This window comes from Heterocephalus glaber, unplaced genomic scaffold (genome assembly GCF_053883595.1).
Source record: "Heterocephalus glaber isolate CG9 unplaced genomic scaffold, H.glaber_assembly_v1.0 deba00001429, whole genome shotgun sequence".
Taxonomy (NCBI): Eukaryota; Metazoa; Chordata; class Mammalia; order Rodentia; family Bathyergidae; genus Heterocephalus; species Heterocephalus glaber.
In genome coordinates this window covers 11,113,620-11,362,380 of record NW_028258294.1, presented here as the reverse complement: position 1 = coordinate 11,362,380, position 248,761 = coordinate 11,113,620, and the positions used below count along the sequence as shown (strand labels likewise).

At 40.9% G+C, this 248,761-nt stretch overlaps 1 protein-coding gene, 1 long non-coding RNA gene and 3 pseudogenes across 9 annotated transcripts; 3 read left to right on the top strand and 2 right to left on the bottom strand.

Moving 5' to 3' along the window:
• The first annotated feature begins 33,571 nt into the window (after positions 1 to 33,571).
• LOC101713172 (stathmin pseudogene) lies at positions 33,572 to 34,354 on the top strand (annotated as a pseudogene).
• Positions 34,355 to 45,192: 10,838 nt separating this feature from the next.
• On the bottom strand, positions 45,193 to 61,424 carry LOC147827877 (uncharacterized; annotated as a pseudogene). Its single transcript, XR_015451620.1, has one exon. The product of XR_015451620.1 is annotated as an uncharacterized LOC147827877 (transcript).
• Positions 61,425 to 61,566: 142 nt separating this feature from the next.
• On the bottom strand, positions 61,567 to 240,975 carry Amotl1 (angiomotin like 1). Of its 7 annotated transcripts, XM_004838055.4 has the most exons (15): positions 240,819 to 240,975; positions 212,343 to 212,471; positions 199,128 to 199,178; positions 145,804 to 145,953; positions 140,230 to 141,139; positions 124,178 to 124,469; positions 117,047 to 117,191; positions 115,734 to 115,823; positions 88,232 to 88,377; positions 84,560 to 84,709; positions 77,874 to 78,064; positions 73,249 to 73,374; positions 71,933 to 72,159; positions 68,875 to 69,150; positions 61,567 to 67,684 (listed from the first exon to the last, which is right to left on the bottom strand). In XM_004838055.4, the coding sequence occupies exons 2-15, from the start codon at positions 212,425 to 212,427 to the stop codon at positions 67,578 to 67,580; spliced, it is 2,946 nt and encodes a 981-aa protein (XP_004838112.2). In that variant the 5' UTR covers positions 212,428 to 212,471; positions 240,819 to 240,975; the 3' UTR covers positions 61,567 to 67,577. The 7 variants fall into 7 exon arrangements, with proteins under 7 accessions (XP_004838112.2, XP_087068429.1, XP_021108332.2 ...); XM_087212303.1 differs by lacking the exon at positions 199,128 to 199,178; XM_021252673.2 differs by lacking the exons at positions 199,128 to 199,178; positions 212,343 to 212,471; positions 240,819 to 240,975 and adding exons at positions 155,289 to 155,381; positions 170,229 to 170,490.
• Positions 183,539 to 184,306, top strand: LOC101705825 (trafficking protein particle complex subunit 4 pseudogene; annotated as a pseudogene).
• A 145-nt stretch (positions 240,976 to 241,120) lies between the features above and the next one.
• LOC110347691 (uncharacterized) lies at positions 241,121 to 243,283 on the top strand. Its single transcript, XR_002392416.2, has 3 exons — positions 241,121 to 241,231; positions 241,628 to 241,694; positions 243,054 to 243,283. It is a non-coding gene; the product is annotated as an uncharacterized LOC110347691 (long non-coding RNA).
• Positions 243,284 to 248,761: the final 5,478 nt, after the last annotated feature.

Genomic DNA, 248,761 nt, shown 5'->3' with positions numbered 1-248,761 from the left:
GTACGTGTTTGTAGTACATTATTATTACATTCATCGTGGGGAGAAAATACATGACACATATACATAACATCTTAATTCCCTCCCTTCCATTTCCCTCCCCCATCTCTTGGTACCAGCCCATTAATTTTCAAAGAAAAAATTTAACCCCATCCTTGCCAGGTGATTGACAAAACACAAATTTACCCTTTGTAGCAACAGATAAGAGTTACACCTCAGGTCTTCCAAAAAACTACAACCATGAACCTCTCCTTATTCTCATCATTAGAAAACCCTGATCTGTGAGAAAGCATGTTTATAGAGGGAAAGATGAGCAAAGAATGTCCTTTTCTTTCATTCACCTGCATGCTTGTTACCAGGATTTGGGGTGCTCAAGTCTCCTTCTGAAGGGGATTTCTAAGTTCTTTCTGTCCTGAGTAAAGAATTAAATAAGTGCAAACAGTAGCAGAGTTTTATTAAAAATAGGAAAAGAAATAGGCTCTGCAGAGTGATTTGGGGCCAAGTAAAAGCAGAAAAAGGAGTATATCCTACACTGTGAGGGTGGGCCATCCATAAAAGAGAGAGTGCAGTGGCAAAAACTCAATGGTGACTGCCCTTTTTGTATCATCCACTCCTCAGGCTGATGTCAGGTCTAGGCCATCCTATTAAAAACCTGCTCAAATTCTCATGAGAAGTCCACTGGTAGAGCTTTGGAAACTGTTCTGCGCAGGTGTCCAGGGATTTTGTAATTAACAGATCACACCTACTTCCCCAGCCAGTTTTGCCATGCCCTAATCTGTCTCTTGTTGAGTCTTATCAGCAGCTAAATACTACACCATGAAATAGTTGTGCTCTTGGACCTGTGATCTTGACCCCGTGGAATCACTTTCACTGAACAGTGGCCAAAGTTGGCAAGGAATCATGGAAAACAGCTCAACACAGTATCCTCTGGTTGCTTTTACAGGGTGGTGTTTAGGGTAGTCCCCACACCTCATGAGAACAAAGTCTTCTCACTGAGGAGCCATGGAGCATTCCTCACAGGACCAGCTCACAGCAACTGGAGCAGCAGTGCATCATCGGGAGGAGCGAGTTGGTTTTACTTTCTCAACTTTGGAGAGTCCAATAAAGGCTAGGAGATTTCTGTTTCCTCCTTTACTGTGTTCTGAGGCAGATCTGTGTGGGGACCCCCTGTGTGGGGAAGGGAGAAAAATCTTTCTTTAACCCTCTAAGATTCAGTACCTGAGAATTAAAAGTAACAAAAGGTAGATTAACTGGGGAGGGGGGTATTCATAAGCACATACAGCTAACAAAGAAGTAGTTTGTTGCCTCTTTCAAATTAAAAACTCATAGAGCTAATTAAATAGGGGATCAGAAAGAGAATAAGCACATATGAAAAGAACAAATCATTCATTTAGAAAGACAAATGGATTTTTGAAGAGAACAAAGGGAGAGAAGAAAGTCTATGATACTGTTTGTCTATGCAGAAAAAGCAGTCTCTGTCTTCCTGGAGATTTATGGTGTGTACACTCTGGCTTTTCCTCCTAGGCGTGGACCCACCATAAAGGGTGAATGTATTGGCAGCATCATTTCCCAGAAGTTGCTGCTATTAAACAGATAAAGGAAGCCTCTTTTGGCATCTGTTGAATTTCAAAGGCCTTCAGCTTAGAGTAATCTTCATAGAAACTCTGGGTTTTCCCACAGTAGGTCCTAAAACGATGCCATTGGGCACCCATGTGTCATCCATGCTTCCTTGGCTAGTCCTTCCTCTTAGTATAGGGGGAAGAGATGTAACTCCCAAACTTAGTAGATATCCTAAACGCAAGTTCGTAGTTTTTTTTAAATCGAAGAATTAATTCTAGGAACAATGGAGGTTAAGAGTAGGAAAAAATTTATTGAGAGAAAGAAAGCTTCTAAGAGAGACAGAAGCAGGTTGCCCGCCCACCCCACTTTTCAAAGATATTTTATACAGCAAAGCCATGTGGTGAGGCAGGTAAAAAGTGGGATAAAACTATAAGACCCGATGGAAATTTACAAAGTGGCCATGAGGTGAGGCAAAACCATGACCAACCAATAAGATTATAAGTATAGCCACCCAGGTAATATTGATTAAATGGGGGTCAAGTGGGGGAGCAAATCTCGAGGCAAGCTTACAAGGATTTTCAGTAAGGAGGGGTCAGGGATATTTCCCAGAAAGGCTGGATTAAGACCTTCGCCCCCCACCCAGGTGATTGATACATATTTAGAATATCAATACCTATTTAGAATATTTATTCTACATGGGTGTGGTAGTTTTTTTCCTTTTAGAATGCTGGCCTTCAGTAAATGTGTTTTCACTGTCCTCCATGTTGGCTCCTTGCGGGCTGGCCCTGTCTAACTGCCTACAAGATATCTAATTAACTTACCTATCTGCAATACTCAGACCTATTTTTTTTTGCCTGAAAGCCCTCCATCCTTTGGGTTTTTCCTTTTTGGATCATACGTATTTTTGTAAGCAGCACACAATTCTGGTAAAAAGAATAAATACGTACTTTGAAGACTACAGGACACCTTGAGTGATTTCTAACAGCTTCCTGTATGTGTATTTAATCTTCATAAGTACGTTATAGTGAAAACAAGACAAAGGTCATTTTATTGAAGACAGTGAAGTTAATTAGATGTATTAGAGGCAGTTAGGCAAGCTGGGCTCTGAAGGGAGTCAATATAGAAGACAATTGAGGCACATTTACTAAAGGCCAGGATTCAAAAGAGAGAAACTCCTTTGTTCACATACTTCCCCTAGGGAGGAACAGCAGAGACTGATATTCTTAATAGGCATCAGTCACCTTGGGTGTGGACCAAAACCTGCCTTGCCTATTCCTTCTTGGAAATCCTTGTTCATTCCGCATATGCTTGCTAAGTGGCTTGCTTTCCCATTTGATCCCTATTCTAATCAATATTACCTAAGTGATTCTACTTGTCATTTTATTGGTTGACCTAATTTTGTCCCATCTTGAACCTGCCTTACCTTGTGGCTTTCCTCAAAACACTCTTGAGAGGGCCAGTGATTTAGCTCAGTGGTTCTGCCACCTGCCTCACAAGTGCAAGGTACCGAGTTCTATACCCAGTACCTCAAAACAAACAAACCAAAAAACACCCTTGAGAAAAGGGGTCAGCAGGCAACCCACTTTCCAGGTGTCTTCTGTGCCTCTTAGGCAGGAAATGTCTTTCTCTCAACAAATATTCCCTACTCTTAATGTCCATTGTTCCTAGAATTCATTATTCAATTTTAGAGAACACAAACTTGATGTTGCAGATATCTAGTGGGTTGGGAGTTATACTATTTCCCTTATTTGGATTAGTTGGGGGTCCACATATCATACACCCTATATCATTTAGAGGTTCCACTGAGATAATTGGATGGAGGTAAGAGTTTGCTTTTCCTTCATAAATGTGCTACTCGATTAGGTAATCAAAATGGTCTTAAATTTCATGCCTTATGTCTTAAAATTTTGTCAATTGCTTGTTTCTCTTGTGATGCATTGTCTTCAGTTAAAATAATGATAAATTTTTATGTTACATTTGGACTAGTTGCTAAATTTATTGGTGTTCCTTGCTTGGCCTGTTTCACTCGTTTAATTGCGGCTCAGGCAACAGTGCTAGGAAAATAGCGCCCCCTAGTAGAATTTAATATAAAATTCTGTAAAATGGGGTTTTTTTCCTTAAATTCTTTTATTGTTACATTTTAGGTATACAGTATGTTTCCATTTATCATTGGGTGCTTGTATCTGTACATGATGTATCTTGGTTTTTATTTTTTCCCCATTATCTGTGTGCCCTTCACTCCCTCCACCCTTCCCTATTTACATAGACTTCGTTTCCATTTTTTTTTCTTTTCTCATAATTTTTCCTTTCCCTTCTTTCCTTTAAGAAAGGTACATGCCTATTAATAAATCACGGGACCCCATTCACCAGTGAAAAGATGATAGATCACTTGCCATTCTTTTTTTTTTTTTTTTTTTTTTCTGTACCAGGGACCTTGTGCTTGTAAGGCAGGTGCCAGAACCACTGAGCTAAATCCCCAGCCCTCACTGGCCATTCTTAAGACTTGGGGGACGGGTTCAGTGGGATGGTCTGGCTCAATCCTTCTCTATATCTACAGAAAATGTTGAGCCTGTTCTGCCTCAGTTTCCTTTCTGACCTGATCTTCTGCTGGTAAGGAGGCAATCTTAGCTCTTGAGATTCCCCATTCTTGCCTTTCTAGGCTAAGAGTGACAAATTGGGAGCAAGTTGTCTCAACAAGTCACTGTGAGCATGAGAAGAAAAGACTGCCTTTCCTGGTCTCATGTCAAATCTTTCCCTGACACTTGACATTTTCCTTATAGAAGTATGTAAAATTAGGAAAAGAAGGATCTCTAAAACTGCCCCAACCTTTCCAACTAAGGACCTTTAAGTTGAGCCCATAGAAAATGTGCCTTTGCTAATGCTGAAGACAAGAAAGTCATAAGGGAAAATCCCCAAAATCCTGGCTCTCTCGCTCTCCCCTCCTAGGTCTGGTTTTCATCATTTATGTGTGTAGGGGAGGTAAAATACTTTCGCTAGTAGGTTGTGGACTTTAAACTTTTTACTGTAAACTTACACAATGCTATGTGATTATTGGGGGGGGGGTGGCTTAGGCTTTTATTAGGACTTTTTTTCCCCCTGCTAGTAAGTTAGAAACTTCCCCTAAGCTTTTCTCCAACTAGTTGGGAGTTAACTTTACAATCACCTTGAATCTAGACCACTCCTCCCTCCAGAAAGTCAGGCTGAGGAAACATGCAACAACTATTTGCCCTTCATGGAGGAGAATAGTAATCAGCTATTGACTTACACTTGTGCTCTATTAAGAGTGAAAAAGAGATTTGAATCAGCCTTTCTCTCCCTTCATGTTTCTCAGCCTTCAGGAAACTGATAGATGTGCCTTTATTAACACGTGAATTGTGGTTGCTAGGTGTTGAGAATAAGTTTAACCTGTGAAGCTTCAGAGACGCAGAAATTTTAGATTAAAACTTGAATAAAGCTTAGCCTTGTCTTGCTGCCAATGAAGGTTGCCTAGATGATTAGGTAAATAACACAGGTACCTTAGAGGCTTCTTCACTGGTGAAATTTCTCCAAGCCATTTGTTTGCTTCTAGAGGTGATTTCCTTGCAGGATGGAAAATGCGCCCTTTGATCTATCTGCCTCAATCTCTCTCCAAGAATTAGAAAATAGTGGTTTAGATCTCTTGATTATTGGTTTTGCTAACAGTGCTTCCTTCTTTAAACATATTCCTTACAGCTAAAATCACTTGTTAACTAGTGCTTTTAGAAACAGCTACAAGACAAAGGATACGAGTTTCCTGGGAAGATAAGATGATGCTAGTAAAAGGGTGAATAGTCCAGTCCTCTTTTATCTTCTGGATCACCTGCCCTGGAGTGGAATCTACGGGGGGGGGGGGTCTTGAAGGTACAGAAATCACTTAGAAATTAAAGGGATGCTGATTCTTTTTGCATTTCAACATGGGAGAAAATACATTATCAAAACCTCTTACTCCTTTGGAATCCTCACATTTTGAGAAAAAGAAGCTTAGTATTATTCTGCACCCACACATGGCCTGCCTATCCTCTAGAGCCAAAATTGATTATGATGGCATTTCACAATTAGAATTGTACTGTAAGAAAGAGGAAAATGGTCAAAATTGCCTTATGTTCAGACTTTCTTTGCATTAAATAATAATCCTTACTTGTGTTCAAAATGTAAGTGCAAACTACAGGAAAACCAGATACCTGGCCCTTAGGGCATTCACTACTACTGAGCCTGAGGCTATTCTTGCTCACCCTTTAAAACCTGATGACTAGGTTTCCAAGGCAACTTTAATCAAAGCTTTGCTCACTATTACTGAGTCTGAGGCTTCTCCTACTTGTCCTTCGGGTGCTGAGGCCAGGGCTTCTAGGCCAGCGGTAATTAAAACCTCTATGGGGCTGTATCCATCCTTAGCTAATTTTGTTCAAGATCCTCAAGGACAATATCCCTTACAGGAAGTAAATGACAAATATGGGACTACTCATGTTCATGTGTCCTTTTCTCTTAGTGATCTAAAACAAATCAAACAGGATGTAGGACAGCTTTCAGACAACCCTGATAAGTGCATTTAGGTCTTTAGAGGACTTACTCAGACCTATGAACTACATTGAAAAGATGTAATATTACTCTTAAATTTAACATTGACTTCTAGTGAGAGACAAGCAGCATTACAAGCTGCTACTACATTTGGAGATAAATATTATCTTACTTTTAGAAGGTCTGAAGACAGGCAGCCAGGGGAACAGCTGATTCCTACTGGAGCACATGCAGTCCCCATACAAGACCCCCACTGGCCTACCAACCAGGCAGGAGACTGGAATAGGAAACACTTTCAGGAATGTATTCTTGAAGGTCTAAGAAAGACAAGAACTAAGCCCTCCAGTTATTTTAAATGGTCAACTATTTATCAGGAGAAAGATGAGAACCCCCCCGCCCCCTTTTTAGATCATTTACAAGAGGCTTAAATGAAACATACACCCCTAGCTCCAGATTCTATAAAAGGACAGACTATTCTTAAAGATAGATTTATTACCCAGTCAGACCCAGATACTTCAAAAAGGCTACAAAAGAAGGCTTTTGCTCCAGGTAGCTCACTTGATACTGTAGTAATTGCCTCCTCAATATTTTATAATTGAGACCCAGAGGAAGCCAAAGGGAGAAAACAAAGAGACATAAGGAAGCAGCTGTTTTTATCATGACCTTAAAAGAAACAAACCCTAAGTCTGATTGTTGGGGCCCCAAGAAGAGCTCAGTGACTAGCCTCACCTGCTACTGCTGCAGAAACCAGGTCACTTTAAGGACTGACATAAGATTTCCAAGGTGGCCACTGGAAGTTGGACTGCACTCTGAGGTGGGGGCCTCAGAGCTTTCTTACCAGCCGGACCAGCAAGACTGAGAAGCCTCAGGGCACTTTGCCTTCTCCCTCTGGGTGAACTGTCATCTCCACAGAGAAGGCCCAGCCATCATACCTCAGGGAAAGGGGTCACTGGAGAGGAGGTAACTCGCTATTTCTCACAACCCTTGGGTTATAACTGGGACAGTTTTATTTTTACACACTCCTTTTAATTATGCCTGAAAATCCAGTTCTCCTCCTGGGGAGAACTGTTTTATCTTGTTTAAGTACTGTGGTTTTTCCCAAGTCACAGTCTTGCAACATATACATGATATACTGTTAGGTGCCCCCTCAGAAGAGCTCTCTAGCCAAGATACCCATGCTCTGATAAATTTTCTAGCAGACAGGAGTTATAAGGTTTCTAGATCTAAGACACATCTTTATACCTTGAGGTAAAATACTTGAGCTTTATTATATCTAAAGGAACCCTTAGGAAGGAAGGAAGAATTAAAGAATTAAATTAAAGGAAGGAAGAAAGAAAGAATTAAACCAATTTTTCCCTCCCACAGCCCAAGACTCTAAAACAGCTAAGGAGATTCCTAGGAATTATAGGCTTTTGTCACCTTTGGATAACAAGATATGGTAAAATTGTGCGACCCTTCTATCAGCTTTTAAAAGAAACACAAAAGACAGATATCCATATTTTGGGAACCTGATTAACACTTTCATTTTCTCTCTCACTCTCTTTTAAGAGGCTAAAAATCAGCCATTCACATTCTTTGATTATTGGTTTAATTTTCTGCTTGGTAACATAGCTTTTGTCTTTGGAGGGATGTTTTGCTAAGGATTAGAGATTCACTCTGGGAAAAGCTCTTGATCTTGTCTTTCTGCACCTGAGATGGTTAGGATTTAGTTCTTGTGCCATACTTAGAGTCTCTCTTCTGTCCATTCTCCACTGCTCTGCCTCTGAGAAATAACCAGTTTATAAAGTCTTTGCTCCAAGGCAAGTCTCTCCTCTGTGGCTGCTGGATTTCAGGACCAAGCTTCCAGAATGATGACTTTCCCCTCCCTGGGACCCTTCCAGAGTGAAGGTGACTTTCAGTTATCTCTGGGTCATATTAAACTACTGGTCTAGATTTAATCCTGAAACTCACATAAATAAATATTAAAGTTTAGTCCACATTTATCTGTCTTTCAGCCCTTAGACAGAACTAGAGATTAACACCTCTTACTTCCCTTCCCCCTCAAGAATGATGCTGACTGGTTTTTATAGTACAGAGCGGGCTGATTGATTTTTTATAACACAGATAAGTTCATCAATAGAACAAAACTTTCCTAGGGAACTTAATGAGTTTAATAACAGTTTTAAACAAAAACAGATATTAAAAAAAATAGACACACCCCCAGTCCCCAGAGGACTGCCTTTCTCTTCATTTCTCTTTAGAATATCTTGCCAGGTCACTATTATCACAGATATGCTAACTGAGGCTCAAAAAAGAAAAGCCTATAGCTAAGTCTAGTCCAAGGGCCACAGGCAAAATGGGAAAACTGTCATGGGTAAACATCTGCAACAGGACAGATCAGAGCCCTGACAGGCCTTCTTCCCGTACTGTTTAGAATACATACTTAGCTCCAAAGAGTTTCTTTCTACACCAAAGCCTGGCAAACGAACCCTCCCCCAGAAATAGTTAAAATTAACTTTTAACAGTCTGCCCCCTAAACAGAGCAATTACATGTGGCTATCAAAACAGCAGTTTTGGCTATCAGCTGTGACCATCCAACAACTATGGCTATCAAACAACAATGAAAAGCCTGTAAAGCTAGATATTCCAATCAGATAAGGCATCAGCCTAGGGCCTATCTTAAAACCTGTCTTTGCTTTCACAAGTGTGTTTTTTTCTGATTCTTATTAAAGAGATCTCTGCTAATTGACCTACAAAAAGTTCTGACTGGTCTTATTTATAGTTAAAAACCAAGAAAACTATAAAAGGATTATTATAATTTAACATGGACAAATACATTGGAGTGCACTATGGTTTTATAAGCAAATTGCATTATGTGTGCTTGTCCATCTGTCAACCTGTCTTGAAGCTGTTTTGTTTGAGCGCAACAATTTTTTTTGCCTTTTTTGATTTTTAAAATATATACCTATAACTTAAATTGGCTTGTAGATAAATGTCATTAGAGTTAAAGACATGCTTCCTTCCCCAAGATTGCCAGATAATCAAAATGATGTCAAGACTGATTTTTTTTGGGGGGGGAGGGGGTTACTGGGGATCAAACTCAGGTCCTTGTGCTTGTGCAGCAGGCAGTGAAACCACTGAGCTAAATCCCCAGCCCCAAGACTGGTTTTATAAAAGCAATGTATATTGTTGTCTGTGTGTAGTAATTCAGGAATCTTTCATTGATCAAGAATAATGTGTTAATTGTTATGATCTGGTTCTCATAGGTCATCTAAAAATTTGTTAAGACAATTAACTGGGGACTCATTAGGCTTATGGAAACTGCTGGACAACACTCTCCTAGGTGAATAAAGGAGCAGCTTCCAGGAAATATTTTTCCAGTCTTTGTTCACTAATAGGACTCCAATAATTTCCATAGCCTTATGGGAGACACACCTCAATAAACATTGCTAAAAAAAAAAAATTAAAAATAAAACATTCCTAAACATATTATTGTGATATATTTACATTGGTCATCATAAAAAGATTAAGTTTTCTGTGGAAAAAACAATAAGGTTTTATTAAAAGATGCTGTTGGTACAAAACTAAATTAAGGGACAAAGGGATTAATATAGCTGTTGATACTCATTATTGCTAATTTCATAGTGTACTAAATGTATTCATGCTTTCTGGGTGTACAGTCTTCTAAGACATAAAACCAGGATTGTTTATGGTGATAACCATTTTTTTAGACTCAGATATCTGCCTGTCTTGTGCTCCAGCTATTTGGGATAAGAGATATATGTCAAGCCAGCATAAGATTGCCAAATACTAGCTTTTCTTAAAAACTTAAAGGATATGTATGTTATATGTGTCACTCCACTTAGGGATGCTCAGGCACCAAACAATCCAAACAATGTCACACACTAAAATTAGAGGATAGACGTTATAAACTTCTAAGGTACATGTATAGACCTGTGTGTTCTTCTTAGATGATATCCTATTGAAGGATAACAAATTAAGTGAGAGAGTTTTTTTTTTTTTTTTTTTTTTTGGTACCAGGGATCAAACTCAGGTCCTTGTGCTTGTGCAGCAGGTGGTAAAACCACTGAACTAAATCCCTGGCCCAAGAGAGTTTTCTTTATGTCATTTAATATCTTGCAATCAGATGGAGATATTTGACTTAAAAAGGTATTCTATATTAAGATAGACACTTAAGTGTATTGCAAAGATAATGTCATCATGATTGTCACACTAAAGTAATATGTGTGACTTGGTCTCAAGTTTTCTGTGTAAAACTACATAACTCCTGTCTGTTAACATTCTTCAGGAATTCAACTACTAGAACAACCATGGTTGATAAGAAATAACAGTCTTCTAGCTGTACTTCATAGTTCAAAGTGGTTGATATCCAGATAAAATTATAATAGTTAAGATCACTCCCCCCATTACAATGCTAATGTCACTGATCTTCTGTGCTGGGTGTTCAACAACTAAAGTTTGGAGACCAGAACTAGAAAGGTAAGTGGGCTAAGAGGACAGCCAATATTTTGGTGCTGGCTTTCCAAGGTCAACAAGGACCCAGGTCATGAGGGAACGTTTTCTACAGGATCCTACAATATTGGTGAGTCACCCAACCTCCTGAACAGGGAGATTGCTGAACCCTAGAGGACAAAGAATCAACAAATGTACTGTGTGCCAAAGGAGGGTCACCAAGAGGAAAAAGTCTCCCATGCTTTTACCAAAACTAATATGGTCAACCAAGACCATGACCCATCCTGGAAGCTGGCACTGACAGATGAGCTGAGAGGCTCTACGAATGTTCTAAAGTAATGCCTGAAGAGACTTAACTGACCAGATAGAGAGCAAGAGGTTAATTTTGATTGACATAGGTCTTACTTTAACTTGGGCTTAAACACCCAGTAGAAAACTATAACCAGATGCCCTACCGAGGTCCTGAGTCGCGCGGAAGACGCCGAGTCACCCCACTGCAGACAAGCAGGTCTGCCAACACCCTACCGAGGTCCCCAGTCCCCCGGAACACGCCGAATCACCCCACCGCAGACAGGCAGGTCCGCCCACACCCTACCGAGGTCCCCAGTCCCCCGGAACACGCCGAATCAGCCCGCTGCAGACAGGCAGGTCTGTGGGCACCCTACCGAGGTCCTGAGTCACGCAGAAGACGCCGAATCAGCCCGCTGCAGACAGGCAGGTCTGCCCACACCCTGCCGAGGTCCCCAGTCGCGCGGAAAACACGCCGAATCAGCCCGCTGCAGACAGGCAGGTCTGTGCGCGCCCTACCGAGGTCCTGAGTCACACGGAAGATGCCGAATCAGCCCGCTGCAGACAGGCAGGTCTGTGCACGCTCTACCGAGGTCCTGAGTCTCGCGGAAGACACCGAATCACCCCACTGCAGACAGGCAGCCACCTGATTCCACATTACCAAGGCGCAGAGGACACCAGAGCACCAGACCAAGGTACTGAGTCCCACTGTTCCCGGCCCAGAGGTAGGGGCTTCTGAGCCGTCGTCCCACTGCTCCTGGTCCAGAGGAAGGGGCTTCCGGGCCACCATCCCTCCCACCGCTCCCGGCCCAGAAGGAGAGGCTTCTGAGCCACCATCGCACTGCTCCTGGTCCAGAGGAAGGGGTTTCCCGGCCACCATCCCTCCGGCTGCTCCCAGCCCACAGGAAAGGGCTTTTGGGTCACCATCCCTACCGCTGCTCCCGGCCCCTATCCCACCTCACCCAGCTCAGAGGAGGTAATCCGTGCAGGCGCTGACAGCCCCCCGCCCCAGTCGAAATGAGAAAACACAGAAAACTATAACCAAAAGATGTATAAAAACAATGCCATAGTAATAAAGCTACATATAAAAAGGGGCTCCAATAGCTGACCCCTTTTGACAGTTTCCAGCTACACCCATAGCTGACCACTGTTATGGGTCGTTAAGAAAAACTATGGTAGAATCTATAAGAGCTCAATAAGAGTCTTTAAATTTCTTAGGTAAAATTGTTCTTCAAAATCACCAAACTCTCCATCTTCTTACAGGTGAAACTAGAGAGACTTGTGACAAGAAATATCAGACTTATAAATAACCTCCCTCAGTAGAGAGGTCTAAGAGTGAGAGAGTTACAATCACTATCTCAGTCCCTTAAGAACAGTCTCTAGATGTGGCTCTTTCCCCAATCTACCTTTCTATTCTGGAGCTCATGCTTTGATTATACATCTTCTAATTTTTTGGAAAATTTGTTTATTTTTACATAGAGGCTGCCAAAGTCCAAGTGTTTATACAGATGTACCCAATAACAAATGTGCTATACTCCTTTTATCAGGAGCCATCAGACTGACCTTGTAAAGAAAGTTCTTCACTGCTAAACTACAATATGACTTCTATCTGAGGCCCATTAGATTAGCTTTCTGGAGAGGGCCCCTGAGTGTGGCCTGCCTTACATCGACCCTTCTCAGCTCGAAGCAGTTAGATAGAAACTATACTTCTTCTCCCCTAACCACAGTTAGGGATACTTCTTCAGAGGAGAGAATATTGTAGGCAGCTAAATTAATATATTATAGGCAGTTAGACAGGCAGGGCTTTGGAGGGAGTTAATACAGAAGACAATTGAGGCACATTTACTAAAGGCCAGGATTCAAAAAAGAGAAATTACTACACTCATATACTTCCCCTAGGGATGAACAGCAGTGATTGATATTCTAAATAGGCATCAGTTACCTTGGTTGAGGACCAAAACCTCCCTAGCCTATTCCTTCTTGGAAATCCTTGTTCATTCCATGTATGCTTGCTAAGTGGCTTGGTTTTCCATTTGATCCCTATTCAATAAATATTACCTAAGTGACTATACTTGTTGTAATCTTATTGGTTGACCCTAATTTGTCCCACCTTATACTCACCTAATGATTTCTTATTAGATCAGTATTACCTAAGTGACAATACTTTTAATCTTGTTAGTTGACTAGTTTTGTTCCACCTTGAACCTGCCTCACCTTGTGGCTTTGCTCAAAATACCCTTGAGAAAAGTGGTTGGCAGGCAGCCCACTTTCTGGGTGTCTACTGTCCCTCTCAGGCAAGAGCTGTCTTTCCCTCAATAAATATCACCTACTCTTAATCTCTCCATTGTTCCTAGGATTCATTATTCGATTTTAAAGAACACAAACTTAGTGTTTCAGATATCTAGCGGGCTGGGAGTTATAATATTTCTCTTATTTGGATTATTTGGAGGTCCACATATCATATGCCCAATTTTTTTCACTTTTTTTTGTTTGCAATTTTGTTAGATCAAGTTCCCTAAGAAGTAAATGTCAAGAGAAAATTAGATGTGCAGGAGGTTTACTGGGGGAACACCTATGGAAGATGAAGGCAACAGGGAGCAGGAGTGGGTGGGGAGGGAAGACCTGATATCTATGGAAGAGATAGAAGGAAAGGAGGAAAGGAGGAAAGGAAGGGCAGAGGAAGGGAGGGGCACTGATAGCAGATAATCTTAGTCTTAGATAGCCAGGCCTATAGGGAGTGTTAGAGAGATTTCCCAGCAGGGAAAGGACAGGGAAGGGTAGGCTGCAGTACTCCTGCCAAACCTAGTCATGAGCTAGGAAAAGCCTGGGAGACTGTGGCCCCAGTATGAGGCTCAAATGGACCTAAATGTGCACAACTGGGTCCTGCTCACCGGCTACCTTCCCTGCAGCAGGTTCTCTTGAAGACAGATCTGAGTGGCACATGAGTGGCCACAGCACTCCCACAATGGCTCACTAGCCATAGCCACAGACTCTGATTTGGAAGCAAGTCACTTCAGGTGTGCTCAAGCACCACACATTTCACTTTCTCATCAGCATCAAAGTCTGAGTTGTTTGTGCACTGTTCTTTTAAATTACTGTGTACCATTTTCTTAGGCCCTGGGTTCCTTCTCTAGGGCTGCAATAGCATGGCTAAGAGTCTGGTGGTAGACTGGGTTTGTGACCTGAATCCACTACCTACTAGCTATAAGAACAATGACAAAGTATTGAAGTTTGTGATTCAATTTTCTCATTTACAAAATTCTGGCAATCATGGCAATGTAATGAAGGTTAAATGCTACATGGGAAGGACTTAGTACAGAGCTTTGGCAATAGTATGTTTTTAGTCAGTCAGTATTAATGTCGTGTGTTTTCCAGTAATACTTTTGCCTTTGAAATTTTGCCTTTCAATTCATGTTTCTTATTTGAAAATTTGGAGTAGGCATTTCAGGCAGACTGGCTGAAGGAACCTTGTTTAAAAGGAATGCTTTCCATCACAGCATGTAGGCTAGTGATTCCTTTGCTTGGCTTTGGAATCTACCATAAAGCTGTTAGCCTAATGCTTAACACATAGCCCCTGGAAAGTGGTACCTATTACTACTGTGACCCCTGTTAAAAGTCAGTCTCTGCCTCCATTTATTTCTTTTTAGCTTTTCATTAAACAGTGAACATTTATTGAGCATCTGTGGATATTAGGCACTGTGATAAATTCCAGAAAGTCAAATATAGTCCTTCTCCTCTACAATGTGAAACTCTAAGAGGAGAGAAGGTTCAGGCACAAAAAAATTAACTATGATAAAGAGTGGGAAGACAGGAGTATTTTTGTAGAGGGCTGGATATCATGCTAAGAAAATAGAGAAATTGCTTCTGCCTCATTCTTAAATGCTCATTTAAGCTCTAGACCCTCAGGGCCTGGGCAAATGTAGGTAAAGTGTTCTTTGAAAGGGGAAAACATGGGGCATCATATTAGTTATCTGGTATAGGATAGCTGAAGAGAATTTCAGGAAAGTGTTGCTTTATAGGAACCACGTGCCTTTCCAATCACAGAAATATAAATGGCAGAATTACACAGTGAATCAGAAATAATAACAATGATCCCTTCAAGCCTGTCATCTGTTCCTTTTAAGCATTCTATAAACAATGTTCATTTCTTAAAGCTTGCCTTTCTGGATTACCAGGAGAAGTGCAGCAGGGCCCTTTCTTTACTTTTGTTGCAGATCATTAACAGAATAACTGCAGGAGTTGCCAGCACCCCATTAAGCATGTTGACTCTGTGCCTCAGGGGAATTGTGCCTATTCCAGGCTCAGCCTGAATTTGCTTCCAATTGTGTTTGTTACTCTTTTGATTTGTTCACATTCTGCCTTCACGACCCCACCCCCAACTGGCTTCTCCAAAAATAGCTGCAATGTAAGAGCTCAGAACTCCTGTGTTTTTGTCCCTCATAGCCTCCTCCTGGCAACAGCCTTTGGTTGACATTTCCAAGGTGATGAGCTGGCAGTCACCTATTGCATGTCAGTTGCCTCTGGGGCCCATTTTGTGGAAGAGCAGGGAACTCAGGTTTCTTCTGTCCACTGTTAACAACCATGGAAGGCAACGTGCTTCCAGGGTCATTGCATTTGTGCTCCCTGTTTTAATTGTGGCAGTCTGAATCTAAAGTAGGAAAATTCAGATTCCTGGCTGTGTCACCTGGGGGTCCTTTCACCAACATGGGACACCCTGGGGGAGAGGAGGGGCTGGGAAAACATGAGTTCAGTTTGTGAAACTTTTACTTTCTCTTTAAGCCATCCAAGTGGAGATACAAAGTAGGCAGGTGTCTAAATGTGAAAGTATGCAAAAAAGTTAAGTTATAGAGTACACACATAAAGACTAATTTGGGTACCTTCGGAATATAGAATTATTTAAATCTTTGGGACTGAATAATATCACCAAAGAAGTGAGTATTTATAGAAAAGCAATGAAAAGCCCCAAGGTCTTCCAAAATTTAGAAGTCAAGGACAAAAGGAGGACTCAGCAAAGGAGATTAGGAAGCAGCCAGTGAGGCAGGGAAAATCTAGAAGAGTTGGAATCCTGGAAGCATTTCAAGGAGCAGAAACGATCAACTTTTGCCAGCTGGCTGATAGGTCAATATGCTGGTGACTGAGAACTGATTGTCAGATTTAGCAACATAGAAGTAATTGGCGACTTTGACAAGAGCAATTTCAAGCAAGTTTTCTTTGGCTTCTGGGCTCTGCTTCTGACATACTAACCTTCTGGGTTCTAGCCCTTTGCCTCCCTGCCCTCTGCTTTTTCTTCCTGACTCAGCTTCTCCATGTAACAAATATCCTTGAACTTCTGCCACTGCATTGATCTTCTATTCCCAGATATAAATTCTCAACCATTTTGAGTCAACAACCCTGTATAAATATGACAAACCTGTATAATATGTGCTCTTTCACCACATACACAACAAATATATATAACTGTACAAAACTTCAGGGGTTCATGGACTCAATCCCTGGTAGTAGATTATAAAAGCCTTACTCTAGGTTCACCAAATGAGTTTCTTTTACCTCTAGCAACTCAGAGGTCTCAAAGCCCAAGTTTGCCAATTGCAAGTCCAAAATTCTCCTCAGCTTTTCTTCAAATCAAAGACAATAAGAACTAAAAGCAAATTATATTCTTTATTGAAGCTCTCAGGGAGACAAATTTGGGACAAAACTAGCAGCCCTAAAACCAATTCAAAGATGTATTAAATGTGATGAATTCACCTACATTCACATCTTCTTAGTCTAATTTCAGATCTGATCTCTTCTGGTCGGATTAGGGGTAGCCAAATCTCCTAGGCCAAGGACGTAAACTCAGCATGTTATTGGGTAGCTCCTTCTAAAAGTGGTTTCCCAGTTAAACATTACTGGGTTTTGGGTTGCTTGCCTTTCCTTCTGGAGTTAGACTCCGGGTTCTTCTCATTTCAAACAAGAACTGAACAAAGTAAGCAAAAAAGCAGTGGCAAAGTTTATTTGAAAAAGTAAAAGTGAAGAGTGAGGGACAAACTGGCTCTGCAGAGTGAGCTTGGGATGAGGAAAAGAAAAAGCAAGATAAAAGAATACCTTGGAGAAAGCAGGATGGGCTATCATGAGGAAAGCCACAAGAGCAAGCTCTTCTTGGTGTCTGTGTCCTTTTAAATTGTCCAAATCTTGAGGAAACTTGTGGGAACTTCTACATACGGGTCCTGAGAGAAGTACTGGGATCCCACCCCTCAGGCTGACATCAGGTCTAGGCCATTCCATCAAAAAACCTGCTCAAAAAAGCAAAAAAACAAAAAACAAAAAAATCTCAAGATCTTATGAGAAGCCCAGGTGCAGGACTTTAGGACTTGATTTTCTCATGTGTTCCAGGATCTTGTAATTAACAGGTCACTCCTACTTCTCCAGCCAGCTTTGCCACACCCTAATGTTCTAGGTCAAGCATACATGGGGTCCAGAAATGTAATAAAAGGGTTTGAAATGCATGGAAAATCACCAAGTGACAGGGTCTATAGTGAGCAGGCAAGTGGAGAGTACTTGTTTTAAAAACAGGAGCTGAGCTGGCATGGTGGCACACACCTGTAATCGCAGTACTTGGGAGGCTGAGGTGGAAAGGCTGCTGTGAGAGCAAGGCTAGTCTGGGCTACAGAGTGAGTCCAAGGGGCCTGAACTATATGGTATGAGACCTTGCCCCAGAAAACAGAAAACAAAACAAAAATCCAGCAACTGATACTCTGCTCTAACAAACTGTTCACATTCAAGAATTTTATCTCAGTATTAATAAAACTTTAGGTTTTTCCAAATAATCTAAAATCTTGGCAAAATATGTAAGCAGAAGCCTGAATATGGTCTGCTTAAGATCCCCAGCCAGGATAAGTCAGAAGAAGGATTAATATATATTTACAGATTAATTTAGTGTACAGTCCACTTTAAAATTCTTTTTATTTTTATCAGTGTGGCCGATTGTATTTTCCAAAAGTGTCCAAAACAGTATTTCAAGTTCCATGCATTTTTCCAGAATTTTTACATTCATATCAAGTGAATCTGAAACCTGAGGAGGCTTTTGGAGCTGCCTTGACAAACATGATGTCACACAACTTCCAAGGTCAGGTCATGCAAAGGCTTGTGGCTCCTACCTAGATCTTTCACAGGACACTCACCCATGGAACCCAGTACCCAGGTTGTGAGGAAGCCCAAACGAGTCTGTGAAGAGATCACATGGTGATACTCAAGTGGAGAGGATTTGGGGCTATTGGATAACATCAACCACCAGACACCTCTAAGAACAAATCTTCAAATGATTCTAAGCTCTGAGCCTTTGAGCATTCCAGTTTACAACCCAGATACCAGGAAGCAGAGACAAGCTGTTGTGCCTTGTCCAAATTCCTGACCCCATAGACACTGAGCATACATAGTAAGTAGTTGTCTTATGCCATTAGGTTGGAGTGATTTGTTAGGCAGCCACAGCAGCTGAATTTTCATTCACACATAGGGAAATGCTTCAGCAAATTCATCTATAGACTGTAACTTTTAGAAACATCTGTTCTCTGTGGATCTTTCTAAATTAATTTCTTTCTAGCATTCCCACTGACTTTCCTATGACTCTGAGTTCAAAACTTTTCCAGGACTAGAGCATTCATTTAGATGGATATGCTGATTGTTCTTCACATGAGCACAGTTAGACTTCAGCTCCTCTCTGCTTCCCCAGGGAACTCACTTGTTGTGCAAAAGAGTTGACTTCAAGCTGTCCCTATAAATAAACCTGTCACAGGTGGTATAGTTATATTGTCTTTTTTTCCCCCAGTTTTTGTAGTAATGGGGATTGAACCTCAGGCCTTCTCACTGAGCTATATCCTCAGCCCTTTATTTATTTTTTATTTTGAGACAGGTTCTCACTAAATCACTAAGTTTCCAGGCTGGACTTAAACTTTTGATCCTCCTGCTTCACCTTCTCAGAGGGCTAGGATTATAGGTATGCACCATAACACCTGACTTGACGGCATTCTTTAACCTTTTAACTCACTACAAATAATTGTTTTTATCAAGTAGTCTTAACTCTCAAATGCTGGACACTTTTTTTTTTGTTGGGGTGGCTTCTTTCTTCTTGTCCATCAGAATCACATCTCGAGAATTTCATTCCTAGGAGACCTAACCTAACACAAACTTTCCTCAGACTTAATTCTTGGTCCTCTGCAAACTTCTGGTGCAAAAAAGACTGATATGGTAAAGTTGGGATGGTTAAGAGTTGGGACCCTGAAGCCAAACATACCTGGGTGTAAATCTTGATTTGCCTCTTAATTATAAGCTTCATGGCTGTGGACAAGCTGAATTCCCATACCTACAAAGCAGGGGTAAGAATGCCTGTGTCACTGTACTACTGGGGAGTAAATAAGATATGGAAAGTCCTTATCCTCAAAGCTGGCACATAGATGGAACTGGGAGAGAGTTTCTACTACCATTACCACCACCATCTCCACTGGTAGCAGCAGCACCACCAACAATGAAAACAACACAACCTTCACCCCCACTACCACTATTTTAATAATACCACCACCTCCTCCTGCACCACCAATCACCAGTACTACCACTAGCACAAATACCTCTACCCCACATTCGCAATACCATCACCTCCATCACCACCACTTCCACCACTTTCACCACTTCTGCTGCCTCCATTGTCTCCTTTACCATTCTTCATGGACTTTGTCCATGCATGTATTTGGCTCATCTACTATGAAACTGTAGGGAAGGATATAATCAATTTCCAGGGAAGGAACCATTTTTATACCTAGAATGCTGCACATGGTGCTCTGAAAGTAGTAGGTACAAATATCTTGAAGAACCAGTGACTGAACATATAACATTTTAAAATCATCCTTAGCTCTATATAATTTTGTAACAAGCTTTTGAGTTCCTATGTTACATTTACCCTTACTGCTCATCTCCTAATCTCATCCCCAGCAAATCCGGTCTTTATTAACTCTCCTCTTACCATCTTACCTTTTTAGGCCCACTCCTCCCCCAAGGTGAGCAAAGTCACCATCCACTACTCAGTGTGCCCTTTCCTTATGTTCTTAAGTTCAGTCTACAGCCATACCACCCTGAACACACCCCATCTTGTCTGTTCTTAAGTTCATCTGTGTTCTTGGAACTTCAAGAATGACTTGTGCTCATTTTAGATTGTATTTTTGTAAACTAGTGTTTCTCAAAGTGTGGTCTCTAACCTGTAGCTTCAGGTCATCTAGGAGTTGTTAAAGGATGAACCCTGGTGCACCACCTCGGGCCTGAGAGAGACCCTGTACTCTGTTCCACAAGAATCTCCAGGTGATTCTGATGCTTATACAGGTTCAAGAACCATGGATATAAACCTCATGGAAGTTGGCGCAAAAAAGTTCCATACAGAAGACAAGTAGAGAATTTTCATCCTTAATTAATATAGTATAGAGGCTATTTGTGTTCCTAGCATAAAGGGTTTATGAATAATAAGCAATAGGTAGGAGTAGGGGACATGGGCCATAGGTTGAAGGGAAAGAGGTGGAAGGTCAGGGATGAGATGAGAGAAATTTGCAATCAGCTCTCTGCTCAGGAGTTATTCTTCTGGCTACAGTCAGCAAAGTTTATAAAAGTCTTTCAGTCCTACAGGGATTTCCTTTTTCTTTTTAAATCATATAGAATGATGATTTTAGAATGAAATTTCTCGTGGTGCCTTACCCAGCAGGGGGAAAGCAGAGCAGCTCAGGCTGAGGGACTAGGGTACCCTGAGCCCTCTGCTGGTCTCCTGCAGTGGCTCTTGAGTCATTCGGGCAAATCATATACTTAGCTTCATTGTACCATGGATCTGTAAAGCTCACTAACAGAGCCATGGGCCATATGCCAGGTCTAGAGCTGTCAGTAATGGATGGGAGAGGCTTAGCAAGTGGCAGAGCAGGCAGGGAAATCAGGGCCTTGCCTTTTCACCTGCAGGGAGCAACAGTAACACAGAATACCAACAGCCTGGTCAGCCTAGGAGCAGGAAGCAGCAGATCAGGAGCAAGTGTCCTGCTGGCCTCATCTGACCCGCATGCCAAGGCCAGAAGGGTGAGTGGAGGGCACAGTGCATGGGCAAATCAAGTTCCCAGGAGACTAGGGATGATAAGGAGACAAGCCACTAAGATGAGTGTGTGCACTCTGTCAGGGTGGATGATTTCCCCAGACAGCTTTCCATTATGGAAGACAATTGGGAGCAGTTGATAGATTGTGGTGTCTATATGTGAGGTATATCAGTATCCAGGACCACCTGCAGATATCAAACTCCCTAGATGCTCAAATCCTTTCTATTAAATGGTATATTGGCATAAAACTTATGCACATCTTTCTGTATAATTGAAATCATCTCTAGATTATTTGCAATACCAAATACAATATAAATGCTGTTTAAATAGTTGTACCATATATTATTTCAGGAATAATGACAAGAAAAAAGTTCTGTACATTTTCAGTGAAAATACATCTTGAAAATTCATGTTAGGTATCACCTCTTGGAGGAGCTGGCTGCCTCTTCCTTTGCATTTCTGCACTGTATTAAATTGTGTATGGTTTTGTCTCCTTCTCTAGAATATGAGCTCTTAGTAGAAATTCCTAGATGCATGTGAAATATTCAAGAAATGCTTTGGATGACTGTCAATCATTGGCACAGAGAGGGGAGGCATCTTACTTGGGTGAATACAACTGGCAGTTCCCTGGGCTCAGAGTCGCAACTCAGTTGGACATCACCCTTTACAGCTGTGGCCTGAGCAGGGCTTGGCCCTGCTGGGGAGGGGTTGAGTCAGCACCTTTCACATACAAGGCAGGATTCTGGTATTCTTTCCCTCCTACCAGGAGCACCCAAGATTTAGATCCTAGAACCCTAGGAAGGGGGAGCGTCCAGTTGGCAACAGAACTCCCTGGCTGAGGAGAAATGTGCCTGAAGTGGCCTCACATTCACTGGACTCAGACTCAGAATATCAAATCTCAGGCTGGGGATGTAGCTCAGTGGTTCTAAGCACAAGAACCTGAGTTCGATCCCCAGTACCAAAAAAATATATATATCAAATCTCGTTAGCTACAAATTTTCTCCTGGCCTTGGTGTTTTGTTTGGTTCCTTTGAAACCCTAGGGATCAAACTCAGAGCCTTGGGCATACTAGGCAAATGCTAACACTGAGCTGTACCCTTGGCCCCTGGCCTTGGAGTTTTCTGCTTAGCTACTTTATTTTTTATGGCTAATTCAACCTGGCTTTCACTCCTAGACTCTTGGAAGGAGATTGAGGCAGAAATCAGCTGCATTCAATTGATCTGAACAAGTGAGCTATTTTCTTTTCCCCCTTTATATCCTATGAGAGAGAGAGAAAATAACTGCAAGAAAGATGTTTGTTTGACCTAAGATAGGAAAGATAGGGAATATTTTCTTTTTTGTCCAGATGCATATTAAGAGCTTTGCTCTGCATTTAAAATAAGTGCAACTGGGTTTCATTTTCAAAGTTGGCATTTTAAGCATCGACTAAAATATTCTCAATAAGTTCCCTGTAATTGTCAAATTTGGATGAGAAGGAACAAATCTCCCCACCCACACTTCACTCCTGGGCCTGGAAGGACTGGGGCAGTCCAGGACAAAGATGGAAGAGAAACGGAAAGAGTTGGCCCCACAGCCTAGCTCTGGAGCCACCTTCCTCCCAGCATGTGTAGACTTAGCCTATGTGTTCTTCACAGTGTCAGGAGTGGTTGTTATGGCAACACACTGCTCAGGCTTTGACCTGAATATTGACTCACCCTCCCCAGCTTCAGGACTGCCTGCCAGCCAGGACTGTTGTGTACCAGCCAGCACCCTGAGGATCTTAAAGCTTGCAGTCAGTCCTCAGGTGCTTCTCAACCTCTCAGTCAGTTGCCACAACCCACAACCCTCCCTACAGGACAACCTGGAGCCTAGTTGTCTCTTATTTTTTTAAGCCAAAGAGCAAATTGTGTGTGTTTGGGAGGTGTAGAAAGCTGAGGAAGTTGCGCACACAAACAGCCAATTATGATTTCTGCCTGTCCATCCCTCTAGTTGAGCTGGCAGTGGGCTACAGGGAGCTGACAACCTTGAGTGTAGGTTTGGCACATTGCTGGATGCCAACATCTGTTCCAGGGAAAAGACAGAGCCTCTCTCTCCACACAGCCAAACCTGCTCCTTTGCCCCTCCATCCAGCCAGACCCCCCATTGATCCCAAGACTAAGATCAGGCCAGCAATGTTGTTAACATGCTTACTTTAAAGAGAAGATTAGAACAGGGGAATGGTTCAGTGCTAGAATGCTTGCCTACTTTTCATGAAGCCCTGGGTTTGATCTCCAGTGTACCCACCCCCCAAAATATGAGTTCTCACCCATGAAGAGATGTTGAATTTATGCAAAATACCATACAGTTTCCCTGATCTCAGGGACCCCTTGCAAAGAAAACAGACCTGCAGCAGAAGTTCTTCACTTGTACCCTATCTCTGCTGGCTGGCCTGACCTTTCCCAGCTCTCCAGAAGTCAAGCCTCGGGATCGGGGAACAGCTGGTGACTCAGACCTGAGGTACAAAGAAGGAATTTCTTGTTTTCTTGCCCCAAAGGGCTTCATCTTCCCCACTGAGAACTGAGCCAGAAAAAATTAGGTCAAATAGCAACAAGAAGGGGATTAGAGAAAGAGGGATTTCAGACAACGATGAGGACTTTCTACAGCTTGAGTTACCTGGCTTGGTGACTTGAGAGGAGCTTTTCATGTCTGTTTTAGAAAGAAGTCATGTGGGGTACTCAGAGGAGCGTTAGAACAGGAGCCAGGAAGTGAGGGTTCTGGTTCTGTTTCTACCGCTGACAACCTTAGACAAATGCTGCGCAACCTTAGACAAATTGCTTAACCTCCCAAGGACTCAGTTTTCTCACCTGTGAAACAGAGAAGACATGTCATGCTCTGCAGTGCTCCGGATGATGACTGAACAAAAAGCAAAATGTTCATAGAGATTCTTTATGGACATGACAAACAAAACAGATTTTCCAAACACTTGGGGTTGATCAAAGAAAAAGTGATTAAACAGACAGTAGTGAATCTGGTAGCAAGAAGGAGAAGTTGCTCTTCCAGTCTGACTGCCAAGATGCTGCAATCTGGCATTGCTGCTCTGCTCACTGCTGGTTACTGGGTTGTAGCTCTGTGGAGGACTCAAGAGAACATGAGTTAGTCTCCTTACAACTCATTTACTGGATGAGTTCGGGGCAACCATTTTCCACACTTCCCACTCTGTGGATAGAGTTGGCTGAGCTGGATTTTGAGCAGAATTGAAATGGCAGGTGGAGAATAAGCCAGAAAGCCTTGCCTGATGCAGCCCCAGGACAACAGAAAAGCCTGGAATCTGGTAGCTGAAGCCATAGATTGACAGGTGGTCATTCCAAGGACATGTTTGTGGTTAGTAGTATTATTAGCTGAGTACTTATTACTTGCTGGGCACTGTGCAAAGTTCTTTCCAAATATGGCCCCTTTAAGTTCTCTGAAAACCTTATAAAGTAGCTGTTGCTATTTTACTTAAGAGAAAAAATAGAGCTCAGACTGATTGTGTTAGGTAAGGTGCCCAAAGTCTTATAGGCAAGAGAGCTAGAATTCAAATCTAGGCATACTTGATTCCTAAAATGAGATCTGAACCACTGTGTCAGTGATCTCTACCTTGACCTGGGCATAGGAAGCACCAGGAAGTCCAGCTACATCGCCAATTCCTAGACACCATGCCCAGAGTGTTGGAATCAGTTGATCTAGAAAAAGCCTGAGAATTTGCACTTGAGCAGCTCTGGAGAGCCAGTGAGCTGTGTCCTATTGTCTCTAATACCTAGAGAGAACACTGCAGCCCCAGGAGCAGGTCAGGCACAGGAACTCACCTGGAGTATCCTCCAGCTCCCAAAAGGTCCAAGGTCCTCAACACCTGCCCCAGAAGTGAACTTCTTCACTCAGAAACCTCACCCACGCTAGACAACAAACATAAGGCTTTCCTGTATTTGGATAGTCATTTGCCAACTTTCTCTCAGTTCCTCATTGACTGAATTCGTTCTTTGTGCAAAACACATCAGCCTCAGAAATAACAGAATCAGGAAGGATTCTGGAAGAATTTAGGAAGGATCTCAGAATTGGAGGGGACCTCAAGGGGCTCCCTGCTGAATTCTCTCTGTCCCCCAAGGCCTGTCACAGAGCAGGCATTGATCATTACTGAGGCAAGCTGCACTGAGCCATGATGGAGGCAGTTCTGTGCTTGGCTGACATGTTCTCATAGGTAGGTTGCTGACTGTCCTCCGGCTATTCATATCAAGCTCATACCATCCCATGCTTGAGTTTCTGCCTTTGTCTCCTATAGTGGACCAAATGCTGGCCCTTTAAAAGATATATCCATATTCTCACTGTTGAATAAATGTTGGGACATAGGACTATGGTAAAAACCAACTCTATGTTGGAGTTGTCCCAAGACAAGTTTTGTTTTGTCTTTTACTTTGCAGTTTTCTGAAATGATAGCTCTGGCATCAAGTAACATAGTTTTGCCATGCAAAGATTAAGAAATACCTTCAACCTTACATGGTCTTCAGACATCCACACCCTCATGGGAGACTTGGTGCCCACTTGAAGGTCTTCCTCATCACTCCTATGCCACCATCAGCAAGGAAGTTGGGGTCACTGTGGACAGGCCATCCAACCTCCAGATCACAACTCACAATTTCATCACTGTTCATTTCTACCCTTTTTTCCCTTTCCTCCATGGCCACACCTAGTCCTTGTCTTATCTGGAATTCTTCCACAAAAGAGATATCACAGCTCTTGCCCGTTAGATACCCTTCCTGCATTTTCACTTTCTTGCATGAGCATGAGGTCCTCTTGGAACTCATCCAAATCTGTACACTACTCCTTTATTCTCAGTACCTCCCCAGTCTATCAGTGCATCTTCATGACCCTGCGGACCATCACTAACTTTCTTGTTAACACTTCTGACTCTTTTATCCTATTGATATCATTTTTGGACTGACCTGACAACAGATGACCTTAACCCATCTATGTTTTTCCTTAGACTTTGAAATAAGACAAGAGACTGTCACATGCATGGGCAGATTGAGATCATTGCAAATGAATATAAGATCTCCAGATTCAGAAGGACTTCAGTGCCATCTGGCAAGACTTTTATGAATCCCTGTTCAGCAGCTCAGCCAAAGTTACAGCTATCACACACAAAATGTTGGTGTGCATGACAAAGGCAGTCCCTTCTAGGCTGTGCAGAACTCAGGCTGTGAATAAGGTGTTAGGTGCCTTGGAAGAGCATTTTTGTATTGTTCAGAACCACATGCCTGTACTTGCTCTGCTTTTCTTAGTTTTTGCAATAACTGTTTCAGAACTTTCCTCTCACCTCATTCCCACTGAACAACTTGCCTCTATTTGGTTGAGAAAATAAAGATCATCAAGGAGGATCTCCATAGACTTCTGCCCCCTAACCTAGATAAACTTCTCTCTCAGAAAAACATCTCCCCTTCCCTTCATTCCTCTGTTCTTAAAAGAAATGTCTTTCCAGCCCATTAAGGCAAATCCTTCCCCCATGTCTGTAATTTCATCCTCATTCTATTTCGTCTTCCTTTGATCTTCTTCTTATTTCCCTGTTATCCACAGCCTTTACTAGGATTTAAACATGCTCAATCCCCTTTCATTAAAACAAATAACCTTCTGTCCACTCATATTTTTCTTAGTCACTGCTCCATGTTATCTTTTTTCTTTTCAGCCAACAAAATGAAATTAGTATCATAAAAATTTTCAGACAAAAATAGAACAGTATAATGTGTTCTCGTGTACAGATTCACCCAGATTCAAGATTTTGTCACATGTGCAGCCAGGGTTTTTGAGAGTTTATATTTCCATTCCACTTAGTGTATAACTCCTCAAGAGCTGGGTTTCTCCTCACAACCTCACAAAGTTACTCTCTCAAGTATCTCCATTAGTCTGATGGTCAAATCTAGCAGATACTTTTCAGTTCTTACTATCCTTTGATCATTCCATACTTTTGATTTCCTCTCCTTCCTTGCTTATATGTCCCATTTTATCCTTATTTTATTGCAACTACAGTTTCCTCTGTGGCTCTGAGTTCTTCTTGCCTCCTAAAAATCTTATCTTTGGCATCCTCTTGTCTCATTCCTCACCACACCTTCCTTGACACATCCTTCATAATTGAGTAAAACCTTTTTCTTGTTTCTAGTGCACCTATCTCATTGAATTATACTTGATTGGCTAATTATTGGTATTCCCCAATAACCTATAAATTGCTTGATGTCTGAGAATCTATTTTTACTAATGTATTACCAGAACCAGCTCAAAATAGGACCTGATAAATATCAACTGAATGGTGAATGTATTCCATTCCTTGAATACCAATGTCAAGAGTACCAATGCCCATTACTATGGTCCAAGTCACTGTGTACCAGTGCTTATTTGTAGATGCCCCCAGCTTGGCTATAAAGAGGAGCAAACAGAAACAACTCTTATTCCTGCTAAATGGGGCATGAATAGGAAAAATTCCAGCGATATCCAGAGCCTCATTTCAGCCCAGAATTTCAGCCTCCTCAAATAGTAAAGCCATTCATGCCAGAGGGATGAATTTATATTTCAGATGCTTCCCGTGTGACCACTCACCAAGTCCTAGTGGCCAAGGAGCCACAATATGACCTGAAGACTGGCAAGAAGATGAAATACTGAGGAAACCTTTTCCAGAAATCCAGAGTAACTTAATTGCATTGTTATGTCACCATATGAATTTTAAGCTTAAGCGAACTCCCTTTGGCTGTTGAGATCCTCTGCATGCTGTGTCTAGCTGATGATCAGGATTGCCAGACCTGGGGGACATAAAACTGGAGGCCAAATGGGAAGTCACCAATGTACAGCATAGGAAAATAACTACCACTTACTGAGTACCTACTATGTGTCAGGCACTGTACCAGGTTCTCTGTCTTCATAAACTCAATCTTCCGACTATACAGCAAAACAGCTGTTGCTAATAAAAACATCAACAATCCAAACCATCCTAATATTTGATAGAGTTGACAGGCCATGTTATGAAAGCACTTTCCTTGGCATCATCTGGTTGGTTTTTCGAGATAAGCATAGGGCATTGTTCCCATTTTATAAACAGAAAATGGAGCCCTAGATAGCATCTTGTCAAGACTACACGTTATAGAGCCAGACTTGGATTTCCCTATGCTTTATCTCCAAAGTTTGAGCTCCCTTTGCACTGTAGCTGTCCAGAGGGTGCTTGACTTTTACTGACACAAGGTTGTGTGGCCCGTGTCCTGTCCTGTGTAAGGGAATGATATCTAAAATGGCCTCATTTCTGCCAGTGATCATCTCTGCAAGATACAAACTTCTGCACTGCAGTTTCTTCATCTGTAAATGGGCTGATGACACAAGCCTGGCTGCTCTGTGGAGTTTTGTGAGGATCAAATGAGATTAAGTCAGTGACAGCACTTTGCAAAGTATGACTATGAGACAATTATATACAAGTGTTATTGTTAGAAGGGACACAACATTCAAAGGCAGACCATATTTCTTTGCTTAAAAAAAATTTTTTTTTTTGGTATCAGGGATCGAACTCGGGACCTTTCGCTTTCCAGGCAGGTGGTGGCACCACTGAGCTAAATCCCCAGCCCCTGCTTGTAAAATTTTTAAGGTGACCTTTCAGTAAGGAGCCAGCCGAGTTCTTAGTTCTCATTTAGCATGCCTTAATTCAGAGGCTTTGAAAGGAAAGAAAAATATTTAGAGGCACAGTTCCCAGAAATCAGCAGGGAGGAGAAACTGGAGCTCCCCTGGGGAGTAGGGCTGGGGTCAGGAAGCCAGCCCAGACCTTCTCTGTCATCAGCTTCTCATCCTCAGGTTCAGGAAATCCTTTCCACTTCTGGAACCCTTTCCCACACTGGCTTCCCATTTCCTCCTGTGTGGGCAGCAACCCTCTTCTGGCACGGTGAACTTGAATTGAGGTGGAGAGGATAATGGAGGAGGGTCTGTGTTTGGGAGTGGCCTTGTCCATGGGGAAAGTAGGAGGAGGTGTATGTAGGGGGAGTAGGAAAGGAAGGAACTCTGATCTGCTGATCTTCTGCTATATTAAGTCCTGGACAGGCAGGCGGCTTCATATATTTTATATCATAGACTACACACAAGGACCTTAGGAGGGAGATATCCCTATTCCTATTTCAGAAATGAGGAAACAGGCTCAAATTTGGGCTAGGTGCAACTTGAGAACTATCACACACCTGTGAAGTGGTGAGGCAAAAAGCAAGTAAACAAAGCAGATAATTTCCTGTAAGAGTTATCAGGATGATGATAAAATGAGGTAATATGGTAGAGAGAATCTCTAGGCAGTTGTAGTCATCTAGATTATCCAGAGAAATAGAACCAATAAGATATATGAGTATAGATTTGATTTTCTATGTGGAATTGGCTCATGGAATTACAGAGGCTGGGAGATCCAAGATCTTTAATTAGCAAGCTGGAGACCCAAGAGAGCTGATGGTTCCAGTCTGAGTCCAAAGGCCTGACAACCAAGAAAGCCAATGGGATAGATTCCAGTCTGAGTCTGAGACTGAAGGCAGGAAAAGAGTGATATTTCAGCTTGAAGATAAGCAGAGAAAATTCTTTCTTGCTCAGCCTTTCATTTTATTCAGGCTTCCGGGGGATTGGATGAGGCCAGCCAACATCAGGAGGTCAATTTCCTTCACTCTACAAATTTAAGTGTTGATCTTATCCAAAAAGAACAGCCTCCACCAGATAATGTTTTACCAAACATTTCCATGACCCAGTCAAGTTGACACAAAATTAACCATCACAGAAGGAGAGAGAGGAGCTAAGGAGGAGCTTTTGCTTGAGTGGTCAGGGGAAAACTTGGAGGCAGTGACATTTGGATGCATCACTGATGGATGAGAAGGAGCCAGCCATATGAAGACCTGGGGTAGGAAGCTCCCAACAGGAAAAGCAGAAAGTGCAAAGCTCTGTTTGTTTGAAGAGCAGAAATAGGACAAGGAAGGTGGGGCTCTCCTGATCTGCAGGTGGTAGATGTGAGAAGAGATGAGCAAGGAAAGCAAGGCCATGTCTCATCCATGTGTTCCCTGCCCCTGCCCACACCACTCCATTTCTTATAGACTCTATAGGGTTTAGGACCATGCTGGCCTCATAGACCCAGGAGGACTCTTCGCTGACTTACTAAGAACTCATTACTTATTTGTTCCCCAAAATAGAAATGATAGGTAATATGGATTTTCTGCCCATGTGTCTTATATGAGACAACTTGATTCAAGTTTTATTAGGAACCGTTTGAGGTTTATCCTGAATCCTAGAAACCTTTTAAAACATACCCAGTGGGACAATGGATACTCCAATCTCTAGGGCCTTTTCAGTAGAGATCCTGAGAAACAAATGGCAGTAAAATCACTGTCAGTAGACAGACAAAATGACACTCAAGGAAGATCATAAAAGAGAAATCAGGAACTTCTATTAATACCTCTTACCTTTTGTTAATGTGTAACTTTATTATCAAACACACATATACAAAAATTAAAATTATTCAAAAAAACAATGCAAGGGAAAAAACTATAATAATATTCAAATATAGTAGAACTCAACCAAAGCAAAACTGAAAAATACTTAAACGTTTTTCCATATAATTTTTAAAAAATCTCAAGAATTAACACATCAGAGGATGTGATTTGTTTTAGAAAGATTTTCAAAACTAATATTGAACAAATAATGGTCTGGAAAAAAATTCTAATTAGCTAGTAGAAGCCACATAGGCCAAATTTTTTTTTATTTAAATTTCAATACAGTCATGTGACACATGATGGAAATATAATCTGAGAAATATGTCATTAGGCAATTTCATCCATGTGTATTGCAAAGTACCACACTGAGTGCCAACTTCTAAGTGCAAAATGAGAAAGTATACATCAATCATCTGTGATGGCCCCTTGATATTATCCAAATGCGCAGCTAAACACGAGATACATGAGGCTACCACTGGCATAGCAGCACACTGTTTTACAGTAAACTCTTTATATAAGTAGGATTACTCTCCGAAGGATGAAAAGCACAGCATGTTATGATAAGTACCTAAAACAGTAATAGCCATTTATCACACTATCAAGTACTGTGTACTGTACATAGTTGTATGTGCTTCTTCTGGAAACATACCCTTCTCTCCTTTGATCTCAGTGACTCTTCCTTCCCAATCCACTGATGAGCTCCAGCCTAGTCTCTATCTACATCTCTTCCTATAGTTTTAAACACAATCTATATATGGATTCTTTCCAGATTCCAGCCTGTAACTCTGATCTCTCCCCTTCCCCTCCCGCCACCCCTACCCCTTTGAGCCTTTTCTTCATATTTCAAATTATCAATTATTTATTTTAATCATTTTAATCCTTAATTACACCTTCAGTTTCTCACACTAGAGAAACTATTCGGTATTTACACATGTGGGTCCTATTTATTTCACTTAAGAGGATGGCCCCAATATGCATCCATTTAGCTATAAATGTCTCTAGTTTCTCATTCTTTATGGCTGAGTAGTACTCCATTTTATTAAAAAAATCACATCTTCTTTCTCCATTCTCCAGTTAATGGGAACTTGGGTTGTTTCCAAGCTTTCGCTATTACAAATTGTGCCACTATGAACATGAGTGTACATATATCACTATGGTATGATTCTTTTAATTCTTTGGGAAGATACCCAGCAGGGGAACAGCTGGGTCAACTGGGACCTCTAGTCCTAGTTCTTTGAGGTATCTCCATACTGATTTCCACAGTGGTTGCACCAGTCTGCACTCCCCCAACAATGGAGAAGGGTTCCTTTCTCCCCATAGCCCCCCCAGCGTTTGTTATTGGATGAATTCTTTATAACAGCTATTCTTTCTGGGGTGAGGTGGAATCTCAGTGTTGTTTGCATCTGCATTACCTCTTACCTTTTTGAAATGGTTCCCCATGAGAACTTCCATGATCAGAGCTCTATTTCTTTAGTTCTGTCTTTTGTCCTACCTTATTAGAACAAAATTTCCAAACCTACCAAACATATTTGTTGCCTTTCCTCTGCCTGGAGTCCACATCCAGCTTCCCTCTCAATGATTCAAGGGTTGCTGCCTCTATGATGCTTTTTCTGAACCCGCAACCCCACCAAAATGTGGAATTGATTCTTTCCTCCTTTAAGCCCTTAAATTAGGTGTTAATCCCGGGCCTACAAGGTGGGAATTTAAGCTAATTGCCCAGTTTTCAGTTTCAACATTGGTAAATTTCAAATAATATTAGGGTTGACTGAAAAGGGAAACCAAATGCCAGACCCTTTGCCCTGGTCTTGAAGAGAAGGGCAATTCTGAGGTGAAGCTTATGTTCCAGAGTTTCATCCTGCTCCACTCTTGCATTAGGCCAAGAACAGACTACCTGAGAACACATCTTTGCTCATCCTTTTCCCCTTCCCTACCTGGCTCTCTAGCCTCTCTTGCTTATAAATTTTATCTGAGAATTCTCTTTCATAAATGACAAGGGCCAAAATCCTGCATTAGGCTCTGATTCTAGGGAATCTGGCTTAAGACACATGTCACTCTTTCCTAAAATTGATTAAAGACAGTTTCTGAGGGTATTAGTTCTCAGCCTGTCCCAGAGGTGCCAAAGTGGCTGTGTGCTCCTAATCCCACCAACTCTTTTAGCCAATCAGAGGCAGTTACTATCCATGAACTGCCTACCATTTTTTTTTAAATTAAATTTATTGGTACATTTTAGGTATATAATATAATGACATTCATTATTGGAAATTTGCACCTTTACATAATCTCTCTTGGTTTTTACCTTTTCCCCATTCCCCTGGCCTCCCTTCAACCCCTCCATCCCTCCCTATTTACAAAGACTTTGTTTCCATTTTTTCATTTTCTCATATTAATCCCATTCCCTTCTTTCCTTTCCCCTACCCCTTCCACTTCCCCTTCCCCTTTGCCCCTTTTCTTCCTATTTCACATTATCTATTATAACTTTTAGTCTTTATTTACACTTTCAGTTTCTCACACTAGAGAAACTATTCAGTATTTACACGTGTGTCAGATTTATTTCACTTAAGAGTATGGCCTCAATGTGCCTCCATTTAGCTATGAATGTCTCTAATTTCTCACTCTTTATGGTTGAGTAGTACTCCATTTTATTAAAAAAAAAAAAAAAACCCAAATAACCCACATTTTCTTTATCCAGTCTCCAGTTGATGAGGAATTGGGCTGCTTCCAAATTTTAGCTATTACAAATTGTGCTGCTATGAACATGGGTGCACATATACCACTGTGGTATGATTCTTTTAATTCTTTGGGGAAGAAACCCAGCAGGAGAATAGCTGGGTCAAATCAGACTTCCAGTCCTAGTTCTCTGAGGTATCTCCATACTGATTTCTACAGTGGTTGCACCAGTCTACACTCCCACCAGCAGTGGAGCAGGGTTCCTCTTTCCCCACAGACCCGCCACCATTTGGCATTGGTTGATTTCATTATAGCAGCCATTCTTTCTGGGGTGAGGTGGAATCTCAGCGTTGTTTCAATTTGCATCTCTCAAATGACCAGTGATGCTGAACATTTTTTCATATGTTTATTTGCCATTTCTACTTCTTTGTTTGAGAAATGTCTGTTCATTTCAGATGCTTATTTTTGGATTGGGTCTTTAAATTTGGGAGGTCTGGTCACGTGCCGCTGTTTGGCGCTTTTGTGCGTGCCCTGGTCTGTCCGTGCTCAGAGTGTGGCCAAGCGGCTGGGAGCGAGCAGGGCTTTCCTTACCAGCTGATTGTGTAGAATACACCGCCAGTCTCTTGTCTTCTATTCACCATGGCTTCTTCTGATATTCGCGTGAAAGAACTGCAGAAACGTGCTTCAGGCCAGGCTTTTGAGCTGATTCTCAGCCCTCGGTCAAAAGAATCTGTCCCAGATTTCCCCCTTTCTCCTCCAAAGAAGAAAGATCTTTCCCTGGAGGAAATTCAGAAGAAATTAGAAGCTGCAGAAGAAAGACGCAAGTCCCATGAAGCTGAAGTCTTGAAGCAGCTTGCTGAGAAACGAGAGCATGAGAAAGAAGTGCTTCCAAAAGCAATAGAAGAGAACAACAACTTCAGTAAAATGGCGGAAGAGAAACTGACCCACAAAATGGAAGCTAACAAAGAAAACCGAGAGGCTGCCAAACTGGAGCGTTTGCGAGAGAAGGATAAACACATTGAAGAGGTACAGAAGAACAAAGAATCCAAAGATCCTGCTGATGAAACTGAAGCTGACTAATTTGTTCTGAGAACTGACTTTCTCCCCCTCCCCTTCCTAAATATCCAAAGACTGTACTGGCCAGTGTCATTTTATTTTTTCCCTCCTGACAAATATTCTAGAAGCTGATGGTAGGACTGTATAGGTAGATCCAAACTGTAAGATGTTGTTTTAGGGGTTAAAGGGGAGAAACTAAAAGTGTTTTACTCTTTTTCTAAAGTGTTGGTCTTTCTAATGTTGCTATTTTTCATGTTGCACCTTTTCTACTTCAGTATACTTGGTGTACTGGGTTAGTGGCTAGTACTGTATTGGCTCTGTGAAAAAACGTTTGTGAAAAGAGTATGTAGTGGCTTCTTTTAAATTGTTAGATGCTGAATATCTGTTCATTTTTCAATCCCAATTCTGTCCCAGTTTTACCAGATGCCACTGTACTTGAATGGTTAATAAAACTGCACAGTGCTGTTGGTAAAAAAAAAAAAATTGGGAGGTCTGATTTTTTAAAGTTCTTTATAGATTCTAGATAGTAGACCTTTGTCTGAGGAAGAGCAGGTGAAAATTTTTTCCCACATTGTGGGTTGTCTCTTCGCACTGTTGGTGGTTTCTCTTGCTGTGCAGAAGCTTTTTAATAAGAAGAGATCCCACTTGTTGATTGTTTGTTCTAGTTCACAGGCAACTGAAGTTTTGTTCATAAAATCTTTTCCTACACCAATGTCTTCAAGAGTTCTACCTAACCTCTCTTCCAGCCGGTTCAGCGTGTCTCTTTTAATATTTAGATCTTTAATCCATTTCAATTTTAGTATAGTGCATGGTGAGAGATGTAGGTCTGGTTTTAATCTTTGGCAAGTTGAAACCCAATTTCTCCAGCACCATTTATTAAAGAGGCTATCTTTCCTCTAGTGAGGGTGTTTGGCTCCTTTGTTGAAGATGAGGTGGCTGAGTGTGTCTGGAGTTGTTTCTGCATCTTCTAATCTGTCCCACTGGTCCTCAGGTCTGTTTCTTTGCTATTACCGTGCTGTTTTATCACAGTAGCTTTGTAGTATAGTTTCAAGTTGGGGATTGTGATACCCTTGCCGTGTCTCTGTTGCTTAGAATTGTTTTTGCTATTCTAGGTCTCTTCTTGTTACAAATGAATTTTTGGATTGTTTTCTCAAGGTCCATGAAGTATGCTGCTGGGATTTCAATTGGGATTGCATTGAATCTATATAGCAGTTTTGGAAGTATGGCCATTTTCACTATGTTGATTCTTCCTACCCAGGACCAAGGGATGTCTTTCCATTTTCTGATACTGTCTTCAGTCTCTCTTTTCAGGGTGCTATAGTTTTCAGAGACGAGGTCTTTGATTTCTTTTGTTAGGTTGATTCCTAGGTATTTCAGTATTTTTGATGCTATTGTGAAAGGAATTGTTTGCCCTATTTCTCTCATTGAGTCTGTTGTTCATGTAGAGGAAAGCTATTGATTTTTGTGTGTTGGCCTTATATCCAGCCACTTTGTTGAATTTGGTTATTAAGTCTGAAAGACTTTTGGTGGAGTTCTTGGGGTCTTCTATATAGAGTATCACGTCAGCTTCAAATAATGACAATTTGACTTCTTCATTTCCTATCTTTATTCCTTTTATTTCTTTCTCTTGTCTAATTGCTGTGACTAATGTTTCCAAGACTATATTGAACAGGAGTAGTGATATTGGACATCCTTGTCTTGTTCCTGCTTTTAGTGTGATGGGTTTTAGTTTTTGACCATTTAGTATGATATTGGTTGTTGGTTTTGCATAGATGGCTTTTATCAGATTGAGGTAGTGACTGTCTATTCCAATTTTTTTAGGGTTTTCATCATAAATACGTGTTGGATTTTGTCAAATGCTTTTTCTGCATCTATTGAGATGATCATATGGTTTTTGTCCTTGGTTCTATTGATAGAGTGTATTACATTGATTGATTTGCGCATGTTGAACCATCCCTGCATCCCTGGGATAAATCCCACTTGGTCAGGGTGTATAATCTTCTTGATGATCTTCTGCATCCTATTTTCCAGTATCTTATGAAGTATTTTTGCATCTATATTCATTAGTGAGATTGGCCTATAATTCTCTTTTTCGATTGGGTCTTTTTCTGCTTTGGGGATCAAGGTGATGCTTGCTTCCAGGAATGAATTTGGGAGTATTGCTTCCCTTTCAATTTCATTGAAGAGTTTAAAACAGTAGTGGCAGTAGTTCCTCTCTAAATGTCTTGTAGAATTCAGTGGTGAAGCCATCAGGACCCGCGCTTTTCTTGGTAAGTTTTTAATTACATTTTCGATTTCATTGATTGCTATTGTGTTGTTTAGAATTTTTAGGTCTTCTTCTTTGTTGAACTTTGGTAATTCATATGTATCTAGGAATCTGTCCATTTCTTCTATGTTTTCCATCTTACTGGTGTATAGGTTCTCAAGGTAGGTATTGATGATCCTCTGAATTTCTGCTGGGTCCGTTGTAATTTCACACTTTTCATTCCTAATTGCATGGATTTTGGCCTCTTCTTTCCTTTTTCTGATGAGGTTGGCTAAGGGTTTGTCAATTTTGTTGATTCTTTCAAAGAACCAACTCATGGCTTCATTGATTTTTTTTGTATCATTCTCTTAGTCTCCATTGCATTGATTTCTGTTCTGCTTTTTATAATTTTCTTCCTTGTATGAGCTTTGGGTTTGTCCTGCTCTTCTCTTTCTAGAAGCTTGAAGTTCAGCATCAGGTTGTTTAATTGGGCTCACTCTGTTCTCCTAATATGATATTCACTGTTATGAATTTCCCTCATAAGACTGCTTTCATTGTGTCCCATAGATTCTGATATGTTGTATTGTCATTGTCATTTAGTTGTAGGAGCTGTCTGGTTTCTTCTTTAATTTCCTCTGTGACCCATTGTTTATTCAGAAGTGTGTTTTTCAGTTTCCATGTGTTTATGAAATTCTTGCGGTTTCTTTTGCTATTGATCTCCAGTTTCATCACACTATGGTCTGATAATATACAGGGGATAACTTCAATTTCTTTGCACTTACTTAAACATGTTCTATGAGTGAATATGTGGTCTGTTTTGGAGAATGACCTGTGCACAGCTGAAAAGAATGTGTATTCTGATTTTGTGGGATGGAAGACTCTGTAAACATCTGTTAAGTTCATTTGTTCTAGTATTGAACAAATACTAGATTATTTGTTGATTGAGTTCTAGTATTTTGTCACTTATTTTTTGTCTAGTAGATCTATCTATTTGTGACAGTGGGGTATTGAGGTCCCCAACTATTATTGTATTAGTGCTTATTTGATTTTTCATGTCCATTAGTATTTGTTTTATATAGTTGGGCACACTAGTGTTTGGTGCATATATGTTTTTGATTGTCATCTCTTCCTCTTGGATTGTTCCCTTTACAAGGATGTAGGTCCTTCTTTATCTCACTTAATCAGTGTTGGTTTGAAATCCACATGATCTGCAAAGAGAATAGCTACCCCTGCTTTTTTTCAGGTTCCTGTCATATGGAGTATTGTTTTCCACCCTTTCACTTTCAGTCTGTGAGTTTCTTTTTGAATTAAGTGTGTTTCTTGTATACAGCATATTGTTGGATTTTGCTGCTTGACCCATTCTGCCAGTCTCTTTCTTTTGATTGGTGAATTGAGACCATTAACATTGATGGTTATAACTGATACATATTGACTTATCATTGTCATGACTTCATCTTTTTCTTGGCTTCTCTCCCTTTGCATTTATTTTCTTGTCATGCCCAATGGATTAATTGTGCTGCTGCCCACCATTCTTAAGAGAAAGGCAGGTATAATAATACCTAATCCACTGGGTTTCTGTGAACACATAAATGTTGTATGTTGGGAAGCAATTTTTCATTAATAATTTTGGACTCAGGCCAGTGATACCCTCTAAGTGCAGGTATCTTTTCTTAGGACATAGATTCATGAGAATCCTCCCCTGTAACTCTAGTCTTCAGGTTGAGTCCAGCATCCTAAATTCCTTTATTACATGGCACTTGATATTGCATTAGTCTCCATGTCTGCCTAGAACCTAGGACACCCTTCCCCCTGGTTCAGCCTCATAGACCCAAGATTTTGGCCCACTTAGAGAAATCCTTTGGGCAAAGCCTAGGATTTGCTTACCTTCTATGCCTCAATGGTCTCTCCAGAGTAGAGTGGTAGGAGCAAGGCTCTGAATCTGTCATTTAGTGATTGCATGATGCTGGACATGGTTATGTCAGCTAGATAAGGGAAAGAGGCTCCAGTACTACCTCCTTCAAATAGCTTAAATGAAACAAGGCCTGAAAGCACTAGTAGCTGGCACGTGGTAAAAACTCAAAGTATGGAAATGACTATCCTTATCATCATTACCACCCACAGCTGCATATAGATAATTCCATACAACATTCAGAAAACACCTTCACATTTTCATCTGTTCTCATCATTACCATGGTCTCACAAAGCGGGTGGGTCAGAGATCTTGATACCAATTTATAGATGAGGAAGTTGTGATTGGAAGATTGCTTTGTGTGAGATCATACAGCTGGAAAACAAAATCAGATCTTTCCATCCTAGAACTTAGATTTCAGCTCACGGCATTCTAGGCCTTTTCTGGGCCCCAGATTATGTTTGGTGGATGAAGGGAGGCTTAGAATGTTTTCTTGGAAAAGGGTACAGAGGAGAGGGTATAACAAGTGGATTCAGCAGCTTCTGTTCTCTCTAGATCCTAGATCAGCTCTATCCTTTCTTGCTTTCCTTCTCTACCCCTCGTTATTGTAGACATTTATACACACAGCACACAGACACAGGGCATGGGATGCTTATTATTTATTCATTGGGAGCACATCTGCAGATTCTCCATTTGCCTGGAGAAAGCAGATCTCGATGTTCCAATGTACCCTACCATTCCTGGGGGCTGGATTTACTTGATAGAGATATCCTCTCCTGGGAATCAGGATTATTTTCATTAGGCAGAAGAGTGGCCCTGAGATACTAATAAATGAATCCAATGGCAAATTGCTAAGAAAATGTACAGAGGGATGGGAAATAGGGAAGAGGTGAGAGAATCTCATTCCCTAGCCTCCGGTTACTATGGCAACAACAGCATCTTCAGTGAGATTACTGGTCATTTTAAGTCAGAGGGTTTTCCTTCTTTTAAATACATAAAGAGATACGGAATTTTATCCTCTCCCCTAATTCTGGATTAGTGGAAGGGGGAGTCTGCACCCCAACTCATCACACAGATATAATGTCTTGGGGGAAAATGCATATCTGAGCCAGAAAGACTGTATCACTCTGACTTCATCACTCTGACTCAGAGTATGCTTTTGAAAACAATTAAGCATGTCAGTAAGAACTGAAAAAGCCATCTTTAAGAGTCCATGCAGGGAGGAACTGTGGAGGGATGAGATTGGCCTTTCCAGAAGCACCAGGGAGGCTCACCATCAGCAGGGGAGAGGAGTAGTCCTCACATTAATGAATAATGGGGCAGCAATCTCTGTGGTACCTGCAGCTGGCTGAATAATGACCCCAAAAGACTTCTATGGTCTAATCTCTGGAATCTGTTAATATATTACCTTATATGATGAAGGCACCTTGCAGATGTGATTAGTTTAAAGATCTGGAGATGGGGAAATTATCTTGGATTAGCCTAGTGACTCAGTGTCAATGTAGAAGAATCATTAGAAGGAGGTAAGAGGATCAGAGTCAGAGAAGGTTCTATAACATGGAAGCAGAAAAAATATATATAAAGAGATGCAGTATGATGATGGAGGTGGAGGCCATGAGCCAAAACAATGCAAGCATCCTCTAGAAGCCAGAAAAGTCAATGGAATGGATTGTCCCTTAGAGCCTCCAGAAGGAATGAAACCTTGCTGCCTCTTTGGTTTTAGGCTTCTGACCTCCAGATCTATAAGGAGAGCATCACTATATGTGTGTGATGTTTTTAGCCACTGATTTTATGGTAATGTGTTACAGCACATATAAGACTGATTTTCATAGTGGCATCAGCCATCCTCACAGAAATAAAGGGACCAGAACACAGTAGGCTAGATGAATATGAAACTAGTTGTGCCCTGATTTAGGGCCCAGACCCCAAACCCCAGACCTGTTTTCCCAAAGCTTCAGATTCATGCTCAGTTTTAGAAGAAACTCCCAACTATTCATTTCTGAGGTTTAAAGGAAACTTATAAAAAGGAAGCCCTCCTGACTAGCACATTAGGAGACTTTCTCCCCAAACAGAGCACATTCAAATGACAGGCATCTGTTATTCACTGCCTGCAAAGTGAGCAGCCCTAGAGACAACATAGGTATATGCCCCTACTCCACCATTTACCAGCTGTGAATTTATTTTGTGAGTCTTAGCCTAGTTGATTGTCTCACTGGTGATGGTGCCACCAACCTCATAAACCTTGAGAAGGCTAAATTTACATGACAGCAACAAGATGTGTTTGTTTAGAATTGTTCTGAAAGGGGGACCATCACCATGTCCACCCCGTCTTGGCCCAGGAATGATGACTCCAGCTGTTGATTGTTGTCTTCACCTGTTGCTTCACCCTGTCAAAAACATTTCCTGCATCTTGCCTAAAAGGGCTCTTAATTCAGCAGGGCTGCATTCCTTCTGGATTCTCTAAGGGAGAACTGAGCAGAAGCAAACACTCATTAAGAAGTCAAGATAGCCTGGTTTATTAAACCTCATTGGCATTCCACATGATGATTCAGAACCCAGGCCTGCAGACTAGCTGTGCTATTGTATCTGCTCAGGCAAATCATTTACCTCCCTGAGTCCTATTTTCTGTCCTCTAAAATGTAAATAATGATGGTAACTACTTCATAGGGTTGTTGCAAGTATTAAATGTGATGATGTTTGTAGAATGATTAGCAGAGTCAACTTCATCTGTCTTGATTGGAACATATGCCACCACCCACACAGCAGTGCTCAAGCAAACCTGGTACCCAGCCTTAACAGTAAGGCTTCCCCACAGCTGGTGATGCAATGGCTAGGGTTCTGCACATCCAGATCTGCACTCTCTCCTTTCAGAGAGTTTCTGGGTCATTCTTGCCAGGCCAGACCCTGTTCTCATAAACATAGTGCCACAGGAAGGACTTCTTCACACCATAGGAGATCTGCTGTGATGAATAGTTTCGGTCTCTAAATTGCTCAAAGATTTTATCTTAGCTGTGATGATGCTTTCAAGTGTGCTACACTTCCTCTTATAATTCTTATAAATACTGTCACCAAAAGTGTTTGCTGTATCACAGTGAAAGAAGTTTCATAGTCTTCTGGGCACTGCCTTATTTCTCAGTAGCCTTTTTCTTCTCTGGATATCAAATATTTCCCTTAAATGCCCCACCTGGAGCTAAAAAATTTGTTTTTTTCATTAAAATATGCTTTGTTCCCATTTCTTAGTTTAACTGCTTAATCTTCACTTCAGACGATTTCAAATGTAGTCTGAAAACTGGGAAGACCTATAAAGGCATATTTCTATTATTATAGTTCAGTTAAAAGCTATGGGAGGTTCAAAGGAAAAGGAGCCTGAGTTATTCTCTTGTCCTAATTTTCAGTAGATATAACTACTTTAAAGGGATTTGATGTGGCAAAATTATATTTGAAAGAAATAAAGAAAGAAAAACACATGGTCAAGTTCTTCTTTTGACTGATTCACTCAATAATAGTTTGATTACTAGGAGTCTCATTACTGCCAGCAGCAGACATCAGTTAAGTACAATAGTAAGCCAGAGGCATCAATACAGACTCAAGAGACATATTTGCTGTGGCTAGAGAACACCAGTTTTTAGATTATTCAAAGTGCACCTGACTGTAATCATCATAACAGCCCTAGGGCTTCTCCTAAAACACAGATTCAATCTTGACTTCTGGAATATCATCTTCTAGTTGTCCTTCTACTATTTCCTTCTCTGTCTCCATTGGATGTTTTCTTCTTTGTTCTGTTATTTAAATGCAGTTCCTCAAGACTTTTTTCCCTTTCATATTTATTCCATTCTCTTTCCCCAGCAATCTCAAGTATACTCATAGCTCTTAATTCCCACTTGCAAGCAAATAACCAACATATTTATATTTCCATTGCAGATATCTCCTCTGATCTTTAGATGCACTCAGTTGCTTACTTGATGTCTTCTCTGAAATATTTCAACAGTATCTCAAACTCAACTTGCTCAAAATGATTGGTAAACTTTCTACAATGTCAATTGTCTTAGCCAATAGCCTTGTCAATTGTGCAGCCACATGAGCCGGAATGCAACTGTCATCTCAACACACCCTTCTACTTCTAGCCCCCTGTCTATCACCAATTTATCTCTTCATCTCCATCATTGCTTCTCTGGAGTAGGTGTTCACCGTCTGTCACTTTGACTCTGACAAACAGATTTTCGACAGACTTTGATGGACCTTTGTTTTTCCTGAATTGCAAGTTTGATTAGGTCACTTCCTTTTAACTACTTAAAATGAATGGCTTTTGTTAAATTTTCTAAACTCTCCTAAAATTAAGGATCACCTAGAAAATCTAAAAAGATACTTCCTAGGGGCCCAATACAGATCTTTTAGAATTCTCAGGGGAGATTCTCAGTAAAATATTTATTTAATAAAAACTCCAATGATTGTTGTCATCAGGCAAATTTGAGAAGCCTGGCTTTAAAATTCCTGACGTGGCCTGCAGAGTGCCTGTGACTCTGTGTTCTGCCTGCCTGTTGGGCCCAACTTGCCCCGCACAAACTTTCTTCTGAGCTTCAAACATCTATTTTTTCATGCCTCAAATGTAACATATTCTCTCCTGGCCTATTATGGCCTTTGAAAATAGAGCATTCCATGCTTGCCGAAAGAGTCTGAGATCTACGGATATGTGACATAGAAAAGTCACACCTTGGGCTTCCCACCAGCCTTTTGTCTGCTCAGGTCCCCAAAGACCTGTAAGCCACTTACAGCTCCCTGCCAAGAACCAGGCCCATAGGTAGGGTTTCACTGCCAACAAGGAAGCACAACATTCCACATTTATCTTAACTTTGTCTAAGGAAATAGAACTCCAAAGACATTTTCTCAACCCCGGCCTGATATTTACATCACTCTCAGCCTACTTTGCTTTGAGTTAATTAAAGTGCTGCTTTATTTGAGTTTAACCTGACCGCCTTATGTGTCAATCCTATTTTACTTTTGTTTGGTGGAAAAGTCTGTATATGCTTTTAGTTGTCTGTTGTCTAAGAAAGAAAGAAATTCAATTATTTCCAAATCTAGTGAATTAAATTTTTTTTTTTTTGCTGTTCAAAGTCTACTCCCTTGGCCTTACCTACTTACTTCCTACTAACCTTTCATCTCAACTTGTCGCCTTCTCAGAGAAACATCCCTGAGTCCCTTTAAGTGCCCTCCTTCCCCAGCCTTCTTCACAGTTGGAACCTTACACATCTTGTGGGCTTACTTGTCGAAATGTTCCTAGACTTCAGTGTAAACTCCAGATGGCGAGACCTGACTCTTCTTACTCTCTACTGCCTCTCCAGCACCTGGTACTATATTTGCCACAGGCCACGGGCTCAATATTCTTTGAATGAGTGAATGAAACTTTCCCTCTGTTTTAAAACATCCAATGATTCCCCATTACTTGTGGATAAAGGCTGAATTCCTTCGTATGCCAACATGGGTACAAAGGTACCAATACCACTTCAATCTACCTACAGCCTCATCTGTTCTATTCATGCCTCAGCCTGCCCTTCACAACTCTTCTCTCCTTCACTTCTTTCATGCCACCTTCCACACCTACCCACAGGCCTCCAATTGGGTGCATTTTATTTGGGAGGAAGCAAGCCAGCTTCGTGGACTATACCTGAACTCCATTCTCCAGGTCCCCAGAACTCTCCAGAACTCCCCATGTACAGTTTTTGCTTTCCTTGGAAATCCTGTCTTCCCCTCCCTCCACTCTCCTGTAATCAATGTTAGGCAGGAACCTAGATGAAATGCAAAAATGGCCACTGCAGAATGATCATCCCCCTAACCAGAGCGGTATCTTTTCTCACTGCTGCCCCCTGGCCTTTGCCCTCTTTCTTGCTGTTCCACACTGTACACCTCAGAGGTCTCTCTCCTCCTCCTCCCTGTCGGCTGAAGTTCGGAGGGGGCCAGCGTGACTTGTTTGAGCTCTCTAGTGCCTCCTTCCTTCCCTCCTGGATGAGTGAGGAAACTGTGAGATCTTTCCTCGGTTCTGGTGAAGGCCATCAGCGATGAAGATGACTTCAAGGGATGAGTTCTGGGCAGGGGGCTTTGTGCAAGCAGGAGGCAACTTGCACTACGTGTAACTGGGATTCTGGAATATTTAAACTTTCCTGTATTTGTATTCTAACATCTAGCATAGAGTATAGAGTCTGGTTATGTCCCACACTCAGACTACCTGGGTTTGAACCTTTGCTCTGCTAGCTTACTAGTAGCTGTGTAATATTAAACAAGTTACCTTTCTTTTCTTTGCCTTAGTTTCTTTATTTGTAAAATGGGGATATTAGTGCATTTACTGCAGAGGAGCTGTCCCACAGTGAGTGCTATTTGAGGGTTAGATTGCCTAGTATTTTGCCCTGTTTTCTCATATAATTGGCCATAATTATCAAGAGTGTCAACAAAGAAGGGAAACTGGGATATCCTGAGACCCCTAACAGTTTCCATCTTGTCCTGGAGGAGAAAAGAGTGAGGAGCAAAGCAGGTGACCAGAGGATTAAAGGTGAGTTCCTGGAATTACCAGGAGGATGAGGAGAGCCCAAGAGAGACTAAGGGCTGAGGCGGCGTCCTGGGACTTCTAACTGTCTCCCAGACCAATCTGACAGTTAGGCTGGACATTCTGGAAAGTTCCTGTGGCTGGTAGGCAGCCCAAGGGTTGGTAATGCAGACTAAGCAGAAGCTCTGGAGGTCTTCAGGATGAAGTGGTTCAGAGCATGAACTTTATAGTGAGACCTGGACTTAAGCTCTTGAGTAGATACTTATTGATTGGTGATCTTATGACTTAATTTTATTTTACAGAAACTGGAAGTAATATCAATATATACCTCACAGGTACTTATGAGAATAAGTAAAGACCATCCCATATTAGAACACACAGAGGCTGTTTGTTCAGAGCTTGCCATAACAAACTGTTGAGACCCAAAGGCAGGCAGGACAGTGGTAAGCTAGAGTGAAAAGAGGGAGGATTTCAGGTGTGCTGGCATCTCATGTGTATATTTGGCTCTCTCTGATTGCTCTTAGGTGAGAAGCAGAGTAAACAATTAGGAAAGCTTGGAGTTACTGACTAAATTCTGACTTTCCAGGGGCAAATTGCTATAGAGTCGTGGTTCGCTTCTTGGACTGGTGGCTGCAGATTTTGGAACTGGTTCTATTTTTGTATCTGGTCTGGCTATTGTCTGTTTGTATGTTCATTCTTGTATTACTAAAATTAATTTATATCAGAAATTAAGGTGCATATATAATTATGAATTACACTGTTAATATGAAATTAAATATTAATATAGCTAAAGTGCTTAACAGAATGCTTGACACATAACTAGTGCTTATAAATTTTGGAAGAAGAGAGTAAAACATGGTGAAATAAGTTTTGGAGAATATAGAACTAGAAACAGATTAGTCAAACATTAAATCAGGCTTAGGATGTTTTATACTGAAGAACAGGATAGACTGACAAGCCAAGATGATTTTTTTATTAGTACATATTTTCTGTAATAGTGATTACATTGATCATGGGAGTTGGTACATGTTCATAACATATTTTACTTCTTTTTTCATCTCCTACCCTTCTCATCACTCCCTGCTCCTTCCACCTCTTGATCCCCATTCTTATTTGCAAAAGTTCTGGTTCCATTTTTTCTTTCTTTTTTACCCTTTTTTCCTCCCTTCCCTTCCCTTCCTCCTCCCTCCATCTCATGTTCGCCTTCCAATTTGAAAAAATTTCCCTACTTCCTATTATCTAACTTTCATGTTCTCTTTATTTCTATCTTGGGCCAAGGTGATTTTCTAGTTCTAAGATTCAAGCATGCCAAGAGAATGTGTTGGCTCTTGTCTCACACATGAGTGTTTCATTCAGTTGCCACTTTTTCTTGGTGGGGTGAGGCCCATTCACACCTCTGTTCCTAGCATGGGCCCTCCAACAGATCCGGCTGCCCCCTTGAGCTGCTTGTACTTGGGCTCTTGTCCTGGGCCAGCATGGGCTGTGCCCCACCCCCTCCTTATACTTGCAGAAGACAGCAAGCATTGAGCCTTTTCCTTCTATTTACAATCCAGGGTTTCTGGGCAAGGCATCTGTCCATCTGAGTCTCCTTCTTTGAAGAGTGGGGATAAGAATTCTTGTTCAACCTACTTCACTGGACTTGCAGTGAGGATTAAGTGAAAGAAAGTGCATGAAAGTACATTGTAAACTGCCAAAAAGAGATGGATTATTCATATTTATTGCTCTTATTTCACTGTGTTCCATCTTAGTCTGTAAATTCCAAGCATTCTGTGTCTCTGTCCAGAAAATAAGACTTTGGCCAGGGAGGGCCATTTCTGAGAATGACATAAAAGATATAAATGAGGTCAAGCACATGAGTACAGTTGGCCCAAGCACCAGTTAACATTTCCAGAAATGAGAGTTCAGTCAGGAATAAACATGGTAGAAGCTGGTAGGTCTTCGAAATGGACAAAGCCTTATCTTCAAGTCCACCAAGTCAGTGCCCACCCACTGCAGGGTTGCTTCTCCTGGCATTCCTGATAGGTGGCCCAGGAGTGAACTGGGAGCACCTCCCAAGATGTAGGCCCCTTTCTCTTTGTGGAGTGCTTAGCTATCAGAAAACTACTACTCAGGGTATAGCCAAACCTGTTTATCTGTTAGTCCAGGCATGGGCCCCCAGGCCTCCTTGTACAGTGGTCCAGGAGGAGTAGAAAGGCTTCACCACCTAGCCCCTCAAATATTGCAAGATAAAATTACAATGATTAAAGGGGAGAGGAATGACTGCTTGGTAACAGCCCTAAGCTGTTGCAAATAGAAAGGATGTCTGGTAAAGCTGCATTAGAACCCAGGCATAGCCTTATTGCCCATAAGAGTGAACCCATTTCAGCTCATACCTGGCCTAGTACAATTACCCTTCTGATCAAAAGTGGGTAGAGCAACGTCATCACAGCACTAGAGTGTGGATTACTTGTTATCTTACAATGAGCAACAATGAGGAACTTTATGCAAAGAGCACCAGGAAGAAGCAAACCTCCTTAGCCACCAAGTAATAACATTTGCTACATAAAGTGAATTTTGATAGACAATGTATGCAAAGCATTTTCAACATTTTGTAACAAGGGCTCTGTTTCAAGGAAACAGCTGCCTAGAGCTGTTGACCAGTGGTGTAAGAATAGGGCAGAACTTGGAGGAGAGGATCTATAAACTCTGTCCAGGAAATGAATTGAAATCAAGTTGGAAATCAACACCAAAGTATTCATAGTTATATTTTTGTTATTAGCTGATTGAATAGCTGTGCATGATACAAGCATGCTTTAACTTTAATTTTCCCATCACCTGTGCACCATGGAATCTGTCTTTTTCTACCTGTTAACAGCACATGGGGCAGATTCCACAGTACACCAGTAAATTTGAAGTATTCAATGTCTAGTCCAACCTGATCCTGTTGAAAATTCCATCTCATCTGATTTAAAACTTTCCTCATCCAACTGATAATTTCAAGACAATACAAAGGAACATTTTGAACACATATTTTTGAGATAAAAATCCAGACTGAGGAAATAATACGAACAAATTACCCAGTTTCTTCAGAAAATAAATCATGGGGTCAGAGTGGGGTGGGTAAAGGTAAGAAGGGGAGAAGTGTTGCAAGAAGAAACTATAAAAAGATTTAAAAGCTATACCAATTAGCCAAAATGACTGGACCTTGCTCAGATCCCAATTAAAACTAATTGTAAAAAAATAAGCATTTATTACATTTCTGAGACAACAGCAAGTTTGAACACTGACCACTTATTTATATCAAGAAACCATTTATAGATGACAGAATTGTGGTTATATATTCAGAGTCCATCTTATCTCCTACTTACCTTATCAGTGGAAGTTTAAAGCCATAATTTTTAGAAAACCTTTACACTTGTATAATATTGCCACGATTATATGTTAATATGGATGACAATTGATTTTAACGTCCAACTATTTTTAACTAAAATGTTTTTATGCTTTTATATTACTGTTCAACTTGCTATTATTTAGCAGAAAGCAAAATTCCATAATATTCTTCTCAAATCTTATTAAAACTTAAATTGCTTTACAATTATGATGTGCCTTCCATTAAAAATTTTAAAAATGAGCAGTCAATCCAATGATTAATTTGACATGGCTTTCACTGGGAAAGGGGTCAGTGGCAATGAGGAAATAATTAGACAAAAAGGTAACATTGTATGTTCAATACAATGGGGAGGGGGACTGAAAACCCTTAAGTCAAGCCATAGCCAAACCATGTTCTTCTCTTAAGTAGATTCTCACTTTATCTTTTTTTTTCTTGATAAATTCTCTCCCCAAACTATCACTTTTAATACACCTCAGACTAGCCTTCACCTTCAGATTCTTCTTTCCAGATCTCTTGGGTGGGGGATTGCAGGTGTCTTCTTTGTAGGAGGGCTTTCTGCTTCCTTGTCTTTCTCTTTCAGTGAGGGAGTCTCTCCTTCTTTGAGGGTGTAGGGTGACCCACTTTCCCTTTGTCTTTCACTGGATTTGGTGGTGTAGTTTTAGCCTGGGTTTAGGTGCTTGCTTTTCTCTGTTTTTCTCAGTTTTTCTTTTGGAACAACAAAGTCACTATCATCATCGTCTTCTGTAAGGAAATCTCCATGGTTGCCAGAATCTTTCTCCCACACAGCACCTCGTCCCTGACTTGTTCTTCCTGCCCACATCTCCCATGAGTGTCTCTCCATGCAGAAGTTGCTTTAGAGGCTGCCTGCCGTGGCTGGCTTATGCTTTTCTTTTTCATCTTCCCTCTCTTCTGCTGAGTGAGAACTATCTTGGGCTTCACATCTTTTTCTCCTGAGTCCTCCATATCTTCCTGTGAATTCTTTCCAGACTGCCTCTTATTTTGAACTTCTCAGGGAGAGGGTCACATTTTCTCAGCAGGAAGGCCTGAATCTCATCCTTGGTCTTCATCTGCATCATATTCCTGAAACTGTGAATAATCAACAAACTTCGTGCCTCTGACAGGCAAATATATATTCACACTCAAAGCAGGATTGAGGCAAGAAACCAAAGAACAAGACCCCACCCCTCCAAAACACCCTGTAAGACTAGCCCCCCCCATCCAGCAGCAGCTGCCTCTGAACTCCAAGCTGCTGACTTTTCCAACTCTGCTGTTCCTTGATCAGACCCCTGGATCAGATAAGCCCCCACTTTTGCACCTCAAATCCTCCATCTCTTCAAAATGCTGTGGTTATTTTTTAAAGTATATCCTCATATTTTAAGGATACATCTTGAAATACTTCTGAGTAAAATGACATAATGTCTGGGATTTGCTTCAGAAATGATAGGAGAAGGGGAAGATTGATGAGGGTATGGATGAAGTAAGATTGGCCTTGAGCTGTTTATAGTGCAGTAGTTGGATTTCTTCCAAGAGTGCAAAGGCAGAAGCTGCCAGGCCTTGCTAAGGCTTAGGGGTATTCTGCCCCTTTCTAATGGTCAAAGGGAATCCAAGCCAGCACATACACAATGTCAGGAAGAGGCACTATTCTTAGGAGGCATCCTTCACTGGGGCATTTGAGGACCCACACTCTGCGAAGAGGGCCTTCGCTTCCATCCCTCAGAGTACCACCCTTTGCTGATATCCAATCTGTCCTCCCACATGGATGCCACTGCCATCCCTGTGTTCATTGTGTAGCCTCATTATGTGGCCCACAAGGTCCTGCAAGGTGTGTCCTTTCTATACTTTCCCCTCTTATCTCTGCACTGCACGCCTACCCTTACCCGAGCTCTGCCTCATTTTGTCCCTCTTACATAACCTATCTGCTTCCCCAAGCTTCCACGCCAGCTGTCTCCTCTGTCCCTTCCCAACTCCTCCCTCATCCCACCTTATTACCTGGTGGCTTGCTTTTCACATTTTGGTTTAGATGCTCCTTAGTTTAGGAAGCTTTGCTCCAAGATGACCATGGTACTGAGAGACCCAGGTGACCCTCCAAGGAAGGACTTTCTCCCCAGTCATGAGGAATGCATCAGGAGGCTGCCTTCAGCTGTCAGCTGTACCTCCAGAGACCTGGCAGCTAGGGACAGTGGACAGGCTCAGCCGTTTCAGCCCAACTCAGGACCCTCTGACAGGCCATCTTCTCCCCAGAGTCCCACATTGGGTTGGCTGGAGTTTTGAGAGGATTGCACTGTAGTTTTATTTCTTCCTCTACCAAATCCAGCTTCACTCCCTTTCACTAGTGTTGATCCTCACTAAACATCTTGAACCCCCAAATCATCTCAGCATCTTCCCAGGAGCCCTATTGCAGCACCTTCTCATCCCGTCCCTGCTTCTCTCCATTGTGAGTAAAGTCTCTTCTAGTACTCTGTCTCCCATGCTTTTTCCACTCCATCCTGTATCCCCTGCATCATGACTGTCTGTGTCGGAGAATGCCTCCCTCACCAGACCATAAGGTCCGTGTGGCAAACTCTGTTTTGATCTTCATCTTTATCATCTTGGTATCCAGCCCAACTGCTGGCACACAGTTAATATTGAATCAACTAACAGAAATCTCAGTGCTCAGGGAATTGGAAATCGATCACTCACTGTTTATGATACTCATAATGAATAACCCTTGCTGTTTCTTTTCTTTTTGAGATTTCTCAAAGTTTAGCCTGAGGAGTGTGGTTCATGAAGCGTAAGCAGCAAAATCTCAAGAGTCACAGGAGACACTAGTGAGTTAGCACCATTTAGAAAATAGTTAGGCCCTAAGAGAAATGTGCTTCAGTGGAGTAGACAGTGTGAGTAGCGCAGCCATTCTTTGGATCTATAAGTAGATAAATTTGTTACCTGGTCAAGACATTCAGGGATACCTTTCTACAGACATGTTAAAAGACAGTAAAAAAAAAAAAAAAAAAAAAAAAAAAAACCCTCCTAAAATCTGAACTCTTAAAGGGAACCGGGCTCCCTGGGCTATGGAGAGCTGGAAGAGTGGCAAACATATATATTAAGTCTCTCTTCCTTTAATAACCAAGGGCCTCTCTGGGCCATTTTAAGCTCATTTTCTACAAGTGATCTGCAGCCAGAAAATGTGGATTCTCTTCATTAATAGCTGCAAAATAATCAGAGAACAGAGAGAAAAGGCCCCTTTTCCATCTCTCTAAACATTCCTCTTCTCTCTTTCCTATTGCCATCCCTCCTCATCAAGTAGGTTTGCCCATTTCTGTAGAGCAAATGCTGACATTCACTGAGTCCTCCATAGGTGCCAGACCTGGCCTAGGAAGGTGTGGGTAAACTGAGGAGACTTAGCAACCCTGGGAAACAGAGGGAGAGGAGAAAGCTGAAACTAGGAGATATTAGGTGGCCTGGAGTTTACAGGATAATCAAAACCACGGTTTGAAACCAAGCCTGTCTGGCACTCCCACCCCAACCTGTGGTTTGAGCCAAAACTATGTCTGCGGGAGCTGCAGAATTTTCCATCTGAATACAGTACTAGAAAATGGTGGTCATTCCCATAGCAAGCCACTAGAGGGGGCAAGCATCAGCGCCGCGAGCGCAGACTGGAAGCCATTTCTTTTAGCTATTCCCCTCAGTTCTAGGTGTCGAGTTCCCTGGCACCGTTGTTTAAAGGCATTGGCTGCAAAACGTCTTTCCCCGAGGCTAGAAGAGACTGATTAGAATCAGATTTTTGGCCTAACATTATTTAGAGGTAAATTTCCCAAAGAATCATTGCTTCCTATTCATAGGGAGAAGGAAGAAAGAAGAGAGGAAGATTTGAGGATTAGGTCATTGAAAGGGAGAGGAGATGAAACTGAAGGCACTCTGAACTACTACTAGCTCTGCTCTTCTTTCACTGTGAAGACAGACCTTAAAAAAAAGTCCAATGATTCCCACCTGTGGCTGAAGGCAGATTTATATGGCAGGCCTGTCTCTGATTTTGATATTTTCGTCTTACCCCAAGAAGAATAGTTTTCCCTAAGGGACTTGAGCACCATTTCTTTCCTATTTTGCAGTTTAAATCTTATGAACAAGGGGAACAGAGTGATACTGCCTCCTTTCTAATGGAAATGAGCCTCAGAGAGCCTGGACCTGCCCAAGATCACTCTGCTAATGAATGGTAGAACCAAGTCTAGAACCAGGCCTAGAGTCAGCCTGGTTGTGCATGGTTATATAGCTTACACACTATCCAATTGCAGGAGGTAGCATACGTATAGGAATCTCCCTAGATACAAATATTTGGAGTTTTCTCACAAATAGCAATCAAATGCCTTGAAGGCAGAGTACTTTTATCTAATTTGCATAAGGTAACCTGACATTGGAGTGGTCAGTCCTGAAGTGGCTGCACACACTCTTTTATCCCACTCTGGTATGGAAAGTGGAGCCATGATGGGTTGCTCTAGAAGCCCAGAAGACCACCCTGAGGGCTTTTGAAAAGCATTTGTGTAGGCTCATTCCAAAGTCTACTGAGAAACTGCTGAATCCCAGCCAGGCCTCTGAGTAGAGATAAAGGCTGAGATCAGAGAGAGATGAAGAGTTCATTGTGACAGAGAAGAATTTGCAAAAATTAAACAAGACTGAACAATCCATGTTGACCAGGAAAGGCCAGTGAGATGACCAAGCATGTGGACTGGAGCCAGTCAGACTGTGGGCCAAGTCTGGGCTCCATTTCTTCATAGTTGGTTGACAGGCAGAAAGGTCTGTCTGTCTGTTTGTTTGTTTGAACCTTCTCTACACCTCTTTTTTCATCTGTAATGGTGGTAGGAGAAATGGGACGGAACCTTTTCCGAAGGTTCTTGCAATGATTAAATAAAATAATGTGTGGCTTGGCATGCTGCCAGATAGTCATGGCCCTATTAATATTAGCCATCTTTTTGCTCTTAGGTGTTAGGTCAGCTGTCAGTCATGTGTGCCCATGGGACTGGGCTGTGGATGAGGAAGTCACAGATCTAGAATGTAGAAGCTCCCTACAGTCCTAGGTGTAGTGTGAGGAGACTAGGTGTCTGTGGGAGAGTGAGCCTCATTCTCTCCAAGGCTCATCCAGGCATCCTTTCTTGAATTCTTAACAGGAAGGGCATTGAGAGAGATGCTTTGTCATGGGTGCTGAGCATTCCTGCAAGTTTCCACTATATAGTCCAAGGAGGTAAGTCCAATACTCTTTACTCAGACATTTTTCAGGGTGATGTTTGTAGCAAGCAGCCTCCAGGGATGAGGTAATGTCTCCTGTGGACAAAGAGCAGGCTGTTGCTGCTCAGTATAAGAGCACTGGACTCCTCAGGTTGTGTGTCTCAGCTGGGATGTAAAACTATTGCATGTACAGCATCTACCTGGCTCCCAGCATTACTCTGTGTGACTTGGGGGAATGATTTGGGCATGGGGCTCATCCGCTCATTGTGCAATGAATAGCAAAGTCTTATGTCTCTCCCCCAGGAATGCTGTGTCTCCTATCAGCATCCATCACACAGTAACAGACCGACTTCTCACCTTAAAAGTAGGTGATGAAAGTAGGCTCCAACAGAGGGTTTGGGAACTTTCTAGTTGATAGGAGGAGCTATGGGAATTTGCCATTTAAAATTTTTAAAAATTTCAAACTATATCTGACTATCAAGCACACTAGGAATGAAATAAGTGGAAAAGAATGTACTAAGGGGCCAGGGATTTAGCTCAGTGGTTCTGCTGACTGCCTCAAAGGCACAAGGTCCTGAGTTTGATCCCCAGTACCAAAAAATATGTATATATATATACTGAAATCCATCAAAATGCCTGATCTTCCCTCACAAACCTGCTTTGTCAACTACCCAGTCCTGGACGGAACTTGTAAGTACAGACAGTTGGGGGATTTGGACCAGGACCTGCCAGTTCCATCCTATAGGGTGCTGCTGGCCTTGGGGACAAGTAGGAGTACACTGCATTGCTATAGATAATATAGCTGTCCCCCACCTCTCCCACCCCTGGAAGGAAGGGCTGAAGCTGAGTGGTTTGAATTTCAAGGGATTTCAAAATTATTTTTGAAATTATTTATTGTCACTGATCTTCAACATTATTAAAGAACAGCTGAAGTTGGGGAATTTAAATTACAAATATCAAGCGTCTCCAGTTTCTATTTTATTATACATTTGGTATGTGTGTGCTTTGCTATTGGCCACCTCAAATCCTTAGGGGAAAGATGAAAGATAAAAGCAAGCAAACAAATGTCAGAAAGGCAAAAAGCCCACATTCAGATCCACCAAGGGAGATGCTTGTAAAGTTCAAAGGAGGCAAGAAAAAGCAGTGACAGATTTTCCCAACACAAAATTGATGTGCTCTCTGAAGCTGTGTGTAAACAGAAGCTCTGTAAAACTCCTACTTGAAATGCTCTGTGGGATGTAAGGGATCATTCATTGTCACCAGAATCTTGAGAAGCATATGGGCCATCTGCAGAAAGGCTGTATTTCAAAGTTGGGTCTATCTATATTCTTTAATGTTATTGTTGTTTTGCTTCTTTGTTTTTATTTTTTTTCGAAAAGGAAGGAAAGGAACAAAACAATAGATCTTGATGGGAAGAAAGCCTGTGGAGGTGACACCTGTGGAGGTGTGGAGGAAGGGAGGGCCATCTTCACAGTTGGAACCACTGGGGGTGTCACCTCAGCAGGTCTTATAGTGGGAAGCCCACAGGGACTGCATATGACAGTCTGGCACTCAAGTCGTTAGAAGGAAGTTTTTATGGAAGTTTGAAGGAAAAGAACATGATTTATATTCTCAAATTATCTTTATTGTACAACATGGAGACAGTGTGGTTGAGTCTGAAGCCCATCCTGGTTTGTATTATTTAGGACTCTCCTGGCTCCAAATAAGAGGAACCCAACTTGCTGGTATAGGCAGAAGGAGAGATGCATTAGTTCACATAACTGAACTGGCAGGACAGGAGAGCATCTGGTCCTGGGATGATGGGAACCAGGGGAAGGAATACAGTGTGGATGTTCCTAGTCTTTCCTCTCTGCATCTCACTGTTGCTTTCTCTCAGACACTAAAGCTGGGTATCTTCCCAGCAGGCCCCAGCTCTTCTACCAGTCCCACTGTTTGGATGCTCAGTTTTACTCCACAGAAAACAGGTGTGGGTAGTGGTGGGTTTTGTGCATTTGCTATTGGAAGCTCTAAGGCATGGGCATTTGTCTTCCATTCTGTAGGTATGATGAAAGGCACTCCAGACTTGAACAGTGGCTCACTTTGCATTTGGTGCTTATTACTCCTGTTTGGTATTGATGTACAACAATTGCATACACCTGGTGAGCTGTATCAAGTACCCAAGCCTGAGTCTATGAATCCAGTGGAGATGAGAAGCAGTGATGTGACAGAGGGAGGAAAAATAGAAAAGGTATTTTTTGTTTGTCAAGGTATAAAGTACTGACACCGACCCCTTCTAGGTAAAACTAAATGGTGACAATAAATAGAACAAAGAAGAGAGTAGGAGACCACTGGCTTTCTGGGCTGTTTTGGGAAGATGAGACAGCAGGTGGGTCCTGCTGGTGGCAATGAAACTCTCAGAGATGGAAGGAAATGAGGACAAGATTCATTCTTGGCTTTGAATCTGTGGCCCAATTGTGAGGCTGCCACATGTGAAGTTTGACGGGGGCTCCATTCTCACCCAGGCAGGTGGGCCACCCTCTGCCCCTGGGCTGGGACTGCAATGCAGGGCTGGCACTGGCAGCCAAATTCTTTGTATGTGTCGAGTGTGGCAGTGACTTAGTAGGTACATCCAGAGACCCTAGGGTACATTCTCCAAGGATGAACAAGTAGCAGGTGTTTTTCTATACCTATGACCTACATTATTAGACTTGGAGTCTGCGGGACATAATGGAAAATTCTTGACTTTTAGTCACCCAAGTCTAGGCTCAAATGCCACCCTGTCACTTTCTTGGGTCTGGACGTTGGTAAATGCCAAACCTCTCTGAATCCCAGTCCTTGCTATTGTGAAGATTAATGTAAATGCTTGACATATAGTAAGTGATCAGTTCACTCAGTGCCCCTCCACTTTCTTCAGGGAAGGGTCTGAAACACGCTGGGCACATAATTCAACAGTGGAGTGAGTAATGAACTGGGCTTCTTTTACAGGTGATTCCTAAAGCTAAATATTCAGTTTGGAAAGATCCAAACTGAAGATACCTGTCAAGACTAGCTTGGGGCTGAGTTGAATGATGCCAGGAAAATATATTCTTCTCTAGGTTGAAGGGTAAGATATTGGATGGAAAATCAGCTCCTTGGTTACCCAGCTGACAAAAACAAAACAGGGCATCCCAGATTGGGCTGAGCAATCAGTGAGACCACAGTGCTGGTCCTTGGGACCCCTGTGTCATCATGACTGTCATGAATCTGCTTGGGTAGACAAAAGGAAACCCTGTGAACACTGGAGGAACACAGGGACAGCATTTGCCCAGGTCAGACTTATTCTTGCCACTGTTGGTCTCTTTTTAAAGGGAAAACCAAAACATCTGCCCAGCTTGCCTGGATTCTTTGTTCTCTTTTAACTGCTGGGGAAATGCTGTGGGGAGGGACCTCCCTTCCTGCAGACAGAGGAACACTATACATCCGCAAATGACAAGATACAGCTCCAGGTATACACGCTGCCAAGGAAATCTGCCTATGACCTACTATTAAGTGGAAAATGAAGCACACTGTTTTACTGGCATGGTCTTATTTTAAAATTAATATTCATTCGCACATATCTATTTGCCTACTTGGTTGTACAACTTTGTAGAAAAGTCTAGAAGGAAATTTTCCAAGCTGTTAACAGCGGCTGCTTACAGGGATTTAGAGGAGTGAATTGCTTCTATTTTGTACACTTCTGTATTATTTGATTGTTTTTATAACAAATGTGCATTGTTGGCATAATTTTAAAGTAACATTTAACATTAGGATTTCCTCTTTCAGTTTCCCTGGCAACAGTCACTGAACAGATGTAGGAAGAATCTTGGCAGAATTCACAGGCAGCTCAAGTTTTAATGAGTATGTACTCTGGGTCCAAGTCAGAGTTCCTAACCCCAACAGATGAGCTGACAGATGCTTGCACTGTAGTTCACTGTGACAAGAGGCCAACTGAGGCCAGGGTTCGAATAGCTGATATGATGCACAGCACGAACCTTTGTGAGGGGTCTCTCATGAGCTGTACCCATTACAACTCTTGTCTCATTCAATTCTTAGGGTTGACTCAGTCAGCAAACACTTGCAAACCTATGGTATGTCAGGAGCTGCATTGGGTGCCTTACTCACATTAGTGATAAAATAGAGACAGGACCTATTTCACATCATCTTACAGATGAGAAATTAGAGAACTTCAACAACTTTCTCAAGGTGACTCAGCAATAATGAAAGAGGAGTAATTAATATTGACAGGGGCCACCTGGAACATCAGGGAGTGATGTTTGAGCTTCACCTTTAAAGAATCAGTTAGATTTGGGCAGAGAGACAAGAGGATGTTCCAGACCAGGGGAGCCTGTGGGCAGGGCAGAAGTGGAAATGCACAAAGCAGATACTGAGCTCAGTGATGCCTTCAGAGTGATTTGTGTTCGAAGTTCCAGTTTTGAGAGCTGGGTCAACTGTGCCAGGCATGAATGTCATAGCTTTATCCGAAAGGCCCTGGTGGGCTAATAATTTTATTGTTGTGTTCCTGAGGGGAGAAGTGTGATCAGATTTGTTTTCAGAAACTCAAAGGAAGATCAGGGTGGTTGAGAGCAGTCCCCAACTTTTTAGGCTGGTTTTGAAGAAGACAATTTTCCCAAGGGGGTATAGGGGAAGCAGATGGGGATGGTTTCAGGATAACTGAAAGGAGCCCTGAATCTAGATCTGTGGCATGTGCAGTTTGAAGTAGGGCTTGAGCTTCTGTGAGAATCTAACACTGTCGCTGATCTGGCAGGAGGCAGAGCTCAGGTAAGAACATAATGGAAGGCCAGCTACTGCAAATACAGATGACGGCTACACTGCTTGCCTGCCACTCACCTCCTACTGTGTTGCTCGGTTCCCAACAGGCTACTGATTGGTACTAGTCCAAGGTATAGCACCTGGAGCTGGTATGCCTGGGTTGGATCCCAGTCCTGCCACTCACAAGCTGTGGGACTTTGGGCAAGAGACTTAACAGCCTCTTAGGTTTTTCCTCAGTAAACAGGGCTATAATAATAGTGCTGGTGGGCTGGGGATTTAGCTCAGTGGTTCTGCCACCTGCCTTGCAAGCACAAGGTCCTGAGTTCAATCCCCGGTACCAAAAAGAAAAGTAGTGCTGGCCTCAGAGAGTGGTTTTAAGAATTCACTGTCCTAATACAGGAAAGGTTCATGGGGGTGTTAGCTGTATATTTACAATAAGTAAATATCAGTTGTTATTCTTAGTTCTATGGCATCCATGTCAAGGGAAGTGTGAGATGAAATGGTAGTCAGGAGGCTATGGAAGTGTCTGAGTAAGAGATGAGGGCTTTAAGGCTGTGAGGATGGAGAGATGAAAGTACAAAAGCATCATGGGAAGGTGGAATGGACAGGAACAAGGGACTGACTAGCCAAGGAGAAAGAAAGGGAGACAGCAAGATGGCAGATGAGGCAACCAAGTGACTGGAATAGCAAGCAGACCTGTGACGGGGGCAGGGAGATCAGGCACCAGGTTTCAGGGGCATGGGAAACTTACATATAGATGTCCATTGATACAATCCAGGACTTCACTTGACTGAAAAACAAACACTTCCTTTTTATACTGAGTGTCTCTGGACCATTTGAGGACCACAGCATCTCTGTGATCTTACAACATGCCTGAGAGGAGACAGGAACAAGCCTAGTGAGACAGGTTTTGAGACAGCTGTGTGTGGGCCCTTTCCCCCAGTGCTGTCTACCAGGACTATCTGTGTTCATAAAGAAAGTCCAGAAAGCATAAGTTAAATTTATATCCCACAAATAGGTGATCCAACCATTGATCCATTGATCCAACCTGTCAGTCCAGCACATGCTTCTGCTAGAAATATACTTTCAGAAAGAGCTTCAGTAATGATTTTTCACTTAGCTAGTTGCCTACCAATTTTCTTTGGAACTATTATGAACAAACACAGCAAACAAACTATATTTTTTAGAAAACTATAGTCAAAGGGCACAAGACAGCACACAGAGCGTAGACAGGGACTTTAGAAGTGAATAGGCCTAGGTTGTACCACAGAGCCCATGCTCACATTTCACCTCTCTTACGCTTGTTTCCTCATCCAAACTGCAGAAAGTGTATTATAGAACCTACTTTCTGGGCTCTTAACATGAAGTCATATTCAATAGCCATCTCAGTTAGATCCTGCCTCCCTCAAACATTCAGAAGACCAAAACAACCAGGACATAAAGTCACACACTGTTAGTTTCTACTGCTCATATGATTATGCTGCAAATAATAATAATTATTATTATTATTATCATTAGGTGCCAGAGATTGAACTCAGGACCCTGTGCTTGCGAGTCAGGCGGTGGAACCACTGAGCTAAATCCCCAGCCTTATGCTGTGAATTATTCAGTGATGTAGTTTGTGAGCCGTATCTCCTCTGCAGACACACTGTGAGTCTCTGAGACCTTGGGTGGAGTCATCCTCTGATAGACTTTCACCTCAGGTGGGGAGGGTCTCCTAGGCGCCTGGGTCAGCTGTAAAACTCATACATGTACACACATCTCCCAGTATTCTAGAGAGAAGAGTCCAGAGGGCATACCTGTCAGGGGGAGAAGAAGCTCTGACTCATCCGGATATGGAATTGAATGTTGGCCTGCTGGGAACAGGGACAGATACAGGGAGCACATCAGACACACACTGTCATGCTTGATAAAAGAGTGGCAGAAACAATAAAAAGTAGCAAAATTCTTCAGTGACAAAAAGCTCTGTTTGCTTGCCAACCAGACTTTTTTTTTTTTAATGAAAGAAATTTTATAGCTCCTGATTTATTTCTCATTTGCTACCTGACTCCTCATTAAGATGAACCAACTTCAAGGACATTGCTATCCCTGGCAGTTCTCTGAGGCCCTGGCTAGGCTCTTAGCATAGAGACCAGCATTCCTTCAGGGTGAAATGATGTAAGGCTTGGAATGAGTACACAGGCCTGCTGGGCCTAAGCATTTCTCTCCTGTGGAGTGCAAAGGGCCAAGAGAAAGGCCAGAGCTGGGGGCTGGGGAGTGACAAGTCACCTGAGCTGCCAGCCCTGGGTCCACACAGGGAGATGGATGGTGGGATAGGGGACACAAATGTGGTCCTCAGGCTGTTCTTCCCAGACTGGTCCTGAGAGGAGTGGGCTGGGGCAGAGGTTCATCCTTCATGCTGAAGGAGGCATAGTCACATGCAGGCAGAGGGAGTTCCCCATTAAGGAATCCTTTGGATAGAAAGCAGAACAGATGAGAAGCCAAGCAGAGGGAAGCTGGGGCCCTCCTTCGCCCTAGGGCCCATTCACCTTCCACATGCTGCATGCAGGCTCCGAGTTGGCTACAGCTGGGTTCAGATCCCCACTCTGCCACTTTTTGCACATTTGAGCCTCAGTTTCCTGCTCTGTAAAGTAGCTTAATGACGAGGCTGTTTGTGGATTGAAGGAGACATGCATTGAATCACACCAGTGTTTATTGGAGATGTCCACTTCACACTCTCTTGGAGCTCATATTTAGGACACTTTTCCCATGCAAGCACCAGGAAACAGTGAGGAGAGAGGCTTTGCTGAAAAAGGCATGGCCAGAGAATAAACAGAGGCCACTGTCCCTGCTTGACACTGTCACTCCATGGTCACCATGCCCAAAGGAAGGGTTTTCACTTGGGGACTGTCATGCAGTTTATTCTGTTCTGGTTTAGTCTCTGAAGCTTCTGGCCTGGATTCCAGCAGCTTACCATCTGACTGTTTTCTGAGCCACCTTTTCTTTCCACAACCTCAAGATACTAACAAAGCAGCTACCATCCCCATGCCCATCCTGGGGGTACAGAGGCACATCTAACTCCAGCCCAATTCCCGGGGCCCAGGTGAATCCTTTGAGGCAGAGTTTAGTTTCCAGTGGTCATGGAAGGCTCTGCATCCAAGAACCCCAATGAGGACACTCACACATGAACAAAGTGGGCACTGCTTTCCGCCCCAGACTCCCTGAACTTCCCTCCTCATTTTTCTGGAGGAGCCAGGAGTATGGGCTACCAGCTCCAGGGGCTGCATGACTCATTTCCTTCTCCAAGCAAGAGCTCAGGGTCAATCTGAGGTGAGGCCCAGAGCGGGGCCCAAAAGCCTCTGGAGCAGGACAGTGAGAGGAGTTGCCTCCACACACACAATGAAATGAACATCTGGAGAAAAAGAGCAAGTGAGAGGGAAAGAAGAGCCACTTTGCCATTTTATCCATTTATTATATACAATATTAAGGCACAAGTTTAAGCAGCAAAGAATAAGAAAATCTTTGGCTGACCAACAGAATCTGTATTTGCTGTGGGGGACATGCCATGTGCTTGGACTTCCCCACTCTGTACACAGACCCATCTGGCTGTACAGCTCTGTACAACACCACTCAATACAGACCAGCAATCCAAAGATGCCAAAGGTTACACCCAGCTACCAGCGTTCACAGCACATGGCTACCATACACAGTGACACAAGCACATACACACACGTACACACACAGCAGGCGGAAAGGGCAGTGGCACTAGGGCTGTCAGAAGTTTGGCTGACATTGGGTGCCTGCACTCGCCCTTGTTTTACAGAATTATACAGACTCTAAGTGCTGCAAGGAGGAGGGGGTTCTGCTGTCCCTCCTCAAAAGGGAAAAACACCTTGATTCAAATAAAACTACTGCAGATAAATCTGCTTACATTTTGCTTTGTAATAAATATAGGTGTCTGAGAACAGAATCCTAGGCAAAATCACATGTAAACACAACACCGGGCATCAAAACTTTGAGAGCTGATACAAGAAAATGCTGTAGATGTCCTGCCTTATATAGAGGACAGTATTTTCATTCTGTGAAGAAGTAAGGTTTCGTGACAAAGAAACACCTGTCACAGCATACAGGACAATAACATGCATCTAAGTACAAGTTGGTTTTACAGAACACCTACTGGATGTTCATACAAATGAATATGCACTATGTCTGCAGTGTATGCAGAGATGGGAACACACACAGGGCACAGCAAGAGAACAGATTTTAACAAATGAAACCTCTAGAAGTTGTGCATACAACTGACTACTGTCCTCCCTTGAACTGTCACATTGAGAAGCTAAGTCCCAGTTCATTTCAAAACATTTCCTAGGGATTTTATTTAAAGGGGGAAAAAAGGCATGACTTACCTTAATTACCATTTCTATTCATTCCCTTGTGCTATGAACAACTTGGGATTACTTCCAAAACTCAAATCTATCTTTATTTTTTTGTGTTTTTTTGAGACAGGGTCTCACTATGTAGTTCAGGCTAGCCTTGAACTCAGTATGTCGGCCAGGTTGACCTTGAACTTATGGTGATCCTCCTGCCTCAGGTTCCTGAGTGCTGGGAATACAGGCATGTGCTACCACACCTGGCTATAAAACCATCTTTAAAAGATAAAGATTTCTCACCTTTCCAGGGAAATTAAAGGAACATGCCAGACCCTAAAAGCCACTCTAATAAAGGAATTCCCATAATTTTCTTAATTACTTGGGCAGAGCTGTAGTACTCAGTACATAGTTTCCCAAAGGGAGATCACCCACCCACATTATGATGCAAAACTTGGGTTTTCTGGATATTAAAAAATTCTACTCACAACCCTTAGTCATATCTCATGTGCACTCAAATACATACATCTTAATATATCAGTAAATTACTAAATGAGAAGGTACAGTACTTAGAAAGAGAAAAATATGTTCTTTAGTTCAAGAAGAAAGTCATTTACTGAAACTCTGACCTTTGCATCCTCTCAGCTGACCAGCTTCTGGTAACTTAATTCCTTTCCCCATCTCCCATGGAGCCACACATCAAAAGCAAACACAGCAAGCAATCCTTACATGAAATGAAGACATTTTAAACACATTGATTCATTAGCAAGAAAAAAGTAAAGAAAGCCAACATTTACAAAGTATATACCATCACCACCTTAGGTTTGGGGATGTGGAGAAGCAACTGGTGGGCTGTGTACTCTCTGGCTTCTTAGAGCCTTCACCATTTAAGAACATTGGTGAAATCCCACTTCCAATGGCCTTGAGACTCCTTTCCTTCAGAAATATGCAAGATCATTCACAGAGCAGAGAAACATGCTTGCCCTACTTGCTCCAGAGCAGACATGGAGCAAGACTTCATTTTGGACATCACATCTCTTTGCTCAGCATAGCTCTCTCTAGCCTACATGTGAGCTCCCTGCCTTGAAGTCTTTCAAACCCCTAGCTCTCCTTCACTGTCTCCTGGGACCATGGCATTGCTTGATTGTGTTCTCTGGGACTAAGCAGGTTGCTGGGGAGAATTTCTCCATCTAACCATACTTGGCATAAAGGTGCTTCAGCCACAGCATCACCAGAGTGCAGGTGGCCAAAGGTAACCCAAGTGGGAGCAAAGTGGATGATGACTTGCTTTTCTGCAGGGGTCATTCTGAAAGCCTCTTCTCTGATCAACAGAACCACTGGATTCTCTATTCCATGTTCAGAACTTATTTGGAGCAACTTGATACCCACTCCAGCTTTGTAGTCAAACTCACACATGAGTTGGCAACCCTCAGACAACTGAAATGAGAAGGACTCTGCCACTCATTGCTGTCCCAACCAAGCTGGGGAAGAAAGAGCCGCTCTGTCCTGTGGGCATGGTGAGAACATGCTGAACTCCACACTGCCCCTGGCCACCAGCCTCCGGAAAGCAGACGGAACACTAAGAAAAGAACATTAAGAGTGTTCCATACATGCTGGTATTTTTGAAAAATGTGCATTTCCTGGCAGCTTTAGCTATATGGACCTACAGACAGTAATAATTCTTACAAACAAACCCATCTATTCAGTGAAACTCTAGGGTCATAGGGCTGATCCCAACTACATCTTATATTTCATGTAAAATCCTGGCAGCATTAAGATATTATCAGAATCCACCCAAGGTGAAGCTACACTTCTCTGACACACCTTTGCTCAAAGCCAAAGCACTGACCCTTTACCTGAGCTGGTCAAGTCCTAGGGTCAGATGTCCCTGAGAAGTTCTGAAGAAGACTAAGCCTTTGGAAAATGCAGAATTATTTTTTAAGATGTGTTTTGTAACTGTAATATAATAGAACACAAAGATTTCCAACTATGCCTGGTGTTGATTGGTAATTTTAGGGGTTCTGGGTTTCATGCTATTTCCTAGGTTCTGAGAGGTACAGCTGCTTCTTCTGCTGCTTCTATGTTGCAAACACATCACAAATACACAGAGAGCTCAGACATAGTAATGCAGGTCTTGTTTGAGGCTGTGCATCCTGTAGTTTAGGCTGTGAGGCTTTGAGAAGGGACTTAACATTCCCGAGCCTGAGTTTCTGATTCCCTGCAATTAGAATAATGAACTTGCTCCTGCTCCCCGGACACTGAGGACTAATTAAAAGGTACACACCACAGTGCCTGCATACAGTCAGCACTATAAAATATAGCTAGCATTATTCTCCAATTTCAATGAGATAAGGAACTGTAGACTGCCCAGAGCTCAGAGTGGGTGCTCGGCATCTACAATCCATTCTTCCTATAAGCAAGCTAGGCTTTAAGAAACTATGAAAATGAAAGGGTTCATTCAGGGCTCTTGCTTGGCAGAACACTGCCCATAAAAGAAGATATCTGAAAGCTACAGATCCCCTTTCTCACAGAGGAGTCTTACCGATTAGGAGGAAAACAAGACTGGCAAAAGTGACAGTACAACTGTACTTGAAGCCCTGATGTATGGTCATGTTTCCATCTTTATGCTGACAGTGAAGACACAGTAATTCAGGGGCCCTACAAAAGGCAGTGAACTTCACGCCTGAATGTGCAGATGCAGCATCTGGAGTATGTAGACCAAGCTTTGGGAGAAACTGAACTGTTGTTCTCGCTTTTGCCTGTTGTTGGAGAGAGAGCCCAAGTTTGGGGTGGCCCAGACATGGAAGTGCAGGACAGCAGTTGACTTCCTTTCCCATCTCTCAACAGTTTCCTTTCTGGTCTATCCCCAACATTGATTGGGATTAAAATGTCCTTAAGAGAATTTGTTGTCATCAACTGGACCTCCCTCATGGCCCATGAAAAGTGATCAGATGTGCTCCCTCCACTTCACCCCCTCTGGCATCTACATCATCCCTGAGCTCATCACCACCATGAGGCTTCTCGTGCTCTCTTCCCACACCTCAGGGTGAGCTATCAGTGTGCAGGCTCTTGGCGCTGCCTTGGTTTCCTGTTCTGTGCAATATGAACACTTGATGCTTAGTCTGAGACTAGAGGAGGTAACAAGCAGGCAGCACACTGGGCAGCTCAGTGCCCAGTGACCAGCAGAGGTAGGGCGGGTAGGTTCCCACTTAGTCTTGTCACATCAGTGGCTTAGAGCCCTGTTCTCCAAAGCTATCAATTTCCTCCCTCCCCTCTGCACCCTACACCTCTTGTCTTCTTTCTACCTCCTCAATTTGGGGACGCTGTAACTTTATCAGGTTATGGTTCAAAGACCAGTCCTAAAATAAGCTACCCAAATGAAGTTACCTGAGTAGTACTCTTCAGTATTTCATTTAAGAGTTCCTTTAAAAAACCTCACATGTGAGTGGTTACAGTGACCCACACCTGTAATCCCAGCCATTGAGGAGGCTGAGGCAGGACACTCATATATGTTTGAGGCCAGCTTGGGCAATTTAGCAAGACCTTGTCTCAAAATTTTTAAAAAGTTCTGGGGATGTAGCCCAGTGACAGACTGCTTTCCTAACATGTAGAAGGCTCTGGATTCAATTTTTAATATGAGAAAAAAAAATGCTCAGACCTAGGCTTTTTCTTCTTTCCTTTTCCTGTAAGGAAGCACAAGGAAAGGAAGAGATCTGGGAAAACATGGGTTCAGTGTACTTAGGGAAAAAATTCAGGATTCTACAAGAGCACCTGACACCTGCTTAGCTCCTCAACATCAGAGCAGACAGACAAGAGGCCCACCACCTCATTCACTCACGGCTCTTCCTAGTGGCACTTGACAGGTTTCAAGGCAAGTTCACAGCAGAGAGAAGCACACATGGGAAGTCTGCAGGCTCATCAGCAGCAACCAGGGACAAGAAGTCAGTGGTGAATAGACTTGTGAGCCCCAAATACAAAAATGTGGTACAGGGCACCTGGAGACATTCTGGATGCCACCGAGACATTGTAAACTGTCATCCAGTGCTGTCTTGAAGACCTTACCCCAACAGAGTAAGGGAACAAAAATATCAAGCTCCTTATGAGAAAACTGATGTGTGAAAGAAAAAAACCCAGTGCCATGATCTTGATGTAAAGTGTGACAGTGACCCAAGGAATCTTCCACCTTATGAAAGCTTCCCCAGCCAGTGTGCAGCCAGAATGGGAATAACAACTTCAGCCCAACCCAAAAGCCAGCAGGGATGTTTTCTACTGGCCACTATTTGATATGGCAGGAACGAGGAGAGTTCAAATAATGATCTTCTAAGTCCCATACCTAAGGGACCCTGTAATATCTTATTAAAAAGAAAAAAAAGGAAGGAGTGACAGAAAAGCAAAACTAAAGAAAGTAAAGCAGAGACAAACTCAGAGAAGTTAGGGAGGATGAGGACCAAGATCCTAACGCTTTCATCTGTTTAGAAATTACCACAAAATCCAGAAAAGCTAAGAAGCCCGCAATCTCCTGAAAACCCAAGCCAAACAAGTAATGAGGTGAAGACTGCCCCTGAAATTTCCCTTCATTCCTGGGCAATTCTTCTCACTGCTAGCAGGACACCTGCAAAGGCATGGTGATACTGCGTAGTGCCAAGATGGGCTCTAGACATGTCTAGGAGATTCTTTTTAAATGAAACATGCTAAGAGGCAAGCAGAATGGGGCTTATTCAAGGAAAATCCATGTCTAGGTTTGTCTCTTCATAACCAAAGAATGGGGGTACACCAAGCCTCCCCAAAAGATACAACTTCTGTACAATGAAAAATTCCATTTCCTACTTCTTCTTAACTTGTTTCCAAACCTACATGCATCTTCTCTTCCACTACATGTAAGAAAATCCATAGCATTCTCTTCTCTCCACAGTCATGTAGGTCTCCTATGTTTGTTTTTAACATTTATAAAAAGTGTTCTTATTACTCTGTAATCTTTATCAGTTCACATCATTCCTGGCTTCCCATCCACAACCTCCTCGATCGCTCGTCTCCCTCTCTGCCACTTTCTTGATTTGCCAGTGTCGCAGTATGAAATTCAACAAGGACGACAGAATTAGATGAGAACTTCCATCATCTCTCCATCAGGGAACTCGGGCTTGTGCAGCAAGCTACTGACGCGGCCTCTGTGCTCTGGTGACTTCCCATGGCCAGGAGAGCTCTCTGCCAAACAGAAAGGAAACATCAGCAGCCCACTCCTCAAGAGGCATTTTATGAGCTCTCTCTATAATGGGCCCTTTTTTTTTTTCTTTCAGTACTGGGGATCGAACTCGGGTCCTCGTGCTTGCGCATCAGGTGGAGAAACCACTGAGCTAAACCCCTGGCCCTATAATGGGCCCTTTTAAAGCTACTGCTCACCCAGAAGTCTCACTCACCAGTGGATGTAAGAAAGCCATGTAATTAGCCAAGGAGGGAAAAGCTGAATAACTGGATCAGGATTCAGATGCAAACAGAGACAACCAGGATGGTGATGGGAGAGGAGTAAATGTGTGCAGAGGACACTGGGACTTTGTGCAGAGACCCTCACACCCACCCCTCCACACAAAACCATCAGATACTCACTGTGACCCAGACCCTTCTCACACATTCCTCACCCTACTTGGCAAAGTGCATCCCAAGTATTACATTTCCATAAATTGATAACATTGTACTTGTCTATTTTGGGAACAAAAATACAGATCCAGGTGGAGACAGCTTATGCCTCAAGGAACTCACCACTCCTCAAAAGAAAAAAGGGCTTTGCCCATAACTACGATTAGTCCAGGGCCAAATCTACCTTCGCCTGGACACTTCTGGACTCACTGCAAAGCCCACCCCTCCCCACGCTGTCTTAGTATTTTAAACAGCTCATCACTACTGGTCTGAGTGCTATGCTGCAAGCTAACCTAACCTGAGTTAAGTCTAATTCCTTTTCAGTCAGGATGTCTTCCACTGCGCCCGGAATCCTTGGCAAGCCAATGTGCTGAAGGTAACATCTACAAACCCGAGGACTCTGGGGACCTAGGGTGTCCCAGGCACAGCTCCCAGATGTACCCAAGGAGAGCAATTCTCTATCATTTCCCAGAGTCTGTTTTTACCCCTTCTGGGGAAGGGCCAGTTATAAAGCCTACATTACCAGGTGGACCCAAACTCCACACTCATTTTACATGGTAATAAATTAGAAGTATTTATACACATTTTATTGGCATAATAACAAAAGGCACACATAGCCTAAGGGCATTGGGATGACCACAATCATACAAGAGGCGCTGATGGGTGCAGCTACTCTTTTCCCAGCTCAATACAAGACACCTTCCCTTGGACCACACAGTTCCATGTGTTCTTGGAGTGTGGAGGAGGTGGGGACCACATACCCAGTTTCTCCGTGGTCCCTTTGGCCACTGGATGTTTCAGGACAGGGCTGTTGGAAGGGGTTGTGCTCAGCCTGCTGCGGCTGGGGAGGGAGGCCATGTTGGGCCAGAAGAGTTCGGTGCTCTTGTCCGTCTGGGTGCTGCTGTCCTTGCTGCCTGTCTTAGCATGGGCGCTGCTGGCTGACGTGGAAGAGGCCGCAGGGGCCAGTGCAGAGGCAGGTGGGGTTGGCAGCAGTGGGGCAGAAGTATGTTCATGGTGTTCCTTCCCCAGCAGCAATCCTGGTGGCCAAAGAACAGTTTTCAATGACTTTCTTTTTTCTTTTTTTTTTTTTCAAAGATTACCTCCTTTTTGACTGAGGTTTGCTTCAATGATTTATTCACCAAGCACACAGTAAATACTAATTATATACCTTATAAATTATATAATTATATATAAATATATACAAGTTATATATATAAATTATATGAAATAATAAACACTGAAAGAATGAGAGTCCCCTCTCTAAAAAACTCCAGTTGGTAGGGGGAGTTGTCAAGTAAACTGGTTATAATATGGCAGGATATAGGGTAACATCATTCACAGGATGGTATGGAGAGCAGAAAAGAGGTACCTAATACCAGAAGATGAGGAGTGAGGAGACTCCTGCAAGGGAGATCAAGTTTACTGTACCCTACAGGGCCCAGGGGCCTGGCCTGAAGTGTGGTTGTGTGCTTAAGAAAACCTATAAGAACTTCTCAGTCTTAGATATGTTTCCTCTTGCCTTCTACTCTGAATAATTCTGAATTCCATCTCATCCTTGCTAATAGATGGATGGTCTCCTGTAGGCCAGGTTCAAAAACAAATGTGCTACCTAGTTGGGACAACCACTGAGTTGTACACATTATTCCCTCAAAGAGCTATGAATCCAAGAAGCAGGAAGCCAGCTGGGCTCCTGGAAAGGGCTGCTGAGCTCTCTCCTCCCCAGTTCCAGTGGTGGTGAAGCTGGGGTTGCTGTGAGAAAGAAGGCCCGGTGTGCAGAGGTGTCCACTCTCCTCAAAGCCTTCCCACATGACTGGACAGGAGGGTGATCCTTTTATTTGTAAATGCATTACACATTCAGAAAAGTGCCAGTACTCTCAAACTCTAGCCTATAGGGAAAGTGGTAAGCACAGTCAAGTATCTGTTCACTTATCTTGTTAATCAGCCAGTGGTTCATAAAGTATCCTTGGCAGGGCTGTTCAAGGTGACACTCATTACTCAGGGCCATTGAGTCTGTCTACAGCACACATGCTTTTTGAAGTTCAAGGTGCCTATCCATCATCTGGCTCTATGGTTAAAATGAAGGTTCAATTCTGGGACAGGGACCTGAGCTCCTGCCTTTCTAACACACTTCAGGTGAAGTGGTACTGCTTGTCCACAGACTACACTTTGGGTAGCAAGGTTCTTTGCTGGGGGCTTCACACATCACCTCACTTTACACCTCACAACGTTCCTGTCTAACACAGAAGGATACTCAGAGAAATCAGCATCTCTCAGCTAAGTAGCAGCACAAATGAGCTTCAAACCAGCTGTGCCTGATTGGGAGCAATCTATGTTCTTTCCACCTTCTCTCTGCCTGCTGAAAGTCTGACAGGATGTTCTTGTGTGGTGGAGGTGGGGTGCTGGGTATAATAAACCACCAGGCAGTCATCTCTCTGGGAAGCCCCTCAGCAATCAAGAAGGGAGATGCTGTCACTGCCACCTCTCCCCCAAGCCTGTTAGGCAAGAGAGGGTGAGACTGTATGGAACTGTGAGTGGCCCAACTATGTGGCTCTGCCTGCACCCTCAGAGTCTTGTGCTGTTTTTCTTACTTATGAACACCAACTACAATGATGAGGAGGAATAAAGGTCCAGACAACACAGCACCTCTTCATTCAGGCCAAGGTCTGTGGCTCCCAGGCCTAGTTTAGAACTGCCAGATCCTGGGGGTACAGGCACAGACACCAAACTGAGCTGCCTGGATGCTTGTCACAAACAGGCTTCTTCCAAGGAGGTTCCCTTCAGAGCTGAGTAAATTTCACACTCCTTAAGGAAGCCTGTCTCTAACTAGGCTGGGAGCTAAGTGTCCTTGGGAGGGTCTTTGATGATCCCAGCTGCTGCTCATACACATCCTCTTTGAAGTGCATTTCCTTTGTGGGCAGGGGCTGCTGAGGCCACCAGCAGAGTGACTTCAAAAAGAGATTCCGGCTGGGAGCCTTTGATCCCTCAACTCTGTCTGTTCATATGGCAGCTCTTACCCCCTCTGGCACAAAGCAGCCAGGGTTCTCTGGGATCTCATACTCAGGAAAACTGGCTCTGGGCTCAATAAAGAAATAAAAACATACAGTGACTCAGAGATAAGTATAAAGGGAGGGCCAGACTCCGCAGAGTGCAGGGGAAGGGAGCAGAGGGCATAAGCGCATGCGTGTGCATGTGTGTGTGTGTGTGGGGGGGGGTGCTGTTGGTTACTTCCTGTCTAGCTCATTAGCCCAGCCAGTGAGCCCCAAAACCCACCCCTGGCAAGGACCACACTTGAATTCTCAAAATGCTGCTGGGCGACAACAATACAACAAAACCCACCACTAACCACCCCTTATACTTGAGAGCATTTCTTCCAATGTATTTCCCCCATTATGTCACTTGGCTATCCTACACTGAGGCAAGTGGGGCAGACACTGTCCTCTTTTCCTAGATGTGGAAGCAGAGGTAGAGCAGTTATATAACTGGGCTGGGGCAGATCCAAGTTCAGAGGCCTGATGTATAAGTGTTTCTAACAGGACATTTTGTGTTGTCACCTCAAATTTCAGCAATAATCAATACCAATTATGACATGAGCCAGCCCATGGCTAACAGCTACTCTGCTGGCATAGCCTTTAGAATTTACATAGTGCTTCCACATATCTCATTTAATTTCCACAACCAGAGTATGACTGCACCCCATTTCACAGATGAGTAAACTGAGACCAGGAGCTATTGAGTGCTATCAGTGGCAGGGAAGTCTCTTCTTAATGCTTGTGTGCCTTTGCTCTCAAGATCCCAGTCTGAAGGAGGAGCACAGCTCACCTATGCTCCCCTTCCAGGTCTTCTCTTCCTTCTTCTCCTCAGCCAGCTGGCTGCTGGTAAGCGAGGTCTGGCGGGAGTGTGTCCCAGTGGCCGCTGCAATGGATGGGACAGAACGAGCTGGCCGCAGGCTTGAGGAGTCTGTCTTCCCGGCATCTTTACGGGCTCGCTGCTGAAGCACCTTAATCATGGCATCCTTCTCTATGATTTTGGCATGTAGGTTTTTAATACTGTAAACCAGAACAAAACAGATCCATAAAAAGCTGTCTGGTTAGACAAACTTGAAGCATTTTTCTCAGGGACCTTAATTGTCATGCAGGGGCTGAGGGGTGGATCTATGGCAGTACAAGTCTTCAAACATTTACAATCTCCAAATTGTATAAGGTGGGTCTTCTGTGAGAAGTCAAAAGGGTGCACCTTCTCCTGGCACCTTAGAGGTTCTGGGACTTTCTGGAGGGACAGTGAGAATGATTATGGTCATCCACTAAGGACTTCCTGAACCAACCTGCTCAGGGACCACTGCACTTAGCCAGTCTAGTATTGGGAAAAGGAGCACTACAAAGCACAGAAAGTCTGAGGCCCAACAAATAAGGTAAGTCATTAACTGAGGTCAATTTCTCTATTTTCTGAAGGAAAAATAAAGAGATGAGCAGGTTCTCTGGAAGATTATTTTCCCCCATCGATGGCCAAAAATGAGAACACATAAAATCTGTATTCTTTCCATGACTCTCAGTGATGTGTCAGCCCTATTTTCACATCTGCACCCCGGGAGGCTCAAGACTTCCAAGGCTCAACTGGCCCTCAGGTGGTCAAGCCAGGGAGGCTTGTTTTATGATGACAAAAATCTGCTGGAAATCACATATAGCCCATTAGAAGAGTACACTGGCTCAGTAGGCTTCATATCTTTGGCTGTAATATGTGAATTCTGGCTCAGAAATCTCTGGGTCTTTGGGATATGTTTTTCTTTTCCAGCTCATAATGTCTGGAAGGTGATAGAGTCAGATGCTCAGAATTAATATGAGCATCTAAATCTTCCTGTCATTAGACTCAGCCTCCACCTTAAAACCTGCTCTAACCTGCAATTATCCCCCACAGAACTCTAACACCAGGCCCTCAGCTGAGTGGAACCATACACTTAGCGGTAGTTAGTTCTCTCCAGGACGGTGTGGAGTCCTCAAGCTCAGCCCTTCGAAACAGGCCAGGGAAGCAACTGTTTCTGGAAAGGCTGGTGTGTGAGTACAAAAGGGGCCCTGTTAGGGTCTGGAGATGAGTAGTCACAGTGGCACTTGGTGTTATGGCCACACACAGCTGTCCCTTACGTGTACTCCATGTCCTGACACCTTCTGTTGGCCTGCACCACCTCCTCCTCCTCCTGCCAGATGTGGGCCTCCAGCGAGCTCTCCCCGTAGCTGCCATTCCTCGAGTGGTTGATGATTGTGGTGTCCCTGGGAACACAGGACAGGCACCGGGTCATTGGAAGCCTTCCTGGCTTCCATGCAAACAGATTCAGAATGGAGAGGCCAGGATTTGTGTTGGAGCAGAGATCTGCCCGTCTCTCTAATCCCTTCTGAAGATTTCCATCTCCACTTCCCCAGCTCAGCCATCACACTCATCAGATGTTGATGCAGAAAATGGTGCAGATGCTCATGGAGAGGCAACCCAAGCACACTATCCTAAGACATCTCTCCAAAAAATCCCTTCACTTACCTACCCTGTCCTAAGTCCTAGCCAATTCTTTTCCTAAAGTTGGCTGAATTAAGATAGTATCTAAGGAAAGCAAGATAAAATTCAAAAGTCAAAATTTCTTGTCCCTTCTACTAACAACATCATCTATTGAGTTATGTGATTTGTTAAGAATATGTTGATGGGTACATACACATTTAATCTACTCGTATACGAATACCTTTATCATCATTACACTTGTTGGTGTTTCTATGCTTGTACTTTTAATTCTTGTTCTGCCTTATTTTTCTAATCACAAAGATCTACTTCTATGACCCACTGTAGTAGCTATTTCAGTATTTTACAGTAAAATGGGGGCTCAGTAACTACTTGAAACTGAGATTAGTCCTCTCAGATGGCTAGGTCCCAAGCGGAAGTCTTCCTTCACATTTATATTCCAATTTCCTTCTTGTTTAATGGGCTTCTGCCTAGAATTCAGATTAGGTCACAGCAGCAAACATGCTGGGTGTATCAGAAGAGAAAGATGTAGAAGACAGATGCTCTATCCTGAAAGTTCAGGTGAGAAGAAAGGAAATGTTGCTAGATGGAAAAGTAGTTTAAGCTGTAAGCAGGCGTCCAGTCAAAAATAATTATTTGTACTACTGGATTTGTCAATTTAATTACTGTTAACAATGACAGGTAAGTGATACCTTAAGATGAAAGCATTTAAGCCTCTGATATGTGAATACTAAATCCATAATGATCTAGTCAAATATTTCACTTTAACTCCATATTTCAATGTTTCAATCATATTGAAAACTTTAAAGCTCTTTTCTAAAACACCCTACAATAGCAAAAATGAGAACCTTTTTTTACTCTTTTTAAGGAGAGCTATTAGTGACTAAACATCTATTTTATGCAGGGATTGGAAACAGCACAATACACATGGTCTGTCATTTAGTTTTTGTGTTCTTTTTGGTGCCTGGGGCTGAACTAAGGGCTTTGAAGCATGCTAGGCAAGTGCTTTATCATGGAACTAAAGCTCAACCCCCTTGCTTAGTTCTTACATGTGCAATAGATATTACTCTCCCTGATTCACAGATGAAGCCAGACTTAGGTGATTTTTCCAGTAATGCCCAGTTAGTGAATGGTTGAAATGGATCAAATCCAAAGATGAATGACTCCAAAGTCCTTAGCCATTCTTCAACACCCCTAGAAGTTTCATTTGTGTTTATGAAGACCTCAGCAAAGGTACATAAAGATAAAGAAAATGAAGAAGGTAGCATATGTATGAATGTGCCTCAAAAAAGTGCAAGCTGTGACTGAAACATATCATAAAAGCAAGTAATACAGAAAGCAAAAAAAAAAAAGCTTTAAACATACTTATAAAATTATTGATTCACCCTATGATATACAAAAACCATCAATATTAGTGGCTATAAACATTTTCAACCAATTTGTTTTTGGAGAATTCACATGGAACTGGAGACAAATCTAAAAATTCATATTTATACTGTCAAGTTAGGGTAGCAGGCACAGTTGACTGGTAGATAATTGTGCAATTAGTTGGTAACTCCTTTGCAATTTGTAAAAATTCAAAACCTCCCCACACATAAAAACAAAATTAGCCCAACCTCTAAAAATTCTGATCAATGGCATCAAGATATGTAGAGATGACAAAACCAGTTGGTATACAAAAATTTTATTCTTTGTTTAAATGTCATTGCTTATAAAAGTGAAGCATGCACCAAACACATAGGATTAATGGGTAGAAATAGTCACCTTCACCAATTTATCTGCAGCCATTTGGCATCTAGACATGAGCTCAAAAATGCTTCATTTTCGAAGCCCTTCATTATCAACAGACAAGTAATGTTTAAATTACAGAAGTTTTCTTTGAAAGGACATTAAGGTTGGCGCTAAATTTCTGAGTGTCTCTGAACCCTTCTCCCTTTCTCTCGCTGATGGTGGCAGGAAGCAGTCCATAAAGGAGTGGGGAGGGTGGCTTCTCAAGTTATCAAATGCTTGATGAATATACATGGAAAAGAGGGGCAAAGGGAGGAATGGTGGAAAGGACTCCATCCACACATCTACAACTCCAAATAGCACAGAAGAACAAATAGTACAGCTGAGAACTTCCATCCTCTGAAACAAGAGCCATTTCCTCTTGTCTGACAGATGGTGGGCAGGGCTGGGCCTAGAGTCTGTAGGTGGGTGATTGTGTTTAGGGTTTGTATGGTTCTACTCACCTCCTACCTTCCCTGTGCAGGCCTGCTCACCCCCACTTCTGATTGTACATTCCAGTCCCCTTCATTTACTCAGGGCCCAGGATCCCAGGCAGATATCTAATCTGATAAACCAGCAGAAGGTGGCCCAACAATGACAAATGAAGGCCTGTGTCGTCCCCTGAGGGAACTCATTTCCACCAATATGGGGCTTTAGTGTCCTCAGCCAGAGGAATGTGGTTGGGTCCCCTGCTCTCTACCAGTCCAGAATTACTATTCCATTTTGCATGAGGTCAGTGACACTCAGAAGGGCTTATCCCTGTCACATGCCCACAGTTAGTGACAGAGAAGCCTTGAACGCAAATGTCCACCTCCCTGGACGCTGATCTTGCACTGAACCCAGATACAGAAAGCAAACACCCAGGGCAATCACATTGACAAGATACATTAGCCCGAACCCCTCTGCAACTTTACACTGTCTGTTCTCTTCCTCAGGCTAGAGAGGTAATTCCATTGTTAGTTTGAAAAATAAAAAGCTGAAAATAAGAACATTTTAAGTATGTGAAAATCAAGAAACGTTGCAAAGGGCTTCACTATCCCCACCTATACAGTGCAGGACTGAGCTGGAGGCTGCATGTTCCCTCCAACTCTCATCCCCTAACATTGGAATTTGTGACTCTCAGGGGTTTATTCCCACTCCCAGTTTCACTCATGGATATTGGTGGGTTGTCTCCCTTCACGGCATGAGTGCTAGAGAATTACTCCAAAACAGTTATTTCCCATGAGTCTGTCATCTTGCCACGTTCAAGGATGCTTGGGAGCCCAGTGGGGGCATCTGTGCCACATAGTGGCACTGCTTTCTCCAATCCCTAGAGCTAACATCTGAGCACATACCCAGGGATTCTTCTCTACTCCAGTAATGAACCTGAGAGCCCATAAACAGCTTATAAAGCACCAGTCCCTCAATCCTAGCACATCTTCTCACACTCACTGAAGTAACTGAGTCTGTAACCAGCTGCACCTTTGCTTTTATTCCTATTGCCTGGCTCACATCTGTCCAACACAAATGAACAAAAAATAGCCCTTATTTATTAAGAAGGCCAGCTTTCTGGATGCTCCTTTGAAATTGGAGAATCTCCTCCAAATGTACTGACTCTAAACTTTGGTGAATTCCAAACAACTCTAAATTAAAAGTGCAATATGACTTCTGAGAAAAAGCATGCTGAGTGAAAGGGAGTGAGGGGCTTGATGGGTTGTGCACAGCCACTTGATGGCCAAGAGCAATTCAGACAACAATCTTTGTGAGTTATTTTGTGGACTATGGCACATACTGAGCTACTTTTGAAAGAAGAATAAGGCTGTATACCTAAGAAGTGAAAAGTAAAGAAACAGAGGTAAACACTGACAGTGGCAGGAAATGATTTCAAACTAAGTATATCAGATATGAAGTTGGACAGATCACCCTGTGACGCATGGTCCACTGCTAACTACTATTTGGAAATTGGATTCAGGATTGGAAACCAACCACTGTACCTCTCCCAGGCTTGTTTTCTTCACTTGTAAAATGAGGATAAGAAAAGGACCTGCTCTCAGGGCTGCCATGAGAGCTATGCGTTCTTCCTGTCCAGGCCATTAAACAGACCCAGTGTTAAAAGAATCATAAATACATTTCCCCAACATCATTCTTAGAGATCACATAGTATTGCTCTGTGAGGATGTACTTTATTAAATGAGTTTCCTCTTGTTGGACTCCGAGCTATTTTTAATGTTCTGATATCTTCAGCAATACTGGGTGGTCATCCTTGGACCTAACTCTTTGGGCACTCATGTTGCCTTCCGTAAGATAAATAGCTAGAACTAGAATTTTGGAACCAAAGGAACGGCACCTATTGCCAAAGTATCCTCCAGAACTGTTATACCATCTTTCTCTCAACTACCCATATAGTCCTTTAAACATTATTTTTGGCTGACCCTGCACCCTGGGATGGGCCTCTGGACCTCTCTGGACCCATGTTTTGTTCTGATGTTCATTCCAATGGCAGAGTGTACTGTCTCACCTCTCAGCTGCAGCAGTGGCTGCAGCATTCATGGCGAAGTGTCGGATGGTGCTCTCCTCGAGGTACTTCTGCTCCCACTTGGTCATGTCAGCCTCCAGGGCTAGGATCCGCTCTTCCTTCTCCCGTACAAGTTCCATGAGGGCCGGAGCATTGTATTCTGGCATGCCAGCCTGATGGCCATTTCCATGTTTCTGGAGAGGCAGAAATAACATCCTAATCCTCAAAATGAGCTACAAGGTAGACCACATCAGCCAGGTCAGCACTGTTATCTGCACGAAGCACAACGGTCCCCCAGATTCCATGGCAGTTCATATACATTGTCATCATGGCCATGCTCCCTCTCTGCAATGTGTACGACCTGAAGGCACCATGTCACCTCACCTCTATGTTCTCTAGCTTGCCTCATACTCATGCAGCTCTGTAACAGACAACATTATACTAATGTTACAGAAAGAAACTAAGGCCAAATTAATGGTTCTTTTTTCTCAGATAGTCAGCAGTAAAGATTCAAACCTGGGTCTGGCTTCATAGCTCAAGAACACTGCATGACAAGAAATGTCTTGTCCAAAGTCATGCAGTTTATACCAAATTTATACCAAAAGCAAGAAAAGGAATTAAGCCTTGGCCTCTGGTCTAAGGGTCTTTCTCTAGGATTCAAGGGAGTGATTCCAGATGCTTGTTTCCTCTGAGACTAGGAGATAACATAGAAAGGGACAGGAAGTAGGAGTCAGATGCCCGAGCATGCATGCTCCCAGCTGCCAGGTTGATTTGCGAACAGAACCATCAAGACTTATCCCATTAGAGAATGAAAAGCAAATTAGATAATGCGTGTGAAAGTAGAATGTCTCCAATGCAAGGCCAGCTCATTTTTCAGCTCTTTCTTTTCATCTATATCAGCAAGAGGAAATAAAGTGATTGTTATCTGGACTGCTCAAAAGATGAGGATATTCACATTTCAGATGTTCCTTTTAACTCAGGAATACTATTTCTCTCTTTTTTTTTTTTCTGGTACCGGGGATTGAACTTGGGTCCTTGCGCTTGCGCATCAGGCAGCAAAACCACTGAGCTAAATCCCCGGCCCACTATTTCTCTAAAGAACATGAAGTAAGGGATGATGGGGGTTTGAGAAGTTCTGACTTCAGACCAGCAGCACAGACAGGAAATCTCAGCATCTCAGGGTTCCAGGCCCTGTCTGAGTGTGAGCCAGGATCCTTCACACCTGAGAGGATGATTTCATTCCAGCTGATTTATATCCTGGAACTTGTATTTTCCTCATGTTTTCAGCGATCATAAATTTTAAGTGCAATTTAAAATTGCAGCTAGTTGCAAGGTGAGAGGTATTTGAACACTTTACCCAAAACTATTTAAGCCCTAGATTATGAAAAGAGCTAGAGAATTACCTAGAGTAACAGCTGGGCATTTGAGCTGCACTGATGGAACAACTCCTACCAGAAAAGAGAACAAATGGACCTACAGGGTTATTTATTTATTTATTTGGTACCAGGGATCAAATTCAGGACCTTGTGCTTTTGTGGCAGGTGGTGGCACCACTGAGCTAAATCCCCAGCCCCCTACAGGGTTTTTTGTAAACCATACATTTGTATTCAATGTGTTTAAACTCCAAATATAAATTATTTTCAGAAGTGGTAGCTTTCTGGTGACCAATATTTAGGTAAGAATAGAACAGAAGGCACATCTCTGTCCTCATCTGACCTATACAGGAAGTCACCAACCCCAGCTGGCTAGACACATGGATTAAGGCAGGAGGACAGATGAACCAGTCCACTAAGATGAGAAGCTGTTTTTAGAAACTTTTCCAGAAGGAGCTTGCCTGGCTCCACTAAACTGCCATCTATGCTTGTCAGTTTCTGTCTAAATCTTTTCTGTTGGCTTCTCACTTCTCAGCTGGCTTATTTCTGCAGAATTCCCTTGACCTCTCATGAGATTGTGACAACTCTTCATAGGCCCTCTAGCTCTGGTCTAATAGTAACAGTTGTTTAATAAATGCATGGATTTCAGCATGGAGGTGTACAGAGAACCAGTATCTAATGGGTAATTATGCTAGTCAGAATATCAAACCAAGGGCCTGGCAGGACACTTTCAGATGCCCATTTAGCTAGTCTACAAATATAAACAGCATGTACCATGTGCTGGGGGTACAATAATGACCAAAACAGATGAAATCTTTGCCTTCTGACCTTAGCCTGGCCCCTGTGCCTTATTTTCCTCTTCTGTGACATTCCCACCTTTTCTCATGGGTCCTCCTAGGACTACCATGAAAGAAAGATGCAGAATTACTTCGAGCTCTTTGTGAAAAAAAGATAACATTGTGACTTCTTAAAAATGCAAATTTCTTGCTGGGCATGGTCGTGCACACCTGTAATCTCAGCACTGGGGAGGATGAGACAGGAGAATCTCGAAGGCCAGCCTGGACTACATAGAAGAACCTGTCTCAAAAAAAAAAAAAAAAGCAAATTCCCCTCCCTCCTATTTTATTTGTTTGTTTGTTTCTCACATCTCTCCCAGTTCCTAATGATTCTGAAATACTATATCACCTCCTGTGGTAGAGGAGAGATGACGTATAATAATGACTGTCAACTGAGTTTCCTTCCTGCCAGTCCTATTGTCCTGACCTATCTTTCTCTCCTTCAATGAGACCTTTGTCACCATTTTTTCCCATTGGAAAAGTGACATAAGTGAAGAATTTGGGAGATGGTACCGAGGGTGCCCTAAGCCTTCAAATGACTCTGACGGTAATGACATTCATTAGAACAGTATTTAGAGTTATTCCTTCTTAATCAGTTGCTAAATGCCAGGGACTGCGAAAGGCACTTTGTGCAGATTTCCTTAACTGTAGATTCTAGTATAAAATGAGTACTGGGAGTGGTGGTCCATGCCTGTAATCCCAGCACTCAGGAGCCTGAGGCAGGATTGTCACCAGTTAAGAGGGCAGCCTGGGGCTACACAGTGAGTTCAAAGTTCAAGGTCAGTCTGAACGTCATAGCAAGATCCCATCTCAAAAAAAAAGTATGAGTATAATTTATTTTCCTCACTTTATAAATGAGGATGTTAAGGCTCAGAAAGATAATTTACCCAAGGCTATATCCTCTCCTAGGAGGAGGCAGGACTCAACCCTGGTCAGGCTAACACTGGAGCCCAGGCTCCAAATCAGTACAGGATTCCATGGCACTCTGTTCATCTCTAGCATATCCACCCTTCTGGAAGAGTCCAGGGCACCTCACAGGAGCCTCACTAGAGTTTGCTGGGGGCTCTGTGTTCTTAAGAAGACCAAGTGGAGAGACTCAGCTGTGTCCTGGCCTCAGGCTAAGAGGACAGCCCTTGTGTGGGGTGCTGATCCAACAAGTACTCTAAGCTACTCTCCTATGTCTTTAGAATTATGCCCTGTGGGAAGTGGTGAGCCAGGGTGGCTGGCCTTACTGATTTGCAGATGACTCAGGGCTTTGTTATAGTGTAACCTCAGCATGATTTCTAAAGAGGTCGAATAAATGCCTCATTGTCATAGGGCTAAAGGAGCCAAGAGTGACATGGGCTTCGGAAGCTCTCCCCAAGGCTCCCCACGTTTCTGCCAAAAAGGGGCAGGCACATGCATGGCTATGCAAGGGTGAATGGAAAAATCAGAGAGGCCCTGGGGCAGCCTTTCTCAGAAAAGCAGCTTCCCAGATGATTCTATGTTCTAGAGTGGGCTCCTGGGAACACTGACAGAGTTGCTCTCTCACTAGTCCACAGGACCCAGACACTACTGTGAGCAGACTGTAACTCGTACAGCGTCTACCACATGGCACTGGTGAAACAGTCATAATTTTATGAAATTCATGATTTTAAGGAATTACACGTGTGTATATATTTTTATAATAGCATTTTTACCTTTTCTGGTTATAGAATAACATATACTTACTGGTAATATTAGAAACACAAGAAGTATTAAAGCAAGAAAATAAAAATACCTATTTTTTAATGAGTACAGAAGAGCAACAGGAAAATCTGAATGTGTTTCATGTCATAGGAGACATATTGTGGCACAGGCCATGGTCACAGTCTCGCTGCTTGACACAGCTCCAGTGAAACCGAGACTATGGCTGAAACCACGACTCTGTCTTTTGCTTTTGATTTCCGCGGTAGTGATTACCTCGGTGCTGTACTCCCCGGGAAATCACTGAAAGGATAAAAGTCAATACTTTGGAAATGGTTACTAGGCCGGGATTACAGGGAGAAATTGTAAATCCATTTACAGAAAAGCCCCTCACCCATACCTCCATGAGTAGTGGGGACCTGACATCCATATGCCCTCACTGTACAAAGGGAAATTGGGACATCAACAAGTTCATGACGCAGGCACCCCACTGCCTGGCACCTGGTCACCCTTGGCCAACACCTGCAGGGCACACAACAATGAGATCTGACGAGAAACTTGGCCTAATGAAGTAGCCTGACCTTTCTAAAATGCTTCCTGTTCCTCAAATGCAAATCTGATAAATTAGCAAGAGTTCACATAGCACCCGGAAGAGTATTTAGAACTGGGTGGTCTAAAATATTTTCTTAGATGATATCAGCTTTTCTTTAACTCTGTATGAAAACACACTGTGTATGGACCCATGTGCTTACCAAAGCCTTGTGTAATCAAAACATATAAGTAAAGTGATTTCGGTTTAACTCAGACAGGCAAGCTGAGCTGCCGACCCTCCACTCAGTGTCTGTCTCATTCTCTCGTCGCCGACTCCACACTTCCTCTCAGGACCTGAACCCACTGGAGCTGGACTCTGGCAATATTAATACTCATTAAAAAAACCAAACTGTAATATTATTTATGGAGAGATGCTGAGCATCAAATTCTGTTCAATTCTAAAGACTGTCTTCCCCTCTCGGTCTCCTGTCAGCCATACACAGCTAGGGATCTGCTATCAGTTCCCAAAGACAAACCCAAAGTGCAAGAAGAGTAATTTCCCTGGTGAGCCCCAATTCTGATGCTGCTGCCTAGAGCAGTGTGCCTAGCTTACCTCAGCCTCTGCACAAGCTACTGCTGGTCTGAGGATGGATACGGGTCTGAATGCACATAAAAAGAGCTGTCCTCTGTGGCAATTAGGGTGTTTTTCAAATAACTCCAGAATCTTATTTCTTTCTTTCTTTCTTTTTTTTTTTTTGGTACTGGGGATTGAACTCAGGACCTTGCACTTTCGAGGCAGGCGCCGGAACCACTGAGCTAAATTCCCAGCCCCAGAATCTTATTTCATCTTGATACATGACAAGGATAAGAGTTGAGTCTGGTATCACAGCACTCAAAATAGAAAACCCAAGTATAAGTATTCTAACTGTAGAGTGTGGATAACACATTAATTGGAAGAGAATATTCTTCTTGGCTTTAAGAGTTGAGATGTACCTATTATAACAGCCAGAGACTTGTCAGAGTCTACCACGCCTGGGACCAGGGAAGTCTTGTTCTCATGTTGAGGAGGTCCAGATCTCAACAGCTGAGTAACAGAACAGTAGAAGGTCTCGACTGATGCCGGGGTATATGGCAAAAGTTGTAAGTATCAGAAGACTGGAAAAGGACCCACCCTTCCTCACAAGCTATGGACTGAGCCAAGGTGGTGGTGGAAGCCAGGGTGGATTTCTTCAATTTCTGCGCAATCTTGGTGACACTTCCTCTGTCAGCCAAGTGCACACACCCAGAGAGAACTGCAAGGGCCTACCATGCAAGAGGGCTGAGCTGGCCTGAGTACATGCTTTCAAGTGTTTCAACCACAACTACTAGGCCCTACCCGGTAAATAATTCCAGGAGCCTGCCTTACATTTCCCGGTCACCCCACTGAGAGCACACCCTTCATCGGCCACCTAACAGGCTGTGCCCACCACACTGATGGATAATGGACAAGCCTAGGAGCAGCCAGGAGCTCTTGGCCAGGCTGTTGCCAGACTTTTCTCTTTGCTTACATGCACACTGGCCCTGGGTGGAGCGTTCTACCCCATGCTTACTTGTAGCTGAGTGACATTATCAAGTTGCTACCAGCAGAGTAGAAGCAGAAGGAATTGCAGCTTATGGCCAGTATTACTTCCTAGAGGTGGTCCTGAACTTCCCTCAATCACCTCTGAAAGCTCAGTGATGACAATGTCCTATTAATTTCACCCTTTACCCGCTCTTGGCTTTAGCTCCTCCATGGACTCCCACTGTCACTATACCCAAGATCACAGTAAGAGTCTTCAGGAGGGTCTCCTTGACTTCACCATCTGCCCTCCAAGGTGTTGATTATAGTTTCATCTTTTGATTACAGGAGGAAGCCCCTTCTCTCCGCTTGACCAAATACCTTCCACAAACAGGCCACTGCCCCTCACTGGCCACTTCAATGGGCAGTCTTCAAGGCAGCCAGCTGCCTTGGACTTGGCCTGCCACTTCGTGACCCTCTCCTTTACACGTTCCCTATGTTCTTGGCCCTGAATGTCCAACAAAGTCACCCTTCAAAAGTCCAGCTCAAATGTGAAGCTGCCTTCCCCTCTCACCAGCCCCAAGGTGGTGATTCCTTTCTCTCTGTGACGAAGATTTTTTCTCCATAGTGAGTGGACCTCCCAATGTCCCCCCTGGTGGCTAGGTTTCAGGACAGGGAGTTTTAAGTGTAGAGAGCAGTGGCAGGCCCTTGAGGGCACTACATGTTTATTGACTGAATTTAATTCACCTGCTGGGTCCTCAGCGCATCCAGCTCTCTCTCCAACCAGGTCCGCAGCCTGCGCTCCATCTGCTCTCGCTTCTCACATGCAGACTGCAGCTGTGTCAGGGCCTGCTGCAGCTTCTCAACTTTTTCCACATATGCCTGCTTCTCTCGTAGCTGACAGGAGAAGAGTGACAAAGCAGAGTTGAGCCCATGATTGTCAATGCTGGAATGCAGGTGGGAGTCAGACCCTCTGGAGATTGTGTTTAAAGTACAGGTGTGGGCACCTCCCTTCTCTTCTCCCTCACGTGTGCTCTGACAAAAAAGTTTTACACAAAGGCCATCAGTTATCCTTAAAGTGGCCAGGATGTTTGGAATGGGAGACCTTGCTAGGGCACCTGCTTTTGGTAATCTGTACAGCTTTGGGCTCAATGCTTAGTTATTTCTTAATGATTACAGCATTTACAGGCACTGGAAATGAGGTTACTAAAGAGCTTTTTTTACCATGAAGAAATATTTATTCTATAATGTTAAATGAAAAACCCCAAATTAAAAACTACATACATTATCACAACTATTTTTGTCTTCCTATATATTGGCCCATAAAAAAAATACCAGGAATAAATGCTTAAAGCATTAACTATGTTTAAAGAATATTCTGTATAAAGAATAAGGAATTTTAATTTTCTAAGATAAATATAAACTATTCTGCTATAAAAAATTATGTGTATATATGTATATATATGCATGTATACCCATTTGTGTATAAACATTTATTATAAATATTTATAGACTGAAGATTTCAGTGACCTTGAGTAGTTGACAGCCCTGAAGAGACAAAAAAGATATAATGAATACTCAACAAAATGACTTCAGGAAATGGAAATTAAACTTAAAATGACTTAAGTAAAGTTGCATCAGGTATGGATTTAAAATCATGATCCATAACTTCAAACTGTTATTCAAACTGTTTTCTTCTAACTGGAAGTTTGGCCCATGTTCATAAATCCAGGCACATTTCTATCATTCTGGGAATCGGCTGGTGCCAAAAATCAGGATGAGACATTCACTAGACCTGGTCCTGAGTGAGAGGACACTAGCTGCTATTCCTGTCATTCTGTGCCCGAGTGTGCAGACGCCTTGCAGATGACTCAGTTCTGAGTTCAAGCCCTGACCACATTGCCAAGCTGCAATGTGCTGGTGACTTAGCTTGCTGCTAGGTGAATTTCTGACTTAGCAGGCAGCACTCCCATGAGCTGGACCTCTGTTTTTTTTTTTTTTGATCCAAAGCCACTGGAATATAATGGAGATGCTTCTGCTCTTTCAAGGAATGGATATCAACTTAACAGATATAAGTTTTGGGGGTCAGTTTTTTTGCGGGGGGTACCAGTTATTGAACTCAGGACCTTGTGCATGCAAGCCAGGCGTGGTGCCAGTGAGCTAAATCCCTGGACCTGGGTGTCAGTTTTTACATGGCCTTTGCACTCATTATGCTTCTGACAGTTCAACTGAATTTAGTAAACTTCTGAGAACCTACTAAGTGCAGGTTCTGTAACTCTCAGAAGCCTCACTGAATCAAATATTTTGTATGTTTTCATTCATACACCACTTACCATGTCTTCTACTACATACAGTTTTCTGAATGATTTTAAGCACTACAAGATCTCTCTACTTTGATCCCTGCTGCAGAGTGAACAGTATGTCCCCAGTGCTTGAAACAGTCCCTGTCACCCAATGCGCACGCAATATATGTTTGTAATGAGTAAATGAACAAATATCACCCCTAAGCTATGGCAAGATCTTCAAAGGCATGGTTCTGTCTCCTTCACCTTTATATAAACCTTAAGTCTAGCATGGCATACATCACAATGAGGATGATTAATAACAGTGGTTAAATCAGTCAACATTTTCTCAGTGGTACAACACCAAGCCTTGTGCTTTATATGCAGTGTCTGATTTAATCCTCTCAATGGCAGTAAGAGGTAAAGTCTTTTATTTCCCCACTTAGGAGCGGAGAAAGCTGAGGACAAAGAGGCTAAGTGACTTACTGAAGGTCACACAGCTAGTATATCATAGAGCTCATGTGCCCTATTCCAGCAGCCTGGCTCTATGTGCACTCTTAACCAGCATGGTAAACTATGGTAAGCTCTTGGTATCAGCCACCTGGACTGAATTAAGACCCTTTGGAAGAAGCTTTGCGGTGAGCTAGGAGTGCGATGGGAAGCCAGACACATGAGTCACTTTGAAGAGGCTCCATTCAATCAAAGATGTTGCCTAAAAATAATGACAAGAAAAGACAATACTGGGGATTTTGGAGAACCTATCATCAAGGGACTCCCCCCCAAATTTTTAAATTATAATTTCCTTTCACTCCATATGTGGAGATGGATCCTCAAGAAGTGAATTCAGCGATGAGAAAAATAAGGCATCCAGGCCTCCTTTCCTCAGAGCAGGCCTCCCACCCTCAAGGGGTTAAGGTCAATTTCTGTGGTGACAAAGAAGACACTCTGGGCTGCCACCTGGAATCCTCCTGCTACTGTTAAAATCATGGTCTCTAAACAGGACTTGCAGGATTTAAGAAGCTTCTAATGGACAAGATCCTTGTTTATATAAAAATCTTCCTCTGATCGGGGATTTAGCTCAGTGGTTCCGCCACCTGCCTCCCAAGCACAAGGACTCAAGTTCAATCCCCGGTACCAAAAAAATAAATACATAAATAAAAATCTTCCTCTGTAGCAGTGGCACCCATGCAGTTGAAGTTTGCAGAGATATCTATGTTACCTTCACCAAGAGGTGCTATTGAAGTAGTAAATTCCCCCCAGCTGTTGGTGGAAAAGTAGTAAGTAGAACTAATAATAATAGTAGAATCAATAACGTTACTGTTTTCTATGTCCCAAGCGCAAAGCTTCAAATTGATGTGGACTATATCAGTTAAGACTCAAGACTGAGTGTCTACTTCCGGCAATGGATCCTGCTTGGGTCCAGCCCCGTAATACAGAGATGCCACCATGGCAGGGGGCTGCAGGTGCAGGCAGAGACTCTGGTCTGGGGGGCTGCACCTCTCCTCCTCTTGCCTCAACCTCTACAGCCTGGGCCCCCTAGCGTGGAACTCAGAAATGGTTGTTCTGATGCCTCATTCCACTTTAAAGGGAAAGTCAGCATCACTAAAGTTAAGGGATTGACTTCATCAGAAATTACCAAATCCATAAGGCTTGAATGGGATCAAAGATTCCTGGATTTGGGGTGCGGGGTATTACATGGCCAAGCCAAGTTCTGTAAACTGGAGATACATTTGTTGAAAACACCCCATCAGACAACTTTTGCCTTCTTTTATGGAGTTGGAAGCCCAAAGACACAGCTACTGGGCTATTTTTAAAAAAATTGTTTGTCTCTGCTGTACAGGCACCAGTGGTTTCCAGTCCTTCCATTTATTTCCAGTCCAATGACCTTTAGGCTAGGCCTCAGGCTGTGAGCTCTTTGCTGATGGGATTCATGTGTGCCTTTCAGACTTTGCCTGGCTCTGGGGTGGACAAACTCTGCTTTTATTCATTTTTATTTGGGAAGTTTCCAACACCCACCTTCCCCCAGTGTCAGGTCCTTGTGACTGGCTCTGTTTAAAGTAGCTGAGTTAGGAAAAGGAAGTGGAGGCCCTCTGGGCTCTGCTGCCCTCTCATCCCCAGCCCCTAAGCCTGGTCTCACCTCCTCTTCCAGCTTGATGACTTTGGCCTGGGCATTGCTCAAAGCCTGGTCCAGGATCTCGATGTGTCTCCGATGGTCCTCACTTGCAGTCCGCACCGCTGCTAACTCCATTTCTAACTTCTCCTTTTCCTTCAAGAATTCTTTGTCTAGGAGGGAGGAAAGAACAAAACTACCTCTCTCAGAAAGTGCTCAGTCTCTGGGCTCACTGCCAGTCTACATCTGGCAAGGATTAAGAATAAAAAAAGCATGCAAACAGTAAAAGATTGAATTACTGCTATTGCTCCCTCTTAATTGCAGTGGTGTGTAAGGTGAGAACTTTCTCAAAAACCACCGTTAACCCTAGAGACATTCCAGGTCACAGTTGCTGAGATTAGATGCAAACAAGAACTAGCAAGCCCATATTCTCCACAACTCACTTCTCTACCACACTGACTTCAATGCTTCAAATTAGTCTTGTACCTACTATTTGATTTTATGCTCACAATTTTTCCTGATTGCATCTTCCAAGCCTGTGGCAAAAGGGCAGGCACTTTCAGTACTAATAATATTCTCATTCATAGAAAAATAAACCAAGGTTCAAGAAGATGAGCTCTTTGTCTCAGCCAGACAGCAGAGGGGAGCTCCAAGCCCAAGGCTCCAATCTCCACCCGGGTCCTCTTCCCAAATGTGGCCACACATTTTCTCCTGGTTCTGATCAAGAGGGAGAAGGGATAATGCTTTGGATTTAGGAAAACTGTTCTTCTCTCATTCAGCATGAATGTAACAATAATCACAGCCTCTCTGCACATGGATCCAGGCCGGAGTGCCATTAGTCACCTCTGTCCACCTTCCTATCCATACTTCTGTTCTAAATTGAGTGGGAGAGGTTTGTAGTGTCACGGGAATGAGCATTTCTTATGGAAAACGTATTTTCTGTTACAAAGCAATATATTTTCTTTTTAAAATAAATTATTTAGGTATGTTGTTTATAATATGGAAAAACTTGAATGAATTTATAAGGGAAGGGATTGGTGAAATAAACTACTGTAAACTCTACAACAGAACAGCATACAGCCATGAAAATTAATAGAATATCAGTGACATGGAAAAAATCTTTATTATTGGCAAGAAGTGGTTATAAAACCATATGCACATTATCTCATATTCATAGAAAGTGAGATACATAATTGTGGTGACAGCAGTAGTTGGAAACTGATTTCTGTGTGCCCACATCATTCGCATGCTTCATACCAGTTATCACAATTCTCCTAGCAACCCACGTTACAACACAGGGAGCCCAGGACAGGAAGGCACACCAACATCTCAACAGTGGCTGCACTCATTCATTATTTCCTTCTATATGGAGTCATTCACTAGTTTAACAAATTGCTACTGGACCATAAAGACCAGCCCCATGGGCTTCGGAGCAACAGAAAGAATGGTGCACTAAAGGAGCAGAAAATATAGCTTTGAGTATAGGACATGAAAATTAAAAAGACACTGTAATGCTACAAATATCAGATAACAAAATCATGACTTTACAGCCAGAAAAGGTTAACAGAAAACATCAACATCTAATGAGAAAAGGAAAGTCCAAGGGAGCAAAGTCCTTGTGCATGGTTCCATTGCCAGCTGGGGCAGAGCCAGGGCCAGAATCCTGGTCTTCTGATGTCCCACTAGGATGTCCTTTCCTCTGACTGCACTGTCTTTGCATTTTGAAATTATATCGATAGCATTAGAGGGTGATGGAACAGCCTCTGAATAGACAGACTGAATGAACAGACTTGAAAAGCTCAGTTGTGACTGTATGTTCTAGAAACCAAACCAGGCCCTAGAAGAAAAATGGGGTCACTAAGACACTACCCAGAACAGAACATTGTTTTTAGGTTTTACATCCCACCAGTGACCAACTGCCCTCCTTCCTTTCCCTTTCAGTGGCATTTGAAACACTCTCTATGAATCTTCTTCTCCAATATGTGGGAAATAGGCATGCAAGAGGCCTGACCAAAGGGGTCAGCAGCTAACCCCACCTAGCTCTGGGCCTCACCATCCATAGCCTTGAATGGACCACGAATTTCACTCATTCTGTTTAAACTCATTGACATCCGAGTACTAGCTCCCTGGGTTTGGAAAGTTTCAATGTGCATGGTCCCTGCTGGCCTTGGCCAGCCTTGGAGGCACCCAGGAGTTAGTAGGCAGGCATGCCATGGAATGAGCCAATGGATTCCTGAGCCTCTACCTGCTCACTGACCTAAGTATAAAAAATTTCCCTAGGGCCGGGGATTTAGCTCAGTGGTTTTGCTGCCTGCTGCGCAAACCCAAGGACCCGAGTTCGATCCCCAGTACGCCCCCCCCCCAAAAATTTACCTCTTTGTTGAGGGAGCCACTTAGATTTTGATCAGAAGCAGTAAAATGACAGGCTGAGCTCATGAACAGAAGCTACAAAACTTTTTTTGCAAATTTATGATCACAATTATTGCTATGTTACAACAACTACCTAGATAAGAGTTTTAAACTACTCTTCCCCTCTAACACATACACACAGGCATGCACAGGCTTCCAGCATTTGCTATTTCCTTGATAAGTAGTATCATACAGGACTAAAGAATAAACTTTAGCACCAAACAACCTAGATTACAATCCCAAGTCCACTGCATTCCAATTATGAGACCTCAAGCAAGGTATTTAAACTTTCTCAGCCTCTGAGACTCTGCCCCCTTGTTTATCAAAAGGAAATGATAACATCTATGTCACAGTGTTGTTGAGATGTTTCTGTTAATGAGATAAGCCTGAATATTTGAGACTTTATCTGTTTTATTGTTGACTCTTTGGGCCTAAAAGAGTGCCTGGTTGAATAATAATGTTGAGTAAAAAAATGAGTTTCTCTTTTGTGCCCAGTTCAATGCCAGCTGAACAATAAATTGTAGCTCTTGTTAGCTATTAGGTGTTCAGCGTCCTTGCAATCTACCAGTCTTTGTTACCTAGCTATCCACTTTACCTTTGACTCACTGTTCATTTAGAAACCACTACTAATTAGATGGTTAAAACTGACCACGGATGCCCTCAGTTTACTCTCTGCCCAGGGTCCTCAAAATCCCATGTTTTATACTATACAGGAAAGGTGTGAATACTGGATAAAGGCTTCATTTGCTCTGGAAGGACTTGAAGGCCTCTGAAATACATGGGTCAAAACATCTCTGTCCTGAGTTTGGTGACAGACTTCATACTGCAGCTATGTCATTACACAGCACTCACACTGGCTCAGAGCCTTTTGCCCACTGGCAGGGTGTAGTACTCTCAATCATAAAGTTTTAAAACAATGTTCATGACAATAATAATAATAACAATATTTGCTCATGTTTGTCCAGTGAGTACTATGTTTCAAGATAGTTACTTACAGCGTTCCCTTTAATTATTCCCTTGATAATATTGCCTTTATGTTTACTGTATGAGGTAGGTACCATTATTATTCTTATTTTCCAGTTTAGAAAAATAACAATAAGAAAGTATAAGTGATTTTTCCCACAGAAATGATGCTCATTAATGAGAGGCAGACTTTGTATTTTTCTAATACATGTTCACAAAAACTACCTCTCCTATGGGAGCATGCAAAGAGATGTGTTGCAGAAGAGCCCCATCACAATGAGGTTTAGTACTGCACACATTTAAGTATTTTGTAAATTATATTTCTCAAAACACAGCAATTACGTTCACACATGTATCTGTTAACAAGTATTAAATAAGCATGTGCTACATGTAGGTGACCCAGAATATAATTAAAAACATGATTCCAGACTCAATCTGCTTGAGTCATATCCACTTCTACCACTTATAGTTTTGTGCCTTTGGAAGTAAACAAACTTTTTTCCTTACTTGTGTTTTTGGGGGTTTTTTTCTGCCTTTAAAAGATCATCACACTACCTACTTGAAAAAGCACATAGGATGAGCCATGGATTTAGCTCAGATTTACCGCCTGCCTTGCAAGGGTAAGGTCCTGGGTTCAGTCCCTGGGACCAAAAAAAAAAGCACACAGAAGACCCAATAAATATCAACTATGATAATGAGACAGAGGAGACTCTCTCATTTCTCCTGTTCCAGTCAGATAGGGGTATGGTTTAGCTGGTGGCTACTGAGGCCCTCCCCTCCGACTCACTCTTCCTCAGCCCGCCATGGACTCGATGTCCTCCCTGGTCATTTAGCAGCCACTCTTCCAGTTTGCTCCAGCATGAATGCAGCTTGGCTGTCAGCCGTGGTGCTTCTCCCTACTTCTGTAACTTTATATGCTGGGGAAGAGGGTACCATGGTGTGGCTAATATCAAGGGAGGGATCTGGGCCCACTGTTAACCTTCCCAACCTCCTTAAACCCCAATTAGCTGTGATGAATTCAACTAGCCTTCTGAAGATTCCCCACTTTCAGCTCTGTCATTTTCCCCACAGATGTGACAGCTGTCAATCAAATAGCCTGTGTTATCCTGCTTCCTCATTGAATTGCTGTCACGACAGGTGCCACTGTGCTGGAGGCCTGCACTCACTTGGACCAATCACAGGTCAATCCTTAAACCAATCAACAGGCTCAAATTTGAGCCCACTGCAGGCCTGAACTTGAACCTATCACAGGCCTGCAGCTGCTATGTAAGCAGCACTCTTCTCACACTTCTTGGATTGGTCTAGGAGGGTTCCCTCTGGTGTACTGACCCCCACATGCTGCAGAACAAGTCCTGTTAAAGACATGCTTTGGTGGTCCTGTAAATCTGCTTGTGATTTATTTCTCAGGAAGCGAAGGCTCCAGGATCCTATAAATTTACTCAGGATTCTTGTCCTGAGTAGTGTGGACAGAATGGTCATTTCAATAGAAAGAGCAATAAACACTAGGAGCTTTTAGGCTTGATGATCTCCAGAGACCAGCAGCCAAGGAAGAGAAGCAGTAAAGACCAGCACCAGCAGCAGTGACCTACAGCATCTGGGACAAGCTGGTGTTGGATGGCAGTGGCCAGCAGAGATAGTGCTGCCACCCAGCATTACCCAGTGTCATCTGGTGGCATCAAGAACTTTAAGAGAGTTGCATTTTGCTGATTCATGATTTCCATCTAAATTGAGCAAAAGAACCCTCAACCAATCGATTGGCAACAATAACACTGTGGTTATTATTATTATTGTTCCAGAAGTGTGATAAATTCTGGGGGTAACAATTTATCAGTAGGAGTTAGCATGCTGCTCTCACTTTGGCAAGAAGAGAGGCCAGGACACAGACAAAGGCAGTTATGACAAATTTCCCTAAACAAATGCATGCAGAGGGTCTATGAGAACACAAGAGAGGATGTCTGATTAGGCTACAGGCATAGAAAGGAGGTTTTAGGCCATGGCTCACAGTGCGACAGCAGAGCTCCCCAGCTCCTTGAAGAGGTGGGAACTCTGAGGTGTATCTGACTCTTTCTAAAACGACATTCTTTGAGAGGTACCAAGGGAGAGACCCGGGGAGAAGTCACCTCACAGGAAGGCCCCTTTGGTTTATTATTAGCTAAGCCTCTTTGGGATGGTTCTCAAGGAAGACCAACCCTACACTAAATTTTTGGTTGGGCTCCAATGTATACACTGAGAATTCCTAAAACAGGCAAGTTGACACAGGGAATTCTTGCCCAGAATAGTGTGTTTACCCAGTGGATATGAATTACCCAGAACTGTGTGGAGCAGGAAGTCATTTTCCCTGATGGCCCACAGCCCATTTACACAGAAGGTTGTATCTTCATACACTGTTTACCCCTGAACCCACGGCCATGGCACAGGCTCTGAAGCCTCGCCAGCCCAGTCTGATTCTGGAGCCGTCACATACCAGTTGACTTTGGACATATGACTTCACCTCTCTAGACGTCATTTCCTCAAATGAAACTAATAAGATGCATTTTACAGGACTGTTGAGAATTAAAACAACTATCGGTGAAATGGGACCTGGCACCCAACAATAAATAAAAAGAAGAACCAATATATATTCCTGGAGACTCACCACATCCCAGGAAATGAGCCACGAGCTTTAAACAGAACCTCTTTTGATCCTTACATTAGTGCCATTTAAAAAATGAGAAAACTGAAGCAATAGTAGCTGTGATACTGGTAAAAGGTCAGTGGCAGTTCCACTGGGTTTCCTTGCTCAAAGAAAGAGAAGTGGATGGAAACTGGGCCCTCTAATTCAAAGATCCCCTTCCATCCCTTCCCCTTGGCAGTTCAAAGTGGGCAGCTGTTGAAACCGTTTTTGTGAGCTCTATGTGAGCTTGGCACTCACTGCTGACTAACAATGGGACTATGGGCACTGGTAACTTCTGTCGAGAAACCCAGAAGGTGGGGGCTGCCTGTGGAAGTGTTCGGGTGTGCCGTCCTGCTGTGTTTTAATTCAGTGCTCCAACTTCTGGCTGAAACTCATGAAGAGAGCAAAGTTGCACCCTGTCCCTTCTCAAGTAAGAATTAGTTTTCTAAGCTTTTCTTATACAATGAGTTTTTGACACATTTTTCCCTAAGGTCTATATAGCTGAAGGGATGGAAGAGTCCAGCTGCTGCCAACTTGATCAAGGGGTGACCTAAAAGATATTACCCCTCTTCTTTCAAGGTGGCACAAAGGTTTGAGACTTAAGAAACTGGATTTTGAGGGTTAAGAGAGAAGAGAGAGAGGCAGAGAGAGAGACAGAGACAGAGACACAGACATAGAAAGAGACCATACTAGACAAAGCTAATTCTGTTGGAGCTACAAGTCTCAAATGTTCCCATAGTGATACACAACCACCAGCCCATTTTGACATCTAGTTCTAAGAAGTCAGGTATCTCCCTTGCATTTCTCAAGGATGGTTCTTGTTGCCTTAGACAGTGACAGAGGTAAAGAGGAGGTAGCACAATTCAGACAACCTTTTCTGAAATGCCAAGGACTAGAAATATTTTGACTGATGAGAATGATTTTAGGGGTAGTCTCTGGGATGCTCTGTGTGACAAGAGCTTAAAGAATGTTTCTAGAGAAGAGGCCATGAACAAAGGACAGGCTTGGTAGGAAGTTGAGGGGAGACATGGCAAATAGCACCCAGGCCCTCTGTGTGTCAGGGCAGGGCTTGGAAGAGACAAATGCTTCCTAATCTGAAATTCTCTATGGAGTAGACAACTTTCATGTTATCCTCAGCCAATTCCCTATTTCAAAGACCTGTCTATGACACTCCTCCATCCACAGGGTTAAGTTCTGGAGACCCATCTGTAGTATAAAGCTGTTCCCTTTACCCCTACTAGCCACTCCTATTTGATACCTGATCAAAACTGTAGGACAACCTGACCCAAGCTCTTCCAATTAGTCTCTCACTTGGGAATCAGGTGGGAACCTGGGACAGGCAGTGACACTGACAGGACTCGCAACCCTGTGCAGGCTATGGTTCAAGTGTGTGGTTGGGAGAAACACAGAAAGGCCCACTGATGGGAAGGAAGGATCAAGGGGACAGATATATACATGAGGATGAGGGTCTACAGTGAGGAGAGAAAAACAGATTCTTTCAGACAAACACAGTTTCCCAAATACAAACTGTGACTTGATTCTCACAGGTTTTCCAGCCCTTGAAAGGCCTGCCTATGGGCTCCACTACACACTTATATCAACTTAAAATACTGTCCTCTTATTGAGGCTTAAGATAGCACAAGTGGATTTTTCTTTCTGTAACAAAAAGATCACCAGGACACTCATTCTTCTTCCTTTATACCTCTACTCCCTTCTTTACCCAGAAAGAACTCGATAGCTTAGGAAAACCATGGGGTTACACCAACCAACACTGACAGCATCAGCTCTGGTAACTAGAAAATTCACGATACTGATGAAATTGACTCCCTCTTATGAAAAGAAGTCCAAATAACTGTCAAATTACTCTTCTTAATGGCCCTCCCCCTCCTCCTCCCCGTCCCTCTCCATCTTTCCTTCAGCCCCGAGTTCCCTGACACCCTCTCCTACAACACTGAACACAAGTTGGGGAGGAAAGGTCAGCTACAACTTACGGGACAGTTGAAGGATTAGCTCCATTAGAAAGTCCTTGTTGATCCAAAGGTAATTCTTTTTTTCAAAGGTTGTGAGAGTACAAGGACAATAAGAGGGTGTTTCACTTATTTCACTGTCTACAAAAGTATTTAAGATTTTGAATAATTCTGCCTCAAACACATTACACTCACATCTTAACATATACCCACACTGTCAAATTGATGAACACAGAAAGAGAGCCTTAAAATATAATTAAAATGAAGGACTATCTCATATGAGAGGAGTCTATTCACAGGAGGCTTATTTGATGCAAAAAATATGAAAGATGATCTATGTTCAAAAGACACACTTATTAATTCACAGACGGAAAAGTAATACAAGGCAGACCCTAAAAACTGCAGTTTGGTGGTTTGTTGTCTTCTTAAAGGTAAAGTTTCTCATGAAATGGCACCTTGTTTTTTCAGGCAAGGGTCTTCAGCCAAAGGTCCCCAGGCAAGGTTGCCATGGTTCCACCAGGCAGTGGGGACACAGGATGTGAGTGGGTGGTTAAGCAGTATATTGACAAACACAGGAACACTTAAGCAGGGCTTCTTCTAAACGGCTGAGAGAGTAAACTTTTTAAATGAGTCTATAAAAGGAAAACTAGGAAAAAGAGTTCAAACCAAACTCTGCTCTATGGAGTCCTGGGACTTAGAGAAGCAAGAAGGTAGGGAGCTGCCAGGGTCCTGTGGTTTGGATATAGTTTGAATTTGTCCCCCACAAGCTGGAAGCTTGGTTCCCAGGATGACAGTGTTGAAATTGGTGATATTAAGAAGTGAGCTTAGTGGAAAGTAAAGTCACAGGGGCACTAATTTTGTCTAGGGATGTGCATTCACTCTCAAAAGATTTGAGCATGTGGTCATTGTAAGCATGGCAGCTCTCTTGAGTCCTTCTTGTTTCTTCTCTCACCATGACTTGTACATGTTCCCATGGATGCCACCTGTCATGTTGTGATATAGTCATAAGGCCCCCAATAAAGCTTAATATATGGGGCTGTCTGATCTTGTGATCTCAGCCCAACAAACCATGAGCTAAACTTCTTTTCTGTATAAAGTACCCAGTCCCAAGTATTTTGTTATAGCAATGGAAAACTGTACGAAGGCAAGGGCTAGGTAGGAAGGAGAGCAGTTCTGAAGACCCCATCCCACTATTAGGCAGAAATCACCTCAGGTTCCAGGCATTTTACACAGTGGGCTTTCAGGCAATCTTTCTCTTGAATAAGAACTCTTTTCCAAAGAGACAGAGATTTGTGGAAATGGCTGTCATTAAAATATTCGGAAGAAATCTTTCAGAGATTTCAACCCTATATGGGAAAATAAGGTAAAGCCTGAGTGTGAGTGACTTATTCAAACTTGTTGCTTAAATTTAAAAAAGGAAAATAGAACAATATGGCAGCAAAATTCCTCTGAAATAGTACCGTTCAAGGCCCGCTACACACTATATAGGCTTCTGCTCCTTGCTTTTTTTTAGAAGAAGATAATTCTCTAATGAATCCTTTCTTATATCGCAGGTACAGGGGCTGCTATCTGTCTGTCTTATCCTTTCTCCTGGGTTTACGTCATATGGGGCTGATCCCTTGTCATAATGAGTGTTAATCTTTTATGGGATTTTAACAGTATCATATGGCTGAAATGTTTTATATTGAAGAGATTCGACAGTTTAAGTAATAGGTTATTGAGTAAGAGGATGTTATTGGTGTAAGATCAAATTCAAATTCAGCCTTCAAAATAAAACTTAGAAATTATCTGACAGCATTCAATATTCATTACCAGAAAGTAACACAGCCTAGTCACATACTTTTACATTATTCTAAGGCAGTAAGACAAACCTTAACATATTTATCATATTTTTGTTAGTTTATATAATTTATTTATTGCTCTTTGATATTCTGGCCTCAAAGTGAATTTAAAAGTAAAATATCTTAGGGCCAGGAATTTAGATGAGCGGCACTGCACCTGCCTGACAAGTGCAAGATACTGAGTTCTATCCCCAGTACCAGAAAAAAAGAAAAAAAAAAAACTTAGGTATGATCGGTAAAATATTTATTTGAATACCTGTAAATATTCCCTTAAATATAATTTTCTCTAATCTAGTTATTCTTCATGTTGCATTTTAATTCTAGACTTCACTTACACAGATATAATTCACAGGTTTTATTTATCTACCTAAGTTTATTACATATGTTGTTTGCAAACTTGCTTGACTGAATATATATCCGTTCAGCCAGCTCTGCTTCCAAATACATTGTTAAACTTTCCATTGTATCTTATTTCACCTGAATTAGAAATGCACTTCTTGGGCTGGGGATTTAGCCCAGTGGTGTCGCCGGCTGCTGCGCAAGCGCAAGGACCCGCGTTCGATCCCCAGTACCAAAAAAAAAAAAGAAATGCACTTCTACTTTTATATGACTTTACAGTATCATAACAAATTGGACAATGAATTAATAATGCCACATAAATAGAGGATGCATGGGGCATTTTCATGAGTCAATTACAAATCAACCCCAAAGACATTCGCTTTCTGTAACTACCACAGAACACAAGTCCTTTTTGTCTTCTCTTCACTTAAAAAGATAAAAAACAGACTAGTCTTTTTCTAGGTATGGCAAAGTGAGATCTTAGCAGAAAGTTTTGTTCCCCATGAAGAAAACACCATAAAACAATATAAAGAACAGCGATCTTAAGGTATTGAAATGTGTACATAAGCAGACAGATTCTGGAAGGAAGTGCCAGCTCACTTGGAGGGAAAAGGGAGAGCCATACAAGCTATTAACATTTTTCACAAGTCATTCTTTGGTACCCAGGGGGGTACTGGTTCCAGAACCCTATAAAGATACTGAAATCTGAAGATGCTCTAGTCGCTTACATAAAATGACAAAGTATGGCCGGGGATTTAGCTCAGTGGTTTCACAGCCTGCACAAGGACCTGAGTTCTATCCCCAGTACCAATAAATAAATAAATAAATAAATAAATAATAAAATGACATAGTATTTGCATATAACCTATGCGCATCCTTCCATACACTTAAAGTCATCTCTACGTTGCTTATAATATCTAATATAATGTAAATTCTTTGTAAAGTTATTATACAATATGAAGAAATAATGACAAGAAAAAAATCTGTACATGCTCATTACAGATGTGATTTTTTTTCCAAATATTTTCAATCCGTGATTGGCTGAATCTATGGATGTGGAACCTACAAACACAGAGGGCTGACTAAATCTTGATTGTGGTGGTGGTTACATTTCAGGGAACTTTATATTTAAAGTCTGTAAATTTTACTGCAGGTAAATAAGGCCTTAAAGCAAACACAACAATATAAAATATATATTTAATGTGTGTATACCTATATTTGTTTAAACTAAGATATTTTATGTGTGTGTATCTATACATTTGTCTATGTGTGTATATACATACACATTATGTGTTTTTGTTTTGTTGGGTTTTTTTTGGTACCAGGGATCGAACTCAGGAACTTGCAGGCGGTGAAACCACTGAGCTAAATCCCCGGCCCCACATTATGTTTTTAAAGTTTTGGTTTTTTATTTCTCTTTTGGTGGTGCTGAGGATTGGCCTTGGGGTCTCAAGCTATACTCCCAGCTCTACCTCTGTTTTTAAAATGGCCCCTTTGAATGACAGACACTGCTTAACACCAGAGCCTGGCATGAAGATTAGAAGTTTATGCCAGGGATATTGTATCAGGGGAATGAAGTAGTCCATGCTAGGACTGATCAAGGAGAAAGAAATGCATTGCCTGCAATTACATGTTCTCTCCATCCTTTAACTTCCACAGTCCCTCCCATTGTCATTTTTATTGCTTTGAACAGATTCTTTTTTTCCTCCTTTCTCCCCAACCACAGTCTTTGTAAGCAAGAAAGAAAATTAGTAGCAGATGCAAGCTTATTTTTAATGGTATAAGACCAAGTTTTCTGGACTTAAACCAAACACTTTGTCCTCTCAAAGTTCTCTGGTTCCATCAAGATACAGCTTTAGGCTCTCACTATAATTCACAAACTAAAAATAGTTTCACAAACTAATTCTAAGAAACCAAACCACAGTTACTCATTGTATTCTTCTCATTTTTTAAATTTTGTAATTCAAGAACATAAAGTCTGATTTCACAGGCATTTTGAGAAAAATATGTTATAGACTCCAAACTCTATATTCTGTTTTAAATTTTTTTTCAAATGGAGGCAGGTATGTGAAGAAGATGTAATGAAAGAAGATGTGAAGAAGATGTCCAGCCTTTTATTATAATTGGCTCTGGTTCAAAGATAGATGAAGAAGGCAGAGTGCAGAATGTTAACTGTAATAGAATTCATTCGAGAAGATATGAATATATACTGTTAAGTCACTGTATTGGGCTAAATTATTTGAAACCAAATCAGACTTCTTGTTCAAGAATTTTGTTTGCTGTTATCCAGGACTGTTTTCAGGGTAAAAATGTGATATCTTCACTCAGTCCCAGCACTGATAGCTGACCTTTTGGAAAAGAAGAAGGAAAAATAAGAAAAAGGAGGTTCGAATTTTAGTCATAGGTTAGTCATTAAATATCTGTAGGGTCAAGGGCAAACCCCTGATCACTCTTGGCTGCAATTTCATCTTTTGAAAAACGTGGATGCTATTCTGAGCTCACTGGATGTCCAACACCTCCATTTTTCACCTTTGGCCTTTTCAGCACCCCTTTGGTCCAAAAGAGGTGGCTTTCCCATGGCACAGTCAGAATGACCTGAGTTCAAAACCAGCTCCATTTACCAGCTTCTAGGACCATGGACAAGTCACTAAACCTTACTGTTCCTCAATTTCCTCATCTGTACAATACCTTTAATACTTACCTTAAAGGGCTGCTTGAAGAATTAAAAGAGACAATGTACCCACAGAGGCTAGCGTAGTGCTTAGCTCCCAGTAAGTGCTTGATTAGCTTTGGCAGCTGTGACTGTGGTTAAATGATCACAACCAGACTAGCCTGAACCAGAACTGGAAGGATAGCTACCAGGACCAAACTTTCAGGATAAACTTTTTTTTTTTTGGTACCAGGGATCAAACTCGGGTCCTTGCGCTTGCGCAGGAGGCGGCGAAACCACTGAGCTAAATCCCCCGCCCTCAGGATAAACTTTTAATCAGCAGGTCAACCGCCTCTGGGGACACTGTCAATCATAGTGGCCATTATATGGCTGTCTACTGAGCTCTGGTTCAGAGGATATATGCATTGCTGATGACCAGACTGGTAACCTTAAAGGTACTCTCCAAACCTGATAACTATCTGCACAGCTAATCTCCTAGCATGCCTAGGAAATGATGGCACCCCCAAGAGAGATGCCCTCAAGACCTCACTCACTATCCAGGCAATGACCCATCATGGCCAACTACAGGCTTAGTCTTGCTCAGCCTTATCTCCATCATTAGCTCATTTTGGACCCTCATTGGGTAACTAATGTCTGTAACTGCATTTATTTTTTTCCCCATTAAGTTTATTGGTACATACTAGGTATAAAATACAGTTAGATTCATTATTGGGATCTTGTACCATTACATGATGTATCTTGGTTCTTATTATTTTCCCCTTCCCCTGCCCTCCCTTCACCCCCCCCACCCTTCCCTATCTGCAAAGACTTTGTTTCCATTTTTTTCCTTTTCACATATTTTTCCCTTCTTTCCTTTCCCCTACCCCTACCTTTTCTTCTTTAAACCTTTTCTTCCTATTACACAATATCAATTATACATTTTTAAAATTACACTATCAAGATCTAGGAGACATTACCACAGATTTTACAGAATTTAAAAGGATATAGAAAGCATATTTCAAAAATCTTCTTTGAAATAAATTCGACAACTTCTAAGTAGTACCTTGGAAGACAAATTAAAGAAACTAACTTTGGAGGAAATATAAAATTTGAATAGCACCTATTAAAGAAAGTATATTCCTAGCTTGAAAATCTACCTATATGACAACAACAGGCTCATATACATTTTAACTGATAAATTATATCAAACATTTAAAGCAGAAAAAAGAAGGAACACTTCTCCCCTCATTTTAGGAAATCAACATTGTGCTAATACTAAGACTGGATAAAGATAATAGAAGAAAAATGTATGAACATAAATAGAAATTTGTTTAATAAAACAAACTATTAGAAGTCAGATTGGACAGGATGTAGAAAGTGGTTTTGTTATAGGGATGGCAGTGTTGGTTCAGCATTGGAAGATCCACACCCAAAAGTCATCATTTTAACAGAGGAAAAGAAAAAGCCATGTGATCCTGTCAGTAGTTGGAGAAAAAGTACTGGACTAAATTCTGCAGCTGTTCATGGTAAAAGCTATTAGGAGACCAGAAGTAGAACAGAACCTTCTCAACACATTAAAGACATGTACTCCATACTTCCAGCAAAAACACCTTATATGAATGGAGAAGATACAATGATTTCTCCCTAAGGTGGGGAACAAGGGCAGATATGCCTACTCTTTATCTGTCCATTAAACTTTGAAACCTAGGCCCCACCAAAATAGGCAATAAAATGACACAATTAGGATAGGATTGGCAAGGTAGAAGCAAAATCTTTATATGTAGATGAAATGATCATCTACAGAGAAAATACTAAGAAATCTCTAGAAGCGCCTAGAACTTGTATTTGAATTTAGCAGGATTAGAAAACAAAAGGTATATATATAAAATTCAGGTCTATGTATACTTGCTATAAATGAAGAATTGGATATTGAAATTTAAAAGTTATGTAGGGAGTACAAAGGACCTAGAAAAGTAAAAAGAAAAAGAAAAAAAAACAGTGTTGGAAGACGTTTAGTACCTAATTTTAAGACTTCTTCTAAAGCTACAGTAATCAAGGCAGTGTTGGTGTAAGGAATGACATATAGATCATTGGAGTAAAACAGAGAATCTAGAAATAGAACCACACATGTATGGTCCACTGAGTTTTGAAAGATTATTTAACATTAACATTTTATAGAATATAAACTCAATTTGTAACTGCATTTATATATCTCAGTTTTCTCGCTTTTTCTAAAATGATAGTAGCCATGCTCCCCTGATGTGGTATTAAGAAAAGAAAAACTGGGCCGGGAATTTAGCTCAGTGGTTTCACTGCCTGCTGCGCAAATGCAAGGACCCGAGTTTGATCCCCGGTACCAAAAAAAAAAACAAAAAAACAATTATATCATAGTTTATAAGCTGAGGTGATTTACAAAGTAAGATCTAGGAAATACTTTTTTTTTTGGTGCTCGAGATCGAACTTGGAACCTTGTGCTTGCAAGGCAGGCGGCAGAACCACTGAGCTAAATCCCTGGCCCTAGGAAATACTTTTAAAGATCTTTATTTTGCATCTTTCTACTATATTTTCTCTTGTTGCTGGAAATCCTTCATCTTTCTTCCCATGAGTAGTACCTAGAGTCAAGGTCAGTAAACTATGGCCCGTGGCCTGTTTCTGTACATAAGATTTTATTGGAATACAGCCATAACAATTTGTTCATGAATAATCTATGGTGGTTTTGGGGCTACTGAGTCAAAGTTGAGTAGCTGTAGCCTCAATGCCTGAAATATTTACTACCTGGTTCTTAAAAGAAAGATTGTTGACCTTGTCCTATATCACAGCTAGTTCACAGTAGGTAGTCTTTAACTACTTGTTTGCATAAATGATAATGATCATTTCATTCAACACCGAGCAAATATTTATTAAATGCCTCTAAATGCCAGGAATGATGCTAGGTTCTAGAAATGTAACAGGCTGGGACTACATTGGTAAGGATGACAGGCCCCTGCCCTTAGAATGCATGGAGTTCTGTGGAGGAAGACAGAAAATGATTATTCAAACAACTGCTTATACAAGGTTGTGATGAGTGTTCACAAAGGAAAAAGTACAGGGTGCTGGAGGAGTATATAAAAGAATGACATAACTTTGTATCTCAGGAAGGTTTCCCTATGAAAATGTCATTTAACTTAAGCTGAGGCCAGGGCACGGATTTCCTGGTTTTGAATTGTTAGGGATAATGAGGGTTCCCTGATGCTGCACGAAATGCATATGGATTACTGTCCATTTATCTAGCTATGTAGTACAAGGAATGTAGAGCATACAAAAATTTAAGAAGCTCATTTTTTTCAGCCTTATAACAAGAATACCAAGAATAATTTTTTAAACCATTAATGTAAAAATCATAACCCATGTTCACTTGCTACAGACCAGGCATCATCACACAACTGAGACAGTTCTTCAATCAGCTCCATTCATTAAGCATGGAAAATCAGAGCCTAAATGGAGTAGCATTAATTTTCACACTTAGGGAGAAGATTTGATTGAACATAAACAGATGCCCTGCAGACTCTATGCACTTCTGGTTGTCATGTAGGCTTGAAGTTTTTCAGTGTTGCCTGTCAAGGTTGATCAAGAGGGTTTAAGCGCTCACATGCTCTGCTTTCCAAATTCAGCATGGCTAAGTGTAGCATGAGGACATTCTTTGGGAACTTGGCCCATTCCCCTTCCCTGGAAATTGGCAGGTCCTTCCAGAGAAGATGAGCACTGAAATAGCTGCTAGGAAGCAGGAAGAAGTACTGCAGAATAGATAGGGCTATAGTTTAGTGTTAGAGCACTTGCTTAGCACATGTGAGGCCTTGGGTTCAATAACCCCCCAGCCACCACCGAAAAAAAAAGTTACTTTATTTTATAGTCTGCCTTACATTTTTTCCTCTAGTTATCCTCAGAGATCCTGGGAGATTTATTCTTCTATTACTTTAAAGGAAACGGAGGGAAGGGAGATGAAGCATTTAACTTCAGCTTACTGAGTATGTCAGCGAGGCACCAGTAATCAATACAAGCTATTTGCTAGGCCTGTGTTTTGAATTTTAGAAGTTCACAGCCCTACCAAGTGTAGGGATCATCTTTACAGAAGACTACTTAATTCAGATAAGGCAAAACAACCTTCTTTTGTTTTGGTACCAGGGATTGAACTTGGGACCTTGTGCTTGCGAGGCAGGCAGCAGAACCACTGAGCTAAATCCTCAGCCCTAAAACAACCTTCTTGATCAAGATGATGTCACTTTGGCAGGTTTCATGGGCAAGTGTTTTCCCTTTGCCCATGCCATTGATATGTGGTATCTGGCATGTCTATGGATTAATCGGTCAGTGACAGCATCTGGCTGTGTGGTACAAAAATGTTTACATAGCACACCTCAAACACATCCACAGCACAGTAAAAAGAAGGAGTCAAGGCTAAATTAACTATCAACTTTCTTGAGAAATACTACTATTCTTTTTTTTTTTTTGGTACCGAGGGTCGAACTTGGGTCCTTGCACTTGTGCAGCAGGCAACAAAACCACTGAGCTAAATCCCCGGCCCAAAATACTACTATTCTTAATAATGAAAAGTTTTGGGGTCGAGGATTTAGCTCAGTGGTTCAGGCGCCTGCCTCGCAAGTGCAAGGTCCTGAGTTCAATCCCCGATACCAAAAAAAAAAGAAAAGAAAAGAAAAATTTCTCTTACCTGGATATTCTTGTACTTGAGAAAAAATAGAAGGAAAGAAGAAGGAAGACCCCCCCCACCAAAAAAACCCCCCAGAAATTTGAACGTTTTTAAATTGTTACTTCCTAATAGTAACTTTTAATTTGCCTAATGATTTAAAATAACAGACGATAAACTGGGATATCTTCCCATATGACTAGAGATAGTGAGTTAAAAGGATATTTTGATATTAATGCTGCATAAGGAGAATTTCAAGCCTACTAATTTTAGGATTTTACTATTTCTACTTCTATTACTATTCCTATTTTTATTCATTGTCTCAATAAACATCTTTTGAGTGCCAAGGCTCATAAAGATGTAAGGTGTTTTAATGGGGCTGGGGAGCAATACTAGTAAAGAATGCCTATGATTCTTCCATCTAGTGGAGGATATTCATGCAAATAAATCATGACCATGCAGAATGGAGTCAGTGCTCTAACAGAGCTCGGCACCAAGGAGTCCAGAGTCCAGAGTTGCTGCAAAGTGTTGGGAGGCTCGAAGAGGAAGTTACTGCACCCATGTATGACATCTAACCTTCCTTCCTAAGGAAGCTTGATGGAAACCCACCACATCTGATCAATAAAAACCGAGGAGGATTCAGAATAACTCCTGCATGCTCTATGTAAGTCAACGGAATAAATGTTTATGTCATTGTAATTTCTCTTTTGTGGTTCACAAGACCTTATAGGAGTACAAAAATAAGAGAGATTTTAATTTTAGGAAAATATTAGGACTCATATTTCACAAGAGCCAGAAAATTAAAGTATCTAAAATAAGATTCAAGGGTGATGATTACAATGTACACTGAAATGGCAAAGTATTATTGTTAAAACAGTGTGGTCTCACACATATTTTCTGTTAGTTTTCAAACACACAAGGATTTTAAGAAAAATCAAATATATATGTATATTTAGACCCATTCATTACTCATCACAGTTTTTAAAAAACCACCGAATGTTCAAAAAATCTTTTTTTTCCCTTTAGATAGGCACACTGTGTAATAGCCAAAATCAACCTACCTAGATGTAAGTTTAACCAGATATGCTTAATATGAAGTACACAGAAAATCCCAAAATGGAGATTCTTGTGCATCCTCTAAACATGGCTTGGTGATGTCCTGGAATATCACAAGCATTTCAGCATCAATCCAGTCCCACTCAATCAGAAACCTAACAGGACTCTGACACATCTATTTGAAAACTCTGGTAAAATGAAATTTCATCTCCACCAGTCTACTTTTCCCCCACCTAGTATTTTATTGTTGGCTCTCTGGCCTAAAGCAGATGGAATTTTGCAGAGTTATCAAATTTTCAGAAAAAAAGGAGGGTAAAAAGGTTTCACTGAGAAGACATAGCTAAGAATCATAGTTATTCCCCAGAGGTCTGGAGGTTCTGTTTTTGATAGCAAGCTACCTCTGATTAGGGTGTGTGTGTGTGTGTGTGTGTGTGTGTGTGTGTGTGTGTGTATCACAAATAAATGAATGGAGAAAATGGGAACCTAAGTTAAGGTGAAGGACAAAGAAGCACCAGTTTCATACAGACCAAGCAGGAGTTGGCTAGAGGCCCTGTTTTTCAGAAGCAATTTGGCTCTGATATCATCATCTTACAAGCTATAGAAACATTTTGAAAAAACAAACAACCAAAGCCAATAAACAAAGAAATAAAACTTTAAACTTCTCCAAAAGAGAATGTTATAACACTAGGAGATGATAAGGGAACAATTTTTCTCAAGGTCAGCAAACTCCCAAGCACTTAATTTCCCAAGATGTTTAATGCAGAGAGATTTTACAGCAGAGAGGAATAACATCAATCAAGGTCCATTTCAACCTTTACAACTGCGCAATAACTACCTAGGTCTTCCTCAACTCCACCAGGGCCTTCCTGGGCTCCAACCTAAGAACAGAGTTCAGTTTTTAAGAGAAAATGAAATTTAAATAGTCATCCCCAAAGGACTTTTTCCCTTCATTAACTTGGTTTTTGCTTGTATTGCAAGAGCTGATTGGATGCTCTCGGAGGCTAGCATCAATATGAACACAATCAAAAAAACTGAGCATACTACTCTCCACCTTCCCTTTCATTCTGACTTCTTCACTTTCAAGGTGGTTGTTAGAAGCTTCACACCAAGCCCTAGTTCGTTGGTATGTATTATACAGAGCTGTCACTACTTTTGCTATGCTGTCCTGCTTTTCTCTCTACCAAGGGCTAGAATTCCAAAAGGCTCACTTGAAAAGGATGGCTCCCTGGAGTGAGTAATATTTATAATTATGATTATGCTTACCAGGAGTCTGACAAACTCTGTTCTAATAATAGGGGCACTGAAAGAAAACTCAGATAATACAGCACATTAATAACTATGAAGAGAGGTAGTAATTCATGCCTGCCATTCTGTATCCACATGCTAAAATGAAAACCTGACAGAGAACACCTTCCATCTAGCCTCCTGGGTATCTCTGCACTTTGGTTATACCTCCTCCCTGAGCTAAGGGCTGCAGGTGAAATGACTCACCAGCTTGAACTTTAACCTATCATCTAATCCCAACCTGGTTCTCCTGCTTTTTATTGGTAAAGGCTGACTATCCATCTAGCTGCTATAACCCCCCTCCACACCATTATCAATTGGTCGCCAACTACTAATAATGTATCACGATTTATCTGTCCCTACTTTCCATTGCTATTTCTTCTGCCTTGGATTGGGACCTCTACAGATCTTGCCCAGATACTGAAAAGCCTTTTGGAATTCTAGCCCATGGTACAGAGAAAAGCTGGACAATATAGCAATAGTAGAGACAGCTCTGTATAACATATACCAAGGAGTTAGGGCTTGGTGTGAAGCTTAGGACAACCACCTTAGAAGTGAAGTCTCCTTATTTCTAGGTTAATCCCTCATGAACTTGTGATCTACTTGGTCTATTGAGCTAGCTTGTAAAATATAAGCTGTGGGTGAACTTTCCAGGTGGCCATACCACCGCCTCCAGTGCCAAGGAGCAGAGCTGCCTCCATCCCGTAAGAGGTGAACCATCCGGGCCACCGTACCAGCATCCCCACTGCCAAGGAGAAAAGCATCCCCTAGCGCAGAGGAGGTGAGCCTGCGCTGGTGCCAGCAGCATATCCCCCTCACACAACCCCCTTGAAATGAGAAGAAACTTAAACAAGTCTCAAAACCAGACTCCCAGATCACCTAAAGCAACCCCAAAGGAAAATGAGATGGAACAATTTGATACTCAACCACCTGGACTCCCTGAACTGGCAACAAAAGAGGATCTGGAAAAAATGAAACAAAACATAATTTCTCAAATAACAGCAGAGATTGTGCCCAAGACATGATTAATAAATCTAGAGAGGACACAGATAAAAAAATAGAGGAGCTGAGGAACATGATGGAATCCCAACATAGGAAACAAATGGAATCCATAAAACAGATGCAAACAGATTTCCAGGAGATTAAAAACTCCACTGAAAGTTTACTCAGCAGAATGTGCTAATGTGAGGACAGAATTTCAGATATAGAAGATAAGATTGCAATTAATGACCAGGAAAAGAAAAATTTCTTAAAACTAGTAAGGGACCACAAGAAATCATTCCAGCAGCTGTCAGATGATGCAGAGAATAACGTAAGACTGATTGGAGTCAATGAAAAAAAACAGGAGAGAGTGCAGACACTTAAAAAACTGTTCACAGAATTGATGGCAGAAAACTTCACAAGCAGGGGAAGAGAACTTGACATACAGGTATGTGAGGCATATAGGACTCCAACTAGCCTTGATCAAAAAAAAATCTACACATAGGCATATAATAGTTAGGATTCCAGAAACACAACAGAAGAACAAAATTCTACAGGCAGTGAGAGAAAAGAAACAAATCACACACAAAGGAAAACCCATCAGAATCACAGCAGACTTCTCAATGCAAACCCTCAAGGCAAGAAGAGCTTGGAGTGATGTATTTCAAGCCCTGAAGGAAAACAGCCTCCAAACCAGATTGATGTACCCTGCAAAACTATCTTTCAAAATTGATGGGGAAATGAGATACTTTCATGACAAAGAGCACCTTAGGAAATTCATGAATATCAAACCAGCACTCCAAAAAATTTTAGACAATATCCTAGGCAAAGACAATGCGGATCACAAGCCCAGGAAGCCCAGCAGAATGAATCCATTGGGCACACCAAGAAATTAAACGCAAAAGGGGAGAATCCAACAAAAAGAAAAAGTCATGACAAGGATAAGTCAATACGTATCAGTTATAACCATCAATGTTAATGGTCTCAATTCACCAATCAAAAGAAATAGACTGGCAGAATGGGTCAAGAAGCAAAACCCAACAATATGCTGCATACAAGAAACATAATTCAAAAAGAAACTCATAAAAAGAAAGTTAAAGGGTGGAAAACAATACTCCATGTGACAGAAACCCCCCAAAAAAGCAAGAGTAGCTATCCTCTCTGCAGATCAAGTAGATTTCAAACCAACACTGATTAAGAGAGACAAAGAAGGACACTACATCCTTGAAAAGGGAACAATACAAGAGGAAGAGACAACAATCATAAACATATATGTACCAAACACTAGTGCACCCAACTATATAAAACAAATGCTAATGGACATGAAAAATCAAATGAGCACTAATAAAGTATTGTAATACAATATTGAGGGGGACCTCAATATCCCACTGTCAGAAACAGACAGATCAACTAGACAAAAAATAAGCGAAGAAATACTAGAACTCAAACTCGTGAACAAATGAATTTAACAGATGTTTACAGAGTGCTCCATCCCATAAAATCAGAATACACATTCTTTTCAGCTGCACTCAGGTCGTTCTCCAAAATAGAACACATACTCACTCACCGAACATGTTTAAGTAAGTGCAAAGGAACTGAAGATATCCCCGTATATTTATCAGGCTATAGTGCGATGAAATAGGAGATCAATAGCAAAAGAAACCACAAGAATTTCATAAACACATGGAAACTGAACAACATACTTTTGAATAACCAATGAGGAATAACAGAGGGAAGTAAACAAGAAATCAGACTGGGCCAGGGATTTAGCTCAGTGGTTCCAGTGCCTGACTCGCATGTGCAAGGTCCCGAGTTCGATCCCCGGTACCAAAGAAAAAAAAAAAAACAGAAATCAGACAGTTCCTTCAATTAAGTGACAATGACAATACAACATATCAGAATCTATGGGACACAATGAAAGCAGTCTTACAAGCGAAATTCATAGCAGTGAATACTTATATTAAGAAAAAAGAGTGAGCTCAATTAAAGAGCCTGATGCCAAACCTCAAGCTTCTAGAAAAAGAACAGCAGGACAAACCCAAAGCTCATACAAGGGAGGAAATTATAAAGAGCAGAGCAGAAATCAATGCAATGGAGACTAAGAGAACAATACAAAAAACCCATTGAAGCCAAGAGTTCATTCTTCGAAAGAATAAAGAAAATTGACAAATTTTTACCCAACCTTATCAGAAAAAGGAAAGAAAAGGCCCAAATCCATGCAATTAGGAATGAAAAGGATGAAATTACATTGGACCCAGCAGAAATCCAGAGGATCATCTATACCTGCTTTGAGAACCTATATGCCAATGAGATGAAAAACACAGAAGAAATGGACAGATTCCTAGATAACTATGAATTACCAAAGTTGAACGAAGAAGAAGACCTAAAAATTCTAAACAACACAATATCAATCAATGAAATTGAAAATGTAATTAAAAACTTGCCAACTAAGAAAAGCGCAGGTCCTGATGGCTTCACTGCTGAATTCTACAAGACATTTAGAGAGGAACTATTGCCACTACTGTTTAAACTTTTCAACGAAATTGGAAGGGAAGCAATACTCCTGAATTCATTCCTGAAAGCAAGCATGACCTTGATCCCCAAAGCAGAGAAAGACCCAACCAAAACAGAGAACTATAGGCCAATCTCACTAATGAACATAGATGCAAAAATCCTTCATAAGATATTGGCAAGTAGAATGCAGAAGATCATCAAGAAGATCATACACCCTGACCAAGTGGGATTGCATCCCTGGGATGGTTCAACATATGCAAATCAATCAATGTAATACACTATATCAATAGAGCCAAGAACACAAACCATATGATCATCTCAATAGATGCAAAAAAAGCATCTGACAAAATCCAACACACATTTATGATTAAAAACTCTACAAAAAATTGGAATAGATGGTCTCTACCTCAATCTGATAAAAACCATCTATGAAAAAACAACAGCCAATATTATACTAAATGGTCAAAAACTGAAATCCTTCACACTAAAATCAGGAACAAGACAAGGATGTTCACTATCAACACTCCTGTTCAATACAGTCTTGGAAATATTAGCCACAGCAATTAGGAAAGAGAAAGAAATAACAGGAATAAAGATAGGAAATGAAGAAGTTAAATTATCATTATTTGCACATGATATGATACTCTATATAGAAGACCCCAAGAACTCCACCAAAAGTCTTTTAGACTTAATAACCAAATACAGTAAAGTAGCCGGATACAAGGTCAACACACAAAAATGAATAGCTTTCCTCTACACAAACAACAGACTCACTGAGAGAGAAATAGGGAAAACAATTCCTTTCACAATAGCATCCAAAAAACTGAAATACCTAGAAATCAACCTAACGAAATCAAAGACCTCGTCTCTGAAAACTATAGCACTCTGAAAAGAGAGATTGGAGATGGTATCAGAAAATGGAAAGACATCCCTTGGTCCTTGGTAGGAAGAATCAACATAGTGAAAATGGCCATACTTCCACAACTGCTATATAGATTCAATGCAATCCCAATTGAAATCCCAGAAGCATACTTCACGGACGTTGAGAAAATAATCCAAAAATTCATTTGGAACAAGAAGAGACCTAGAATAGCAAAAGCAATACTAGGCAACAGAGACATGGCAGGGGGTATCACAACGCCCAACTTGAAACTATACTACAAAGCTACTGTGATAAAAACAGCATGGGACTGGGAAAGAAACAGACCTGAGGACCAGTGGGACAGATTAGAAGATGCAGAAACAACTCCAGACACACTCACCCACCTCATCTCTGACAAAGGAGCCAAATACCCTCACTGGAGGAAAGATAGCCTCTTTAATAAATGGTGCTGGAGAAATTGGGTTTCAACTTGCCAAAGATTAAAACTAGACCTATATCTCTCAACATGCACTCAACTAAAATTGAAATGGATTAAAGATCTAAATATTAAAACAGAAACGCTGAACCAGCTGGAAGAGAGGTTAGGTAGAATTCTTGAAGACACTGGTGTAGGAAACAATTTTATGAACAAAGCCTCAGTTACCAGTGAACTAGCACAAACAATCAACAAGTGGGATCTCTTCTTATTAAAAAACTTCTGCAAAAGAATCATACCACAGCAATACATGTCCACCCATGTTTATAGCGGCACAGTTCGTAATAGCTAAAGCTCGGAAACAGCCCAAGTGCCCAACAACTGGAAACCTGATAAAGAAAATGTGTTTTTTTAATAAAATGGAGTACTACTTGGCCATAAAGAACTAGAAACTAGAGACATTTTTAGCTAAATGGATGCATATTGAGGCCATATTCTTAAGTGAAATGAATAGGACACACAGTTTCTCTAATGTGAGAAACTAAAAGTGTAAATAAGGATTAAAATGATTAAAATGAATAACTGATAATTTGAAATATGAAGAAAAGGCCCAAAGAGGTAAGGAGGTGGGAGGGGAAGGAGAAAGAAAAGAAGGGAAAGGAAAAATGAGAAAAGAAAAATAATTGAAACGAAGTCTATGTAAATAAGGAAGGGTGGAGGGGGTGAAGGGTGCACAGGTAATGGGGAAAAATAAGAAGCAAGATATGTCATGTACAGGTACAAGCACCCAGTGATAAATGTAAACGTACTATATACCTAAACTGTAACAATAAAAGAACTTAAGCAAAAAAAAAAAAAAAAAAAAGCTTCTGTACAGCAAGAGAAACCAACAACAGTGTGAAGAGACAACACACAATGTGGGAAAAAAAATTTTACCTGCTGTTCCTCAGACAAAGGTCTACTATCTAGAATCTATACAGAACTTAAAAAATATCAGACCTCCCAAATTTAAAGACCCAATCCAAAAATGGGCATCTGACATGAACCGCTATTTCTCAGACAAAGAAGTAGAAACAGCAAGTAAACATATGAAAAAATGTTCAACATCACTGGTCATTCTAGAGATGCAAATGAAAAAAATGCTAAGATTCCATCTCACCCCAGAAAGAATGGCTGCTATCATGAAATCAACCAATAACAAATGCTGGCGGGGCTGTGGGGAAAGAGGAACACTGCTCCACTGCTGATGGGAGTGTAGACTGGTGCAACCACTGTGGAAATCAGTATGGAGATACCTCAAAGAACTAGGACTATAAACTCCCATTTGACCCAGCTATTCCCTGCTGGGTGTCTTCCCCAAAGAATTAAAAGAATCAGACCATAATGATATATGTGTACCCATGTTCATAGCAGCACAGTTTGTAATAGCTAAAACTTGGAAACAGCCCAAGTGCCCATCAACTGGAGACTGGATAAAGAAAATGTGGTTGTATTATAAAATGGAGTACTACTCAGCCATAAAAAACGAGAAATCAGAGACATTTATAGCTAAGTGGATGCACACTGAGGCCATACTCTTAAGTGAAATAAATAGGACACACATGTGTAAATACCAAATAGTTTCTCTAGTGTGAGAAACTGAAAGTGTAAATAAGGACTAAAAGGTATAATAGGTAATGTGAAGTCGGAAGAAAAGGGGTAAAGAGGAAGGGGAAGTGGGAAGGGTAGGGAAAGGAAAGAAGGGAATGGGATTAATATGAGAAAATGACAAAATGGAAACCAAGTCTTTGTAAATAGAATCTGGGGCAAAAGCCCTAGATAGTGTTTGCTTGCCAAAAACAGAATTTAAAAATAAAGCAGGGTGGTGATCAAAATATGTATAAAAATACCAAAATGAAACCCAACATTTTGCAAAATTAATAAACACAAATAAAAATATACATTGGAAAAATAAAAATGAATTTAAAATGAAGAGGTAACAAAAAAGTGTAATGCAATAGAAGCAAATTTGGGGGAAACAAAGGAAGTTAAACTCAACAAAACAGTAGTAAAATTTTAAAAATTTAGCCATTTCCCAACCTTTATGTCGGGGTACATTTAACAAGCTCACATCAGAGTATCACTATCATACAATGAATGAGTAGTGCCTGAATACATTCCTTTTTGTTCTTTCAATTGTGTATATTTCATGAGTACTTAGATACACATAACATTGTTGAGAATTATGATATAAGTGTGAATCCAATTTCCTAAAGACCTTTAAGAAAAGTAAGATTTTTAAATTACTGTCTTGTGTAAAGAATTTTCAGAAATTCAAACTTTTACCAATGGTTCATCAAAACCCATCTAATTTTATTATTTGCCTCTGGCAAAACTAATAAAATATTTGCCTGATAGATGTGGTTTATAAAGAATTTGTTTATTATTCCTGGTGAGATGGGTTCAGTTTAGTGGTTTCTGGAAAAGAGCATTACTTATGGAGATGTATGGCATGAGCATTTAAATGGATCACACATTGGCAGGTGCAGCCAGTCTTGAACTCCATGGCCTAAATGGGCACAAACCTAGCCAGAGAACCAAGACTACTTAGTTTCCCTCTCTCTCCTAAGGAAAAAGGTTGTGTCTTATTTGAAATAGTGAGTGGCAAGAAAGATTGTAATGTTGCTATTCCTTGTAGGAGATTTTAGACTGAGGAATTGCAGGTCAGAAGGACTAAATCAACATCACTGAAATGACACACACATGTCAGTCTTGGCTTTGTCTCTGAGAACCACAAAAGAGCTTCACCAAGACGAGGAGGCTGTACGCTAAATTAACACACAGAAAGCGAACAGCACAAAACCTATTTAAAATTATTAAAAATCCAGCTTTGGGGGAAATAAATGTAGAGACTCACTCTGGGAAGCATAATGACCCTCTGCAGCTTCATCTTCATGCCCCTGGTATTCCCTGCTGCACAGCTGTCTGTTGGCTGTCTCTAGTCGATCTATGAATAAATAGGAAGTGATTGAAAATAAGTGCACATCGATTTAAGTCAACATCCAATGGTGAAACGAAGTGATGCCAAAGAGTATGAAGAATCCTCAGTCAGAAGCCCCAAAATGAACAATTTTTGAGAAGAAACTATTATAACCATGTTCCCAAATATCACAAGAAAGGGCTTCAGGTGCTGCCCTGTGTCTTTATGCAGTCCAAAGAGTATGCACTAGCAGCAGGCAACGACGGATAGTTTGTAATACAAACTGCTTCACTCCTTCAAAGGACAGCAAGCCTCTGATTCAATGCTTTCCCGAAGTCTTCATAACCTGAAACCCAGCCACAGTGTAACCCTGACCATCAGCCCTACATTTTAGCCAGTGACTGCTAACTGAATCTCAACATCGAAAATAGATAAAAATAACAAATTAATACCAAAAAGATCAAAATGGTCTACAAAGATGGCACACAGGAAGTTCTGTTTGTTCAAACTACTTGACAGATCTTCATTTATCCAATGAAATAATCTGACTCACTGAGTATTTATAGGATGTATAAGATATTCAAAACAAAAGAGCTTGTAGTAAGAGAAAAAGTAGTATCTAGCTACTGGGGACCACATGGGCATACGAGTCAACTGAAAAGTGGCTTGCCTGACTGAGAGTGAGGTAAAACTTTATGTTTTAAGCCATCATGCACACCAGAGGTGGCCAAGATTCCACAACAGGTGGCTCTGATCTTTCAAGAAGGAGATATATCTACTCTCTTCAAATCTATGGGCTTTTTTCTTTCTCCAGTAAGAACATATGTATAGTTCTGTCTCCAATGTTATACCTAGCAACTCAGGTGCTGGCTTCCAAAGAATGCTACCAAGTGACTCAGCCTGATGGACAAAGGGTTGTGCAGCCAGCCTTGGTCCTTTGAAACACTCCCATCCACACAGTCATGACTACTACTGCTGAGTACTTTAAAAGAACTCAGAGCTACACACAGTCCCTTCCTTTCCCAGCCTTGTACATGCAGATTGTCACTTCTAAGGCTCCATGCTGCTCCCTACCACCTACAAGACTGGAGAGAACAATCCTGTTCTTCAAACACCTTTCCCTACCAGATGGCTGCAATTTAAAGAAAATCTAATACAGGAAGAATGGCATCTGTGGCAAAGCAATTTGGGCCGGAACTGGACTATCAGCACCTGGGCAGTGTAGAAGGAAGGACATGAGGAGAACTTGCCTCGGAGGTCTCTGTTGAAATCATGAAGTCGTCTGATCTCGCCTTCCAGTTTGTTTCTCATTGCCTTGTCCAGCGACTCTCGCTTGGTGGTCGACTTGACCAGACTTTCATAGGCTTCTGAAATTCTTTGAAGTTCTTTTTCAAACTGTAAGAAAGAACTGGCATTAGTGTGACATTCATGCCAGCATCTTAGTAACACGGATTCAATAACATTCAGAATTGTGGAATCAGTTCCCCTCCAACTTTTGCCCTCTAAGGGCTGCATCAGAATTCTTTTTCTTTTTTTTTGGTACCGGGGATCGAACTTGGGACCTTGCTCTTGTGAGGCAGGCAGTGGAACCACTGAGCTAAATCCCCAGTCCCTGCATTAGAATTCGATAAATAACAGGTTCATAAAACTGGCCAAACAAGGTCACCTTGTAAAACTCCCTCTGTACCATTATCAGTAAGGGGTGAATCGAAACACATGTTAAGCCTCTTATATTTTGTACGGCCATTTGTAACTATTATCATTAATCCCATTTAACATAAGGAAAATATTACAGCACAGAACAACTGAAGCACTATAACCAAAACCCAAACTTCCAGATTCTAAGCACAGTGCTCTTGCAGAGATCCTCCTACTCGTCTCCTTGTGACTGAGCAGTTTTACCCCTTGCCTATCAAATTACCTATATTAAGGACTAATAGACTTGTACCTATGTGAAAACCAATGCACCACAGGAAGCCTCTTCATATACAGGAAATAAGAGATATTGCTGGATTAAAACTTTTCTTTTCTTTTCTTTTGTATTTCACTAGATCGAGAACAGGAGAGCTTTTAACCTGAGGCACACATGACTCTGTAACAAGTAGCTAGAACTGCTACACTAAAAAATTAGTGTATTTGAAGTGGGTATCAATAAACCCCACTTTGTTATTGTGTAACTAATCCAGGAGGAAAGGTAAGGATTGGAAACATGGATGGAAACTTAGGGGGCTGCTGCCAAGTCAGAATGGGAGGAGACCAGAGCCATGCTTTTAGTCCCTCCGCAGGAAAACGATGTCACCAGGAGCAAGGTACCCTCTTCTCTGAACTCAGTTGCCCAGATCAGAAAGTCCCTTCCAAGACTCCTATAATAAATAACACATATCCTAAAAAATGTCCATTATTTGCTTACAATGTGCAGTTTCTTCTGGGTCCAGGGATGCAGAAATAAGTAAGATAATTCCTAGCCTTTAGGAGCTCTCAAACTAAGCTGGCATGTGCCAGGACTGTACACTTCTACCTGCTGTGTAATAAGGGGTATGGCAGTGCAATGTCGTGACAGCCTAGAGATAAGACAGTTTTTCAGAGGAGAGAAGGGCTTTCTTTGAAAAAAGACTTCAGAGAAAATGGCATTTAAAATAAATATTAAATGACAAATGGGAATTTGCCAGGCAGAGGAGATAGACCAAAGGGCTTTGTCATTCTAAGCAGATGACCAGTCATTAGAGTCCAGGGAGAGCAGATGTGGCAGGAGCCAGGGTCGAGGGAAGGACTTAAGTTTACAGGCAAGGGGGAATTATAGGGATGGAAAGGATTGGAGAAGGGCAAGCTCTAAGTCTCATAGAGGTGGAGGTGGAGGTGGATTTGGAGGATGGCAGTAGAGGAGGAGGCAGGAGAAGAGGAGGCAGGAGAAATGGAGTCCAGGTAAGAAGCTCATTCTTGCCTGGCGTGGTGGCACAGGCCTGTAATTCCAGCACTTGGGAGGCAGAGACAGGAGGATCGCCAAAAGCTTGAGGCCAGCCTGAACTACATAGCGAGATCCTGTCTCAAAACAAAACAAAGCCTGAGTTAAAATAAAATAAAATTCATTCATTAGAAAAAGAAGCTAATGCTTGGTATATGGGTCAAGATAGTAGGGAAGAAAGAAATCAAGGACAACATAGACATTTATAGCTCAGAGGATAGGGTAATATGTTAACCAAGCAATCGTATGAGAAACAGGTTTACCAGAGAAGGAAAACCAGGGTCTCTCTGTAGATACCAAGATCCAGCACTGAAGAGTTCTAATTAGCAGGTGGAGATAAAGGTCTGAAAGCCAGCAGAGCAGCTGTAGGGTCATCGCCAATGGATGGGGGATAGTATGAAAGTAGAAGACCATTTAGGGAGATTAACAGATGATTAGAAGGCCAAGGACAGGGTGCATTCACAGGGAGGGATGGCTATGGCAAAACACAGAAAGCAAAGCCAGCAACGTCTTAGGTGCTAGGAAAACAAAGATTTAAAGACGCAAACTCAAGGTCAGTGCCCCCTGAGGTTACAAGGGAGCCAAGACAGGCTGGGAAGAAGGCAATAAAAAGGCTGAAGAGCACTGAGGCTTCTGCTTAGTGGCAGCCAGTAGCAGTGGAATCCAGATACCGAGACTCCTTTTTCTATTACATTGTTTTCCCTAAGGTCTCCTTATACTAGAGTTTTCCATGTGCCCCTCATTTCAACAAGGCCTTTCTGTTTCTTCCACAGATACCATGAATTGTTGATAATGTGGTGGTACAGAGAATAGCATGTCCTGAATCCTGTTCACAGAGCTACCACAAATAATGTTCCTTCCTTTTAATTTTGTTTTCAAAAAAGATAGTTGCCAAACAAATAACATTTCTATGCCAATTTTATCCATAAAAAAGGGCCTTTATTTTCAGACAGATGGGCATGGCACGGGGACAGTTTCCTTCAAGGCCACAGGGAATCTCCTAGTCACTAAGGAGGCCTAAGCCACAGCACGAGGCGTTGCCCTGAGAAGGTGCTCATTCTGCAGGCCCAGTGTGGCTGGGAGCCTTTCTGAACCATGTACCCTCAGAAATGTTCCCAGGGAATGAGTTCACAGTATTTTTATCTGTTGTATTCATCTCACTGAAATTCTGAAGTGCACATATATTTTCTGTCTTTGACTTGACTGTTCCCTCCTTGATGGCAGAAACAGCCCTCCCTACCCTAAAATTGGACACTGCCCAGGACCAAAACAGTGACTAATTAATCTTTAACAGACTTGGGCTCTGACAAACTGTACCTGACCATAGATTCATCCCTTCCATTGAAGGAACCTCCTTCTGCACAATGTGAGAAGAAACTCCAGGGCCCCTACAACAGCATATTTTACTATATCAAAGAACAAAAATGACTAAGAACCAGCCCTTGGCTATGTACTTAGGTATATCCTGTGCAAAATGATTTCGGCAGTGGTGATAAAAGATTAGTATCCTTCAGTGTAGTGGCAGAGGACAGAGCTGTGACTAAATATGGGAAATTAAAGAGATGAAAATTTTGATTCTACATGAGGAAGAGTTTTCTAATTATATTTTCCAGAAGTATAGTATACCCAGTAGTGACCTTTTTTTCTCTGGAAATATTCAAGTGAAAAATGAACAGCCTCCTCCTTTCTGGGACACAAAACAAGGATTTCTAAAAGGTGGAAAGTCAGAGCAGATTCACATTAAGAACTTTAAATCTAAAGCTCCTTTATTTCTTTTTTGTGGTTGTTCTTTGGTTTTTGTCAAATTTTTTTGGTACCGAGAATTGAACTCAGGACCTTGCACTTGCCAGGCAGGTGGAGCACCACTGAGCTAAACCCCCAGCCCTCTTTTATTTATGATTGCACACTCCTGCAGAACAGGAGCCACACGTTCTTCTTCAGAACCCTCATGTTCAGACATGAGGAGGTCTCTGAGATTTGTCAAAGAAGGGAAAGACAAACAGCTGCCTCTGATATGAAACCATGAGGGCATGTTTAGACTGAATTTGGTACACAGAGGGAAAGTCAAGTTTGCCTCTAGTGCTCCCATCCTCCCTCCAGCCCAGCTGCAGGGAGGTCTCAGGCTGGGCCGTGAGAGAAGCACTCAGTGTCCCCAGAAACAGAACTTCGAGCAGAGCAGAAAGCTCTGCACAGCTTCCACTGGTGCCACTGTCGTAAGGCAAATGAGCAGAGAGGACCTCAGGAAAATCTCAGCTGTCCCAAGCTCTGAATGTGGACTTCTTCCCTGAGCACCGTCACCTACTCAGCTCAGGGACACCCAGGACCAAAGAAAGGCCTGTCGTCCATACCACAGACTGCCCAATCAAAGCCACCCTCATTTTGCTCACAAACACCCAAAGGCTGAAGTAACTGTAAATGCTCAGCCTTTGCCCTCCCAGTGTTATCTATCCCCTGATGGCTTCCGAGGCCAACCACTCAATAGCCCACAGTCTGGTCCTGGTGGAAACTCTGCCCATTAATTAAATTTTAGGGAAACTGAGAGGAAAAAGAAGCAAGATGAGAAGCCAATTCTCTAGTGTGAGAAACTTAAAGAGTAAATAAGGACTAAAAGGTATAACAGATAATGTGAAATAGGAAGAAAAGGGGCAAAGGGCAAGGGGAAGTGGGAGGGAGAGGGAAAGGAAAGAAGGGAATGGAATTAATATGAGAAAATGAAAAAATGGAAGCAAAATCTTTTTTTTTTTTGGGAAACAAAATCTTTGTAAATAAGGAGGGGTGGAGGGGTTGAAGGGAGGGCAGGGGAAGAGGGAAAAAATAAGAACCAAGAGGGTATGTAAAGGTGCAAATTTCCAATGATGAGTGTCATTATATTGTATACCTAAAATGTACCAATAAAAGGATATACAGTTAAAAAAAAATGAGAAACCAAAATCAACAGATCTTTCTGGGAGTTCTTGATCATCACTGCAATACTAACAGCGATAACCATTACCTTGTGGTCCTTTAGAAACAAGACCTCCATAACTAGGTTGGGTTTTGGCAATGTCTGAATTCAGTCATTCTCTTTTGCTGTGTTCCTGGCACAATGTGCACAGGAGAAAGGTCTGCAATTAAAAATTCATCTACCTTTCTTCTGCCCTTACAATGAATCTCTGTGGGGGCCAATGTCTCCCAATGCTGTGAGGATCGAAGATGGGATGCAGTGTAGGAATAGCATGGTCACATCCTATAGTATGGTGCTGTGGGCCACCTAAAGCAGGGGGCAAATCCATGCCAGGAAACTAGCAGCCATCATCACTGAGAAGAAAAGTCATTACCTCACCTGACCATGATCTCCTCAGACTTAAGGCTTAAGCAACTGTTGAGAACACTGAGCAGCGAGGCTGATGGTAAGGTAATTTAGAGAACCAGGATGGCCTAAGCATGAAATAATACACCACCAATTTCACGCAACTCTTCTATGTCTCAATCCTAGATGCTAAGAACATCTATAGAACTAATGACGAGTATGCCAAGAATCTAACAAACTTTGAGCTTTTAAACTGACGATTTTGGCTTGACAGATGACAGATCAATAAAATGTAGTATTTATGAAACTGTTTACAATATTCAGGGAATGAAGGAATTTTGAGTTCCAGAAGAAAAACAGCTTTCCATTTTCAGAAGTCATATAAATCCCTTTGACCACAAATTCCAAGAATCACCCCCTGGGCAGGAGAAATAGATGTACTGGGAGATTAAGTGATTTTATTTTTCAAAAAAGAAGTGTGCATCAAAAGCAAGAAATTGTTAGTCAATGAAAAGTATATATTAATAAGCCAATGATCATTCTGTACTATGCATGTAACTCTTTAACAGTATCACCCAGAACCATATTCTTTTTTTTTTTCTCTTTTGAAGCAGGATCTCACTAAGTTGCCTAGACTGGCTTTGAACTAGTGATTCCCTTGCCTCAGCCTCCCCCACCACACCTAGCTCAGATGCAGCACCAAACTCTGCAGTGCTCTACAAGGTCTACAGTGCTCTTGGACATGTCTACTCTGGAGCTTCATTATAGGGAAGAAATACTGGTTTCCCAGAAGTGCTTAGTGGGTCCCTCCCAATTCTCAGGTTATATGAGGCTTTCCTGAGAGGGGTCAGAGGCAAGCTGGGGCCAGGAAACAACATGCCTATTTCCCAATTTCCAAGGATTCAAATGTGGGTGGGAGTGGGGGTGCAGTCTTCAGGCATCCCTGTGTGTTTCTGGCTCTCATTTCCCCCCTGCAATAAAGGCAGCCAAAGCCAAGTCTAGTCTTGACTCAGAAAGCTCCAGACCTTTCCAGTGGAAGTTCTGCACAAACATGCTGGGGCAGATTCTGTCTGTGAACATTCTCACCATCAGATCTACTGCCCCTAGCATTTTACTGGCTGTTCCTGGGAATGGAGAGGGGGCTGCAATGCCCAAACCCTGACCAGTAAAAGGACCACCTTTACCTGTGAAATTAATACTAAATAATGAATAGTAAATCATGTAGCCAAGATCATCAATGGCTATATGTAGCCAAAGGGACAATGAATGCTCTTGTAGTCAGGGAGAGTTTATATTCCTATCCTTTCTCCTTAAGAAAGCCTCTTATTGCCAGAGACAGAGTCAGGCATTTAGACTCATAAGATCACTACTACATGCCTCTTTGCCCCAGAAATGATAACTGATGTGTCCAGGCTCAGTCTGGCTCTGAGCATAAAGGTCTAAAGACAAGGGCTGCCCCACATTCTGATATCACCATTATAGCCATGTGGGCTGGAATTACTCAGCATCTCTCCACCAGATAAGTGGCAAACAGAAGGAAGATATGCACTAACCGGTATTCTTGACCTCCAGTGTTGAGGCACTGCTTCATTTTGCAGTGAATAGCTAATGAGACAACACGGCAAGCATAGGGCTCCTCAGAGTACCAGATTTAAAACTGATCTCTCACCGGGGATTTAGCTCAGTGGTTCCAACTGCCTGCCTCGAAAGCACAAAGTCCTGAGTTCATTCCCCAGTACCAAAATAAATAAATAAATAAAAACTGATCTCTCACAATTCATTCCTCTGTGTTACTCTGTTCCCTCTTCTACACGTGTCCACCTGGGGAAGTCCTACTTAGCCTCTATATCCCTGGTCAAGAGTCACCTCCCCTGTGTCTGTTGGATCCCTTGCACACTCCCCATGCAGGCATTAGCTTACACAGCTTTCTCCTCTTTTGGATGCAAGCCCCTCCAATGTAGCCCTAGGTTGTAATTTACTTTTGTCCCTCTGAACCCTTACACTGCCTAGCATAGAAAGGGGCCTCTAAACGCTGGCAAGTTAATCAGTGAATTTACACTCCATGAGCAGGTAAAGAATTCATTCCTTCTAGAGCAGCTTCTCCATCCCTTGTACCAGGTAGTCATATACCTTGTGAAGCTTGTCGGCATTGTCATAATAGCCTTGCAGTTCCTGGTGAAGCGCCCGGTTCTCCTCTGTTAGTATCTCCACCATTTGCTGGGCTCGCTCCACAATCGCAAAGGCATCCGGACCAAGCTGCTGGCTAGGGGAGGGAGCTGGAGGGGGCTGTTGAGTCGCCAGGGTCATCGGAAGTGGAAGTGGCAAGGAGATGGAGTGCAGTGGCCCACTGACGGAGGAGGTCTGTGAGGACATGGGGCTGTGCTGTTGCACTGTTGACGGGAACGGAAGTTGGCATGGGCGGCTGCAAGGGAACAGAAGACCAGCAATCAGACCTCAGGGGAAGTAGTGGGAGGAAGAAGGAAACCCCACCAATATACGTTTGCATTGTCGGTGACTTCCACAGTAAGAGGTCCCCAGTGAGCTTCTCAATGATCAGCTGAGCAACAGGTTTGGTTACTCATTCCACAGGTCTGTACTGTGTACCCTGCTGGATACTTGGGAGATAGCAGGCAACAAAGACTGGGTCCCTGGTCTAAGAAGCTGACATTCTAGAAGAAAGAGACAGGCACACCAGCAAACAATAAAACAAAGCCAAGTATCAAAATGCAATGAGTACCCTCCAAAGAACAGAATGAATAGTTGCTACTTCTGATTGACAGGTCAGGGACAGAATCTCAGAGAGGCAAAGATTTGACAGACAAGAAGGAATCGGGTTTAGATGAAGGGGGTATTAAGTGGGGGAAAGGAATACTCTAGGTAAGGCATCAGCTAGGGGTCAGGGCCCATGGCAAGAATCACCTGTCATGGGCAAGGGGAAGAGAGCAAGCCAAAGCAAAGCACATCCAGTGACCAGAAGTGCAGGACAAGACTAAAGAAGTGCAAAGACCCTCATGAGTCAAGGCCAGACTCCCCTCTGAGTGTACAAACTCCAGTGGAGGATCTGCCTTTGCTAGGAGTGATGGGCAGAGGTCACAGTGCATGGTGGCAAGAACAGACAGACACACAAGGCCCAGTGAGGAGGCCCGGGTAAGACTGACAGGGGCTCACAGGTGGAAGCAAGAAAAGAAACAATTGAGGGTCTAGGACAGGGAGGAAGGATGTGAAGAAAATACAAAAATACTCCTAGACTTTGGACTCTGTGCAAGTGGATAAGTGTACCAATTAAGAAAAATGGGAAGGTCTGGAAGAGAAACTGATCTGTGTTGTGTTTTCATTTTGAGTCCAATTTTAGCAATGTTAGGAAGAACATACAGAAGTGTTCATTGGTGGCTCAAATTCCTGGTCTTTTTCTTTGTATATGAAAGCATGAATTTCCATCTCCTGTCTCATTCCCTAGCAATTTCCTTCTCACTATTCTGTTAACCTGTTTCCTAAAAATCCCTGTAGTTTTTCAACCTAGGCCAAGTATTCCTAATGATAACGTTTATCGGTATAGGTATAAACAGCAAACATAGTCTTGATGTCTAGCTTTCCAACCACAGTTGTCTCTTCTGGAGAGATGGAGAAACTGGTTTTCTTGTTGACTTCCTTCACCTCTGGTCTCCATCTGGGAAACAGAAGTGAGGCGTAAGACTGAGCAACTACACAAACACCACCAGCATTTTGTGTCAGAGGGCAGAGTCCTCTGGAGGTCCTGCTCCTTCTAATCAGTAACAGTTCATGTGTTGCCCTCCATAACTCCTGGCCATCCATGGGCAAAGCTCTCAGTACTATCAATTTTTCCCAGAATGTCATCCCAGCCTTCTATTTTCCTTTTAAGTATATTTGCTGGAATATTTTGGGACCCTGTCAATTCTCATTTTGTAAGTATTTCTTACAGACTTGATGTCTCACAATGCCAGATCACAGCACCTAAATGCCAATGAGAAAAGAAAATTTGACAGGGTTCTCCCCAGCTCTCACCTCTATAAAGACCTTTATAAAGATGGCCATGGAATAAATCCAGCAGATCCTGCTATAGTAACTCATCTCAGGCCTCACTTGATAACTAGCAGAGTATTCCAACCAGTTCAGGAGATGCTTCCCAAGCAGGTTTCTTTCAGCCTTCAGACTCGGAGATCCTTCTATTTTACTGTATAGTAACTGACATCTACATTCCCTGAGTACAGAAAAGAATCAACTCAAAGTCATTCTTCCTTCCATAAGCAAGCTTCACCTTCTACCTGTCCTCAGATTTCAGAAAAGTATGTTGTCTGGGGAGAACTGTTGTATCACTATTTGGTCATCTCTTTAGACTAAAACGTTCTTTGCATTTTGATGAATCTGGGCCTCATCACAATGAAGTATATGTGTGAATATATGTGTCATGCCATGCATACAAGGAGGTTCAGTTTCATCACAAATGTAAACAAGTCCCATTCACCCTGCTCATATTTCACCCCTGACAGGAACTCCTACCAGTCGTGGGCCCAGCACCACACAGACTTGTTACTGAGTTAGTGCTTCCTGCAGGATGGCTAAACCCTAAAATGTATGTTTCATTGAAAGAGATTTCTGTCACAAGAGTACAAATACCACACATTAGATACCCCTGCCTTTCGTGCAAAGATACAAAGGCCAAGGCCTCTTTCCACCTCCTGAGCATTCCCTGCACACTTCCCCCAAGGAGAGGGATAATGTGGCTGATCTCCTGGGAGGCCACAGTTAGAAGCTCTGCTCACAGAAGCATCAGTACTTCCCCAAACCCATGAGTTTCAAGGTGGGGCTTCCACCTCCTACATTTATTTTAACTCTAGGATTTGAAGTCTTTTATGGTCCATGATGGGCCGTATTCTCAGACCTCTTTTCTTGCTATGTAACAATTAGAAAAACTGAGAGGCAGAAATCAAATGATAGTGCTTCCTGTGCTATCCTACACCCTCAATGATGGTGTGAGATTGAAGAAAAAGCATGTTTGCCAAGCTTAAAGTCAGAAAATAACAGGCTTTTTCAGAATGAGAAGTCTGCTATCAGAGAGATAGCACTAGCTTCACAACTCAGTGATACATTCTTGCTAACAAGCTCCACATGTCAATGGATGGTGTGCAGGCAGGAGAACAAACTTCTCCCCTGCTCTACTGCTCATCTGGGGTTAGTGAATGTGAAGATCTATGCAAGGCAGAAGGGTTTCAAGAGTGAACAGGAAAATTTCATACAAAATCACACCAATGCTATGGACCGGCTTATCCTCAGATTGCAAAGATAATACCACCTTTTTGGAAAAAAGAGGGGATAGGAGCTGACATTTATGGATAAGGCACTTGTGAACATAATTCTACACTAGAATTGTCTATTTTGTGTGTCTGTTTCCCCTATTAGATCATGAAGTTAGAGAGCAAGCTTATTGAATATCCTGTATCTTGGTCTCGTGGGACCACAATCCCCCTTATCTTATATGGCTGTCAAAGGATCTAAGGAGTATGTATCAAGTCTGGAATAGAGTAAGCACTGGAAAAATGTTAACTATTATCACCATTATTAACTGTTATCTGTTATCACCATTATTATCATTGCATCCGACAACTCCTAATACAGAGCCAACCATGAGGCAATCATGAGAAAGCCAGTAAATTTTTTTTCTGTTATGAATAACATTTACTGAGCAATTTTTACATTCCAGTAACTGTAGTATCCACTGCTACATGCATCAGCTCATTTTGACCTTTATAAAGTACATATCACTGTCTATTTTAGACAAGGAAAACAATACAGAGCAAGTAACTTCCCAAATACAGAAACAGATAAAACAAAAATACAAGAACCTAAAGGAGAGTCAAGTCTGGCTCTCTGACTCCAGAGTCCTTGCAGCTCACTGCTTCCCTGTAAACAGTGGTGAAAGGAAGGGAAGGCAGCCTCTGCTCCTGGATGCCTAACATCTGTGGCCCAGTCTGACCCACCACCCCGTCCATGATCTAAACCTCAAACTATAGCACCAGAACTTTTTGGTTCAAGTAACCTTGGAGTAAACATGAGGGCTAACAGCTTTTCTTGGACTATGACTTATATTCAAATTATTACCTTTTTACAGGTTAATGTCTCGTCTATAGGAAACATTCCATGAACATTTATTGAAGGTCTGCGCTATCTACCAGGCAGTACATTTCATCACCTAGCTTAACCTTCACAAAAATGCAGGCAGACAACACCATCCCTATTTCCATGAGAAAACAGGTTCAAGAAGTCAAACCTACTCCTTTCCAAAGGAACCCTGGAACACTAAAGAAAGTGACTATTTTCCACATGCCACCAAAATGACCAGTTATTCAAATATATCTGAGCAGGGCTGCCAGAGGCTCTCCACCAAAGTCCATAGTTCTTTATAAAAAATAAGACTCATAGGCTTTAAAAAATGATATCTAATCCCTGGTACCAAAAAAAAATGATATCTAAGAGACAAAATAGCCTTAGACTAGTCCTGCAGCATCAGTGTCTAGACCATTCTGTGCATAGGCTGACTCTCAGAACTTCACCCATTTCTCTCCTCTGAACTGCAAATTTCGCCTGAATCACGCTCTTGACGACTATCTATTACTGCCTATATATTATGTTTTTTTGTTATCTTGAATTTCTATTTAAATATATTACTTAATATTTCATGCATCAGTTGTATTTTCTCCCTAATTATTAACATATAAGCTTTCTAAGAATAGAAAATTATGACTTACGTTTAGTTGGCACCTGAGAAACTTTTGGTAATGGACTTAGTTCCCTGACCTGAGAGCAAGGTGCACCATTCACTTGATGGGTTTTCAAAGAACAAATAAGCCTTGGGCTGGGGATTTAGCTCAGTGGTTTCGCCACCTGCTGCGCAAGCTCAAGGACCCGAGATCGATCCCAGGTACCAAAAAAACAAAAAAGAACAAATAAGCCTTCAACATTGCATTAAGATTTGCTATGGACACTACAGGTAGATTGCAGAATTATGAAGACACCAGCACAATAACATAGTTTTGTGACACTGCCCATCTCATATACTTGAGGTCACAAGTGCAGCTCAAAAATTGAAGCAATGTTTATTTGGTTTGGAGAAACAAGGTCAGCTAAGCAACATTCAAGCAACAGTTCATTTGTGCTTCTCTACATACAACAAGGCCTCATACATAAATTTAAGCTTCTGCTTTTACATTATGCCCGTGTCATTCAATTTTCATATGCTTGGGCATTCACTGCTCTCATTCCATATACATTATCTCAGCATACAAATTTAGGCTCAGGGGATTCAGGTAACAAATCAGAGACCTCACAGTCTTTACAAAGCAAAAAATGAGCCTTGAACTCACATTCTTCCACCACACCAGGGAGTCTCCCATGTTGGCACAGAATAGCAGTGCTTGTTAACCTAGGGTAGCTATTTCTTTTACACTGGGGTTGAATTTTGGTTCTGCTACTTTAGCCTCGAACCATGGACAAGTTTTTAACCTCTTCTTCATCTTTAAAAGGTAACAACAATAGTACCTATTTCACAGAGCTGTGAGAATTAAATGATAAAAATGCATATAAAGCATTCCACTTTGAGTCTAACTTAGTAAAACACTGAATAATTATTATCCTTTGTTACTACCACACACTACTAGTGGGTGTTAGAAAGGCCAGAAACTATATCCTTGGGTCTCCCTTCCTTCTCCTAAAGGTTTGGACTAGCAATCACAGTCCATATTCCTAAGGCCTCCGTGAGGAATCCTGGGTTCTTCCTGCATCACAGAGTGCAGTGCAATGCTGAATCAGAGGAAATTTCAGGGGAGAATCAGGACGGGTCAGGGTACTCTCAGATTCTCATTCCTTCTTCTCCTATGCTGTCCAAACAGCAGCCAGTTGAACTAGTGATCTCTTGAAATGCGGCCAGTCCAAATTGAGATGTGTTCTGTGTCAAAGAGACATCAAAATTTGAAGACAATACAAAAAAAGAGTGAAAGAATGCATTTATTATGCATCACAAACATATCCTAATAAAAAGGGAAAAATAAAAAGCCATCTTAAAAGTCTTTTAAAAGGTAAAAGATCTCACTAGTTTTCATATTAGCCACTGAAATGATAGTATTTTTGATATAATGGGTTAACTAAAATATTTTTTAAATGTCTTTAAATGGATGAACTAAAATATGTTTTTACATTATTTTCATCTATTTATTTTAGCTCTTTTAGAAAGTAGCTGCTAGAAAATTTTATATTACACGTATGAGTCATGTTTTCCACTGGGCAGGGCTGCTCTGGCCCATCCTGCACAAAGGCCAATCAGAGGGTTAAAACCAGAATACAGTGAGCAACTGAGCAACGCCACCAACAGGCTCACTCTTCCCACACTGTGGCTCCCAGATCCACAGGAACGGGCACGAATAGTGACCACAAGCTGTACTCAGCATACTCTGTGCTTATCTACGTTAGGCCAATCAGGCTAATCTTTACTAAAAATAATGTGCCTTACTGACAAAAACTTTGCAAAATAAAACAAGAAAAGAAAAATCAGTGGATAAAAAAAATGATGTGGACAAGTCATTTACAAAAGAAAAAAATGAAAGCAGCTAAATACATATTTTCCAATACAAACTTATGAACAATATTTCCAGTTTATCAGTATTAACAATTCAGTTTTACAAGCATTTATTGAACCCCAGAGCAAGAATTTTTAAAAACTTCCCAAGATATGACACCTACTCAGATTCTGCCTGTGTAAAAAACAGTACATATCAAGAAGGCTGGAAAAAAGTATTATAAAAGGTAAAAGTGACAGTCTCCAGTAATGAGATTATAGAATTTCTTTTCTATTTTTCATATATTTCTGTTCTTTACACATTTTCTACAATGAATATATATAGCCATTTTTAAAAATTCATTAGCTAATGAAAAAAATTCATTAGAAAAATTAGAAAAAGAGAAAAAATTAGAAAATATAAACAAAAATTTATCATTGCCATTTCATTAATCAGAAAGGAGAAATAAAACAAAATTTAAAACTTAGATGAAATAATAAGACTTTTTGGCCAAATTTGAAAACTTCTTAGTAAAAATACCTCATTTATGTACTGTATTTTCTTAAAATGTTCTGATCCTTAAAGTGATATATTTTATGAGCTAGTATGTGGTCTGTTTGGGAGAAAGTCCCACGTGCAGCTGAGAAGAAGGTGTATTCTGATTTTGTGGGGTGGAACACTGAAGATGTTTACTAGGTCCATTTCTTCATGGGTTTGGTTCAGTTCTGATAGTTCTGTTTTGATTTTTTGTCTAGTTTATCAGTCTATTTGTGACACTGAGGTATTGAGCCTTCACATCACAATTGTGTTAGTGCTTACTTGATTTTTTTATGACCATTAATATTTGTTTTGTATAGTTGGGTGCACCAGTGTTTGAGGCATATATATTTATAATTGTTATATAAAGAACTGAAAAAAAATCATACCCCTCCAAATTTAAAGACTCAATCCAAAAATGGGCATCTGAAATGAACAGACACTTCTCAGATGAAGAAGTACAAATAGCAAATAAATATATGAAAAAATGTTCAACATCAATGGTCATTCAAGAGATGCAAATTAAAACAACAAGATTCCATCTCACTCCAGAAAGAATGGCTATTATCAAGAAATCAACCAATAACAAATGCTGGCAGGGATGTGGGGGAAAAGGAACCCTTTTCTACTGTTGGTGGGAATGTAGACTGGCACAACCACTATGGAAATCAGTGTGGAGATTCCTCAAAGATCTAGAGGTTCCATTTGACCCAGGTATACCCCTTCTTGGTAACTTCCCCAAAGAATTAAAAGCATTATACCACATAAAATATGCACACCCATGTTTAAAGCAGCAATCTGTAATAGGTAAATCTTGGAAACAGCCCATCAACCAATGAATGGATAAAGATTTTTTTTTAATATATACAATGGAGTACTACTCAGCCATAAAGAAGGATAAACTTGAGACATTTCTAGGTAGATGGATGTACTTTGAGACCATACGCTTAAGTGAAATAAATCAGACACACATGTGTAAATATTGCATTGTTTCTCTGGTGTGAGAAATCAAAAGTGTAAATAAGGACCAAAATGTATAACAGATATTGTGAAATAGGAAGAAAATGTTCAAATGGGAAGGGGAACCAGGGAGAGAGGAGGGGGAAAAGAAGGAAGGGAAAAGAGAAAAGAAAGAAAAAATGGAAACAAAGCTTTTGCAAGTAAAGACAGGAACAGGAGTTGAAGGGAGGGGAAGGGAATGGGAAAAACAGAAGAATCAAGATATATCATGTACAAGTACAAATTCCCTTTGATGAATGTGATCATTATGTCTAAAACCAATAAAATTAATTCATTTTAAAAAATTAAATAAATAAAATTTTTTAAAAAGCAATATAGTGAGCAGAATATATAACAGTGGTTACCTGTGATTGATGGTAGTTATTATTTCCCCTTTCTTGGGAGGGCAGTGTGGTAGGAGTTATGCATTTTTCTAAATTTTCTACAAGGTACATGTTTTATCTATGTAAGGAAGTAAATCAATTAAGTTTTATGAAAAATTGGCTGTAACACTTTATAGATAAGGAAGCTGACGCTCTGAGAACTTTAGGCAATTTGCTGTTAGGAAAGAAGAAAAGAATTCCCACCTTTTGAACCTTTTTTTCCAAACCAGTGAAGTTCTCCACCTCAATCTCTTTGGTCAACCAGACACTTTAAGTCTCATAGATATTTACATTAAGATTCAACTTGGGTAAATGAAGATCAAAATCTTTGCTATGCAGGTGGATACAAATAACCTTCTGTTAGAGAAGTCACTCATTTAATGCATTTCAGCTGGAATTACAACAAGTACCCTGGGAAAGTAACCTGAACCTGACCCCAGCTTCTTGAAATTCTCATACTACAATTTCTCAGGACAAACAGGGCATTTTACTTGACTTATCCAACCATAATTAAGCCTAAATACTGTTAACACATGTACACAGTGGAATTCAAATAAGACTGCATGACCTCATTTTCACTAAGGGCAATGCGCAGTTTTTAATCCATCTGTTTTACCTTTCGATCCTACATAGCAATTCATTTTCATGACTGTATAAATGGTAAAAAGTAATTCACCATTTTGGAAGCATACATACATTCTCCAAATTCTCCTCCCTTCTCCAGTCATTTCTAACTCAAAGTAAGATGGGGTCACCAAACCTTTTTTCTTATCATACAGCACATGGCAAATGTGGAGCCAACCAGGAGTCAGACCTGCCGGTTAGCATGTCTTTACACTTGCTCAAGTTAAAATGCACTTGGCTTCTTCAAGACAGGTGTTATCTTTACTTTGCTACATGTGCTCTTGGACTGCCCAACCCCCCACACTATTACTTGAATAGAACCTTGACTGCACAGGAAATAATACCAAGAATCAACAACTGGGATCACATCATACTAAAAAGCTTCTGCACAGAAAAAGAAACAACCACCAGAGTGAAAAGACAGCCTACAGAATAAAAAACCTTTTGCCAGCTACTCCTCAAAGGACTAATATCTAGAATATATAAAAAAACTCAAAACTCAAAATCTCAAAATTTAAAGACCCAATCAAAAAATGGGGATCTGAAATGAATAGACACTTCTCTTATGAAGAAGTACAAATGGCCAATAAACACATGAAAAAAAATGCTCAACATCATGGGGTCAGTCAAGAATTGCAAATTAAAACAAAACTAATGTTCTATCTCACTCCAGAAAGAATGGCTATCATCAAGTAATCAACAAACGCTGGAAAGGCTGCTGGGAAAAGGAATCTTTCTTCATTGTTAGTGGGAGTGTAAACTAGTATGGAAATTGGTATGGAGATTCCTCAAAAAAATAAAAATAGAAATTCTATTTGACCCAGCCATTCCCCCTCTATCTTCTCAAAAGAGTTAAAGACATTATATTATAGAGATACATGCATTCCCAAGTTTACAGCAGCACAGTTAATAGCTAAATCTTGAAAGCAGCCTATATGTCCATTAACAGATGAATAGATTAAAAACTGTGAAGGGCCCGGGATTTAGCTCAGTGGTTTCACTGCCTGCTGAGCAGGCGGCAAGGAACCGAGTTAGATCCCCAGTACCAAAAAACAAAACAAAACAAAACAAAGTGGTATTTGTACACAATGGAGTACTACTCTGCCATAAAGGACAAGCTTGAGTCATTTGTAGGAAAATGGGTGTACCTTTGAGACCATAATGTTAAGTGAAGTAAATGAGACCCACAAACTTAAATATCACATGGTTTCTCTTATATGAGAAATCCAATATATAAATAAAGTACAAAATAAAAGACAATAGGAAAAATGCTATTGTAATCAGCATAGCCAATATCTAAAAGTGTATCCAAATTTAGTATTATTGTCTTACTTGTTTTATACATTTTTTTGGCTTATTAGTCTGGCTGTTAACCGGTGTTTATGATAATTAAGTTGACAAAGACTTATTAAATAAATAAATAAATAAAGTCTGATGCCGGAAAAATTTTTACCAAAGGAAGATGGAGGGGAAGATGGAAAAAAAGAATTGAGATGTGTTATGCAGATGTACCAATTCTCCACAATAAATGTAACCTTTATATACTGCAAATATGTACTAATAAAAATAAAATTCTTTTAAAGTATCTACATACTAAAAATCAAGTTAATGCATTCATCAATAAGCACAATATTAATAAATAGGTATTACTCTTCCCTGCTTCAGGAAGCTAGTAAATCAAACCTTCTGCATCAAACAGGTAATATTGAACCAAAACAAGGGACAAAAAGACAATGTCTAGCTCAGACACACCCAGCTGCAAGTGTTCATTTCATTATCAGGAATCACACTTAGTCCTTTTCCAAACTGATACTGCCTACAACATAGAAATTAGTCTTGTTAGTTTTTATCATCTTCCATAACTGAAACATTCTGCTAAAAATATCTAAAGAAAATACACACCACTACCCCAGTCTCCACCTTCAAATGAAAAAAACCTAACGACAGGTGAAAGATCAGCCCTTGCAGCTGCCAAGGTTAAATTTGTTTGTAGCCCTCCAGGATATCTGGAGGAAAAAAGGTATCTGGAGGGCTTTCTTCCTGGGGTCTGGAGTACTGAATCAGTAGTCCTATCTTTCTGAAAAACACTGTGGCGAGCAGGACATCACATGTGATATATTCTATAAATCTGATTAGGCAATCCGCAAGTAAGTGATGCCAGGTTAAACTCAAGTCTGCACTTCCCCTGCAATGTAAAGTGGCCATATTTTTAACTCACAGTAGGTATATGTACATGGTATGATCAAAAACTACAGGAAATATTTAAATTAACAATTAAAAAATTATTACAGTAAAAGACACATTGTCATTAATCCCCCTGAAAATACTCCTCTTTGCTTCAAACACACTTATCCCATCATCTTGCCACTTTCGGAAACAGTTCTGGAAGTCCTCTTTCATGAGTTTCTTTTCACAGCTCCCTAGATGTCCTGAATCAATTCAAAACATTTGTATGGCAATTTCTTTCAAATAAAAACATTATGGTATACCTTCATCCACCTTATTCACTGGCTCTTATACCATGTGACCTCTGGCTCTTCTGCAGTGCAGTGACACATAAAGGTAAATACTTTGATTTATTCAGGACATCAAGGCAGCCAGGATCAACGAAGAACATGGAAGAAAACTTCCAGAACTGCTTCAGAAAGTGGCAAGAAGGATGGGACAAGTGTGTTCAAAGCAAGGTGGCAAATTTAGAGGAAAATTAATAGCAATATGTCTTTTACTGTAATCATTTTTAAACATTCACCATATTCTTTGACCACACCTCATACAGCAGAGCACTCCAGGTTTGCATCCTGGCTTCTACACCACAGAGCTAGTGTAGTGATCTGAGTACTATAATGCTTTTTTCTAGGCCTCCATTCTTATCACTGTGAAAATGGGTAGGTGAGCAGTACTCAGCCCTTAGAGTCGTAAAGATTAAGGAAGATAACCCACACAATGTGTTGGCACACAGTAAGCATGTGGTGAAGGTTAAGATTTCCAGCTACCAGCGCTGCCACCAATACCACTCTATTGCCACCTGCTGAGGGTAGAGACAGTTCTAGAAAATGGAAAAATGGAGCAAGTGTTAGAGAAAACAGGTTTTAGTTAATACAGGATCCATTAAAGTATATAACCCATATGAACAAAAAACATGAAGAGCCAAGTTTCAAAATCAAAGAAGTTTATCTAGTAAAACATACTGCCTAAAGAAATTAACCTAGCTAGTAACTGCAAATTAAAACAGGGTCTAAACACTTTTTTTTCTTTCAAATTGGCAAAGTTTTTATAATTATAAGGACTAATGTTGGTCAACGTGCAATAAAATAGGCACAGTAGTGTTTTTACAAAGTTATGCAGCACCAGAAGCCAATAAATGTTCACTACAATGTACTCAATAATTTCATTTTTAAGTAATAATTCCCAAAGAAGCAAGCCAAAGTGTGGAAAATTTGATATGCATAATCATTTTCATCACATCATTTAGAGAAAATGGTATAAATTATATACATTATAAAATATTAGACACTAATAAAATGGTTATAAAAATATAAAGGATTGTGGCAAAAAATTTGAGACAATGCTACCTAAAAATAGCTCAAGATAGTAAACTGAATATAATTCATGATTGTAACACGAAAAAAGTAATTTATAAAGGAAAATGTTAGTAGTTGTATTGGGGAAGTAGGATATTAATAAGTAAATTTTTGCACCTCTAGTTTTCAAATATTTCAAAATATGGACCAATTTTTTGGAAAACAAACAGGCACCTTGACTAACATATTCCAAAGTTTTCTGATAAAAACCAGACCACCCATCGGAATTCATGTGTGCATTTGTTTCTATCAACACCGCAGAATCCATAAGCCAAGTAACTACCTCTGGAAGGGCTCTGTTTCCACAAAGTGAGTCAGAATTAATATCCATACATGTTGGAGGTTAGTGGAAAAGAACAATTCTCCATAGAAACAAGCAAATCCCACCTTGCCCTCATTCCTACCTATTTCCACTTTCAAGATGAGGGAAAAGCAAGATGAGCTAGAGGAAAACCAGAGCCTTCATCCATGGGCAGCTCACACTACCTCGCTCACAACAAAGGAAGGTGCTACAAGTCAATGGAGCCTGCATCAGTAGCCTTTCTCAGGGGGTTTCCATAAAGGAGTCCAAATGGTTTACAACTCAACGGGCACCTCCATCTTTAGTGCCTCAGAGCAGGTGAGAGACTTTGTAAGCAACAGAGAGACAGGAATGAAGGTAGGAAGTTCAAATTCTTATTTTTTCTCATAAATTCTATCACTTGTCTCTTCAGACCTGTCTTTAGGCAAAAAGGAGTCAAGTCTCACAAATATAATGGATTGGACCAGATTACTAAATATCCCTTACCATCTGAGCACACATGTGCAGCACCAGGAGGGCAATGGATTGGGCGACCTCAGTCAGAGGCCTCTCCTTCTAGTGTGGCAGTCTACGCTGCAGTATGCCTGTACCCAACAGCCTGCAGTTTCCTAAACCTTCACTGTTAAAGAGGTAACCCTCTAAGCCCAAGGGAATTTGTCAGTGAAACTCAAAGGAGCGCTGCTTGTCTCCTGGGTCACAAATAAGTTGCACACTACATAAACTCAACCCTGGGATTTTAAGCTATGCTAAATGTGTCTAAAGTGGAGCAGTATGGATGCCACTCTGTTTACCCAGCCAGCCAAGGGCTGTGCCACTGGAGCCTTTCGGGCTAGCTGTGGCCAGGCTCACAAAGCAGCCCTGTGGCTCTGGGGCCCATCCTTGACGACCTTCTGTTACACAGTCTCAGACATTTTGACGTGTCGTGTTAATCCAGCTGCCAACCCTAACAATAAGCTCAAATCCCTCATACGTTTTTTTCTTCTTTTGAGACAAATGACACTTTCCGCAAATAACTGGGGAGACCTCCCAGAAGTGTTTCCTTCCTGACCATTTTTCCACCTCATATCATACCTACTGCCAGCTGACAAAGCAGAAATCATCCACTTTATGTGCTGTTATTTAACAAAGTGAAGACTTCATATGGGAAGATTTTCATCCTCTATTAAGCTCCAGAGGTTGAGTGAAACGTTCAGGGGAAAGGGTAAACTGTCATAAGCTCTGGTATGATTCTGGAACACTACGGGATGTTTTAAACAAGCAAGGTGTATTAATATGATGCAAATAGTAGTGATTTGATACTTTTTGAGTTTAAATCTCTCCTGTGACCTAAGGAACTATAAAAAGGAAAGAAGAGCAGCTTCCAGGCCCTGTCTTGGATTTCCCAGTGGTCAGATTATGCCCATATGAGGAAGAAGGCATTCCACTGGGTATGTGAGGTCTAAGAGTTGGCCAGACTACTGCAATGCGGGCACTCCCACCCAGCCCCACTGCAGGATCAAGCTGGGGAGTAAGTGCTGTGTCAGCCAGTGCTCTCTGTCCAGCTCTAGTCACTCCCTGTCCGAAAGGGGTGCATCCAGGGCATGCTTCCTGCTCAGGCTGCATGGGGAACCTTAGCTCATTCAATTTAGAAACAGGCAAACCCTTTCTGAGAATAACACATCCAAAAATAGCAAAGGCTACCTATCTTCTCGTTTTATACTTCATGCTCTTCCTGCACAAGTTCAACAACATCTACACTGGTGACTCCAACTTTTCTCCTGAGAGCTGGATTTCCAATTGCCTTATTCCAACTGCCTTGCTACTCAGCTTCCACACCTAACCCATCACAGGATCCTGTCAAGTCTATTTCCCTGCCTCTCAGCACACAGCGTTCCTCCATTCCCACTGCCCCAAGCTTCAGGCACTCTCACCAGTTCCTCTTGGGACTACTCATGTCCCTGAAGGGTCCCATGAAGAGCTATCAGCCCCTCTAACCCATCTTGCACTGCCACTCAAGTCAGCTATTAAACACCAGCATGTAGGGCCGGGGATTTAGCTCAGTGGTTCCACTGCCTGCCTCGCAAGCGCAAGGTCCCAAGTTTGATCCCCGGTATAAATAAAAACAAAAACAAAAACCACCAGCACGTAGCTCCTACTTAAAAAGGTATTTCCCAATGGCTTATGGATAAATGCTAAACTTCTTAGCATTACACCCACCTTTACCAACTTCTCTGTCCAAACACATCCTCTGCCACATCTTACCATACCTAGCCCACCTGTGCTCTGCATTATTGCCCCTCATTCCAGACACATCTTCACAGCCTTTTTGTTTCAAGAAATGGCTTTCCCTCTGCACAGGACATTCTGTTACTCCATCTCTACCCTACAACTCTCATTTATCCTTCAAGGCCAGACTGAAACATCACCTCCTTTGGGAAGCTCTCTCCTGTCCCTTCAGTTACAAGTAACTGCCCTGCCTGTTCCTCTAGCACTTTCTGTATACTTCTATCCTAAACAGTAATTTAACAGCAGTGATCTGTTCAGAAACAGTTTCCCCAGAGACAATGCTATAAGTCATTGAGGGCAGGGACCATATCTTTATTTGTGAATCTGGTACCAGGCTGCACAGAGTACATATCCAGTAATCCATCAACCAGCCACACAACACATCCAAAGGCTGTAAGAGGAATTAGGGCGAGAGAGTGAAGAGATGTTGATGGTCAGGATACTTGACTCTAGCCCCCAACTGCCTCTGAGTTGTGTGCTGTGGACATTTATTAATCTCTCCAGGCTTTAGTTTCCCATCTGTGAATGTGAGTCCCACAGTCTCTTTAACTCCTCTGTTCTAGCAGTCTGACTATTTTGCTTTAAGATCTACAGTGAAGAAAGACTATAAAACCCCTTGGTAATATGTTCCAGGAGTCTGAATGTTTCTCCACAAAGCCCGCCAGGAAAACACCCTGTAGGTGTCCAGACAGAGCTCCCAAGAACACCAACAGCAGAGGCTCCTATCCTCCACTCATCAATCCCCAGTTGCCCTCTACTCTGCTTCACTTGACAAATCATGGCCCCAAAGTGGCTTATTAAATATAATGCACAAGAAAAAAAAACCTGATGACAAAAATTTAACATGCCTGGAAAGCAGTGAGTGCTAAAAACATGACTGCTGAATTTTGAAAAGCCAAGCTGACCCTCTAGGCTTGATAATCACCTGGTGACCCCATACTCTGGGGGTGGCTGGTACCTCAGGACGGCCACTTCTGTTCTCGCAGGCTGAGGGGCAGGGTAAGGCTTGACCATATCATGGAGCATCCCTGGGTGCTGGTCACCGTAGAAAAGACCATGATCCTGGTTCTTGCTGACTGGGGACATCATTTGCTTGGTCTTGAAGGGGTACTCAGGTGGAGGACCTCGAGGGTCCAGGATTTTCCCACCGGGCTGGGCTGGCGAGGGTCCCCCTCCTGCTTTGAACCCCTTTCCACTCCCTGAGCCAGGGAGGTGTTGCTTAGCACCATTCCTCTCCAATGATAGCTGCATGATCCTTTCACTGAGGGAGCGGACATGGCCCTGCTTCAGTTCTTTCAGCGCTTCATCCTTATGTGCCTGTCCACTGTTGGCACGGCTCACCGTGGCCCTCCCCTCAGTGCGAGACTTCTGACTGGTGCCCCCAGCCATGTAGTAACTGTGGCCTGCGGGCCCCTGCTGCTGCTGCCCCCTGAAAAACTGTGACTGGGCCTTGGCCTCCTCGTAAGTGGGCAGCTCCTCATTGTTCTGCTGTGGCTGCGTGGAGCGGACCTGCTTCTCCATCACCGTGTTGTCCACCTGGTGTTCTTGACCCTGCGGTTCCTGGCGTGCTGACTGGTAGACCATTTGTGGGTCTTCTTGAGTGAGGTTTTCCGTGGAAGAAAAGTTGTTTGTAGGGTGAGCTGGTCCTGCACTCCCTGTGGCCTGGTGCTGAATGGCCAGCAAGTTCATGTTCTCAGTTGGGGTGCCATATCGCAGTTGTTCCTGAATCAGCCGCTGTAATACTGTTCCAGCTGCCGCATCCTCGGAACCTCTCATTTCCACCTCTGAAATCCTCAGGAAGTTCGTAGAGAGGAAGTTACAAAGAGGATCCTCAACTAAAATATAAACATAGAAAAAAGACATCAGGCTGTTCCCCAGGAGATACATGTCCATCAGTATGTGGTGAATAATTAGCATTACAACTACAGCAGCATTTAAAGATAAGATTTAAGACACACCACTACCTCCATCTATCCTGCATTGTTTCACAGATATGTTTTCCAATTTACTCTACTCTCCATTCCCTCTCCTCCCACTCCTGAGACTTCCTCCATCCTTCATCCTTTCCCTTTCTTTTATCCTCTCCAACTCCCCTTTCTTTTCAACACATAAACATACCCACCAAAATCAAACAGGAAGACCTCTGATTGTCACCCTACAATCTCCTAATCTCCTTCCTTCTCTTCTGCTCATCTTCAGTAAGCAACATATGCTTTCTGTCTCTGTGTTCCAAATGCTCCATTCACTGCCCTGATCAGCTACCAAATTCAACAAGAGTTTTCCAACTCATATTATACACCTAACCTTTCTGAAGCATCAACATGGTTGATCACCCTCTTCTTGAAACTCTCCTAAGTCAGCATCCAAGTCACCTTTCCTCCTGCCTCTCTACACGTCTTCTCTGGCTCCCTTTTTTCCACCTGCCCCTCAAATGTTTTCTCCCAGCTCTGTCCCGAGTACTCTTCTACCCTCACTCAACAGAATCTCCACTCGTGTCTTCAACTCAAGTCTTGAAATCCACATCTACAATGGCAGCCAATAGCTCTTAAGGCATTCTACCTTAACACATCTTCCTTTCCCCCAATGCTTACATAGTCTAACTCTCGAGCCCCATCTCCACTACTTTTTCTCAAGCCAGAAACAGGAAAGTTTTCCAAAATTCCTTCCTCCTCTTTCCTCCAACACCTAGTGAGTTACCACCTGTTAATTCTACCTCGTAAATATCACTATAGACCCTCTTCTTTATTCCCATGTCGATCTTGAAGTACCATTATTCATAAGCATAATATAATCACAGGAACTATTCCTAAAGTGTATATGATATGCTAGGTATTTCACTAAATTTTTTCCATATGTTATTTTACTTATTCTCCATACAGTCTTATAAAGAGGTATCAATTCCCCCAACTTATAGAAGAAGAGAGGCACAGAAGTTAAGTCACACAGTCCACACAGGTAGGAACTCCAACTCTATGTTCATTCCATAGTATTACAAGCTGTGGCAACTCATACCCAGACCACTTCCATAATGTCCTTATCTATGCCCAACTCTAGCCTCATTCCAATTTCCAAACCCACGACTCAGGCTCAACATATCTTCCACACTACTTTGAAAAATTGTTCCAACAGGAAAATCTAATTATATCATTTATCTGCACAAAATTCATCAATTATCAATTACATGATAATGCTGACATTCCATCACATATTGCAGCACATACTGTCTACCTACCTGGCAACACTTCATGTCACCCCTGCTTCATACTGGTAACCCCTCAGACTTTAAGCTCCAGCAGTACCTAGGAACACATAGTTTCCAGGATGTGCTAGCTCTCTATAACCTCTAGGCCTTTTTGGCATTCTTCCTCTTCCTAGAAATATGGATCTCATTATGTCTCTTGGGAAACGTCATCCTTTAAATGGTAACGGCAAAGCTACTGTCCCTGCTACAAAAACTGTCTTCCTTGTCCTGAGCCCATTTGTACATATTGCTTTTGAAGCAATAATCATAGTAGATGGCAATTATTTATTTACACAAGACTCCAAACTCCACAAAACCAGATTAGTCTTCTCATCTGTGTCACCCTGGCACTCAGCACAATGCTGGTCTCAAATACTTAACCAGTACAAGAATACTTACACCAGCCACACGCAATGTAATACCTAGCCCATTTCACAACAATACTATTAAGCAATGAATTAAAGATGGCAGATGGCATGGGGCCAGGGATTTAGCTCAGTGGTTCTGGCACCTGCCTGGCAAGCACAAGGTACCAAGTTTGATCCCCAGTACCAAAAAATAAAAATAAAAAAAATTAAGATGGTATATGGCATGATGGTGTGAAAGCTCCACCACCACTTACTATTGGCCTAACCTTACTCTGAGCCTGAAAATCCTCTCCTTGAATAAGGGGAGCTGAACAACAGCATCTCCAGATACCCAAGCTTTACAGTGACATTAAATGGTGGCTCTGTGTTTTTTATAGACACAGAGAGCACATCCTTTTCTCAAAAACCATCTTTCTTCCCCAAGTATATCTTCTTTCTTATAAATGGCATCCTCGTCATATGAGTCACACAGATAGAAATTTCATATCCACTTTTTGCCCTTTCTCTCCTTTGCTTCCCATATTTAATCAACTGCCAACCTAGTTTTTTTTCAGGCCACAGTGAAATGAAGTAAAAAATAGAAAAAAAGGTATAACTACTCACAAGATACATGCATATGGCTTGTATATACGTACTAGCACACCTATATATGTATTTATGCAGACACGTTATTAGGTTTACAACTGTCCTTTCTGGCAAAGGTTATCCAGGATTACATTCCTCTTCTTTAGTATTCCAATATGAGAAAACATGACAATAAATGATATTTTAGTGTCTTTGTAATAGCAAAAGACAGAAACTCTCTGTTGGTCCTAATTGTCATTAAGAAATTTACCATGTATGATAGAAGCAAGCCCTCACTTCTACTCCAATGTGCTCTCCTGTCCACCTATTCTTACCTAACCTTGGTCATGCCTCAATGTGGCTCCTTAACAAATGCTGAGATGTCCTGAAAAGCCTCTTAAAACCTTTTGCCTCAGGCCTCTTCTTCCCAGTCACACTATATTACTTATCTTCCTCTACTAGAATTCAAGTTTCAGAGGCAGAAAGGATTGTCTGTCATATACGTGGGTTGTGTTCCTGACCTAGAACACTGCCCTATACATGGAGACATCTGCCAAAGAAAATTCAGTCACGGTACAGGCTGGATTCTGAGGCTATACTTTAGTCATATGGCTCTCCCTGTCCTTGGCCAAAAAAATTCATCTCTGTGACCTTGGCCAAATTATTGGGCTTCTCTGAACCTCCTCTTCTGAAAAATGGGGAGACTAAATACCTGCCTTATGGAAGGTTATATAAAGTCAAATATTCCTCACCTTTAGAGAATATATACAACCAGTGAGATGTAAACTCAAAGTGCAGCAATAAAAACAGATTACCAAAAGGCCACATGTGATGAATTACCAAACAAATGTAATTAACAATGAGCAACCCAAGGAAAAAGATGAATGTAGGTTGGACTAGTCCATTCACTCACTCACCAAAATTACAACTGCAAACTTTTTATATTTTAAGCACAATGATAGCTGTTAAGAGTTATGAGACTAAAGAGGACAGAATGGATCTGAAGGGCTTCATGGAATAAGCACATTTAATAAGAATAGAAAATACTAAAATAAATATTTTAATAAAAATAACAATATAATTCCAATGGAAAATTATTTCTTTAGATGAAAAATAAAAGGAATGGGTCTCAACAAGCATAAAAACTACTGAATTCCTTCTTCATTGAAGTAAGAAAAAACTGAACTAGCATACTTTGGCAAGAGTTGTAAAATGGTTTTAAAGAATTTCCTCACAGTTTTACCAGTCTCAAAAACCCTCAAAAAGCCACGCATGGTGGTGCATGCCTGTAATTCAAGCACTCTGGGAGACTAAGGCAAGAGGATGGCATGTTTGAGCCTAGCTTGGGCAACTTAATGAGACTCTTGTCTCAAAATAAAAAATTTTAAAAAGGGAGAGATGGAGCTCAGTGTGAAGGCCCTGAGTTCAGTCCCCAGTGCCCCACCACCACCAAAAAAACCCTTCAAAAATAGAAAATTTTTACATAGGAGGTGGCTCCCCTTCCCTACTTATAGTTTTATTCCTTCTACACTTGTGAACTATTTGCAAAAAGAAATAAAAATGAAGCAGAAAAAGAAAACAACAAAAGATTCTGAAAAAGGGACAAAAATATTTTTAAATTAGATAGAGAAAAAATTAGGGACTAAATGATGTAATTCTGAAGCTCCTACACAGATATGACTCTTGCAAAGGGAGCCACATATTAGAATAATACAGTCTTAGTAATATAGTAATACTGTCTTATCAGTGCTGGGGATTTAGCTCAGTGGTTCTGGTGTCTGCCTCGCAAATGCAAGGTCCTACGTTCGATCCCCAGTACCAAAAAAAAAACAAAAAATACTGTCTTATCATACCATAACATGATTACAAATACGGCATTTACCAGCAAAGAGATAACCCATAATCCAATATGCTGATTGTTAAAATAAGGATAGAAAATGAAGAAACATTTGGATTACAAAGCCCCCTTCCCTCAGGTGATCTGTTCCAAGAACCCTAGTGGGCACCTGAAACCAGGGGTAGTACCAAAGCCTGCACATGCTATATTTGTTCCTACATACCTATGATAATGTTTAAATTATAAATTAAGCACACTAAAAAATTAATAGTCAATAATAAATAAAACAATTATAACAATATATGGCAATGATGTTATTTAAAAGTTATGAACTGTTTATTCCTGGTATTTTTCATTATATTTCCAACCACAGCTGACCTCGAGTAACAAACTGTGGAAGCAAAGCTCCCACAGTTAAAGAGAAAGTTACAAATGAGAGACATAAGGTCATTTTGTTTTGCCAATACAAGTGCTAATGAAAGGACTCACCAACTTTTTCTCTGAGGTTACCGTTTGCCTCCACAGTCAAAGCAGATGCTTCATTCCTCCCAGAATAGAGCTGAAGGCCTGAGAAAAAACAGTTGGGGTCTTCTAGAATCTGGATGGGACTGCTAGGACTGTAACAGACAGGAGGCGGAGCTGGCAGAAAGAAAGTAATGTGTATGTTAGTGCCAACCAAGTGCCCCCTCCTTCCTGTGTGACTCAGAAAAGGCCACGAAGCATTCTCCCACATTTCAGCTCGTGGTGACAGCTCTTGTCTTTTTGATTCATAAAATTCAGAACTATCACAAGGCCCCTGCCACCTACCAAAATGACTCGTGGGATCAATCTAAAAGTTAAGACATGCTGAACAAAGGCATGAATGCTTTCACACAGCCCAGTTCCAACAAAAGTCAAGTCCCTATAAAAATTACAAGTCACAAATTCCAAAACAGTGAAGATGAGGGATAGAAAGGAGGGAGACAGGAAGGGTGACCAGCAAAAGAAAACTAAAATGGGAAGAAAGCCGGTTCTCAAAATACATAAAAGACACAGAAAGGAATGGTCACTTTGCCAGACCATGTATTAGCAAAAGAATTTTCCAGCACAGGACAGAGCACTGAGTTCACTGGAAGGTTTCTCAAGTCTCGTGTTGCAGCGTAGATGGAGCTGGGGTTCTGGATTTTGGGCCTCTGCCAAGCGCTGGGCTTTCAAGCTTTGGTTTATCTGCTTCACACATAAACCAGAATGTGCTTCCTCTTCCAATTAAACTTGACACGGCCCTCAGTCCTACAGCCACTGAACATAAGATACCACCTCAATAACACTGATTCCACACCACCATCTGTGGGAACTTCCGGCACTCAGGTCCAGCCTGTCTTCCTGCTCTGCTCAGACTTCGCGTGGGCACCAAGTTCAAGGCTTTTTTCGGCAAAAGTAACTTAAATTTACTCTGGAAAGTCATACTTTTCTTAAAATGAAGATTCTTTCCCCAAAGATAATTCTATTAGAAGAAAAGTAAAGTTCTTCAGCAACTGTTCCAAATTGATCATTTGAAATTTCTACCCAGATTTGTTATCCATCCATTTCCCACAAGGCTGAAGCTACTAGTAAAAGACTAACTATACCAAGGGCTGTATGATGGTAACGTACTTGCCTTCTTCTTGGTTCTTACATGTATTGCTCACCTGTATCAGAGGTATGTCTGCCCTAAGGAGAAAAAAAGATTTTCATAACTACAATATTTATCTTATAAATTGTAAATAATGTAGTTGTGACTACCATATTAAAGATGAATATAAACCAAGTGTGAATGGCATATTGGATGTAGACCACTTTAAAACTACTGCTCCAATCCATAATAAGAGACTATTTGTCAGCCTTCTCTTTTTCAGCCAACCTCTCACCCCTTTCTGGGCCTAGTCCTCCACATCCATATATCTGAAAGTCTAGGGCTAAAATTAGGAATCATGGATGGCCTACAGCCAAAGTCAAATTCTGACCTGGCTTCTACTTTCCCACAGTTGTCAAACTAGAGAGGGATGAGGTACAATGTTGGCTGCACATTAAAATTATCCAGGAAACTTTTAAAATCCCAGAACCCAGGCTCAGTCAGAATCTCTGGGAGTAGGGCCCAGGCATCTGCATTTTATCAAGCTCTTCAAATGATTCTAATGTACAGTCAAAGCTGGGAAGTCCAAAGCTAGAGGGAGGGCCACACATGTGGAGGAAAAAAAGAATCATACAACACCTTTCTGCACTTTCATTTCCACCCCTCCTACCAAGTTAGAGCAAGAGAGGAGTCAAGGGCCTACATGCTTCAATAAAAGAAATTGTGGTGCTTTCTTAACATAGATCTGGTTCAGGAATGGCACATGGCAGCATGATACAACTTTAGGTGATACCATCTAGTCACCTGACCAAGAATAGTAAATGATAAGGAGAAAACTACCAACAAAATTAAGGTATATATGTACACACAAATGTATACACACGTAAAGGAGAATATGTTTTCAACATAGAGCTCAGAATGGACCCCGGCACTAAGCCATTCAGTCACTACAACACTGATACAAATTACTTTCCCATGCTTTATCCTATGGGCTTCCAAATGATAGTAGATCCAAGAGCTCCAGACCACACAACACCACACAGAGGGCAGCTGTTGAAGAACACAGAGGACAGAGGACAGCAAAGACATGCCATCTTTAACCATATTCCTTCAATGTTATAAAAGAACTAATGCACTTCACATAAACATATACACACATGTTCATGTGTGCACTCACACATCTACCCAGACTGAGGGCACAGTATTTAATGACATGTCAGTGATTATTTAAGATCGTTTTTGCACACATCTGGGGACCCTCGTGTTCACCATCTTAATTCCTACTACAGCTACCACTCCTGGGTGTTAAAGAAAGGCCAGAGAGCTCCACAGATAATGAAAACAGACACCACAGGCAGACAAGGCTGGTTTTCATCCATTTCCCCAAAGCCAAGAGACAGCCAGGTGGGCTTTCCCAGTACTGACACAGCCTAAAGCAATCAGACTTGTAGGACAAGGAAAAGTGGCAGTGATGTTTGTCATGGTGCACTGGATTCCTAAGTCACATATCAAAAGCCAACGAGGGCCAGGGATTTAGCTCAGTGGTTCCACGACCTGCCTCGAAACCGCAGGGTCCCGAATTCGATCCCCGATACCAAAAAAAAAAAAAGCTAAAGAGAGGCCCTGTTTCATTCCTCATGTACCTAATCCTTCCCTGGGCACTCCTGTAGCACCAACTGAGTCTATTTTCTTCAGCAAACTTCAGGGCACATAATCTAAACAAACTGAAATGAGAAATTGGAAGTGGTCGAACAACATGAGGGGGAATGCTGTTTTCTTTATTGGCAGTTCATAACTGGGAGTGAGAGCTGTGAAAAACCCAGAAGGCCCCAGACATCACTACCACCCAGAAGGCTCCTGTAAGGCCTGGCTTGGGCCCAGGGACACCACAGCACTGCTCATTTTGGGGGCCCGCAGCCTCCTGAGGATTCTGCTGACTCAACAGTGTGTAATATGCACAACACACTTGTTGCAAGGCCTTCATAAAGCCTCTTTCCATACGAGGCCCTCTTGTCTAAGCAGGTAACTTATAGTTAACCTACTTCTTTCAAGCCAGCACCTTGTCTGAGGATTACCACTCCCACAGCTCTAGTGTGCAGGAGAAAAAGCCAGCTCTCTGGAGAAGAGGCTCTGCTGGGAGGGGGCACATGAAGCTCCAGGGCCCCTTCCTAGAAGGAAAGCAGAGATCTGGTTTTTTCTGCAGTCAACAAAGGGTGACATTCAGAAATCTACTTTGGGGATTCAACATTTCTGCCTTAGATCGACTACAAGTCATTTTACGTAATTGGTTCCTTTTGCTTTTACAGAATCCGAGTGTCATTTGTCAGTATGGAGAATCCTGCTCCTCTCTTGCTGAGCGTGACTGTTTCTGGCTTGCTTCCGAAGCAATGAAAACGTCCATCACAGCTTTAGGCTGTTACCTTTTTGTGACTATCCAGAGGCCTGCAGGTAATGTGACCCCAACAAGACTTTTTTTCTTACTCCATAGTTGCAATAACAAAGGGCCTCATTGTTGAAGGAAAACGAATTGAAGGTAAAATGAAGTACATTTTCTGGGGAAAGTAAGGGGCAAGACAAAGGACCTGGTGAGCTGCTCCTGGGCTTCACCCGCTCTAACTCCTGGGGAGCAGATCTTCCATCTGTCACCAGCCAAGAGACCAAGGTCATTAAATGGTGACCCCGCTATCATCTCACACAGGCACGGTGGGGATCCCTTGTCCTGGAACACCCCTCCCCCCTTCCATGTAACTATTTGAGCTATAAGGTCAAGGTCAGAATTTGGTTTTCAAAGCTGTCTATACTCAGCCCACTCCTTCAGCTGTTCATGGTCTTGCTGGTCCCCTCAGCCTCCCAGCAACCTCTGAAGGTCATCATTCTCTGAGTGCCCCCCTCTAACCTTACACCTCACCAATAAAAATTAAAAACCAAAGTTCATCCAGTGAATTTACCCCTTCAAGTACCTCCTCAGGAATACCTTCCCCTGCCCCAACTGCCACTGCAATTAAGTTCTGATGCACCCAAAACTTACCACTTCAATATCAACTGGTATTTTACAGTAGTCATTTAATCTGGTATTTTACAGTAGTCATTTAATCTAAGATGCTGTCACTTAATCTGCCCTGGTCAAGTAATAACGGTCTTTGAAGACAGGCACTACACCATGTGCTTGCTAATTTCTGAAAATAGAATATACATGCATGCTCTCTGCCTACTTGATGACTAGTAGAGAAAATAAGGCATTACTCTCTGGAATAATCTCACTACCAAGCCAGTCTCTGAGTTTCAGGTAATTCCTTGCACCTTTTCGTTCCCTAAAATACAAGGGCCTTATGCTCCCCTTTGCTGCTAATACTGTTGCTTTGAGGTCTGCAGGCCGGTGGCCCATTCCTCAAAGACAACACTAACTGAAAAACAAACCCCACAGGTCACCAAAGTATGAAGATTCCTGCCAGCTACATGTAATCCAAAACCTCCCAATGTGTTTAAAAACAATCACTGTCTAGAGTAGAATAACATCCTCTAGCTTTATAACAGAGATTTTAACCACAGCAACAAACAATTCTGCGGCTTCTACCTTTCTTTTCTAAAGGCTAAGGAATTTGCTGAGTGTGCCAGTGGCCTCAACACGAAACGCAAGCAACCAACCAACCCTTCTGATTCTGGCAGAACTTGAAGTTTTTCCAGGGAGTAGAATGGCCCATTCAGAGAAGGAGATGCCCTGGATACAATGTTTAGAAGAGACCTGGAGAAGCCATGACATGTACCTGAAAAACACAGGCTAATCTGTTTATGAAGCCTTATATAAGGCTACTTCTGGATGAACCATGTGACAGTCCAGGCATCTGAGACCCAAGGGTGGCAAGCAATGGTACAGTCTTCTACAAACACTTGTATACAATACACACACTTGTAAAAAAGCCAACAGAAATCTCTACCGTTACACCAAAAGCATGCACAATAATAAATTTTCCCACTCTTTCCCCTAGGAATCATTATTTAAATCGGAAGACTTGAGATGGAGACTAGAGGATGAGGTTTCCAAGATTCCCAATCCTTACATGGTATAATCTTCTGAATGGGTATCAAATTTTAATTCTAACTCCTGGATCAATCTATCTATTCTAGAAAACAAATGAAATCAGTACACCATTATCTATTTAACTGAAATGTACAATGAATAACTTTAAACTTGTCTAAATTTTAACTTTGTATTGCTTACTTATAAATACCTAAGGCCAGGCATGGTGGCACAGGCTTGTAATCCCAGCCTGGGCAATTTACTGACTTAGAGAGACCCAAAAGTGGGTTGGGGATGTAGCTCAGTGCAAAGACCCTGGGTTCAATCTCTAGCAATACACACACACATACACACACACACACACACACACACAGACACACACATACACAAAGATATTATCAATGTAAACCAAAATGTTGAATATAGGCTTAACCTTTAAGGAAACAAATGAGTTCAAGAAAACACTATTAGCTCTAAATACAAAGAAATGAGTAAGCTGGTCCTTGACCTTAGGATACTATAATTTGGTCTAAGAGACCAATGTGCACAAAGCTACTCAAATTTCATTGCAGGGTAAATGCTCTATTTAAAGGCACTGTTATGGCTTGTATTTAGATGTCCTCCTAAAGCCTCATTCAGTAATAGGTGGGTCTTTTTCAGAGGTGGCTGGATCTGGAGTGTGTGATTGATTCTGGTGCAGTACTAGGATTAAGGGTGTGAGTGCTATCTGCCCCAAGGGTGGGTAGCCTAGCTACCAGATAAGCGGCAGAGAGAGGCTTGCTGCTAGTTATTGTAGTTGGTCGCTCGCTTGCTTTTGCTGTTTATTGGGTGCCATGGACTGTTTCTCCTCTCCAATGCCCCTCTGCCATGCCACCCTGCCTTGGAGCCAGCCAACTATGAACTGAAACCTCTACAAACTGTGAGCCAAATAAACCTTTCCTCCTTTAACTTCGGGTGTGCAGTATTTTGTCTCAGCAATGAGAAAAGTAACTTAGACAGGCACATAGTGTTCTTGAGGCCCAGGAGTAATTTATTAGTTCTTGTTGGCTGAGGGGAGTGATAGGGAGTGCAATGACAAGGAGAAAAAGATCTGTGAGGTGAATAGAGGAAAATGAGGAGGATGCTAATCTGCTGCAGCAGAGTAGAGGAGTGAGGGAAGATGGTGGCAGAAGCACAGGGCAGAGTCATGAAAGAGCTTTGTCTCTTTAAGGAACACACTTTGGTGTAGCTTGGCTAAGGTAAGAAGGATGAAGCTACATCCACAGTCTCAGAATCTAGCATTTATGGGGGTGTTCTTAAACTATCTCCATAGCTTGAGTGGTTCACCTCCCAACTACTACCTATACCACACTCCCTAATTACTTTCAGGGTTAGAAAACACAAAACTCTGTGTAAGTCTTGGGGTCAGGTTTCATCTTCCATTATGCAAGCCACAGGTCCCCTCCCTGCTGTAGTAGTTAGGATGAACTAGACTCAGTCCACTGAATGTTGACTGACTCTTAAGGAAACGACACAAGATGAGAGGACATTAATAAAAAAAATTGTCCATGGCAGCACTATTACCAGGAGTCCAGGAGCAGCAGTACTTGCTAGGGTGGTATTATGGTCTGGATCTGAAATATCCCCCAAGGGCTCATGTATTGAAAGTGCGGTCCCCAACGGAGCAATGATCAGAGGTGGGTCTTTCAGAAGTAAATGAATCATGAGGGCTCAGACCTCAACAGAGCCAATGCACAGACAGATTCATGATATGATGGCATTATTGAGAGGTGGCAGAAACTTCAGGAAGTACAGCTTCATTGGAGGAAGTAGGTCACTAGGGGGTTGTCCTAGGATAACTCATCCCTGGTCCTTTCCTGGCTCTTTTTTTTTCTGCCTGTTTGCCATGCAGTCAGTTGCCTTACTCCATCCACCACAAGCTGCCTGACATGATCTTCTGCCTCATCCCAGGCCTAAAGCAATGGAGCCAGCCAACCTTGGACAGAAATCTCTAAACTGCTGAGCCAAAATAACTCTTTCTTCCTTTAGCTGACTTTCTTGAGTAGTTTATCACCGCAACAAAAAGTTGATGGCCTCCATTTTCTAAGCAATCCTATTAATTTGTCAGCTGCCCAATATATTTCCAATTAATTTATCTTTTGCTTAAGCTAGCCAAAGTCACTTTGTAATGCTGACAATCACAAATCTGATAGAGAAACTCAAACTACATTAAAATAGAAGACAGATAAACAAGAAGTAGGGAGAAATTCAAGTATTATTATTCCCATATTCCACTGTCTCAAAATATTTTAATACATATGATAATTTGCTTCATTTATACTTACTAGCTTCTCTTCATTGAAAAGAAAGTTTTGTGCTCTGGGGATTTAGCTCAGTCGTTTCACCATCTGCTGTGCAAGTGCAAGGACCCGAGCTCAATCCCTGGTACCAAAAAAAAAAAAGTTTTTTGTGCTATTTTCCGTTTCTTCTTTGTAAGAGAGAATCTTTCTCATCTATATCTTGTAGTCTGAGTAACTTTGAAGATAATAATAGACCGTATATTAATGATTCTTTTATTATGTTGTTATGAAATTTTGTTTCATTTTTTCATAAAGTAAAAAAATATCTGGTAGACTTTTGTTTTTAAAAATTAATTGTCCAGACCCTCATTATATCCAGCATTTTGTTTGTATCGTAAGTATTACATGACTTAGCACCATCTGCCTTGAATTAGAGTAACTCATGTGTATTGCCCCAAGTATCCTTTGCATACACCCTTGGGAAATACTTGCCTCAACGAGTCTACCATCTGGAGAGACTTTCTGCCCTTACAAGTCTAGGAAACTTGCTTTGGCAAATACTAAATGCTAAAATATATTTTCTGGCTATCAAAAAGTCTTCTGAAGCTCCATTCTAAGGCTACTTCCTGCAGGAAGTCTCTACTCCTCCTCCCCCAAATTCTTGTGAGCCACTCAGTGCTCCCACAGCATTATATGCATATAGATGACACAATTCATATTAAAGTGCTTATATATTTATTTTTTCTCCCCCTGTTAAGCTTGTGAACTTATAACAGCAGGAATCATAACCTCTGAATCTCCAATTACTAGCAGAAATAAGACCACAGTAAGTATTCAGTGCATACTCGTGGAATCAATGAATCATTTGCATATGTTTATAGTATCAAGGTTTTCTAGTATGTAACAATAAATGTTTCAATTACATATATACGCATTTTAAAATAACCGGTTATAAACATATTCTTAATTCTACAGAATTTAGCTCAAAGGTAAGTTTGCCCATTTTAAGGCCCCTTTTAAATTACTTAAGAGATAAAGGTAAAACCTACTGGAGAAAAAAAGAAGAAAAAGCCACCTAGTGCTAAAATAGATTAATTACAAGGGTGCTGTGCTGCAGTTCAAGAAGGGCTCTGTGTATGTGACAAGTAACACTGCAGGGATTTGTAGCTTGAACACAAACCCATGTTTAGAGCGAGATGATCTTTCCTCCTCCGCAGCCCCTGTAGCAGGCAGGCTCTGCATTCCAGGAGCATACCTGGAGCAGATTCAAAGGACCATTATACTCACCACAGAAAAGAGGAAGCGGAACAGCCCCAGTCCTAACTATCACACAACCACAATGAGTATATAAAATCCTTAATAAAAGGACTTCACCTACACAGAGAAAGTAATTTTTAAATTTTGAATTTTAACATAAAATCCACAGGCTACTTGAATTTATTAACTCAAATTGAACATAGTACCATTATAATGCTTATTTCCTGTTGCTGTCTTTGGTGTGAACTTATATAAAACTAAAATATTAGAAGCACCTGGGCCGGGAATTTAGCTCAGTGGTTCCGCCGCCTGCCTAGCAAGCACAAGGTCCTGAGTTCGATCCCTGGTACCAAAAAAAAAAAAAAGTACCTAGACTCCAGAGAGCCTTTTGTTCAGATAGTTTTAATAAATAAACTCTATATTTAATTAAATCACAGAACTCTAAATGCTCCCTAATTCTATCCTGTTTATTTAGACCTTTCTAAAAATATCTCAGAAACACAGAAGCATTATTTTGGGTGGCCCTGACACACCTTGGGTTCCCGGAGAGAGAAAAATTACTACCATGTGGCCATCAATACTTAAATGTGTTTATAGCCCTGTATGCAGACAATAAGTACTTAATATTCTTTTTAAACAAACAAAATGGAAAGCATTAAAATAAGCCCCCAGACATAAAATGACAATACGTTAGCAAAATTATGCTCCTCAAAGCTCCCCTCCACCCACCCTACAAACACAGAGGAGCAAGCCAGCTTCCTTGCAAGCCCAAGGTCCTGAGTTCGATCCCCAGTACAAAAAAAAAAACAACAAGCAAAACACTTCTGACCTGCCCTGGCTTCCTCCAGCTTGTCTCTGTTGTTCCAACTTGATGATACTGGCATGTCTATCAAGCAGCTGCAGCAGCCCAGGGACAGGAACTCTATCAGGAGGCAAGTACACATTCACCCAGCTCATCAACCACTATGGGCTTGTCAACGAACTACATCATCTAAACCAACCAATATTCCCCAAGAAACCTGGTGTTCCTTTAGAAATAAAAAGCATAAATACAAATAGCAGGAGCTACCACTTACTCAGACCCTATTAGTGCAAGGATGTTATAAAAGTTGTGTTATTTAGTTTTCACCACCCAAATCCCATTTTACTGACAGGGACACTGAGGCTCACAAGGGTTAAGTAATGGCCAGAGCCACAAAAACTACCAGCAGCACAGCCACTTTCACAGCAAAACTCTTTTTACTATATCCTTTTGCCCTGCTAAGATCCCTCAATAATTCAAACTAATTCTGTATCCTTTTCTCCTAGTATTCTTACATTAAAATGAAGGAAGTTATAATGAAATCCTCATGCTTGTAGATAAAGATGTAAATTACTGGGAAAGTTTCTTTCCCTGCAAGGATGGGACAGAAAAAAATCTAGATTTATAGTGTTTGTGTTGTTTCTTACCAAAACTCTGGAGAATAGCAGCATACTCGCTGCTGCTTACCAGAACACCAGGGCAATTGAGGAAACCACCATTCCTCTTCCCTTCAACCCAGACACATATTATTTTCATGACAGTGCTTCCACTTTAATGAATCCCAAATAATAAGCTGTGTCAGAACCACCTGTGGAGCTTGTTAAAAATGTCACCAGTGGTGCACAACTATAATCCCAGCTGCTCAGGAACCTGAGGCAGGAGGATCACAAGGTTGAGTCCAGGCTGGACAACTTAGTGCCTTAGCAAGAAGACCCAGCATCAAAATAAAAAATAAAAAGGGTTGGAGATGTACTGGGTTCAGTCCCCAGTACCACACATACACGGGTCACTTCCAGAGCTAGGGGGTGTAGCTCAGGGGTGCAGCGCTTATGTAGTGTGTGTGAGGCCCCGAATTCAATCCCCAGCACCATCAAAAAGCAAACAAGCAAACAGATGCCACTTCCAAGTCCACACATTGGACCTGAAACATTGATCTTTCCCCAAGAACAGATCAGAAATGAATTTTTCTGCCCCTTTCCCCCTTTCAAGATGCTCTGAATCCAATTAAGTTTGGGAGGCTTGTACTTCTCAGGCACATAAGCTCTCACACAACACATACACACCTGAAACTGTGAGAAACTGGAATTTTGTAAACTGATCACATTTTAAAAGCCAATCAACCTGCATTAGCCCCTTTAGTCAAATTATGACTTTGTCACATAATTTGTTACTTTTCAATAATTTAGATTTAAAATCAATAGTTTCAGTACCTTATATTTTATAATTGCTAGCTTGAATGACTGGTGATGAGTACATGGCTGTTTTAATTACATCTAAAATACTGTTATAAAGGTATAGTGACAAGGTGATTATGCTAAACAATACATCTAATTCAACAACATGACAAGAGAAAGCCTGTGAAAATGTCTGGCATACTATACATAAATGATTGGTGAATCTGAATTTATAAAATCCTCAGCTGAAAATGGGGGATAATCCTCAATGAGTTAAGAGTATTTAAGTGAGTTAATGTGAACCAATACGTATTAGTTGGCTGTAGTGGCCAACTACAGCCAAACAGTTTATGTTATCTAATTACAGAGAAGGAAGACATAGAAAGTGCATTACTGATATGCTACAAACATTCTTTCATATCCCTAAGAGCTAGGTTTCAGCATCTTTGTCCTAACCAAACATCGGAATGACATGCCTGGGGTTACACATCTTGTAATTCTAAGGCTGAGAAGCAAGCTGGATGTAGACTGCTCCTCCAAAGCATTCCACAGAATCTAAATGATAAAAACACTTAGATACTTGAGATACCACTGGTCCTTATAATTCCAATGAGTTACCAGCTTTGAATTTGATTAGTAACAAAAGGCAGAATTCTTCCCTAATTTATCTGCCCATTCATTCAGTCAGTCGTTTTACAAAGATACACTATGTGACATTGAGCACCTCTCCTGGGTGAGACCATGGTAAGCCCAAGGTCCAAATCTGACCATCTCTTGGGAGAGACAGACATAAAAAGCACACAATGGCCAGACAACATCAAAATGCAGTGACAGAGGCAGGCTCAGGATAGTGCCAAGCAGCAATCAGGGACACCAGTGCCCCTGTCCACTTCAGAGCTGTGCTTAGGGCTACACCTGCCTTTTTCTCCTCTTTGACCGTATTTTGGATCACTGATGCTCCTTTAAAAGAATCTGTCACAAGCTTCAGAGTGTCTCCATAGTTCTAGAAGAATTCACCAGAATGCACATTCCAGACGAAGGTGTACAAATCACATGTAATTCACCACACATTTCAGTATAAGAATCTCTAATTTTTCATTATCCATGATTCTGAAGGGAAATTAGAAGGAAAAATGCTACAAAATAAATTTTTCTGAAGGCAGATCAACTACAGGCCTTGGGAAGGGGTAAATGGTAGTAAACAAACACTGTTGACAATTTTCTATGGAAAAGACCTTGTTCTCCTTTAGTAATCCACCCAACCCTCATAACAAGTCTAAGAGGATCATCCCCATTTCTCAGATTAGAAAACTAAGATATTAACAATAATAACGTGACCAAAATTACACAATTAGTAAGGGAGAAAAAATAATCTCGATTCATACCCAAGTAATGTGGGTCCAGAGTCTATGGATTCTACCAGAGTACTAAAAGCACTCAAATTTTAGTTTCAAAGTGCCTTTCCACTCTTAAAAAATTACTGAGGATCCGATAATCTTTTGTTTATATGGGCCAAATCTACCAATATTTATTTCTTTAGAAATTAAAAATGAAACATTATATATGTTAATTCATATAAATAATAAACCGTAACTATAAATTATGTAAAATATATTTGTGAATAACTCATTTCTGAAAAAAAGGCAATGTGAAAAGTGGTACTGCTTTATCATTTTGCAAATTTTTTTAATGTCTAGCTTAATAGAAGACAGTTGGATTCTTGTATCTGTTTCTGCTTGCAATCTGTTGCTGTATGATTTTTGATTAAAGTAGACAAAGAAGGGCCGCAGATTTAGCTCAGTGGTTCCGCCGCCTGCCTTGCAAGCGCAAGGACCCAAGTTGGATTCCCAGTACAAAAAAAAAAGTAGACAAAGAAAAGCTGGCCTCATACAAAATATGTAGTTGGTAGAAGGAGTATTTCAGTAGCCTTTGCAGATAACTGTTAGCATTCTTTGAAACTATACCAAAGTGGTGATATGGTTTAGAAGTGTCTCTATAAGGCTTATGTGTTAAGGGCTTGGTTGCTAGCCTCTGGCGCTACTGGGAAGTATTGGAACCTGCAGGAGGAAGTTGGGACTTGGGGGCATGTCCTTGGGAGGGCTATTGGGACTCCAACCCCTCTAGTTTTTCCTTTTGCTTCATGGCTGCCATGAGGTGAACAGCTGTGCTCTACCACTTGCTCCCACCATGATGTACTTGCCTTGCCACAGGCTCAAAGCAACAAGGCCAACTAACCATTGACTGAAACTATAAACCAAAATAAATCTTTTCTTAAATTAACTTATCTTGGGTATTTGTTACAATAACAGCAAACAGGCTAATATGAGTGAGAAGTAACTGCAATGTGAAATAGAAAACCCTATCAGTAGTCTTTTCCTGACCACCACTCTATATCCTATTACATTAAAATTGACTGGCCCATCTTTCACTTTGAAGGAAGCTTTTTTTCTTTATAAATGCAAGATTTTGTAGCATTACACACTGGTCATTTGGAAAATAGTGACTCACTAAGTAATGCAGATCATCCATACATTGAAACATTTCAAGTATATAATGAAATTACATTTGTTAATATACCGTGGATTTTGATAATCAGAAAAGTGTTTTAGACACTAAGAAGCATCAAGTTTACGGTAGCAAGTTTGAGTTTTCCAAAATTGCAAAATTCAACTTTTAATAGAAAGCTTGAGTTTTATCACTGGCAGCAAATAGTTGAAATGACAAGTCCCCTTTATCCATTCTTAATTAAACAGCTTCCAATACTAAACTTAGTCAGTTGTCCTCACAAGTAAATATGATTTTCCATGAAAAAAAGCATCTAGTTGATATCTATCCCTCACCTCCATCATACAAGTGCTTCTCAGTCTGCAGCAGAAGCACTTTACTTGTGTTTCTCATTTCATCACACAGGATATTAAAAGAGTACTCAAGTCTAAGATTTAACACAATCATTTATACTGCTTCAACTATAACAAACTTAAGGAATTTTTTTTTTTAGTTGTTGAATGTGTGGGGTACTTTTTGCAATCTGGTGCTACCATCTTGATTCATACTAAGGGACCAGCCCTGTTATCCATAATTACTTTTGCACCATCAGCCGCTAATGTCAACACAGTGAAAGTAGTGTGTGGATGTGTTAGAATTATTATGAAAGTAGTTTTCAGGTCGCAGACACTCTCTCCCAAGGTTCCACAGACTATTCTTTGAGAAACACTGTTCTACATTTCACAGCCTCTTTCATGGAGAAAGTCCAGAAGATATAAAATTTAAGGAGAACTTAAGGAGGAAAATGCTGAAAACCAAAGCTGAGGGTGGTGAGTCATCTCTCTGTCCTGGCAAAGGAAGATGCCTTGAGTTCCTGGAAATCAGTGAAACCTAAAGAAGAGAGAGGCCCTTTGATGTAAAGCACTGCTGAGTTCGCTTTGTAAAATGAATAGACCCCTGTTGATTAAAGAAAGTGCATCTGAAGACAGAAAGCTGCCCACCTAGAAAACACCTGCACATGAAGGCACCTTCTTGCCTGGAGGAATTTTTATTAAAGGGAGTACAAATCAACAATGAGCATTTCACTAGGGGGGAAAAAGTCTCCATGATATGACATTTAGGGTGGGGACAAAGAAAATGTAGTACCTTGTCAAGCAGGAAGCCTGGACAAATGGAAGTATATTAAAACATAATGACAGAAAAGGAAAGAAGGTGATGTCATCAAGCCAAAAGACCAATGAATTAGAAAGATTTAAAGAATAACAAAGATAACAGAGAAAATATCCACTGCATAGGAAGAAAGGATGAGTCATGTTTTTGTTTTGTTTTGGCAAATCTGCTTCTTAATGTAAGAATCCAGGCTTTACCATTGATTAGCTATGTGAACTGGAGCAAATGATTTAATTTCTTGGAGCCTATGACCTTAGCAGTAAATATGAAGAACACCTAAGACGTGGGCCTCTCATAAAGATTAAAGGCAATAATGGAGGGCTATGAACAATGTCCCAGCACACAGTAAATGCTCCCAAATTTTAGGTTCATTTCATTAAAATAGGAAATGGAACAGGAATTATTACCACAGTAAAATTCATGTTTCAAGAAATTATCAAATCAGTGTTTTTTTAAAATAAAAGCAGCAAGATGCTCTCACACAGATGAAGAAGTTCAGAGTTCTGTTCAGATCAAACTATTCCACTAATTGACAGACCACTACATTTTCAATTCTCTAAGAATTTAGAATGAGGGAAGACCTAAAACACATAATTTCCCTGAAAATAAGTTTAATACTGTGGTCCTACTACTAAAGACCAAAATAAGACTACGTGGGATTATTCAAAGCTCCCAAGTTATGAAGCTACCTTATCTTGCAAGTCAAGGAATAGGTGGGCATGAAGAATGTATCAGAAACCAGACTCTCACCTGAATATCCCTTCGCTGCCAAGGTGGCTGCATCTGTAGAGAATGACCAAGGGTCAGTCATGGTAGGGGGCAGAGGAGATTTGCCTCATGTCCTGTGTTTGTTACTTTTCTATCGTTGCTGAGATAAAATACCTGACACTCAAAGGTAAATGAAGAAAAGTTTAATTGGCTCACAGTTTGTAGAGGTTTCAGTCCATAATCAGCTGGCTCCAAAGCAAGGTGGCTTGGCAGAGGAGAAACAGTTTATGACAGCCAGGAGGTACCAAAGCAACAAAGGAAAAGCCACAAGGGAACCTTACCAGCATCTTCCTGCCCCTTGTATCTTATTCAGACTACTTAGGGTAGGTAGCACTCACGCCCCTAATCCCAGTGCCTTCGGGCCTAGCCCCACCATGAATCAATCACATACTCTAGATTCAAACACCTCCGGAAAAGCCTGAGGCTTTGTGGGGACATCTAAACACAAGCCATAACACATCCTGAGCATTACAAATAAAAACACTCTTCTCTCCTGGCACCTTTGTACCACAACTTTTGTCTCATTTCACCTGTGGCATAATGGGCTGACAGTCAAGGTGTAAACTCCAAGTCTCTGCATTAATGCAGTGATCTTCCCCTTTCATTGATGATATGAGGCGGGGGGGGGGGGGGACCCCTCTTTACTTTTACTACCAAAAATGAAGGAAAGACTATTCTTTCAGGATCATAGCATCTGTGGCAGTTTAAGGCCTACTTTGACCTCCAAAAACACTGAGTCTTTCAATAGCCTAGTCAAAAAAGATGACAAACAAAAAACAAAACAAAACCAAAAAAACCAGGCTGATAACAGTTGACTAGGAAACCCACTGCAACATTACTCCAAAATCCTGTACAACAGATAACTGAATAACCCTTCCAGGTCAAGGATTTTAAAATTGACTTACAATAATTCTCTGAAAAAAAAAATTGGAATCACATTAATTGAGATTTTAAATAATGATCTGAACCATCAAGAGAAAGTTACATTCGGCAAGAGGTAAAGGAATGAAGAGGGGGCCAATCTTGCAGAGAATGGCCACCAAAGATATTTTTCCTCAACTAGATAGAAAATTCACATCTCCAGAAGAATGCAGAATCCAGGTAGTCCAGACAGCTGAGGACTTATTTTGTGTTAAATTTCTAATTATTTTGCTGGGAATGGTGGTGCACACCTATGATCCCAACACTCAGGAGGCTGAGGCAGGAACAATTTCTGTCCTGTTTGCTGGAACCTGGAACCCTTTGCCACTAAGATTCAGACTAGCCTAAATCTGTAAGGATCTCCCATCAGATCCCTGGGAGAATCTTATGGGTAAACATCCCTAGATTTCCTAAATCTGGAAAGGCAACTTCTAGACATTCTGTGCTGTAGACCTAGCCTTCAAGTCATCCCAGCCCAGGTGCCAGAATATGTGAGTCTAGTCCCAAATGATCCAGGCATCCCTACCCCAATTTTTGTTCCCCTGAGGTCCCAGGGATGATAGGACAGAGACAGGCCATCTCTGCTGTGACCTAGTGGATGTCCAGGTTCACAGCATAATAAAATGTTGCAATAGGTAACTATAACAACCATGATAGCTAGCACATAGGTTTCAAGTTTCATGTTCTTAGAGACTAGTATGTAATCCTTATAACTATCTTTGGAGGTAAATGTCATTATGATCCCTACTTAATGTATGAGGAAACTACTTCACAGAGAGGTTAAGTAATTTACCCACAATTATAAAGCCAGTGAGTGACACAGGGACGATGTGAATACATGTTTCCAGCTCTGGCATCTTAACCATTAAATTTCACAAATAATTACTGAAACCTGAAAAATATATACAAAGAACACAGTATGACTAGCCCATTAGGCTCACCTCAACCATTAGCAAGACCACACTAAATCCTACTCTACAGATTTCCAGAATGAGATACACACACTTCTATTGATTCCTTGGTTGCTCTGTGCCTTCCGTATCTTCTGTCTCTATATTTTGCCACCCTCTCTAGCAAGGGACTCTTTCATGTCTCTAAAAGTCATGGTATCTGTAATTTAAGTCCATTGCCTCTTACTAGGTTCAAAGCAAGATAAAATATTTGAAAAGGCAGTTACAAATCATTTCTTGGCCCTCTCTTCTCAGAAAAGACTAAAGCCCTATTCATTTGCATTCCATTTTCTAGCATCATACTATATTATATTCCTTTTAGAATATAAATTCCACAAGAATAAAGGATATAGACTCCACACCTAGTCTGATACCTAGCAAATGACAGACCTCAAATAACAGAGGTACAAACTATATCCTTCTATCACATCCTCACCAAGTTCTCCACCTCAGTGTGGACTTGCAGATTTTACTGAGCATTCAGTGCTTCTGGATCCAAATCTGTCTAATCTATATTCTGTACAAAAACAAGAAATATCATGCTCTCTAGTATTTAGCATGTACCTTCCTCTCTAAGAGAAACTGAATATTCCAACTACATTCAATTAGCATATTGATTGCTGCCTTTAAAAACTACTAAATTTAATACTACAAAATTTATAAGCAAACTTAATTACACATAACCTATTTTGTGTTCCTAAACTAATAAAATGATCCTAGCCATTTATATCTTATAGCAATATAAATACAAACATAAATATTTGTATTTATTCCAATTTTTTCTCCAATCTGCTGGAATTTATTTTCGAGAAAGTTGAAGAAATTTCAGAATTCAGGAATATATTATGTCTCAAATTGGAGCTAAGAAAATCCACATCTCAGAGTAGACCTTCTATACACTGCATTAATAATTTTTTTATGTACACTTCATAAAAGCAAATCTACATGTCAACTAAGGTGAATTTATTCACCACTGTTCAAGCTCCCTAACAATTATTTTTTATCTTACCAGGCCAGTCAATTCCATGGGAAGATAAATCCAATCAGATTATGTGTTTTAAGAAACCTGCTATACAAAACTGACTCCCTCATTATTCTCAAGGTCTTTGAAATAGTTTTGCGATGCTTTTTATATTACATTTCAGGTTTCTTAATTTAGGCTTGTGTTTTCCGTAGGCATTTTCCTTGACTCTTCCAGATAAAGGACTGTTAGCCATTTCTCTTGAGAACAGGCTAGTTTTGTATGTGTTCAGCAATGAATTGAATGTTGAATGCTGTGCAGTATATCCCTCCCATGATTCTGAAAAAGTACATTTCTACTCTGTTTGCCCTTAAATCTTTCAACTTTTCCCCACATTACCAAGTGAACAATTAATTTCCAGTGATACTTAAGGACTAGTCCCTGGGCAAACAGGATCTTACCAGGGAATTTCATGCTCTCTCCTTTTCCAGTGCCCCCAGATAGACAGGATTCTCAGAGTCCTTCAGAGTCCAGCCCATGTTAGGAAGGAAGAGACCTCCTTCACAACTGCTTCCAGGGGCCACATTCCTAGGTCACATCACCCAGGGCCACCCTTACAGCTGAGAAGCAGCAGCTGAATGTGAGAGGTCTCCTTCCTCCCTGGCACTTGGCCACAGGATATGTGCACAGCCCCAGATCCTTCAGGGGAAGCAGAGTGAGCCTAGAAGATAAGATATCTATCATCCTTGTCTTGCTCAGCCAGTTCTGAAAAAGGTGGAGGAAAAAGTGGGAGGCAGCAGAGAAATGAAGGAAGCACAGAATAGACAAGTAGAGATGTGAGAGGAAAGAAGTAGGAAGGCCTGTCGTGAGTGGTTATCACACAGAGAAGTTCAGGAGTCAGGTAATAAGCACTTAAATCAGTTGGATTACAGAGGCATGCAAACAAAGAGAAGGTATGCAGAAGTATTTCAGAGGTCAACCACAAGGACTGAGAGACTGGATGGATGTAGGGAGGACAAAGAGTGGCTCTTTACAGTTTACACAATGCTTTCAGGAGACAACAGGATAGTGCAGAGTGTAATACTATTAAAGCATGCCCAAACACTGGGGAGATGAACAGGAACCAGTTCCCATCTCTTGTTGATCAAGACTGGTTCAACAGTGGAACAGACTCAGAGCGGAAGCATCCGGGCTGCCCTTTGATGATCTCCAGGAAAAGAACCTGTCAGTCTGACTACACCTCAGTATTTCTATTTGCTTCTCTCAAGGGCCATCAGATCCCTGGGAGAATCTTATGGGTAAACATCCCTAGAAACAGAAACCATCTCTTGATAATGGCCTGGTAAGCTCTGCCCCGGCACAATTCAGATGCCATGTGGACAGGGCGCACCCCCCAACCCCGCCCCACCTGCCAAAGAAATGAACCAAATGAAACAGAAATGGTACAATGAGGTTCGGGCTAACAGAGCATTCACTCCACGGTATTTTCTCCCCATCAGGTCACACCAGACTTTCAAAGGACAAGTGGTATCCTTATGCCATCATTTAATCCAAGGAGTACTGCCATCGGAAAACAAGAGGCAATCTCCCTGGCCAAAGATATGGAGGAAATGATGGAAATGGTTATTGCTTGAATTGTGGTTAGTATGTCTGAAGTTTTAGTTTTTCATTAATTTCAATAGCTACAGGTGATTAGTGGTTAGTATGAAATGTGCAAGTCTAGATCTTTAAAAAGTAGATATGAACAGATCACATCTATCCTAAAGTGCCTGGGGGGAAAACTGCTTAGGATATTTCTCTACTGCAAGAAACTGAGTCTCTCAACATTCCAGTATCTGCTCAAATGATTTTCCAGCACTGAGCTCTTTTTTGGTATTACACATCCCCAGTGTGCTTCTAAAGCATCCAGTTTGAAATGTCCTCAAACACCTTAGTCTAACTGTCCATCCACTTCAGAATCTTTCTCCATCACGTTCCTGCTGATTTCTATGCAATCATTACCATGTGTGCCCTTAGCATCAGGAGACAGTCTACTCCAAGTCCAAAGACACTTGCATCAAGTAACAAAAACTATTTTGCACTCTGCTTTAGTTCTTATACAGGTCTTTCATACTCATTGTTTCATTTAAATATCAAAATAACCTTAAGTATTTAGCAAATACATTTATTTTATAAAGACTACATGGCTTACCCAAGGCAATATGGCTTTTCTATGGTAGCCAGACCCAATCTTAGAATATCTTCCAAGTAGTGAGAGATAACTGAGAGTGAGAAAGAAGTGACTACAAAAGAGTGAGTCACAGAAGAGTGATTAGAAGTGAGAATAGAGTGACATACAGCAAATAATCACCTTAGAAACCAATCCATCTCAAACTCAATCTTTTACAGATGAACAGCCTCAGTTCTACAGGGTAAGCACCTCAAAGTCACATACTGTATGGTTTTGTTTGTATAGTGCTATCAAGGAGACAAAATTATAGATGTGGTAAAAAGATAGGCATTCCTAGCATTCAAGGACAGAAGGGCTGGAGGAAAAGAAAGTGGGTATGGCTATGGTGGGCAGCACCAGGGAGATCCTTAAAATGATAGACTACTTCTGTATCTTCATTTTAACAGTGGTAACATGGATCTTCACCTGTGAAAAATTGCATTAAAGTATACAAACACAAACAGAAATGTGTGCATGAAGAGCTGGTGAAATCTGAATATGCTCTGAGTATTCTATCTCTTCCATGTCCTGGTTCTGCTATTATAATGTGGTTATGTAAGATGCTACTACCAGTGGGGGGAAAATGGGTGAAAGGTACACAGGACCTCTCTACTATTTTTGCAACTTCCTATGAATGCAGATCATTTCAAAATGAAAAGTTAAAAGAAAAATAAGTAACCTACAGACATTTTACTCAAAATGGCAATCAAAAAAAAGTATATAGCCGTAATACTGACCAGTGAGGTACCAAACACAGATTTAAACACACACTATAAGGCAATGACTAGTTTTAAAAAGTTATCTCCAATTCTGCGGTATCTTAACAGAGATATATTTCCTAACACTTGACTCTCCCATTCCACCCAAAAAGGAAGTGCCTCATCTGTGAGTTCCTCTGAGAGCCCAGGAGTTCTGACCTGAAGGTAGCCTAAGATTTCACAAGGGCTGGTCTCAAAGATGGAGTCAAGGGTTTCAGAGGTGACAGGAGCCTGGTGCCAACACAAAAGCCCAGGAGCAGAAGTAGCCTCCTTGCAGCAAAGCAGTGTACTGACCTACCACGATGGCTAGGATTTACATTGTGCCTCTCCTCCGAGACAAAACAAAGTCAAACCAACAAAATTTTAAAAAACAGAATCACTAGGCAAACAAACAGAATAACCTCAACAACCTCAGACAACAATTTCCAACAAACCTTGTAATCAAATATGTCTTCTTGCTTGACCTCCATGCCACCCCTTGCTTTTCAAGGATCCCATTACCTACTGAGTTTTTGGTCATAAGAATCCTCCAAAACTAGTAAAAAAAACAAGGAGAAAGATTATTTAAAACACTGTAAAAATTCTTGACCTGAGCCTCCATATGCATTTAAAGCACAGATAGCCACAACACATAAAGAAAAAAAAATGTCAACGTGGGTGAATTTTGCATCAGAAATACTAATGGGTTTTACAAAGTATAACTTATTAGCCTGGAAAATCAGATTTTCAGTAGTACTTCCCTTGTTTCATGTCACTATTTTTTTAAGTCTTGTGTAATACAGTATAGTATCATTTTAACATTTTGAAAGCATTTTCACAAATGACTATGAAGAAATACAGCACAGTACCTAAAGGTTGTGCTCTGCCACAGAACTCTCACTCAGACCCCCATCTAATTTCAATTAGTTTGGCTGTTGTTCCCTCAGGCGCTGGGTCCACTGGGCTCCACGGGGGTAGACATCAAAAAGAACAGAGCTCTACCCACAGAAGTGCCAGACTAACTGGCCAGGGGCAGACGCTCTCAAGTCTAGTCAGAACAGTGCCTTCCCATAAAACCATCCACATTTCTGCATCCATGTGCTTTTCTTAACGACAGCACTTTAAAATCTCATTTAAACCAAATGTCATCCATTATCTTCCATGAAAAGATATATATTTAAGTGCTTTGATCTTCACATAGCCTTTAGTACATTAGCATTCTTCATCTTCCACCATCTTCACAGAAACTAAGAGATCCACACTTCTGTGCGTTTTAAAAAGAAGGGGAATAAAGAGGGGAGCTTACATAGGTAGGACCTTCCCTCCCTCCCGTCCCCCTGCATGTTTATAAGGCTTTCCCTGTTTGTCTTGAAAAGTATATCACCCAATAGCAAAAGAATGCCCATTCAAGATCTAAACCTTCTCCCCCTCCTCAGGCCACCAGGCACCCACGAGGGGGGGGGGGTTCTGGAGCTCTTCTACTCTATGACCTATTCCTTTCATTCTGATCAAATCAGTGCTTCCTGGCCCTTTACTTCCCTTCAAAACTGTTCATATAGTTGTGGGAACTGTACATTGTTCTCATAAGCAGTGTTCATAGTAGATACCCTGTAAAGCTCAGAATATAGCTCTAGAAATCTAGTAAGTAAATGTTACTTTCCTCCAGATTCTTTAAGAACTTGCAATCCACCTAAATGGTGAACCTGAGTTTGACAAACGCAGCTGCCTGGGTCCAGGAGCAGTAGACAGCCAGGAGAAATCTTAGCCAGTTTGGCAGGGACACACAACCCCGTTTTGGAAGTAGGGAACCATGACTGTTCAATATGTCAAGCCCTGGATTTTCGCTCCCCAAAAAGGAAGGAAATTCTCTGCCACTGTAGCTATTAACTACTGTGGTTTTATTTGCTTATGGTGAGCAAGTTAATGTAATGGGTAGTCAAAAGCATCTTCAAGGTATCACAAATGGCTCTCTTGATCCTCTGTCCTCACCAAAGCCAAGGACTTTTATAAGCAATCGAACACTCAATTTTCATAAATGCTTCAGAGGAGCAACCGTGTGGACACAGGATAAGGGGGCTGAGGACCAAGGGGACAAAAGATTCAGTCCAAACAGAAAAGCTTCAGGAGGCCACAGAATCAGCCTCCCACCTCTCCCTAACGAAGCCCCAGTCTAGATGATCCACCGAGTGAATAGCATTTGGCATTTGGAGACAATGAACCCACACAGAAGACAAAAAGGCAAAGAACTTCGAACAAAAAACGAAAAGCATACGTCTTCCCAGTCACCAAGAACGTGAAGAAGAAAGCTAGGCAAGGCGAACCGAGCACGGGAGCTGCGGGAGAGACCCGGGACCCCGGGTGGGGTTCTGTAGGGGAAACCTGGAAAGGGAAGCGAGAGCTCAGTCCAGGTGTAGGAGGCCTCGAGGTGCGCGCCAAGGCTTGGCAGTTCGCGGGCCGGTCCTCCAGCACCGCTGCCTGTGGGGCACGTTTAGCCCCCGCCCCAGCGCAGGGCCCCGGCTTCAACCGGCTGTCAGAGGCCGACTTGCCAGTCTCCCTCCGGCCACAAATGCCACATTCCAAGAAAAACCAGTAACCAGTTCTACTTGGAAAGTTTAAACCCCCAGCCCCCAGTCACATTCTTTCAGAGGCTGCACCACAGGCTAGGGAAAGCTAGATCTAACTCCAGGTTTGTCAAAGAAACTTGTCCGGGGAGAACAAAGGAGGAGCGAAGCTGCTAATGCATTCTAGCCTCGGGGTCCGAGTGCGACCCCTTCACCGCCCCACCCTCCGAGTCAAATCCTGCGGCCAGGCGGGAAGGGCCCGGAAGGGTCGCCGGAGTCCTTCGGCGGCGGTGTGCGCCTTTGTCTCGCGCGGGGGGGAAGCGGCCACCGGACACCCCCTTCCGCCCCCTCCCTCGGCGGCCAGAGACCCGCGCTCGGGCGCATGTGGAGGAGTCAGGCCCAGCGGCAGCGCCCCTCCAGAGGACCAGCCCCGCATCGGGGGCGCGCCCGCACGCCAGCACCCCGAGCCCAGGCGGATCGGCGCAAGTTCCCGGTCTCTAGCGGGTCTCGGGACGGCGCGGCGCTGAGACCTGGCCGGTGGGTGCCGGAGAGCTGGAGGGGGTCAAGAGCCCAGTTCTAGTTCTCTTCCTCTCTCTCAACTAGCTGGGTCCCTTGGCGGACACTCCCGGGCCTGAGAGCCCCATCAGTTGCCCCAGTCGCAACGTGTGGAGCCGGCCGGGCCGACCTGAGCACCCGGTCCCAGGAGGAGACCCCGGCCTGGAGCAGCGGGAGCGAGGGAGCACCGGACGGCTCGGCCCTTCGCTTGGGAGACTTTGGGGGCGCCCTCCTGCACCCACAGTGGGGCTGGTTACCTTTCACCGCAGGCTCACAAGTTCCCCGGCGCAACTTTGCCCTCCACATGAGGCGAGCATGGCTAGTTCAGTCCCGCGGCGGGGGAAAGGCAGCTGCTGGGCATGGCATGGGGCAGCTCGGGGAAGTGGCGCCCGACAATTGGCCTCATTCACATGGGAAAGAGAGAAATGTCAGGGCTTTGCTTCAGCCCCAAACCCGACGACCGCAGCTGGGTCCTAGAGCGTCCCGCGCGCTCTCGCCACCGTCCGCGCGCCCCGCCGGGAAGTCGCCCCGGCTCCCCGCTGTAACCCTACACCCTACCCCCGCCCCGCGCCCGCCGCTGGGCCCTAGAGCCCGTCTTCAGCCTCCAGCCACCCCGCCCCGGCCCGCGAGATTGCCAGGCTGAGATTGCCCTAGCTCGAGCTGACGTGTCTCCCTGAGACTTCGGAGGGCTACAGCCTCCCTCGCTTTGTCCCCAGCCGCGTTTTAATTCGTGCCTCACCAGTTGTCTTTCCTTAGATTTTTGTCTTCCTTCCCACCAGGCCAATTCATATCTAATTCTGGTTCCAGATCTGTCCCCCAAACCCAGGTTAGGTTCTGCTTAGCATGAGATTTTTTCTTATGTGAAATTTCCGGGTGGAAAGTGACCACATTTTTTTCTCAACATTTCCCAGGCCCTAGTGCTTTCAACACGCGCTGGGATTGGGCGACAAGCTGCTAGGTACTCTGCTGGCAAAAGGGCCAAAACAGACATTATAATGCCACAATTGCAGAGCCAAACATCCGGTGGCCACAAATTCTCTCACTGCCCTTATCTGTCCAGTAGACAAAGAATGTGACTCTGGGAAAATGTTTCTGATTCTACCCCACTTCTTAAATCAAGCTGCACTAAGCAACACTCCTCACCCACCTCGTTATACTGTATTATACTGGCTATCCTCCCAACATCTGCTCTGGGGTGCCAGAATCGGTCCCACCCCACTTTTGCCTGGCTTTGTGGGGTAGCTCTGCTGCTCGGTTGAGAGAAAGCCGGGTGAGGTGCAGTTGCTGCCCACTGTGTGAGCAGGGGAGTACACCCATACTTCTTTATCTTGAGTTCCTCTCCTCTCTGCATTCTCACTAGGCCAGGAATCCAGGATTCTTCCCTGGATTGTGACAATTGCCTAACTAACTTGCCTGCAACTTTACCCCTCCAGTCAATTCTGATGCGTTTGTGTGTTCTACCTGACTGTTCTGATTCCCCTGAAGGCCCTTTTCTTCAGTAACCTCTGTTCTCCACATAGAACCCAAAATACAATCACTTAACAATTATTTATCAAATACCTACTCCATTTAAGTCATCTACCCCAGTACTTAACAGCACACAAGTGAAATTTACGGCAGCTCACCAGTCCTTGCAGATATGTTACCCATTTAAGAAAACAAGACAGGCAAAAGGGGAAAGCAACAACGCAGGAGATGGCCGGGAGAGACAGCAAAAAGGATGGGGTTTCTGCAGGAGAAAGGAGAGCCTGGGAAGGAAATGGTGTTCAGATACAGCAGGAAGGGGAAAGGGCAGCAATGGGCAAGCAGAGGCTGAGCCAAGTGGGAACTGACAAGGTCTCAGTGCTTGGGAAGGAAATGTAAACAGAAGGAAGGATTTTTAGGAGAAAGGAGGAAAACACATGGGGAAGGCAGAAAAATTAAAACACAAAAATGTAGACCTGGGAGGAATAGGAAAAATTATCGATCAGATCTCACATTTGGGTCCTCTGTTGAATGACTTGCCCAATGTTACAGAACAAATTTAGTGGGAAAGCCAGGTAGAATTGACTTCCACCTTGGTATGTTTTTATTACATATTGTAAACCCTGTGTAGCAATTTAGGAGCTGATAGTATATCCTACAGGCAACAAGAGAACTGCGGATTTACTGATTTACCCAGTATTTGTATGAAATTAATATAGACTGGAGAAAAGTTAATGAATAGAAAAAGAGAGAAAGAAAGAAGCTAAGTTACATATTCCAATCCCCTCTCCTAGGTACCATCCTATAACCTACGTGGTAGTAGAGTTTACAAGCATTACCTCTAGAACAAAACAGGCATTGACTGAATCACAGCTCAGCCACTTACTCTCTGTGTGACCTTGGGTGAGTCATCCTACTTTTCTAAAACTTACCATCTTCTATTGTAAGATGATGAACACAGCAACAAGTCTCCCAGGTGGTTGTAATGACTGAATAGAGTAATGAATGTAAAATGCTTAGTACAGTGAATTTAAGTACTGAACTTATATTTGCTAGGAGTATTTCAGCTAACCTCCCAATAGCCCTGTGAGATAAGGAGACAATCTGAGGTAGTTGCAGGAAGCAATGACGTGAGGTTGGGATAAAGAGACAGAAAGAAAAAAAAAAGAAAAGAGAGAGAGACAGAAAGAAATAGATATCATATCTTAGAAGATAACAAATAACTGGAAGCAAGATAGCAACTCTTTGAAGCAAGATTTCATTCTTCTTGGCTATTATCAACAAATCAAACAGTAACAGATGCTGATAAGGCTGGGGGGGGCTTCTACATTGTTGGTGGGAATGTAAACTAGTACAACCTCTATGGAGATCAGTATGGAGATTCCTCAAAAACTAAAACTAGAAATTCCATTGGACCCAGCTATTCCCCTTCTAGGTATCTTTCCAAGAGAGTTAAAGACATCCTATTACAGACATGCATCCTTGTGTTTACAGCAGCACAACTCATAAGAGCTAAATTTTGGAAGTGGCCTGAATGTCCATCAACAGATGGATGTATAAAGGAAATGTGGCATTTATACACAATGGAGTACTACTCTGCCACACAGAAAGTTCAATTTGAGTCCTTTGTAGGAAAATAGATGTACCTTAAGACCATAATGTTAAGTGCAATAAATCAGACACACAAGCTAAATATTGTGTAGTTTCTCTTCTATGAGAAACCCAAATTGTAAAGAGCAAAATAAAAAGTAATAAAAAATATGGAGATAAGTCCTTTGCAAAAGGGAGGGGACCAAGAGATGGAAGGAGGAGAAAGAAGGGAAAGGAAGGGCGTGAAAACAATAATTAAGATGTGTTATGTACATGTACCAACTTCCCACAAAGAATGTAATAATGACGCACTGCAAAAGTACCAATAAAAATTTTTTCTTAAAGAATTTCATTTTTTTCATTGACTAGATGGTTATCTTGGGGAAAAGAACAAAGAAATCAAGTTAACTGAATTTCAGCCCAAGTCACAGGGGAATACGTTCCTTACTTGGAAGAATGGGTCACTGGACCAACAATGGAGAAGGGGAACTAGTTGGAGAAAGATGTTGAGTGACTGTCTTCTGGGTAAGAAGTTGAGGATGGATTAAAAAAAGAGAGAATGATGAAGCTGTGAAGATCAGTTCATGTGAATGCCCACAAATGAAAAATGTGGAAAGAAGAGGCTAGAAACGTAGGAAGAGCTGAGGAAACTTAAAAGGCGTGGAAGCAAGAAAGTGTTAAGATGTTGATCCCTCTCTCTGATGCTATAGATTCCTAGACTTCCTATAAAGTGCTAGGCCTTGCTTGTAGGCATAAGAATCTTCAGAGTAAATCAGGCAGACCTAGCCTGCACTCCCTAAATGGTTGCCAAGTAATCAAATTCATAGAAGTTGAGGGGGAAAGTAATGCTAGATGCCCTTCCCATGGCTTAATTTCCTCAATTGCTAACAATCTCAACACCGGATTCAGAAAATGAATACTGTTCTACACCAAAAACATCCAAATTGGGCCGGGGATTTAGCTCAGTGGTTTCGCTGCCTGCTGTGCAAGCGCAAGGACCCGAGTTCGATCCCCGGTACCAAAAAAAAAACCCCCAAAAATCCGAATTAATTGCCCAGAAACTAAGGCCTAAAAATAAGACTTCAGATATGACTAGCAAGAGGTTATCAATAACATTTTACAGCATATTTTATGGCAGCTTCTGATGCCTGGTTTAAGCCAAATAGAAACAAGACACACTTTCAAATAAAAACTGAATGCAGCTTCACTAGCAGCAAGGTCTGCAATCTGTGCTCTTTTGGATCTACACTCTTGCTCCAATGGTCAGCATCCTTTCTCAGATGACCCAAGTTGTTTCTAGCCCCTAAGGGAGTTAGAAAGGTGAGAGGTCTCTTTGAGGACGCTTTGGAACAGTCTTTAACTCCAAACAAGACAGGTACCAGGATGGTCCCAAAAAGCACAGAGACAGAAAGAGGAGAGAAGGAACAGGAGTATCCAGATGGAGGTGAATGAGCCCAACCTTCAAGCAAGCCCTGACCTCTAGTCCCGGTTGGTTCCACCTGTTTCCAGACATGGAGAGTAACAGTGCAAACCTTGTCTTCCAGTCCTACAAAGCCAGAATAATGGCAGTTACCTCTGAGGTTTATTATAAGGATTAAATGAGATAGCACACAAGGGGTGATCAGAATATACAGTGTTTAATTTTTTTTTTTAATTTATTACAGCAAAAGGCACATTGCCATTAGTCCCCCTCAAAATATCCTTCCTCCCTTCAAACACACTTCTTTGAAGCAAGGGAAGTGTTTTCAGTGGAATTAGTCACAATGTATCTTTTGCTATAACATATCATTGTTATTTTTTAGTTTTTAGTTTTTTTAGTTTTGGGGACGGGATTTTGCTATGCAGTTCAGGCTGGCCTTGAACTCACTATATAGCCCATGGTGGCCGCGAACTCATGTCGATCCTCCTGCGTCAGTCTTCTGAGTGCTGGGATTACAGGCATAAGCCACCACGACTGGCTTATACCTTTTTTTAAAATTTAAACATTGGTTGTATTTTTGGATCATATATATCAAGAGCTGGGCACATCTTAGGAATTCAGGAAAAGCTAGAAACCCTGTCCTTTTCCTTCAGTACTTTGAAATATCAAAGACATTAAAATACCATATTAAAATGCAAATCTCCTTCTCCCTCTTTCTCAGCACCCACCCACCTAAACAAACACTTACAAGCTCTTACAAGCTAATAATTTGATGAAGTGCCCCTAAAAGTGGTCCTGAGCTTGCTAGGAGAGAGAAAGTGAATGGCAAAGGGAGAGTGAATAGAACTGACCACAGAAGGAAAAGCTTACTGGTCAGTCTTATCTAGGACGGATCACTACAATTAGTAGATCACTATTAAGGACTGTTGGATGAACTAACCACTAATTGAATACAGTGAGGCTGCCTTAATCAAAATGCTTATTTTGCTTCTAGAAAAAGTAAGGATATTTTAAAAGTTCAAGTTCTGTAGTGATTTCTAAAATGTGATCTACGAATGGAAGCATATAAAAACTTAAATTCCTCATATCCCTCATCCAAATCTCAGAATGCCTAAGGGTAGTGTCCAAGAGCCCACTCTGAGTGATTCCTAGCACAATGACATTTCCCACTGCCTTACTGGGGTCATGTGCTCTTGCAATTCTCTTTCAGAAGCATTTACTGCATCAGAGCTTAGCAGGCTAATGGTAAAGGATGATGGTGGACATATTAGAGGTTAAAAACAAAGCATCATGGAAGCATAGAAGAGTGATTTTGCACAGAGGAAAAAGACAGATTCCAAGAAATCCAAGTGGTGAGAGGGGAGGGTGTCTCTGGCAAAAGCATGGACAGCAGAAAGAAAGGCACACACTGACATGGTTCTCAATACTTTTTCTTTCAACTTCTTCATTTTATAAACAAAATGATCATAACAACACCAGATTTGATAAAGCCCTGTACAGTAATCCCCCATTATCTGTAGTTTTGCTTTCTGTGCTTTTAATTAACTTAGTCAATTGCAGCCCAAAAAATATTAAATGGAATTTCAAGAAATAAAAATTTCAAAGCTTTATATTACATACACTTCTGAATATCGAGATAAGTCTCAAGCTGCCCCATTTTGTCCCATTAGGGACATGAAACATCTGTCCAGAATATCCATGCTGCAGATACTACCTACCCATTACTATGTACAGTAAAAAATATTTTGAAAGAGTAAGAACTATATTCATATAACCTTTATTACAGTATAGCGTGATAACTGTTCTATTATTATTATTGTTAATCTCTTATATGCCTAAAATATAAACTTTATCATATGCATGTATGTACAGAAAAAAATTATGTAGAGTTTAGTATTATCTGTAGTTATCAGGCATCCACTGGCCACTTTGGAACCTGTCTTCCTTGGATACGGGAACATTACTGTATTATCATCAGGCAAAAAGATCTTTTCTAAGATTTTCTTTCAATTTTCTGTTTTAGAAAGACAATAGTTGAGCTTTTTTGGTGCTTATTTCCCAATATAAAATCATGTTCTTTATTTAGCTTTTTCACATATTATATGCCTCCGCTGGAGATTCTGACACATGCCCTGGCCCCATCTTGCAAACTGTTGACAGGGGCATATTTCAGGAACACCAGGAGTGCTGAAAGCAGAGGTTATTGGATGTGCATTATTGGTGGGGGCGGGGACAAGGGATGAGCCCTTGCAATGGCCAAAGAGTGGAAGAGTGAAAAACAAAAGGGGAGTACAATGCACATGGCAGACTGAAAGACACACAGGCAAGACACCTCTGTACTTGTGGAAATATTAGGTGCCTGTGGATATGGATGAGGAAATTGCTGCCAGGAAAAATTATGCCTAATAAAATGGATCATTTGGAAACCTTACTCCATGGAAAGCTTACCTAGGATTCTGTGTCAATTATGAAAACATTTCCCAGCAAATATTGAGTAAGTACCTAAAAGGGCTACTCTTTGTGCTACCACCCTATCTATACAGGAGCAAGGCTTGCTTTTTAAGCTACGGATCTGAGACCTGTTTTTCTGGATGTTTTTCACACCCATAGTGACACATCAGTGTCATATTGCTTCATTCTTTTCTCCTACAAGCATTATTACCTAATTTATACAAACATATAATTTTTTTATTTAAATGAGACATTGGTTTTTTGGTTTTTTTTTTCCCCATTAAGTTTATTGGTACATTTTAGGTATAAAATACAGTTACATTCATCATTGGGATCTTGTACCATTACATGAGTATCTTGGTTCTTATTTTTTCCCCTTCCCCTGCCCTCCCTTCACCCCCTCCACCCTTCCCTATTTGCAAAGACTTTGTTTCCATTTTTTTCCTTTCCTCACAGTTTTTTCTTTTTCCTTCTTTCCTTTCCCCTACCCCTCCCACTTCCCCTGCTCCTTTAGACCTTTTCTTCCTATTACACAATATGAATTATACATTTTCAAAATTACAATATCAAGATCTAGGAGACATTACCACAGATTTTACAGAATTTAAAAGGATATAGAAAGCAGATTACAGAAATTTTTTGAAATAAATTTGACAACTTCTAAGAAGTACCTTGGAAGACAAATTAATGAAACTAACTCTGGAGGAAATGAAAAATTTGAATAGCACCTTTTAAAGAAAGTATATTCCCAGCTTGAAAACCTACTTATATGACAACAGCAGGCTCATGTACATTTTAACTGATAAATTATATCAAACAAAGCAGAAAAAAGAAGGAATGCTTCTCCCCTCATTTTAGGAAATCAACATTGTGCAAATCCTAAAACTGGATAAAGATAATAGAAGAAAAAAGTATGAACATAGATAGAAATTCGTTTAACAAAACAAACTCTTAGAAGTCAGATCTGGCAGGATGTAGAAAGTGGTTTTGTTATAGGGATGGCAGTGTTGGTTCAGCATTGGAAGATCCACCCCCAAAAGTCATCATTTTCACAGAGGAAAGGAAAAAGCCATATGATCCTGTCACTAGTTGGAGAAAAAGTACTGGACTAAATTCTACAGCTATTCATGGAAAAAAGCTATCAGGAGATCAGAAGTAGAACAGAACCTTCTCAACAGATTAAAGACATGTACTCCATACTTCCAGTGAGAACGCCTTATATGAATGGAGAAGATACAATGCTTTCTCCTTAAGGTGGGGAACAAGGGCAGATATGCTTACTCTTTATCTGTCCATTAAACTTTGAAACCTAGGCCCCACCAAAATAGTCTGGCAATAAAATGACACAATTAGGATAGGATTGGCAAGGTAGAAGCAAAATCTTTATACGTAGATGAAATGATCATCTACAGAGAAAATACTAAGAAATCTCTAGGACCCCCTAGAACTTGTATTTGAATTTAGCAGGATTAGAAAACACAAGGTATGTATAAAAATTCAGGTCTGTGTATACTTGCTATAAATGAAGAATTGGATATTGAAATTTAAAAGTTATGTAGGAGTACAAAGGACCTAGAAAAGTTAAAAACAAAAGCAAAAACAGTGTTGGAAGATGTTTAGTACCTAATTTTAAGACTTCTTCTAAAGCTACAGTAATCAAGGCAGTGTTGGTATAACGAAAGACATATAGGTCATTTGAATAAAATAGAGAATCTAGAAATAGTACCACACATACATGGTCCAGTGAGTTTTGAAAGATTATTTAACATTAGCATTTTATAGAATATAAACTCAATTCAAGAGCCAAGGAAGAGACAGTGTTTTCAGCAAATGGCACTAGAACACCTGATATCTGTATATAAAAAATTAAACTCAACCCTTTATTTCCATACATGAAAATAGCTTGAAGGGATCTATGAACCTAAATAAGAAAGCCTAAAAGTATAAAACTTTAAGAAGAAATTATAAGAGAAAATGTTTATGAATTCAGGGTAGGCAAAAACTACCTAGGATACAAAAAACATGATGCATAAAAGAAAAAAACTGATAAATGAGATTCCATCAAAATTTAGAACTTTAAATGACATCATTAAAATGAAAAGTAGTCCTTAAACAGACCATATTTACAATGCATATAACCTATGACCAGAATGTATAAAGAACTCTTACAGCTCATTAATAGACAACCCAATTAAAAAGTAGACATAAGATGATAAATAGCCAGTATAGCACAAGGAAAGGTGTGCAACTCTAGAATCAGAAAAATACTAGTCAGTACAATAACAAGATTGAATTATACACTCATTAGGGAGATGAAGTTAAAAGTTTTAAAAGCCTTGTCCTGGCTTTTTCTTTTTGTTGGATTCTCCCCCTTTGCGTTTAATTTGTCATGCCCAGTGGATTCATTCTGCTGGGTTTCCTTGGGTTGTGATCCTCATTGTCTTTTCCTAGAGTATTGTCTAAAATTTTTTGGAGGCCAGTTTGGTACTCATGAAGTTCCTGAGGTGCTCTTTATCATGAAAGTATCTTATTTCTCCATCCATTTTGAAAGATAGTTTTGCAGGGTACATCAATCTGGGTTAGGGGCTGTTTTCTTTTAGGGCTTGAAATACATCACTCCAAGCTCTTCTTGCCTTGAGGGTTTGCATTGAGAAGTCTGCTGTGATTCTGATGGGCTTTCCTTTGTATGTGACTTGTTTCTTTTCTCTCACTGTTTGTAGAATTTTGTTCTTCTGCTGGATTTTTGGAATCCTAACTATTATTTGCCTATGCGTAGATTTTTTTTGATCAAGGCTAGTTGGAGTCCTATATGCCTCACTTATCTGTAGGTCAAGTTCTTTTCCCCTCCTTGGGAAGTTTTCTGCCATCACTTCTGTGAAGAGTTTTTTTATGTTATCTGCGCTCTCTCCTGTTTCTTCATTGAGCCCAATCAGTCTTATGTTATTCTTCTTTGCACCGTCTAGCAGCTGCTGGATTGATTTCTCATGTTCCCTTACAATTTTAAAGCAATTTTTCTTTTCCTGGTCACTAATTGCAATCTTTTCTTCTACATCTGAAATTCTATCCTCACATTGGTTCATTCTGCTGTGCAGACTTTCGATGGAGATTTTAATCTCCTGGAAATCTGTTTGCATCTGTTTTATGGATTCCATTTGTTTCCTCTGTTGGGATTCCATCATGTTCCTCAGATCCTCTATTTTTTTATCTGTGTCCTCTCTAGATTTATTAATCATGTCTTGCACTATGAGCACAATCTTTGCTGTTATCTGAGTTATTATTTCTGATTTCATATTTCTCAGATCCTCTTTTGTTGCCAGTTCAGAGAGTCCAGGTGGTTGAATATCAGATTGTTCCATCTCGTTTCCCTTTGCGGTTGCTGTAGGTGATCCGGAAGTCTGTTTTTGAGGCTTGTTTACATGTTTTCTCATTTCCACAGGGGGTGGGGGGTGCTTCTGGCACCTGCACAGCTCACCTTCTCTGCCCTAGGAGTGCAGGATATCGGTGGGGGAGCTTCCTTCCAGGTGCTGAGACCGGCTCAGCCTCTCTGCCCTAGGAGCATGGGATGGCAGCAGGGGAGCTTCCTTCCAGGTGCTGGGACTGGCTCAGCTTCTCTAAACATATAATTTTATATAAAATACAAGATAGAAAAGGTAGATATGACCATGTCCAAAAAAATCCACCTATACTAAACAAACAGGTGAGGAAGAAGAGTAAAGATAATGGTCCCAAACACACCTGGGATCAGAGCCTAAATAAGGCAGAGTAACCATGAATATAAAGATAAATATTCAATAAATGACAATCATTATGATTATTTGCTACTATTACTACAGAAAACTTGGAAATATTGAAAGCTTGAAATACTTTTTGACTGATTGACAAATTTAATATTTCTTAACCTTGGGCACTTACTGATATTGAAGGTGAGAATTTTTTGTAGTGAAGACTTTCCCTGTGGATTAGGGATGACGTCTACCTACTAGATGTCAGTAGCAACCACCCTCAGTTATGAAAATAACAAAAAAATGTCTCCAGACATTATCAAATGTCCCTTAGGGTATTAAAAAACTCCTGAATGAGAATTACTGAGTTGATTAATTGGTGCTGTCAATCTTCTAACCATATTGATCATTCTGCTGAGTTGTTCAGTGGATCCAATTGCATATTAATAGGAAGCAGTCTCAGTTTTGTTTATCCTACAATATACCATGTGATAATTGCTCTTTTGTTCTCTTTTCATGAATAAAAAGCTAATCATGTTTTCCTCTTTTATTTCCACCAGTGATATAGACACGTTTTTGTTTCTAAAATTGGAAGCATACTGAGTTTCTAGAACAACAGCTATGGAAAGCCTTGATTAAAAATGAAGATTTTCACAATAACTGGAAACTTAGATCAGAATGTTTGCACTAAAGGATTATAAGAGATTGTGATCACCATTTTGAACAGAATGCTTGGGTGTTTTATTCTGAAAACATGTCTTTTCAGTTCATAGCCAGAAAGAACAGTAAAAGAAATGGCCCCTCCATGACATGTACAGCAATTCTAATTCTTTTCAGAACATGCTCTACAGACCAGCAGATCTTGTACTTGAAAATCCAATGACACATAAATGGGGAAATTACCACCATTCCTAATGGTTCCAACCAGTGGGGATGGCTCAATTCAGGAGAAAAACTCACATTACAGCACAGACTCAGCAGGGGGGGAGAAGGAATTTAAATTTATATATTAATTATTAGAAATAACTGAAAAAATAAGTACTAAACAGCAGAATTAATGAAAGCACAACAGAGTCTGAAAGAAGACAGAGCTGTGCAAGACCTGCAATGGTTCACTCATTCACTCATCTGATCATTTTACCATTCAAAGATTATTGACTTTATTGATAAGGAAGGTACTCTGCTAGATGTTAATACCCTGGAATAGGCTCTGTTTCATGTGTAAATAAGTCTATAATTACAAATTGGGCTATGTGTGATAAAGAAAAGCAAAACAGTACAATAATAGGTGGACTAATAATTATGAAGTAAGGTCCATACAATGTGGATTTCAAATTAAAAAGAAAATAGAAAAGCTACATCAGTAAGTGACCAATTTGGGATAATCAATAAGAAAAGGATTAAGTGGAAACAACCTGAAAGTAAATTCCAGTCTACGTCTTTGGTCACAATATCTACTTAAAAGATGAGATCTCTCTAGAGGTGTCCTCTGAGTCCTAGTAAAATGGGAAATCCAGGATTCTCTGTGATGTCAGGGCAGTGGTTCCTAAATTTGAGAGGCTTCATCCAAAAGGCTTTAAAGCACAGGTGCTGGGCTTCACCCCAGAGCTTCCTACTCAGTAAGTCTGGGTGGGACACAAGAATATGCATTTCTCACAAGTTCCCACTTGATGCCCATGCTGCTTATTCACAGACCACACTTTAAAAACCACCGGTGTAAGATATGTGGGGGCACATATTTCTATGTATTCCGAATCCCAGCCCAAGTGAGGAAACAGGCAAGAGATATTAGAGAAGCAAAATAATCAAAGTCTAGTTTTCTGTCCTGAGCTGGCATGCATGGAATGTCTTCTGTGCCAGGCAAGTCTGTATTTTATCTCATGCCATCAGTATATTACACCCAGCAAGGTAGGTATCATTACCCATTCTTTATACATGAGGGAAGGAGGCAGGTGAGGTGTGAGAATTACCAGAGATTACATGGATAATAAGTGCCAGAGTCCAGATTCAAGCCTGTTGGTGCAGGACTCTTGCTCTTAGCCACTATTTCATGTTGCCTCCCCAGCTCACCTGTCCAAGAGAGACAGATGCTCCCTAACTCCAGACTCTCCTCCTGGTCCAATGCTCTCTAAGGCCAGACCCCATGTGGGGACTGATACATCTACACTACTTTTTACAGACTTTTATGGGCTGTTTGGGACCTGAACTGATCTGTGTAATTCTGTTAGCTTTGGGAAGAATTCAATCTATTAAACTCCTATATATGAACTATGTTACACATGTAACATACATTCTGTTTTTAAACCACTAGAGTTGGTTTCCTTTCTATGGGAGGCAGTTAAGTATTTTCAAAAACAGGCCCAGCAATCAGATGGGCCTACGGTCAACTCACCCTCTGCCACTTACTGGTTACATAATGGTGGCTAAATTACTTCCCTTTTCCAAACTTCAGATTTTCCCACTTCATACTATGTAGTAGTTACAATAGTATGTAGCTCACAGCGTTGTGAGAAATTCATTAATCACATGAAAGGAGATAGCAAATGTTTAGTACACAGCACATGTGCTGTAACTATTAGCCATTGTTTTAGCCTGTTAAGACATTTTCTTACCAAATTCTGCCAGTTTACAGGAGTTTAAATTATTGCAGAGGCAGAATGTGCTTGACATGCTTTCTTTTTGTTTACATTTCTTGAGTTTAGGATAGATGCAAGAAATATAAATGATGGGCATATTGATTTGACCTCCTCACCCCTCCACCCCCACAAATAGAGAAAATATTTCAAGATAAATTACTAGACAAAACAGAAAAAGTGGGCTAGGTTAGGTTTTTGAGATAAGTTAGTAAAGAATTAAATGAGAATTAATTCACAGACTGATGTTAACTTGAGCAGGGGACCGAACCCAAGGGATTCAAAGACTCCACGATGCAAGAATTGGCCAAGCTCGGCCTGATTTATCAGCACGACAGCTACGCCCCGCGGGCTGAGGCTGAGAAAATTTTCAGTTACCCGCTGGATCTGCTGCTCAAGCTGCACGACGAGCGTGTGCTGGTTGCCTTTGGCCATCGCGACGGCATCCGGGTGGGCCATGCAGTGCTGGCCATCAATGGCGTAGACGTGAACTGCAAGTACACGGCCGAAGGGAAAGAGGTGCTGGAGTATCTGAGTAACCCTGCTAATTACCCTGTGTCCATTCGCTTCGGCCGGCCCCGCCTCACCTCCAATGAGAAGCTCATGCTGGCCTCCATATTCCACTCGCTCTTTGCCATTGGCTCTCAGCTGTCCCCTGAACAGGGCAGCTCCGGCATTTGAGATGCTGGAGACAGACACATTCAAACTGCACTGCTTCCAGACGCTGACAGAGATCAAGTTTGTGGTGCTGGCAGATCCTAGGCAAGCTGGAATTGATACTCTTCTCCGAAAAATTTATGAGATTTACTCAGATTTTGCCCTCAAGAATCCATTCTACTCTGGAAATGCCCATCAGGTGTGAGCTGTTTGACCAGAACCTGAAGCTAGCTCTGGAAGTAGCAGAAAAGGCCGGGACTTTTGGACCAGGATCATAGGCTAAACCTGCTTTGGGTTTCCAAATTCAGAGAAGTCTTATAGCAGGGGTTCCGCTGTTTCAACTCCCAATAGGGCACCCAGCAGCTTTGCTAGTGTACTTGATTTTTTTTTTTTTTTTTTTTTTTTTTTTTTTTTTGGTGCTGGGGATCGAACTCGGGTCCTTGTGATTGCGCACCAGGCGGCAAAACCACTGAGTTAAATCCCCGGTCCTGCTAGTGTACTTGAAAACGGAGAAGGCCTAGCTTGATGACACATGTTGATCCCTGGGGCTTAACGCCATGTTCTCTTCCCTTCTGTATATATCATGGTCCTTCCCAACTCTGTACAGATTTATTTATGGTGGAGATAGGGCCATAAGTGCTGTAATAAACATTCTTTTGATCCAGTAAAAAAAAAAAAAGAATCGTCCAAGCTCTTTATGAAGTCCAGTTTTCAGGCCAAGTTTTAAATCTAACATTCCTCAACTAAAAGACACTCAGATGACACTGTGGGAGTAGGTGGAACACCCAGAGCACACCTACACGGAGAAAAGATTGAGACAAGATATGATAGCCAGTTTCGGATATTTCAAGAGCTTTCCGAAAGGAGGGTCAGATTTATTTTATTTTTGCTTCATGACACCCTAGTGCAGTGTCTTATAAACAGCAGTTGGCAACCCATAATGGGTCATGAAATCAAGTTAACATGATCAGCACTGTAAATAAATGAAATAGAACATAGTAGAAAATGCCAGATGCAGACCATTTAAGAAGGGTAATTGCTATGCAATGAAACTTCTGTTATTGTTACAACCATAGCTATAATTTGTATGTGTAGGTCCAAATGTAAAATGTACCTTTTATTGGGTTACCATAAAAAAAAAAATTTGAAAGCTCCAGAAAAAAAAATGGATAACCAGGTGAAAAAAATTGGAAGTTGAGTTTCAGCTCCGTATGAAGAAAGCTTTATAAAAATGATCACTGGGCTGGGGATTTAGCTCAGTGGTTTCGCCGCCTGCTGTGCAAGCACAGGCACCTGAGTTCAATCCCCGGCACCAAAAAGAAAAAAAAAAAAAAAGATCACTGTACAACAGAAAAACAGGTTTTCTTGGGAAGCAGGCCCCCTCCCCAATATATACAACACTTTCAGAGGGATGTGCTAGAAGAGGCTGGGTGAGGATGCTTTAAGGACAGATAGCACTGGGTGTTCACTCCCATGAGAACACCAAGATGCTCTGATTTTCCAAAATGGAATAGATCAGACCTAAATTTCTGCTAAGAGGACGAAAATAAAGCCTTAATATCCAGACCCAGAACCCATGTAAGGATTCCAGGAGAAAAGATTATTCTGTGTTTATATTTTATATTAAATAGAGCTCACATCAAATCTCTGAAGTTCTTTAGGATCTCTACTGTTAGGAAAATTCATTTTGAGCATCAATTTTCTCATTGAGGTGATATAATAATGCAGCCATCCTCAATCAAGATTCATTGTTGTAAGCACTTAAATTATGTCAGGTAGAGACTGAAAACCTGGTGATATGGAACCAATAGACCTACTAATAGGTCAAGCTAAGATTCAATGCCAAGAGCAGAGTTTCCCCAGATGTTGCTCCCACACCTAGGACTGCCAGATAAAATACATGACACCAGCTAGTTTTGAATTTCAGATAAACAATAACTTTTTGTATGTGTTATGGTTTTTAGGTCTAAAACCCACCCCACCCCCCCAAAGATTCATGTGTTTGGAAGGTGACTGGATCATGGGACACTATACTCTTCAGTGGATTCATCCAGGAAGGGTGTGTTCTTTTACCCAGCTCTTCCTCTCCCCCTTTTCTCTCAGGTTTCTGGTTGCCCTGGGGTAATCACCTCTCCCCTGCCATGCCCTTCTACTATGCCATTTCTGCCAGGGAGCCAACCAACTATGGATTGAATTTTTAAAAAACAAAAAGAGACCAAATCTATGAGCCAAAATAAATTTCTCCCCCTTTAAACTGTGGCTGAGGTATTTTGTCCTAATGAAAGGGAAGTGACCAATACAGTATAGTATGCCCCAGCTATTGTAAGTGACATATTCATACTTTTAAAAAATCAAATTTAATTATGTATCCTGTGCTTTTATTTGCTAAGCCTGAAAATACTTGCCTACCTATACTGGGTTATATTTTTAACACTGATTTAGAAGATCCCTCAGTTTCTCATTTGGCAAACAGTATGAAATATCAGCTGCAAGAAGCTAATAGTAAACAAGCAATAATGATGACAAAAAGGAGAAAAGGAATGAAATTCAAGTAAGCACGGTGTAACAGCTTGATCTCACTGAATCCTACCAAAGCAAATGTAAGGGTCTTTTACAAGTGGGACAGTCTTTGTGAGACATCAGGACACCCACACAGCATTTGAGGAAGTAGGTAATGAGGTTTCAGTCCTACTTTGTAGAGTTTCCGTGCTAATCCAGGCTTGTTTGAGGAAGAAAATCAGTTTGGTTCACACTCCATTATTCCCCATTCAGTTACTCAGTTATTCAGGCCATAGAAGAGCTCACCATGGCTGCCACCAACAGTCCCAAGGCACACATGATGCTGTTCATCCCTACACCTTCACTCTTGATGGTCACTGTGAAGGTTGGGTCTCATTCAGGAAGCTTGCCTGGGCTCCCCTTGACCTCCATGGTGAGTCAGTTTCCTCTTTCCTGGGATCTCATGCCTCCTTCCACTCACCAGAATAACAAAAATAAACAGAGTCTCTCAGGGAGTGCTCACCATGTGCTACGTACTTTACATATATGTATTAACTCAATCTTTCCCAGTAACCCTATGAAGTAGGTACAGTAGGATATCACTTAACAGTGAAGATGTATTCTCAGAAACATGTTGTTAGGGAATCATGTAGATCTCATAGAGTACACTTACTCAAACCTAGGTTGTATAACCTACTACACACCTAGGCTATATGTTCCTAGGCTATATTCCTTACTCTACTGAATATTGTTGGAAACTGTAACATATTGAAAAGTATTTGTGTGTCTAAAAATATCTAAACAGGAATGTTTATACCAGCATTACCACAAAAGAGGAATTTTTCAGCTCCTTTGAAATCTTATGGGACCATCATTTTATATGTGCTCATTACAGAGGGCATGACAATGTTTGCATTCCAATACCACAAGTGGGGAAATAGAAGCCCACAGGAATTAGGTAATCTGTCCAAGGTCACACAGCCAGTTAGTGCGCATTGGCTGGAACCAGAGTTCCACATTATACATTTTTCTGATAATGAGCGTTTCTCCCCCAGTTAGGTTGTCAGTTCTTTGAGGAAAGAATTATGTCTCATTCATCCTTGTGTCCCTAAACCCTGTCACTTGCAGTGTGTGGCATGTTATAAGCCATACTGTACATGAGTCAGCCTGAGGTGTTTGGTTTTTTTTTGGTACCGGGGATTGAACTCAGGACCTTGTGCTTTCGAGGCAGGGGCCGGAACCACTGAGCTAAATCCCCGGCCCTTTGTGTTTTTTTTTATTATTGACTGGAGCTGGAGGTAGCAGGGGCCACATGAAGTTACCCCCATAAAGGTCTGACAGAAACATAAAACTTCCTGCCACAGTCCTTAGTCCATCACACAGATTCACAATCTGGAAGGAAAAAATGGCTTTTAGAGTCAAAGGGAAACATTTTTTTTTACAAGGAGAAAATTTAAGGTATCTGAATGGCGAACCACAAGAGAAAAAATCATGGACATTTCTTTATGGCCAACAGTCAGTAAATTGCAAGCCTGTGGAAAAAGAAGCAAATTGACAAATGCCAGCAGCAGGCCACCAGTAAGCTCTCCCCGCACCACCAACGCAATACTTTCCTCATGGTTCATTCCAAATCTGGTTCTACTCCCACAGTTACCCACTCTGTTGTCTTCAGAACCTGAAATTTCCTTACAATATTTATTATTGTACTGCGACCTGAAAGGATGAGAATAATATTGCTACCAGCTGTAGTCAATAATCCTGCCAAAGCTAGATTTGAGGGTACAGCGATCACAGGGAGAAGATAATTAAGCAGAATATATATATATATCTTTAGAATAACCACTCATATGTGCTAGTTGATGAATGTTCATTTCTAGTGATCCTGTAAGGAATGTATTTCAGCTGGCAGCAGACAGCAAGAGACAGCAAAACCAGCCCTGAACATCTGTTTCCCCCATTTTGCCAAAGAACATTCTTTTTTTATCCTCTTTTATAATTTGACCTGTTCCATTTTCTGGCAGAGAGCCTTAGGAAAGCAAGCACTGCCTTTTCTGACTGTATACCAATTTAAGATGGGAAAAGGAAGGAGGGAGCAAGAGGAAGAAAAGGAAAAGAGAATGACGTGAGAAAACAGGCAGAGAGATATAGTTAGGGGCAGAGAGCAAGAAGAGCTGTGAAATTGGAAATGTGGGGGACAGTGAGAAAGAGAGAAACCAAACAGATGATATTAAATCAAGTTAACGTATCCACCCTCAGCAAAACTAATTTGCGGGCTTTGAGACAGATACGCAGAACAGGACATACTCCAGAATGATCATGTGGTAAGAATGTGATCAAGAAAACCATACTCATAGCAAACCTGAAAAGATCAAGTTTCTTATTTACACACACCTCATCATTTCTAGGGGAATCATGCTTGTGTTTAATATTCAGGAATTTGAACATGTTCTTCCTACTTTCCAATATCTATCATCTATTTCAGTCCTTATTTACCCTCTCAGTTTCTCACACAAGACAAACAATGCAATATTTAAACATGTGTGTCCAATATGTATCACTTAAAAATATGGTCTCAAACAAGATGGGGGAAGAAGGGAAAAGGGAAAAAAAATAGAAGGGCAAAATGGAAACAAAGCTTATGTAAATAAGGAGGAGAAGGGTTAAAGGGAGGGAAGGGGATTGGAGAAAAAAAGAAGAATCGAAATATATTATGTACAGATACAAATTCTCTATGATGAATGTGATCATTATGTATGTCAAAAGTGCATAAATTAATTTTAAAAACACATTCAGGAATAAATAGTCACAATTCTATTTTTTCTAGTATAAATATCTATTAGGCAAGAAAAATGCCCTATCCATTTCTCTGAGTGTCTGTCTTTGTTTCTCTCTGTCTGTGTGTGTGTGTGTGTGTGTGTGTGTGTCTCCATAATTCCACCTGCCTCTCTTCTCTTTATTACCAAGGTAGATAACCATATACTTAATAGAACCTACTGTTATTTCCCTCTTCCTACTCTATTCTCTCTCCCAACTAGAATAACCCAAAATAAAACTTCACCTCCTGAGCAAGACATAGTGTCACAGTATCACTTTGCAAACAAATTTTAGGAGAGTGTAATTCACTTTACACCCACACCAAGTCCACCTGCCCTTCTCTGTGCTTCCACAGTTTGCCAGGCTCTCATCACCTGCTCTACAGTGTGCTGTTGCAAACATTTAGTTTCCTTTAGAAATGGGTCAGCACCACCAGGAACCTTAGGAGTGTTCGTGTTCAAGGAACTCTGAGGAGAAAGAGCAAGAATTAAATGAAGAAAGCTTAGAGGAGCTTTGGTAATTGTTGGTAGTTGTTGCTTTAGATCCTGCTATGGAAAATTCCTCTGGATGATTATTCCACATTGATGATTATTGAGTAGTCTAAAGAAAATACAATATATACAGATTGGAACAATTACTATTCATTTATTTATTTAACAAACATTCCAGAAGACCCATGAATGACCATGGTCTCTGCTAGAAAAGTCAGCCCTCCAGCCCCTTGGGGGACTATTTCCAGGACCACCTCCCAGGATACCAAAATCCACAGATTCTCAAGTCCCTTATATAAAGTGGTATAGTAGCTGCGTATAACTTATCTATATCATCCCATAAACTTTAAATGATCTCTAGTTTACCTATAATACCTAATACAATGAAAATACTATACTAGTAGTTATTACACTACATTGTTTAGGGAATAATGAAAAAAATCTATACAGGCTCAGTTCAGACACAATTTTGTAGTTAATATTTTCCATCCACATTTGGTTGAATTTGCGGATGCAGATCCCATGGTACAGAGGGCCAAATGTACTCTTACATATTATTTTATTCAATCCACAACAAAATCTCCACTGGAGGAAGGCAATTTATGTATTCTCCTCCCCAGGAGAATCACACAGATTGTCTTGAAAGTCCCAGATTCTATGTTGAATCTAAGCCTCTAATTACCTGTGTGACATTAGGCACAACTTCTCTAAGCTCCTGTTTTCTCCTTCATACAATGAAAATAACTCCATGTGTTTCACTGACTTGTTCTGAGGATGAAAAGGATCCAAAAGATCAATCATGGAAGAGAAGAGTAGCCCAGATTTAGGGAACTGTAACAATGTTGAACCCTCCCTTGGTTGTTTTGTTGGAGCCAGGAGGCTGGACCACACCCTTGTGGTTGGGTGAGGTTTCCTGTGAAGGGAATTAAACTTTCCACTGTCAATCATTCTAAGAAAAAGATAAACTGGAATGAAAACTCTTTCCCTCAGAAGCTAAGTCTGGGCCCCAGGAGCAGGATGGCAGGACAGATAGGTTCCCAAGGAGTGGAGAGATTTGGGGTGGATCTGGAGTGGGGTGAATACCCCTGGTCATTTGATGAGCACTTGAGCTAGGGAGGTCCTCAAGGGAAATCCTACATCTTAGGGTGACTCTGGCCTCATGTAGCAATGAGAAGGACCTGGGCCTACTCTGAGGCTGCAAGAGGATCCAGAAGAGTACTGTCCTCATCCCTGAGGGAACCAAGTGTAGGCTACTGAGAAATTAGCTAGGGTCTCAGCAAGCCAAGGCCAAACCTATAGATTTTGATGTGAGCAGGGGAACAGCAGCAATGGCCAGCTTTGTATGGCTGCAACTTTCTGTGGAAGAGTGAATGTGGAACATTTATAATGGTGTTCACCAGTCTCAGTAAGGTCCATATGAATTCCTGCTCCCCTGGCAAAAGGGTAAAAGAGTAAGGATTGTGCTTGCAAATAAGCATCCCCTGAGGATTCTTGGACATAAAAGTGGAGAGTAGCCTTAAAGAAAGTGTTGATTTCTTAATAATACAGCTAGGTGAATCTTTGGAAATTCTTATATTTGGGTAGTATGATTTACATCTCAAGTTGGTGGGCTGAGTATACTTGTGTAAAGTTCTGGGCACAGAGTAGATATATGGTAAACCTGGTTCCTTTCTCCTTATTCATCTCCATATAAATGGGAGGGAGGAAAATTCAGATACAGGATGCATTTGACTAGAAACAGATATGCTCACAACTCTTGAGTCTCAGCACATTGTCCTGATACAGGGTGGGGAAGAGGCAGTGAGTAGCAATACTATTTAATATAAATGACAAAAATTAAATCTTTCAGAGAGTTTTAACGATGCCTGGAAGGATCAGAGCATCTGCCAAAGGGCAGTAAGACAGTTAATGGTGGTGAACTACCATGACCACCATGGTCAGAGATTGTTGCTATTCTTATTCCCATTGTATCAGTTAAGGCTCTTTCAGGATATGGACAGTATGCTCAAAAAGAGTGAGTCTCGGGCCAGGGATTTAGCTCAGTAGTTTGGCCGCCTGCTGTGCAAGCACAAGGACCGGAGTTTGATACCTGATACCAAAAAAAAAAAAAGGAGTGAGTCTCTAGAATCCAATAAAAGGCCTTCTTGCAAAGTGCGATGTTTCTCAGTTAAGGGCAAACAAGTAATGAACTACTCCAGGGCTAGGCACAATGGAGAACTGCTGCCACTCCTGTGATGGCTAATTTTAGATGTCAACTTGACTGGATTAAGGGAGACCTATGAGAGCTGGTAAAGCACCTTTTCTGGTTGAATCTGAGAATGTTTCCAAAGAAGACTGGCAGGTAAGCCGAGGACTGAGTGGGGAAGATCTGCTCTCAATGTAGGTGGGCATGATTCAGTTGGTTGAGGCATCCCTAACACCATTTTTAGGCTTTTGGCCTCTGACTAAAAGTTACACCATCAGCTTTCCTGGTTCCGAGTCTATCAGACTTGCACTGAGCTACCTCAATTCTCAGCTTGCAGGCAGCCTATTATGGGACCTTTCAACCTCCATAATCGTGTGAGCTGACTCTCCTAATAAACACACACACACACACACACACATATACACACACACACACACACCCCACACCTCTCTAAGTAATACAAAGGCATATATATGGGTTCTGTCTCTATGGGTTCTGACTAATACAACTTCTAAACTAGAAGGGGAGGTTGCCAGTCTAGCATGACGAGATGCTATAGGAGAGGGCCACTCTACAGGGCATATGGCCTTCAGTAGAATCATACAACCATGCCATTTTAGAGCCTCATAGGCAGGGAATAAATATCCTATCTGTTTCTTGCCACCATCCTACATCCTGCTAATGTCTCTTATTAGCCAAATCCAAGTGAAAGACAGGGAATAAATGGCAAATGGTAAGTTTTCCAGGGCCCAGAGCAGAATGGGTCTGGAAATATGTCAGAAAAATCTCTGGAACATGATCTTACAGATTAAGAATGGAGATACAGATTGAGTAACTTGAATATGGTCAAAAAGCAGATTTAATAAAACTAAGATTCAAACCCATATAGTATATCTCTGGATACATGTTCTGAACCACTAAGACATGCTTCCTATAAGTTTTTAAAATAGCTAGTCACCCTATACCCAACCATTCTTCTAGTAAGAGACTCATTCCCATCCAATTTCCAGCTCCTTGGCACTAGATATGGCCACCTGACTGAAGTTCACGCCAACAAAATTGTAAGTGAAACGGTATATGCAGCTTTCAAGTTGTGCTTCCTAATTTCCTTTTCTCCTTTCTACAAACTGGAACGTAAATGTGATGGTGGAATCTGAAGCAGCTTTTTTGTTTGTTTGTTTGTTTGTTTTTGAGACAGTCTTGCTATGTATTCCAACCTGGCCTTAAATTCACTATGTAACCCAGGCTGAGCTCAGACTAGCTGCCATTATGCTCCCTCAGCGTCCCAGGTGCTAGGATTACAGGTATGTGCCACCTCATCCAGCAAGCAGCTGCTTTAGAACACTTCATAGTAACTACATTTGAGGATACAAAGCATCATGAAGTCACCACAAGCATCCCTGAACTGCTTGTGCTCTCAGTGAAAGAGAAATTAATTTGTATTATGCCTAAGGTATTGTCATTGTGGTCTTTGGTACAGCAGTCCAGTGTGTATCCTAAACAATATGAAAGCCAAGCACCTACATGGAAAAAAATGAGCCTCAATTATGATCCTTTGAGCAATAAGAGAAATATGACTGGTAGAGACTGCTAGCGATCTCCAATGTGCATGTTCTCCTCTTTTTCCTGGCACACAACTAGACTGTATTTCACAGCTCTTTCTATCTGGCGAGCTACGTGATCAGCTCTCACTTTTGGAATATAAGCAGAAGGAAGTATCTTATCTCCATTGAGACAATCAAGGGTGAGCATACATTTTCCTGGCTCACCGGATTTACTTTTCTGCCAAATGGATACAGAACACCCAGTGAAAGAATCTGAGCCCCTAGAAGAAGGTGAAGCTGTGGACACAAGAAGCCTGGGGTTCTCAATGACCACATGGAACACAGCCCTCTAATAGCTCAGCACTAGACTACCACAGAAGCAAAAAACATGGCCTAAAAAAGAAAAGAAAAAAGAAAGAAAAGAAACACACACAGGCTTTACTGTGTTAAGCCAGTGACATTTGGATGTAATTCATCCTGAGAAAGACATAAACACTATTATCCAGAGCTGCAATCTCATCTCTTATTTTAGGTAATGGGGGAGGAATTAGCAAACATTTAAGTTATTATTTTAAAGAAGTTACACAAATGTTATCATATTGTTCTGATAAGGCTCATATAGTCTTCCTAAATGAGGAAGGCAAGAATAGGACAAGAAAATCCTTTCTCATGATATATTGGCCCTGAGGGGTTAACCCTGCTGGCTCCCAAGAATGAGGTCTCATGAGACACTCCTCTTCTGGCCCTAAGAGGGCAGTTCACAGGGTCTGGGCAAAAAAAGAAAGCACTCAGGCATGCCAGAGGGTCAAGCAACCCCAAAGGACAACAAACTAGGAAAAGTTAAGGAAAGAGGGACCAATCTGGTTATGTATGAGGCGAGTGGTTTTTCTCTTATTATTCTTAATGTCCAAATTTTCTAAAATAAGCAAATATTACCCTATACTAAAAAGTTAAAGTCTTAAAACAAATAGGAAAGATAGAAAATAAACTGAATAAACCAAAGGAATAAACAAAGCAGACAGCGCTTATATGTCAAACGATCCTATCCCCTGGGCACTGTTACAACCATTAGAAGGCCAATCTTAGAGATATCTAATTGTAATGAGATAAAGCGTGTCAAGGCTGCCTCCCTCATTCACTCATTCAGTAACCATTCACTGAAGATTTACATGTGCTACATGTTGGCTACAATCTAGTGCCAAGGCCTGTAACTTCGGTTACACAGTAGAATCACTTGAGATGGGATTTTTAACATGGATTCTTGTGTCCAGACCCTAGGGATTCTAATGGAACCCAAGACTGGGTCCTGGTCTCAAGACTTAAAACATCTCCTGATTTTAATGTTTAGCCAACACTGAGAACCACAAGGAAAATATGACATATGGGCCTAGTGTTAAAGGATGGGAGGGAGCAAGCCAGGCGAGAAGGGAGAAGGGGGAAGAAGGATACATGGGCAGAGAGAACAAAGCTAAATTTACCGGACTGCCTCAAAATAACTCGAAGGTCACAGTGCATGGGGGTGATGCAGATAATGCAGGTCCTACTGCACTAAACAAATTATCTACTGTCCAGGTAGAGGGCAGTCAGTAAAGCTAATTAAACAGGTATGGTCACATCTGGATTCATCCCACCTCTCCATGCATTCTTTTTAATTACCCAGAGGACCATCCTTCTACCTGTAAACAGGACTGTAGAAAGGCTATAGGAAGGTGTGAGCTCTGCATCCTCAGAGAATGGTCCCACCTTAGAAAAGAAGGTGTGTTCCATGATTCTTCATCACAGCAGCCTTCAATACAGCATTCATTCAGAGGTATACTCCTTTTCCTACTGCTTTTTAAAAATCTCCCATATTGGTGGCTTAATCTCATTATATAACCTTGCTGTAAGGTTGAGAATCAATCCCCCAAGAAGCTTTTCATAATTTATTAGGAGAGTGGCATAAAAATTTAGAGGTGAAATACACTTCCAGTCATGAGGCAAGAAAGTAGTAGGACTGTCACCAAAGACCTCAGATGGAAAACCATTCCATATGCTGCTCCTGGAGCAAGTCATGAAATAATTCAACTGACCTGATCACTATCCTCAACTATCTGTCTTTTGGAGATTAGGTAAGTTTCATAAAAAGCTTTCAGAAATAAAAAGTTTGGTGACTCGGTGGGACATGTGATAAAAGCAATAAAATCCTTAAAGTATGGGAAATACATGTCTTTTAAATGAATAATAACAATAAAATAAAAGCACTTCCTTAGTTCAATACATGCTACAGAAGCAGATTCAATACATGCTACATAAGCAGATTCAATACATGCTACTAGGATACACAGACAATTCATCATATCCGTACAAGGTCCTAACTGGGTGGACAAAATAACTGAGAAGCAGAGCAGTTGAGTCACATGTCAAAGATTACAAGTAAGTTCAGCGATAGAATTCAAACTAAGACTCTAGGACCTCTATGATCTGATACAATAAGAAATACAAATTACCTCTTCATTCCAAGTTGCAGACACAAAGCTCCTAAAACCCTTATCACTTTCTTAGTGGTAAATATCATTAGAGCATCTTTTGTTGCAATACTTGGTTTTTGTCCCTCGGTCTTGGTACAGAGCTCCTCAAACCTCTGTAATGTTTTGGGAGCAGTGACAGGAGTGTTTTATTCTTTTAATTCATAATAAGCTCCTTTCAACCACCTGTGCGTTTATGCTAATGAGATGAATGGCAGCTGAAAGTCTCTGTATAGCAGGATGAGGGCTGATTGCCAGCAGAACAAACCTCATTAACAGAAGGTTGTGATTTTCAACTAGATACAACTGTTTCCAAACTTGATCTCTAAGGAGGTGAAAGGGCTTGTGTCCAAAATAATTACCAGTGGCCAATGTTCAATTAATCATGTCTACCTAATTAATCATGTCTACCTTCAATTAATCATGGAACCTAAATGGAGAGTTTTGGAGTTTCTGAGATGTGTATGTCCACATGCCACAAGAGTAGCATGCCCCAGTTCTACAAGGACAGAAACTCCTGTGCTTGGGACCCTTTGAGACCTTGCCCTGTGTATCTATTCATCTAGCTGTTCATTTGTACCCTTTATAATACCTTTATCATAACCTGGCAAATATAAGTAAAGTGTTTCCCTGAGTTCTGTGAGCCATTACTGCAAACTATTGAACTGGAAGAAAAGGTTGCAGGAGCCTTGGAAGTGTAACTAAGTTGGACAGAAGTGTGGAGAAGGTAGAGAATCACTACTTGCACTTGGCATCTGTAGGAGGGAGCAGCTTTGTATGACTGAGCCCCTAATCTGTGGAGTCTGCATTAGCTCTGGGTAATATCAGCTTAATTACATTGTAGGGTACCCAACTGCTGTTGGCATAAGAGTTGGACAATTGCTTGGTGTGCAAAACCCACACACTGGATATCAGCAGGGTTGTGAAGAGAGAAACAGTTTTCCTTTAGCTTCTTTCCCCTCTTACATCCTAGCCAAGGCTGAGCCTATATGCATTTGTGCCCCAGAAAGAATGGCTGCTTGGCAAGCTCACCAACTGCAAGAAGAGGTATCTTTCCTGCTGCGTGTCTAAGAAAAGAACCAAAAACTATCATGCCTTTTTCCAACAGAGAAATGCAAGCTCCCTCTCTGACCTGAATACCATGGAAACAGTGCAGTCTCATCCAGAGCACTGCTCCACCTGAGAATAACCCTTCAGAGATACTATGTACACAAACATCATGGCACATGAACATAAACAATGAACACCCGATGACAACAAATCTCCTTTGGCTGATGAGTCCACACAGTATCTTAGGAGGCTAGAACTGGAAGATACCTAAGAAGTCATCTGGTAGAGCCAGAACCAATAAATCTCTGTTGTTCACAAACTACCCAGTGGTAGTTTGTTACAACAGTCCAGTCTAAGACATACTCTCATCTCCTCTTGAAAAACTCAGCTTTTTCTACTCTCTAAACTAAAGAGAAAAAATGTTACTTTCTTAATGTTTATTGCTAACTTTAAGAGCTCTGCTTACTTATCAGTGCCTATCAGTGCCTCAGCTTGGGGGAGGAGGCAGTCCAGTCTGTTAATCCCAGAGGAAGACGTGAAGATGCAAGAGGGTCAAATACCTGGGCCTTGCTGGTACGTTAATTACAGTACTCAAACCTTTTGGCAGTTAGAGAGTTTTGTTTCTTGGAGCAAGCAGTGCCCATCTTGCCATTGCTTTAACTTTATCTTTAACTTAAGAGGACCAAATACTTCTGTCATACCATAGCACATCAATGCTCCTGTCATCAGTACCTAATTACACTGTGTGAAGCAAATCACCAAGGACCTGCCTTCTAATATATCACTTCATGCAAAGCCATGGTTTTGATGTTATTTTCATTTCATAGAAGGACTGACCACAGAGTGCCCTTAAAAGCTAGCTTTGCTCATGTGTTTAATCTGGGATTCTATTTGCAGAGATATGATTGCCTCACATCTGTCAGAAGTGCATTTTCTGAATAAACAAGATACTCTTCCCTACCTCAGAATGCCATTCTTGATTCACATCTATTTTGATTCACTAGAAATGGATGAAAGTCATTGCTGAGGTGGAATTTTACTTCAGCTTGTGTAGATTTTATTTATTTATTTATTTTTGTACCAGGGATTGAACTCGGGTCCTTGCACTTGCGCAGCAGGTGGCAAAACCACTGAGCTAAATCCCCGGCCCAGCTTGTGTAGACTTGATAAGGCTGTATATCCTAGGACAAGAAGCTGACCGGAAACAAAGTGCCCAACACTGAGAATATTACTATGGTAAACATTTGTAAACTGCTTTCTGCAGAAAATTTCTATTTTCCTTTACTGTCAACTTGCACCTTTAGAAAAAACATCTTTTTGTTTCATGGAAGGAAGCCATGGTTTCCATCCTGGTGATTACAGGACATCCAGGACAGAGTTGACAGACTAGGTAGCAGCTAACTAAACTAACCTGATAGCAGAAAAAAGGAAAAGAACCCAAACACTGGGCCTCCAAGAGAGACTGGGTGTCAAGAATGCTTAGTGTGATCCTGAGCATGCAAATTTCTGCCTCTCCACATAGGGAGGTCTGTTTCTGACAACTGTCACCACTCACCTTCCACAAATCCCCTCTTACTGAAACAGGAGGATGAAATGTCCTATTTCAAAACACCTACAAATTAAACAAGAGGAACTGTCCCCCGCCCCAGCCCCATTTTGTAATTTAATGACTACACCGCCATTTTTGGCAGTCAACTTCATTAAATTCAGGTGAAGGATATCCATACACTGTTCTCTGCACGGTGCTTGGCAAGACAGAATCAGCCACCGCAGCCCTTCCAGGCTGAAAGGGTTCAGCTTGCTCATGGAAGTGCCAGGTATGGAAGTTTGCTGTGACGCATTCCTTCCGGCAGCACCACTGACTTGTGCGCGCGCGCATACACACACACACACACACACACACACACACACACGCGCGCGCGCGCGCGGAACATGGAACACTTCCCTTACCACCCCTAGAACACTCACACCAAGAAAAGGCCAGTCTGAATACTATACGCTGCCCCATGATATAGGGTTCTCCTGACCCTTTCCATCCACTCCTCTATTGATTTTGTTTTGGCGACCCAAAACTCGCGGTTGTAGGGTGGAATTCCGATCCTCCCTTCAAGAAGAAAAAGGGTTAGACTTACCTAACTCCTCTGGGCTGTAAGGCGCAGGAGAGGCGTCCACAGACTCACTGTCTGGGGAAAGACGAAAGGCGGAAAAAATTGATCAAGCATCACTTAAAGCGCAGGTCCCTCAGAAAAGCGCGGGTTTCTCTCTCCCAGGGATCAGAATCAGTGCACCAGGGCCTACGACGTATTCGGAACCCCGGATCCGCTGAGGATGTGAGACTGTCGCAGAAACTTGAGGGGCAGATCGGCCCAGGGACTAAGGGTTTTGCAGGCGCCGCCAGCTGCGCGCCAACTTTCTGAGGATGCGATCCTGCGGCTCCCCAAGGTGAGCGCGGCGGCTGCAACCTCATTGTTCGCCCTCAGCCCGCGGGGAGCATCGCGCAGACAGCCAGCGCCGAGAAACCTCAAAGTTTTTCCGCGATCCGGGAAGCTTTAGGGTGCCGGGCGCCGCAGCTTCTCAAGCTCCCAGCGCTCACCCTGCGGGGCGCCTCGCGCGCATCCCCGCCCGTTGCTACGCGACCGTGATCGTCACGCTCCCCAGCTGCGCGCGCTGCCTCCTGTCTCGGTTCCAGGAGGATGTCCTCCCCAACCCCAACCCCTTTGCCCGTTTATTAAAAATTAGAGTATAACCAGCTCTAAAACTATTCCCTGTTCTTTTGTATTGCACCTGATTATTCCGGGGCTTCTTATTAAAAGACTTTCTGAGCTTGAATTCATTTCACAGCCAGGGAGGAGGAGTTTTTTATGTATTCCTCTTTCCTATCCCTTTTTCTGTTTGAACCTTATTTCAAATTCCAGCCCGAAGTTTATTTCCTCCTCTTAAGAATTCACTTGGTTCAAGCAGGGGAAATAATAAGATCTCCATTTCACAAGTAGGGAGAGGGAGCCTGGAAATCTCGTTTATGGAAGACTGCTGAGCACTGTCATGCGCTGGGGTTCAGTGGTTCTCTCTAATGAGTGGCCTGCTTTCGGTAACAGAAGTTCCACCTGAGAGTTCTAAGTGTTGAAGTAATTAGTGTCAGGTAGTGGGAATCTCTCTCTCTCTGGGTCAATGGCCTGAATAACTTGGGCAAATTTATATGTATCCCCCACCTCCAACCACGGACGATCTGTGACTGCTTTCTCTGTGAGGATCCTGGGCTTTTAGGGCAAGCTCCGGTGACAGCCCCATAGCTAATGACCCGTGAGAGGGACCAAGGGGAAGGAAGGGACAAGCCTGGTTGTGTCTTCACTTTTTCGGCGGACTGACAGTTGGAAGATCAGCAGTCTGGGCAGTCTCCTGGGGTCCTATTGTCTCAAAATGATCAGAACACCAGCTGCAGCAGCCTAAAGCCACCAGATCTATGCCAGTGTGTTCTTGTCCTGTGAACACACAGCCGGCTCTGCGTTTTTCCACTGTTGGGTTTTAGTTTACAAATCACCATGCAGGACAGAAAGAACCACTTAGCCAGCACTGCTCTTGGAGCCCAAGGAAGCAGGGGTAGGGCTCTCCTTCCCCACCAATGTAGCCAGTCTTGAGCTGCATAGAATATCTCTCCTTCCTCTTCTGGGATTCTGCTCCTCACACTCAGAGCTCCCAAATATAGGATTAAATATCCTTGAGAGAATTTGCACACATAAGTCCACCCCTTTCCATCATCTAGAATCCTTCCATTTGCTCTCTGGAATTCATAGTTCCTCAATAGCAAAATCCCCCGTGTCTTCACTCTCCTCTGATTTCTTTTTGTTTCATGCTATGTCTGAAACCCAGTAATCCTCAAAAATGACACATAGTACTGTCCCTTGCTATTCCCATGCCATCTACAGACCTTTGAGTTATTCTACCTCTTTTTTTTTGAAGACACTATCATCTGGCTCACTGTCCCTTTCCTCAATTCCATTCCTGTGATAGTTTTTGGTTCTTCATATGTACATAATGGATTCTTCTCACACACTGATTTCTCAACTCTTTGGCATCCTCTTCCATCTTTGACCTACCCCATCAGCCCAGCCTCCTGCTCTCATAGTAATACCATCAATAATGTCAAGCATTCTACTCTCCAACCCCCATCTCCTACCTTTTCAGTCTCTTCCCTGCTATCTTAATCCAATTTTTCTTTGGCCCTAACAGTATCTACAATTTACTTATCCTGTGACCTCTTCTCTGTCCCTCATTCTCCTTATGACTTCCCTTCTATCCTAATGCACCTTGGTTTCTAGGTTCATCCCTATCAGTTCTTTCTTATATGCACCCTCAAATATACATCCCTCTCTATTTCCATACTCTTTACTTGAAAAAACTACAACCGTAGTAAAATCCAATTCTCTACTTTCTTTCTACTTGCACCTAACTAAACATGGTTGAAAAAGTATAAAATCTTGCTGTCTGGTTTTATTTTCAATTGATGACCATTAAACTCAAGGAACCTTTGTGCAGCCCAGTAATCACTGTGCATTTGCCTAGTTTATTTACTCTTCTGTTCTTTTTACTACAGAGGAATCGTGTGGATTCCAACCAAAGCCAACACCATTGTGGGATCAGATCCTATTCACCTGGCTCTTTCCCTTTAACACCTAAATTAATGTTTTCCTCTGTCCTAGGTCAATCCCACTAGAATACAGACATGCTAATTTCCTATCTTTAAAAAAATCCTTCCTTGATTCTATATCTGTCTACAGCCAACCTTTAATTCTCAGTTGCTCTTTCAAACAAAATTCCCCTCAAAACTTCACTAGTAGCATTTGTTCTTCCTTTTGTTCTTAAAGGCAGTCCAAACAAATTTCTACCTCACCACTCTGCCAGAGGATCTGTTGTCAAGGTGAACAATGACCTTGCCATTGCCAATTTCTAGATTTTTAATAGCAGTTTTTGATACACTATAGGTCCTATGAGTGTATGGGGTCAGATGGAGAGTCTCCTTTGTTTCCCATCACATTGAGAAGCATAAATACCCTTTGTGTTCTAACAGAGGCAATCTAGAGGGGTTTTGGTTCTAATACCACCTCCACCATTCACTGGTAATTTATGCTAGCCTTAATTTTCTGTAAAAATGAAGATGCACTATACTCATAACTGATATCTAGTTGTAGTGAAAGTACAATAAATAAATACACTTAGATCCCTAGAAGACAGACTGTCACATTGTAAAAATCAAATGAATGTTCGTTATTATTGGATGCCTTGTACCTTCACAGCTGACACAAATGAGCTCTTTTCTTTCCTTTAACAACTTTGAGTTACTGAAATAAAGTACTATTCATAGAGTGTGTTTCAATTAAGGGGAAAGTTCATTGTCTCTGACTTTTGGGTTTTATTCTAACAATTGGTTTGAAAGTCAGTTATGTGGTAACCATTTTCCCTTAAAAAAGAGTGCCTTAGAGGCTGGGGATTTAGCTCAGTGGTTCTAGCGCCTGCCTCGAAAGCGCAAGGTCTCGAGTTTGATCCCTGGTGCCAAAAAAAAAAAAAAAAAATAGTGCTTTGGATTAAATGTGTCCCTCTTCTCATTGATGTGTTGGAAATTTAATCCCCAAATTCATACGTTTATGGTATTTGGATGTGGGGCCTTTGGGAGGTCATTAGGATTAGATGAGATCATGATGGTAGGGTCCCCATGAGGTATTAGTGGCTTCATAAGAAGAGGAAGGGAAATCCAAGATAGCACTCGTGGCACAGTCTCCATCCATATGTGGTGCCCTCTGCCATGTTGTGATGCACAAGAAGAGCCTCACCAGATGCTGAGAAAATACAGAATCATGTTGGACTTCTCAACTCCCATAATCATGAGCTAATTAAATTTCTATTCTTTATAAATTACCTGGACTTTGGCATTTTGTTATAGCAACAGAAAACTGACTAATACAGCATTACAAATGTTCCACAGGGTGAGTAGGTTCTGGAACTTGCCAAATGGTCCTGCCAAATTGCTCTAATTAACAGTGGATTCTTTTTTGATTTGTTCATCTAAATCGATGACTTGTAAGCCAAGAACATTCTTTTTTTTTTCTTTCTTTCTTTTTTTTTTTTTTTTTGGAACCAGGGATTGAACTCAGGTCCTTGCGCTTGTGCAGGAGGGGGTGAAACCACTGAGCTAAATCCCCAGCCCTGCCAAGAACTTTCTTTACATCACTTTAGTTACTTGAATTTCCTAACCAAGTGGAGGTTAATCAGAAAACATTTTTCTTATTTCAATATTTGCTATAGAAAAATTTTCTAAATATTATCATTCCAATTTTCTATCTTGTAAAGTAGAGCAGAGTAAACAATAATATTTCCTAGGAAGAAAAGGGGCAAAGGGGAGGGGGAAGTGGGAGGGGTAGGGGAAAGGAAAGAAGGGAATGGAATTAATATGAGAAAATGAAAAAATGGAAACAAAGTCTTTGTAAATAGGGAGGGCAGGGGAAGGGAGAAAAAATAAGAACCAAGAGAGTATGTAAAGGTGCATATCTCCAATGATGAATGTCATTATATTGTACACCTAAAATGTACCAATAAAAAGTTGTACAAAAAAAATAATATTTCCTACCAGTCAAACTGATGTTTATTTGGAGTTACCATGCTCTCAGCACTGTGCTAGGCATTTCAGTTACAGAAGTCATCAACACCATAGTGCTTCTCACCTTCTAATAAAGGATTATATGACAGAAGATCTTACTGAATTTCATGGTGTGACAGTCAAGTTTATTTGTCAACTTGTTTGGTTTGGGAGTCACCTAGGGAACAATGAAACATACTTCTGGGTGTGTCTGGGTGGGTTATGGAGGAACAACCTTGAAGTCTATAGCTGACCCCTGGTTCTTACCATCTGGTGCTGTTATTTTGCTCTGCTTCCTGGCTGCCATGGACTAAGCAGCTTTGCTTCATCATGCCCTTCTGCCATGATGTTCTTGCCTTGGGGCCATCAAACATGGATGGAATCCTCTGAAACCATGAGTCAAATAAACCTCTTCTCCATTATGTTGTGGGTGTCAAATAATTTGACCCAGCAATAGGAAAGGGGAATAATATACAGGGTAATATCCAAAGTACCTATCTATACTTCACTTTTGTAGGTGATAGAAAGCCATACAAAGGGGTGGTAGAGAGCCATTGAGTTATAATCACCTGTGAGGGAGTTTATAATTTTGCATCTTAGCTCTGTCAATTATTAAGGGGACAATCACTCAGGAATGTTACTGTCTAAAAGCCTCAGTTTCCTGAAAGTAATGTTTATCTCATAGGTAAAAAAAAAGATGTGAGACAGATCAAGCAGTGTCTAACACACAGTGGGTGCAAACTAAATTTTCATTTTTTTCTTCTAAATAGTGTCTGGGAGCATGCCAGAGTGCCCTCTTTTTACTGTCCCTGGTAGAGAGTAGGTCTCCTTTTCCCATGCCCCATCAGACAGGAAGACAAACTCTCTGCTCCTATTTCAAAGGCAGCATTTATTAAAGAGTAGAGAGAAAACAGTAAGAAGGAAATATTTCTGTGACTCAGGGTGGATTTTCCATAGAAACAGATTATACAAGGGGCTGGTATTTAATGGCCACTGTTACTATTACTTTGACTAATGGTAAACTGAGTAGACTTTTGAAAGCCAGCCTGGGAACCCACTCCATAGCTTTAATATTCTTTCTTTCTTTATATTATTCTAAACATTTAAAATTAATTTTTATTATATAAGTATATAATATCTGTTTGCGGTAAAGAAAAAAACATTTAGTACGTATGGCTATAAACTGAAAAATAAAAATTCCCTTTCCCATCCTATCCTTATCTCTATCCCCAACCTGAAAAACCGTCCACAGTTTCTTGTGGATCCAGGTAGATATTTTTAAGGCATATTTAAAAGTGTAAATGAATTGTTGGATATGATATTATGGATCCATATTAAAGGCAATATATTTTTAAATGAAATTTTGCTCCATAAGCCAATCATAAACTGGGATATAACAATTTTCATTTTTAGGGCGAGAAAATATATTTAAAAGTCATAGAAAAAAGTCTTATTAACTGTTAGAAAACAGTAACATTTTAAACAATTTAGGTTTAAAGGGTTATAGTTCAGTTATCTGGAACACTCAGTCAAGCTCCATGTCTTGATAATTGAGGTATAGTCATATAACCACGCTGGACATGACTCTAGGATCAAAGGAATACTTAGCTCTATTTCTAGAGCTAAGAGCACTCTACAAGCTCTTTCAAGTAGCTAGAATTAATGTTCTTAGCAAAATGTCCATCGTTGATCTTCTGCCTAGTGCATGGGGACTTCAGTTGTGGGCCAGAAACATCCTCAGCATTCCAGGAATGTCATCAGCTCCTGAACAGCCTCTGCTGCAGAGGTGCCAGGACCTGTGTTGGCAGCAGCCTCTGCCTAGTGCAGGGGTCAAAGAGAGGGTCTTTCTGGCCTGTGTTACTTTGAGGTTACTTTGAGGGCCATGCAGTCACTTAGGTAGAGGAGAAAAAGAGATGGGGTCTTATACAAATATGATTCTTTGTCTAAAAGGTATGTGAGGGGCTTTATGCCACATGGAAAGAAGTTTTTTCCAGCCAAGGGATACAGTTCTATCAATTTTATTTGCAAGAAAGAGCTACAGAAATACCATTATAACAAGTTACAATGGTAGTCAGAGCTCACTAAGATCTGTTCATAACCTTTCCATCTTAGTCCCTGGAGAGGTCGCCAATTTCAAGTATGAAGGACAGAAAGAAGTGAACTGAGCCCTCCTTCTGTCTTTCCTCCCTGGCATTGCTTTTTGTTCATCTTCTCTGTAGGTAGCCATCTGTCACCCAGAGGCCTTCTGCTAGCTAACAGCACAGCAGAGTGGAAAAGCAATGCCTCCCTCCCCCTCTCCCCTTTCTGTGAAGTATGGGTTACAGTGATTTGAGAGGGAGAGAGGCTCTGGCTGCCTGAGCTCTGCTCAATTCTGCATGCTGATTATCATCTTTCCTGTATCTTTTAGGACAAGGCTACAGACGACACCAAGGACAAATGCATGTCCACCAGTAAGGCTATGTCAAAAAGAAATTTGCAACAAATGAGTCCCAGCATTAGCTCCTGGGCTGAACTGGCCCTGAGGACATTTCTCTTCTTTGAGTGTATTAGTAAGTTTTTGCATCATTAAGATACAATACCTGGGCCGGGGATTTAGCTTAGTGGTTTCGCAGCCTGCTGCGCAAGCGCAAAGATCCGAGTTCGATCCCGGTACCAAAAAAAAAAAAATACCATACCTGACACCCACAATTTAAAGGAGAGGTTTAACCTGGGCCACAGTTTGGGGGATTCATTCTATGGTCAGCTGGCTTCAAGGCAGAATCACTGAGGCAGAAAGGCATGACAAAGCAAAGATGGCATCTTGGAAGCAGAGAAGGGGAAGAATGCCAGAGAGGAGGTGAGGAACTGTACATAGCAGCCAAGTTCAGGCCTCCCATCCAGACACTCCCAGGAGCATGCTTAACTTATCTGCTAGGTGCTCCTTAACCCAACGCACTTGACACAGTGGGATTAATGGTCAGACAGACCTTGATTTTTTTCTTTTTAGCACAATGTCACTTTATAATCTTTGATAAAAGGAAGAAAATACAGTTGTTTTATTCCCCCTCCATGAGACCAAACCTCAGATAGCTGCTTTAGGTTCTTCTAACTTCTAGAAATGAACTCCATAGGAAGAGCAGTTAAATAGATCTCACCAAAACACTTTAGCTTCAACAGAAACAATAGGACACAAGAGATAGTGTGACATTAAATCTAACAGGAAGCCAAGGATTCATTTAGGTAAAAATGCTAAATATTATCTCTTGAAAAATACAAATTCCAACACACATGCTGTTAACAAAAGCAAGGTATTTTGCAAACTAGATAGGTAATTTGATCCACCCCCAATTCTGGTTACCAAGTGTGGTACAAAGATCAAAATTTAAGAGAATTCTCAGTCAACATCATAGTAAAGAAAAAAAAACCAAACCTTTGGCTGAACCAAGAAGCTACTAGAAGGTGTACATGGGCATAAATCAAAATAAAGAACATTTCCAAAAATACACACAGAATAATGTCCCTGAAGAGGAAACTCATATACTTCCAACTTATATTCAGTTGGATTTATTGAGTGACATTAGACAAAAAAAATCCTGTTCAGATTAAGGGCAAAAACATTTGCTGCAATTGAAAGCTATAACTAAGCCATTAAAAAAACCACAATCCATAGGATGAATATGATTGTCTTGAAATACAGGGACCACCTTGATCTTATATTTTTCACTCCAGAATCCTGGACAGAGGCCTGAGAGAGAATTGCTTTTTTCAGAGCTGCAAATATGGTCTTTGGACTACACAAGAGCCCCTTTTCTTCTGTTCTGAAGTGTTTCTTCCAGGAAACTGTCTTAACAATATAGGTATGGGAGCAAGGGGACCAGCAGAGGCCTGGGCTTTAGCTGTAGTTTTGCAACCAATCTTTGATGAGACTGCAAACCTGCCTACACTATGCTCTTCTCTATAAAATGGAAGGGATAGAACAGTTGATGGCCTTAGGAAACATATTAGAACAAGTGCCAATAAGAGGACATAGGTGATAGACTATTACATCCCTCTGTTACACAAAGTATGCAAGACAAAAATCATCAAAATTTACAGAAAGATGGAATATCTTTGAAACTGTCAAGGAGGTAAAGGACAGGACACAGCTGTGGAGTACAAAGACCTGAGTCTGGATGTGAGCTCTGTTGCCATTTGCCACATGAGCTTGAAGTCACTAGCTGGCCTTTCTGACATTTAGTTTCCTCATCTGCAAAATGGAGGCAACAATAGCTACTTCACAAGATTCCAGTGAAGGTATGAATAAAATGTAATAATGTACTTCCTGGCACTTGGCATACAGACTACTCTCAGGAAATGTCTCTTCTTTCTTGCCTGCCCAAAGTTAAACCTCTCCCTGACCCTGAGAGGCACCAGAAAGGAAATCTACTTCTTTCTGTTTTTATCACTGAAATGGAAACAGTACCATTGAGTTTCTGTGATCCACCTGGCCCACACTGCCAAGCAGTGCTTCCCAGATTTCCTGCCTCTTCCCTATTGAGGAGCATAGGTAGGTTGGGTCCCCTGGGAAGGGTGGATGACAGCAAGATTCCCAAACAGCTGAGTGAGCACATCTAGAACAGGAGGAAATGTTTTATGCATTCACTGCCAAAGACCACCCCTCCTGTGCTAAATCCCCACATGTATATATATGTCCAGGCAGTGACACATCAAAGGAAGAACTAGATCAACATGTAATGCAAGAGAAACAGGGCACTGGCCAGACACTGTCCTCCTTGTGTTTTGTGTCAGGGACTACAAATAATTTCTTCATGCCCCAGTCCTTTAAAATAAGTTTGAAAACTCATTGGCCCCAGTTCATGGGAATATTTTTAGGAATGTATAAAGCAGGAGTGGCACAGGGACTTTCCTTCAGAAACTCCTTATCACCCCCAGACATCCCGGGCTCTCCCCACCCAGCTTCCTGGAGGCAGACCCACCCTAATGGCAGCCAGAGATGCTCCAGGATAACAGAAGGGCAGATGTTGTGTGACTCTGCCTCAAGGCCTGTGACTCAGCAGGATCACTGAGCCTCCCTGGCAAATAATGCAATTCTCTGAGGACTGAGAATTGAAGCCAAGAACAAAGCCCAGAGGCCTGGACTCTTTCAGGACTTTCCTTGGACTTTCACTGGAAATGTAAGCCCACTCATTCACATCGGTTCCCAGAGATGGAACAGCTGGTACCAGCCAATGGCGGGGAGAGGTGTGAGAAACAAGGTCAAGAAAAGATGCAGGGCCAGGGATTTAGCTCAGTGGTTTCGCTGCCTGCTGCACAAGGGCAAGGACCCAAGTTTGATTCCCGGTACCAAAAAAAAAAAAGAAAGAAAAGATGCTCAGCAGCAGGTGGGTCAGAGCCTTGCAGTGTGTTAGCTGAGGCAGCTGTAGACTTGGATGGTAACCCACGAGTTGCAACAGCATTGTTTACTTTCTGGTCCTGCTCAGAGCTATCCTTTTTTCTACTGTGTCTGTGAAATCACCAGCCATACAAGTTTGTATCTGGACTACCAGAACCTTAAATTATGAAAGCAGAGTAGGAAGTGTTGAGCAGTGTATTGAGGAGCAAAAGCCTACTGTGGCTGGGGTAAATCAAATTAAGGATGAAATCACAGCTCAATCACTGGCAAGCTGAATGATCTTGCACAAGTTTTCAACCTTTTCAGGCCCAGTTTCTTCATTCAAAAATGAGAATAAAGTTATTGTGAGAATTGCTTGAGATAGTCTCTGTTACAGGAAATACGGAGATGAAATATAAAATATTATATCTTCTAACCTGTTAACTGTAGGATACATCAAGTTCTTGTTCTCTAGAAATTGAAGAATGGGTCCTAGGAACAATGGAAGTTAAGAGTAGGAAGGTATTTTATTGACAGGAAAGCTCTTGAAGGGTAGGACGGGACCCAAGTGGGTAGCCCAGGGCGCCACTTTATAGAGGAATTTTATAGGGTGAAACCCATTGGGTACAGTGTGGGCCACAGCCATGGACATCCAATAAGGTTACAAGTGTAGTCACTTAGGTAATAGTGGTCCAGTTGGGAAACAAGTTACATAACAAACATGATGGAAAGAACAAAGATTCTCCTAGGAAGTGGTGGGTGCAGAGGCCTCTGGTCATCCAGCCGGTGGTTGATGTCTATCTAGACTTCGTTAGGCCCACTGTTTGTTCTTTGAGGAAGTATGTAGGTCTGGTCATCTTGTCTTTAGCTTGAGGCCTGGTTTCCAGCTGATGTGTGTCCCCTGTAACTGTGGTGCGTTTCACCTTTGTCCTGACCCCCTCAAGGACCTAGCCCTATCTGACTGCATATAAAATTTCTATGTAACTCATCTGTCTATAATACCTTTAGGCCTGTACCTTTCCTGAATCCCTGAAGCCCAAGCTCCCCACCCTAATACCAGCTGACCACATGGATTTTCAAATTTCAACCACACTGGTCCCTTGTCACAATGTAACACTGCCACACTTGTATTGTATATCTCCTTTATGGCAGACTGATTATCTGAACTGGAACTAGATTTCATGGAATCTGCTGCCAACCAGAACTAAGTTTCACTATCACTTACTCAAGAACTGCTCCGCTCCTATAGATAGACTTCACCACAGCCTGTTTCCCCTCCCTACTGGCCAAACTTGCCCACAGATTTTGGATGTAGGACAAGGTGAACTCACAGAGGGATGTGCTGGTGTGTGGAGCAGGTCACAGTAAATACCCCCCCCCCCACACACACACACCGTTACAGGCTTATTTGAGTTCTAAAATTCTAGGATGGATAATTCTATTGCCTAGGTTACAAAAGCACCAACAGGTAAATCCCACTTACTTTCTTTCTCTCCTCTGCCTATCAGCTTGGTAAATAAGCCTGAGGCCATTGAATGAAGCATTACTGGTAAAGCTGAAAGCAAGGTGAAGTGGTGTGGTAGAGTCAGGAGCAGTTACACAGCAAGGTGAGTTGTCAAAACCCAAAAATGTGTTCAGTGAAGGCAGAGATATGCAGAGGACATGGTCCTAGCCACTACTCACCCACTTATTAATTTACATACGTAGTTACGAGCCAGGCACCAAATATGCATCAAGGGTTTGTCACACTACAGTGAAAGGAATGCAACAATAGATAAAAATCTGCCTCAAGAAGCTCACAAGCTGTTAAGAATACAGACAATAATAATACATTATGCAAAGTGCTGTGGCAGCACTGAGGAGGGCCTCTGAGCAAGGCCAGGATGGGGTGAAGAAGCAGTGGCAGTGGTAGGAAGCCATCTCAGAACAGCTGACCTTATGCTGAAGATTCAAAGATGAGTAGAAACTGACCAAGTAGAAAGCAGATGGAAAGAGCCTGTGCTGAGGCTCATGGGAATGTGAGAGCATGCTGTATGCAGGGATCCGGAGATCAATACATGGACAGGAAAGGGGGCGTTCTTAGTGATGAACAGCAGAGGAGGAATCTAGAGAAGGAGGCAGAGATATATATGCTCAGGAAGGGCTGCATATTGAGCTAAGGAGGTTCACCTTTATTCCTGGAGCTTGGAGGAGATAACAATGTAAGAGCCTCCAAAAAGTGGCTAAAGTAACAATGTCAGAGGGCATAGGAGCAAACAGCTGTGGGTTTTTGAATAAACTGCATCCAAATTTCCTCCTTGGGAGGATCTGCCCATCTTTTTGGAGAATCTCTCTCTGTTTGTATGAATCTTAGTTGGAAAATGCAGTGCAGTGCAGAAGATCTACAAATGTTTGTTGCTGTATAAGTTACCCAATTTAGACATGGGGGGAGATCACATAGTATAGTTTAGTTATTTCTATGTCTATCTTCCTCTTTTGGATTCCCAGTGCTTGGCATATAATATATGCTCAGTAATAATCTCAAATGCATAATCAGAGAACAAAAAATGGCAGACAAATTTGTACTAAAAGCATCATGTAGGCCCTTAACCTCAGCGACTCTGAACACCCCCTACCCACATCCATAGATTAGCTCCTACTACCAAAGTAGCTCTCCATCAGACTTTGGGAATGAAGGAGAGGTGATCTCTCAGACTCAACAGAAGACCATAGCACTGGGTCAGGGCTCTGATTCTTACATATAAATGTTCTGCTCCAGGAAAGTAATGAGATCCCCATCATTTAAGGCTGAATTACATTAATCAGATAATTAGACAAAGAAAAAAAGGAAGAGGACTGACCTGCTCCCTAGCTGCTGCTTTTCCCCCGACGTGAGTGCTTGGAAGATTGGTGAAAGGACACGAATGAAATAGGAACATAATGCATGATGGATGCTTAAAGATATCGACTAACTTCCTACCCAGTGAGGGCCAGGGCTCAGGAAATGGCATCCTATATTGATAACAATCCTTATCAGAATCCTGAGAAGTAGGTATCTTACTCTCATATTAGAGTCCAGGGAACCATAGGTTTTCTAAAGACCACATAGCTTATAAGGATTAAATTCTGGGTTTGGATCCAGCTCTGATATTAAGACCCATAAGAGACTCTGTTCTCTACCTAGATGCTTTCAAAAAAGCAACAGTCATGGGCACATATTGATGACAGCTGAGCTGATACAGTGATGTGAAGGAGTTGAAAAATATCACGAGTAAAAGTGGCCATGGGGCCGGGGATTTAGCTCAGTGGTTCTGCCGCCTGCCTCGAAAGCCCAAGGACCCAAGTTCGACAGCCCGTACCAAAACAAACAAACAAACAAAAGGGCCATACCTCTTCTGGCGTTGAGAAAATGATGAATTCCAGAATGAGACAACCAGCTTCCTTTCTCCAAAGCCCATTTGTCACTGAGGTCCATGCTTCCAGCAAGTCCCTTGTATGTGCAGCTTTCAGATCAATTTCCTGAAATACATAATGAGCACAAAAAGGATATGAATTACTACTAATGCCCTCTTGAAAACTGGGAGCTTTCTTAAAAGAAAGTCTCCAGTTTCCAGTTCATTATGTTCCTTTGGCATCTTATTGTTGAGATTTGGGTGGGGTTGCTGAAGTCCACAAATCAAATTTTCTTGGCCATTTGGTTAACAAATGTTTGTGGAGCAATTATCATGTGCTGCGCTTTGGGCAAGAAACTTTCTATTTACTTCTGTGTGTTTTATAAACTTCTAGAATTTCAGGGAAGGATACAGTAAGACCTCAATTTTACTAAAAAAAAAAAGATGAGGGAGGAATAAGAGGTATATAATCTTACATATGCCTAAACAGATTCCAAATTTTTCACCTAAAAAATTAAAGGTAGCTATCATTGTGTTGGAATTATGACTACTTTTTATTTTATTTATTTATTTTATTTTTATTTTTTGACTACTTTTTATTTTCTTTGTAAATTTTCTGCATTTTCCACAGTGAACATAAAACACTTTCATAACCTAAAAAAGTATGCAATAAATAACATTTTAAAGGAAAACCTCAGGGCCAAGAGAAATCAAGGAGACCAATTTTCCAGTTCCTTTTATCCTGATAGAAAAGCACATGTCACCAATACCCATGAATTTCACGAGGTCATCTTCTCCCTTGGTTGCCTCTGAAGTCATCCTGGAGAATCTCTACATATAAACTGCATCTGAGTTCATTACAACCCCTGACCCATGTTTTATCCACATTACGAAGAGATTTTAGTAACATTTGGCATATTATGAAATTTTCATCCTCATATGAAGTGGTTGAATAATTGAACATAACTGAGTCACACATCTGTGAATACAGCAACTGGGACTTCCACTAAGGCAAAAACCCTGCCAGCTTAATTAGGATGGGCACTTTATTATCATTTGCTGTAATCAGACCAGCTGGGTTGATTAGAGTTCTAGAACACCATTCAAACTTGCCCAGTAGGACTGCCTGGTGGACTGCAGACATGGCAGATTGACTTTTGCTTTCTAAATGTCTGCCTAGAAGAATATGGTAGGTATATGACTTACTTCATACAAAACTCTCTAATAACATACAAATAGGTGCTAAAGATTTTTGTGTACTTTATTGGGTACTGACTCACTAGCGAATTTGTGTTCAACCCAAGCACCTAGAAGGAAGTTCTAGACAAGAGTGAGTATAACACAAAGCAATAGTGAGGACATTGGATTCACAAATAAATCCAGATGTATGGCACTAACTGGGTGATTTTTGGGCAAGCAATTTACTTTAATTTTTTTAACTTTAAACAAAAGAGTCTAGGATAGATGTTGTCAACGACTCATTCAGGCTTTCTAAGACTTTCAATATTATGCTTCTACATCCAAAGTTAACTTATCCACACACATCAGTGGAATGAAGCGGCTGCATTACTTATCCATTAGTCAACAGAAATATCAGCCTCCCACATAAGAGGTGGCTGGTTGGGGCTAGATGGAGTGTACTATTGCAAAAGACACATTCTCTGGGAAACTAAAAGTATGTCTTGAGCATGAGTTTGATCCTGGGCCATGATCACACTGGCATCACTAAGACAATTGAAATAAACATCCAACATTTTATAACTTCTTTGATTATGAAATAATGGTAACAATAATGGCATATTATTATAAAGCAACATTTATTTACAACAGACTGATAATTAAAAATCACTTCATTAATTCTTGCAGTATCCTGGAGAAGTGAGTTGGAGATTCTAAGGGCTTTATGACAAAATAACATTACTGACTAATGAGAGTGGTTTTCAAAGTAGATTCCCCATTCTTCTTGGTCCAATGACCTAAACACTCCTCTGTCTCCCAGGAAAAAGATTTGCAAGATGATGTCTCTTAGCTATGTAAGATTAGACTCTCATATTCACACATTTCATTTTATTAATCTTAACTACACAGGTTCATATTGAGTGTTTTGTTAACTTCAATCTGCAAACCTGGCTGATTTCTCCAATGCTAGAGTTTCATATGTCAGCTTGGGAAAGCCAAGCATCAAATATGAAATAAAACTGTACCAGATACAAGAACTGGGAGGAAGACTTTGATCAATCACATCTAATACTGAAATTCCAATACCATCCCTCGGGTCACAGGAAGTCCCAGAATTGCTCATGAAACTCTGGAGCTTAGAGAACAAGCTTCCAGACCTTTGACCATATACAACAATGAATTTAACTTCTATCCAAGTAAAAATTCTATCAAAGACTAAGTCCATGTAGGAGAAATAAAATTTAAAGAAGCCATGGTAATGTAATGAAAAAGATACTGCAACCATGGAAAGAGGAAGTGAGGAAATATTTTCCTCTAGCAGCACATGACAGCTCAAACAGTAATATAACCAAGTTGGGGTGGGTTGAGTAGGAAAGACTATTAAAAACATAGAGTAGTAACTCTGACTTTGAGAACTACTTTAAAAAAAACCTAAGCCTAAATAGGGAAGGGTGGTGGGGGTGAAGGGCGCATAGGTAATGGAAAAAATAAGAACTAAGATACATCATGTTCAGGTACAAACACCCAATGATAAATATAAATGTATTGTATACCTAAAATGTACCAATTAATATATTTTAAAAAAAAACTAAGCCAACTGTTAGATGGACACTTGAGTCTATAGAATCCTGAGATACTAGGAATATATAAATGGTATTTAATAAATACTGCTTGATTTGATAGATGAATAAATGATAATGACCAGTGGATGAGGACCCTAGTCAGTTATTACAGCCCATTAAGCTCCCAAAAGAGGCATGTCTCCTTTGTAGCCTGTAGGTTTGGGACTCTGGCTCCCTCATGACCAGAACTCTCCTGAAGCTCTCACATTCTCCTCTCCAGCCACTGTGCCTCTGGAGTGAGCCAGCTACCCAGTTGCCCAAGCCAGAAACCAGCCATTCTTGATTGATTACATCTCACATTCCATCAACCACCAGGTTTTGTTTATTACAACTTGCAAATGTCTCAAGAATCCATCTGCTTTTGTTTTTATGGCCCTGGACTTCATTGAGCCACCACCCTCACTCACTGAGATACTGCCATAATTTTCTGGGTCCCTGGTCTTCCTTTTCTCCATCCCTCTCTCCATACTTACTTTGGTTATAGTTATATTTTTGAAACACAAAACTGTTTAAAATGCTCCAGTGACTCATTGCTCCCAGGATAAATTCTGGACTACTTGTCATGGCATATAAGGCCTAACTATGACACGGTATTTGCAATCTCTGAATAAACTCCCTCTTTGGTCATTTGAATATTCAGCTATCCCTAGAACTCTAGCAGGTTTGTTCTGGCTCATCCACTTCACTTTGACAACTATAACATCCTTCATAACTCCCTTACATTTGATTATATGTTCCCCAGAGGCTCCCATAGGCTATCTGTGCTTACCTTGTTATACCATTTATTACACAGTATTGTAATTTTCCACTAATAATATCTGTAGAGTTTAGTTTATAATTTATGCACTTGCAAGAGATTCTACCTTATTTGTATTGGTAACCTAAGTATTTGCAAAGTGGCTGTCACAAGTAAACATTCAATATACCATTTGAGTAAATGAACTACTGGTGCTTGGTACAAGCAAATCTCAGTTGACTGCACTTCTTTGAAAAGTAATCTGTTTGCAACTTCACCCACCCCATAACCACATCTTCTGCATCTTTGGCAAGTTCTCCACCCCATAACCACACCTATCTGCCTCTGCTTCCTAGTCCTATTCTTACCTCCTTACCCAGTCTAGCCTGCTGATATTCCCTCACCCATGATCCCACTTCCGCTCACATCCTGCCCCTCTGCCCATCATGCCTCTAGAGACCTTGCCTTTTTATGCATCCACCTTCCTCCCCAAGCCTGGAAAGAAACTATATTCCTAATTACCCACAGGAGAGCTCTGCCTGCCTAATGCAGCCAATTCATACTAAGAACTCTGGCCATCACTTCCAGGGCCATTTATGGCACAGGGAACTTGACTGAGAACTATAAATTCAGAAAAATCCTAGCCATACTTTGCTCTATTTTACTGCCATTTATGGCTCCATCTATAGAGAAAGAATTGATTAATTTGAAGTGCTATACTTAAATAATTATGTGGCACAGTTTATCATCAGGTACTTAAACAACCACTGGTTCTAAGGATCATGAACATGATCACAGCAAGCAAGTCTTCTTGCTGATAATTTAAGCTATAAATCAAGATAAACACACACACAATGTCATTTGATAAATATTAACTCAATGTCTCCTATGTGCTAGTTACTATGCTAAAAACACTTGGAACAGAAAAGCATAAATATTATCCCTTCAAGAAGTTTTTGGATTTGTGGGGGAGGTAAATATCTGGAAATACCATTATAGAACAACAAGCTAAGTGAAAACATAGAAGATGTAAAGAGTAAACCAAGGGGGGCGCGGATTTAGCTCAGTGGTGCCGCCACCTGCTTCGTAGATGCAAGGTCCCAAAGTCTATCCCAGGTACAAAAAAAAGAGAAAATAAAAAGCACAAACCAAGGATCTACAAATAAAACAGTATAGAAGCTGGAAGAGAAGCTTAGAGCCCTTTGTCCAGCCCTTGCCTTATGCATGACTCCTTACCACATACCTATTCAGCCTATACTTAATACCACCACTGAGAAGGAGCTCATTTGCTCCCCAGGTAAACCACTACATTTATGAACAACTCTGTCAAGCAATTCATTTTTAGATTCTTAACAAAATATTGATATTCACCAACAATCCTCAGTGCTGCTGAACTGTTACAGAACTCTTGGCCCTTATTCTGGAAGGTAAGATACTCTTCAAAGGATATCAAGATTTCATGCCAGTTCTAATGGTTTCCCAGCCTTTTAGATCAGGACCTTATTCTTATACTGTATTCCATCTCAGTTGGAAGTTGAGGATGTAAATCTACCTGGTCCCACCCAGAAGACCAACAAAACAACCAGTTGAATCCCAAGAGGAAAAAAGTCACAGGATGGAATCTTCCTTCTCAGGCAGAAATAACAAGCTAAGACCTCTATTACCTAGGATACTGTCTAGTCTGGTATCAGCTATCTGAAAAACTCAGTTATAGGTGACCTTGTGTAGCACAGTGGAATGAAGAACAATTTCCTCTTGGGATACCCCAAGGGTTTGGCTCTGATGAGTTTCAGTCTCCAACCTTGAAATATTCTTTTCCTTCTAGCTCAGAATAATCCAAATACATTAATATAAACACCTAGCCTCTTCATATTCAAGAGATAACATTCAGTAGCACTTATAAGAAATCTTAAGCTTATTTGGAAGAGAAAAATACTCTTAAGTATTCTCTGTGAGGAAAAAAAAATACTCTTTGCATGAATAAAAGGGCATAAAAAGCTAGAGAGACAGAATCCTCTTCTGTCTGAAATGGTGAATTTGGGAGATTTGTGATGATTATATTGTGCTTCTTATTTGTTTCCAAGAATCCTTACCAGCTTTGTAGAATTGGAAAGTTTGAGTAACTTGAAAACCATTATTTCAAACTGGTTTATTCAACTGTGCACAGTATTTGTAAATCTACTGTGGGAATTATTGATGTTAATATTTTTAAAGTATTCCAATAAATAATGTATGCTACTACTCTCTAAGGAGCTGTGACAACAGGCATATTTTTAGAAACCTAATAAAGCTAAAAAAATTATGAAGTCTTCTACGGAACTCTCAGTGACTCAAGCTTTTTATCTCTAAAGTTAGTCCATTAAGATCAAACTCCGAAGTTCCCGCTACCATGAAACCTTCCCAAGCAGACTTAACCTCCTTTTCCCTTTGTGTTCCTCAGAACTCTGTATTCCATTAGGACAAAGCTTTTTCACTGGAGAATAGTGCTCTTTACAAGATAATTGTTTCTTCTGTTAGAAGGTTGTCTCCTCAAGACAAAGTCACATCTTACCCACCCTTCTGTTTCACTGTTAGAACAATGCCTGCCTCTACTTGGGTTGAGCTAATGCTTTTTGGATAGAAACGAGCATTCCTTCAGCTGAGAAACCCAAGTGAGACTTTATCTGAAAATTCCTCACATAATGCAGTGTCAAATCAGCAACCATAATAAAAGATTTTTCTCCAAATCCTGCCATCCAGGCAGCTCAATGCCCAAGTATAAATTGACAAGCAAAGAAAAAGTAAACTAAGTTATTTCAAGAGAACTGAGTTCTTATCTGGGATCTTTTCTTAATGTAATGACTCTAGACAAATCACCTTAATAAGAAAAGCACAGTTTTTCTAGAGTTAAATGGGGTTCATAGAGTACATTCTTTGTTGACAGAGTTTTGTGGCAAATCTTCAAAACCCTGCACAAATGCATGGCATTGTTATTTCAGCAAAGTTGCTTATAGATATCATTTGGTATGCAGCACTGAATTTCAGCTTGGTTGCTCAACTCGGGTGGTGGCACAGAATGTGGGAGGCAGTATAAACATGATAGGTAAGAGCAAGGACTTTGGGGGACAGATCTAGATTTAGATTCCATATCTGCTATTTACTGGCAGTGATCTGTAAGCAAGGTGTACATGTCACTGAGCCTAGTTTTTCTTATCTGTAATAGGGATCACAGCACATACTTTGTCAGGTTGTTATAGGGATTTAATGAGAAATATCTGTAAAGTGTCTAGTAGAAATCATGGCTGATAATAAAAACTTGATAAATGGCAGTAGTTTTTATTATCTACATTTTTTAGAGATAGGATCTCATTGTACAGTTTGAGCTGGTCTTGAACACACTATGTAGCTCAGAATGGCCTCCAACTCACATTGATCCTCCCACCTCAGCCTCCCAAGTGCTGGGATGACAGGTGTGCACCATCACGTCCAGCTACTATCATCATTATTACTTGACATAGATATACTTCTGGAAATGACTTGGTCCCGTCTGTGAACTTTATTCTGTGAGGAATCAGAATGAACTGTGAGGAGTCTTTGGGATGCAGTCATGTATCTCAAAGGAATGTTGCTGGCTAGAATACAGTTGTCTTGAAAGAAAAAACAACAGTGCAAAAAATGGATAAGAGTGCAAATATGAATCTGTCACTGTGCGCCAACTGTAGAAAGGGAGCAGAGAACTAGTAAGGAAAGAGGAACGGAGGTGAAGAGGCAGAGGCAAGATCTGCAAGAACTTGCTGAGGCAGAGCCATAAAAGAGGACCAGTTGGGTGTGGGATTCTGGGAACCACCAGAGAGGATTAGGTGGTGCTGAGAGCAGGCAGTGGGTTGAAGTCTGGGAGACAAAGAGACAGAACAAGATAAACTGCTATAGCTCTGATTATGAACCAAGGAGAGAATATTGATAGGGCTGCACAGCAAAACACTACTGTGGCTCATTCCCGGATCTTTACAGCCATATCTGAGCAGGACAATATATCAATTAACATCCGATTCAACTCTGTCCATTAGATAGATGAGAGCCACATATATAATTTTACATTTTCTAATAGCCATGTGTCTTAGCAAGCTTGGGCTGTTATAACAAAATACCATAATCTGAGTGGCATAGATATTTATTTCTTACAGTCCAGGAGGTTGGGAGATCCTAGATGAAGGTGCTAGCTGATTCCATTCTCCAGAGAAGCCCTGGGTTGCACGTGGCCACCTTCTCCTTATCATTGCATGTGGTTAAAAAAAAAAAAGATCAAATCTTTCTTTCTTTTCTTATAAGGACACTAATCCCACCATGGAGGTCCCAACCTCATGATCTCATCTAAATCTAATCACCATCCAAAGGCTCCATCTCTAAATATATCACATTAAGGATTAGAGCACCAATATATGAATGGGGAGAGATGGAGCACAAACATTTAAAATACAGGGCTTTGTTGTTGTTGTTTTGGGGGGGGTACTGGGGATTGAACTCGGGTCCTTGTGCTTGCAAGGCAGGTGGCAGAACCACTGGGCTAAATCTCTGGCCCTATACTTAACAGAGTTTTTTTTTTTTTTGGTACCAGGGATCAAACTCAGGTCCTTACACTTGTGGGGCAGGTGGCAGAACCACTGAGCTAAATCCCTGGCCCTTAAAATACAGGGCTTTGAAATGGGATTTAAACTGTACTATGTATTTTCATACACACTACATGTCAATTTGGACTAGCCATGTTTCAACTGCTTGATAGCAGTGAATACCTGTGACACAGATCCAATGTCAAGGGAAAAGTGAATGTTATTCTCCTGATGCCTCAGGCTGCAAAGGTCTTAAAAATCCTTCTAGCCAGAAAAGATCTTTGAAGATGTTCGTAATCCAGGGACACTTGCCAGACTTCTGTTTAGCATCTTTATTTGAATTTAAGTAGTTTTACTAAGTAGTTTGAAATCCACCCTCCAATTCAACATACACTGAGGGCTGATTTACTCCTTGGCCTACACAGGCTACTTATGGTGCTTATTCTATTCATTCTACATTCTAAGGAAAATTTCCTCACTTTTACCCTCCTCCTTCAATTACAAGGCAGCTTTGTGCATGCCACTTCTATCTCTGCTCTCCACCCCCTCTCTGGACTAGCTAACCAGAGGTGGTCACATGACTCCATGAACCATTTGATTAATCTATGCAGACACCTGGTGGGAAAATTATCACTCAATGAGTGACAGACTATTCCATCCTAGCTGGGCCAATCAGATCTTCTGTCAGGGATAAGAGGCAGGATCAGTCAGTCATGGGAAAAGTATCCAGAGAAGACACACATGAAAGGAAGCAGAGAGGGAGAAGGCTGCATCCACTGGGTTTCTAGCTACTGTTTATATTTCTTCAGGCAGGAGCTGTAGGTGGGGGAGGTAAGTGGGCCAGAATAGTTTTTCTTCCATCTGTTTTCCAGATTAGGCTTCCAAAAGAATGTTCATTTTATTAGGACAGAGTGGCTCTTCAGATGAAAGAAGTTTGAAAATCTCTTATGGGAGGGTCTCAAAATAACTTGGCCTCCTTGTGATCTTCTGGGACCTTCCAGTGCTACCAATCACAATCTGAGGTGCAGTTGTTTGGCTATTGTTGGTTTTCTGTGAGATTCTTATATCTCTCAGGGTTATGACTAGTTGAGGGAGTCTACTTTTTGATAAAACAGGCCTACCATGGAGACATACTTTACATGCCTCCCCTTGGAGTTGTTTATGCTCAGTCTCATGCCAACACTTAGCCTGTCAAAGAAGTGATGGATTACTCTGGATTGCATCCCCAAGTCATTATATGCTGAACATGCTTCATCACAGTGGCCTTCTGGGGACCCTTTTAAGCCTCACATCATCTACAGCAGTGGTTCCTAGCTGTGGGTGCACATTAGAGTCACCTGGGGAACTCTTAAAATATGCTGATGTCCCAGTTCCTTGCCCAGACTATGAAATCAGAATCTCCACAGGCAGGTCTTTTGGCACTGATATTTCTTAATAACTCCCCAAGTAATTTTTTTTTTTGGTACCGAGGATCGAACTTGGGACCTTGTGCTTTTGAGGCAGGCACCAGAACCACTGAGCTAAATCCCCAGCCCCCCAAGTAATTTTAATGTGGAGCTAAAATTGAGAAACAGCTCATGTCCTCATAAGTTTTGGGTTTCTGGCGGAGAAAATCAGATACTACTTTTAAATATAAGAGAAAGACATAATCATTTTTTTTTGGTACTGGGGATCGAATACATGATCATTTTTTTAAAAATACAGAAATAGGGCCAGGGATTTAGCTCAGTGGTTCTGCTGCCAGCCTCACAAGCGGAAGGTCCCAAGTTCAATCCCCAGTACCCCCCCCCCCAAAAAAAGAATACATAAATAGTGAGAATGATCTAAAGTGAAAAGTCTCATTCATCAATAGAATCCCTGACAGCTCCCACTCCCTAGAGGTAACTATTAGAATGTCTTGTGCTTCATTTCAAAAAATTGTCTATGCCTATGCAAATATAAATTCATACATATATGTATGTATACATATATATGCATCTTCAGCCACAAGGGTTAAACATGGCTGACTTTTTCTCTTTCTAATATATCAGAATTATTAGCCTAGAAATTTTTTTTTTTGGTACCAGGAATCGAAATTGGGACCTTGCACTTGTGAAGCAGGTGGTGAAACCACTGAGCTAATTCCCTGGAACAGCCTAGAAATTTTTAATTAAAAAAAAATGGCAGGATTGGATGCTTACTTTTGCAGATAATAAAAAAATCTATAAAGCTAAAGTAATTAAAACAATATGACCTTGTTGCTAAAATAAACAGATTACTTGTCAGAACAGAATAAAAAGTCCAAAAATAATGAAGTTAACTTGGAATATGAAAAAAATACAATTCAAATCAGTTAGGAAAAGGTAAACTGCTCAATAAATAATAATGGGTTAATTGACTATTTAATTTTAAAAATTTTGATTCACATTTCACATTTTATAAAAATAAAAACAAGAACAATCCAAATCCAAAGGTAGTACAAAGAAGGAAATTATAAAGATCACAGCATAAATCAATGGAATGGAGATTTAAAAAACAGAGGACTGGGGATTTAGTTCAGTGGCACTTCACTTGCCTCACAAGCGCAAGGTCCTGAGTTTAATCACCAGTACTAAAAAAAAAAAACCCAAAAAACAATACAAAGAATCAATGAATTGAAGAGCTGGTTCTTTAAAGGAAAAAGCAAAATAGACTAACTTTTAGCCATGCTTATTACAAAGGAAAGAAAAGACCCAAATCAAAACAACTAGAAATGAAAAACATAAACTCACAGCAGATACCACTGAAATCCAGAAAAGTATTAGCCACTAGTTTGCAAATCTGTACACTAATAAATTGGGAATTCAGAAGAAATACCTAGGTTCCTAGATACATAGCAATTACCAAAATTGAACCAACAAGATATAAAAACCCTGAGCATGGTGGTGCAGGCTTGTAATGCCAGCACTTGGAAGGCTGAGGCAGGAGGATTGCCATGTGTTGAAGACCACCCTGAGCTACATAGTGAGTTAAAGGCAACACAAAACCTGAATAATAATAATAATAATCCCATAGCTGGCAATGAAATTAATGCAGTAATAAAAAATCTACCAACTAAGAAAAAACTAAGTCCTGATGGATTCACTGCCAAATTTTATAAGAACTTTGGGGAAGATCAAATGCCAATACTCTTCAAATGCTAATGAAATCCAAGGGGAAGGAGTACTACCAAAGTAATACCTGGGAGTTAATGTTACTTTGATTGTAAAACCAGACAAAGATCGAACCAAAAAATAGAACCATAGGCCAATTTCTTTAATGAACATAGATGAAAAAATCCTCAGGAAGATCCTAGCAAACAGAATGCAACCTAGCAAAAGATCACACATCATGACCAAGCAGGTATCATCTCAAGGGTGGTTCAACATACACAAAATGTAATCCATCTCAGAAACAGAAGCAAGGACAAAATTCCCATGATCATCTCAATAGATGCAGAAAACACCAATCCCAAAGTCAATATCCATTCATGATTAAAAAGCATTCTGAAGAAAATAGGCATAGAAGGACCATATCTCAATCTGAGAAAAGCCATTAATGATGAACCTACTGCCAGCATCATACTAAATGGGGAAACATTAAAAGCTTTCAATCTAAAATCAGGAGTAAGACAAAAATGTCCACTATCGTTACTCCTGTTTAATATAGTCTGCAAAAACAGTCAGAGTAACTAAACAAGAGAAAGAAATAAAAGTGATGTGTATAAAAAAGAAGTCAAATTATCATTATTTGCAGATGACATAATCCATATCAAAGACCTTAAAAATTCCAAAGACTTCCAGATTTAATAGTCAAACTCAGCAATGTAGCAGGATAGAAAATTCAATACACAAAAATCAATAGTGTTCCTGTACACTAATAATGAACTCACTGAGAAAGAAGTTAGGAAAACAATACCATTCACAGTGGCACCAAGAAAATCTAAATACTTAGGAATTAACTTAACCAAGGAAGTGAAAGACCTCCACAATGAAAACTATAGTACTCTGCAAAAGGGAGATTGAAGAAGACATCAGAAAATGAAAGACATTGCCCCCATTGTTGGATTAGGAAAAACCAATATAGTCAAAATGGCCATACTTCCAAAACTGATATATAGATTTAATGCAATCTCAATCAAAATACCAATGGCATTCCTTACAGATCTAGAGAAAACAATCCTAAAATTCATATGGAACTAGAAGAGACCCAGAATAGCAAATGCAATCCTTGGCAAAAGCAAAGCAGGTGACATAACAACCTCAAATTTGAAGTTATACTACAAACTATAGTGATAAAAACAGAATGATATGGGCACAAACACAGACATGTGCATCAGTGGAACAGAATAGAGGAAGCTGAAACCACTGCAGGCACATCCAGTTATTTGATCTTTGACAAAGCGTCCACAAACAAACTGGAAGAAAGGTAGCCTCTTTAGTAAATGGTGCCTAGAAAATTGAATATCCACATGCAGAAGACTCATGTATCTCATCATGTACTAAACTAAAATAAAATGGATTAAAGATCCAATACCCAACTCCCAAATTCTATTTCAGTGAAAAATTTAAAACTTTATAAAGGGGGAAAAAATGGTTCTGTTTACCAACTGTAGACCAGCCTCAGCCTCATAAGACACAGCATAAAAATGATTTCCTAGATAACTGAATAATAATAGTCCTTTGAGAGGAGATGATGATTTATGGCTTTAATATACTATTTAATTCCTAAGACATTTGTTAATAGAATGATGAATACACAGAGTAATTAGGAGTTTTGATATGCTTAAGTTTTTCTTTCAAAGTTTTATGTTAAGGAAAAGACTTGCAAACAGTAATGACTATAGGACAGTATTTATACTTTTAGCAAGAATAGCTTTGTGTTTCAGTTAGGAATGATTTCACATATATTTACATTTAAGTATTAAAACTTTAGTAAAGATGGTTTTTAATAAAGCTTTATAACTTGAAAAAAAATGGATTAAAGATCTACCTGTTAAGATAGAAACATTTAATCTACTGGAAAATAAAATAGGTAACTCTAAAAAAAGACATAGGCATGGGCAAAGACATTCTGAACAGAACCCCATTGGCACAAAATAGTAGCAAGTATTAACAAATGGGATCACATCAAATTAAAAAGCTCTGCACAGCAAAAGAAACAACAGAATGAAGAGACAACCTACAGAATGGGAAAATATTTTCCAGCTATACATCAGACAGAGGATTAACATCTAGTACATATAAAGAACTAAAAAAAAATTAAACTCCCCAAAATAAAAAAACCCAATAAAAAATGGACAAGTGAAATGAATAGACACTTCTCAGAAGAAGTACAAATAGCCAATAAATAATAAAGCAGCATCACTGGCCATTACAGAAATGCAAATTAAAACAACACTGAGATTCCATCTCACTCCAGAAAGAATGGCCATTATCAAGAAATCAAATATAACAAATGCTGGCAAGGCTGTGGGGCAAAAGGAGCCCTTCTGTATTGTTGGGGGAAATGTAAGCTAGTACAACTATTATGGAGATCAATATGAAGATACCTCAAAAAACTAAAACCAGAAATTTCTTTTGACCCAGAAATTCCATTTCCCCTTCTATATATCTTCCCAAAAGAGGTAAAGACATCATATTACAATGATACATTCACACCCATGCTTATAGCTGTACTATCTATAATAGCTAAATCTTGGAAAAGTCCTATCTGCCCATCAACAGGTAAATGGATAAAGAAAATGTGGTATTTATACACAATGGAGTACTACTCTGCCATAAGGCAGGACAAACTGGAGTTATTTACAGGAAAATGGTTGCACCATGAGACCATAATGTTAAGTGAAATAAGTCAGACACACAAGCTTAAATATTGGATGGTTCTTCTTATAAGAGAAACACAAAATATAAATAAAGAGAAAACAAAGCATAGATAATAGAAAGTAGGGAAATATTTTTCAAATGGGAAGAGGACCAAGAGATAGAGGAAGCAGTGAGGGAGGGGAAGGGAAAGGGATGAAAAAATAATTGAGATCTTTTATGTACAGGTACAAACTTCCAAAACCAAATGTAATCATTATATAATGCAAATGTGTACTAATAAAAAATAAAAACTGTTTAAAAAAAAACTTCCCTCTCTCCCCCCCCCTTTTTTTTTGTGCTGGGGATTGAACTCGGGACCTTGCGCTTGTGAGGCAGGCAGCAGCACCACTGAGCTAAATCCCCGGCCCCACTCTCTTCTTATTAATGAGTATATTTAAATATTTTGCTGTTACATAAATGCTGACAATGACGTTTTCCTATTTTTAATTTGTAATTTTATTTCATTTATATTATTTTTGTCACATATTTTCATTAATATTTTATGTAATTAAATGTATGAATCTTTTTTGGCATAGCTCTTGAGTTCAGATGCCATGCTTTAAAAGGTCTTTTATATTTCAAGATTATTTAATAAATTACCAATTTAAATTTTATTTTTAATATTTAACACATATTTTATTAATCTAGAATTTATTTGGAGCCTGAAATCCAGCTTCATTTTTCCTTTCCAAATGTTAGTGATTTTTCCCCATATTCCTAGGTGGAAAAATGCTAGATTGCCATTTCTGTTGGGTCTATTTCTGGATTCTTTATACTCTTTATTCTTTTCCACTGATATCTCTGGTGCTCTGCCAGTTCTGGTTACTGTGTTTTTGGCATGCTTTCACATCCAATATGATAAGAAATCCTTCCTCGCAATGCTTACCCTGTAGAAATTGCCTGGGTTGTCACATTTTCTAAGTCTAAAAGTTAATTGGATGAGATGTTATTGACTCATTTTTACCTCTTCCTTTCCTCTAAATATAACCAAATACTCTGGAAATAACAGACAATCATAAGAGGACTCTGAAAGATGGAAAAAAGAAAGCTGGCTGGCTTGAGAATTCAGACTTGAGATAGCATGGTGATTTTCTAGTTTTTCTTTTTGTCTCCCACATTCCTGTATTGGGGTCTACAGACCTACAACCCTATACCATTAGTAGAGTAGAATTAAAAAGCAAAAGCCTTCTCTTTCTTGCCAAAAGCAGAGGAAAAAAATGAACCCAGAAAGTCCCGGTAGGAAGCTAATCCTTTGGTCCCCATTCAGGGCCATAGCAGAAATTAGAGACTCCTTAGCAGTAGCATCACAGCAGACTAAATTAATCCCACCTCATTCCTGCAGGCAAGTGTCCCACCTTCAGTGTCAGAATCATCAAAGACACCTGTCCAATATCCAGAACTGCAGTGGGTCCCATGTGCATCAGCAGTAGGAGTATCCTTGTTTCTTACCCAAGACAGCAGGTGGCTAATTTATCCTCAGGGGCAGCATGAGTAGACCTAGGTGGGAAGCTACTGATGCCCCTCACCCACCACAGTCCAGGAAGCACTAGCAGTAGTAAAGCAGGAGCCCAGAGGGCACTACAAGAACAAGGAGGACTATATCAGCATTGCAGGAACTCTGAAAACAAATTGTCATTGGAGTTACAGCTCATAAAACTAGGCAGACTTACATGCTAAGCCCAAATAGAATGATTGCCTACTAAAAATAAACCAAGCAAGCAGAACCAGGTGTCTCCTATCATATGCTAAAAGTCCAGCATGTACTGGAAATCATGCATCATTCAAAGAACCAAGAGAAACATAACCTGAATCAGAAAGGACAATGGATTGATGCCAACTTTTAGATGATTCAAATGTTGGAATTATCTGAAAAGGATTTTTAAAGCAGCCCTTTTAAAAACGTTTCCACCATTACAATTGTTTTTTCTTTTTTTGTTTTTTTGAGACATGGTCTTGCCATGCAGTTCAGGTTCGCCTTGAACTCTCAGCAATCTTCCTACCTCAGCCTTCTAAGTGCTGGGATTATAGGCGTATGCCACTATACTCAGCTCAATCATTACAAATTTTCTTAAAACAAATAATATAAAATCCAAGCAAAATACAGAAGTTATAAAAAGAACTAAATGCAAAGAGAATTTAAATAAATAATAACAAATGAAAAACTTAGCAAAGAATGATCTATAGAATTTACTTGAACAAGAAAGATTAAGAAGGATATGACATTTCTATCATCAGTTGCAAAAGGAGAAGAAAGAGTATAAGGCTAAAACAGTCTTCAAAATATAATGGCTGACAACTTCCCTAATTCACTGAAGTGCATAAACCTGCAGATTCAAGAAACCAAATGAATCCCAAATAAGATAAATCTAAAGAAATGTGTACCAAAATATATCATAATTAAACTTCTGAAAACTAAAACCAAAGAAAACTCTTAAAAACATTAGAGTGAAATGATGCATTATCCACAGACAAACATCAATTTGAACGACAGAGGATTTCTTATCTGAAACCTTAGAACCCTAAATGAACTAGCACAATATTTTTCAAGGCCTAAAAGAGAAAAAGTAAAAATCAGAAGTCTTATATCCAATGAAATAATCCCTCAGAAATGCAGGGGAAATTATACTATTAGACAAAAAAACCCAGAAAGTTTGTCACTAGTAGACCTACCATTAAACAATGGTTAGAGAAAATTCTTTGAGCAGAAAGAAAATAACAGAAGGCTGGTAACTTCAGAAAGGAAAGGAAAACAATAGTGTAGGTAAAAATAGAGGTGAATATTATGAACTATCCTTTTTGTAACTTCTTAATTCTTACTTGATGATTGGAGCAAAACTTATGTTACATCTGATGTGATGTTCAGTGTATGTAAAGGAAACAGCTAAGGCAATTATATTTTTTAAATGAAGAAGGAAAAAGAATCTAAATGAAAATAAGGTTTCAATTGTTTACTCAAAGAGCTCAAGTGTCAATACCAATAAACTGAGATAAATTCCAAGTGTATATTGTGGTACATAGAACAATCACTACAGAAACTATGAAAAGCAATATAGCCAAGAATATTATAAATAAATTTAAATGTAATATTAAAAAAGTTCAAATATCCCATAGAAAAACAAAAGAAAATGAGTGATGAAATATTAATATAAGTACCAATATTTATATTTCATATGAACATTAATATATTTATAATAATATTACAGAGAGAATAAACAGAGCAAATACTAACACAGTTTACATAGACCCTGAGATATGAATAATTGTCTTAAATTTCAGTGGTCTAAATATATCAATTAAAAGACAGATTGGCAGAGGGATTTAAAAAGATCACAAACCTATTATAGTCTATCTACAAGAAACTCACTTCAAAGATGAAATAGGTAGGTAGTGGTAAAAGAATGAAAAACATACATCATACAAACATTAATTTTTAAAGAGGAATAATTATATTAGTATCAGGTGGACTTCAGAGAAAAGGCAATTACAGTACTAGGAGCAAAGAAGAAAATACACAATAATAAATGAGTTGATCTATAATACATAGTTATCTTAATGATAATGTATACTAAAACAACAAACTTCTGAATAGATGATGCAAACGTTGATAGAGCTTAGAGAAAAGATATATAAACCTCAATTAGAGCTGGGGGCTTCAACATTCTCAGCAGCTGATCAAACTACTATACCAAAAACAGTAAGGATAAAAAAAACTGAACACCAGTGTCAAAAAACAGAACCTAACATTTATTCCATACTCTGTGAACAACAGGAAAATAGATATTACTTGGAAGCATCATCACAGTAGACCAAATCTTGGGCCATGAAACAACTATTGACAAACTGAGAAATTGAAATCAAATAGAGTATGTCTTTGATTATATGGAATAAAACTGAAAATCAATAACAGAACAAATCAGAAAACCTTTAAACCCATGAAAATTAAACAAGTCAGGAATGAATGCAAAAATCTCAAAAGGAATTTACAAAATAAAACAATCTCAAAGAATAAGCAAACCCAGTGTCAGAATTTGTGAGGTGCAGCTGAAGTGGTAAGAAGAAAATTTGTAGTACTAAAGACAAGTTAATAATCTAAGCTTCTGGATCCAGATATAAGAAGAGGAGTAAAATATACCCAAGGCAAACAGAAGGAAGGAAATAATAAATATAAGAACAAATAAAAATAAAACTGAAACAAAAAAATAAGAGAAAAATCAAATAAAAAGCTGGTTAGTAGGGAGAATAACTAACATTGCTAATAAAGCTCTAGCCAGACTAATAAAGATCAAAAGAAACAAGGCATCAATATCAGGAATGAAATAGAAGATAATTGCTATGTCTTTTGCAGCCATTAAATAATATTTAGGAATATATATACACAGATAAATTGAACAATTTTGAAGAACTGGACTTCAAAATGACAACAAAAAATCAGCCAAGATGAAATAGATGATTTTACTAGAGAATTTTACCAAGCATTTAAAGAATTTTACACAATCTTTTCCAAATATCAGAAGTCATTTCCTGACTGATTTTATAAATCTAATATTGCTTGCATTGAAACCAGACAATGAATACAAAAGAAACTTACAAATCAATGATTTTCATGAACTGAGATGCTAAAATCCTTAACAAAAACTAGTAAGTTGAAGGTAGTAATCATGAGAGAATAATATTCCATGATCAAGTGGGATTTATTCCAGATATGCAAGACTGTTTTAATATTTGAAAAGTCAATCAACAGACCAAAGATGAAAAATCATACTCATGTCAATTAAGGCAGAAAAAGCATTTAACAAAATTCAACATGAATGGAAGATTGTAAAATAATATTTAGAAAACTAGGAGTAGAGAAAAACTTTCTCAGCTTGATTAAGAGTGTTTACAAAATATCTACAGCTGACATCACAATTAATGATGAAAGAATGAATGCTTTCCTGTAAGACTGGGAACAAGACAAGGATATCCACTCTCCGGCCAGGGATTTAGCTCAGTGGTTCCGCTGCCTGCCCGACAAGCACAAGGACCCAAGTTTGATTCCCGGTACCAAAAAAAAAAAAAAAAAAAAGGAGCTGAAGGATATCTACTCTCACCACTCCTACTTAACATTTCAGAGAGTTGTAGCCCACTCAGTAAGACAAAAAATAGAAATAAAGGTCTCATACATTGGAAAGGAAAACAAAACCTATTTGCAGATGACTTGATGGTTTATGTAGATAATCCAAATAAATCTACAAATAAACTCAAACCTTCCTAGAATTAATAAATGAGTTTAGCACAATTGCAGAATTTAATATTAACATATAAAAATAAATTGTACTTCTATAAATTAGCAATTTATATGTGGAAACAAATTTAATTGTACAATAGCATTTTCAATTGCTCCAAAGAAAATGAAATACTGAGGCATAAATCTAACAACATCTGTACAAAGACTGTATGCTGAAAATTATAAAATGCTAATGAAAGAAGACCTTAAATAACTACAGAAAATTCTCACATTCAAAAATTAGAAGCCTTGGAGGCCAGGGATTTAGCTCAGTGGTTCTGGTGCCTGCCGCGCAAGGGCAAGGTCCTGAGTTCGATTCCCAGTACCAAAAAAAAGAAAAAAAAACAAATTAGAAGCCTCAATATAGTAAAGATATCATTATCTCTAAATTAAACCACACATTTAATGGGATTCCTGTCAAAATACCGTAAGTTCCTGACTTACGAACGAGTTCCATTCAGGGAGAATGTTTGTAAGTCAGATTTGTTCATAAGTCTGACAAAGTGAGTCTTATACACTTTTGACTCACATGTACAATGAATATTGTTTCGTGCTTCTTAGCAGTCCTCTCCACATCTCTACTGCTTCTCCTCTTGTTTCTGGACACCTTGACTACTGTACTACTGTATACTATGTCACTGTACAGTAAGCACACAGCAGCACAATTGCGACACAGTCCAGCAGACATGTGAGCTACTTCCAGGATTTGTTGGCATCTATGAATGTTCCTGATGCAAATTCCATTCATAACAGTTAAAGTTCACACCTTGAATGTTCGTAAGACAGGAACTTACTGTACTAGAAAAGTTTTAGCATACATAGTTAAGCTTATTCTAAAATTTATATGAAAAGTGAAAGGCCCAATGATAGCTAATTTTTTAAAAGAATACTAAAGTAGAAGAAATAACTCTACCTGGTATATGGCTGATTATATAGCTACTTTTGGGGGGGAGGTATCAGGGATCAAACTCAGGGCCTTGCACTTGTGAGGCAGGGGGCAGAACCATTGAGCTAAATCCCTGGACCTATATAGCTACTATTAAGCTTATTATATAGTAACTAAGGCAGTGTGTTATTATCAGAGGTGTAGATGTATCAGTTGAAGAGGATGTAGAACCCAGAGGCAGAATCACACAAATACTGGCAACTGATTTTTGAGAAAGGTACAAACCAATGCAATGAAGGAGAGATACTCTTTTAAACAAATGGTGCTAGATCAATTGGACATACATAGACAACATGTTAAATCTGGTACATTATACAAAAATTAAAGATTGATTAAAGACTCATGTATATGCAAAACTATAAATCTTTTTTTTTAAAGGAGAAAATCTTCAGGACTAAGGCTAGACAAAAAGTTCTTACATTTTGCACTAGAAAAACAGTCCATAAATGGAAACTTTAAGAAATTGGACTTTGTTAAAGTTAGACACTTTTGATCTATGAAAGATTACAAAGCAAGGACATATTTGCAAACCATACTATTTGCATACCATATCTAGAATATATTATGTACTTATAATATATAAGAAACTATATATACACAAACACAAATAAAGAGAAAAGTAGAAGAGAGATAAATAGGAAATAGGGAGAAGTTCAAGTCTTCTCCAAATTACATATTCTGTCGTTTTAAAAATAGTTCAATATACATGGTATATTTTTCATTTATATTACTAGTTTATCTTACTTAGTTCATTGAAAAGAAAGTTTGTGTTATTATCTGTTTGTTTCTTTCTGTAAGAATTTTTGGTTTAGTATTATACTGAGTAACTACCTTGAAGATAATGATACACAATGTAGTAAGTATTGTTCTCTTATTATTTGGTTATGAAAATTAATTAATTAATTTATTTATTTATTTATTTATTTTTGGTACTGGAGATCAATCTCAGGACCTTGCACTTGCCAGGCAGGTGCAGTGCCACTGAGCTAAATCCCTGGCCCTATTTTATTTTTTAATAAGATAAATATATATAAACTGTTAAAAATTGACAGTTAGAAAATAGGCAAAATACATGAATACACATTTCACTGAAAGAACTTACAAATAACTACAATAAGAGATGTCCAACAACATTGGCCATTTGGCAAATGAAAATTAAAACCACAATATGATAATACTACCTATCAGAAAGACTAAAATAAAAAGTGATAATGGGCCAGGAATTTAGCTCAGTTGTTCCAGTGCCTACCTTGCAAGCACAAGGTCCTGAGTTCAATCCCCGGTACCAAAAAAAAAAAGAATTTGGGCCAGGGATTTAGCTCAGTGGTTTCGCCACCTGCTGCACAAGTGCAAGGACCTGAGTTCGATCCCTGATACCAAAAAAAAAAAAGTGATAATACCAAATGCTGGCAAGGAAACAGAGAATTTCCATTACTTACACATTCCTAGTGGCAATATAAAATATTAAAGTCACCTAAAAAATAGTTGGGCAGTTTCTTTTAAAACTAAAGATAGACTTACCATGAAACCCAGAAGGAGTACCCTTTGAGCATTCATCTGAGAAATGTAAACTTATGTCCATGCAGAAGCTTGTTCAGGAATGCTCATAGCAGCTTTATTTGGAATAAACAAAAAATAGAAACTATCCAATGTCCTCCCATGGGTAAATGGTTAAGTAAACTGTGAATGCATCCATAGTATGCAATATTACTCACTGACAACAAAGAACCAGAAGTGATACTTACAACTACTTGGATAGACCTCAAGGGTATTATGTTGAGTGGAAAAATTCACTATCATAGGTTACATACTACATGATTCCATTTATAGAACACTTTTGAAGTAACATATGCAAATTGACAACAAATTAACCATCCCAAAGGGTTAGAAACAGGAAGGGGTACAAAGGGATAGTACAAAGAATTCTTTTGATTATACTTTAATTTTGTATTTCTGTTATGATGGTAATTACATGAAGTTAATATGATAAAAATTGCATACAGTCACATACACAACTACATAACTGGAAAATGACATATATAACTGACAAAATCTGAATAAGGGCTGTGGATTGTATCAACATCAGTTATTTGATTTTGATATTATACTATAGTTATAAAAATGTAAACAGAAGGGGAGGCTGACATGGACTCATGAACCTATAAATATTTTGTAATAAACATCTTTAAATACATGAACTAGCTATTCTTTTTTTTTGGTACTAGGGATCGAACTCAGGTCCTTGCACTTGTGAGGCAGGTGGTGGAACCACTGAGCTAAATCCCTGGCCCAAACCACCTATTCTTTAAAAATCAGAATGTTGGCATAATTTTTGCTTTAAAAACTCCCTATGACTAGACTAACCATAAATTTAATTAAACCTGTTTACCAAAGATCAATTCATAAATTAAAACGTCTTATTCACAAGGTAATGAATAAAGAAAGAGAACTGAATATTCACAATTTGCTCTCAAGAATGATTTTGTCCTTTACCCTGAGTGTCCTACCAAAGTGGTGGTAACTATAATCTGGCAAATCTAAAATTTTTGGAGCACCCTGGGCTCAGGATTGTTACAATAGTCCCCCAACTTCAGTTTCTCCTTTAGTGGGATTTTTCAAATAATAATAGTAAAAATGTAAAAAAATAATAAAAACATGGTCTCAGTTCATGTTCCACAGTGATGCTTTTATAAGCCTTTGGAAATGTATTTGGGGGCAATAAGAAAAATAAAGATGTAGGATAGATACTCTGAATTTTTACATACTAAGTTGGATGTAAGTATTTATTGAAGGCGAACCTTGAGACTTCCTGAGTGACTGACTAATCAAAACCTTGGGTTTTGCCAGGTAGCCTGTGACTTTGGGATTGGAACAACAGGACCACCAGTAGTACTCCAACACTTATCACTGTTACCAGCATTAGCTACTTATTTAACATGTATGTGTTAGGTAATATGCGCAATCATCAGGCTCTCTACAAATATGTTCTCAATCTTCTCAAGAACTTTGTTCAGTTGTATTATTATTCATATTTTAATGATGAGGAAACTGAGACTGGACATGAATAGTCAACACCAGCCAAGTAAAAAATGTGAAAGTGAAAGTCTAGATAAGAACCTAGCATCATCTGGTTTCAAAATTCATGCTTTTCATCACGAATCCATGTGGCTTCCCTAAAACTTGTTTCAATCCTCTTTGCTGATCTTTTCTCAGCTACCTTTTACTGAGCCTCAGGGAAGTTCCTTGACTTCACATTTCTTCTGTTCTACTAGCTTCTAAATTCCATGGAAAGATGGGGTGGGGTCAACAGAGGAGGCAAGGTAGCTCTTCAGCAGAACTTTGTGTGGAGAGAATTAGGTGGACAGGCGATGGAGGCAGATGACTGAGAAGTGTGCATGTGTGTGTAAGACATCTTTTTTCCGATCTATATATTAAAACAGAAACACTAAACTGGCTGGAAGAGAGGTTAGGTAGAACTCTTGAAGACATTGGCATAGGAAAAGATTTCATGAACAAAACCTCAGTTGCATGTGAACTATCACAAAGAATCAACAAGTGGGATCTCTTCTTATTAAAAAGCTTCTGTTCGCTGCCTGCTGCGCAAGCACAAGGATCCGAGTTCAATCCCCGGTACCAGAAAAAAAAAAAAAAAGCTTCTGCACAGCAAGAGAAACCACCAACAGAGTGAAGAGACAATCCACAACGTGGGAAAAAATTTTCACCTGCAGTTCCTCAGACAGAGGACTACTATCTAGAATCTATAAAGACCTTTAAAAACTCAGACCTCCCAAATTTAAAGACCCAATCCAAAAATGGGCATCTGACATGAATAGCCATTTCTCAGATAAAGAAGTAGAAATAGCAAATAAACATACGAAAAAATGTTCTACATCACTGGTCATTCGAGAAATGCAAATGAAAACAAGGCTCACCCCAGAAAGAATGGTTGCTATCAACAGCGGGGCGTGGTGGCACACGCCTATAATCCCAGCACTTGGGAGCCCGAGGCAGGAGGATCCCTGTGAGTTTGTGAGTCCCAGCCTGGGCTACATAGTGAGTTCAGAGCCAGCCTGCACTACAAAGGGGGACCCTGCCTGAAAAAAAAAAAAAAAAAGAATGGCTGTTATCAAGAAACCAACCAATAACAAATGCTAACAGGGCTGTGGGGAAAAAGGAATTTCACTGTTGGTGGGAAAGCAGACTGGTGCAAATCAGTATGGAGATACTTCAAAAAACTGTGGAAATCAGTATGGAGATACTTCAAAAAACTAGGACTAGAGGCCCCAATTGACCTAGCTATTCTCCTGCTGGGTATCTTCACAAAAGAATTAAAAGAATCATATCACAGAGATATATGTGCACCCATGTTCATAGCAGCACAGTTTGTAATAGCTAAAACTTGGAAACAGCCTAATTGTCCATCAACTGGAGACTGGATAAAGAAAATGTGGGTTTTTTTTTTTTAATAATACGGAGTACTACTCAGCTATAAAGAATGAGAAACTAGAGACATTTATAGCTAAACGGATGCGCATTGAGGCTGTACTCTTAAGTGAAATAAATAGGACATACATGTGTAAGTAACGAATAGCTTCTTTGGTGTGAGAAATTGAAAGTGTAAATAAGGATCAAAATGGGGCCAGGGATTTAGCTCAGTGGCACCACCCCTGCCTCGAAAGCACAAGGACCTGAGTTTGATCCCCCATACCAAAAAAACAAAACCAAAAAAAAGGATCAAAATGTATAATAGATAATGGGAAATAGGAAGAAAATGTCCAAAGGGGAAGGAGAAGTGGAAGGGGTGGGAGAAAGGAAAGAAGGGGTAGGAATAAACATGAGAAAAGGAAGAAATGAAAGCAAAGTCTTTGTAAATAGGGAGAGGTGGAGGGGTTGAAGGGAGGTCAGGGGAATGGGGAAAAAAATAGGAACCAAGATATATCATGTAAAGGTGCAAATTCCCAATAATGAATGTCAGCATATTGTATACCTAAAATGTACCAATAAAATTAACAAATAGAAAAAAAACACATCTTTTTTCCACTGATTTTTTTTCATAATGGTAAAATTTATTAATTAAATAATTGAGCCTCTTTCTCATGCTTTTTATTCCAAACAATAATTTATTCAGTAGAAGCTACCCATAAGTATTCTTCAAAAATAAAGGCAAAATAAAAAAAGACTTTTTAGACTAAAGCATTTGCTTTTTCAGTGGTATAAGGCCAGAGAATATGAAAGGGCAGAATAATCCCTGGTTGGACTCTTCTTCTTACTCCACCTCAGAGGCTTGATCTAGGCTGGTATCTGTGTAAAACAAGGCTAACATCTTGCCCCAGCTATCTACTGCTGCACAAAAACCACTCTGAAGCTTGGATAGTACAGTGTTGTTATTTCTTCCAATTAGTTCTGTGGGTTGCCTGGGCTGACCTGAGCAATTTTCAGTCAAATTCTTTCACACAGTTGCAGTCAGACAATGGCGAGATCTGGAATCATCTAACGGCTCATATATCCAGAACAGTGGCTGAGAATCTGAAGGTAGCTTCTCTCCTGGAGGCCTCTGCCCATAGGCCTGGGCTTTTTCACAGCGTGGTGGTCTCAGAGCAATTGGCAGCCCTAGGCTGGGGCTGCTTGTTCCAGCTTGTATGAGCTGATTCTGTTTGTGTCTTCCTACATCTGTGTTCAGTGGGTAGCTTGAAATGGCAACAGTGGGAGTATATACACTATGAAAACTGATTTGTTAGTTTCCTAGAGAACTGGTTTGCTAGCACATGCCTTCGTATGGTAGTTGGCTTCCCCCAGAGTGAGTGGGACATAAATGCAGGAGGAAGCTGCAAACCTTCTTTCTCAGAACCCACCTCTGGTTGTCCTAAAGTGTCACTTCTCATTCTGTTGGCCAAGCAAGTCTGTAAGCTCAATATAGATTCAAGAGAAGGAGAATTAGCCTCAATCTCCCATGGAAAAGTAGCAGAGAATTTGTTTAATATAGGAATCAGCACTCAGTCAATGCTTGGTGAATGAATGAATGCATGAATAATATCTCTTTAAATGCTAATTTAGATGTCCTTAAATCATTCTAAAAATATAAAGTCTTTGGGGAAACTTTTCTTCAATGTCAGAGAGGCCAATAATTTTTAAACTGTCAAGGAGCCTAAGTCTAAAATTGCTTAATATAGATCTACTGACACTCTTTCTGCAGGTAACTGCAAACATGCTCACTCAGATCCTGCCTGCTTATGTACTCCACCGGTACACATTACAGTCACGGGCTGCTTATTTTATAGACATTTTGTGCTATTTCAGTTGACTTTATCTTCCTAAGTAACTGTAACTTTCTGAAGAGAGTTCTCATGTAGTTCTTTGTCACTCCCCCTTCCTATTGCACTAAATACAGATAATTATATAGATATACACACATGAATACTTACAAGATATAGAATAGAGATTGTAAGCCTTTAAAGGGAAAGAAAGAAGAAAAGGAACTAAAAATTCATAATTTCCATGTTTTCGAGTTTCACATGAATGTTCTTGTCTCTTCTGTTCACCTAGTGAAATAGGCATTATTATTTCCATTTCACAGTGAAGGAAAATGAGCCTCAAGAAGGTTTAGCCAGTTGGTCAAGGCCACATAAGGAAGTAGAGGAGCCAGGATTCAAATGAAGATTTGCATAGTTCCAGGGTTTGCATTTTATCCATTCTTTAAGCTGTCTTCCTATTGCAAATCTACATTCTCCATCCTTCCCCATTCCTTTGGCCTTTTTTCTTGAAATAATTATAAAAATGCTAACACTTCTGGATCCCAGATAAGGTAATAAGTGTTTTGAGCTCTGTTCTGGTGAAATTGTCCTTTAAGAGCTTGGAAAGAGAATCTTACATCATCTTATTCTAAGAGGGAGCCTGGTAGCCAGGAGACCAGTTAAGATAACCTCTTAACCTCTTGCAATCAATCAGGCAAAGAAAGGTTGTTGCTGGGTTGGACTAAGTAGGAGTAGTGGAATGGACAGGTATAAAACATTTGAAGGCTAGTGGATGATAAGGGCTTACACTAGAATGATATTTATCGAGGTGAGAGGACTGGGTAGATTTGAGAGATGATATGGAGTTTGAATCTGTTTGATGTGTTGCCAAACTAGATATTTAAAATATGAGGAAGAGGAAGAGGTCAGGGGAGAAATACTGAAATCTGTTTTGGATAATCAGTGTTCTCAACTGAGATAGGGAACCCAGAAAAGGGAGCAGATTGTAGGTGAGGATGAAGTTAGGACATGGTGAGTTTGAGTAGAATCTGTAACCAATCACTGGAAGCTAGTATGCTAGTATGCATTTAAAATAAAGCAAACACCTCTTATCTAAACAAAATTTTGCTCCCTTCAAGACTGTGACAAATACTATATCTGACAGAGTTCTATGTTAAAAAAAATAAAAGGCTCTGCAATTGTCAACATTTTCATTTGCTAGTGGTTCAACACTTTTCAAAAGCTATTTGTCATCCTGTAGCCACCTCTCTTAAAACCAAGAGGTCTTTATTGAGCCATCCAAAGCTAATAAAAGCTATATGATTCAATCAGTGACAGCAACTCAAAACTCACAGAAAGTGTTTCAGGGAGATTTCAGTGGTCTCTAGGATCATAGGGTCTGCCTACATGCACAAACACACACACACACACACAAATCATTCTTATTTTCTTAGAAGAATTCATATGGACAAGCATTGAGATGTGTTTGCACACTTCTGCCCCCTACACAGCAACCGCGCCATTGTTTATACAAGGTGCCTGCATGTCAGGACAGGGATCCTGGGGCCCTTTGTCTCCAGCTATATGCCTGAGGAAGAAGGAAAGCATTCAAACCAGCTAAAGGACAAATCAAGCTCTCCAGAGAGCTGCTGCTTTTCTGCACATCAACTATAATCATGAGACTCTCTAAAGGTCTACCCAAACACAAAGCCAGTCACTAAAAGGACAAAGAGGGTAAAGATGATTCCAGCCCACAGAGACCCTCACAGCTGCCTTGCTCTTATTGAAGCTCTTTACACAATGATTACGAAAGGTCCTCAAACCAAGCCCAAATTAGATTTCCACATCCGTCTCTGGACCTCAGATCTGAGTCCCCAGCCAGGGCTCATGGCTCCACCATATGGGTATCAGCTGCCATGGAAAAAGTCATCCTTCCCACCCAATTGAGTATCTCTTGATTCACTCTAAACATACCCAGGAATACCTTCCAAAGTCTCCTCAAATTAAGCTTCTCTGGATGGAAACTCACTAAATAAAACTTTCCTTACCTGAGATAAGGTTTTGATGACCAGCAGTAGAAAAAACACTAAGTCCTAACAGAAGTGACAGGAACTCACAGGGCAAATCTGTTCTGCTTTAAAAGAAGAAATGTGACTTCATCTCCGGTGCCGTGAAATTTAAAAGGAGCAATGAGTGCTCCCTGGCTGAGCTAACTCTACCTCATCAGTGATGACTCCATCCAAACTATGCAGCCATTGCCCAGACACGCTCAGCCTTCAGAAAGTGAATTGCTGGAATCCAACTAGCTCTGTTGTTTTCAAAGAGGCTCACAAGGTCCCAAAGCACCAATCATCTTAACTGGCACCAGGAAGAGGAAAACCATGCCCTTATTTCCTTGAGTCATATCATTATCTCCTAAGAGTCTAACTCTGAAAAACAGCACTCTAGGGAAGAAAAACAAGTATGTAGACAACTATGAGGTTAAAAATTCTTGGGAAGGTTGGAGGAAGGAGAGGAAACAAAGGTATCCAGCCAGGAGGAGGGACAATAAGAAGATAGAATGATCATGGTGAGGAGTGTTCAGAGCTGGTGGATTTGTAAGAACAGAAAGGTGATAGATGGGTGACTATCTGCATTTTACAGAGGGAAAATTGTCCATTTAAGCAAGGGGCGTGTCTATAGAAAAGAAAGCATGACAGCTTTTCTAATGAAGGCAACTGATTTTCATTTTCTTTTTGCTGCAATTTGGGGTAATTTTAATAGCATTATACCAACTAAACACATGCACCCATTTTACCAGAAAAACATGGGAAAAAGAAATATTTAACTAAGGATTTTTCATTCTTGTATGTTAAAGGAGAGACTGGAGCAACTGGATCTGTAACATGAGATTCAAGGTCATGTCAAGCCACTCAGTGGGCCAGGTACCTCCTATGAATGCCAAGTCTTTGATCTAAACTTTGGGCGAGATTTCTGGCTCGGTTGCTGGAGTGAGGAATGGTAATGAGTATGACCTCTTTTGGAAGAGGAGTGGATAGTTGAGTTTAACAACTGAGTGCCCTTTCTCCCATACCTCTGCTTCAAGAGAGTATAAGGTAACCAGAGCCTAGGTCACCAGACATGTATTCAATTTCTTGCTGAGCTATTCTGAGTTTTTGAGATCTTCTTGTGTCATTTCTTTCCAGAGAGAATAAAACAATAAATTATCCCTTCTGTTCAGATAGCAGTATCAAATCCTACATTAGAAAGGAGATTTTCAAAATTCAAAAACTTAAGAAATATCAAAATGCCCTCCCTACAAAGAAGAACTTGCAAAGCTTCTATTTGGGGTATAAGTAATGACTGAAATAGAAGAGACATAGCATTTCATCAAAGGTAAGATTAATACAGGCAGGAATCATTTTATTCAGTTCATCATAGTACATTCAAAGCCAAGTACAGAGAGTATAAATGTTCGATAGAGAATGAACGGTGTCAGACAGTCCCTTTCCATTCCAGGTTCATAGAACAGAGCTGCTGAGAACACTTAAAGTCACCATCTTGCCAGTGAGGCAATAGGAGAGAGCATGAGCCAGTAGGTTTTTCGAAATGCAAGAACTTGGTCCTTCACTTGGCCTAAGTCTGCAGGTTTATTGCCAAAGTTGGAATGGAGCAACTTTGGAAGGCCAAATTCTCAACCCAAGAGGCTCCTTTGTCTGTCCTACTCCCCACTGCATCAGCTAGATTCTCGGGTCTTTCCCTAGGGCCAGGACTCCAGCTCATAGGCAATCTGCTAATAATCTTCAATTATCTTTTGTTCTCAACATTCTATTACAAAATTTCAAACTTTGAGAAAAGCTGAAAAACTTATATGGTGAACACCCATGTACTTAGAATAGGTGTATAATTAATTTTGTAAAAAGTTGAAAGAACTTTTCCAGTGTTCTCATTCCATTTCCCCCTAATTTCTTCAATTAACATTTTACAGTATTCACTTTATTATGTATTGATTCTCCACTCATTTGTCAGTGTATCCAGCTACCATATAATTATTTTTGTTATTGCCTTTCAAAGTGAGTTGCGGACATTAGTACATTCCTCTAAAATATTTCAACATTATTAACCAGAGTTCTATAAATATATATATATATATATATATATATTTATTTATTTATTTATTTTTTTTTTTGCACTGGGGATCAAACATGGGACCTTGCACTTGTGAAACAGGTGCCAGCACCACTGAGATAAATTCCTAGCCCTAGAGTTCAATATTTATGTATAATTCCTTTATTTCTTTTCAGATAGAATTTGTATTCACTGCAATGCATAAATCTTCAGTAGATTATCCAGGAGTTCCTCAAAATGCATCCACTTGTACAATCCAAACTCCCCTCAAGATACAGAATATAACCGTCACTCTGGAAAACTTCTTCATGTCCCTTCCTGACAAATTCCTGGAGACAACCAAACTTCTAATGTTTTTCACTATAAATTAGTTTTACCTGTTTTAGGATTTCATAAAATAAAAGCATTCAATATATGTTATTCTGTGGACATTTTCATTCACTCAGTATGTTTCCTGGGATTCACCTGTTGCTTGAATCAGAAATTGTTTCCTTCTCACTGCCAAACAGTATTTTACTGTGTGAATATGCCAGTCTTCTACTGATGGACAGGTGGACTTTCTGCTTGGAGCATTGATGAATGAAACTAATATGAATATTTTTGCACATCTCTCTTAGTGGACATGTGTTTTTGGGTCCTTGGGTAAATACCTAGGAGTGGAATTGTTGGCTCTTAGGGTAGGTGTACAATTAATTTCACAAGAAGTTACAAGATTTATTCAGAGTTCTTATGAAACTTTCTCCTTCTACCCACAATGTGTAATAGTTTTGGCTGATTCACATCTTCACCAACATAAGGTACTGGCAAGTCTTTAATTTTAACCACATTGGTAGATGTGGAGTGGCATTTCATTGTGATTCAAATTTGCAATTCTATAATGACTAAAAATATTGAAATTTTTGTTTTTCATGTGTTTATTAACTGTTTACGTATGATTTGTGAAGTGTCCAAATCTCTTGATAATTTTTAAATTTTTGTAGTTGTTTCATTATTGAGTTTGGGAATTCTTAACATATCCTAGATACTAGTACTTAATCAAATATGTTTTGTAATTATTTTATTTTGCCTTGTAGTTTTCCTATAAGTTTTCTTTTTCTTTTTTGCTTTTTGGTACTAAAGATTGAATCCAGGACCTTCACACTGAGCTATCCCCACCCCTTTTTAATAATAAGTTAAATTGAGATAGGTTCTTCCTAAATCACTGAGTTTCCCAGGCTGGATTCAAATTTGCAATCCTCCTTCCTCAACTTCCCAGAGTCTGGGATTACAGGCATGTGCCGCTATTCCCAGCTGCCTATGAGTTTTCTTAATGATGTTTCTGATCAGAGATTTTAATTTTGATTTGTTTTGCCATTTTTACCTTCCCTGAAGTCTTGAAAATATCCTATGTTTTCTTCTAAAAGTTTCTTAGTTTTAACTTTTATGTTAGGTCTATGGTCCATTACCAGTTAATTTTTATTGATGATACCAGACAAAGAAAGATGAATTTATTTCCATATGAATATATGCCTGAAGTGTGAAATTAAGGTATCATCTAGACCCTCTAAAATTCTGGGTAGAATCCAGCCTTGCCTCTTTCCACCTTCTGGTTATGATGAGCAATCACTGGCACTCCTTGTTTTGAGCTGCAGCAGTCCAAAATCTGCTTCTGTCTTATATGGCTTTTTCCTGTGTATCTCCACATCATTTTCCTTCCCATGCTATCTTCATTCCCACAGCCCATGCCTGTGTCCAAATTTCATCTTTTTATAGGAAGTGAATTAGATCCTCAACCTAATGTCATCATTTTAATTTGTTTACCTCTGTAAAGGCCCTATTTGCAATAAGGTCACATCCTAAGATATGAGAAATTAGGACTTCAACATATCTTTTTAGGTGGACATAATTCAACCCATAATAATACTGTCATTCAGATCATGTTATCGCTGGATTTTTGTTCAGTTTTTCTATCAATTGCTGAGACCATAATGTTAAAATCTCCTCTGTGGCTGTGGCATTGTCCATTTTTTGCATTCTATGAAGTTTTGCTGCATTTATTTTGAATCTGTTATTGAATAAATTATTTCTTCCTGATGTACTGAGCTTTTTATCATTATAAAATGTCCCCCTTTATTTCTTACATTCTATCCAAAAGTTTACTTTATCTGATATTAACACTACCATTCCAGCCTTCTTATGCTTATTGTTCACGTATTATTCTTTTTCTATCTGTTTACTTTCAAGCTAATGGTGATTTTATATTTGAAGTGGATTTGTTGTGGCCAGCAGATAGTTAAATCTTGGTGTAAAGTGTATTTAAACATCCCTTTTATTTGGCATGTTTAATCCTTTAACATTTAACATGATTTTTTATATGGTTGGACTTGAGTCCTCACTTTACGGTTTGGTTTCTATTTGCTACAGGCATGTGTGTGTGTGTGTGTGTGTATGCTGCCAATACGCAGTCAAGAGGACCTAAAGATGGAATGGTCAGGATGTCAGAGGTTTTTGAGATATAATTATCTATCTCCTACATGACATAGTCGCAGTGTTCCAAGCAGTTCAGGAAGGCAGGATTTGATATAATTAAACTTCAAATGATTAGAAATCAAAAGCTATTTAACTGACACACTTAAGGGATGAAGTGCATAGAAGCTGGGAGCTAAGTGTTTCAGAACAGACTTTCCAAGTGCTACCAGATTGGATTCACCTTGGTGGAGCCCTGCCAGTCACAGTGAGGAGGCTCCTCTCTCTGCAAAGAGGAGAGAAGACGGGTTGGAGGAAGGGGTATAGTGGCACACTGAAATAATATGTGATACTGATTCTACTCTTCCCTTCTCCAAACAGTTCTACTTTATAGAATCCTAAGTCTCAGACTGCAGACCTTGCCCCTCTTTATGGGAATGCTGTTTTAATTCTTTACTTAAAGAATTTGAGGGCCGAGGATTTAGCTCAGTGGTTTCGCCGCCTGCTGAGCAAGTGCAAGGACCCGAGTTCAATCCCCGGTACCAAAAAAAAAAAAAAAAAGAATTTGAGTAAGCACAAGGTCCTGAGTTTGATCCCTGGTTCTGCAAAAAAAAAAAAAAAAAAAAAAAAGAAAAGAAAGAAAAGAATTTGAGAAGATTACTTTTCACCAGAGAAACTTCTATGAAAATGTACCATCACTAGGCAGGTGTCCTGCTTGACTGTTGTGGGACTTAGGTGAGTTGAGTATAAACATCTACGACCAGCCTACTTCTCCTGCTTGCCCCAGGAATCTGAATAACAGAGTGGAGCTTGGTTCTTGATCCAAACTGCACGATAGACTCTCCAGAAAGATTGTAAGATACCTATTCTTAGACCTCACTCCAGAGCAATTAATTAAGAACTTTTGAGGGGTAATACTCGAGTACTGCTAACTTTTGAGGGGGGGGGTTACCGGGGCTCGAACTCGGGACCTTGCGCTTTCCAGGCAGGCAGTGGAACCACTGAGCTAAATCCCCAGCCCAACACTGCTAACTTTTTTCGAGGACTCTAGATAATCACTAGGTTATGAACCAGAGTGAAAAATATTGATGAGAAGCTTGATGGTCCATTCTCCTGAGTTTGGGGTGAATTTAAAATCTCCTTTCCTGCCACTCCTGGGGGTAGCATAGAGGAAAATGGCATGCCTTATGTTAAGTAGGCTAAGGTTTGAATTTTTGCTTTGCCTTTTACTGGCTGTGTGATGTTGGCTAAGTTGCCAAAGATCCCTGACATTCTATTTAGAGGTGAAATAATAGAACCTATCAGTGAAACTCAGTGAGATACCATCTCTAAAGCAACGTATAAAGCAACCTCATAAGCATCAGCTCCCTCCCCTTTCTGCACCCCACCATACCTCAACATTGGATGATAAGTGCTGTGGACAGTTCTGGCTGGGCCCTGAGCTACTTCTCCTTGACTGATGTGGCCACAGTATGAGCCTAGATTTATAGTCTGGTTCCTGGATCCACCATTCTGAATCCAGCTTCTGAATTTGATCTGGCTCTTCTTTTCATTGTTTTTTTTTTTGTACCGGGGATTAAACTCAGGACCTTGTGCTTGCGAGCCAGGTGGCAGAACCACTGAGCTAAATCCCCAGTGGGCTCTTCTTTTCAGACCTGGTTTCTATCACCTGTTTCTGCTGTGCAGTGCTAAGCCCCAAAGGGATGATTTCTAAAAGTAGCTGGTCCCAGTGCTGCTGCAGCTCCAGCTGAGTTTTAGCACAGGGAGGAAGTGTGGCTAATTTTAGATTTGTCCTGGTCTCACATCTGAGACAAAGCAAGGCCAGACAAGTCTCTCCTGCCCCTCAGTGATTTTGGGGTTGGAGTTTGAAGAGTTGGGGAGATTTTGTCATAGGGCTTGTGCATCTACATCATGCTAGGCACCTTGCATGGAAATTTAATGCATGAAACCATTTGCCTCAAAATCTACTTGGATTTGAGCCTTTGATGTTCTGTTGAGTGGGAGTAACCACAATATAACCCAGAGTTTTTGATATGTTAATGCTTGTACTGAATTGGATGCAATGTTTTCTGCCTTCCCCAAGGGCCGTGGCCAGGCAGATGTGAACAGAACTCTGTCCAGAGATGCAGAAGGAAAAGCACTGACAAGAAAAAAGATAGGAAAGGTTATTGATTTACTTGTGTTAAGAGAAACAAAAAACAAAAACAAAGACTGAAAGCCTCCCTGAGAGAAGCAGGGATGGCACCGAAGCTCACAGAACAGTCCTGGTACAGAGGGGTGTTCAATGATGGTTTGCTGAATAAGTGAAATGAGAGGTTTCTAAGGTGAGGAAGAAGAGATGCTGTGGGGCTTCCCAAGGAGCATCTTGGGCTTTGGAAGGAAAGGACACCAGCTTAGAGCAAAATGGGTATCAAAGGGCTATCCGGAGGGCCTGCAGCATCAGCTGGGATTTGTGTCCTCTGTGTCAAGGGAAAACAGGAAAGAAATTAGGTCTTGATCAGGCCCATAGAGTGAGGATACCTAACAAGGAAGAATGGTTGAGCTGTCCTAGGATTAAGAGATAAATAAGACAAAGAGGAATAGTGAAAAAAGTACATGCTTTGGTGTGAACCAAGCTAGTTTCTCCATTCCTCCATGTAAAGCTGTTTGATCATATGCAAATTACTCAACAACTCTGAATCACGGTTTCCTTGTATTTGAAGTCAACATTCATTAACAATTTATTAACCATCTACTTTATATACTTTATATACTAGATACTACAGTGAAAAATACAGACCAGTTTCTCATCATCCAACAATCTTCTAAGAAAAACAGAGAGGAGAAAAAAGTCACAAATAAGTGACAAGGTAAATGTGGGTGGTGCTAAGTGCTGAGAAGGAAGGAAGCAGGATGCAGTGACTGGGGAAATTCTCCCAAAGAGGTACCACTGAATAGGCTCTCAAATGGAGGAAAGAAGCCAGCTCTGTAAAATGTCCCAGGCAGAGGGATCGGCAAGTGCAGTGGACTGAAACAGAAAAGAGCATCTCAGGACTGAAGAACAGAAGGGAAGTCACTGTGCGGGAGAACAGTGAGCCAAGGAGAAAAGCCCTGACAGATCAGAGAAAGGTGGGTCTGCTCAGGGCCTAGAGAAGGAACTGAACTCTGTGAGAAAAGAATACATCTTATCTGTGGGAGTGTGAGGATGGGCTGGCCAGGAGCTGCTCCTGAGGAGAAGTGTCCAGGGAATAGGTGCCCCTGGCCATGGGATCCTTCCGAGGCAGCCCAGGAGTTTACTGGGAACAGATTGGAACCCAAACAAAAGGAAAAATTCTAAGTCCAGTCTAGGACACAAGTTTTTGTTAATAAATTTTTTATTTTATTAGTACGTTTGCAATTCATGCAGTTTACAATCACTTTGGGGAGTGGCTACAGATACATGTACCTATTATAGCTTGTT

What these genes read in the sequence shown, in the direction of transcription:
- Amotl1 (XM_021252673.2), bottom strand. Translation starts at nt 170,277, where the DNA reads ATGTGGAGGGCAAAGTTGCGCCGGGGAACTTGTGAGCCTGCGGTGAAA. An exon ending in TCATCAAGCTGGAAGAGGAG is followed by an intron (nt 84,710 to 88,231) that starts GTGAGACCAGGC and finishes TTCTCCTGTCAG; the next exon opens with CTACGAGAGAAGCAGGCATA. An exon ending in AGGGACCACGGAGAAACTGG is followed by an intron (nt 67,685 to 68,874) that starts GTATGTGGTCCC and finishes TCTGTTTGGCAG; the next exon opens with AGAGCTCTCCTGGCCATGGG.